The 273569-nt window shown below is 37.7% G+C and overlaps 3 protein-coding genes and 2 long non-coding RNA genes across 10 annotated transcripts; 2 read left to right on the forward strand and 3 right to left on the reverse strand.

Annotated features, from left to right (window-relative positions):
* Window positions 1–55887: 55887 nt before the first annotated feature.
* Exoc5 (exocyst complex component 5) lies at window positions 55888–123423 on the reverse strand. 2 transcript variants are annotated; one of them, XM_063241541.1, is made up of 18 exons: window positions 123209–123423; window positions 100742–100836; window positions 99838–99985; window positions 97633–97827; window positions 94226–94290; window positions 91753–91781; window positions 90342–90451; window positions 89075–89119; window positions 88833–88973; window positions 87555–87637; window positions 86183–86392; window positions 84801–84948; window positions 75497–75605; window positions 71725–71845; window positions 70806–70892; window positions 58856–58964; window positions 58450–58665; window positions 55888–57930 (listed from the first exon to the last, which is right to left on the reverse strand). In XM_063241541.1, exons 1-18 carry the CDS (start codon window positions 123233–123235, stop codon window positions 57742–57744), a joined length of 2127 nt encoding a protein of 708 aa, XP_063097611.1. In that variant the 5' UTR covers window positions 123236–123423; the 3' UTR covers window positions 55888–57741. The 2 variants fall into 2 exon arrangements, with proteins under 2 accessions (XP_063097611.1, XP_063097612.1); XM_063241542.1 differs by lacking the exon at window positions 123209–123423 and adding an exon at window positions 122207–122730.
* On the reverse strand, window positions 67533–70794 carry LOC134474259 (uncharacterized). The gene is made up of 2 exons (XR_010044995.1): window positions 67859–70794; window positions 67533–67793 (listed from the first exon to the last, which is right to left on the reverse strand). It is a non-coding gene; the product is annotated as an uncharacterized LOC134474259 (long non-coding RNA).
* Window positions 123424–123574: 151 nt separating the features above from the next.
* On the forward strand, window positions 123575–144623 carry Ap5m1 (adaptor related protein complex 5 subunit mu 1). Its single transcript, XM_003472481.5, has 8 exons — window positions 123575–123931; window positions 126937–127582; window positions 131017–131244; window positions 132696–132835; window positions 133497–133582; window positions 133668–133786; window positions 141371–141467; window positions 143429–144623. The coding sequence occupies exons 1-8, from the start codon at window positions 123858–123860 to the stop codon at window positions 143509–143511; spliced, it is 1473 nt and encodes a 490-aa protein (XP_003472529.2). The 5' UTR covers window positions 123575–123857; the 3' UTR covers window positions 143512–144623.
* An 80266-nt stretch (window positions 144624–224889) lies between these two features.
* Naa30 (N-alpha-acetyltransferase 30, NatC catalytic subunit) lies at window positions 224890–245677 on the forward strand. 5 transcript variants are annotated; one of them, XM_063241543.1, is made up of 5 exons: window positions 224890–225018; window positions 225332–226061; window positions 231008–231131; window positions 233320–233375; window positions 235840–237231. In XM_063241543.1, exons 2-5 carry the CDS (start codon window positions 225333–225335, stop codon window positions 236005–236007), a joined length of 1077 nt encoding a protein of 358 aa, XP_063097613.1. In that variant the 5' UTR covers window positions 224890–225018; window position 225332; the 3' UTR covers window positions 236008–237231. The 5 variants fall into 5 exon arrangements, 4 of the variants coding, with proteins under 4 accessions (XP_063097613.1, XP_063097615.1, XP_063097614.1 ...); XR_010044992.1 differs by lacking the exon at window positions 235840–237231 and adding an exon at window positions 242366–242511 and having other exon boundaries at window positions 224891–225018; window positions 233320–233545; XM_063241545.1 differs by lacking the exon at window positions 235840–237231 and adding an exon at window positions 237259–240592 and having other exon boundaries at window positions 224891–225018.
* A 7314-nt stretch (window positions 245678–252991) lies between these two features.
* On the reverse strand, window positions 252992–254891 carry LOC134474258 (uncharacterized). The gene is made up of 2 exons (XR_010044994.1): window positions 254333–254891; window positions 252992–253102 (listed from the first exon to the last, which is right to left on the reverse strand). It is a non-coding gene; the product is annotated as an uncharacterized LOC134474258 (long non-coding RNA).
* Window positions 254892–273569: the final 18678 nt, after the last annotated feature.

A 273569-nucleotide genomic window follows, 5' to 3' on the forward strand; every position in this document is an offset into this window, starting at 1 on the left:
ACCAATAGATGCAGAGGTAGGAAAGATGGTGTATGTTGGTGAGGTCAAGGAAGTCTTCACATAGTGGGGTGGAACAGATGGCCCAAGGAGAGAAAATAATAAAAAATCAGCATAAATAAGAAAATAGGGGCCTCAACTGTCACTCATAGAGAATTACACATAAAGATACCTTGATGGTTATGAAAATCAAAATAATGTTACTAATAATAACTGACATTGTTTCCCGCTAGGGATTGTGCTGTGTATAACACTATATTAACTTCTTTTAATATATGATAACAAAGACTATACATATTTAATGATAATATTTTATAGCATAATAATTATCATCACACTACAAGAAGGAACCATGTCACGGCGGGCAAGGTACTTTGTCCATAATCACTTGGTACAAATGGCAGCACCAGGATAGTTTGACAGTTAAAGAATGCGTAGATTGTCAGGAAGAGAGCAGGCTCTGAAGCAAGGTATGTCACCAAATATAAAACTACAAACATCGTGCCTCAGAGCTCAAAAGGGAAACTAGACGAAGAGTAACAGTTACTCTAACAACACAGTGGTAAAAGGTAGCAGACAAAAAGCGTGAGCCCCTACTGAGTGTTCAGACCTCATGCTCTTCCCACCAACTGACCCAGAGACAGAGCCATCTGCTTTACTTAGCCTCCTTTCCAGTTGTTTCCCACTGGTCTAAAGAGAGAAAGAAGCAGTGACAGCAGAGCCCCACAGTGGAAGTGCCCATGGGTATTGTCTTATCCCCTCACCTAAGAGAGTGACCTCTGTCTCCAACTTGTGCAGTGAAAGGTTTTTAGGACCAAGCCACTTTCTCCTGGAATTTCACTGGCTAGTCTATGATACAAGATCCTACATGTTGCTCACCTGGTAGATTCATGCACGGATCCAGTGGGGCAGCGACCTGGAAGTCGCTAAGCAGGATCTGAGCTGAACTCTATGATGTATGGATCCAGCTCCCAGTTCAGAACTAGAGGAATCCACTCCAGCTGCTAGCAACACGGTTGGCACCCTGGGCATGGCTGGCAGCCTGAGAGGGGAATATCCTAACCACCAAGAGCTCCTTCACACAGGGCAGCAGCACACCCAGTGAGCGTCGCCCATCGTGGTTCTAAGTCTCCTCCCATCTCAGACAGCTCTAAACACATCCTCCCTCCACAGTTCCTGTGGGTCCACTGAGACCTAGACTGAGTATCGCAGCATCCCAGTGTCTCCCGCAACTCCAGAAAACATCCTGCAATCTCATTTCCATTTCAGAGTCTGTTCCTTGGGGAGATCACTTATGATGGGATCTGATCAAATCACCTTTTGAGAAGAAAAGACACACACTAGTTGCACTCCATCCATGACCCCCAAAAGTAGCACATCTCTAAAGTGTGCTTTGGAAGGACTAATTAGGAGCTGAGAAGAAAGCAAATCATGATCTTGCCCTTTTAAAAATATATTTTACCTTGCTTTCCATACCTCTGGTTCTCCTGACATTTTATTATGTTGCACTAAGAGTTGCTGAAAGGCAGGGCGTGGTTCCCAGCAGAGATCCAACTGCGTAAGAGCAGATGTGGTGCCCATGGTGTCCTCTCGATCTCACTGAATCCCAAATGGCTCCTCTCTGCCACTTTTCAAGTGTTCCTCAGAAGGAAGTCACAAGCTATGGTGATTTTATGTGCCTTAATATGAAATCCGGATGTTGGGACTCGGATCTTGGTTCCAACAACTCCAGACTACCTGGAGTCTCAGTAAATCTGCAGCAGTGACTCTGGAGCCAGTGACACAGCCTGGCCACACCCAGGAATGAAGGAAGGCAGAGCATCAGACACACTAGAGGAGGGAGACAGGGCAACGGTTTCCTTGGATTGACAGTTCCATTGCTCCAACACTCTTGAGAAAATACAGAGCAGGATGCGGAGGAGTAGAAAGGGTGATTTAGCCATCAGAGCCCAAGTCTCATTCAGACGAGACGTATTGGGCTGGCCTGAGACTACACATCTCCGTGGTGACAGAGCCTGGTGAGAATCTCAGGACCGCTGTGCTATGTTAATGTACAGTCTCAGAAGAGCTCTCCTTCTGCTGTCCTTGTATCACTTACCAATGGATTTCCAATGAGATATATGAAAGTCGATGATTAGTCCTAATTTTTAAAGCGGTTGTGTTTCCAACTGATATTTAGAATTCCAAAGCAGTTGGCGTCCTGGTGAAGTCAGCTTGATGGAAACAAGCAAATAAACAAAAGAAAGGCTTCTGAGCCTGCCTTCCCTGCGGCAGGAAAATGGCTTTGAGGCGCTGGCCTCCGCGAGGAAGAGAGGGAGACCTTGCGTGCACACCGACACATGCATATTCAAACGCTTTGTCAAGAAAGCCCGGTGCTGAAGCATTTCAATTAACCAAGTGGGATGGTTTACCTGATAAAATGCTCCCTGCGTGAGTGTAATTACATATTTATACCCCACCGAGATTTTTTAATTTCTGTTTGGTTTGTTTGCCTCAAAAGTGTTTGTCGCCGGGAGAATTCTTGATGTGCAATTTTAGAGCAGCATTGGCCAACGGCATGCTTGTTTTCATTTTACATTCATTACAATTTGAAGATGATGCGTCTCCCCCTGAACACGTACAATACCGGTCCTTCCCCGGAACACAATGCATCAAGGAACCAGAAGAGCTTTGAAAGGACACAGTCAAGTACCTGTCCCTTGCTTCTCTCCAGTAGCTTTCTTTTTGAAAAGATGGTTGCTGTCTTCTCGGGTTTGTTTCTCATCTTCATGTCATTCACCATCACTTTGGCAAAGGAAGCCAAAGGGATCCAGGACCTCTTGGAAAGTCTCTGCCCCGCCCTTCCTAGATGAAAATACTACAGGTAGAGGCAGATTGCTTGTGCAGTGGGGTCGCTTTCGTTCTGCCAGTAAGCACTGAGTGCTTGCCTCATCTTGACTGTCACTGCCAGGTGTCAGCCCCTGATCTCCTGGAGCTCTGTGCCAACAAAAGGTGGTTGTGCAGGGCAAAGAGGGCAAGGACTGCCCTTGTGTGAGGTGAGTGCCAGAGGAGCACAGTGCCGTGCTGGCAGGTGCACCGTGCAGTTCTGGTGGGTACACCGTGCAGTTCCAGTGAGGGCTCCTTGTGGGTGGAAATCAGCTCTGGCCAAGGAGGCCCTCTGCAGGCCTCAAGGAGGAGGCGATGGCTCTGGAGATAGGATTTAAAGATTCGTTCCGCAGTCATGAGAGCACCCCAATTGCTTGGAGCAGATGTGAAGCCCCAGTAAGACGAGTGTAGTTCCTGAATTCGTCCTTTAGGATGAAAGCCAACCCAAAGGAGAAAACATGAGAAGACAAGCACGGGTTGTGATTAGAGCTTTGGAAGTGAAACGCTGTGGATGGAGTAAGTTTGGAAACTCCTTTGCACGTGCTAGTCAGCAGAGGCTTTCTGAGGCGTGATACTTGAGCTGAGACCAGAAAGGTGACAAGGAGCTAGTCACACACAAAGTAAAGGGAAGAGCAAGAACCAGGCCTGGGAAGGGACTGAGTGAGCAAAGAGCAGAGCTTCGAAGTGAGTCCCACTGAAGCTGGGTCCTGCAGGGACTTGAAGTGAGTTAAGTTTCCTCCATCGTTTGGCCCCTCTGATTTTTCTGAACTGATTTTTAGCTGTTACTTTCCCTTTACAACAGCTTAACAATCCTCAATCCTACAGAATTAAATTAAAGATTTCATCTTCATTTTCCAGTAACACATCACTTACTTTACTATTTAAAAAAATAAAAATGAATGCCAGAGAGTGAAGTGCTGTGGTGTGGAGCGGGCACTAAGTGAGGGGCCGCTCTGAAGGAGGTCTTCCCAGAGGCGCTGCCACATTGCCTTTGTGTTCAGAACCGTGGACACCTCCGGCCACTCCGACACACGTCCATGCAGATTCAAGCCTCATATGAGTGGCAGTGACTTGAGAGCCACCTCAACTGCCAGGAACTCGGGTACTTCAGCTTCACGGTTACTCTCAAAATCTCACCCCAGCTGGTTTTGCCTTAATTTTTCTTAATCCCATTTAATCAACTCAGCTAGGGGATGTGGACAAAGATGTTCCTGTAGATAAGCTCGTGAGTGTGTAGGTGGTACAGTTATCCACATTGCTATTCAATATTCCATTCCTCTCCTTTACACTGTGTTCACTGTGGGTCTTCATTTTCAGAATGTGATTGATATTACCTAAGGAGAAATTATGTATTTTTGCCATTCTATTCAAAACACCTATCTCCTCTCACACAAGTGTGAGATTAAGAAAGCTATATCCCTTCTGTGCATGAGCATTGCCTCTGAACTTCTGCTCGCTCCAGGTCTAGGATTCCCCCCACGGACCTGGGTTCAAGGAGCCGTGCAGGGATCCATCTGCTAGAGCAAAGAAGCCACATAGGGTCTCTCTTCTTGGGGTGCATTTCCTGGAAGTGCATGGAGCTTAATATTTGGGAAGTTTGCTGATAATAGTAACTGTGTATTTCTTCACCAGGCTACCTGAAAAATAGTGCCATTTTTACTCAGCATTTGAGGAAATTCAATGTTTTCATTTTCTCTCTCCTTTTTGGAAAGAAGCAGACTGCTGAGACTATTAGAGAAAATGCAAATCTCCCGGCTGTTTGGGAAGGCTCCAAAAGAATGAAAGTGAGCAGTTGCTACCAGCAGTGTTTGGATGAAAATGTAAAATTTTGTCTTTAAAAGTGTTTATTTTAACTGCAGAGAGTTTACACAGCTCGGGGAGAATTACAGTGGAAGAAATTACATCCTGCTCCCACCACCATCAGCTTTCTCCACCTGCCAATTGTCCTGCTTCAGTCCACTGGGCATTAGTGATACTTAAAATGATCAAAAAGAAAGCCAACATTTCCTAGTAAGATGCCGAAGAACTCTATTGCCTCCAAATGAGGAATTTACATCCTGCCTGGCCCCCACACTCAGAACCATTTCTTCAAACACAAGACACCTATCAGAGTATGTTCGCCTTCTCTGTGCCCCATTCTAAATGAATAAGATGCAGTTCCTAAGCCTCTGCCCAGGGGCTAGCACAAAGCTATGTGTCTCGTAAATGCTCAGTAAATATTTGCTGATTTAAGTTTTTAAATAAAGTAAATGATTTCATAACTTAATGATCAATTGGTGATTAACAATCAAGTAGCGGATTTACTTAAATTCTTTAGGAGGAAACTTCATTTGAAGAAGTGGTCAGGTAATGAATGACCAAGTTGCTTTATAACATTCTCCTGCCTCCTCTGCCCTAAATTTTGAGGGGCCCTCGTTTGATCCAAGCCTAAAAATAGGTCCTGTAGTAGAAACTGATTAACAAAAGATGAACCAAAAAGCACCAGACCCTCTGTTCTAAGTGTCCAGAATCAAAATCCAGTGTCTCTATTAATGTTTTGCTCTACTCGTGTTAACGTAAAACTCCAAAGCCCAGGAAAACACACCAGTCCATCATCCTGTTGAGATGGTCAGCAGGAAAAGGAAGAATGATCAGAAGGGAGATATGATCAGAAAGGAAGGTATGAACATAAAAATAACACCAGACTGTGGAACTGCAGTTTATGAGGCCTGTTGGCAGTTCCTAAAGAGATCACAAGACCCTAGAAGGAAGAGGTTTTAAAGGCCCATGAGTCTTGGGCTTACTCTTTTAAAATCTGATGAAATGAGTCTCAGTGAAAGCTTGACAGTTAGAATTTTTAAAAGTTCCCAAGTAATTCCCGGGATCCGTTATCCTGGGAATGATTTCTTTGCATTGTCACAGTGTGGTCTCCAAGGAACATTCATGCACATGTGGTATTCATATGACACACACATACAGGAGATGTGGGGTGTTATAAAGAAGGCATGTGGTTTCCTGGGGAGCAGATGCTTGGCTGGGAGGCCAATGATGAAATTCTTGATTTCATTCACCTTCTGTTGATTATCCTCAGTGGCCTGAAAATAATGGAATTGTTTTGAAATAAGCACCTTTCTACTCTATCAAGGTCAGACCTTTTACTTGATGTACTTAACTAACCATGTAAAATACTACACCAGCAAGCCTAGGAGGCACTTAGAGATATATCCACATTTGCATAATGTCCTCTGTAAGTTAGTCGTTGGTCCTTAAGGGTGTTTAGAATAACTGCATGCAAGAATATATTTAATCCAATCTCATTTTAGCTTTTGCTCTTTTAAGATTTCAAAATTAATAAATCCTCCTGATACTCCAAATTACCATGAGCTTTTATAAGCATAACTTTGTAACTTTAACCCATTTACGAACATACCCCACAGGCAAATGTACTAATGAATAAGAAATAACATTAGAAGTTTAAAAGATGGTCTCTTTATGAAGTAATGTAAGAAAATCCTGTTAGCTGGATCGAGTACAAAAGTGCAAGTTCTTAAAAAATAGAAAATCTGTCACAAAATTACATGTAATTACAATAACCAAAGGATAGAAAGTAAGAATAGTTGGAGTACCATGCATTATTTAACTTAGTACATGTTATCACTTGCTTGCATATGGATGAATGCAAGAAAAAATGAAACAGACACAAACTCTCTGCCTGCGGCTAGAGAAATCTTGGCATTTTGTATTTGACTTGCTTGTACGTGAATTCTTGACCAAACCTCGCAACATACCTAATAGCTAGTTCAGCGTCAAGATCCTTAATTCTTTGACCTTACCTACTGGCCCCCTCTGGTCTTCTCTTTCTCAGAGTATTGTGGATTGATCCCATGCCCTTCATACTGAACCACATCCCCGGCCCCTTGTTTATTTTTCATTTTGAGACAGGCCCCACTGAATTGTCTAGGTTGGCTCAAACTTGCAATCTTCCTGCCTCAGCCTCCCAGAATGCTGGTGGCCACCTCTCTTCTTTTACTTGTTCTAGCTTACTCTAAGGCTCTACTATAGAATAAAACTTAGGCTAGCATTCTCCTTCAGAGCGGAAGGAATGCTGGTTAACTTTGTTAACAAGCTAGGCCTCCCCTTTAGTCAGGTCAACACAATTAGAAGCCATGTATTATCATTCTAGGCCTTTTATGCATGCATTTCTATCTTTCAAATTATTTTGTAATGACTATATTCAACTTATACTAAATTCCATACTGCAAAAAGATCTGTCATACATCACTCTGATTCACTGTTCAGGACCCTGAAAGAGAAAAGGTATAAATCGTTTGCCCAATATCACACAGCCAGTGTCTGTCAGATTTGCTAAGATTTCAGTGTTATGTGGTTCACTGAGGTGATAGCAGAAAAGAGGAAAAAGTGCTGTCAAAAAGAACTAAAAGGAAGAGCAAAACTAGATACTACTTTGCCAGGTGAGGTGATACACATCTGTAATCCCAGAACCCTGGGAGGCTGAAGCAGGAGAATGGAAAATTTGAGTTCAGCTTGGACAATTTAGCCACTCAGTGAGTCAGGCTCAAAATATTTGTTGTTTTATTTTATTTTGTTGGTACCAAGAGTCCAACTCATGACCTTGCACTTGCCAGGTGAGTATTTGTGCTGCTGAGCTAAAACCCCAGCCCTTTGAAATATTTCTTTTTAAGAACCAGGATACAGCCCACTGAGAAGACACTGAGTTCATACCATTACTGCAAAAACAAACAAACAAACAAAAAATATTATTTAGTAGGCTGGGAATGCCAAGTGACACTCCTGGCATGAGGCCTGCCACTGGTCTCCAGGATAGAATGTCGTGTGCAGCCAGGGGCCAAGGGCACCCGGATGAGTCTGGCCCTGGAGAAGGTGGAGAAGCAGTGATTGTGGGATGCATCCAGATGGACCTCGGCTGGCAGACGTCTCTCTCTTGTCTTTGAGAACCTACTTGAGAAGCACCAGGCCGTCAAAAGTTTGCACCTTTCTTGTGTTAGGGAAAATTGAAATTTGACCACAGATGGACAGAAGGATGTGGTGAAAATTTTGGGATCATTTAAACATCCAGCAACCAGAAAAGTGAAGTAACTGATACCGTTTTTGAGCAAAGTAATTGATGATAAAATACTTATTGTCATAGAAAAATTCTCTGTAATATAGTATGGAAAAATTTACTCAGTAAAATGATCTCTTGAAATACATAAATTGTTGGTAATGATTTTATCTCTGAATGTTGAAGTTATGATGGGGTTTAATATTTTTTTCTTTTTTATAGTTTCCAAAATATCCATAAATATATATCACTTTTATAATGAGGCACTATTTTTATATTATCATATTCATGTATATAGTTACAAAAGAATGAATTGGAGCCGAGCATCGTGGCACACGCCTGTGATCCCAGCACTCGGGAAACTGAGGCAGGAGGGTCACTGCAAGTTCGAGACCAGCCTGGGCTACAAAGTGAGCTCAAGGATGAACTGCATAGCAGGGCCGTGACTCAAAAAGACCAAAAAAAACACAAAAAACAAAAGAATTGGTATCATCTAGTGAATAAAAATACCATGTATACCATCTATGAAAGGATGTTCATTATAACATTATTTAGAAAATGTGAAAAATTGGGGAGGGCATAAATGTCCATCAGCAAGAAAATTGATAGGTAAGTTAATAGTTATAAATATCATCATAGCTTTTCTTCTGACATAGGTAACATTTATTGGTCCACACTATGTGCTGTATACAGTTCTAAGCACTGCAAGCACCTTAATGTTTATGGTTCCACCAGGACCTCTGAAGTCCGTTCTCTAGAGAGTTCAGGTTCTCTGGAGGGTCAGTGCCCAGGAGCACACCAGAGTGTGTGAAGGGGTCTGTGGCTTCAGGGTCAGAGGCAGGACAGTCCATGGTAGCTGCCTGCAGGCTGGAAAGCCAGGTGAACTCCAGAAGCAGAGGGTCCAGTGATGCAGCCTTGGTCCCAGCAAAGGCCTGGAAGTCCCCAGGCTTCTGCAAGGTCACGTTCAAAAACTGAACAACCTGAGGTGTGATGTTCATAAGCCAAAGCAGCAGGAAACAGTGCATCCATCCAAGGAAAGTGCAGTGAGCCATGCCTTAGTTTTAGCCTTTCTCCAGTTAGGAGAGGGTTGTTTGTGTGTGTGTTTGTGACAGGATCTTGCTGTGCAGTTCAAGCTGGTTTTGAACTCACAATGTAGCTCAGGCCAGCTTTGAACTCACAACAATCCTCCTGTCTCAGCCTCCCCAGTGCTGGGATTACAGGTGTGTGCCACCACACCCTGCTCAACTTCCTCCAGTTTCTATTCCCACGTTCAGGGCAGGTCTTCTGTGCCTTGACCTGTGTGGGGAGCAGGGTCTTGAGAGGGAGTACCTGGAGATTAAGAAGAAACTATAGACACATACTACAAGGAATGCTGGGACCTGACCCCAGTGACTGACAGGCAGCAACAACCCAGCATGGTCTGCCTCTTTGGACACTGTCAAAAGCGGGGGAAGCACCCAATGGACAGGTCTGAAAGTACAAGGTCTCAGTGTTTTGCTGAGAACCCCAAAAATGAAGCATTCTCCAGGCTGTCTGTGGTCTATAACTATACCACAGGGAAGAACACCAAGGTCAGATGCCTGTTGATACGCAACTGAGGGGGGGGCCTCTGGCACCCCGCGTCCTTGGGGCTGGCTTTGCTGCAGTCTCGAGCAGTTTGCTGACCTCAGGTGTGGGCACTCCCCAGCCTTCTGCACTCTTGGAAGACACACAGGCCAGTCACCTTGGGATTGCTTGCATGCACATAGTTAGCAAAGTCTAAGCGTCCACCCATCTGGTCAGACTGATGACCCAGCTGAGCCACCACAGCACCAGTGTTACCCTCATCAACAGCCGAGTGATTGCACACACAACATTCATTTCACTCTGCTTTGTTTGTTCTGTATTTATTTAATTATTAGCTCTGTTGAACTTTCATTATTTTTTATTCAGCATTTAAGGAATGAGGTATCCTTTTACACTGACATGGAAAGATGCCCATGATGTGTAGTTATACAAACCAAGCAGGTCACGAAAGAGAATTTTCAGGATAATCTCATTTCTATATATAAAAAACAAAAATGTCTGCAAACATTGTGCACATAAGAAAAGGATCTGGTGCAGTAAAGCAGATGACTGAAGGGCCTATCCAAGGGGAAGAGAAGTGACACAGTTTCACATTTTACTTCACTTACTATGCAGTTTTTAAAGACTTGTGATTTTGTTTGTTTGTTTTTCAGGGTTCGAACTCACAACCTTGTACTTAACAGGTAAGCACTAAGTTAAATCCTCAGCCCAAGACTTGTTTTATTAAATATCTTTTTAAAAGAGCTGTAAAAAATAAAATTACCCTATCTTTATCAGCTAATGCCGCAGAAGTCAGAGTACATGGCGCTGAGAAAGCCTCACAAGTCAAGTGTGCCGGGCCAGCTTGTTTGGGCTGCGTGGGTTAGGCAGCGGGGCACAGCTAACCAGAGCCACTCAGCGAGGACTGAGGACTGCGGTTTGAGGGTTGGAGAAGATGGCGAAGCTAAGAAACTAACCAGACAATAAGTGTGGTAGATTGAGGTGACACAGCTTTCTTAGTGGAAGTCCTAACATTGCAGCTCCAACCCAGCCTGTCTCAAAATTTAAAAGAAAAAAAAAATACTGGGAATGCAGCTCAGGGGCAGAGCGCCTGCCTGGCAACTCTAGCCTTGGGTTCAAGCCTCAGACAACAAACAAACAAATGACAGCAATTTAAAAGAGTTTTTTCTCTGCACTGACAAAGCAGCTTCTTATGTAACAAAATATTTTTTACCAATAGTTAAGCATCTATAGTCTTACTTCTTTTTTGTTTTTCTTTTTTGGTTTTTATTTTTTTTTTTTTTTTATCTTTTTGAGACAGGGTCTCACTATGTGGTTCAAGCTGGCTTTGGGCTCACTCTGAGCCCAGGCTGGTCTTGAACTCACTACAATCCCCTGCCTCAGCCTCCCAAGATCTGGGATTACAGGAGTGTACCACCACACCTGGCTCTTTTTTGTATTTCATGGTTTTAGCATCCTCATAAATTAGTAGGAGCTAAGGAATATTTGTAATATTAAATAACTCATATTACTCATAAGTGAAGACCATATATAATGTCTGTATAAGATTTTTATATGGTTTCATTTTCACATAATTTTAATGAAATTGAATTAATGTTTAGAAGACATCTAAAAATTGAATTAATATATCAGTTTTGTCTAAATAATTTTGCCTTAAAATGTTGAAATTTAATATTGTTTACATTTTTACTTTATTAATATATTTAAATATTTTAGACTAAAGAAACCATTTGAAAATACATTGAAAAATAATTTTCATATTTTATTAAAGTTGTAATTATCAATGTGCATTTTTACTTCAGATACATACTTGCTGAAAAACAGTCAAATTTGGTTTTTGAGGAGTTTTGTTTTCTAGAAGGACCTTCAACCTGAAGCATTTTTTATATAATTACGCTTTATTTTCTAACCTTTCAGATAGTTACTGTTAACAGAATACAAATTGTGTGAAACTCTTGATTATAATAATATAACTGATTTTGCTGAAGAGGCAAGAAACTTTATAAATCACATTCATAATAATTAGTGAAATATGTGTGTATTTTATCACTTATCTAAACAGCACTAATCAACAGAACACGCAAACATGTGCAATTATAATTAAATTTAGTTGTCTCTGGCATTGTGCCAACTTACAGTCTTATTCAAACCATAGCTTTACCCATGTTTTCCTGTGGTGCTATTTCAAAGGCATTATTTTTCAAAGTAAAAAGGAATTTAATTTATTCAATGGTTTGTAAAGATTGAATTTTTCTCATTTTAAAAATCTTTAACTTATAGTCTTTCCTCTTGAGTTCCTCAGGGTAGTCCTGGGTCCCAGAGACAGAAAATAGAAAGTCTCAGTCAGTACACGGGTGATAGAAGAAATGGGTCCATTAGATGAAAATGGCTGTAACTTTGGCGATCACACTGACAAGAGGAAAGCACCGGTGATCGGAGCGGTTCAGATCTAGAAAGTCTTACGTGTTCAGAGGCGGGCTTGGGGGAGGTTTAGGGGGCACCACACACCCACATCAATAGGTTGCTCCATCGATGAGCTCGCCCAAGAGGCGTCTCTGCTTGAGCCCTAGGAGATGGTCGGCTCCCCTCCTCTCCCTCTGTCATGACGCTCCTGCCTTGAAGTCAGCTAATCAAGGACTGAATCCTGTGAACCATGCGCCAAAATCGTCCCTTTAGTATCTTGTGGGTATTGAATACTGTCCTAGCAACTGCAAAGCTGATTGATGCAGGCGTTCGGCGTGTTCATCCCCCTCTCTAAGGACTGGTGAGGAGGAGCCCCTGTGATCTGTCACGGACCGGAAGGAACCAACAACGCAGCGCCAACGGGGGGGGGGGGTGAACTTGGCATCTCTGACCTGCGGGAGTGAGAGTATGGTGTATGGGCCAGTCCCTGGCAGAATGGCAGGACAAACAGCCACTCCACTAGATGGAATCACAGTTAAGTATTCATCCTGAGGACAACCCAGAGAGGCTCTTTAACCTGGGCTTGAGAAATATCGCCTAATTCACACTGTGAGCTGCTAAAGCAAATCGTATTAAACTCTCTAAGATCTTTCTATCACCGCTCTCTAAAAATCACATTCCTTTCTCTAGCTAGCTGTGGGGCTCAGGTGACCTCATCTTCATATCCTTACAATGTATGCTACATATCCTTACACATCCTTCACATCCTTACAATGTCGGCTACATTATTTCTCTTATGTCACCTAATACTGTAGAAAAAGGTTCCTACTGCACTGCCCGCTTCTCCTCAAATCTGTGACTTCACTGGTTGCCCTATATTCCTCCTGCTAGTCACTGACCCGGTGGCCGTAGCCACTGGTTGCACACTCAGGGCCTCAGTTGGACTGGTTTCAATGCTGCATGAGCCAATTCAAATACTGTGTTAGCTTTGTGTCACTGTTACAAAATACCTAAGTTAGTTGATTAAAAAATAAAGCTTATTCTAGCTAGTAATTTCCCATGGTGCTTGGCCCTGTTGCTCTAGGCCTGTGGTAGCACCATAGGTCACGGCAGGAGAGCAGGTGTAGGAGGCCCATCAGCTCATGGCACCCAGGAAGCAATGAGAGAGGCAGGAAGGAATGCACTCCCAGCCTCCCGTCAGGAGTACACCCCAATGTGCTTCCACTGTGGCACACTTCCCAAAGGCCCTACCACACCCCAGTAGCACCATCCCCCAGGGATCAAGTCTGTAACACATGGGGTGGTGGGAGATGCTTTGGACACCAACCCTGCCAGATATGGTCCTGAGCATTTGAGTGGAGAAAAGGACAGGACCTCAGCTAAGAAACTGGGGAAAACTGCGCCCATCCCCAGTGGGTAACTTCCCTTTTTCCTTCCTTTACTGTTCCTTTCCCAGCTCCCCTCAGCCTCTACCATCTGAGTCTTTAGGAATCCTGTAGGGATTCCTCCTTGCAATACCCTCCTTGACTCTGAGCCACACAGCAGCCTTCCAACACTTTTAACCCTTTAATGGATGCACTGCTTATTACATGAAGTTAAGATGTAGCATCCCCAACCTCAATGCATATTTAACTTGCCTATTTTGGCTTTGCTAAACCAGTTTGGGTTCTTTGTAAGACAGAACTCAAGAAACGAGCACATAGAAAAAAGGCCTGAAAGGAAGAGGAAAGCTATCAGGAAACGTGCTTCCACAGATCGCTTTTGTTATTAGAAAGCTAAGTGATGGGGAAAGCTGAAGGGAACTTTAAAAGAGAAGGCTGAGCTAGTTAACTGATCTATACAATCTGGAACAGAGGAAAGCGGGGAAAGGACACACAGAGTAGAAATTGCCAGGCGTGCAAAGTTTATTTCTTGGGGAGGGTGGTAAGCCAAAACCACTGCAGAGTATGCAAGAGCTGAGAATGGAGAGGGGTTTGGGACCTAGGGGTGTAAAATACACCCCTAAAATGTCCTGTAAGTGATGCAGGTAAGAATTAGAATTCTTTCATCTCTGTGGCTGCTGGTGTCTGAGATTACATTTCACACACAGACTGGGCACCCGAGGCTTCCTTTTGTGCTTAAGTTATGTGATGACAAGAGCCTCTGGCTGCAGTGTCCTCAAATCCCACCTGCAGCTGTACAGGAGGTGGCCTCTGAGCCCCGGAACTGTGTGTGGCTGACAGTGCACCCCTGAATTGATGGACTCAGCATTTCCTGTACACACGCTTATGTGCATTCTTCCTCTTAAAGATTGCTCAGAGCTTTTGTTAAATGTCTGTTTCTTACTTTCCAAGAAGAAAGACAGAATTTCACAATGATAATTGTCCTATCTGAATCTTTTCTAGCAAAGTTTACAACATTGTGGATTTGGCATAGTGCTGGATTCACCATTTTTTATGAGTTGAATATTTTTTAGTTTTGCATTTTTCTGATGTTTGTGTGTAGTTCACAATAAAAAATGTTTAAATTATTTAAAGTATTCCTATCTTGTTGCTCACTAACAATAGAAGGTCAGAATGTTGGGAAAAGTAAAAAAAGTGCCTTTTTTTTTTTTTCTTCTCTATCTCAAAGTTGAGGAATAGCTCCTAAACTTAGAAACAAGTTTTCACACTTATTAACCCTCTTTCACCTAGCTAATAGCATTCAGAAAAAGACCAACTCAATTTAAATGACTTTTTGTATACTTATAATTTAGCAAAATTCAGTAAATTACTTATCAAGTAATACCTAGTTCTGTTTTTATCATTGTACTCTTGAAATGCATTTATATTTTAATATAATGTCATCCAGATATTTCCATGTTTATTAGAGAAGTATAGATTTATTTTTGTCAAAGAGTTTAAGATTTGCTTCCAAAAGAGGAGGCCTAATGCTGAACGAGAATTCAGCATTTTTCATGAGGATTAATCCAATTCTAGAAGGAGCCATGGTTTGACTATGCCAGATTTAGGGATAAACTCCTTTTTGGTCAGTGGAGAGGGTCAAAATTTTAATCAACTCTTTTCTAGCTGATAGAATCCCATATGGTGTTGGGTCATTTTGAACATGGGAATGCTCTGACATTGCACATCCCTTTTGTTTCTGCCCCCAAATTAAAGCCCAAACACTCTCTGTTTGGGGAGCTGCTTTTGGTGGATGCTCCTCCAAGAGCTCATTGATGTCTGCTGGCAGAGCTGCCCTAGCAAGTCATGCGTGAGCAGGCTCCTTGCTAATGTCTTGGCATGTCACAGTTACGCACCGCTAAGTCTTTGTCAGGAATGAACCTGTTGCCAATGTTTGTTGCCCATGCCTGTTGTTATTAATTTTCTTTCTTCCCCACCCCTCTAGCAGTCATGCTCTGTTGTAAACAGCAAAGAGGAGTGAGCGAGATCAAGGTGACTGTCCTTCATTAGCTTGAAAGAGCAAAGGGGCTGAGGTGTGGAAAGAGAAGAAGGCCTGTACCAAAGCAGCACCTCCCCCACAGAACCTCTTAAGCAGGAATTCCTAAGCCTAAAACCACTGTGTTCTACCATCACTGCATTGGGATCCCCAAGAAAGATTTAGAGAGACTCATGTGGGCACCTGTCCCATAGTTAAATATGTCCAAGGGCTAATTGTAGCCTCTTGAGTTTTTTAAACATTGTGAAGAGATGCTGATACATAGTCAAGACTGAGACCCACCACTTGACCTGGGACCAGCGAGCCAATCCTGCAAGGACCCCACCCTGCAGTCCTTCCTGATCTTGCATTCACACACCTGGAAGGCCTACTCAGTGTCACAGCTCACATGCTGTAAGAGCTTACCCGGGACTTGCAAAGTCAGTTGGGCTTCACCCTCTCTCATGAGACAAGTGTGATTCGACATAGAGAGCACAGGACCTGGGTGCCAGGACTGCAGGCCCTTGCTGCTTGGTAAATGGGCTCTGGCAAGTCCTGATGCCCATGCCAATCTCCTTCCCCTAAGTTACAGGGCATTTGGGAAGCTTAGTGCCCAGTACCAGTACCCGTCTCAGCTCCAGGCCAATGGCAGTGTTCCGAGGGTCAGTGTGCACTGTTGTCTTTGTTTCTGTTTGCAGAAATGAAGCACTGTGCCCCTGAGGGGTAAAATGAGTTCCCAAGCTCTGCTGTGTCTGGCACTGCCACCAGTAGTCTTATTTGGGTATTTTTGATTTCCTTTATTTGGGCCAAGTGACAAAGCATTTGAACTGTATCCTTTGGTTATCACTCATCTCCCACCCAGTCCCCACAGAAACACATATGAAGCTGGTTTAAGTGGGGTGCTGGGGATGAAGCCCAGTGGTGATGCACTTGCCTGTCAAGTGTGAACCCACCACCACAATCAAAAACAAATTCAAAAATCAAAAGTCCTTGTTTTTAGAGACTCTATAATATAAGAACAAATGAAACTGTTAATGTTGTTTCAGGATTTCTAGGGCTAGGAATGTGTACCAAATCTCAGATCTGAAAATATTCCACTTTAGAGTCTCAAACAATCTATCTACATCTCCTCACCTATCTCTTCCATCGACAAAATGAAAAAATTCCACGAGAGATTAATTCCTGCCTGTGCGGCATTTTAAAGATTAAAATGCACTACATGAAAAAAGCAAAGCTCTACCCATCGGGAGGAAGAGAAAAAGCACCAAGGGAAAAGGTAATAATAAGCGAGTCAACCAGCAGCTGGGCCTGTACTAGACCTGCAGTGCAGTGTTGCTACAAACTTAGATTTCCCGTCTCGATCCCTGGAGATCTCTAGGCTGCTGTGTTTAGAGGAAAGGCCCAGCCCATTTGTTAAATTAGAAAACTCAAGGGAAGTTAGTCCTTAGGTGAATGTTTATTCCATTTATTCTCTCTCCGTCTCTCTCTCTTCTTCACACTTAAGTATATGTCATAGTTGATGGAGTCTTAAGTCATATGGGGATAGAGTTAAATATCTACCTGTGAAAAGAGGCTTTTCCTTAACTGTCCAAAATGCCTTGAATGAATATCACTAAATAACTCAAAACCAGAAAACACTATCAGGTACCAATATAGAGTGTTGTTTCTTCTTGCTGCCCCAAATGATTCCAAAATTCACCAAATTATCTTATTTCGGTCAAATGCTTGCTAAATCCAATGCATGATTTTCAACTGGACAGCAAAATCAGGAGAAAAATATTCTCTGCTTGGTATTATAAAGTTTGCTTTTCCTGAAATAACTTCACTATCCTTGGGACAACTCCATTTCTCATTTCCTATAAAGCCTAAACCTGAGGTCTTCTGAGAAACCTTTTTTACACAACCTATGCTGAGCAGCCCCTCTCTGAGAGTGTAAAGGTAAAAGGTAAAAAAAAGAAAAGAAAAGAAAAATACAGTAAAAGGAAAAGTTGGATATGGCAGGATTAATGATTGCTGCCACTTCTTGCAAGTGTGGTTCTCAAAGACCTGGGACGTGGGTGCAGTGGGCGTGGTGGGAACCATGCCATGAGGTAATCCCGTGGCAGGAAAGCCGAGGGTTGTCCCCACCCCATTTCCCCAACTGAAGCTAATGAAAGGGTGCCAACCACCTGGGAGATTCCAGATCCACCACGTCCAACCTGGATGTCCCACCTGGAGGTCCCAGAATCCTCCTGTGTATATTCAAGCTGGAATGACCAGCTGCCCCACGTGACACCACACTGTGGCCAGGACCCCGATGGATTTAGATGGCAGAGACCCTGAGAGTCCCACGGCCACCTGAGCAACCGTACCACTGTGTCTTCCAGGCTTAAGTAAGTGGATTTTTGCAACGCACTTATTCCATCGTGAAATGGTTTGTTCTGTTCTGTTCTCAGTTCAATGAAGATAGTAAGTTTTCACTTGAAACTTTTCTATTTGAATCCTGCAAGCTTGCTGAGAAGAGGAGTCATCTATAGGAGTTATCTACTGTACACGCACAGTGTCTACTGCAACATGTTGGAGGATGAGGATAGATACTGGAGCATGCCTTTGCACTGTCAAAGCTGTGTCATCAGCCACAGTGCTCAGACACAGCAGTGCCTTCCTTTACCAGAGAAGTCAACAGAAGAACAAAAAAGTCTGCATTAAAGTATCTTTGTGATTCCATTGTTTGGTTATAAATACAACTTTCTATTTTTTCTGATTCTCTGATTTTGCACAGAGCTGCTCATCAGTACTGTGTTTATTTTTCCTGTTCAGCTAAATGATTGAAGAAATAGAAACACCCAGATACTCTACCAGTGCGTCCTGCACAGGAGGGGTCACCAGCAGAAAGGTCTGGAATGCGCTTGGCTGTGCACCCACCCCAGCAAGGCATTAGAAATATTGGATTTAGGGCTGTGTGTCCACATATAAAATGAGGCCGACAGAAGTCTGGATCTGGGCCTCGCTCCACACTGCTCACTTGTGGAGCACTGGTAGCCAAAAGGGTTTGGAACGGTTGTCTCTCTACAGATGCTGCCATTCATTTCTGTGGGAACAGAACCACTTACATCTAATTACAGTTTCTGCTTAAATTAACAGGACAGATATGACAGCGAAAACTTCTTCGGACTAACTGGTGGGGAGACCTTTCCCCGACACTGCTTATGAAGTAGTTGGCTTGCAGCACAATAATGTCAGTTTTTAAAAGTCATTTAGAACTCATATGATTCCATCCAGCAATTTTCAGCAGCTAGAGAAAAATATCACAGTAGCAGGGAAGCAATAGTGTACAGCGTTTTAGAGGGAAGACTAAGAAGATGCTTTTACAGAGCAGATGATTTTGAAAAGACAAGGTTAGATTCACACAGCATCATCACCCAGCCTCTGAGGGTTAGACTGGGCTTTGAATCCTGGAAGCTCAATATCGGAGCCCTGGCCAAAACCTTGACCTCCTCCATGAATACCTCAGCACCTGACAAGTGTGGAAAAGGCCTTTAGCAAACAACTTGAGGAGTTTCCAGGGTTAGAACCAGTCTGATAACAGATTTCCTGTGCTTTGTTCTGGCCAGTCAACTTTATGCTGTGGGCTCCAAGGGCCCTACAGATTCCTAGGCTGGATCACTACCTAAACCACAGGATTTAGTTACTGTAGAAACTGCCTTTGGGCAGGAATCAGAGGAACCTGCCTTGGACAAGGGACCTCCTGATGAATGTGAAACTCAAGGTGCACAGAATTTGCCCGCACGGTCTTCTTTGTGCTTTACATCAGGTTCCAGCTGCTTTCGCGTTTACAAGCCTGTTCTGCCCGTTGACCTCACCTGTCAATTTGATGGATTTATCCGTTTCTAGTCCCTCTCTCTATGACCTGAGTTCTGATTACCATCTCTTTTCCTTGATCAAATAACTTAGCAAACAACCACTTTGGCAGGGGGCACAGGCATCCAGAATCTGTCCCTGTGAGGCACACTCACCTGGAGCAAACCAACCCTGAATCCCACACAGGAACATGGTACATCTGCAATGCATGGGTCACTTGGAGCCTAGCAAAGCACAAAAAGGACCAACCATGTTACTTGTGAAAGTAGCAAATAAAAATTCCTTTCTAGTTGCACACATTTTAGGTACAATCTATCTCCAAATCTGTAGGTTCTGCATCTGTGACTCAACCAACTATGGCTAGAAAATATTCAGGGGGAAAAAAGCGTCTGTACTGATTATATACAAACTTTTCACTTATCATTATTCCCTAAACTATATAGTGTAGTAATTATTTATACATGCATTATGTTTGGTATTAAAAGTAATCTAAAGATTATTTAAAGGAGGATGTGCATAGGTTGTATACAGATACTGTGCCACTTTACATAAATGACTTGAACATCTTTGGGTCTTGGTATCCATGGGATTCTTGGAGCCAGTTCCCTGTGGATGCAAAAGGACAGCTATGTAAGCGTAGATATTTTAGATTTTTAGAAACAATATAAAATGAAAGGATGTGCAAATGACAACATATGGAATATATTTTTCCTGAATAACACACCCCTTGTAAAGTTGTGTTTTAAAATAAGGCACTTGACATTCTCTTACTTTCTCTTTCAAACTGCCTGTTTGAGAACAGAGAGAGTCCTTCTGGTACAGGCATAGTTCTAGGGACTGAGTCACAGATGCTGAAGTCATGGAACGACAGCTTCTTGTCTACAGCCAACTGACATTTTTTCTGGTACAACGTTTTGTTTTCATGGCCCACAGTAACGTATGTATTCCAAGAAGCTCTTGGATCAGACATCAGCAAACCATGGTCCATGGACCAAAGTCTTGCCTGTTGCCTGCCTTTGTAAGGTTTTGTTGTGATTATCAGCACGTTTGCAGTATTTGCAATTTCCAGCGTTTTGGGGTGCCTAATTCACTTTGTTTATTTTTCCCTTTCCCTCCCTGCTCCATCTAGTTCCCCTCTCTCCATCTTCTTGGTGATATTCTTAGTCTAGCTTGTGTCTTCTGGGAAACAGCCACTTCTGCAGCATGGTGGCTGAACCACAGGATTGGGCAGGTGCCCTCTGGTTTGAGGAAGCTCACAAGTTTACTTACATGTTGAGGACCCTGCACGAAAAATACTTGGCAGTCCTGTCCTAGATAAATAACATGGACCACAGCTTGAAATACAGTTTTCTACCCAAAAGAAGCTTTTTGAGCTAAACACAGCAAAACACAGCATCCAATGTACAGAATTCAAAGCAAACTTGATGGCAGTTTCACTAATTGGGATTGAAAAGTGAGGTGACACATTTCTATACCTGACTTTTTACACTCACTTCAGTGTCAGACAAGTAATAGAAAACTCAGCCATGAACTTGAATACCAAGACATTTTTACCAGTTAACTTCCTCCAGGAGCTCCTAGAGCTATAAATTAAAATATTCCCGAAGCCTCAGATTAGCAACAGTACACATTTGCCTGGTCGATTTTAATAATGAAGAATAACTGAAGAAAAGCAACTCACAGAGTGAATAGAAGGTCTCCATTTCTTTTAGGTGAAAAGAGTTGAGAAAAGAAATAGAATTTATTTCTCTTTAAAAGAAAAGAAGTATGACTTTCAAATACTTGAATAACTGTTTCAGCAGCATTTGGGTGGCTAGTATTGAGACAGGGTGTAAATCAGTGGCTTCACTCCTCCAGGTTCTCTTCTAGATGCCAAAATCAACCTCAAAACATGCGCAATGAATAAAACAAAGCCCACTTTCAGCTGTGCACCTTCCCAGGACGTGGTGGGGTGCTGCCTAAGCTCACGTCATGCCCCACCTGAAAACAGAGCTTGGGGAGAACAGAAGAGGGTGCTCAGCTCCTGACTGAATAAACTGTTTCTGGCGCACACGTGAAAGTCTGTCCTTTTGGGAGTTCAGTTAGTATTTTGCTCATTTTATTCTCTTTTTAAAATTGTTTATTGTCTCACAGATACTACAATTGGGTCAGGATTTACTCTTTTGTGCTGGACACAGGGTCCGTGCACAGCAGTGCTGGTGCAGACTTGGCTCTGTCTGACACCCTCACTTCCAGGTAAGTTCCAGAAGGGTCTGGGCCGGAAGCACCAGCAGTGACTGCATCTCATCTCCACCACTGCTGTGCTGAGTGGTCTCTGACAAACCATTTGCCTACTGGGCACCTTGGCTTCCTTATATGAAAAAAAAAAATCATACAGATCATGAAAGACACCCCAAGCTACTATAACATGAAGTTGCAGCAATAAATTAGGTAGAGCAGAAAGTTAACACTTACTGTGAGCACTCTCTCCCAGGAGTATGCCACCTCTATTTTCAATTCCAATTAGTGGAATTGCGACAAAGTGGGCAGCGATGGATCCGAACACAGCACCCAGCAGCTAGAGTGCTCTGGCCATTTACTTGCAACTTATGATCCCTATTTCAACCAGCTTCCTTCTCCAGCTCTCCTGACCATAGCAAGTAGGTAAGGATGAGGACAGGAAGGCTTGACATGAGAGAATGCCAGAGACCACTCTCTGTCCCTCCTCCATGTTTGCTGGTGAGGAAATGAAAGAAAGTAGCATGTTCATTTCACCACTAAAACTTTGGTGAAGGACTCATTGCCACACGATAGAATATTTTAAAATGTTTTATTAATACATACTAATTATACAGAATACTGGGGCTCCCTGTGGCGTTCCCACACATACACATAATATGTTTTGCTCATAGCCAACTCCATTACCTTCCTTTTCCCTCCCCACCCCAGACGCCCTTCCCCTTATCTAATAATCTCCCTGCCACGTGTACGTTAACTTTTCATTTTTTTCCTTTGAGTCCTCATATTAGGGGAGACTTAGATCTGGCTTGTTTTGCTTAACATGATGATCTCTAGTCCCTGCAAGTAACATGATTTCATTCTTCTTTGAGATCAAATAATGTACCACTGTGCATGTATACCATTATTTCTTTCTCCATTTACCCACTGGCAGGCACCAAGGTTGATTCCCTAACCTTGCTGTTGTAATAAACGCAGGAAGGCAAGTATCGCTTATGTATGTTGACACCATTGTTCATTTGGTACCCACCAATGACTACTACAGCTGGATCATAAGGTAGCACTGTTTTTGTGGGAGGCTTTTGGGGGTAAATAGTGAGTTGATGAATAACTGAACAGAGCATTTTATTTACTCTTAGACATATAGAGTCTCAGAGTTGAATAATTTAGAGCTTCTGAATATCTCTTTGCTTTATTAAATAGAACCTGAGAAACAATCTTTTAGAGCTCAAAACTAGTTTTGTAAAAATAAACACTTTTCTCGTGCCTCTGTAATGTGATCCCTCAGATTGTGGAATCTGAATGATATCAGGTTGGTGATATTTTGCAAACCAAGTGAATATTCATTATTGGTTGTTGGTTTAAAGACGCCACACAGCTCTCCAGCACTCCTGGGAAACAGCAAATGACAGGAACCCTCCTCTGTGAATGTGACCAAGAGTCCTCAGATAGCCACTCCAGTCAGTAAAGAGAAAGTGATAGAAATGGAAATTCTAGCCTTCAGCACACGGTGGATCCTCCTTCGGGCCACCAGTCTGTTATGATCAAAGGGAAGGCAATTTAAATGTGTTGGGCAAAATCTTTTCCCTCCAGCCTATGGGCAAGGCTGTTTTATTTGCTTGACCCTGTCTAGCCCTAAAACTATTTATGGTCAGATATTACCAAACGTGTGAAGAGCCACAGAACAAAATTACATTTCTTTTAACCAAGGGTAGGGGAAATAAGTTAATTTCATGCTATTTCTTGAGGTCAGATAACAAAATGCACATTTACCAGGGAAGAAAAATCGGAGGTTTTTCTTCCCAAACTTGTGAGTCCTGAAGTGAAAGCAGACAAATCCAGAAGCCGGAGCGCAGCAGTCCGTCCATCTGCCTGCCGGCAAGCACAGGGCTAGGGGAAAGGAACCTTTGCAGTGTCATGCCCATGGCTCCAAGACTGCCACCCACTGCTGGCCATGGTGGCCACTGTGATGAGGCCAGACCTTGGCCCACACACAGCACTGGGGCCTTTGCTTCACCCCCCACCCACGCAAGCCTATCATACAGGCTTCTCTACAAGGAACACAATGCAGGTAAAAGGTGAGCTGGAATGGCTCGTGAGATTAAGAAGGGGGCAGATGACAGTACTGTGGACTACTGGGATGTGGAGGAATTTGTCCACAAATTTTAGGGCTGGAAGACAGATGTGAGGGGTCGTGTGTTCAAAGCCCATTTTAACAGTTGTGGCAGCAAAGGTTCTGAAGGTCAACTTGACCGGGAGACATAGCAAGCTGGTGTCAGGGCAGGGCTCAAACACATTGGTTGGTCCCCTTTCTACTAAATGACATTGTCTTGAGATCAGAAGGACAGAAGAAATGCCTAATAAGTAATAATAATCAGAATATTAGAATAGAAATGTGCTTAGGCTGCTGTCTCTGGTCTCTGCCCTAACATGGTTCTCTCATGTCTGAGTCTAAACTGAATCTACGCTGTGACTCTGTTGATGAGAATGTAAACCAGCGAAGACATATCACTGTGGGGAAGCTCCTGGCAGAACTAAAACTAACACTCCCACACCATCCGGCAGTCCCACGTCTGGGAATTTACCTACCCCGGAGACCTGAAATGAGTGCGGTGCAGAGATATCTGCACTCCCATGTCAGCAGCCCACACCCTGAAAGCCAAGTGACAGAGCAGTCCCGGTGCCCATCAGCAGGGGTGTGGTACACGTCCACAGTGGAGTAGTCTCCAGCCTCACAAAAAGAAACACCGTGTCATCTGTGATGGTTGAATTAGAGGACATTTTGCTCAGTGAAACATGCCAGGTACAAAAAGAGAAACATCAAATGTCCTCGCTTCCAAGTGGAAGCTGAAATGATAGATTCATGGAAGCAGAGACAGGATGATAGCTACAGAGACAGGACAGAGGGAGTGAGGGTGACGCTCACGGAGTGGAAAGCCTCAGTGAGGCAAAAGGAGTACTTCGGATCTTGTGTGTGTGCGAGATCCACCATACGTATCTATTAATGTAATTTAACAGCAGTATGATTTGTACATTTCAAATTTGCCAAGAGTAAATTTTGAATATTCTCACCACAAAAATGAAATGTATCTAAGGTGATGTATATGTGAATTATGATGATTTAATTCCACATTGTTCTTATAAATCAGAAGATCACTTTGTACCTCATAAATATACACAATTATAATTTCTCAATTTCCAATAAAAATTAATGAATTAAACTATTTAAGACTCAAGTCAAATTCATCTGATGTCACAGCCACCCTCCCAGGCCCACAGGATCCACAGAGTCTCACTGCTTCTTTGGCATCCAGCTGTCTTCCCTAAGGGAATTCCATTCCTCAACTACAGAACTCCAGGGAATGCCTCCCTTCTGCTCCTGCTGCTGTCTCCCTATCCTTCTAGTACCAACCGGGCTGAGAGTTTTGCTCTGAATTCACTAGATTAAAGCACATGCTAAGAATTGTTAGAGGCATGGTTTGTAGTTAAGAGCTTTTCATCAGTGCAGGAGACAGTGAGCAGGAGTTCAATTTGCCCAAGAGGGTTTGCAAAATGCACAATACTGTCCCCCACTCCCACCCCAGACTCCTATTTCAGGAGTTCTGAGGTCGAGCTGGTAATCCATTTGCATTTTTAACAACTTCCTTTGGTGATGTTGATTCTAAGGTTGCCAGTCCAGGATCACACATTGAGAAACACCATCCTAGATCAAGACTAGAGAAATCTTAGAGCAGGGAAAGATAAGCCAACTCCTGTTTCCTTTTGAATTGTTTTTGCACACCAGAGCCCATCGCAGAATAGCTGTGAACAATGGAGCAAGTCCAACTTTCCACTCAGACGTTGCCTCAGATTGACTTGAAGAACAATGGGTGCATCTACAGCTAAGATGATGCTCTTGGGAGGAAACGGTGGTCCTGTCTGTTCCAAGGCCACACCTCACTCTGCTTCTCACAAGTGGAAGTGACTTAATCTGGAGCCCTGGCCAAGGACAGAGGCACAAATCCAACAGTCCACATGAATCCACCTGAAGCCATATTCTAGGCAGAGTAGCCCACAAACTCTGCTCCTATGAGCTGTCATGATAATGTTGGGTTGGGATCTTGAGGCACAGGTTGCGCTCTGCACATCTGTTCTAAGTGATGTACCAAGGAAGCACAAACCTTTTTAACATTTCCCTAGGTAATCCAGCCCTCTTTCGTGACATTAGTAGACCTTCACTGTGAGGGGAAATCCATTCCCCAGTATATTAGAGTTATTTCCACATTAGAAGCAATTTCCACATGTATTCTCATTCGATTCCTAAAGCCCTGTCTCTATTAACTTTAATTTGCTTCCCATTTTACAGATGAAGAAAATGGGAATTCATTAAGGTCTCCAAGGATCAAAAAACTGAGATCAAACCTAGGCCCCACAAGCCCAATGCACGATGCCACAGCGCCTCCCAGAGGCCGAGAGTGGATAGTAGGCAGGAGCCCTGAGAGGGTGTTCTGAACAACCCACAGAATTCACTAAAATTCTTCACACCAGGCAAAGCAACCAAAAAAACAAAGCCAAGCCGTGAGCTGTTTGACCATAATATGATGGAGAAGCAAGCAAAGACAAGATAAAATTGGATTTTAAAACATTCATACAACTTCTCCAAGAGCCCTCAAGAAAGTCCTTCCATAAACTCTCCTACAGGATCTTTAGTTACAAAACTCACCACTTCCCACAGACTAATTCTCCTAATTTTGCCAAAGTTTTTATTTTAGCTTTATGCAGGAAAACTACCAGTGCAGAGATTAAAAAACAGTTTTGTTCAAGGTGGTTGGTTTCTGAACCTGGCAATGCTGAGAATGCGTATTGAGACAGCTTTAAATATGTATTCATGAAGATGTGCTTTTCTCATAAGCTCATTCTCCTCTTTGCTTCTTATCTCTCTGATGTCCTGGTCAGGGCCAGCCTCAAGCAAAACTGACAAATAGAAGTTTATTTTCACACCATGTCCCCACTCCTAATCTGCACACCCCACCTTCCTATAACAACCCCAGGTACTTCTTACCTCCCTTGGGCCAAGGACTCGGTTTTCTGTCCCAAGCAGTCAAAATCCACCCTCCAGAAAGGATATGATCACATTTTTCACACCCTAGACCAATGGATTCCCAACTTTGGCTATACATTAAAGTTGCCTTTTAGTTTTAAAAATTCTGTCAAAGCATGAGCCCCACCCTAGACTAGTTGAATCAGAATCTCAAATTGTAAGAATCAGTAATTTTAGAATGAACAAACGAGTAACCCACTCTTCTAGTGATTCAAACAGACAGCCAGTCTTGAAAATCACTGTATGCACATTAATTATTATGTTACTGTGTTACCCTTTCTGGAATATTCTATATCTTAACAAAGCCTTAGCAGTGCGATTTTTCAGGCAGGCCATAAACGGACGCAGAGGGCAAGCTGGAGAAGAGAAGACCTGGCACTACAATTGTCCCTGAATAGGTAGGTTCCCTATGGTTTTCTTCTTTATTAGCAAGCTTTGTGGGTCCAGCAATAAGAATGCCCAAACTTGCATTTGGCTTAACATTATTCTGATGGTTTACCTCTCAGCTTGGTATTCATATTGGTGACCCTTAAACATTTCAGTTATTTTTACTTTCTCTGCATGCTAGCAGATTATTTTCACTCCTAATTCAAACACCTGTCCATGACTCCCAGTATTCAGCCTACACAGTAAAGACTCCTGATCTATTTAAAGTGATCAGTGTCCTGAGAATGGCTCACAGAGCATCCTGTAAAAAAGATGGATGAGGGCTGGGGATTTAGTTCAGTGGCACAAGCGCCTGCCTGGCAAGCGCATGGTCATGAGTTTGATCCACAGTACCAAAAAAAAAAAAAAAAAAACCAGGAGAATTAGTCTGTCGGAAGTCTGTGTCATGGAAAACACAGATGTGTTTTCCAAGATAAGCTTTATAGGATGGCACTTTGGTAGGAGTTTCAAAAAAGCAGGGCCTGGTCTACAGCTCTAGGGCTTTGCATGTAAGGGTGATAAGTCCTTCATCAGGTGGCTCATTCTAAGCTACCACATCAAATTTGTGACTGCAGTGTAACCATTTCTATGAAGATCCCTGACTGAAAAATGAACAATTCCTGTTGGACAGCCTTAGCTTAGGAAATTAAATTAAGTCCAAGGTTTTCTTAACAAGAATAAAGGTACAGGAAAAGTGCATTACCCAAAAGTATGTCCCCAGAATGCTTCCAGAGCGTGTAAATCTTCTAGAGCCTCTTGGAAGCCAGGGTTCTTCCCTGTTAGCCTTTCCTTGGACCCCTTTTCCTCACCTTGGACACAGAGTGTGTTTTCTGAGAGTTAGGCTTTGAGAATCATGGAAGGACCAGGCCAGGAGTCTCACTGAAGGGATATTGTCAGGGAACTAGGTACCAATGTCTGAGGCGGTGTCTTCAGTGAGAACAGCAGTTCTTAAACTCCTCTGCACATTAAAACTACCTGGAAGCTTTCAAAATTCCAGACCCCAAGGCCACGCCCCACACCTATTGCATCAGAATCTCCAGAGGCAGAAGCCATAGCATCAATATAATAAGAGTGCTAAAAATACCAAAGAAATGTCTTGGCAGCAAATGCTGATTCTTTTTTAAAACGTGCCCAAGTGATTCTTGTCAAAAGCCAAATTTGGGAACCACTGAACTATGTCTGTGCAAATTACTAGAATTACTGGAACAGCAACAGTCAGATCCCCTCCCTCAGATGACTAGGGATTAGGGACCTCTACAAATCATAATCTTACCTCCTCAGAGTCAGAGAAGAGAAAGAGCCAAACTACAGAGTGACCCAATCAGACCAATGGCAGTGGCACTAATATTAGTTGTGATCAAAATTATGGTGAATATTTAAACTTTTTATTACAATGAAACATGCACTGCTGTAAATTACTCCCAGTTACTCCCCTTAGCTTTGAACACATTTATCACATTGTTCTTGCCACTTTCTGAAGAAGCTCTGGAAGTCCCCTTTTGTGAATGTCTTTATGAAATAGGACCCAAATGCAGTGTATGCAGCTGCCACTGGGTGCCACCCAATGGAAAGGCAGCTCATAAAACCATCATGGTGGGTCCTCACTGTGTTCACCACATCTGGCATGGTGCGACATCCGGCTCTCCTCCAAAGTCAAAATGACTGAAAGGCAAAGGTGTTGAGTGCATTCAGAACATCAGGCATCTGCAACAGCATGACTGAAGACATGAAAGAGGACCTGCATCAGCAAATGGCAAGAACAATGGGATACACAAGGGCCATTATTCTGAGGATTAGTGGCAGTGTATCTTTTACTGTAATAATGTTTAAAACTATAAACATTCACTTTTTCTGAGCACACCTCATAAACTAGAAATACTGACAACACCATGACATCAGTGAACTCAGGTCTTGACACATGCATCCTAATAAAGAACAAAAGGTACCATGACTCTTTTTTTGCTGAAATAGATGACTTTCTGAAGAAATTCAAGGAAAGAAAAGAAAGAGCAAAGAGGAGGAGGAAAAAGAAGAAGAGGAAGAGGAGGAGGAGGAAGAAAACTACACTGGCAACTCTTCCAGCGCTGCCACCCTTCCTAAGTAAGCAAATGTTGAAAAAAAAAACAACTGTTTTCAATATCCTTGGTGGCCATTGGCTTGCTAAATCCTGCCCTCGTGTAACATCAGCTTTTTACTGATGCTATTTGGATTGTTTGTTCCCAAGCAGGCTGTAGCATAATAAAAGCCAATAGCACTGCCAAATGTTTATTGAGCACTTGCTATGCTGCTGATGCTAAGTGCTTACAAAAACTTGCAGTGTAACTTCTCTTATGGAGAGAGAGTGCTCATTCATCCCTTTATTCATTTATCCACTCAACTCTTAATTGCCTGCTTAATGAACTGGCATCTGATAGATATAAGTCAACCACACAGGCTTTGGCATAGAGAGTCTGAGCTGGAGTGCCAGTCCCATGTCCTTTGCCTTTGGGCAAGTGATTTACTTTTCCTAAATCTCAGAATGGCTGCCTCTGAAAAATATGGACAATAGTAAGATCTCTGTGAACACTGGAACCATATCTGATGACTGTTTAGTAAGAGTAAAATGTGTCAGAGGCTTACTGCCTCCGTGTGTACTCTGAGTAGATGCGTGCTGGGCAGCAGGTACCTTTACCCAGAAGTAAACCCACTAACCCATCTCCTCAGTTAGTCTGTTGATTTACATGTCATGCAAATGCTGGCTGGGCCATGGGAGCTCCCAGGTGAGAGGAATCAGCAGAAACAAAGAATGCAAACTGGAGATGACAAGAGTTGCCATGGGGAGGTGTGGTGGGGTGTGTGTGTGTGTGTACACTGGTTGTGTGTGTGGTGAGGGTTGGTTAGCAAGAGAGGCCACATTACTGGTCAAAGACTTCCTGGCACAGGAGACCTTTGAACCACATCGTGGGAAGCATCATGATGAGTGACAAGAGGAGAGAAGCGAAAGACCCTTCGGGCGAGGAGAATCCACGTGAAAAACTGCGAGACAATTTAGGGTCGTAGGATGATGCTCGCTGGAGAGGAAGTTCTTATGTTTTCCTGAATTTGCCATTTTCAAAGTTGGGATTTAAAACTTGAGCCTGTAGACTTAGCTCCAATTATATTTCAAAAAATCCTCATTAAGATTGGATGAATTATTTGTGCCATTCTTAGGAATCAAGTGACCAAAGTTATGGATAAATAGTGTTTTCATTGTAACAATTAGGCAAGAATCTGCAAATCCAAAGGCAAAAAGGAAATCTGACTTTAAGAACTGTTTGCTAATGGATATTCTGATTTCCTCCTATGATTTTCCTATTTTTCTATCATTTGAATTTGTTTTACTAGCCCTTAAATATCAAATGCACAACTGTAAAGCAGAAGTGCACTTTAGGGACGTTAGCAGAGAAAGGTATTACTGACATTTACTTATCAGGTTAAAATATGTCCCAACACATAGGGTCCCATCACAGGGTTTCTCTAGCTGGAAACTCTGTCTCTGCAGCCATAGCACACAGACTGCACCTCCTCTCCAGAGGACACGGGGACCCTCTGAGGTCATCTGCCCATCCCAGCAGCCAATGTTCTCCTGGAAAGTGTCTTTAGCTTTAAAATCGAGTCCTTGAAATGCAATAAAGAAAAAAAAAAAAAAAACACCATAGTGATTCCTCTGATAATTAGGAGAATACATTTATTTTTGTCTTACACTTGTTTGTGCTTTCTGTAATGAATATTTACATCTCAGAGATTTTCTGAAATGAATGTGCTTTTCAAAATTTTCTCCAATTTATGTAATTTAAAATGTCATTATGACACAGAACAAGCCGTCACATCAGCTCCCTCTCAGCCTCCTGACTCCGTTCACCTTATTTAGTGCAACTGTGGCAGAAACAGCACCCTCGTACCCAAGTGCCTCAGAGCAAGTTACCCCCCAGTTACTGGAGTCAAACTCACCAGCTTTCATTCTTCTGTATTTGCTCCTTTGCTTACTCTTATTTTGGAGTTTATGATTCAACTAATTTTATTTTAATAATGTGTGATTCTAAATCACACAATTGTTACAGCTGATGAAAATAAGAGACATAGAAGGGTCCAACCTTGTGCCATCCCTTAGAAAACTTCACTAGACACTTAAAAATAGAAGCAAGAATCTAGGAGGTAGTTTGCTGAAATTTTTCCAAACTACTTACAACAAACTACATGAAGTCGGTGGTGACAATATTTTAATTGGATGTAAATATCAGTAGCTAATATATTTTGACAATTAAATCAGCATTAATATAATCTTATAGACTGCTTTTCTCAAGAAATTAAATTATGGAGAAAAAAGTCATCCCCTGGTCAGACTCCTACACAGCAAGACATATTTTAATTGTAAATGTGGCTTTTAGAACTTTTAAATTTCAAAAAGACGAGGAGGACAGATCCTGTGTACTTACTAATCTGTAAATAGAGTACCAGGCCAAGAATCAATTCTGAAATGTGGCATCAATTGCACAGGCTCCCACTTAGTTTTAGTTGAATAAAAGCCCTACTAGATACGCAAATAACATCAAACTTGCCAGATTAAAGAGAGGCCCCTCATACTCTAAATCATGATTGTCAATCATCACCCAGGATTAAGGGATATATTTTAAAAACCTAAAAGCAAGTGCTTCCTTTTAACTTCTGCCTACTGTGCATTTTGGATTATCGCCCAGAAACAGTATTACTTGAAACAAGACTGCCTCCCTCCTACCATCTATGAGAAGTGCATTGTTACCATCTGCCGTTGCCGGTTTGGAATGAAACTCGGCAAGGCATGAGGCTTAATACGCAGAGCCCTTCCACAGCTCTGCTGCGTTTAGAACTCAGCTTTCTGTCTGAATGGAGCTGATTTTCAGTTCAGTCAGTGTTTTCTCAGCATTGCTGTCCTCCCCAGCAGAAAGAAGTAAATTAGTCCAAGAACTAAGACCGCAGCACATTCACACTGCAAGGTGGAGGCTTCCTCTAAATGCTGCGCTGTACAGCGACTCTCCATGTTTACTTAATTGAATAATTTCCTCATTTTTTTGTGTTTTCTCATTAGCATTACCCACTCAAGGCATCTGTGTTACTTTGACTTTTAGAAAATACTCTGAGTTACAAATACTATCTAGAAGTTGTAATCATCAAAGGGCCTTATGATATTTTATATATGACAGGAAACTTTTAAAATTATAATAGATCTAACAATATACAGATTGTGTGGAACAAAGTTAGTATGTGCAAATAATATCTCTAATTATCCACAGAAAACTATAACAGGGCTGAAGCAGGCCGAAAACCTGAGGAGGCAAGATATACTCATCTGTTACTTTGTGTCCTCGATTTTTAGCGTGAAACTACATTAATACCTGTAAATACAGCAAACATTTTTAGGTATGACCAATACATAGGTTATAAGTTTAAAATTATTAAGAAGAAAATATCTACTGGTTCTTTAAATTTAAAAAATCACATTCCAAGACTAAGCTTACTAAGAAATAACCTTTTAATAAGATTATTAAAACAAAGTGTTAATTTATGAAAATTTCAGCATTCTATTAAAATGCTAACAAAACACTGAATTATGACCCAACAGGTTGCTTCATTGAATTCATTCATCTACTCCTGGCAAAGACATTCCAAATGTGAACTTAATTAATATTCCTTTTCTTGGTTTCCATAGTTTCTTTTTAGCATGAGTGCCAGCAGAAACTGGCAGTGACTTTACCCATATTCTCAATAATAACCCCCTTTGCCTGTCAATGTGTATGGGGAGGGAAATTTTTTCCATGCCGAGAAGAGCCACCATTTTCATGTCTTTTGTTTAAAAATGAAGCAGTGACATTTCTTTCTTACTCTTTCTTTTTTGAATGCACAGTGTGACATATATAACTCTTTTCCTGCCTGTAGGTCACTTCGTACTTAGCCAAGAAATGGATACTCAAGCCTAGTGTTGCCATTCCTGGATCCAAACAGACCCTCTTTTGACCTATGACCTTGGAACCGCGGTGATGGACAGGACAAGTGACTTGGCAGGCGCCAGCACCATGGCTTGAAAACTACCTGGGTACAGAAGATACCGTGTTTCTATTCTAACATCAGAATGATTTCTCTGGGTACTGTAATACAGAATGGATTGGTCAGAGACAGACAAGTGTGTCCACTAAAGTGCTTGGTTGAGGCACAACTAGTTCATACCATTCCACTCATTTTCTGTAAGGTCAGGCATTTTCCTCTAGCCCAGAATGGGCAGAATCAGTCTCAGATCTGATCTTGACCATGTCTCTCTACCTCATGTGCTTCTGTGATTCTGCTTGTCCTTGCTGGGCTAAACACCTAGGAGTCACAAATGTCTCCAGCAGAATGCTGGCAAGCTATGGCAGCACCCCAAACATGTCTATGTCCAACTCATCTAGAATGATACTTTCTGCCATGATGCTTTTCATCTGCGTCTCCACCTCTGGGCACATTCCAGTCTGCTGATAGACAATGTATCTGCTGACTGTGTCTGGTGCATTTTACAGTAAGATTTACAGCCTTATTGACTGACAACAGATCCATTTTCTCTGCTTTGCCCCAATCAGGCTTGGAGCACACATTGCAGCAGCTCCTGCTACTGCTTATGCTGTCCACAGGCACTGACTCCTCACTGGTCAGCAGTGCCAAAGACCCAGATGTGGATATCGCCCAGGAGGCCACAATGTCTATGACCTCTCTGGTCGCTGCTCTTTAGTCCTGCTGGTGACTGTGGCTGTGGCAAGAAGTACCTTGGGTGCGTTGCTCTCATGGCCAGTGCTGGCCATGTCCATTGCCACTCTTTGAGGCTCACTGACTCCTCTACTTCCCTTTGAAAGTTTCAGTGAGCCCGCCTCCCCATCCCGGCTGCACTTGGAGAACTGCTGAGCTTCCAACGGGTGGGCGGGCCCACGCTATCCCCGGAGCCCAACCTGTTTAGGCCTCCCACACATAGCCATCGATGTGCAGAGGAGGGGCTGGGTGGATCTGGGGTGCCTGCATCGGCCTCCCTGTGTGTCTGGAGGACTGTGGATGTCTAGGCGGGCGGTGGACCATCGAGGATTCCGGAGGCCCTGCAGCCTGTGGTGAGTGCTCAGTGCACTCTGCCCAGAGCCCAGACTGTTTGGGTCCCTCCAGGCTTCCAGGTGCAGTGAAGTGGAGAGGTGGGTTTGAGGCATCTACATCTGCCTCCACATCCTGGCTGCAATTGGAGAGCTGTGGAGCTTCCAACGGGCAGGTGGGCGCACAGTGTTCCTGAGGCCCAGCTTGTCTGGAACTGCGGAGTTCTGAGCAGGCAGAGGAGGGCCATTGGTTCTGCAGGCCCAGTGACTTGGGGTAGCCTGGTGCCAGAGTCTCAGTAGCCGCAAACATAGAAGGGGATTTCCAACAGATCCTGAGGAAGCTTTCAAATAACACTTGAAACACAGAAATATAGGAAAATGACAAAACAAAAGACCAAATTACAACTTCAAACCTCCAGCCCATCTCAAGAAACCCTAGGAGCAATGTATATAGAAGAAAATATATGCCATTCACCTCAAATATCAGACACAATAGCTACTGAAATTAACAAGCAACTCCAGAAAGCTTTATAGAAATTCAAACTCGAAATAATCTCCCAGGTAAAAGAAGAAATGATAAAAGAAATGAAAGAGATTCTGAATATATCTAAAGAAAACACAGATACAAAATTGGAGGAACTAAACAAAAAGATAGAATCCCTAGATGAGCAATATAAGAAAAAACAGAATACATAATGCAGATGCACAGAGATATACAGGAAATAAAAAACTCCATTGAAAGTTGTAAAAACCACCTTAATGAAAGTGAAGATAGAATTTCAGACCTTGAGACAGGATTGCAGCTAGTGAACAGGTAAGGAAAGATCTTTTTAAAATAACAAGGAATCAGGAAACAACAATTCAACAACTGCAAGACAATGCAAAGAAAAATAACATAAGAATGATAGGGATTAATGAAAAAGAAGGAGACAACATAAAGGATGTCAAGAGGATATTTAGAGAGGTAATAGCTGAAAATTTCCCAAGCATGAGATCAGAAACCGACATCAAGATCAGTGAAGCATATAGAACTCCAAATAGTCATAACCAAAATAAAACTACACCCAGACATATAATAATCACCATCCCAGAAATCCAACATAAGAATAGATTATTAAAAGCTATCAGAGAGAAAAGACATATCACTTATAAAGGAAAACCTATCAGAATCACAGCAAACTTCTCAGCACAAACAATAAAGTCAAGAAGAGCATGGAGTGAAGTATTCCAGATCCTAAAGCAAAATGATTTCCAACCTAGACTGATGTATCCTGAAAAACTATCAGTCAAAATTGATGGTGCAATACGATACTTCCATGACAAAGAACAGCTGAAGAACTTCATGAACACCAAACCAACCCTGCAAAAAATATTGAAAGACAGTTTAGATACACAAAGGAAAAAACCACTAAGCAAAGTAGATAATTAAACAGAACAGAAAGATAAAGATGCAACAGCAGAGAGATAACATGTCAATAATAAACCAGCATTTAACAGTAATAACCATTAATGTAAATGGTCTCAATGCACCAAACAAAAGAAACAGACTAGCAAAATGGATCAAGAAACAAAACCCAACCATATGCTGTTTACAGGAAACCCATCTAACCCAGAAGGATACTCACAGACTGAAAGTCAAAGGATGGAAAACAATACTTGATGCATCAGGAATCCAAAAAAAGGCAGGAGTAGCCATTTTGTTTGCAGACAACATGAACTTTAAACCAACAATGACCATAAAGGACAAAGAAGGTCACTACATACTTGTAAGGGCAAAACCCCAAGAGGAAGAGATAACTATCTTAAATATATATGCACCAAACTCCAGAGCACCCTGTTATATAAAACAACTATTAACAGAAATGAAAACTCAAATTATCAGTAACACAATTGTAACAGGAGACCTTAATACGCCATTGACACTAAGGGACAGATCAACCAGACAGAAAATGAGCAAAGAAATAACAGAACTGAATCATACCTGCGAACAAATGGATTTGATAGACATATACAGAATGTTCCACCCAACAACATCAGAATACACATTCTTCTCAGCAGTACATGGATCATTCTCTAAAATAGACCATATATTAGCTCACAGAACATATTTAAACAAATGAAAAAGAGTGAAATCATCGCTTGCATGTTATCGGATCATAGCGCTCTGAAATTAGAAATTAATGATAAAAGATACTGCAAAAATCCTGCAAACACATGGAAACTGAATAACACACTCTTGAGTAATCAGTGGGTCACAGAAGAAATTAAAGAAGAAATTAAACAATACCTAAAAGAAAATGAAAATACAGATACAACTTACCAGAATTTGTGGGATGCAATGAAAGCCGTCCTCAGAGGAAAATTTATTGCACTGAGTTCCCACATCAGGAAAACAGAACGAATACAAATAAATAACTTGATGCTACACCTCAAACAGCTAGAAAAAGAAGAGCAAGTCAAGCCCAAAGCCAAAAGAAGAGAGGAAATTATAAAAATCAGAGCAGAAATCAATGCAATAGAGACTAAGAAAACAATCCAAAGAATCAACAATCAAAGAGTTGGTTCTTTGAAAGAATAAACAAAATCAATAAGCCCCTAGCCAACCTTATTTTAAAAAGGGAAGAAAAAGCTCAAATTCATGCAATAAGAAATGAAAAAAGTGAAATCACTACAGACCCAATAGAAATACAGAAGATCATCAACACCTATTTCGAAAACCTCTACTCTCAAAAGTTTGATAACACAGAAGAAATAGACAGATTCTTAGAAACATATGAAATACCAAAGCTAGATCAAGAGGATGTAAAACTGTTGAATAACCCAATCTCTGTTAATGAAATTGAAAATGTAATTAAGTCCTTACCCACCAAGAAGAGCCCAGGCCCAGATGGATTCACTGCAGAATTCTACAAGAAATACAAAGAAGACCTAATGCTGACACTCCTCAAACTATTCAATGAAATTGAAAGGGAAGCAATCCTTCCCAAGTCATTCCCGGAAGCAAATATTACTCTAGTACCAAAACCTGAGAAAGACCCAACTAAAAAAGAAAACTATAGACCAATCTCCCTAATGAACACAGATGCAAAAATCCTCAATAAAATATTGGCAAATAGGATGCAGCAAATCATCAAGAAGATTATACACCATGACCAAGTAGGATTCATCCCAGGAATGCAAGGATGGTTCAACATACGTAAATCAATAAATGTAATCCACCATATCAATAAAGCCAAAAATAAGAATCACATGATCATTTCTATAGATGCAGAAAAAGCCTTCGATAAGGTCCAACATTTATTCATGATAAGAACTTTACAGAAAATTGGAATAGATGGTCTTTACCTCAATAAAATAAAGGCCATTTATGACAACAAACAGCATCATACTAAATGGCCAAAAACTGAAAGCCTTTACTTTAAAATCAGGCACAAGACAAGGATGTCCTTTATCACCACTGCTATTTAATATAGTAGTGGAAGTACTAGCCAGAGCAATTAGGCAAGAGAGAGAAATAAAAGGGGCAAAGATAGGAAAAAAAGAAGTTAAATTATCATTGTTTGCAGATCACATGATACTCTACATAGAAGACCCCCTAAACTCCATGGAAAGACTCTTAGATAAAATAAATAAATTCAATAATGTGGCTGGATACAAAATCAATACTCAGAAATCAATAGCATTCCTATACACGAACAACAAAATCACAGAGAGGGAAATAAGAGAAACTACACTCTTCACATTAGCAAGCAAAAAAAAAAAAATTTAGGAATTACTCTTACAAAAGAAGTGAAAGACTTACACAGTGAAAATTATAATACACTGAAAAAAGAAATTGAAGATGATCTCAGAAAATGGAAAGACATCCCTTGCTCATGGATAGAAAGAACAAACATTGTGAAAATGGCCATTCTCCCAAAACTGTTATACAGATTCAATGCAATCCCAATAAAAATACCATCAAATACCTTATAGATCTAGAGAAATCACTCCTAAATTTCATCTGGAACCAGAAGAGACCTAGAATAGCAAAGGCAATTCTAAGCAGCAAAGACAAAGCAGGAGGCATCACAATCCCTGACTTGAAGTTATACTACAAAGCAACAGTAGTAAAATCAACATGGTATTGGAATCAAAACAGAGCCGAAGATCAATGGAATAGATTAGAAGATAGAACCACAACTACAAACACACTCAACCACCTTATCTTTGATAAAGGAGCCAAGCAGGTTCACTGGAAGAACGACAGTCTCTTTAATAAATGGAGCTGGAAAAACTGGCTCTCTATTTGCCGAAAACTAAAGCTAGACCCATGTCTATCACCATGTACTAAATTAAAATCTAAATTGACCGGTGCAGCCCCCCAATGAGACAGAGGACGCTCTTGTGGGTAACAGGAACTGCCGCTTTATTTACGCGGGCTCTGGTTTATATATTCGGCCGTGACCAATCACAGGCTGCCACGAGGAAGCAGGGCTGGAATGGGACGCAGGCTCTGGCTACTATATCCAGCTGTGGCCAATCAGGGATTGCCCCAGAGTCAGCATGGGGCGAATACGGAGTGAGCACGAGGTGCGCACGGGGTGGCTAGTTTAGAGAGGGACATAATGCATTGCGGAAGCTGGCATGGTCTTATATTCCCGGGCAGGGTGTGTTGAGCGCCTGCGCCCGACATCTCCCCCTTTCTTTATAACTGACGCAGGGTCTCCAGGGGTCGGTGCCCCTTGTGAGGTGTCACGCTACAGTCATGACAGTGCCTCACTACTCGTTGGTGCTCTTTTGGAGGGGGCGGAAGTATTGTTTTATGAGCCCAACCCACATGCTAATCGACTTGGAGACCGGGGTGTCTCCTGGCCAAGGATGACACCCCCTGCGATGCTTTGCTCCACACCTGCGTCACAGCATGGCGAGCCATGCTGCTGGGCTTTGACCAGATTCTACGGCCAGCAATGCTTGTTTGATAATTACTTTGTCCCTATTCCTTTGTCTGTGAATCCGACAGAGCAGAAGTAGACTGCCGAATGCGGCAAATGTAGTCATGGTAGCCAGAGCCCCTATTCCTGCCTATTTCTTTTATTGCGCACGAGCTGGATCACAGGAAACTCGTCTGGGTCCACCATAACTGGAACCGGTACGAACTGAGGTACCTGCATAACGACAGCTGAAAGTATACTGTTATCCCAACATTGTGACACATAACAGGTTGCGGTGGAGCGATTTAGAAAAATCATATTTGTGGTGACTTCAAACAACAGAAAAAGGATTCCCTGATAGGGCCCGAGATCTCTAACACTTGCAGGGCATTGACGACATAATGTGAGTCTGAGAGTAATTGAGGTTGATCAGGTGCAAATAGTTACCAATTCTGTTAATTGAGTTCACCTGACTTTGGGTGTCTAACTTCCTCCTTTCCGGCGGCCGCTGCGTCCGCCATTTTGTGTGCCTCTTCCTCCTCTTCACTATCTAACGAGTCCTCACCTGTGACGCTGAGCTCACGAGATTGCTTGCGGGAGGATTCTGCCTGATGGTGACCAAGCGCCATGGTGCTAGCTCTTATATAGTCACGACAAGAGGCGTCTGCGAGGCAGCTCCTCACTACTGCCCAAAGGGGTCTGACTCCTGGCTCCAGGAGGCCATTTTCTGCTGCAAAGTCAAGATCTCTCCCTAATTTATCCCAGCTGGGGATGGTAATGGACCCCGTGGGACCAAACCAAGGTGCTACCTTATCGACCTGATCGAGGAAGTTTTGAATTTCTTTTCGTTTCATTTGTAATCCCTTTTCTCTCAGTAAGTCGCTTAAAGCGACTAACAGCGGCTGAGTAGCGGTGTTACCCATGTTAACGGGAATTTCAAGAGTTTCTTTTTATTTCTTTTTGTTTCCTTTTTCCTTTTTTTTTTTTTTTTTGTAACAGGGACAGCTTAGTCCCCACGCCCCTTTACGGCACCCCCAAAACCGGCCTCTTTACGGCCCCCGGAACTCTCTTTACGAGTTCCTCAACCCTTGCGACGCGTCCGCCCAAGGTTGCCCGATAGCCCCCGCCATCTGGCCCGGCAGCACCCGCTGCCTGTTGCATAGCACCCGCTACCAACCTTGAGCGGTTTAGCCTGTCAGCCCCCGCCCGCCGCATAGCCCCCGCTATCGGTGCTTGACGGTTCTACCTGTTGACGCTCTGTTCCATCAAAGAGAGAGGTTCCGTTCCCCGTACTGTCGGAGAGAGGGTCTCAGCGCTCCCCGTACGGGCCACCAGTTGACCGGCGCAGCCCCCCAATGAGACAGAGGACACTCTTGTGGGTAACAGAAACTGCCGCTTTATTTACGCGGGCTCTGGTTTATATATTCGGCTGTGACCAATCACAGGCTGCCACGAGGAAGCAGGGCTGGAATGGGACGCAGGCTCTGGCTACTATACCCAGCTGTGGCCAATCAGGGGTTGCCACAGAGTCAGCACGGGGCGAATAAGGAGTGAGCACGAGGTGCGCACGGGGTGGCTAGTTTAGAGAGGGACATAATGCATTGCGGAAGCTGGCGTGGTCTTATCGTCCCGGGCGGGATGTGTTGAGCGCCTGCACCTGACACTAAATGGGTCAAAGATCTGAATATTAAAACAGAAACATTAAATCTATTGGAAGACAAATTGGGTAGAAACCTTGGAGACATAGGAGTAGGTAGAGAATTCATGAATAGGACTCAAACCGCACAGGAAATACTTCCCAGAATCAATAACTGGGACCACTTCTTATTAAAAAGCTTCTGCATGTCAAAAGAAATCTCCAGCATAGTGAAAAGAAAACCCACAAACTGGGAAAAGATTTTAGTGAACTCTTTCTCAGACAAGGGTCTCTTGTCTAAAACATACAAAGAATTAAAAAAAACTCAGACCCCCAAAATTCAAAGATCCAATCCAAAAATGGGCATCTGAGATGAATACACACTTCTCAGATGAAGAAATGCAAATGAAAAATAAATACATGAAAAAACGTTCATCATCATTGGTCATTAGAGAAATGCAAATTAAAACCACACTGAGATACCATCTCACTCCTGAAAGAATGGCCAGGATAAAAGAAAACCAACAACAACAAATGCTGGAGAGGCTGTAGGGAAAAAGGAACTCTCCTACACTGTTGGTGGGAGTGTAGACTGGTACAACCTTTGTGGAGGTCAGTCTGGAGATTTCTCAAAAAGCTGGGATTGGAAGTCCCATTTATTCCAGCTATTCCACTTCTAGGCATATTCCCAGAAGAATTGAAAGCATCATACCACAGTGATATATGCGCACCTATGTTTATAGCAGCACAATTTGTAATCGTCAGATCTTGGAAACAACCCAAGTGTCCATCAACTGAGGAATGGATAAAAAAGTTGTGGTATTTCTATACAATGGAGTATTATTCAGTTATAAAGAAGGATCACATTGAGATATTTATCAATAAATGGGCGCAACTTGAGACCATACTCATAAGTGAAATAAACTCGCATGTGTGAGTACCGAATAGTTTCCCTAATGTAAGTAATGATTCAAATATATAAAAATATGTCATAATCATGATTCCCCATTATGTGGCCTTGAAGCCTTATAAAGTTTTCACTTATTAATTGGAAAGGCTTTATTCTGGGCTTCTTGATATGGAAATATTTGAAGCTACAGTATATGAAGTTTTATTCAAATATTTCAAGGAAAAAGACAGACACTATGGTAACTACTATTAAGTCGGGTTATTTGGTGGTGAAGCACTACGTTGCTGAAACAGTCATGTTTGACCTGTATTGTTATATTGTTATGTCCTGTTTTATCTCAATCTCTCCCTTATTCTTTAAAAAAATTATTTAGTTATTTCTTATGTTTGTTTTAATTAAGGGGAAAAATTAAAAAAATTAGCAGGATATATAATAGTAACTTTTTGTGATTTCCTATTAACTTGTTTTGAAGTCCTGTAATACTCCCACTATCTTGTTTTGACTCTGTTCCATTCTGTATGATAGTATCAAGTTTGAGGGTATAGGCAACTACTTTGAAGGCAATAAGATTCACTAAGATGCCCATTCTGGTTTGACTATTGTCTCCTTTGGAAGTCCTGTAATGTTTACAATGCTTAAGTTTTATTGGTCTTGTTCTCTACTGTTTTGTTCAACTTTATAATATCTAATGAGATAGACAATTCTTTTTAAGGAAACAAGAGACATTGTTGATAACCATTGTTGATAACCTTGCACTCTGTTTTACATCATGTACTATGTCTATCCTTGGTTTTGACTGACAGCTTTGTTTTGCCATATTTGACTTTATTCTCTCCCCCCCCCAAAGTAATAAGAACTAAGGAGTAATAAAATCCAAAATATGTAAATTTTGTTGTAAAAAAGAGAGGGAAAAAAAGAGCTCTAAAGGATACAACAGCAAGTGTGTTTAGGGGTGTTAAAGAGCTGATCATATTAGTGTTTTTGGTTGGATCATTGAACACAACTGTTTGCAGTCTCACTGTTTTAATGTCCACTTTGTATGCTTTGATACTGTGATTTGAGCAACTATCTCTAAGATGATAATATGTAATCTATTAACTGGTGATTTCTGTTTTTTTTTTTTTTTGTAGTTCTGTATTACTTGTACCCTTACACCGCTTTGTATTGTTTTGTGTTTTTCTCTTTTTCCTTTTAAATAAAATTAAAAGAAAAAGTTTCAGTGAGAAGATAAAGCTTTATTTTGGGTTTTGAAAAAAATAAGTTTATGAGAAAAGATCAGCTAGGAAAACAACATGCTAGAAAGCAATAGACCATTTTGTTTCTAGTGGTTTATTTCTCCAAAACTCTCCTTATAAAGTCAAAGGAAAAAATACTGGTTTTAAAATATCAAAATGATGTTGCTTACAATGGACAAATATTTTACCAGAAAAATCCTAAGAATAAATTCAAATAGTATTTTCATCAAATAAATGTAAAATGAAATATGTTGAACTTAAATAAAAATCACATATACAGATATTTCTTATTTAATGAGCCATCTGTTTATTGACTGTTCGGACTTACCATTTGCTGCTCAGACTTATGACCTGCATTTGGACTAATGAGTAACAGTGCAGACTAACAGTGGCTTCTTCACCAGTGCAGTGCTGTGATTTTTGCTGATTGTGCAATATAGTATGGTACTGTAGTTTTATGTTCTATCATACATTACAGTACTGTAAGAGTTACGCAAATAAAAGCCAAGTGAGAGTTTCCTTTGACCATTTCTTTGTTCTGAGTAATGGGCATACTATACTGATGTACATACTGAGTACTGTAATGTACATACTATCTCATTTAGCAACACATTCAGTTAATAACCTATTAGTGGAAAAGGAAGTCAGCCATTAAATAAGGAATGTATAATATGTTGAAGTATAAAAATACAGGAAAAGATATGCCATTATCTTGAATGGAAAGAATTTAATAAAATTTAATAAAATGCAAATTCATCCCAAAATTAATATGTTGAAGAAATCCAGTTTTACTTAGGCTCTCAACAAACATAGCAGACTTGCTAAATTGTGCATATCTCTTCTGCTAACATACATATTCCACTGTCCCATCTCCCTTTACAAAATACAAATTCAAAGATAAAATTGTCAAGAATTTCAGGATAGTGGCAGCACAGCATTAAGCTAAGAGAGGCCTACTGGGAACAGGCCCTTGAAACTTTGCACGGGTTGCACACATAAAGCCAATCCTGCTGTCTTGGACATTTTAAAAACTGAAACTCTTTTCGCCAACTTCTTTTTTGCCCTCTATTCCATGATATACTTCCCTCCTCCACCAAAGCATTTGTCACTCTGTATTACAGAATGTACTTCCTACTTTTGTTGAGCTCAAAGTCTGTGGTTTTGTCCACCTGCCTAGCATTGTGCCTAGCAGCTTTATTGACTGGCACCAGATCTGTTTTCCCTGCTTTGCACCAATCAGGCTTGGCGTGAATGTGGTGTCAAACACTTGACTGCTGGTTGAACGGATAGCCTAAGCTATAAACCCCTTTGAGGTAGAGTTTTGGGGTGAGTTTTCACTGGAAATTTGTTGCCATAACTGAGGAACTGAGGACACCTTCTACAGAGCAAAGGACACATTGGGACTCCCCAGGCACACACTTGTATCGACGCCATCTGCTGGTTCGTTCCTTACAAAATTGGTCACCTTGCCTTTACTGGTCATCTTTGAACCTGGATCAGGCTTTGGAGTCTGGACCAGGGCCTGGAACAGTGCTAGGCCAAAATTCAAGTAACATCATAACAGATGGCTCCTGAATTCTTAACTAGTGCCTCAGAATAACAAAGAAAAGCCTCACTCCCTAAGCTTCATGTGTTGGTTTGGGTGTTTTTTACCCTATACTTATTCCATGAAAAGCTATATTGGCATTGAATTTGCTGAACAATGAAGGATAAGAATAAAGAATTTTCAAGGTTAAGAACAAATTCCAAAAGCTATTCCAGTCAAAATTCATGGCATGATTGTTAACAAGATTCCATTCTTAAGAGGTAGAGAATTAGGATTCTTCTATTTAAAATTCCTCTGGTTTTATGAAACAGTCAGTTGTTAGGGAGTTGCGAGGTACTTTGAATTTCCAATAGGAGACAAACTCATTATATTTTGAAAAGTTCTCTTTAGAAAATTATTCAGGACAAAATGAACTTAAGAGTTGATACGCTGGTCTTGGAGAACAAGTGCAACAGATTTAGCAAAAACAGTATCACTGATGTTTAATAGTATAGATGTTAATGAAAGTGTGCTCATGATCAAGCCTGGCCCTAGCTCCCCTTACGTAGGTGGATTTCCTTTGGGTTTCTCCCACACATTTTATCCATGTAATTACAATAATAATATTAGCATCTACTTCAGAATTTTTGTGTAGAGAAAATATAAAATCATCAGAATAGCAGCTGGCATAGAACAAGTACTTCAGCAGTGCTAACCACCATGATCAAGTTCTGTTTAGTACCTAAATGGAACGAGGGCTGGCTGGGCTCCTGAAGCACTGAAATGCTTTCCCATACACACTTTAGAGAACAGTCATAGTGTTTCCAAGTGATGATATTACAATGGACTCATCTGGGAGTGGGGAAATCTCCTGTACTGTGACTGACTTCCTGGTCCCACTGTCAATCATTTTAAAGCAGAAAAATAAATGGGTCTTGGAATTACAAGTAAGGGAGAGGGGTAGAGAACTTCTTTTGAGTCTGGATTTGAGTTCTTGGAGGGTTTATTCGATGGGTGTTAAAGTGGCCTCAGTATTTACAGCCTGCTAGAAATTCCATGGCATCTCTGACATTGAATCCGGGTGCATAAATCAGAGAAAAATTGTCAATAGCAGAGGAAATCATTTTGGAGCTGTTCTCTGGTCAAGCATTAAGTGCTTTATTAACTAAGACCTTAGGCTTAATATTGAATTCAAGGTGTTGGGTTGGAGTTACAATTTTAGTATTTTCTTAAAAATAGACTATATTTAGGCCAAGCCAGAAGAGCAGGAGTATGCCACACCATGCATTTCTGGTTGGAGTAATTATAGTTATGGTTATTTTAGAAATGAGAAAGGGACAGGTCACACACGTGTTTTAATTCATCTACATAGAAATTACTACAACAGCTCTTATCCACTGGGGTCAAATGATGTTAATTATTTCACAAATAGCATGAGCTATGAGTCCTAAAAAAAGCCTCAAAAATTCCTATAAAATGTATTTCTCTGGATTTCAGTGTTTTTAACCGCACTATTAATGGCTATAATAAAGAATGCAAGTAGTCATGTTTCATCAATTTCTTTTAAATACAATTTGAATTAGAAATCATAAATGTGAATTGTTATCTCAGTGAGTCATCACAAAGGGAATATATATGTTCTCATGTAACTGAACTCACAAGATCAAGAAATAACATCCTAAAAGCTACCCCTCTGCCTCTTCAAATACTACCTTTTTCAAAGGTGAGTGAAATTTCTTAGTATACACACACAATAGAAGACAACCCAAAGTTGGACAGATAGGGATGAATCTATTCCCAACAGAAACATGAGCTCCACTCCCTAGCTGTTGAGAGGTGGAACTGCCAGGTTTTCTTAACACCAGCCCTTCTGTGGAATGCACAATGGTATCCCATTTGGGTTTAAACTGTTGAGCAATGGGCTTGAAGATCTTTTCTGTTTACTGAGTATTGAATACCCTCATCTGTGGATTGTCTTTCAATTTTGTGCTCATTTTTCTATTGTCTTTTCTGAAAAATAACTTGTAGAGGCTCATCATATATTTTAGATACAGATCTTTTGCCAACTATTGATCTTGCAAATATTTTTCCTATTTTTTCTTCTTAATATCTTAACTATTAACAAAACTTTCCAAGAATCTTTACTACCTCTAAATTGTTCCTCAATTTCTGAAACCCCAAAGATTCAGTCTCTTTCTTTCCCACCCTCTTACTCCTAACTCAAGTCCATTTTCTGCCTTTACAACTGGAAGTAGGAACTTTTTTCCCCTTCCAGATCAAAGCTTCGATCCATTGCTCACGCAGATTCCACATCCAAGATAGTATTCTCACAAAAGTATACCACCATAGGATGGATTTCTCAAAGCCCAAGTGAAGCAGCAGACTGATCTTGGTGCATGTTCTTAGTCTCAACATAATCCTATTTAGGGTACTTTTTGTTGCCTGCCAATATATTTTTTTCCTAGATCATCAAGGATTTTGCTTGTCTTGTAGAAGCTACAGTTTTATCTTTTAAATTTGGGTGGTAATTCACCCACAATTTATTTTTGGTTATGGCATTAGGTGGGCACTAAGATTCACTTGATATAAATGGGTATACACATAAATAGGCAATTGCCCATTTATTTAATATCTGACTTCCCCCACTACTCTACAGCACCAATTTGTGTGTGTACATCTATTTTTAGACCCTCTATTGTGCTCTGTCCTTTTACTTAAGTATTTTGGTAATTAGTATTGTTTGACTTATTTTCAAATTGTTTGTTGCTGGTATAATTTCTTGCCATTTCTGCTTTATTTCATTGGCAAGGATCTCCAGCAAAATGTTAAACAGAAGTGGCAGTGAGTTTCTTTTTCTTGTTATTGACTTCAGGATATGTTTTCGATATTATTATTAAAATCTTTGCTATTTTTTAATGGTCAGATTAAAGAAATTTGGTCCCTAATTTGCTTTTTAATTGATAATTTGGCCTCATGCATGCACCCACTAAGCTACATTTCCATCCTTAAGAGTACTGAACTTTAACTTTTCCTGCTTCCTTTGGGATGATTTTCTTCAATCAGTAACTGTTAATTTTACTGATTTTCAAATATTTAGCTAACTTTCCACTTTTAAAATTAACTTAATAGTGCTATCAAGTACTTTCCTTTTAATGCATTACTGGGTTTGGGTTGCTAACATTTTGTTTAGGATTTTTGCATCCACACTCATGAGCTGCTCAGTGACCTTCTTTCCTTGCAGTGTCTATGTTAGTTTTAGGCATCAAAGTTATGCTGGCTGCAAAAAGTGTCCTGGGGCATTTTTGTCTCTGAACTATTGTCTGGAAGTTTGTACAGAACTGGCATTATTTCTTCCTTCAAAATTGGGACACCTGAGCCTAAGTTTTCTTCACAGGAAAATCATTGTAAATCATGTATTTTTAACAGATATGGTATTATTAATATTTTCTATCAGTATTGGTACATTTTAAAGATTGTTTGGAATAAAGTAACACTTTAGTCTGATTCTTCATGTTCATTGGTAAGAGTTGGTTATAGCCTTGCCTTCATTTTAGTGTCTGCAGAGCATCTAATTTTTTTTTATTCCTTAAGATTGCCTTTTTCTATTAGAATAACAACATATAGCAAGTATGGGATTTCCTTTTGTCTTATTTTTGAAGTCCGAGATTGTTCTCATTTTGTTTTGTTTTAGTCAATGTCTTGTTTTGATTGGTTTGATTTTTTTATTTGATTTTTACTATGTCTGATGGAATGGACAACAATTATAAAGATAAGAAGATATGGTTGCCATTGTTCATTTCCTATTATCCTGCTTCTGTATCACTTTCACTGCTTTGTTTTGATTGGCTTTACTGATTTTTTTAGCGGGGAGGTTATTCTCTTAAAAAAATGGCTGGTTTTTTGCTTGCTAAGTCTTGCCAGGGATTCATCAGTTTCACAAGTTTTGTGTTTCTCCATCCTTGTTTACTGCTTTATTATTTCCTTCAATGGTGCTTAATTTGAAGCTTGTCTTTTTTGAAATTGACCTTTTCCTAAAGTGTGCATTTATTAAGGCTTTTTCTTTAATTTTAAGTTTCTTTCTTTAATTTTAAGTTTTGATACTAAGTTCAAACATTTTCTAACTTCCATTGCAATTTTTTGAGGGGTTATTTAAAATCACACTGCTTAATTTTCAAATGAGTAAAAGATCTTTCAGTAAACTTTTTACTTCTTGCTTATTTCCACTGGAGTCACAGGACATACTATGAACAATTTCAAGTTTTTGAAAAATTATGGTCCAGCATGTCAACTTTGATGTGAAATGAATATGTATTCTAAGTTGCTACATGTGACTTTCAACTAGTTCTATGTAACTTCCTTCACAGAAAAATAAGATTAAAATCTCTAAGGCATGTTTCTCTTTGCTAATGAAGCTTACATATTAAAAAATTATTGACTAAGTGAAATTTTAGAATTTTAATGATTTGTATCTATAATTTTCTTAGCTGTTAAAATATTCAATATTCTGTACATTCTCCTTTAGTCAAAGTGATTAATTTGAATAAAAATCATTTTATTTTTCATAAAATCTTTATAGCAAATTAGCACTTACAATAAAAGGATTGTGTATAGGGATTTTTCTTGCAATTCAGAAATAAAATTACTTCTGGAAAAACACGCTAATTGTTTGGTTAACTAGTTGTCTACGTAACTTTCCAAATAACTAAAACTCTGAAATTGATAAAGCAGTTTAGTCGTATCTGTCATGTACAATTGCACTTTCTGCATACTACTGCCAAGGAGCCATCTGACATTTGGCATTCAGTTAAACAAATGGTTGAGAACTGTGTCTTTCCAGAGGGGTCTTTTAACATCCTGCGTGGCCAGCAGAAGGCTTTGTGAATCAGAAGGTGGAGCATGGCAAGTGGACAGCTCACTGTCCTCAGTCTTTCTCCTTAAGACTTTCTTAAGGACTGACTTCAAGGAATACTGGGGTATCATTTCAGCTGAATCTACCTATGACTCCAGCAGTGAAATTTAAAAATCTTTTAAGAAACGAGAAACTTAAAAGCTTTCAAAGTAACTCCCATTTCAAAGTCATAGAAGGAATGCATTTGTCTCTTGCCATATTTTTCTTCAGTATTTTTGAAAAAAAAAAAAAAAAAAAGAATTTTTCTTTTTACACAACCCAAACCAAATTCTGGTGAAAAATGTTCTTTCAGCACTCAGTGATATTCTTCCTAAATCAACTTTTTCTCATATATAAAAATAGGTCAATAGGGTTAGTACTGCCAAGTATGGTGATGCATATCTGTAATTTCAGCACTTGGGAGGCTGGGACAAGAGGTTCACTCTAAGTTTAAGACTAGCCTGGGCTACAAAGTAAGTTCAAGGCCAGCCTGAGCTACATAGTGAAGCCCTGCCTCCAAAAGACAAAAATAAAAGGTATCGTGCTACCTAAGTTAATAGTTAGTAGTCACCAAGCTACGTAGGTTATCAATCTTTTTCTTGCTCATTCTCTGCCTCCAACAAAAGCCACATCAAAGAAGTCCTATTGGTTTAATCTTTCAGATGTTCCTGAGTCCCTGACCTGTCTTTATTCCTGGGCTGTTTCCTTAGTGCAGTCCTTTGCTTCCCTTTCAATGCAGTTGCCTAGCTTCTGCTCTCTTTTGTCCTGTGAGCCACTCCATACATTCCTATCAACTGTCTTTTTCTAAAAGACATTAATTGTTCGTGCTCACCTACTCAACCTTATCCTTAACATAACGCCTAGGTTAACTGACAGACTGCTGAAGACTCAACTCCACTCTTCCAGGCTTACCTGCCACCTCTTGATGGCCACATACGGACAGCCCCACTCAGAGCTGTCGGTCTTCAGTGAGTGGCAACTCAAGACTTCTACTTGGCGGGGCTGGGCTGAGTCATTTCTGCCCTGCCCTACTCCGTGCAATGCCACTTGCTGTGTTAAAGCCCATATAACATGCGGCCTTTGTACATTCTTCCCAGAAGTAACAGAATAGAGGATCAAAACCCTGGGTCTCAAGACAAAAGGTAAGAATTTGTATTTTATTGTAATTTTGGTCAACTTAATCTCTCTGTTGCTCACTTTGACTCCTACTTCACATGTAGCTTATTTCAAGATGAAATTCAAATGGATATTGATTCCTTTCTCACATGAGGTCTCTCTTACTATGTGTTTTGATAAAGGGCCTCTAAAAACAACGATTTTCCTTTTAACTTTATTAGCAAAAATATCCTCTTGGTATTCAGTGCATAATGGTCAGATTTCCATTCACACAAATTTCCCTGATGTACTCTATCATTAAATAACAATTACAGTTGCAAGGAGATAGAGAAAAACAAATGGTATGCATTTCAATTTTTTTTCAAAACTTCTGTATCTTTGCCATTATACTCCTCAATCAAGCTTTACTAATTCACTCAGTAGAATAAAACAAAACCAAAAAAAACCCTACCAAAATATTGGCTCTGAATGAAAAAGTATGAGCAATTTAAAATTTTAAATCTTTAAATGATCTTTTTAACAGTCATTTTTATTCTTCAACTTGGTTCTAAAGCAAAACTTCAGTAGCCGAGTGGGACGAGAATGCCCAACACCTAAGCAGAGCGGGGAAGTAGGAGTACTGACACGGAGGGGAGCTGAAAAGGGGAGCACACAGAGGGGGGGACGTGCATGTATTTAAAATATCACCATCTACTGAGGTAGAGGCAGTAACATCCAATCATAAGGAACACATGTCACACAGATCTTGTCTTCTAGTTATAAATTTCCAGTAAAATGTGAAAGAATGGCTGATTCCACAGCTGGGGCAAGTACAAAATGAATTTAGAAAATCCTATTGTGCTGAAGGTAAGATAGTGCCTTAACAATGATGCAAACACGTTAAAAGAACACAGAAACCCAACCGGAAGAGGCTCCCACAGGCCAAATTTGAGACAATTTGAGATTCAAAAACATTATAATCCCCTGAGTAGAAAATCATGAGTGCGTTCTGTAATAAATTAAAATTCTGATTTTAGGAGTGGTATCTATACATGGTTTTAGAGTACCTCCCCACAAAATACTTAGGAAGGAAAAAGTAATTGCCTTACAGTAAAAGCAGCCCAATACCTTAAAAAGGGATCAAAATGAACACTATCAGAAATGGGGCAGATTAAACTGCAATGCAATGCAACATTGTTTAGATTCCAACAGAACGCAACCAGGGCCAAGGATATAGCTTAGTGGCATAAGTGCCTGCCTGGCAACCACAATGTCCTGAGTTTGATTCCCAGTACCAAAAAAGAAAACAAAGAATGCAATGAGAACAAAAATAGCATCTGCACTTTCTGCCAAGGAGCACAACTGGAACCTAGTCATGAAGAAACAAATTCAAATGTAAGGACAAAATTACCGGCCTATAATCTACACAATCCTTTGGGACTAGGTGCCAATGGTCCCAAAGGATCAAAACACACTAAGGAACTGTTTCAGAATGAAAGATGCAACTACGAAACACACAATGTTAGACTATAACCTATTAATTCAGTACTGGGGACAGCATGTAAGGCCTGAGTAAGTCTAGCAATCTAACTTTCTAAACTCAATGATTGTGCTGTAGTTATACAGAAGACTTTCTTTTTTGGAAATACAAAAGTATGGCCATATCATGGCAGCAACTTACTGAAAAAAATTTATCTGAAAGGTACTTATAATCCTTCTCTAAGTATTGAGACTGTTTTACATTTTTCTTTAAAAAGAATGCACAATTAAGTTCTTAAAGGGTTGATAAAGGAGTTTAATATGATATGTAACCCTAAAAATAAAATCTTAAATACAGTGAACTTTGTCCAATCATATCCACTGTCTAAGTACATGCTTTGGTTTTCCATCCTTAATTCTCCCAGAATTTTTTTTATGCATAACTTACAGATTCAATCTCTCTCTTGACAGTGACATATTCATAGGTATTGGTCAGTAGAGAAAAGTCACAGGAATTCTATTTTTGAAATCAAACAAGAATGAAGACATTACCATAAAAATAACTTCTCCCCCTTGTGGTAAAGATTAAGAATACAATTTACTGAAGAATCTTAACAGGCACTTAATATTATTTATTACAAAGTACGTTGATATAATTTCATATTAATCCCCTACATTAGCCTTAAATAATACACAGTATTTGCAGACAATATACGTAGAGGTAGTTTCATAGTTTTCTTTTAGGTCAACACTGTCCAGATTCCATTTGGTGTTTGGTTAGCAAAAAGTTGCAGCTTTGATAAAACTGCCACAACAAAAGGCCAAAGGAGCCAAGGTGACTAACAGTATAAATTCAGGTAAACAGAGGTGGCCTCACTCAGAGGTATCTGCCTATTTAGGATTACAGGGACAAATGAAAAGGTTCCCACCTTTCAGAGTGTAATCTCAAACACCTGAAGGTCCATCACTGGAAATTAATTCCTTTGAATTGTATTTATTCAATCTTCACTGAGTTTACTAACATAGAAAAGACATTTTCTTCATTTAAAATTGCCAGTGGTGAAAACAAAGGAAGACATTCATCCTAGCATAAATGAAACCTAATTTTCTCATTCCACTTTCTTATGACCATTCTTAATCTTCCATATTTCTTCCTATTAAGTCACTGGACACTGATAATTCTATGTTTTATTGACCTTCCAATGATTATAAAGTAATTTAAGTGATTTTTGAAAATAAACTTAATTCATTTCAGACTTTTAAATTAAAAGTGGCTCAGTTGGATCTGTCTCTTAAACAGAGTAATATAAATATTAGTATCTTGGCTAAAATGGATTATTGATAATTTTAATACATGTTGCACAGTACATATTAATATAGAAAAATACATGTTATCACTAGCATAATGTTGACCATGTTCTAATCCATTCCACCTGCTCAAATATTAGTATAAATAATTATATATTTGTAATGCATCACTGCTGTCTAGCATAAATCTGTGCTTTCTGAATAAATGACTTTCCTCAGAGGTTGTTTGCTATTTGGAGTATGACATACTCCTATTTAAATTGGCTTTGTATGGGTGAGGCAGAATGCAACCTTCTAAACCACTTAGAAAATGAACAAAAGTGTTCAATTACTCTCTTTCCCCAGCCCTCAACAGATATACAGATATTCAGTCTTAAGCACTTAAGTTTACTGGTACCTATTAAATAACACTGATAATATATATATGGCCTAAGTTTACAAATAGAAATTTTGTTAAGGCCAGGGTTATCAGCCTAGCTGCTCCAAATCATAAGAGTAAAATTATTATTTGCTGTGTCAGTTTCCTCTGAAATACATTACAGGTATTTCCCCATGAATCTTCAAAGAGAAATGACTGATTAGTGGTAGGAAACAAAGGTAATAGGGTAATTTTTGACGTGTAATTTTGATTATAGTATTTTGATATAGTATAGAGTATAGTATATTACTACCTTTTGTCCTACCTTTTTTTTTTCTTTTTGGTACCGGGGTTTGAACTCATGACCTCACGTTTACCAAGCAGGCACTTAAGCTGCTGAGCTAAATCCCTGATCCATTGTCCTACATTTTTAATGTATTAGCCACTTAGTAATACCAATCCACTGAACAGTTAACAAAATTAGCAAACTTATGATACTTAAAGTAGTCTGTTTTTGAAGGTGGAAACACTGCTTTCTGATACTTCTGCAACAGAACTGCCATTTTGTTCCATGTTACAAAATATGGTACAAAATACCTGGACTCAAATGTGAAAACTGCTCAAAGTATCATAACTATATAAAACTTACTAAGGAGAACTTTGTGATGGACATGTATTTCTATTAGATACAAACTTAAATCATAATTTCCTGATCTTACACAATTTTAAAACTATTGTCAAAAAAGAATGACCACACATTAAACATATAAAACAAAGAACCTATTTAAGGCTGCATAAAGAAATATACGGACTATAAGAATGAATGAGACTTAAGATTTTAGATCTGAGCTTTCCACTAGCAGTATACCTTGATGGATCTACTTTCCTTTTGTACTATGGGTTGTTCACCTATCAAATGGAAATAATGGCCCAAATCCTAGGGCTGTGTTGGAATCAAATAATATATGTAAAGGACTTAGCATATAGTACATGGGATTTAAGTCAAACAAATATAGCTGTAATTATCTTTATTAGGCACTGCATTTTTTAAACTGCTCTGTTTACTTCACGTACAATTACTTAACAACATGGTTAGTTCTTTTCTTCCAAAGTGCATACTATATCACAGGGTAAGCCTACTCAAATAGAGACAAGTAGTACAGAAACTGAACATAGTAAAATAATCTGATGAAAGCACAGACTGCCTTGCATGTAAAATTCATCAGAAAGCAGGAAAATTCAGTATAGTTCTGGAAAAATTCCTATTTCTAAGAAATCAATAAAGTATATGTGGCAGAATATTTTGCATTAAAACATGTTAATTTCACAGGTATGAGCCTTTTTAGTCACCAAAACATTATGCTGAGTGATGCCTGCTGTTCAAGAATGCCTTAGCCACTACCTTATCAGCATGAGCACTTAGAGGAGTTTGTAGCATTTCAGGAGCCAGTATCTCTTTACCTGGATACTTACAAATATTCACCACCACACATGAGGAAGAGTCATTTAAGGAAACAATAAATTCTCCACTTGGAGTCAACCTATTGCTAAGTTATTTCACTCTGAGCCACAAGGCTAGTATTTAGAAAGTGAAATATTTAGAAGTGAAAAGAAAGAAAACGGCCTAATATATAGTTTAACTTACTTTAAATTTATCTACTTTAGCACATCTTTGTTTAAAAAAGACAACAACAAAGGAAACCCTAAAGACTTACAACCACCATGATGGTCCTCCTCAAAATGAGATCAAAGATTGTCTTGGAATAGTCAGATAGTCAGATGATCATCCAGTGGTTATTTAACAATTCTTCGTAAGATTCTTCATTGATTCCGGTTGACTGTCCTTTGTAATAGCTTTGCTTACAGGCTAAACTTTCTTCTAAAACTAGTGTTCTGCATTTCACAAAATATACTGATGTTTTAGAAAAACAACCTGCTGTGTTTATAGAGCATATTTTCAATTTCAATAGATTAAAGACTGTGTATAGCACACAAGCAACTGTGGAATACTGCAAAAAAGTCTCTTGGATTGAAATGTTGGTAAAAGCTATTAAGCTCTATTATCTCTACTTAAAATTTCATTATTTCCATGTAAAAAAACATTCTATTTATTGATCAACTCTTTTGAGTTATAAACTTTGGACCATATTTTGTGATGGCAATATATGACGATATGGTCAGAATACAAACAATGCTAACATCTTTTTCTTCTTAAAGAAGACTTTTTAGGTTGAGTTTCTGTTCTTGGGTTACACAGTCAGTACACAGTAGAAAAAAAGAAGTGAGAAGACATACGCTATGAGAAATAAGAATACCTTGAACTTTTAAATAAAAAATTTATAAAATTCACTATGGATGTCCTTGAAATAGAATGAAATAAAAAAATGCACGGAATGTTTATTGAGCATTAATATTAACACTTCTAAATTATATATTAAGAGTTTTGTCACTGTCCCGTCAATGGACATGATGGAAAACACTGCACAGAATTCAAGCATGGAAGAAATAATTGACAAAATACCTAAGCAACAAGTATATGTTTTACATTTAAAAATTTAATCCAAACAAAGTAATTTGAAGCGCTTCTCTGATTTGGAAGTTTTAAGTGTCATCTCATGTTTTATTTGAAATTTTTGTTTTTGCTTTTTTACAAATTGACACTGTACAAAGAGTTCAAATGGCCAGTAAAACTACTGCCTTAAAATTGTTGGCTGTAAGTAACAGAGGTATAATTTGAGTTTATATAAGAGCTTTCTAAAATGGCAACAGTACAAGCATATGACTTTTTCTTGTATCCCAAACCTGTTCTACCTTTCCCTTGGCTAAGAAAAGAAATCTGGAAAGCCTTCTAAACCTGCCACAAAGTCCTAAAATGCTTTGAAAAAAGTTGGCATATTTCATTTCCCTTGCACACCCTGATAACACTGGGCTAAAGAGAAAATGAAAAAATTCAGCCTATGGTAATTGAAACAGTAGTTAGCTCTGAACCTGGAAGGTTTGGGTAAAACTGATAACCATTTAGAATCAGGTTCTGAGAAGAAAAGTAGTTTTCCCAAATTAGGCCTATATTTAAGAAAAAACTGCTAAGAATAAAGTGAACGTTAAAAAGCCTGTCTAGTTCCTAAAAGACTATGAACAACATAATGGAAGCTTAAACATTACATTTAATTTAGAATATATTCTTTTTTTGGTGGTGGTGAGGGTACCAAAAATCAAACTCAGTACCTCACATTTGCCAGGCAGGCACTTGCTGCTGAGTCCATAGAACATATTCTTGCAGAGCAAATTTATTAGGTTTATAAAGTAATGGCCTTTTGAAATTTTTATTTCACTTTTAAAATTTTGTAAGTAATTTATTGTCACCATATTAAGCCAATTCAATGACCATAGCCAAGTAGTAATAACTTTAGAAATGACTTGAAAAATGATAATGTACCGATCTGAAACTACAGATCTAAAAAGTAACCAGTCTTTGCAAAGTTTATGTCCAAACTTAGAATACACAATGTCATCTAGCATCTCCCAATTCCTCTTACAGTAGATTATCTGCAGGTTAAGTGATCACATCCTCTTCAAGTTTATCAGTAAGATAAAAATCTTACAGAACTGCATTATGCCTAAGTTTCTGCTTCCCATATGCGCCACTTGGACTATCCCTCACTTCTTTACTTTCCTTACAATATTAAAGTAGTGAATAAATATGGTCCTTTAGTTAAGGTCTTCTTTTACCTTAACTTATGTGAAACATAAAATAAGGTAGTTTTATTAATTTCTTACTAGAACTGGCTTAAAATCTACTTAGCAAATAAGAAACTGTAAACTTTAAATTTTACCCAGAAAGCAGATGTATTCTGATTCACTCCTAATGTCTGCATAAAACATCACTTTAGTTTAATTTATTACATTTTCTTGGAACTTATCTCGAAAAAAGTCTAATCAAAACTACGGAAATTATACTTGTTAATTTCTGAAAGATTCAACAAATTCTTGAGGAAAATCTACAGTAATTTGATTAACAATTATCAATAATGAAAAGATCATTAAAAACTGACGAATAATAAATGTGGTTTTTTTGTATTTTATCTAGTATTAATGCAAAATGGGATGATAAAATTTCCAGATGAAATATGCTGAAGTAGAACCAGAACACTGGTAAAATTTGCCTTCTGATACTAACATTTGCCAGAGTGAAAAACAGTGACATGTAGTTTTGCAGAATTTGAAATGTACAAATTCAAGAATGGGATTAAAATTCAATGTAGCAGGAAAAAAATGTAAATAGAGTTAGTGGCATCCAAATTTCAAATAAAACTCGAGGGTAAGTATGGCTGCTGTTTTCTTCAGTCATTTTCCATAAAACGTTGGCTGTGTCATAAGGAATCTCCTGTGCTTTCTATCTTCTGAGGCCTGCTGAAATGTAACACACTTCCGTTGCCAATTTAACCTCAGCTGAAGTGTCGAGCAAGGCGAGCAGATCTATAGTCAGCGCGAAGTTGTACAAAGGAGTGAAGTATGTTCTTGTCCAGATTAGCAAGTTGTTCTCCTGAGCAGACTTGCTTCAAATTATCTGGGGCAACTACAAGAAGGTTGCAAAGTGCATGCAGAGTATCAAAAAGATGTAATACCATTGGAATCTGAATGGAGAGAAGAAAAACAAAACTGAAACAAGATCAATTGCCCATTTTAGAATTACGCCTGCAAATTCCTCTTATGTACTGTTGATGAGATTATTAGTATGGATAGAGTTCAATATATTATAAGTTTTGAAAGCTGAAGAGTTAAAACACAGATTTCATTAGTTTCAGAACCTTTAATCTTTAAAAATATTCATGTGAATTTTCTCAAAACAATTATTTTAGTAGACTAAAACTAAAGTTTTTATTAATGTAGGCCTTTGATGAAAAATGATTTCAGAAAGACATACATGAAGAGAGAATAATATAACTGGTTATATAAAAGAAAGCACAAAGAAAAAAATGTGTTAATATTGAAAATATGAAAGGATCAGTTTTTCACACAGGATGTGTTAGAAACATCTCATTACAGAAACAAATTACAAACTTTTTAATAATCGTTACAAGTCAATACAGACTTTTAATGGTCTGACTTTGTTCCTGATTGTATCAGTAGGCTTGCTACTTGTATATACATACCTTGAAGTCTTTGGCACACTTCCTGTATTCAGCTACATCACAAATTGCTAACATGCCACCCATACAACTGTAGGAGTATTGCTGAAGATGCTCATAAATAAGTCGATGAAAACGGACTCCAAGTTCCATCAAAACTGTATCCACATTCTTCCCATCCATGGAATTTTTGATCTTCTCCACTTGTTTTCTCACATAAGCACAGACTTTTACACAGGCCTATAAAAGTTTTTCTACACTTATTATATGATATGTATAACAATTTAGCTAAGGACAAAATACATATAGTTTCTCATTAGTCTCTAAGTGTAAATGAAAAAATTTAGGACATAGCAAGATACACTGGTGAAAATGCTACAGTATTAACATAGCAGATATACTTATTAGCAAAATAAACAGTTTTACTTACATTAGTATACTGAATTAAAACATTGTTTTCATCTTCTGGCTTAAAATCTGTTTTCTTTTGTTCTGCAGCCAAGATATGCTTCATCTGTCCAATCATACAATTTAATGTCCTAAAGAATTGAGAATATATTTGATTCATTTGGTTTAGTCAGTATTTTATTTACATTTATACTAAATTAAATTAAAGTTTAAATTCATGTCATTAAAAAACTATTTTGCTATTTGTAAACTTCAAATTTTGGGAAATTATAGGTCTTGATATCAAGAAAGTTAAAAAGGCTTTATAAAAAAAATTATTTGCTCAATATTTGGAAATCTTAAAAACTTCAAAATTTGTTACTAATTTATTTCCTTTATAACTAAGGTTTTCCAAAGGCAAAACTAGACAGGAAGAATGTTTAGGAAGATAGGAAGTTAGTGGATTTAAGAATAGGTAAGGTTTGGAAAAATGAGTAAAAGGAACATGAATGTCAAGTCCAAGGACAATGAGGAGGATGATGTGTTACTAAAGATTCAGATGAGAAATGAAAACATAAATTTGTAATGTTACATCTATGAGTTGTGCATTTTCTCCAACAGCAAGCAGCGTCTTCAATTATGACTCTAAAATAGATCATAATAACCCAGAATTTACAGTGTCTAAGACAGTTACGGCTGAAGGCAATGGATTCTAGGGCAAATATAATGTTGTAATGCAAGAGCTGGACCAAGCGTCTGAGTGAAACAAATAATGAAGTAAAGTTAGGAAAAGAACAAAATATTGACATGATAAAGAGATTAAAGGACAGAGGTTCTGTTAAGGTCAGAAAATAGGCATGTGGAGAATTGAAAAGAGGTTGTAGACACAGAATAGGATATTCAGGTTCAAGGTTTTATTAACAAAGATAACAAAGTACAGTGGAGCCAAGAAGAGGCAGTTAATTGGAGATTATTAAGAAAATAAACAGCTTACTCATAGGCATGAAAAGAACCTGACATAAGGTTAAAAGTTTTCTTTCACCATTTTTATGATGAGACAGATGCCCAAATCCTCAATAAATGCAAGGCCCTGACATGAAAGACTGAGATGACAGCAACAAGAAAGAAAAGAATTTCAAAGGTAAAGATGTTCTGATCTAATGGACAGATACAACGGCAGCAGTTAAGTAAATGCTAAGTCTGTACTCAAAGTCACACTGAAGAGATCTCCACAGACCCCTGCATCTTTAACGTGATAACTAATGCCCAGACTTTGAGATTAAGGCTTATCTGGGAAAATGAAAAACTTAGCTAATTTATAGTAAGATATCTAGGAAAAATGTATTTCCCAAAAATAAAAGCACAGGACCACATAGTTTCACTGGTAAATACTATCAAACATTTGAAGAATGAATGCCAAATCTTCTTGAGTTCTTCCAAAAAAATAGGAAGAGAGGAAAACACTTTCAAATTCATTTTATGAATTTGACCATGACACTAAAGTAGAAACTACGAAAAAAGAGAATTACAGGCCAATATTCCTGATAAACTTAGATGTTAAAATAAACAACAAATTGAATTCAACAACATACTTTAAAAGGATCATGCAGTGTGATCAAGCAAACTGTCTGTGATACAAGGGTGCCTCAATATATGCAAGCTAGTAAGTATAAACTAAACAGAATGAAAGACAAACATAATTACTAGAAGATACACAAAAAGCATATGGCAAAATTCAACAACGCTTCATGATAAAAGTTAATTATATATGAAAAGAAATATGCCTCAACAGACTATATATGACAGGTTCACCATTAACAAGGGAAAATCTAAAAGTTTTTTCTCTACAATAAGAAACAAGACAACAGTGTCCACCTGTATCACTTCCACACAAAGCACTGAAAGTTCACCCAGAGCAATTAAGAAAAAGAAATAAAAATCTTATAAACTGGGAATAGATAATTAAAGTTGTACCTTCAGATGACATGCCCTTATACAAAGGGAATTTTAATAAAGATGCTAACAAAAACCTGTTAGAACTAATAAATGAATTCATTAAAGTTTCAAGACACAATATCAACATACAAAAATCAGTTCTAAACATTAACAACTATCCAAAACTGAAATTAAGAAAACAATCTCATGTACAATAGCATCAAAAAGAATAAAATATTTGAAAATTAACTTTTTCAAAGAGGAAAAGGCTCAGACATTAAAAATACAAAGCACTGCCAAAAAAATTTAAAGAAATAAATGGAAACATAAGCCATGCTTGTGAACTGGACTAATACTTTAAAATGTCCATCTATTCAAATGAGTTACAAATTTATTATATTCTCTATCACAATTCTGATGGCATTTTTCACAAAAAAGGAAAAAAATCCAAATATTCTTATGAAACCACAAAAGATCCTAAATGGTCAAAGCAGCATTGAACATTAACAAGTGGTACCACACTTCCTGGTTTCACTTGCATAGAGACATACAGGTCAAGAGAAGAGAACATGCAGCTCAGAAAAAAATAAACCCATTCATTTATAATCAACTGATTGTACAGTCATACAACAGAGAAAACACAGTCTTGTTAGGTTGTGCTGAGAAAATTGGTTGTCCACACAGATCTCATACCACACGTACAATATCAACTCAAAATGGATTAAAGATTTTTGCAGTCATAAAATTGTAAAAATATTAGAAGCAAACATAAGGAAAAACAGCTATTAGTTCTTTGGAAATGACCCACATAGTATGGGCAACAAAAGCAAAAATACACAAATAAGAGTGAAATGAAATAAAAAAATTATTGCTCCCTATAGAAAACAACCAACAGCATGGAAAAAGACAACCTATGGAATAGATAAAAGTATTTGCCAACTATACTTAAGGGATTAAGGAAAGGCAAAACTCAGTAGCAAAACCAACCCCACATAAATTTATAAAAAGAAAAGATACTCATTAAAAGAAAACAACACAGTTAGCCAACAGGTATATGAAAAGGTGCTTAATGTCATAAGTCAAGTTCATATAAATAAAAAACAATGAGATATCACTTTATACCTGACTAGATAACAGCCTAAAAGGATGATACATGTTGCCTATGACATGGAGAAAAGGAAACTCTTCTACACTATGATAGGAAAGTAAATTCATATAATTACTATTAAAAACAGCATACAAATTCCTCAAAAACTAAAAATAGAATTACCATTCAACCTAGCAAACCAAGTACTAAGTACATATCCAACAGAAATGAAATTAGTATCTTGAGAGGTATTTGATTTTCCAGGCCCACTGTAGCATTATTTAAAATAGCGAAGATGTGTAAGTAAGCTCAATGTCCAGTGAAAGATGAAAGGTTAAAGAAAATATGGTATATTTATACAATGGGGTCATTATCAATAGTTTAAAAAGAAGGGAATTCTGCCATCTGTGAGAACATGGATAAACCTGAAGTACATTAAGCTAAGCGGAATAAGCTAGATGCAGAAAGACAAATATTACAAAATCTCATTCATAGGTAAAAGGCAAAAAATAAAATCCACTGAAGCACATAGTACAATTGTGGTTGCCAACACATGGGACTGGTAGTAGAGAAAATAGGAAACAGATTCTGAAAGGGGACAATTTCAGTTACATAGGCTAAGTTCTAGAGATCTAATGGATTCTGTGGTGACATGGTAGTTATATTTATACTTTAAATTTGCCAAGAGTCTAGATCTCATGTTATTGCAAGAAAAGGATAACTATGGTGACAGAAGTTGCATTTTACAAAAACATTAAATCTGCTGGAAGACAGAATAGGTAAAACTCTTGAAGAGACATTGGTGTAGGCAAGGACTTTTAAACCCCAATCATACAGAACTATCACAAAGAATCAACAACTGATATCATCTTATTAAAAAGCTTTTGCACAGCAACAGAAACCAACAGAGTGAAATGACAATCCACAGCATGGGAAAAAAAATGTTTGCCAGCTGTTCCTCAGATGAAGGATTACTATAGAGAACATATAAAGAACTAAAAAACTTAAACCTCCAAAATGGAAAAATAAAATCCAAAAATGAGCATCTGAGAACATATAACTTCCCAGATGAAGAAATAAAACAGCAAATAAATACACACAAAAAAAATGTTCCAACATCACTGGTCATTTGAGAGATGCAAATTAAAATAGCACTGAGAGTTATATTCAAATATTTCAAGGAAAAAGACACCATGGTAACTACTATTACGTCGGGTTATTTGGTGGTAAAGCACTAGGTTGCTGAAACTGTCATGCTTTGACCTATATTGTTATGTTGTTATGTCCTCTTTTATCTCAATCTCTCCCTTATTCATTAAAAAATTATTGTTATTTTTTATGATTTTTTTAATTAGTGGGAAAAATTTAAAAAATTAGCAGGATATATTATAGTAACATTTTTTTATTTCCTATTAACTTGATTTGAAGTCCTGTAATACTCCCACTATCTTGTTTCGACTGATTAGACTCTGTTCCGTTCTGTGTGATAGTAATTGAGGGTGTAGGTAACTACTTTGAAGGCAGTAAGATTCACTATGATGCCCATTCTGGTTTGACTATTATCTTCTTTGGAAGTCCTGTAATGTTTACAAGGTTTAGGTTTTATTGGTCTTGTTCTCTACTGTTTTGTTCAACTATATAATACCTAATGAGATAGACAATTCTTTTTAAGGAAGCAAGAGGCATCATGGTAACCACTGTTGATAACCTTGTACTCTGTTTTTACATCATGTGCTATGTCTATCCTTGGTTTTGACTGACAGCTTTGTTTTGCCATATTTGACTTTATTCTCTCCCCCCCCAAAAAGTAGTAAGAACTAAGGAGTAATAAAACCCAAAATGTGTAAATTTTGTTGTAAAAAAGAGAGGGAAAAAAAGTGCTCTAAAGGATACAACTGCAAGTGTGTTTAGGGGTGTTAAATAGATGACCATATTAATGTTTTTGGTTGGATCATTGAACACAACTGTTTGCAGTCTCACTGTTTGAGTGTCCACTTTGTATGCTTTGATACTGTGACTTGAGCAACTATCTCTAAGATGATAATGTGTAATCTATTAACTAGTGATTTCTGTTTTTTTTTTTTTGTAGTTCTGTATTACTTGTACCCTTACACCGCTTTGTTTTGTTTTGTTTTTTCTCTTAAATAAAATTAAAAAAAAAAACAGCACTGAGATTCCATCTCACCCCAGAAAGAATGGCTATTATGAAGAAATCAATCAGTAACAAATGATGGAGGGGCTGTGGAGAAAAAGGAATCCTCTACCGTTCATGGGAGTGTAGACTGGTGCAACAATTGTGGCAATCAGTGCAGAGATTCCTCAAAAATCTAGGATTGGAGGTTTCAACTGACCCAGCTATTTGGGTCAAATCTCTTATGGGTTATCTTCCCTTAAAAATTAAAAACATCGTACCACAGCTATACATGTGCACTCATATTTATAGCAGCACAAGTTCTAACAGCTATATTTTGGAAACAACCCAACTGCCCATCTACCAAGGAAAAGACAGAAAAAGTGGTCTTTTTATACTCAGTTATAAAGAAGGATGAAATGGAGACTTCTATAGGTAAGTAGATGCAACTCAAGAGCCTGCTCATAAATGTAATAAAACAGACATGCATATCTAAACATGGTATTGTCTCCCTAATTTGAGAAGCTGAAACAGTAAATAATATCCAAAATGTACAATAGACATTTTAAAATGGGAAGAAACTGCTCAAAAGGAAAAGAGAAACAGGGATGGGAGAAAGGAGAAAACAAGGAAGAAAAAAACAAAAAAAGTATATATACATAAAGAAAGGTTTGTGCTAATATTATTTGGACAATGAAGTACAGAATAATTTGAAGATAATATGCAATGCATTAACCATTGTTAATTACATTGTTTTATTATTTTCTTTAAAATAAAAAAAGAAATTGCATTTTACTGTAGTTATCACATTTTATTATGGTATGTTCACAAAGAACATATCAAAGCTTGTTATAGACCTTAAATATATACAAATTTGGTCCAATTATACCTCAGTGAAGCTGGAAAAAAAAGTGAGACTACGTTTTAGGATTCTTTTAAACCTATTCTTCAGTAAACTAGTATGAATAATGAATTCTATAAAACCTTTGTCTTCTACAGTTTCATCCTATTTTAATTTTTTTCCTTTTGTTATCACACATCATATGGCAGTTCTCATTCTTAGTGGGAAGATCAATTGACAGGTGAGTTACAAGTCATTTCTCATTATTATTAAAGTAAAATGGTTTACAGTTTCACAAATCAAATTCCAGGTTATCTTTTTAAACAGTTCTGTCACAAACTTGTATTCAAATATGCTGCCTTAAATAGAAAATAAAGAATTACATTAAAGCCATTCTCAGACCAGGGGTAGCAGGAACAAAGGACACGTCAGGGAGCAAGCAAACCCAGTTTGGAAGCAGCACCACGCGAGCACCCCTGCTGGACTAGACCAGCCACACTTCAGCTTCTGCCCTTGAGCCAGCACCATTCTCGGACCAGCGGCAGAGAGAACAAAGGCACATCAGCAAGCAAGCACACCTAGTCTGGGAATCAGCACCATGCCCACACCGCTGCACGATAGGCACAACCAGACCTCAGCATCTTCTGGCTCACAGATGACAAACAATTAGTAGCATATCTCTATCCCACCCCTGCCATAGGCAACATCTCTAGCTATGGAGGTGAAATGCAATCGGATGCCTGTGGTGCTTTGGTGTTTCACTATCCTTACAGGTCTAGGGCCAGTGGTCTGATCACAGGTTCAGAGGATAGCAATATGCAGGTGGCATCTGGGGGCGGGGGATCTCCTTCTGAGGGTTGTAGCTACTGCTTATTCCCTATGGTCTTGTTTTGGAAGTCCTATATCATTTCCATTGTTTTGTTGGGTTGGGTTTTATTCTCTTTTGTTTTGTTTATGTCAAATCCGATGGCAGGAGCAACTATTTCAAAGATAACAAGATACATTAAGGTAGCAATTTTGGATTTCCTATAGGCTTGTTTTGAAGCCCTTTTACTGCATTCATTGTTTTATTTTTATTATTTCTATTCTATTCTTTTCTGTTTGATTTTTACTATGTCCTAAGTTATCTGCAGCTATTTTGAAAACATCAAAAGGTATTATGGTAACTACTGTTGATTTTGTAATGTTTTTTTTTAGGTCTGTATCTCTTACAAATTGGTTTGTTTTGGTTTTATTCTGTTTTATCCTCTCTAAAATAAAATTTTTAAAAAAATTTTTGAAAAGAAGATATACCAAACTTAGTAGCATGGACTTTAGAGTTCTAGTTCCTATTCTACTTTCATTAACTCTGATCTTGAACAAATTATTTTCATTTAGGTCTGTTCCTTTGTCTGTAAAATGGAAATACTCATTCCTACCTACTGCATGAAATGATTCAAGTAAAGGTCCTTGCGTTGTGCTAGCATATAGTAAATGCTTGATAACTGATAATATAAATAAATATACAGACCATCAAATCTATTTCTCTATGAACAAATAACTTTCCTCAATAAACATTAGTCTTTTGCACTCAACAGAAGTTACTTTTATAGAATTAATAAATTTATTTTAAATATTTGATAGTTTTCTCAAAATGGCAGAGGAGCGAGTAACAGCAACTCAGCTTTTCCAGGACAAAGCCTTTAGAGTCTGGAGCACAATAGCTGGGAGGGGAGTTAAAGTGAGTGGAGGTTAACCAGGAACCACAAGAGAACTGACAGAGGAAGAGAAAAACAGGATTGTGTGATAGAGAAGGAATAGATCACGCCGTGGAGAGACTTCACTACCACCAAGAGGCTACTTAAGAGCCAACAGGAAGGCTAAGTGAAACTAATGACTTGTTTGTTCACAGAGAACCAGAAGACAACCTCAGAACCAAGAGAATGATCTGCAGTTGGAATCAGCAGGGAGAGCATAGGACAGTACTGAACAACAGCCTTTCAGAGTCTATGGTTGGAGAGTGACCTCAATACATGTGCCTGCAGCTATGGTTCCAGGGCAGGAGCTGGTGGGGAACCATTGTTAGAAAGGGCTGTTTGAACCTGGGTCCCAGAGCAGGTCCCTCGCTGCTTCATACTGCCAAGTTCCCAGAGTAGATGAGGGCAAGAATCCCAGGAGCCTGCCAGCAGCTGGAGAGCAGAGTGGGGATATCCCACAGAGAGGCAGGGGCTGGTAAACACAGCGCAGCTCCTGGGCGAGAGAGCAGCTTCAGTGGGCAGTACACAGGCTGGGAAACTCAGACCGGTGCTGTGCTCTTACCAGTCTCTACATGCAGCATAGTTTCAGGGGCAGACTGCTACCTTAGACTTCCTGCATAAACAGACACATCCTGGCTGAAGCTCTGCTCCTTAACCAAGGCTGAGGAGAAGAGCCATGCATCTAGAACAACAGGAAACTTTCACTGTTTAATGACTAATTTTCATGTTTTACTTTTACTTTAAAAAATGCTTTCCTCTTTCTATACATGTTTCTCCACACTTCTATCCCATTATTTATCTTTTTTTCTTTTATGAGTGTGCCCTGCACTTCCTTTCCTCTTGCCTTTTTTCTCTGAATGTAGTATATAGATGGTAAGGGATTATCCCTTGTCTCTTTATTTCCCTCCTGCTTTTAGTCATATCTCCTTGCCTGACTTCTTTCCCCTGTCTTATGCATTCTCACTTTTTTCTTTCCTCTCCCCCTTTGCATTTGCCTCCCTTTTAACCTTTTCTCTAATATCTACATCAGTCATAGAATCTTTTCCCATCCTGATTTCCCACTACCAATTTTGTTCCAGTTTTCCCTGTTATCCCTTCTAAATATGTAGCACACCCTTACCAACACTAGGGTCCTTTGCCTCCCTCCTGTTTCTTCTTTCCCATATCACAGAGCAGAGGACTTAAGAAAGGGGGTGGGGAGGACTCTTTTTTTTTTTCTTTACTCTCTTCCCTTCCCTAGTCTGGCATTACCTGGACTACCCGCCATGCTTTCTTGTTTTTTTCTTTTCTCTCTTCCTTTCCCTACTCTGGCATACCTGGACCATCCCCCATGCTTTAGATAACTGAATTACTGTTCAATGCTGTTTTTCATCATTAGAGGGACATAGTCATTACATTTACTGCACATTAACTGTGGATCAAGACTTGGATTCTTACAATGCTTACGCAAAACTGTGTTTTGGGCTAGTGAGAGGCCCAAAGCAGAATCTCACGGTACGTTATTTCTCAACCAACCTAATAGACACCACCTTAATGGATTAGTCTGTTAATCTAACAGATTAGCTGATTTGATTGCTTAGGAATAATTCTAACTCAGAGGACAATTTATTGCCAGTGAATCTGTCTGCTAAAGCCACCATCACACTGGGGGAAGGAGATAATAGAGTTCTTAACCCCAAAACCTGTTTTCTGCAAGAATTTCTACAACCAAGTAAAGAGAAGTCTGAGTCTGAGTTAGTTTCAGTGTTGTGATACAGGCATCAGAGGAGTTATTGGTGTCAGAGGATTTAGACTTTCTTGCAAAGAAGCTACTGGGAATCACATATGCAGTGTCTCACTGGAAACAATGTATGTTCCCCACTAGACCTCTCATGAACTCTGATTTAGCTTTTCTCTCTCATTTCAGATCCCTACCTAGCTTCTTCACCTCAAACTCCTGAGACAATATTATTGACATATTTCTTTATTCTTTTCCAAACATATAAACTCCCCAAGTTTTTAAATTATACTTACCTCCCTCCTCACAGTCACTCCTATCTTCTCCAATATTATTCCTTGTCTTCCCCATTCTAAAGCTTCGGCTCTTCTATATTTACCAAGCATATTGTTTGTCTTCCCTGTCAGCAAGCTCTGACAACCACATAGCTTTCCTCAATCACTAATTAAACCTCCTTTCTCCCATATCTCACTCTTTCCCCCACAAATATCCTCTGAAAGCTCTCAGTACAAATCCTTCAACTCAACTCAAAGTACTCCAATACAATCAGAATCCACGTCACCCTTTTATTCTCATCTACCACTATTCCTTACTTCAAACCTCCCTACTCTGATTGTATTAGTGTTTACTTGATCTTTTAATTTCAACAGTTTTTGTTTTATTAAGATAGATGCTTCAGGGGCTGGAGATTTAACTCTGTAACATAAGCACCTGCTCAAGGTTTTAGATACTTTTCTCATTGCTGAGACAAAATACTTCACACCCAGAGTTAAAGGAGGAAAGGTTTATTTTATTTAGTTAATCGTTTGTAAAGGTTTTAGTACACAGTTGGCTGGCTCCAAGGTGGGGTGATATAGCAGAGGGGCATCACAGAGGAGAAACAGGTCTTGGTAGGCAGAAGGTATCAAAGCAGCAAAGAACCAGTAAGCAAAAGCAGCAACCCCCTTTCTGTCAATCATATCCTATACAGGCTACCCACCCTTATTGTGGATAGTACTGACAACGAAGATAGCACAGTTAATCTAAGCACCACACCACAAATTAATCTCAGCATCACATCCTTGAATCCAGCATCATACCCTTGATCCTAGCATCACATACCCTATGACTGCATGAGGCTTCAAAAAGCCTCCAAAAAGCTCCAAAGAGCCCCACCCATGACTGCATGAGGCTCTGGGGGGACATCTATATGCAAGGCATAACAATAGCCTATTCAACAAGTGGTACTGGGAAAACTGGTTATCAATATGTAGAAGATTTAAACATTAACACAGAAACAATAAACCTACTGGAAGATAAAACACTTGAAAATGTAGGTGTTGGCAAGAATTTTCTAAACAAATCCTTGCCTATTACCATCATTATGGAAATCAGTATGAAGATTTTTCAAACAACTGAAGTTAGAAATTACATATGACCCAACTATCCTTGTTTGGTACCTTCCCTAAAGAGCTTAAGACAGTATATTACAGGATACATGTATACTAGTGTTTATAGCAGCATAACTGGTATAGCTAAATCCTGGAACCATGTACATCCACCTACAGGTGATTATATTAAAAAAAAGTATATCTACATGTAATGGACTATTTCTCTGCTATAAAGATTTGACAGATTTGAGGCATTTGTAGGAAAATAGATGTACCTGAAAATACAATGTTGGGTGAAAGAAATCAGTCACACAAGCTAATATACCATATGTTATCTTTCATTTGAGTAAGGCAAAGTACAAACCGAGAATAATAAGGATATAGGGAAGGGTAAAAGAAAAGGAATCTCTTGCAATAGGGAACTGGCCCAAGGGGGAAAGCATAAGGGGTGAAGAGGAAAATAAGCAGAATAAGGATATGTCATGGACAGGAACCTAATAACCTCAATAAATGTAAACATTATAGGTCATAAATATGAGCTACAACAGTATCAACAAGAATGAAAAAATGGGATACAGGATTTGGAATGGGATAGAAGAATGGGATAGAGGAGGAGGAAAAAGGGAAAGGAAGGGAAGGGAAGATTTTTTAAAAAGCTATGTTGCTGTGTTTTACGTACATGTACGCACTCCATAAGAGAACTGTAAACTGCGTGAACTATAACATGTACAAATAAAATAATCTTAAAAGTTTTATATTTGGGGGCTGGGGATTTAGCTCAGCGGCATAAGTGCCTGCCTTGCAAGCAGGCAGTCGTGAGTTCGATCCCTGGTACCGATAAAAATGAGAAAGACAAAAAAGAAAAAGTTTTATATTTAATATGATTCTTTATGTTATATATCATTTTTTAAGTTCTTGGTAGTTTGTGAATATATCAAAAGAAGAATAAGTTTAAAAGTGCATCTAAACATGGTGCCTTTCAAAAATAAAAAATGATTAATAAAAGGAACATTTTCAAATGGGCAAAAACACTATGCAAAAAAATATATAGTTTCATTATATATAAAATGCTGTAACAAGGTGAAATTAAGACATTTCTAAAAACTATTTTTCAGGCTGCTAAGATAGTGTTTCCATAATTTAAAAAAAAGCAAAAGGAAAAACCCAGCAACTTGCCTATCAATGCCAGTGTCCAGTTTCATCTCCATTTGTTCAATGATTTCTTTCTTCTTCTGAAGGCATTCAGATAACTTAGGAGAAGAGCTATTTATATTAAAAGGGGAAAAATTACATTAGTAGCATAATTCTGAAAATTTTTTGCATCAACTACATTAAATATATTTATAAATATGTACCAACATCTAAGCAAACCTACATAAACTATGAATACTCTGCCTTGTAGGATAACATCTTTTTAAAAAGTAAATTTTATTTCAAAGTGTGATTCAGAAATCATGAGTGATCTTTAAGATAGTTTCTGGACTAGTCTCATCGTTTCAATGTTTGTAACAAAATGTCCCAAGTTTTGCATCGTATATGAGTAATCTTTCTGTAAGTAAATGTGCTACACCACCTTACTTCTTATATACGTTAAAAGCTAACAGAAATTGATATGAAGATATAAAACCAAATTCACAGGTTCCAAGAAGTCAGATAGGCTCCCATGAGCCCACCAGCATGCAAGCTAACAAACAACCCCCACCCCCACCATCCTAGTAAGCAACTGTAGGTTCAGAGGACAGGCTGAGTTGATAGCAACTAAGGTAAATAAAGCAATGAAACACTAAACAAAAAATGAATGAATAAAACCAAATCCATTACCCTCATCAAAACGTGTCTTAATCTCATGCCTCTTTCACACTAGATTTAAAGTTAGGATTATGACAGATTATCTTTCTAAATACTCCAAAATTAATATCACAGTAGGAAAAGAAAAAAGGAATGTAAGGATGAAGAAAAAAAAAATTAATGTCAAACTTCCTGTGCTATTTGATGTTTTCATAAACATGTACTATTCCTAAAATTTAACAAAAAATCCTCATATAATATCAATATGAAATATCTATCTGAATACCAGTATGACAATTTAACTAACCTTATTAGTGGCATGAGGTGATCATTAAACTGTTTGTCAAAAAGGTGAAAAATAGTATTGGCCTGTTGCACAACATCCAAAAAATAGAGATTTGCATTCCTAGAATCTGAAGAAGGAATTCCTAAAATTGAAAGGCATAAGTAAGTAAGAGTCATCCTTAGAGATCTTGGGCTACAGAAAAAGAATGTCATTTTATATACCCAATATGCATAAAAGCAACTTCTATTCCAATAAGTCAGCAATGAATTATATAGACAGGATAATTAAGTTTTTTAGTAATTTAATAGATTCACCTGAACTTATTTTCATGTCTAAATGTTTCACCAACTTCATGATTGGCATAAATAAACCAAAAACTTAAATAATAGATCATGTGTCCTATCTTCTCCTTCACATTCCCAATTGCCTAGTGTCCAATGATTGACATGTGCCATAAATATATTTCTACCATGTTTCTTATAACCACATCTGTTTATCTCTGGTAAGTTAAAATAATTTTCTTATTGGTCTTCCTGGCTAAGAGCCTATACACTGCTGTAATAGAAATGTGCCTTCATGTGTGCATTTCATTCATTCCAGGACTTCCTCAGAAATACTTAAAATGTCCTCACTATCTCAAAGGGAATTCCTGGTATTAATATGGTGATCAAGCCACTCCATATTTTGACACCCAAAAGTCTACTGACCTCTCTGGATTTCAGTTTCTTCCTTTACTTAAAGGATAATGGATGAACTTTCAGGTCCCTTTTAGTTGAAGAGATTGATGCCAAAATTAAGATATTAAAAGGACTGGGAATGTAGATCAGTAATAGAGAACTTGACTAACATGCATGAGGTTCTGTGTTCAAACTCAACACAAAGGTGGGGAATGGGAACACTAGGAAAAATATTTATAGGATAATACTTTTTCCAGTTATAAAAATGGGAAATAGCCAGGTGTGGTGGCACATGCCTGTAATCTCAGTACTTGGAAAGCTGACACTGGAGGACTGCTGCAAATTCAAGGCCAATCTGGGCTACATAGTGAGTTGAAGGTCAGCCTGGACTACACAGCAAGACCTAGTCTCAAAAAATAAACAAACAAAAAAAGAAAAATAAAGGTGTTAATCTCTACAAAAGATAAAACTGACTGGCAAGCAAATTAAAGGCTCCAACACAAATTTACCAGAGCAAAAAAGTAAATGCACATATAGATACTAATTAAGCCAATGTTGCTACATGTGGTTTGTTTTGTTTTCTCTTTGTGAGACAGGGTCTTGCTATGCAGTTCAGGCTGGACTTCAACTCACTTTGTGGCCCAGACAGGTCTCAAACTTGCAGCAATCCCCCTGCCTCAGCATCCTGAGTGCTCAGACTACAGGTGTGAGTCACCATACAAAGCTGCTTTATGTTAACCACTAAATCATTAAAACTTTTAAGGAATTACCATACACAGAAAAATGTATTTGCAAATGGCAGCAACAATATAAGCTGGTAGGGAAAAACCTTTTAGGGAAAATCTGCATTGAAATGAAAAAATTGTGTACAAAAATTTTGAAACAAACATGCTTTGATCTGGTAATCTCACTTCTGGGTGAAATTTTTGTATTTTATTTCGCTTCTGACATTTACCTAAAGAAAATAATTCAAAATAAGGAACATACTTAAATTCCACAATATTAGTAACAGCATAGTTATTATTACTAAAAACCTGAAAAGATGCAAGATATCTAATAATAGGTTGTTACCACATTTTATGTGCATGATAGAATTGTACGCAAACATTAGTAATAATGGCAGTGAGTACTACCTGACTGCATGGAAAATATTAACCTTTACATGCTACCAGAAAATTTCTTAAACCCTACTGAGTTAAGAATACTGTCATTAAAACCAATATTCTAGGTTTCTGTACTAACTAAATCACAAATCCTTCATATCAGATTAAAAATCATGTTTTTAAACTCATCATCTTCTTTAATCTTTGAGATATTACTAATACATATTACCATATTAAGTCATTTGCAAATGGCGAATGTTAAATATTTGATGTCAAGGGTTAGCAGTATTAAGTCAAAAATGTTTATCCGCATCAGGAGAGCAGCAATGTGAAAATAAAAAGAAAGAATAAACCAAAGTGAATGAACTATGGCTAATTTTGGCTCATCATGGAAAACTTTACAGAATGGTGTTTTATATAGCAAATAAAGATTAACTAAGCATCAATGTGCTTTTTTAGATGTTTCAGTATAGCAATGAATTAATACTATTCCTTCCATAAAAGCTTACCTAGTTTTACCTAGAATACTCTTTATTTTAACCATCTGGTTTACTCTATCTTCTCAATTCAGCTCTCTGGTTCCTATGTCTTCTCAGAGAGGTCTTAAAATTTTATTTCTGAATCTTCCACTTTATCTCCTGATTACTCCTCTCTGTCCCTTAGTCTTTTTTTTTTCTTCACTGCACTTCCTAATCATTTACCTATTATTTCCACAAAAATGCAAACTCCATGTGTTCAGAACAGACATGTATTAAAAGTATTAGATGAATGAACTCCACTAAGTGGATGCAGATATAAACAAGTGAATATGTTTCATTATGATGGGATATTAAAGTTAATTTAGTGAGTAACTGGGCTGAGAGAGGAATGCTACTTCAGCCAGGATAACCAACAAAGGCATCTGAGAAGGTGGCATCTTTGTTGAGATCAGAAGATTGTAATGCAGGCTGAGACCTCAAACAGAAGAAAAAGGGGTGTAGGGTAGAGAACACAAAGTACAGAAAATCTAAGTGAGGAAAAACAGTGAAGACCAGAGTGACTGGAGCAGGGTGGTGAAATGCAGTATGAAACACAACTGAATATGTTAAGATGCAGATCAAGTCAGGCTTCTCTAAAGAACTGATTTCTCTCTAAGAATAATAAGTCACTAAAGGTTCTCCAACAAGGAAATGATAATTAAACTGGGCACTACATGAAGTCAGTAACTTGGAAAGGAAAGAATGGACACAAGATGACAAGGTTTAATTGGAGTATTTAACCAGTTACCAGATCACAGTGTTTAAACTGGGGTGCACCAATCGAGACAGAGAAAAGCCCATCAACTTTAATTAATATGGAATTACACTAAAGGACTTCTTAATGGACTGCCTACACAGGCTGATGAAAAGGAAGACTTAATCCAACTCCTGAATTTGCAGCTGGAGCAACAGGTAAATGGCAAAGCCTTTTTAAAATATGGGAAAGGAACAAGTGTGGGAAAAATAAAGTTTCATTTTGGATATTTTAAATTTGACATGCTCACTGTATAGTTACTGAGGTCAACTGAGCACCTACATTAATGAAGGCAGAACTCAGAGAAGAGATCATTATAGTATTAATATAAGGAAGATCAAAAGATCAAGAGAAAAAGAAAAAAATACAGTAAAAATCTATTCCTTGTCAGACTTATATTCAAATGTTTTTTGTAAAACTTACTTTCCTAATACCCAACCAGAAAGGTTCTCATCTTCATTTCTGTTCCTGAGTTTATAACTTACAGCAAGCACTGTCATATATTCTGTGACACACTACACTGACATATGCAGTGCATTACCTTACTTCACTGATGTAAACAGTGTGAGTGAACCCTGTATATATAGTTTTCAGCAGTTGGCAAATCCTTGCATTGCAGAAGCTCAACACTCATTGCACTGAACTGAATTCAACCAAGATAATGATACATAAAACAATATTGTACATATAATTTAAACATGCAGGATCAAAGGAAACAAAGTTTAATACAAACATACTTACCAGCAAGTCCTGTTTCCAAAGCATAATCAATATGTTCAATACATAAAAATTCCACAAGAATGGTAAAAATTCTAAAGGCATTCCGTGGTAAATCAGAAGGATCTGACAGCTTTAAAACAAAACAAAACAAAACAAAAAATCAATCTTCCAGTCTACCTTTGAAAAAAGTTAACTTTTTGCAATCAATTTTATATCAGACATGGTATTACACACATGAAAATAACTCACATTCCACCTTTCCTGCTTCATATTGATCTGTAAATCTCCTGACATACAGTGATGTTCTTCAACATGGATTGCAATCCATCAGTAAAATTCAACTATAGTTTCAAGAAATATGCACACATCCCCCCACATACATGTATGCATTCATATGTACACACCGAGCTATTTTGTTCTGGGTCATGGTCAAAGTGCTTTGACTGCCACTGATTGCTATTTGAGTAAAATACAGAACAGAAGTATTTTTTACTATACAGTCACACAAAATAAATCAATACATGCACTATAAAATACCATGTGCTCAAATTGTTATTTTATCATTTCCTGGTTGAGCAAACTTTAAGATCTTATTTAACCTCATTAGCCTTCATTTTCTTTGTTTGTATGACAGGGACAATATTATCAGCATTTATTTTCTTGTGGTTAGAATAAAATATAAAAAATGTAAAGTTTTTTAAGAATATTTGACACACAGTAAGCTCATAATATTACACAATAAGTTCATAATATTCATTCTGATAGTACTACTCACAGATAAAACTAGTAAAAGAGTTGTTAGTAGTCACGCTGAGAAAATTAAATCCCTCATAAAAATAAGAAAATTACTCTTGCCTTCTTGTAACTGCTTTCTACATTATTTATCAATTGATTTTGCCTTGTCAAATCTATCTATGGTCACCATTCAATACAACTTCTCAGGGTAGTGCATCTTATAGGCTGGGCACCCCTTATCTGAAATGCTTGGGACAAGAAATATTTGAGGGTTTTTTTTTTTTAATATTTGTATATACACAATGAGATATCCAAGAGATTGGACAGAAGTCTAAACATAAAATTCATTTATGTTTTATATACACCTTATAGAACTAGCCTGAGGGTAACTTCATCAATATTTTTTAGTGTGTCCATCTGTGAAGTGTCAAATTTTCCACTGTGGGGCTGGGGATTTAGCTCAGTGGCATAAGCACCTGCCTTACAAGCAGGCGGTCATGAGTTCAATCCCCAGTATCGATAAAAAAAAAAAAAAATTTCCACTGTTCCATCACACTGGTGCTCAAAGCATTTCAGATTTTGAAGCATTTTGAATTTCAGATTTTCAAACTGCACATGCTCAAGCCTAATGTAACAGTGCAACCTGGATGTATAAACCTGGACGTTTGTGAAAGTTCCATTTAAATCTTGGCACTGTTAACTCTCTTTTTGGTCTTCTTAATAACTACCCAACTTTTACCACTCATCAGTCTTCTACTACAAAGCTCATCGTCTTCCTTTGCGCACTGATGTCCAACAGATACCCCTGACACATTCCTACAAGCTTAAATCACCGTTGGTAGGTACATGCATGACTATCCCATCAGTATTGGTGGTACAAACATATCTGATCATTCAATGGGAGACTCACAAATGTACCACCAGTGGTTTAAGGCATCCAGTAGCAAGACTTAAAAATCCATGAATAGTAGGCAGAAAACTGATAAAGATATAGATAACTTATGTAACATAGCCAAGTGGACCTTGTATTTATAGACCATAGTACTTCATCTAATATGACCCAACACAATATATGTTCTTCTTACGTGTACGTGAAACATTTTTAAAGATGAATTATATTCTAGCATAAAAGGTATCTCAATAAATTTAAAAAGTATCCTCATCATACGAAGTATGTTTTCTAACCACAGTGGAATCAAATCTGAAACTAGTAATTGAAAGGTACCTAAAAAATCCCAAATATTTGGTGACTAATCACCTTTGAGGCAAAAGAAATAAAAAAGAAACCGTTTTGAAGTGAGTTAAAACACAATGTACTAAAATCTTTAGGATGCAGCCACAGGAGTACCCAGGAGGAAATTTATGACTAGATGGCCATATTAGCAAAGGTCTGAAATTAATCATTCCACTTTAAAACACGAGCTAAAGAAAGGCAAATTTAACTCAACTAAGCAGAAGACAAGAAACAGTACAATAAAGAGTGAAATACAAAACAGAAAAGTATTACTGAAAAATTAATGAAACCAAAAGTTGGTTCTTGGAGAAAGTAATAAAACTAGTAAGCTTCTAGCCAGGTTGATCAGGAAAAAAATTACTGTTACCAGGAATGAAAGAAGTCATATTACTAGTTTCCACAAATACCAAAAAGAGTAAGGTATCATCAAAAACTTTATTCCAACAAATTGAACACTTAAGTAAACTATAAAAATCTTTAAAAAACAAAAATACCAGAGTTCACTTAAGGTGAACCTATGTTGAGTAACTAAACAGTTCTATATATCCTAAAAAAATTAAATTTATAGTTAAAAATCTTATAAAAGAAAGCTGCAAGTGCATATAACTTCACTAGTGAATTATACCAAACATTTAAGAGGTAAAGAGTATCAACCTTACATGACCTTTTCCAGAAAATTAAAAGGGGGAGGGGCAACATTACCCAGATTCCAAACAAGACAAAGACATTTAAAGAAGATAAAAATATAGGCCAATTATTTCTCATGAATGCAGATGAAAAATTCTTAATAAACACTTAACAAACCTAACCTTATAAGGTTAAACTTATATATATATATAAGTAGGCCAGTGGCCATGTGAAGACCTACTGGGATTTACTTATTAAAGGAGTATCAGGCTAACATTTGAAAATCAGTCAGTATGATTCACTCTTTTAAAAGAATAAAAAGAAAGCACTTGAGAAAATCTATACCCAATCCTTATAAAGACACTTTAAGACTTCCTCAGTCTTAAAAACAAGTGTTTATAAAAATCTATAGTTAACATTATTAGTAGTGAAAAATTAAATGCTTTATTTTTAGGATGAAGAATAACAAAGGGAGTTTGCTCTCTCTACTTCCATTCAACATCATATTAGATGTACTGCCAGGACAATGAGGTAAAAGAAGAAAATAAAAGGCATCTGTACTGCAAAGAAGGAAGTAAACTGTCTTTATGAGTAGGTAACATGATAGTCTATGCAGAAAATCAGGTAGATTGTACAAAAAAAGCTATTAGAATTAAAAAATAAGTTTAGTTAGGATGCAGGACATAAGATGAATATAAAAATCAATGGTATTTCCACAGATTAACTAATTTAAACAAAAAATATAAATTTAAAAATTAAAAGCACCAAGTCCTCCAAAATAAAGCTACACACCTCAATGCAATTCCAATAAAAAGTATCATTTATTTTAGAAACTTACAAACTGTTATGAGATGTTCAGTGTATGATACAAAATGATTTATATGGCAATGTTAGTACTTATACTACCTGATTCAAGTTAACCAACAATTACAACAAGCATAGCAGTAGCATAAAGACAAAGGAAACAGAATCGAGTCCAGAAATAGACCCACAAGTAAGTGATCAACTGATTTTGACAAAGGGTCAGAAGCAATTCAGTAAAAAAAAGAAGAAACTTTTCAGTAAATGAAGGCAAAATAATTCAATACCAAATTGTAAAACTACAAATTTCAACCTACATTTTGATATGTAAGTTAATTCAGAACAGATTACTATTTAAATGTAAAGATTAAAAGCCTCAAATTATAAAACTACTAAAAGAAAACTTAAGGAGGTGGTCTTTGTAACCTTTAGTTAACAAAACTTACACACAATATTAAAAACACCATCCACAACAGAAAAAAATATTAAATTGAATTTCATGAAAATTAAGAACTATCCTCTAAAAGAGTGTTATGAAATTAAACAGACAAGTCACAAAGTATGTATCACAACCTGACAAAGAAATTGTAACCAGAATACGAAACCCTCAAAAAATAAAAATTTGATTTAAAAATGCATGAAAGACAGTCACAAACACTTCACCAAAGAATATACACCAATGGCATACATGCATATGAAAAGATACACAAAGTCAACATCATTTCATTACAAAAATGCAAACCAAAACCATAAGAGTACCACACACCATCAGTTTGAAAGTTTCTTAAAAATACTCTATTACTCTCTCATATCACTACTATTTCTGAGATTTATTCATGTTGAAACATGTAACTCGGTTTTTTAAAATTGTTTTTTAGTACATGAACAATGCCAGTTTTTCAACTTCTTTTTCATTGAATTGGCTTTTGATTCTTGTCATGACAAAACAATGCTACTGCAAGAATCCGTGCACATATGAGCTTTTCTAAGAAGTTACCAAATTAGTCTTCAAAGTAACTGTATATATATTAACAGTACATGAAAATTCCTATTGCCTCACTTTGTTATCAATACTTGGTATGTATTGTCAGACCTAATTTATGCTAATTAAAATAAGACAATACTTCTAACTTTCGTTTCACTGTTAAAGGGATTGAATACCATAATGGTAAACTTTTGTAAATTGCTTATATGTAGTTTGTTTTCTATTCATTATATATATAATTTATATTGATTTATTGGTGCTCAATATATTTTATACATCAATAATAAATTAAGACTACATTCTCTTAATTCTATATTTAACAGCTATATCTATTTCTTCATGTGAAAAATAATAATGTCACAGGATTATGAAGATTAAATGAGTTAATAAATACACCTTAAAGTGCTTCAACTAGTTCCTGGGACGTGGTGTGAAATTCAGTACCATGCAGAACCCCATCGCCCTTCCCCTGAGGCCAGAGTGCATGAATGCAGGGCCAGACAGAAACCTACAAGCGTTACAAGACAGACTTGTGCTCAGCTCCACAACACTGCCAAGTGCAGCTTGGGTGCTGAGTTGAGCCCACAGGGACACAGATTCCTGTGCCCACGAGCCTCAGGTGAAACACAGCTTAGTACCAGCACTGGCAACCAAGACTGTTTACACTTTTTGTCTGCCAACCTCAAGCAAGGAAGCATAAAGAAAGACTTCATCTGCTAGAGGATACGACAGGAAAATGAGCACAAGATTTTGCTTTGGATCTCAGCAACTGGCCTGCCATGGTCAAATTCAACACCAGTAAAACCCAATGCCTCTGTTTCCAGGTCACTGCTCACAGATGGTACCTCTAAAACCCACCCCAGTACCAGACCAAAACTGTAACCCAATTTGAGAGAGAATGACATTTTAGCCTCCTTTACCAGCAGCTAGCTACAGCTATCTCAGACCACACCAGATAGCAGGATACCTCAATGCAATCTTTATCCTACCCCTGTGCTGTCCTGACCTTGAGGGGAAGTGGGTACAAAGCAGCTGAGATCGCTACGTGACTGCTTGCCTATACCATTTACACTCCCAACCCCAGGCAGTACAACATGGAGAGTTATAGCCACTCAAGAAAGAAGAAGAAAGACACAAGTCATTGCTTTGGAGACAAAGGGCAGACCCTACTTGGTAAGGCTCAGTGCTGGGTGCAGTCCTGTAGTGCCTAAAGACAAGCCAGTAACTATGGATAAGACATTTGGGCCCAACCTGGCCCAGATGAGGACCTATAGAAATAGCAAAAACAGACTACCTGTTTAAGGCACTCCCCAAGTTCATCTTAAAAACAATACACCAATCACTGATTTGTGATAAACTTCAGTTTGAGGCGCCCTCTACTGCTGAAATAGTGGCAATGACCACAGTTTCAGTGAAAATGAAGAGGCTAGATACTATATTCTGGAAGGATGGGCACAATCAAAGTAAACCAGATTATACACTACACTAAATATCCAATCCTTCACTGTACAAACAACATTGTTGCATCCCAACAAACATTAAGACTTTCAGGGTATCATGACTTCATCTCATGAACAAAATAAAGACACTCCAGACCATAAGAAAACAACTGTAACATGGGATCTCTTAGATAGAAAACTCAAAACAAAACATTTTAAAGAAATTCACTGAACTTCAAGAAAACATAAGAGAAACAATTTAAGTCATCATAGACACTTAAGAGAGGCTGAAATGATTTTAAAAATCTGAAATCCTGGAGCTGATAATACAAAGACAGAATGAACAGTGTGATACAAGGCAGTGACAGCAAAACTTTTAGAGACCTTTGTGCCCAAACTGCACCCCAAAACCCATTTATTTATTGCAAAGTACCAACACTGCAGTTCAATGTGAATGCTCAGGTGCTGGAGTGATGCCAGGGCATCACTTGTTCATATGCTGACAGAAAGGACTCTGCAGCCTACTGCAGAACACGTGCCAGACGTTCACCACTACTGACACAAGGCATCCTTGGCAAAAATCAAATCAAACAATCAGTGAGCTCAAAGACAGGTTATTTAAAAATACACAGAGAAAAAAGAAAAGTGAGAGACAAAAAGGAAGCTTACACAAATTATAGCACAGCATTAAAATCTTTTAAGCACAAATATTCAGTTACTAGAAGTTCAAGAGGGACTTGAATGCCAGAAGTAGAATGCTTTTTTTCTTTTTTCTTTCTTTTTTGTTTTTTTGGTACCAGGGATTGAACTCATGACCTTGCATTTGCCAGGCAAGCACTTATGCCACTAAGCTAAACCCCCAGCCCCTAGAATGCTTATTTAAAGAAATAACAGAAAAATGTTTCAGATAGCTGGAGACTTTAACACCCATTTTCTGTAATAAACAGATCATCCAGTCAGGAAATCAACAATGAAATAGCAGAGTTAAACTACACCCTGAATCAATGACCCTAATAGTCACCTACAGTTTAATCATGTTAGGCCACAAAATGTCTCAACAAATTTTTAAAAACTAAAACAACACTGATTGTCTTTTCTGATCACAATGTGACAAAACAAAATTATTAACAACAAAAAACCTTTGGAAACTGTACAAATATATGGAAAACAACTACCTCTCAAATACCGATGAGTCTACAGCCAAACCATCCTAAAAAACCAACGAATCAATAAAGCAGTACTAACAGCAAAATTTGTATCAGTGCTACATCAAAAAGCAGACACTCTGGGAGGGGGACCACAAGTTTGAGTCCAGTCTGAGCAATGAAGTGACTTAGTAAGATCATGTCTCAAAATAAAAAAAATTTTAAAAGGGCGAGGAATAAAACTTATTTTCAAGGCCCTCAGTTTAATTCCCAGTACCACCACCACTATCCACTCCCCCCCCCCAAAAAAAAGAGGAAGAGGAAAGAGGAGAGAAAGGAAGGAAGAAGAACGCATCTTATTCTTGTACTTCAAGGAACTAGAAAGAATACACCAAACCCCAAATCAGAAGAAAAGAAATAATAATAAAGAATGGAAGTTTGGATTAAAAATCAATACAAAGGATCAACAAAAATGAGAAATTTTCCAGACAAGATGAATAAAGCTAGACTAAGAAAAAAGAGCTTCTCTTTATATAGTGAGATGACCCCTTTGTAAGGGGGTCATTAGAGAACAATTATATGCCAATAAATATTGGTACTCTAGAAGAAAGGATAAATTCTTGGGTAGTAACATCTTACCAAGATTGAATCATAAAGAAAAAAGGAAAACAATAAAGAAAAAAGAAACTACTACTGATTAATAATGAAGAATGAAATGGAATAATAAAATGTCTTCCATCAAAGAAAAGGCTAGGAACAGACATCTGTACTGCTAAATTCTACCAAATACTTCAAGAATAAACATCAATTCTCAAGTTTCAAAAACTTAAAGAAGAAATGCTTTCAGATATATTATCCATGATAACAAAGCCAGACAAGGATACAACAAAAAAGAAAGCTACGTGCCAATATATCTCATAAACGCAGATACAAAAATCTTCAAAACACTTCAAATTCAACAGCATATCCAAAAGATTATTCATCATGATCAAGCAGAATTCATCCTAGATACACAGATCAATAAATCAATAAATGTGATATACCACATCAACACAATGAACAAATATCGTAAGGTCATCTTAACAGATGTACAAGAAGCATTTGATAAAATTCAATATCCTCCAAGATAAAAACTGTGACCCACTAGTTATGGACAGAATGTCCTTTGACATAATAAAAGCCTTATATAACAAGCCCATGACATTTATCACATTGAATAGGAAAAAGCTGAAAACTTTTTGAGATCTAAAACAAGTCAAGGACTATCATTTTCACTGCTGTTATTCAACATAGTACTATGAATGCTAGCAAGAGCAATCAGATAGAAATAATACCTGGATTGAACTGGAAGACATTATTCTAAGTGAAAGAAGTATGGCAAAAAAAGAATATATTGAAAAAAAAAAGAATATATTGCATGATTTCAGCCATATGTAGAATTTAAGAAGGAAATCTCACAGAAGTTGGCTGAAGAGTGGGGAAGGGAACTATGGGGCAAAGTTGGTCAACAGGTACAACATTACAGTTAGGTTAAGAGAAATAATTTCAGGTGTTCTGCAATCTCCAGGGTGACTAGAGATAATAATACACAATATACATGATATATAAATATATACATTTACTTTGTTTTCTTGTTTTTGAAACAGGGTTTTATTGTTTAGTTCAGGATGCCCTCAAACTTGTGGTGATTCTCTTGCCTCAGCCTCCCCAGTGCTGAAATTACAGACATGTGCCATCAAACCTGGCTATAATACTGTGTATTTCAGAAAGGCTAGCAGAATGGATTTTGAATGTTTTCACGAAGAAATAAAAAATATTTGGAGAAACACCTAAGCTTACTATGATTTGAACATTATTCAGTATATATATATCTCAAAACATCACATCCCATATATGTGCTTTATGTGTCAATTAAAAAATACATTTCAAAATAATGTTCCTAACTAGAAAATAGATTTATATCTTTGTATAAACAAGGAAAAACTTAAAATACACAATTACATATAAATTAAATAAATTTATAATCACTCTTACCTAATGACATCTTTGTTTTATTTTGTTGGTACTGGGACTAGAACTCATGACCTTGTACTTGCCAGGCAGGCACTTGTGCCACTGAGCTTAATCTCAGGTCATAATAAGTTGATCTTGTATTACTATTTTCTCTTTTTTTAAAAAATGCTACCACAGTTTGGATGTTGATTTTTTAAATTGAATTCATTAGTTTTATTTATTTATATTGTTTTGGTACCTGGGGATCAAACTCACCTATGACTTTTTTGAAAGGCTTGTTTGATTTCTTGTAAAAGAGTTAACACACAATTACATACACATTAAATAAATTTACAATCATTCTTACCCTATGACATCTTTCAAAGGCTTGTTTGGTTTCTTGTAAAAGATTAACCACCACTTCTTGGGACAGGAAAGTTTCCCCATGAGTATCAATACTTGGCCCCAGCGGTAAGTTTGTACGCTGTCTAATTCTCTCTTTCAAATCTTGAATACTATTATAACATATAAAAAAATTTTAAAAATCAATTTTATAAACAATTTCAACTTCAAGTACTCTGAAGTTTAATATATACTATCAACAACAAAAACCAACCAATAATCAAGAGATCTAAATTCTAATTCTAATAGTTAATTAGTTGTATAAAGATGCTCTTCAAGAAAACGCAGAGATGGAATTATGATCTCTAAAACCCCTTTCAGTTTTACTTTTCTAATGCAACCAAAATTCATTTGTTTTCTTCAGAAAGTAAGCTATTCTAAGTAACATTACAAATGAGTTTTAAAATAAAACAAAGTTTCAATGATTTTTAACTATACTTCACCATTTAAATATAATGCACATTTCTTCACTATACTAAGCCAGACCCAGTAATATAATTTAGTTTTTCTTTGTAATGGAGGGTCATCTGGAACATTTATTAGATGGTATATCTTTTAGAGTATGTAGTTTCAGTATTATAAACTCTATGCTTTTAGAGTATGTAGTTTCAGTATTGTAAACTCATCTTTTAAAAAGTCCTATGATTGTCCTTTAATTTTTCTTATCTTCTTCTTGCTAATGCCTTTCAGATCTTACCTCTCAATCCTAATTTAACCTTTCTCTCTTTGATCATATTTAATAAACAAATCAAGAATCAACAAGTGATGTGTGGTGTGCACTCTGGACTTTTGATTGTATGGCACCACAGAAGTCGTTCTGTCTCCACATAGAGCAGTGGTGGTGAGCCTAGGGCACACATGCCACAGTGGGCTATTTATATCACTGAAAGCTCTAAAAGCTTCACGATTACTGACAGAATCATCTATGGGATTGATGCAGACAACTTACAGCATATTTAATGTAACATTTCCATGACTGAGTGATCAAAAACAAAAAATCAACTCAGAGCCTTTTAAATTGTAAACTATTTGCTATTTTTAAAAAAATTAACAATAACAATTAAAAATGTGACTCTTGGCCAATAACTTAGAATAATTTATTCTCTCTAGGAAAAAAAAACCTATATACTATAACTCTTAAATTTACCGATTTTATGTTTTACATTCAAATTTCTGCTTTACATTTTAATCATGGCATGTTAGGACATTTCAACATGTGGTTCAAGAAGATTTGATTACTATAAACAGCATGGGTTAAAAGAGTTCTTTCACTCATGGTATGTTAGCCCAAATACAATGCTCCTAATGCCTTTAGTTTTAATTACAATATTTAATAAACGAACTTACCCTCCTGTGCCAATGGATCTCTTTTGATGATTTTTTGAATCATAATAGCGTTGCAGGATCATAGCACTTCTGCTTTTCAAATAACCAGTCTCCACCTCAATATAGTTCTCCAAATAGGAAATGAAAATGGATTTGATAAGCTTAGACAAAAAAGTCTGTTTATCAGTACCTAAATTAAATTCCATCAACTTGCTGGAAAGACTGGTGGTTCTTTTCATGGAAAGGGGGAAGAAAAAGATTAATGTATATTTTAGGTAAAGTACTAATGTTAAGGAATATATAGTCTTATAATATGATTTTAATGACTTTTATTAAACCACCATTTTTTAAAAGCTGGAATAGTATTTGGGATGCAGAAAGCATCTCTACCAGGGTGTATACATGGAATATTACAAATAATATCATTTTTAGGACAGTCATAAACTGCTAGAGATGACCTAGGAAAATGGAAGCAATGAAACAGTGTAGAAACAGTGACAGTGGTAGAATGAACTCAAGTATGTGCTAACACTGTTCATCACAAAGTAAGAAAAACACGACTCGCAGGCCTACTCTCTGTTCACCTTTTGTCTTTGCCCGTGAGGACTTTTCTCTGATTTTTTATTCTCCATTGTTGAAAATAGGATCACTGCAATATTATTGTTCAGCTAAACTTCCTCAATGTAATTTTTAAAACTTCTCCCAGAAGAGACGAAATAATAGCAACCGACTTGGAAAAAGTCAAGGAAAAACTCCGTATGAAGTTTCTGAGCATCTCTCTGCAAGCATAAGAATGCCATTTGCAAAAAGCACAAGACTAGCTGGAGAGTTAGCTCAGTGGCATAAGCGCCTGCCTGGCAAATGCATGGTTGTGAGTTCGATCCCTGGTGCCAAAAAAAAAAAAAAAAAAAAAAAAAAAAAGCACAAGACAAACTCACATACAGGATTTAAGACTGAAATTGCCATTTATTATGAGTCTGTTATTCCCTTTGGAATTCCAAAACTTTTAACTGCAGATAAGTGTAATTATACTAGCTTTTAAGTAAAAATAAAGAATAGTATATTAGCTCCCAATTAAAATCAGAAACAAAATCCATGAATCTTCATTTTAACAATATCTTACATTTCTCAGTACATTAGGATAAAGCATAATATCCAATTTCTCAATTTAATGTGCTAGGAATGCTGCTTTTTTGTACAACTCTAGTCTATACATTCAAGCATTTCATGCTAAAAGGTATACTGCTATCTGACAAATTGTTAATCAAAAAACATCTACTTCTTCATTTCTAGACTGAACCAATCTCAAAACAGCAACAGTGATAGAATGAATTCAATTTATGTGCTAACGAAAAATCTGAGATCAATTATTTTCAAATAATTAAAAATATACCTTGTATATAGATCATAAAGATTTTTGAGATACGGTTCTGCATCTGATTTCCTACATTCTTCCAACTGATCTTTCACAAAACTCTAAAAAAGAAAGTCAACACTTCATTAAGTAAGTACTCATTTGTATAATTTCTCAATATATTTTTCTTCTAAAATGCTATGTAGTTTTGAACTACTGTAACTTAAAATTCAATCAAAAAGACAATCCACAGAAAACAGAAAACAATCATTGAAGTTAAGAAATCAATTTTAAAATTGTACTTTTTCTCAAACCTACATAAGATCTGTCAGTCTTGGGCATAAATATTTAGGATTTGAAATAAATACCTTTTCTTTGGAAGCATCCTTAGAATCAGTTCTTTAAAACAGCATTATCTAAAAAATGGTTAGGTAACACTAGTGTCCTGTGAGACTCTAACAGACATTGCTCTAAATTAGGGTTCCCTGGTCAGTAAAGGTGAGAAATGCTGTTATACTCCCAATTACAGAGACTCATAACATATTGGCACACTTTAAAAACTATCAAAAGTCCTAAATTCTATTTAAAACACTTAGTGATGCTCAACTATAATTTAGAAAATGTCTAGAAGTACATGTCTAAGAAGTTTAGGAGTCAAGGTTATAAATTTAATTCCTATCTTTTACTTTTTCATGCTAGTATGTCATAAAAAACTCTACAAGACTCCATTTGTAATTTTTGTTGTTTCAAGAATATCTTTTTTATTCAGGACAAGAACTTAGAAGAAAAAAATTCTGAAGCTACCTAATCACAATATTGCATTACTACTACTACTGCTATAACAAATTTTTTAAGCATATGTTCTGAATAATCTTTTTTTTTGGTACCGGGAATCAAATTCACGACTGCGCGTTTGTAAGGCAGACACTTATGCCTCTGAGCTAAATCCACAGCCCAACCATTTTTTTAAAAGCCTGAAAATTGATGTTTTTTTCTCCTTAATCAGATTATCAAATTTTTTAAACTTTAAAACATTAAGAAGGGGGCTGGGGATTTAGCGCCTGCCTTGCAAGTGTGTGGTCATGAGTTCGATCCCCGGTATTGATAAAAAAGAAAAAGACAAAAAATTAAAAAGAAATCCACATTACCTTAGAAACTATTTAACTTGTCACTGTTAAAATTACCTGTAGTTTAGGGGCTGGGGATTTAGCTCAGCGGCATAAGCGCCTGCCTTGCAAGCAGGCAGTCATGAGTTCGATCCCTGGTACCGATAAAAAGGAAAAAGACAAAAAAAAAAAAAAAAAAAAAAAAAATTACCTGTAGTTTGATTTCAAATACATTTTGAATCAGTTTAGCCAGCACAGTTTCTGGATTACTAAAGATATCTCCAACTTGCTTATTCACACGTAGACAGAGTATTGCTGCATCTTCAAATATATCATTTCTCAAGTAAGCACCCTAAACATCAGAGGCATTTTACATAGTGAATATACAATTTTTAAATGTGGTTTAAAATGCTATGTAGCATAAAAACTCAATAAAATATACAGGTATGTTACCTCCTGGCACTGCTTTATATAAACATCAACACAATGAGAATAACCCTAAAAAGAACAAACACACTGTTAACTATGGTTTTCAGTTCAATTAAAATATAATCACAATAAAACTGTTACATGCAATGAGGCTGTTATCTTATCCCAGTTAATGACCAATAGTTACTGGAATGAAATATAGTTGTACAGATTCAGTTAACATAAGTGTCTTCTCTCATTTTCAATGACAAAATTGATCAGTTGGTGTATACACTTGTTAGAATTTAGATGAAAGAATGCTGAAGTATACCAGTTCTTTGTAGTCATGCCTGCCTTAAAATCATCTAACGATATGTTTCAACTCCAAAACACACGTGTACAGACAGGCAAACACACACACACATACAGTTTCATCTTGAAGGTTATATATATTCTTTCTTATTTTTTCTCTTGGATTCGAAGCATTAAGGATTAGGGCAGAGCTCTGTTTAACAGGCAATATGGGGATTTATTTTAAACTGAATTCATTTCAATAAAATGGTTTAAGACAAAGTAACTTGTCATGTTAAGCTCAATATAATGACACCACTATCTCAAATGCCATTAGTATTCATTTAGATGTTACCAAAATGAAAAGTCCAGTAAATAACTTTCATTTCTTAATCTGATGATTAAATATGATGACCTAAAGGAAGAATTCTTTTTTTGTCATTTATTTAGATTTCTTTTGTTTTGTTTTTGAGACAGGGTCTCACTATGTAGCCCAGGTTGGGTGAACTTTAAATCCTTCTGCCTCAGCTTCTGAATATAGGATTGTATACACATGCACCACCACACCCAGCTCAAGTACTATTTTTTAGAATTTTTCAAAAAGATATGTCTTGTATTTCTTCGCATTAACCACCTGAGACACTCTGGATTTTTTTTTAATAATCACAATCATATATTCTTTGATGCCTACATTTCACCAGATATTTATGGTCAATTTTCTTGCTTTCTGACATATTTCATAAAAAAGCAAGAAGGCAGATGATAATTTTAACAAACTACATGAAAATTCCTTAATATTAATACACCTGAACATAAAATCTTTACTAAAATATTATATACCTAAGATTTAACATCATTTACAGAGATACATAAAATATATGTACATTCAAAATCATTTAAAATAAAGAAAATTATTGCTGATACAGTTATACAATTAAGAGGTAAAAATCAGAGACCATGACATAAAACTTACAGAATTTCCACTACCCTGAACACTGGTCTTTAAATTTTTACTATTTACCTTAAAGTGAAGTAGTACTGCTGCTACTTCCCTCATTCTGGAGATTTCACCTCTTCTCTGAGCACTAGTAAACTCCTGAATCAGCTGGCATTCTAAATCATGATATTTACCTAAAAATAAAAAAGAGCCATCTACCTATATCAAGACATTTAAAGTATCTAAGTTGCTAACAAATATCTAAATTATTTACAAGTATAATAATTATGAGTATGCCTTTTATTGGAATAACCACAAAGAGAGATTATAGACAATGGATCTAACTCCCATACTACAGAGTTATATGTAATCTATATTTCAAGGCACAAAAACTTTCAAATTGATAGATCAGCAGGGCTCCCTAATGTCTAAGCACCATTTACTGCTATTACTTAAACTAGCATTTGACTATATACTAAAAATAAAATAAAATAAAATAAAAGGAAAGGAAAAACTTCTAGAAGCCAGTCCATTATAGTAACAGTAAAAAAATATTAAATATAATCCTGTAAAAGGGTAAGGACTATGAAATTCTTTATTAGAGTTTAGGTGTTTCTACCATGAACAACAGTGGATAACATACCAAATTTCATCTTAAGATAATATGTGGTACTTGACATAGCATTCTTAAGGGTATTACGATTCCTAATGAACATTTAAACTTCAGATTAATCTAGGGTGATCAAAAATACTACCAGTAAGTCCAGTTATCTATGTAATCTTATTCTAAGAGTTCTGGAAGTACAATGGTTCTTTGAACTTTCTCTAAAATAGTCTAGCAAACAATGACCCAGGATACTACGGATGGACTATACAAATACAAAGCTTTCTCCAGAAACTTAGAATGATCTAGCTTCCAATACAAACCAAATTAATCACTTAAGGAGTAAAATAGGCATTAAAATGCTCAGACTGTCTTAGTTTTTTTGTGGTTTGTTTTGTTTTGTTTTTTTGGTACCGGGGATGAAACTCAAGACCTCGCGCTTGCCAGGCAGGTACTTACACCACTAAGCTAAATCCCTGGCCCTGTCTTGGTTTTAAAAAATAAAAAAGACAAAAAGAAATACTTGCAGATATTAAACAATACTTGCATATATTAAACAATCTCAAAAATACATTATTAAGTTAAAAAAACAAAGTCTAAAGCTTTTTGCTACCAATTATTTTATCACAAATGAAGACATATACACATAGATAAATGCATATACCTGTGTATGTATTTTATGTTAGTATACCCACAAGATATTCTCTAAGAGTACTCTACAAACTGGTAATGCTTATTTTCAGGGAAAATAAACTCCATGACAGTATGAGAGGATCGCACTGTTCTCACCTTCCCTATTTCTGTTATTCATGTTTTGCTTTTCTTTTTTTTTTAACATTAGTAATTGTTTTTACTTGCTCAAAAGAAGTCAAATAAGTTGACTCCACTTACTTGCAATCTTGGATTTTACTTCTGAAAATCTGGAAAATACAAATGAATGATGAGGTTCATTAGTTGTGACAAACATACTATGGTACAATATCACCAAAAAGAAACCTGGGGACAAAGGTATACTAGAACTCTCTATATTATCTTTGCAGCTTTTTTATAAATTAAAACTACTATAAAATGAAAAGATTATCCTCAAAAAAGATGAAGCCAGAGAAAAGAGTACAGACATGAAGCATGACGGGCAATGAAATTTTATTTAGGCAATTTAGGTGAGATAGATGGTTCTCATTTAGAAAAATCAATTCCCTTGTTTAAGAAGGAAGAGTATGAGGCATTAGCAACCAGTCCTGAAACTGAGTTACTGTGCCTACTCATATTTACTTCCATGTTAAATTCACTTGATTATTATGATTAATAATCATAATAGTCTGCCCCACACTGGGATTTTTGAAAATAAAATTTGACAAAGCTTTTGTAAATGGAAAGGAGAGGAGAAATTGAAAGGAAGGCGGGGAAATAGGGGAAAAAAAAGATAGTTATATCACATACAAATTCTCTATGATGAATGCGATCATTATGTATATCTAAAGTGTACCAATTCTAGACCGGGGGTTTAGCTCAGTGGCACAGTGCCTGCGTGGGAAGCGTGAGTTTCATGAGTTTGATCCCTGGTACCAAAAATAAAACAAAATATGCCAATAAAACTGGATTGGAAAAATAAAGAAGAAAAAAAAATAAAGCTTGAAATTATTTAAAAGAAAAACAACAGCTGGGCCTGGTGGTATATACTTGTAAACCCAATACTCTAGGAAACGGAGGCAGGAGGATTCTAAGTATGAACCCAGCTAGGGCAAGATCCTTTATCAAAATATAAAATAAAAATGGGCTGGATATGTAGCCAAGTGCAAAGGCCATATGTTCAAATCCCAGTAGTGCCACCAAAAAAATTTACTTTTTTAAAAAAGAAAAATGAAAAAGCCATTAAAAGACTCCAACAATGTACTTAAGAGGACAATCATCCATCTTCAGCAATTTAAAAACTAAAATACCACATAATAGATTCATCAAATCCTAAATATAAAGTAGTAGCATACAACATGGAAAACTGATGTTGAAAGATCCCGTGCAATCATTTGAAGAAAAAGAATAGAGCAAAAGAGATGCCAAAAACAGATAAAGAAGAAAATAAAAAATTAGAAAGTCATAAAAAATGGTATGTCAAAGTCATGATAAGTCACAGCATATATGTAAGGTCAGCCTGATCTGGGTAAAAATTTTAAATTTGATTAAGGTATATAGTCAACTCAAAAGCTTGCTAACGAGGCTGAAATAAAACTGTAAGAGCTTAGTGTAGCTCAGGCAACAGGCCTGCCAAGCATGAGGCCAAGGGTTCAATTCCCAGCATTATAAAAATAAAAAACAAAAAAACAAAGCATAAAACTTTTTAAGTAGGAACTTGAGGGATGAAGAAGATAAGCATATGCATACATATTCTGGACAGAAATAATAGAATGGAAGGGATGGAGCTGTAACTAACTTTATCATGCACCTATACTGAGGCTAGACATGTTATCTACTTATATGATTCAACTCTGAAACAAGCTAGTTTGGTGGGTAACTTTAAAAATTTTATTGTTATCTTTTAGGATAATACAGAGAGTAAAGCATAACTTGGGGAGGGATATATTATACATTTTGATCATGCTGTAAGTATAGTAATATATCCATGGTCTATCTGTATCTGAAGGCCTTTGAGTATGAACAAAAGAGCAGCAGATATATTATTTGATACAGAAAGTCATATTTGTTTCTGATAGTCACACAGAAAAACAACTTTCACTACTATTTTATTACAGTCTGACATTTTGCATACTAGAGAAAACCATGAAATGATTTTTTTTCTCAGTGGATAGGATGAGCGCTAACTTAATAATAGCCCTGAATCTATTTACTACAGGGAGTTCTTGACCTAAAGCCCCTGGGGTTTTATAGATAGGGTAAAGGCTAAAACTCCACGAAATAATATATAAAAATCTGTGTATATTAATTTCTTTAAGAATCTTTGCAACTTTCATTACTAGCCTATTATAGGTACCTTAAAACTCTCAGATCATTAGAACCTCTAACTAAAAATACATAAAAACAGCTCTGTAGCCATTATGCTTAAACTGTTTCTTGCCACTCTGCTTCTCAAAATCCAAAACAGAAAAATTCAGTATTTTACTTCTGTCAATTTGGAAAAATCTCATCAAAAAATTTTTCAGAAGACAAACAAGGATTAAAATTTCAGGATGCACTGTTATGTTTACATATTAATAATAGGCTATTTTTTTAATAAACTACACTATAATGTATCTTATACAAAAAAAGCACTCAAATTTTAGTTGACTTAATGGGCAAAGAAAAATAAAGAGAAAATGTGCAATTTTATTCTATAAATATTCCCAAATTAACTCGTGAAAAATAAACTTGCCTATCAAAAGGTAATTCCTGGGCAATTAGGTGCAACTTCTGAATGATGTCTGCTGCCTCCTTTATCTATTAAAAAATAGATAAAAGCAATAATTAAAAAACTCTTACACATGCACATTTGAAAATACATACAGCCTCTCCCACAAACAATTTTCTTTAAAAACCTGGAATAAAACCTTGTGAGCGAGAAAAATATTTGGGCATTACTATTGTGAGTCAAAACCCAAATATTTGTCTTTCTAGTATGAAAGCTTTTATGATTTTTTTGATGCTACAATTCCATCCCAAAGAAATCTGGAATTCAAGTTTACTCTGGAGAAATTAAAATTATTCGCTGAAAGCAAGTAAAAATTCCTTCTGAGTTCATGAACGACAAAAGGATAAGATTTATGAAGATGACTCAGAACACATTGTGGCATATAAGTGCTTTAAGCTAATGAGTAATGTAACAAAATGCCTGTCATTTAATAACCATGTAAATTTATAAAACCTGTTCTAAAGGCAAAGCTAAAATTTAACGTGAAATCTGAGTGAAATATAATATAGAAATGTGTATACTTTTTCAAGTTGCAGGAAAAAAGACTTAGGTAACAAGTCTAAAATTTTTTAAAAGAAGATATTTGTGTTTACCCAATAGAGTAAAGGAGTTATGTAATGTTCACTTTTTCTTTAAATTTCAATGTTGTACTAAACATTTAATGTGATGCAATTTTAATGGCTGCTTTTATAATGACTCACATCAAAAATAATAACTTACATCAAAAAAGAAAATTTTATAAACACAAAGAGCTGAGAGTGTACTTTAAATTATTTTAATTATTCATATGTGTGCTTGCAAGCACTTGTGGGTTACACAAGGACCTGTTGCTACTTCTAACTCGAAACAATAGCAAACATAGCATATTTTTACTTCAATTATCTCTTTCTTATTCAGTAGGCCACTATCACTCTCAGTTGCCAAGCAGTTCCTCTATCTGTATGTGAGCACACATATTTCATCACAGTATAATTCATAGACTATTTAGTTTTACAGACAAATTCCACCATTCTCTGTATCAACTCTGCCTTCACAAAGAACATATCTGGCAAACAGCTGGCTCTATGTTTTCATTAGTTCACTCTTTTAAGAGATAGAAATTTGCTATTTGCCAACTTTGCTTAATGTAGTAAGTAATATAGCAGTAAATAATGCTTTATTGAATTCTCAAAGCTAATTATTTTGTAAAAAGTTTTTAAACTACAAAGTTACATTAAATATATCACAACAATAAATACAAAAAGTGCCCAAATCACAATCTAACAATGTTTATATCTGTTCTTAGGCTGAGTTGTGAAACCACCTAAATAGTTTCAAAAGATACACAGTCAACAAGCATTACCTCTAAGAACAAGCTACCATTCTAAACAGAAAACAGCAACACACAGGCAAGAACAGAAATAAATGTAAAAAAAGTTTTCTTCAAGAAAAAACATTCTGAGAATTAATGATTAAAAAAAAAAAAAAAAAAAAAAAACTAGGGGCAAGGAAGAAAAGGAGTATGATGTGCTTGTACCTTATCTAATGTTAACTCATCCCACAGCCATATATCTCCCTTAACTACACAAATGATTCTTCTTTTCTTTCCACTGGGGTGGCAGCCAGCCCAGAATTCAGAAAATGAGACAGCCAGAAGTTTATCTGGTAATTAGCAACTTAATACCATATTAAAAGTTCTTAATTACAATTAATTGTGATAGTACTAGGACAAAAATGATGATTCTTGATTAGCAATCCCTAATCCAAAACTTGTATAGAGAAAAGAGAAAACAAAGGAAACTGAGAAAGGAAGAATAAAGTATAAGAAAGTAAGGAAGAAAGGCAATAAGAGAAAAAGGGATTCAAAAATAGCATGACATAAAGAAGGAAAAGAGAAATTAAATATGTGGGTCTGTAGTTACCCCTCCAAAATTACAGACAGCAGAGTAACCAAGTGAATAAACCTGCAAAAATATACATTGTTTTCTTTTACTTAAAACCTACACATTAAAGAAATAGCAGTAACACAAAAAACTACATAATTACCTGATAATTAAAAAAGTTTAATCTATGAACATGTAAATAATATGAATCATACAGGAAATAAGTATTTTAGTCCATCTAAAAAATTATTTTTCTTTAAAATCTAAATCGCTACTCTAAGTTGGAATCAAATAAACAGGTTAAGTCACATTGGTAAGATAACTGCATTTACTTTATAATAGCATAAATACAGTATACAATCCAACAGATACAATCTGAAACAATCCAAGTATCAGGTTTTTTATAGGTAAGGTCTTCTTATGTTAAAATACTGTACCTCATAATATGATAAATGTATGTTTATATTTAGAAAACTTTTTAAAAATTCCATAAGCTATCCTTTAGCACAGTTCAGTGTTAAGCCCCTATATGTCTTACATATAAAGGCCACATAAATGTATGTTGAAAGCAAGTATTTTATAAATTCTTCTGTATCGCATTTTTCTCAATGTTAATTTTATCTGTTACTTTACACTGTAAATACAATTAAACTCAATTCTTGAAAATACTATCTTCTCTTTAAAGGAACTGTCTATACATATACACTATTTTTCAAAGCTCACTAGAAATTATAAATTCACTGACCCTAGAGATTAGCATTCACACACACACATACACAAATGCATTGCTTAATTCAAATTAAAATGAACTTCCCTAATATTTAGTTTTTATTGACATTCTATGGAGCAAATCTGGGATAATTTTGAAGACATCAGAGAACAAGTGGACAAATTTACAATAAGTATGAATATCTTTTTTTCATGCATTTTGATACACTTTCCCTTGGGAGAAGAAAAGCATCTAAATTATCAAGATGCAGAACAATCACTACCATGTAGCCTTAGACCACAGTTAAGTAAACAGTACTATGAAAGGGATTTGACATAAGCAATTCCTTGATTCAAATTGCTTAATTCTTTGTAAGAGATTTTTATTCAAGTAGTAAAAATCTAGAAGCACTGAATTCCTTTAGAGAAAGACATACTTCCACTTGTGAACAATTTAGGTCAAATCATTCTACTCACTACTCAATGTTTTATAATGACTAGAAATGCCATTAACTTAGAAGTCAATTATGACAAAGAAATACTTATCAATATAGTCAACCTCAGCATTTCTAAACCATATGTAACTTTATAAACAAAAATGCTAAGCAAACTAATTAATAATTTGATTATCAATATATCATCAGCAATCTATAAGCAGCTGTATTAAGTTATATTTTAAAATAACAATTTTTTATAAATTAACTACTCAGCTTTAAGTCTGCCTATAAAGTATTAACTGCAGCTCATAACTGTCATTGTTATTAATGTGGTAATTAGTTTTTAACCTCTGATGGTACTTACCTTTTCAGAATTTGTGAAAACTTCAGATTTCAATTCTCCATCTAGAAACTCATTAAAGTATTTCATCAATTTCTGAGCTTCCACTGCCCGTTGTCTAGGTGTGTTTACCCCTTCCAACTGGTCTCCAAGGTGACAAACTTTGGTAGCTACATAGCTAATGTGCTCATCTAATTCTTGGAAATGTTGAAAGGCAACCTAGAAAAAATGTGGACATGCATAAAATATAATTAAACAGGGAAGTTAACACACATCATAAATATATTAGCAAAATATAAGTCTATAGTTTTTGACTAGCATATGTAAGGTCCTATGTTTAATCTCCAGCACCACGAAAATCAAGCCAACTAAACCAAACTACCAATCTCATCAGTACTCTATTTTAATTAAAGATAGTTTAGAAATACATATGAGATCCACAAAAGTAATTCCAGCTTATTAAGATGATATGATCTGAAGATCTTTTAACCAAGTTGTAACCTTTTATACCTTTATTAAAACCACATTTATCATGAATATATGTTAATCAATATATAGTAAATGTTCTTATTATTCATTCTGTTTAACAAAAGTACCTGTTACACAATATTTGGTTGGCCAAGGTAGCATATGCGATAATCACACACTCGGGAGGCTGAGGCAGAAGGATTGGGAGTCAAGCTACACAATGAGTTTCAGAAACCACCCTGAACTATGCAGCAAAACACTATCAGAAAACTATATATATATATATATATATGTATATCACATTTATTTTAAATATTTAAAAATTACTAATATCATATATGGTAAAGTTGCTCTTTCTAGTTTTGAAAATCAGTAAGATTGCAGCAAGGATTCTAAGATAAAAGCATACTCCTTAGAATATTCTTCCCTTCTCCCTGGGTACACACAACTATCCTGTGGTTAGATAAGTATGGTGTTTCCGTTCTAACCTTCAACTGAAAAGAAAAAGCTACAAGCATTTATTGAAGAATTTCTCTGTGGTAGAAACTAGTACAAGTATATTACATGTATTACTTAATCCACAACCATTCAATTTACAGATGAAAATTTGAGATGAAGAGGTTCAACTACTTGAGTATATGCAGCTAATAAGTGGCAGAGCTGTATCTCAGACTCAGGCAGACTGCACCAGAGTATGTTCATGTGACTATAATACTATTTTTATTTGCAGAGGAAAGCTTCATTCAGAATATTTGAAAACTGTTACCTTAACTACTAAAAATACATTCCTTATGTGAAATTACTGATTTTCATAATGAAATTTTTTCTAACAGTCACATACATTTAAGGGAAGGAATCTAAATAAATTTTAGCAGAAATCAGTTTGCGGGGCCAACTCTATTCAGGACTCCTCCTAGAAATCCAAGAGCTCTTCTTATTTCCAGTAAAACTTTCCTAATTTCAAAGGGGGGGGGGGAATCAGTTTACTAACCATAGGCTGAAGAACAAATAGCCCCTAGGAGGCAGCAAAACTCAACAATGTTCTGTGAATGACACTTAGATGAGAGGGGGTGGCTAACCTTTTAGAGTTTTCAATAATACAAACATCCTGCCAAGAGAGTGCTGTAATTCACCACCAATGACTTAGAGTGATCACATTCCAGATTAGGTCAGCCTGCAAAAGTGTTTCCAGCAATTGCAAATTAATTCTAGGGTTTAAGAGTAACTACAAAGCTAGGGTCAGACTAGTGGTTTGGTTTTACTCCAAAATGGGCTGAGAAAGAGTTCTGTATCCACTCTCCTGACGTTATTCTTGAATTCTTACTGAGGCAAATACTTCACGACTTTTGTAAATTTCCAAGATCAGGTTTCTCCAAGGAAAAATTTGATCAAGGTCTGCTATTACTTTGTAGGATTAAAATAATGCAAATACCATCTGAACATCAAATCTAATAGAGCCTAAGAGCTCGTCTATTACAGACTATTCATAAAAGTTTACATTACTAGAAGAGAAACAAGGGCCATGCTAAACATGATACCATCTCATCTTGATAAGGCAGTTTTGTGATTGCCAAACCAATACTCAATAACAAGCCAATGCAAAGACAACAGGATAATAATTCATTTATTCCACGGGATCAAAAAAGTAGAGAAAAACCTCAATATTTACTGTAATTGGAACTGACTCTCTTAAAGAGCTTACAGCTGGAAAAAAGTAAAGAAAATGAATATAAACTATTCTCTGGTTAGGTAAATGTTTACCTGATTGCTTTTCTGAAGTTCTTGTACCTTCTTGGCAAATTCCTTGGCTTCCTTCTGACATTGTTGCTCTAATTTCTCTACTTTTCTTTGAATCCTTTCATCCATTAACTGGAGTTCTTGAATATGATTTATGAATTCTTCTAATAATCTTAATAGAAGAAAATTAGATTATATAGCAATCTAAAAGGTACTAACCAATTCACCAATAAGGAAGGCCTTAATAACAGTTCTTTGTGGTAGGGAAGAGCGTATAAATTTTCTCTACAGTATTTTGTTACAAATTTCCCAAGTCTTTCTGTAATGTCACAACTTATTCTTCACTTTGCCCAAGTCACACAGCTTTCAAAAAAGCCATTAAATGGATTTTTGGCCAGTATTTCTTGACTTCTCAATGGATCATTTCTGAGGTAAATGAAAAACTCACCCAGAATGCCCATTAAGCCGCCAGAACAGAAATGCATTTTATAGCTTTTTGAACAAGCAAGAAGATACATGTGCAATATAAAAAGAATATTGTGCATGTTAGTGATCACTGCTTATTCCTCCAATTTCTGGCTATTATATTTAGAAGTACACATTTAACATGTTTTTATTTCAAAAGTATAACTAACCCTTTCAAATTTGATTGGAGAAAATACTAAATTTCTATTCTCAATAAAATGCATACCAACTAAAGTGCTTCTCTAAAATAAATGGAATAGAAGAGAAAAAAAAATTTGGGTGCCCCAAACTTTGGGTGCCCCGCTCACCTTAGTTATATATATATATATATTTTTAACCAACTGTTAGTTAAAATCCCCTTACATGAATTTGGAAAGGAATCCCAATACTAGTGAGAGCTACAAAAACACAAATTTTTAGTATAATAGCTGGGGGTTTGAAAAACAACACATTTTTATTTTACCTTTTAGGATCAAAACCTTCAGGTCCACCTCTAGAACCTCCTCCTGGGGTTCTCCAAACAAGACGTTCAATATACTCATCTGCCACAAAAGGTTCCTAGTTTACAAAAACAAATGTGCCTTAACAAAGTTCCACAGAAGAAAACAATACAAATTACAAATATAAAACAGATTCTATTATGTTAATACTAAAAATGGAATTAAGTTACTAATTATTTGAATGTCTGGATTATTAAAATGTATAAGGTTTCTATCAGATTATAAACCCCATAAAATGCTTAATGAAAAACAGGAATTAAAATATCAGAACAGTATTTATGACTTGTTAGAAAAACCCAACAGAATAAAAGCAAAAGACACAAACATGCAATTGATGAATACAAATGTCCCCCTGTAGAAATGTACAGCCTTGCTAGCTTTAATAAGTTCAATTATCACTTTTTTTAACCTCATAAACTGAGAAGTGTTTTTTAAATTATGCAATGCAGGAAAAGCTAAACTGAAATGTGCACTATCATTATTGTTAGAAATGTCAACAGGTAAAACCTTTTTGGAGGACAACTGGTCAGTATTCTGTAACATCAACCTTATTACAAATGCTTAGACTCTTTAACCCAGTAATTCTACTTTTTGCATTCTAAAGGAAAAGCACATATGAACACCAAAACTTTTGTACAGTTGCTATGGTTTACATCTAAAATATTTCCCAGAAGTCTTATATATTTGGGGGTGACTGGATCAGTGAGGCCCATACAGTACTTATCAGTGGGTTCACTGATGACTTCAGTAGCTGCATGTGCTGCCATGAGGTAGACTCAGGTAGGAGGTGGTCAATGGGAAGCATGACGTGGAAGGGTATCCTCTTATTCCAGCTCCTTCATGCTCTTTCTTCTCTGCCTGCCATAGGACTAGTAGGTATTTGCTGGGCTCTGCCACCACACCTTTTGGGCCTCGGAGCCTACTGAATTTGGACTGACCTCACTGGAAACTGTGAGCTACATAAACCTCTCTAGATTTCAGGTGTCAGGTCCTGTACTTTGTCCCAGTGACAAGAAAGGAACTAATCAAAAGTGTTCATTGTACATTATACGTAATACTGTACCATTATTTACTTATTCAACAAAACCATGATGAACAAATTATGGCAGACTATTACAGGATGAAAACTATATTCCTATTAGGAATTACAGGATGAAATTATGGCAACTATTACAGGTTGAAAACTATATTCCTATTAAAGTCATGTAAAATGACTTTAATGAAATGAGAAAAAAATGCTGACATACAATACCGCAATAAGGCAGGATATTAAATTGTCTCAGAAAAACATAGTAATTCTTTAAAAAGGATTTTCGAGTAGAAGGCCCAATCAAAAACAATAAAAAGCTGAATGTTTACTATTCATTGACAGCAAATATTTTGGGCTATTCCACACTAGTGCATACACTATCCATACCACCTCTTTCAGGCAAGCACCACAAAGTTCTTTGCTGCCAACATAGTATGTAAAAGACGGGAGCATTTCCTAGTGATTCCAATTTGAATTTTTGTATGTATAAAATTTTCCCATTTGTTAATTATACTTTAAAAATAATTTTTCATTGGTAAGCATGCACTGAACCAAAAATTTTCCAGTGCCAAATGTGTTAGGCTTTGGAATAAAAAGATGTATAAAACAGACTACACCCTCAAGAAACTCACAGACCAATAGGAAAAAGAAATACAAAGAATGTGATAATTACATAAAATTTAAAATGTGTGCAAAGTTCATTATCAACACTGAGCAACTGTTTATTAACAGGGCAGTTAAGGGTATCGAAATGAATTATTCATTAATTCAAATGTTGAATTAATGTTTACTGAGCACCTACTATATTCTGGACACCATAATGAGCGCTAACAATACAAAAGTACACTCAACAAGGTTACCTGCAAGGCCTCATGGAAATGGTCTTCCAAATAGGGTTATTAAATAAACAAGTATCACAGAAATAACTAATTAAAATGGTCATAAGTGTGATGGTAACAAAAGTTCTGGATGCTGTTAACAGAATGTAACAGAGAAAGAGGTGACTGGCACATGAGGAAGGATGGAAGACTGGCCAAGAAGGGTGGCATGACATGCAAAGTTTCTAAAGAAGTGATGTTTAAGCTGAGGTCTGAAGAAGAAAAATCAGTCAGACAAAAATGAAAGGATGCTTTCCTGACTGCTAAAGAACAGGAAGCCAGAGCTTAACCTGTTAGAGAAACTGAAAGATACAGAACTACATATGGAAATACAGAATCCAGAAAGGGACAGTGATTATGATTACAGATGATAATGCTGACCTCCTTATCATCATCACATCACAAACTGAAATAGCTCACCTGTCTGATGTGGTAAGGGTGGTAAGGAGAGGAGAAATATTAGAATAAGAATCATCAGATGGGAAAACCACGAGAAAAATAATGTTGATAACTAATTCACATGCATTTCCTCATTTGCTAGTTTCAGTAAGACAGAAGTTTCTACTTTATCCCCCACTTTATGATGTCACATATTTCCTAAGAAAACATAGATTATTGTAAACCTAAGATTTAAAACACTTTGTTCTACTACTGCTAAGTCACTCCACTACAAGTAGCTCTTTATGCTTAAAATTAGGTAAGGATAAATAATAAAGCTAAAAAAGTAAAACTGTCACATGAGGGCATATCATTGATTTACCCTGTTAAATTTTCTACCTATGTTAACAAATAGTAATTTATGGGAAATCAATCACACAAACCAGTACAGTAATTTTACCAGACAACTGATAAACAAGTTTAAACCACTTTATTAAAACCATATTGCCCTTATGATTATTAATATCACTCATCACTAGATGTGCAAGCATCAACCAGAAAAGACCATAAAACAACATATAAATAGGCATTAAAAACATTTTAAAGGCTTCTACATTTTACCACAAAAGACTTTCACAGCGGTCAAATAATAGTAGTACTACCTGGGGATTTAGTTCAGCGGCATAAGCGCCTGCCTTCCAAGTGTGCGGTATGAGTTTGATCTCTGGTACCAAAAAAAAAAAAAGTAGTCCTACTAATCTAATTTATTTCCTAAGACTTCCTTTATAAGACAGCTATCTGGTACAATCAAGGAGTAACATATTAACAAGATTGCAAGCTATTTTTAAAATAAAATTCTATTTATCTATAAGCACACACATGATAGAAAATTAAGTCCAAAGGATGAATTAGATATTCACCCAAAGTGAAAAATTTGACACCTAAAGTACAATGAACTCACTTATGTGGGGAGCCGCCTGACCGGTCCCCTAAGATGGCGCCCATTTCCTGCTTCCGGGTTCTTCCCGGCCTGAACAAGCCCGCCAAATTGCCACGTCTGCCCAGCTACCGATGACGCTAGCCTATTAGCTTGCTGGGCTTGCTTTGCTATGATTGGATGCTGTTTTCCCTTATAAGAGACTGTCCCTGCCCCTAACGGGCAGAAGAGGAACCAACGTTGAGGGTGGCGGACCTTGTTAGGTCCGGTTCGCTGTATGCAATAAACTTTGAGAGCTGATCCTGCTCGAGTCTGGCCTCCTGTCTCCCGCGGCTCCGGTCATCTGGTGGCCCGTACGGGGAAAAAAGGCTCAGCGACGTGCCTCTTCGGCCGGCCGGGAGGTGCGATTGCTGTCGCCTGCGGTACGACGGAGAACCTGGCCCAATAACAACGGAAGGCCCTGAGCGCCTCTTCTCTTCACCCTGATCAGCTACGTGAGATACAGCGGTTCCCGGGACAGGTGAGTACTGGATCACCTGGGTTGGGTGGACGCACCTAACAGATTTTGAGTGCCACACGAGTGGACGCCGGTTTTTTAATTTTTTTTTTCTTTTTTCCCTTTGCATCTGTTTTGCTTTCGCTTCGCTAATATGGGCAACGCTGCTTGCAAGCCCCTTGCCGATTCCCTAAGGGTCTTACTGCGGACCCGAGGCATCTACATGAACCGGGTCACCTTCTCGAGGTTCCTGGACCATATCAATGATATTGCCCCCTGGTTTTGGCCCACGGGCTCACTAACTCTCCCATCGTGGGAAAAGCTGGGAGGAGACCTTAGATGTGCCCAGGAGAGGGGTCTCTTAGACCCTATGGTTCTACCCCTATGGGAGATGATTAGAGCTTGCCTAACGGATGAGCAGATCCCCGGACTTCATACAGCCCGACAGGCTTTTGATAAAGCTCGATCGGAATGCTCAGAGGAGCCCGGAGCCACTGCCGATTGTGGGTCTCCGGAGGACCCTCAGGGCTCTAATTCTGATTCTGATTCGGAAGGTTCAGAAGAGGAGGTTGTCTTCGCTAAACAGGACCCTCCTGCACAGCTTAAAGAGGAATTCAGGGCTCGGGAAGATAAAAAGGGGAAGCAAACACCACCCTGCTCGAGCTACTCCGCCTTACGGGAGGAGCTTAAGCCCTTCCGCCCTTTGGCAAGTTCGCGACCCACGATCACCCCCTTCAGGGCGCCAGGCCCCACTGCACCGCTGTGGCCAGAAAAAGAGTTGCTCCCTGGGCTGCCACCTCCACCCGTGGCCGCCAGAGGGCGCCCACAACCTATGGCACCGCCCTGGTTAGAGGGAGAGCCACTTCCTGGGTTGCCTTCTGCGCCCCCATCTGGGGAGGGAGGACGTTCCTTCCACCAGAGGGTATGGTCGCGGCTTCCCTTTGAGTGTTCCGGTCTCCATGCATTCCCGGTACAAGTAGGAGGCAGGGGAGGAGGAGGATATTATGAGCCCTTAGAAATTAAACAACTTAAAGCTATCAAGGACGCAGTTTCAGCTTATGGGCCCAATGCGCCATTTACCATGGCGCTTTTAGAGGCATTGGCAGGTCTGCTTTTAACTCCTGGAGATTGGACCCAGCTGGCACGCGCCTGCCTCTCCCCCGGACAATATTTAGATTGGAAGTCCTGGAATGAGGAATTCTGTGTAGAGCAGGCGGCAGCCAACAGGGAAAATAACCAGAGAGAGTGGAACAGGGATATGCTATTAGGGTGAGGAGCCTTTGAGGAAGATCAAACTCAATACCCTCGCCAGGTTTATGAACAAATTAGCCGCTGTGGCCTCCAGGCCTGGAGACGGCTGGCTGGAAAGGGAGAACATACGGGTCACCTTACAAAAATTATACAAGGGCAGGGAGAGCCATTTTCAGACTTTGTGGCCCGCATGCTTGAGGCCGCTAACAGGATTTTTCCAGATGCTGAGGCGGCTCACCCTCTCATAAAACAATTGATTTTTGAACAGTGCACTAAGGAGTGCCGTGATGTCCTAAGAACTAACAAAAATAGGTCCTTAGAAGAGTGGACACGCCTGTGCCGTGAATTGGGTGGCCCGGTAACTAATCACGGGCTCGCCGCCGCCATGGTCGCTGCCCTTCAAGGCGCCGCCAACGGAGGCAAGCCCCCGGCAAAGGGCAATAAAAGTAAGAACAACACCTCTTGTTTTGGCTGTGGCCAAACAGGACACGTCAAACGTAATTGTCCTAATAGACAGATTAGGCAAGGAGGAGCTCTTGGCCCTGGATTATGTCCAAGATGCCGAAAAGGCAATCATTCGGCAGTTGAGTGCCGCTCAGTGTTTGATAAAGATAGTCACAGGCTTTCGGGACGCTCAGACAATCAGTCAAAAAACGGCCATCGGGGGCCCCTCCTGCAGGCGGGGTCCCCTCTGGCCCAAACCTTCCTTCAGCTCCAGCCCCAGCAACCACAAACACCCCAAGTCCCTTGCGGCGGGCAACCCCAGGTTCAGCAGGGCTGGACCTCAGTGCCACCTCCGACCTCCTATTAACACCTGAGATGGGAGTACAAATAGTTGAAACCTCCCTACCTAACCCTCTCCCACCAGATACGGTCGGACTTCTATTGGGGAGATCTTCAGTGGCGCTCAGAGGCCTTACGATTATCCCAGGTGTGATTGATTCAGATTTCACGGGTACAATCTAAAAAATGTTCATTTCACATATCAGAGCTCACACTAACCTACCTGGACCCTTGGCGGAAGGTAATGCCTTGGCGGACTTGGCCACGCGCCCAGTATGGATCTTCACCTTTCCCAGTCCTCTAGAATCGGCCCAAAAATTCCACTCTCAGTTCCATGTTAATGCCCGCACCCTTGTGGCGCGCTTCAACATCACGAGAGCACAAGCACGAGACATAGTACAACATTGTCCGGCCTGTGTGATCTCTTCACCTCAACAATCTATTGGTGTTAACCCGAGAGGACTGCGCCCCAATCATATTTGGCAAATGGATGTTACACACATCCCAGAATTCGGAAAACTCAAATATGTACATGTTTCGGTTGACACCGCTTCTCAGGTTATGTTTGCTTCGGCAGAACCTGGAGAAAGGGCCACCCATGCTATTAATCATTGTCTTGCAGCCTGGGCTGCTTGGGGAAAGCCCAATATATTAAAAACAGACAATGGTCCTGCTTACACCAGCAAAACTGTTGTAACATTCTGTCAACAAATGGATGTTGTCCTTAAGCATGGCATTCCATATAACCCTCAAGGACAAGGCATCATTGAACGGGCACATCGGACACTCAAGGGTGTCTTACAAAAGCAAAAAGAGGGGATATGCCACGGCCTAACGCCCAAAGGAAGAATATCATTTGCACTCTTTACCATAAATTTTCTCAATTTAAACCACAATAATCATTCCCCTGCCATGGAACATAGCAATCCGTCCCCAACCGACAAAGGGCTGGTTAGATGGAAAGATGTCCTTACAGGACAATGGATGGGCCCGGATCCAGTGGTTAGCTGGACCCGAGGTGCGGTTTGTGTCTTCCCACAGGAACCAGGTCGCGAGCCGCTGTGGGTCCCGGAAAGATTGACGCGAGCAGTAAACTCCCCACCAGTTCCTGATAAAGCACAGGAGGATAAGCCCGCGGACACAAGTCAACTCGACCCTTCTGGGACCGACGCTCAGCGCCCGAGACCATCTACAAACTAAAATGTCTGGTTTGGAGTTTTTTCTATTCTGTGGGTTCCTATTAATCACCCCTGTGATATGCTCAGATTCCACAGAACCACCACAATATCTTTGGGGTCCTTGGCACCACCCGCCCACATTGGCACCTTTTTCGGCGGCCTCACCCGCCTCACCCAGGATTTACACCATCAATCAAACAGTCCTTGATTATGACCCACCCGCTTAACTCCGGTCGACCCTCCATTTCTCTTCCTTCTGTCCCACGATTACCTCTTTTTGGATCCTAATTGCCATGGCTATCCTAGTAGGGCTTGTGGTTATCAAATGCTTGTTAGACCGCCTTATGCAAACCCAGCAACAGGTCAAGGTCACGGCTATGGCAGCCATGCAAATGGCAGCGGGCGGCCCATCGGGTCGACAGGCCGCCGCATATCTCCTTCATGTCGCAGAACATCAGTTATAAAAGCTGAGTGGGCAAGCCAATGACGGGTAAGACGGGAGACGTCCTCCCGGTCAACCTAAGATAGGCTCCACTCAGATATATATGGCCTTTAAGGCCAGGGGTCCCTCCTGGAGCCAAATTATTGGCATTGAGATGCGAGACCAAGGGTACTGCAGTGCCATCCGCCTCAAAGGTTGGGGGGAAGGCATGAATGAATGTCTATATGCATCCAGGTTCGGTTCATATATGCCTGGCCCTGCAAAAAAATGAACCACTCACCCTGAGCATGGTCCTACCGGGGGGATATGCACAAAACGAGGTGATGCACAGCAGGGTATAGACCTCTACATTCTCTCATGCCTCGGCCTACAAAGTAGACCCGCTCCAAGGTGTATAACAAAATTATAAACACCCTAGAGGGACCCACATGACATCACATTTTCAAATAAATAAAAAAGGGGGAGATGTGGGGAGCCGCCTGACCGGTCCCTTAAGATGGCGCCCATTTCCTGCTTCCGGGTTCTTCCCGGCCCGAACAAGCCCGCCAAATTGCCACGTCTGCCCAGCTACCGATGACGCTAGCCTATTAGCTTGCTGGGCTTGCTTTGCTATGATTGGATGCTGTTTTCCCTTATAAGAGACTGTCCCTGCCCCTAACGGGCAGAAGAGGAACCAACGTTGAGGGTGGCGGACCTTGTTAGGTCCGGTTCGCTGTACGCAATAAACTTTGAGAGCTGATCCTGCTCGAGTCTGGCCTCCTGTCTCCCGCGGCTCCGGTCACACTTAGCCAATACATCTTAGTTTAGATGAACCTATCTCTAATGTACTTTACTTCTATGGAGGTCAAAGGTTCATGTATGTTTAAAAATCCTTAATTTGCACATATAAAATATTAAGGATAAAAGAATTTATGTTTAGAGCTACTAAGAACTAAGACACTAAGCTACTAAAAATTTTTAAAAATCTTACCAGCACATAAATGAGGAAGTGGTTACTATGGCTGGACATGTACTTACAGCTTCATATACTTTACTGCACTCAATACTATGATAAGCAATAAGTATATGAGGTAGGTTCTATTAATATTATTTTAAATTTGTGAAATTAAGTGGTATAAAAAGGTTACTTAATCCAAAATCACAGACTTACCATGATGATTCCAAAGACCCAACTCTTAACTACAGGTAAAAAATCAAGCTTTTTCTTTAATGAAACTGAATTACCTGTAGAACGTAATCTGCACTACTTCTGTTAAGTAACTCACATATTAATTATTCTTTCCCCCCTTTTTTTGGAGGAGAGAATAATTTTTTGTATACATACTTAATCCAAGTTATGTTATTAATTTTATTTGCTATTATAGTTTTCAATTAAGTATGCTATACTGTTCATCAATTTTAACGTATTGGATTTATTAAATGATAAACCAAAATAACTGATAAATCAAACATTATAGTAAAAGCAAGCATTTTTACATGAAAATACTTTCAATTCTCTTATGCCTTTGTGCTATAAATAGTCTACTACATACTAGAGAGTATTCTAAATCCCAGGAAACAGATAAGGAGGAAAAATTTGTTCCTCTGATCTAGTGGAGGAAAATGACAAACAAATGAGCAGAAAAATGAGGAAGCCGTAAGAACCATAAAGAGAACTAAAACAGATACGAAATAATGGATAAAACTGGGATTATTTTTGATAGAAATGATGAGGAAAGTCTCTTCTAGGAAAATATATTTTGAGCAATGACTTATATGTAGCTAAAAAAGAAGCCATCAGGAAGAGAAACAGTCCATATGTAGATATAAGCAAAATAGTAAGAAGTCAGCATGACAAAACAATGAGTAAAAGAAGAAAAAGTGCAGACAGGGTCAAGAAATAATGTGCAGAGCATGTACCAAAATGTCATAGGATGTTACATGATACATTCCCAGTTACTGACTGAAGAAAAGGCCAGATTACCAAAAGGCAAAATTCTGCAATACACTGACAAATATATGCACAATAATGATGACTTTATTCCTTCTTTCAATTTTAGTATATTTGAATCAAGCACTATTCCTTCTTCTGAAAGCTCCAATCATTTATTGTAATACACTAGACAATGGAGAATACTTAAATATTTTGAGGTATGCTAGATTCAGGGCCACAGCTGAGATTAGTATTTGACAAATCAAAGTATTTTGGACATTGTCAGGGTGAGGTTACATGGGGACTAAGTAATAAGTCACAGTCAAGCACTCCTTTGGTCCAAAATGTCGAGTGCACCTAGCTACCATTTTCCCACTATACAAGTGTACAGCATAACACACACATTTATTAGCTGATTCTACTTCAACACCAAGTCTTTGTTATTATAGCATAAGAGATATTACAGTGAGGAAACCCAAGTAAAAGTCTCTGGCACTGCCTCTATCTAATCAAGACAGTTAATCAAATGTGATGGCAAAAACTAGTCCATGTTGGAACTTAGGACACTGGGAAGCCAAGCAAGCACATCCCCTCCCTGGTAAGTGGCGGTGGTCTGGCAGACTGCGCCTCTTCCAGGGGGAGAACCAGCAGCAGCTCCTGAGATCTGCGCCATGTTGGAACTTAGGACGCTGTGAAACCCAACAACCAGCCTTCCCCCCTTCCCTTGTCCCCCCCCCCCCCCTTAGCAAATGGGAACCAGAAATCTGAGCATCTCCTGGGAGGTTGACCATAGCAAATAAGGGGGACTTCCTTCTATCTCTTTGAAGGCAAATATTTTTATTACTGTTTTGCTCTATTCTGATTAATGGTACTGCTCTATTCAATATTCTGTTTTGATAAGTTCTATAATGTTCTGTATTTCATCTCATTTTTATATATGTGATTGAAAGAACAACTATTATAAAGATAATGAAATATACTGTGATACCTATTACTGTTATCCCGGTCACCTGCTGTGAAGTTCTGTACCAATTTCACTGTACGATCTTAGTTGGCTTTATTCTGTCTTGTTCTGTTGTATTTTACCACTTGCAAAATAAAATTAAAAAAAAAAAACTAGTGCCACCCTCATATAAAGATATAAACAATATATAAAGCACAGATTAACTTTTTTTCCTAAAGGGCTAGATAGCAAATACTTTAGGAATGCAGACAACCTCTCTTAATGCAATCATAGACAATACACAAACAAATGGGCATGGCTATGCATCTTTGAAACTTTAAAAGCAAAGAGAAACTTTATTAGCAAGATCATTCTGGGAAGATGGTGGGGCAGAAAACAAAACAAAAATTATCTTCCGACCTAGGTAACAATTACACTGCAAGAATCTGGAATTATTTTGGAATGCTGAGATATTTTGCTAAAGGCTTGTAACTTCCCAAGGGAAGGCCTGGACAGTGAAATGTGGTTAATTTCTGCCAAACTGATTTCTAGGCATAGTTACCAGGCCTCCCCGCTTCAGCCCTGTGGTACATACCTGTGTACTTATTCCAATAATAACCTGCACACACAGCTTGTAGTAACCAGGATGAGGAAAAAGACTTTTTGTTCTCTAAATATCAGGAATCTAAAGCTGCAATTGGTGACTGCTAATTTAAATTACCTGTTTTTGCTTCTGATTACTGAGGTAATGCCGGGGGCAGTTGTTGTTGCATCTATATCTTTGTATGACCCTTCCCTCAGATGAAGTGATTTTCAGAGGATTTATAAAGCTGACAACCTATTTTTTCTTATTTTCTTCTACAGTTTTCTCTTTCTCTCCCTTCAAAAGACAGGTGTTAAAAAGATAAGACAATCAAAAGCAACTACACAGAATGAAAATTATAAAGTGACAGACACATCAGGGGAAAGACACAGAGTTAGGAAAGACCTTAAAGATATATGCAGGCTGATCCTGACAGCCTACAATTAAAAATACTTAATAGATATACCTTGTGGTTTCCTTTTATCTATCTTTCACTATGTTCTTTAATTTACTTATATCTTGGGAAGAGGGGCAGGAAACACAAAAAGAATTAAGAAGTGTTATGTGCATGTACCAACTATCTATAATGAATATAATCATGTATCACAAGCGTATGTTAATGTATATTAACTACAACAACAACAAAAATATACGCAAGACCAGCAAACCCTCCAGAAGGGAAAAAAATCTTATTCCCGAAGTTGCCAGATTATTAGATTTAAATGTACAGTTCTCCACAAAGGAAACAGGAAAATAAGGCCTTGAAGAGCCAAGAGGGAACAGAACAAACAAAACATAACTGTTTTTGAGAAAGCTGTGATGACAGATGTACAAGTTAAAGACTTAAACAATTGTCAAAGACTTCATAACTGTCTTTAAGATGCTAAAAGCAATGAGATATTTAGAGAAAAGTCAAGAAAATAAATAAATGGAACTATGAATAGATTTTTAAAAATGTAAAGGAAACCAAATTCTGTAACTAAAAAATACAACTGAGAATTAAAAATTCATTAAGAAAATTCAAAGGCAGATTTAAGCAAACAGAAGAATGAATCAAGAAATGCAGAGTGCAATGCAAATTACTGACAGTGAGAACAAAAGAAAAGTAAACAGAGCCAAAAAGACCTGTGGGACACAGACAGGCCTGTATACACAGTGTGGAAGTTCCTTAAGAAGACAGGAAAAGAGTCAAAGGAGTACTTGAAGCAGCTGAAGGCTCCTAAAATCTGAAAAAGACACACAATATTATCACTCCAAAAGATCAATGAACTATAGATAAGATGAAATCAAAGAACTCCATTATTAAAACACATAAATTCAGTGTGTGGCACAACCTTGTCTTCCCAGCACTCTGGGATGGTGAGACAGGAGGATCAAAAGTTGGGGTCCAATGTGGGCAACTTAGCGTGATGCTGTGTCAAAATAACAAAAAGGCTGGAGATACAGCTCAGTGTGAAAGCTCTATGTTCAATTCCCACTACTGAAAACAACAACAAAAATACATTATAATCAAACTTTTCAAATACAAAGCATCATGAAAGAAATGACTTGTCATATATAAGGATACTCTAGAACAGTAAGTGATACAAACACTCAGCTGCGGCATGTGTCCCATAGGTTCACCACTGCTCTGTAAGATTATCAGCAAGTTTCTGATCAGAAACTTTAGAGGCTAGGAAATTCAAAATGCTAAAAGGATACACTGTTAACCAAGAATCCTATATCCACCAAAATCATCAATCAAAAATGAGGGAGAAATTAAGATATTCCTCTATAAACCAAAGCTGTATTCACACTAGACAGTCACAGAAAGCCTTACAACAAACTAAACATCTTAATGGTAAACAGGCAATTTTAAGATCTATTAATGTAACCACATTTTCCTAAGAGTAATGTTAAAAATATTAGTCTTAAAGCTAGACTATTGTGACTTTGCTTCAAAGTCTGTATTTTCTTTGTGTATGAGACCAATGTATTTCAGCTTATGTTATAGGCCATACAACATATAATGTAATTTTGTGATATTAACAGCAAAATGTTGGAGAATGAAGCAGTTTCATAAATTACTGAAGTCAGGTTGGTATAAATTCAATTTAGAGTGCAATAACTTGATATATTAAATATAATCCTCCCCATGATAATCAAAGAAAATGCTACAGAATACACTGCAAAGAAAATAAGAAATCTACTTCAGCACAAAAAAACTTATAACACAAAAGACCAATGCAAGAAATGAAAAAAAAGGCTGTACTGCATAAATAAAGCAGCAAAATGATACAAGTTCCTCTCTATCATAACTCAATATAAGTATTTCAAACTACAGAGATTGATAGAAGGTATCACAAAATATGTTGCCTACAAGACATACACTTTAAATCCAAGGCCACAAATAGACTGAAATGAAAGGATGAGGCATAATATTCCACACAAACAGTAACCCAAAAGAGAAAGGGGAACTGTGAAGGTTGGTTGATAGTATCAACTTGAGTAAGAAGCTGAACTTAATCAGTTTAACAATTCCACACCCACTCTAGGGCAACTTATCTCCTGGATGGTATAAAAGGGAAATGAAGGAGGACAGATCTGCTTGTTTCTTTTTTTTTTTTGGTACCAGGGATTGAACTCATGACCTCGTGCATGCTAGGCAGGCACTTGTGCCGCTGAGCTAAATCCTTGGCCCTGCTTGTTTGTTTGGAGGATCTCTAGTCTTCACTTTCATCTTAGATGTCATCCTCTGGCTTCCAGCACAGCTTTTAGTGCAGATTCTTCAAGAGCTTTCTATTGCAGATGCAGTGGGCTCCTAATACAGACTCACACAGGACACTGCAGTGAGCTCCAGACCTTCAACTGAATCCTTCAGTCTCCACTATTTAGACAGAATCTCTGCACTTTTCCACATCCAATTGTATGGATGGCCACTGTAAGCCAATCATGTAAATTCTTATGTATTTGTGTATTTTGTATTATAATTGTTTAATAAACACTGACTAATTCAGGGATTACACTAAAACAGTTTTCAAGACAGAATTCAAATTTAAAAAGTTGCAAGCAACAACAACAGACACAACATACCAATAAAATTTTAATACAGAAAAAAAAAACAAACATTTAAGCACTTAATGAGACTCCATGAAACTATATGGGCCGTAGACAATACTAAACAGACAGTTCTCCAATAATAGACTTCAATACCTCACTCTCAAAAACAGAACAAAGAAGATAAATAATAGTCTTTAACACAATAAAACTACATCTACATTGAAGACACAGCTGAATCAGTAGTTCAGAAATAATATTCTTAAAGATGCAGCACTATTCAGTATACATTCTGAATTAAAAACCTTTAAATATCATGTCACCAACAAGAAAAATACGTAAGTCCAGAACAGGAGTAAAAGCAGAAATGGCCTTGCTTATCATGATTTCATATTTTTGCATGCTACCCCTGCAGCTCTAAGGTCTGTAGTGCAAGAGGTCTTCATCAACCACAGAGGTTGAGTACTTTTTCTCCAGGACATAGTTAAAAATCCCATTAAACTGTTAACTATGGGCTCCATGGTCACATTGAGTGCCCACATCTTGGGCAGGGGCAACTGACTCTCATTATCAGATTCCAGATCTCCCTTCAAGAAAGCACTCTGAGGCTGGAGAGGCAGCTCAGTGGCAGAACACTTGCCTAGCATGACTGAGGCCCTGGGTTCATTCCCTAACACCACACACATACACTTGCCTTACTTGTGCTGCCAGCAGAAAACTCTGAGCTGAAGTATTTTCAAGGACTCTCTCAGCTACAGAGGGTCGCTTCACCCTACCTCAATGCAGTATGACTGCAATGCAAGTATCAAGACCTGTTCTGTTAAGTCAAAAGCAGACAATTCTGACAGGGCATCTTCCAGAATTCCCGTCACAGGAACTACTAATATTTACTGGGACAGCACCATACCTCTCCATCTCCAAATGCCCAATTTGCTTCCCATCATGCATCTTCATAGTTGTTCATTACCACAGTACTTATCCTAATAAATAATTTGTCCAATAAACAGTTTGCAAGTCATCAAACTATTCAGCCTACAACACTGTAGAAGTACAGTCAAGAGATAATAGTGGCTCCAATCAAAGTGGCAGTGGGCAGGGCACTGAGAAATAAATTCATAACACTTATAAACTGCTGATGGGTTAGATGCGGAAAAAAAGGAGGAAGGGAATCATGAATTTTTAATAAAAATCTGGGGCCGAAGCCATTATGTGAATAATTGTGCCTAATACTGAGTTAGTGAAAACCAGAAAAGAAGATAGGAGTTCTGTTCTGCATACAAAATATTATACATACTTATTGTGCATACAAGGGAAAAGGAAGAGTGAATAGTTGGAAAAACAAAGAAACTAGGGCTAGACATGATTTTAGAGTTATAAACATATAGATGATCATTTAAAATTTCAGGACTGAATAAGACCATCTAAGATGGAGAAAAGCATAACAACAAGAGAAAAAGGATCCTACAGAATAGACACAGCAGGAGGCAGCAGGGAAAGAGAAAAATTAGAAGAGTCCTGGGAGCAAAGTATAGGTTTTTATTCTCTGATGCAATCAAATTATAACAAAGATAAATTTTCACCTACTTGATGAAAATTCCAGAAAAGTGAAACACAATAAAACCTATCTGCTAATAAAACCAAATAAATCCTTATAACTCATTTTCTAATTCCTAACCTGGCTGCAAAGGCATTTACAGTCAGAGGTTCTTCTGTAACCCCTTAAACCAACTAAACCATAGGTTCAAATGCTGCCTATTTGATGTATTTTTCTTAGTTTGGCATGTTCCTGCCAAACTAATCATTAAACCACTGCTCATTTTAGTCAGACACTTCCCTATGCAATTCCCACATTATCAAGTTCATACTCTTAGCTATGTGTTAAAGAGTCCCATCTCCTGTCACCTGCTTCACCTTCTTTGTAATAAACTAAAATAAACACTCACAGTTTATCAGTCAAACTCTGGCTACTCCTCCTTTCTAGCCAGTGGCCACACAACTGATTCCACAAAAGGTCTGTTCTCCAACAATTCAAAAACCATTTGCCATGACTTGATCATTAACGTCCCCCAATTCTGTTGTTAGAAATTTAATCTCTAATGAATCAGCATTGGGGTATGCAGCCTAAAGGCAAGGGTTAGTATTAGGAGCCTCGCCCTCATGAACATAATGCCAATTACTGGCATCGGCACTGAAGGAATGAGTTTCCCTAAAGGAGTAAGTTTCCTTGCATAGGAATACGCAGTCACTCTCTCCTTTTCTCCCAGTTTGGCTCCTCTGCCTGCAAACCACGGGAGAAGCAGCAAGGTAGCCCTTACTAAATGCCAGCATCTTAATAATCGGACTTATCAACCCCCAGAACGCTGAGAATAAATTATAAATTACCCAGTCTATGGTATTCTGTTACAGCAATACAAAATAGACTAAGACATCACTATATCATTATTCAAAGTTTGGCTCAATTTTACTTGAAGGGTTTTCGTTTTTCTTCCTTAAAGTGTTCCTTCCCTACATGATGTCAACTGAGTTGACATTTTTAAGCCTCTACAAACCATAAAAATTCAAATTTCAATGCAAAGCTATATATAACTAATCACCATCTTGTCATTTTTGTTTTTTAGTTCTTTTTCTAAGTTTCGCTCTTTTCTGCACACTTTAATTGAAAGTAAAGGAAGGCACTGTGATATGCAGCTCTTGTTTTCCAGCTGTGGTCAACAGAATAATGCTGAGCAAACCAAAAACATTGGTCAGTAGGCATATGGGTGAATCACTTTAAGAGGATATATGGCCAGTTCTGATCCAAATGTGCGAAACCAAAAGGGCAAAATCACCACCACAAACTCAGCAACAAGATAGAAGTATTATTATATGGCACTATTAATCTGAGAATGAGCCTAATACAATTCTGGCACTGGAAGTAAATAAACCTAGCCTGTCTTTTTGAGCCCCATTTGATTTTGTAATAAGATGACTTTATCTATTTCCTGTAAATTACAAAATTATACTTATTGAATATTCATTTTTTTAAAGCACTAAATATTTTGTTTTGTCTCAGACTAACAAAATGGGTTCCAAATTTAGTATGGAAAAGCAGAAAAATAAAACATCAACACACACATAAAAAAAGACAAACTCTGAAAATACCTGCCACACTATGAGATGAATAATTCTACTTTTAAAATTAAAGTCATTTTTAACATTTAACCTTGAAGGGATGTCAATTCTTTAAACTATAAGATAATCAAAATTATTTTGTAGATTTCTAAATAGTAATACCTTAAAATTTAATACAGTATTTTACATTCTCATAAGTACATTCTCTTTCTAAAAGAGTATACATCTCATTTCTGATGTTAAATGTGATTTCCATGCCTGAAAGAGAAAGGTAACAGAATGTTATGTACCTTTTATACAATTCAGCTAATTCACAGAAACATTTAAAAAATTTAAAGCAAGAATAATTTTTAAATATCATCACGGCCCAACTCTTTCATCTTATTTTTTACATACAAAGAAACTGAAGCAATGAAATTAAAGTCATGTTAAGTACTAAACCAGTATTCTAGCCCAGAGATTTTCCCACAGTATTATGGCATCTTTTAAAATACAAACTATAGATACATAACATCTCTCAGTTCTACCCCCCCCAGTAGTTGTGCAATCTAGTGCAACTTATCTAACTTTAGTTTTCTCATTTATAAAAGAGGGAAAATAGTTTGTACCTCAGAAGTTTATTCTGAAATTGCCTCAAGTTGATATACTCCTTAGGGGGGGAAAAAATCACTTGAACATGCCTAATACAATTTACCATTAATATTTTAAATCAAGTGTACTTAAAATTTTTACATACTAAACATATCTATAGGTATTTAATAAATGCCCTGGGGATGAAATTAAATAAGCAAATGCAAGAAATCACTTCTGTGGTTTATTTGTATCCTAAGTAAATATGTATATATAATCACATTTTATTATTTTCATATTTCAGTTCTAAAGTAACTGTGTTAGAATAGTTCACTCAAGTTTTTTTAATATCTCATATAAACATAAATTTTTAAATAACACACCATTCAACTAACTAAAATTTTCATTTCGTTTGTGCGTTTGTTTGCAGAGTGACTGCTATATCAAACCGTGATACCCTACTAAGACAACAGGTAAATTCAATCTTTTAAGTGGTTCTAACACACACCCCTAGCTATCCAATTTCCTGAGAACACCAGGAATTGTGTTTAACACTATTTATACACAGGTACAATCTAAAAATTGTTCTCAATATATGATTTCTCTTTCCAAAAGCTCACTTTCTACTGTTTCAACTGAAAAGCTCAAAGCTTAAAAATATTTAAATATAAACCCGTTACTCTTAATCTTATCATTCTCTCAACAGAAAGTGGTAGATTTCTGTACAATACCTTGATATAAACATGAAGCTGATCAGCCTAAGTTCCAGCTGTAACAACCACTTTGATATATGATGGCTTCAAATAGCAATAATGATTACTTTATTCACAAATCTGCAATTTGGGCAGGGCTCAGCAAGGAAATCTAGTCTACACTCCATGTAACATCAGCTGAGGCTGCTCAACTTGGAATAGCAAACTGTTCACTATTAGCTGAGAGTTTAGCCAGAGTGAGGGCCAAGGGCTTCGGTATTTTGAAAGGGCTGATAGATTCCAAGTGAGTATCAAAAGAGGACTCAGCATATTATCTTTTGTGACCTTCCTTGACAATAACCACATGGTATCTGCTGTAATCATAGATCCAGATTCAAGAAATACACACAGACCCAATCGCTTTATGAGACGGAGTGTTATTCACACTGTAGGATAGCAGATCTTGTCGTGGACATCAGAAAAACCTAACTTTCTGTGCTGTAATTCTCTCCTATCATATCTCTTATCATTTTTCCTCAGTCTACATTGAAAGGCTTTTCTTCACTGATACTGTTTTGTCCTCTTCTTAATCCATTTAAATTGAAAGTGGGGCTGCCAACTAATTTTAAAAAATAGCAACCATTGTTTTAATTACATGCTTCTATGCAGTTTATTAAGGTAATTTTAAAAAAAAAGTTTCCTGTTTTATAAGTGAGAAAACTGAAGAGCAAGACCCCACAACTGAGGAATGGAGCTGAGATGTCATCCATTCCCTAGTCTAAATTAACCAAAGTAATATTTAAACTGCCATGTAACTAGCCGAGTTACTAATCTATATTTGAAACTGCCTCCTGAATTTCTTCACTAGGAAATCTTGTTAAAAACTTAGACTTGGGCTGGGGATTTAGCTTAGCCACATAAGTGCCTGCCTGGCAAGCACAAGGTTGTGAGTTCAATCCCCGGCACCAAAAAATAAAAAAATAAAACTGACTTACTGTATATACTTTTAAAAATGTATACATTTTTCCTTTTCCCTGAATGAGTCTTTCCAAATTTCCCTGCCACAGTATTATACTGTCAGGGATCTACTGTCCAAAGTTTACCAACTTGGAACTAATTTAACTCCTCAGTAAAACTAACTTTTTTTGATTCTACTTTCAAAATGTCTTCCCAATTGTCCTGTCTTCTTTGTCCCATTAAATTAGGCTAGGATTTCACCTGCTTAATCAATCAACAGATAATTCTTGAACAATTACCATATGACAAGAACTATGCCAGTCTGCCCATGACCCGTTTCCCAAGCTAACAATTTGTTCTCCACTGACAGCCATTTTTCACATCAATATTAAAATTACCTGCTTCACATGAACACTCCCTAAAAAGCCAGGTGAGTCCTACTATGGACTGCCAAAAGGTTTCTCGAAACTTCCTCAAACCCCTGTCATCTCAATGTCTCGCTTTCCCTATTCCTAAAATAAGCATTTATACTTCCTGTATCTTCTAAGTACAGCTCACCTTATAAACTGGATTTATCTTCTGTCTCTGCCTTGGATGCCCTTCTCCTGCTTGAAAAGTTTCTACTCATCCATTAACATTCAATTTATATGTCATTCTACATGAAACTTTTTCTAATTATCACAGGAAGAGATTTCATACTCTCACTGCACTGTATCATTGGTAAATATATTTGTCTCCCCAAAGGATAATTTTTAATATCATTCAGTAGCTCGAATGATGTCAGGCCTAGGGTAAGGTAATACATTTTTGCTCAAGGAAATATAAATAAAATATTTCTATTGTGTGCTCCTTTGAAACATTCAGCCTCATTAATCTTTGCCCCTTGTGAACTTAAAAGGCATTCAAAAAATTTGTTGAATGAACGAACAACTGACTACCATACTAACAAAGAACGCTTCCATAAAGGTAGCCTGCCCAGAGAGAAGTAAAGACTCTAGAAGAATCATTAAACAAAATTAGCAAGGAGAAGAGAATGGGTCTTCAATAATTAATTAAAATAAGACTACTTGTTACAACAGAAAAAGAACTTAACCATCACTCATTTTTATATATAAAACACATAATTAATCAAAACCACAGTGGAATGCCAGTTTAGAAAGTCCATACAGAGCAATCATTTAAAAATACTATAAATAGGTCTTTTAAAAAGATGTCAACAGAGGTTGAAACTAAGATTATCTAGGCAACTTCTAGAATACACACTATTACAATAACTATCATTCATTAACAAATCATTTCTGCAAAATGAGAATAGTTGTGTTAAGGAAGTCACAAGACCAATCAGATTTTAAAAACTAGTTGACATGGACATTTCATGGATACGAAAGTTTATTTCTCTTTAACTTCTTTTCAATGTGGAAAATGAAAGCACAGTTCTACTTAACAATGCATGACATTGAGGACGCATAAAAACAAAATACCCTTGACTACATCCTGCCCTGTTAACTACAGTTCACCAGCTGTGACTAAGACTGGAAACAGGAGAAAAAGACACTCTGATTTCTCCTATAGCCCAGATCTATGGCAGCAGGTGCAAGACATCGCAGCAGTGACTTAAGATTTTTCTTTCTTCTTTAAGCAAAGAAATCAATTGTAGTTGGCAATGTAGTCTTACAGCTATTCAGGAAAAGATAAATATATGTCTCACTTACTTGAAACTATGATAATATACTTTTAATCCTGATAAAGCAACAAGCTACATATGACCAGGGGGGGAAAAAAATCACCTGAATTAACACCAACTATTTACATTTGCTCCAGGAACCCTCTGCCAAAAGATTGTTTTTATCATCACTGTCATCACCAACCACCACGTAATAAAGTCACTAAATAAAACTCTTGTTTGGGCTTACTTTTTTAAGTGTTAAGACCATAGGAAAATGTGTGTTTCTCCACACTCATACTTTATCCCTGAAGAAGGGCACATCTGGTACTTACTAAATTGACACATCTGGAAGTTACTAGATTTATATATATATATATATATATATATATATATACACACACATATTCCAAGCCACAATTGGGAATGTTAAGGATTTATTAGCTCAAAAGATGTCTTATAAACTACAAAAAAAGTTTTCTGTTTACAGCACAAAATTCATTCATCAAAGATCTCTAACAAATTCTTAAAGTTTTCTATCTTTATAAAACATGAAAAACAAAACAGAACTACAGAATTATCTAGTACCTTGCTCTGGGACACACAGTAAAGTTCTTAACACGAAGAATGTCTTCCTGCTCCAGGGTCAATAAACAGTTGGTAAAACTGTAATTTCATCTCTCCTCCAACACTTAAATTTGAGAAAATGTTACTAATATTTCTGAAATATTCTGTGTAATTACAATACTTCCCTCACAAATTACTGTTCCATTACAATTTAGTGCAACACTGGCATGTCACACCTTTCAACAAAAGCATTATCTATGTAAGGAATGACAGAAACCCACTATGTAGGACTAACAATGTCAGTTCCATTTGTTGTGAAAATTGACACTTAAATTTTAACCCACAAACACTGCTGAAATTTAGGTAGAAAAAAGATACTCCTTTTACATGGAAAAATGCTGAATTGTGAACCACGGTGCTCATCAGTTATCACAACAGTACTTTATACTTCTGTTACTCAGTATGAGGCGAGCGCGCACACAGGTCTTTCTTTTACTTCGTATTCCCATCGTCATTTCTTTCCTATCAGAAGATACTTCTGGTCCGCTGTGGTGTGGCCCTGAGGATTTTCCTATTCCACTACCCTAAACACCCAGCTCGCTACCACGGGCTTCGTGAAACCAACCCTGCAGGTGCAGACGCCGAAAGCTCCGGGGACAGGCCCTGGCCGCGCTGACCCGCACTCGGGCAGGCTCCCACCGCACACACATTCACCGCGGTTCCCCTGCTCTCGCAGGGCCAGGCAGGCCTCGGCGTCCGCTGACACCCTCCGGCCTGGCAAGCCTCGGGGCCTGCCGGCAGCACCAGGGCGCCGCTCCTAGCGCTCACTGGGCGCTGGGGCTTGGTGTCCCGAAGCCCGCGCCCACCCGGCTCCCCGCAGCCGCCCAGCCCGGCCCGGCCCGGCCGCCGGCCCGCCGCCCCGCCTCCCTGCGCGCAGCTCTCGCCCAGGCTCCTTCCGGCCGCGGGAGCGCTCGCCCACGCCCGCCCCAGGCCTGCCGCTCCCCGGGGAGCTGCGGAACGCACCTCGAAGAGCTCGGCCGCCGTCGCCATCCCGGCCGGCTGAGAGGACTGCCCGGCGCGGGACGCCGTCTCCGCTTCACATGCTGCGCCTCACTGGCGCCGCGCACAGGTCCCGGCTCGGACGGCCGCCGCGGGTCGCTCTGTTCTCACCGGGCTCAGGCACGGCAGGAGAGCGGCCATGAAGCAAAGCCGCAGACGCCTGTCAGCTGCCTCCTGGCGCCGCCCGCGCCGCTCCCATTGTCACCACCTCATACGCCGGAAGTGGAATTGCGCGCGCCGGCGAGGCCGCGAGAGGGGAGGGGAGCGGAGAACAGCGAGGGCCCAGCGAGCCCTAGAGCCTTTTGTTCGGGCGTGTCCGGAAGTTTGATCCTTGCGGGCCACCATCCCGGAAGTGGGATTAGAGGAAGAAAGTACAATATTGAGTATTCTCGGTATGTAGGGTGCGGACTTTCGGAACTTTGCATGGTATGTGTTGACCAGGAAGGACTCAGAGGTTTTGGTCACCTCCCCTGAAGGTCTGAGCTGCTCCGATGAGACCACCTGTGTTTGCACCTTGGGACTTGTGGTAAGAGTTCCTCTGAAAAAACCAAGCTGCGTTGTTGCTGGGTTGCGACCTTAGTTTGGAGCTGCATTGATGCTTTAGCGGTTTACCATGGCTCTGCGTGCAGTGTTGCTCATACGCCACGAACCCGGAACTCCATTCTGTGGCTCCGTGAGATTCTCCAGGTAAATGAAAATCTGAATCCTCAGATTCATTGCATCCTGGGTCTACTGCGCATAGCTTCTAACCTCAGTTTTGTCTGTGACTGGAAATCTTAATAATCCTACCTTTACAGTCTTGGCAACATTGAATGAGCTGTCGACGCTTGGTGCATATTAATTACTAGGTGTGCTTTCTGCTTTTGGTTTTCTATCTTAAAATTAGCGTAGGTGCTTTTGATTGATGTAGAAGTGACGAAAAGGTGTTTAGCCCTAAATGTGTTTTAGTGATGAAATCATTCAAGGGCATTTAAGTCATTCTTGTAAAAAACTCTTGCTGACCAGTATCACTGTTACTTTCGTCTGACCAATGTGTCATTAGAGGAATCATAGTTTAAGTTAGTACTTGATGAAGAAAATAGAATTACGAAAATTGAATTGCATTCACTTTTGTCTTAGCTGGTATACGTGATCTGGTCCCACCTTTAGAATTTACCATATTGTATTTTATTTTATTTTTTTGTCTTTTTCGTTTTTATCGGTACCAGGGATGGAACTCACGACTGCCTGCTTGCAAGGCAGGCACTTATGCCGCTGAGCTAAATCCCCAGCCCCTTAGAATTTACCATATTTTAGAAAAAGAGATATCTGACAAGAAGTCTGTACATCAAATCAAAATCCGATTGACCATGCAGTAAACTGTTTCTTTTCTTTTCAGTGGCTACTGACAAGTTGGTTTTTGGTTTTGGCCAGCAATTAATTCTTGCCCGAGGAGAGATATTGTCATAGTGGAAGTGAGATTGAAGCAAATAAACACGAGTGTAGTTTTAAGTATGTTTTTCTCTATACTGTGGGCTAATTTTCCTAATATCTTCCAAATAGTCTATCTTCTATTCATTTGTGTATAGGGCTGTTCATAATGTTTATTGCACTGTCATAAAAACATTGGTCTGTCTCATTTCTATCACTCTGACCTTTTTTGTGCCAATACCATACTGTTTTGTGTGTGTGATTCTATAACTTGCTTTATTATCTCAGAGTGGTGAACTTTTTACTGCTTCCTTGAGAAAGTCTTGCTAGTTTCAGAATTTTTTCCTAATGTGCTCAGGGGAAAAACTATTTTAGAAGAAAAAATTTAGATATATTTGTATGAGCTCTCAATATTTCTATGGAAGAGCAAGTTCAGTTCAAATAATTTATATGTCACTATAATAGTGTATTAATGAATGAATGAGTTTTATTATTTTAGATTTTTGACCTTTTGGGACTGGTATTAGTGCTAAACATATACTGTCATTATTAATACAGCAAAAAATAATCACCATCATTTAAGTTGTAGTAGGACAAATGATCTTTCCTCTACCTACTTATTTCCCGCAATGGAAATTGGCTTAGACTCTGATTTAAAGTTGTGCTGTCTAGATACTGTAGTAAATTGTGTAGATTAAGCCCAGGCAAGGTTGGTGTAGTCCCGCTAATTGTAGGGATATTTAAAGTTTAAATCTTCTTTAAGAAAAAACCATAGAATAAATGTAAAATGATAGACTGAATCATCCTAACAGAATATTTATTGAGTACATATTGATGTGTTGAATAAGACCCCACAGTAACTTCTTATCTTTGCACTCAAGGTTCTTAAATTTTCATAACTTTATTATGTTGATAACTAGGGACTAAGAGAAATTGCTAATTATGAATAAGCTAATTTTTCCTTCGCAACCAAGAAAATACGGCAGAATTTGAATGACTGAAGTTTACTTATACGTAGATGACTTTACATTCATATATATATATATTTTTTTTTTTTCTTTTTATCTTTTAGAGACAAGGTCTCGATACATGGTTCAGGCTGGTGTTGGGCCTCCTTTACAGCCCAGACTGGCCTCGAACTCGCCACAATTCACCTGCTTCAACCTCCCAAGTACTGGGATTACAGGCATGTTCCAGCATGCTGGCTTTTATATTTTTTTACAAAAATTATTAACAAACATCAGTATTTTGTTAGTGAAAAATATTATTTTAGCCAGGTATGTTTTTGACTCTGATTAACCACACTTTTTTTCTTTTTGCTACAATCTTTTATTTCACTTTTTTTATTTTTGGTGCTAGATATTGAACTGAGAGCCTCAAGCATACTAATAATGTACCACTCCCTGAGTTCTCCTATTTGTTTTATAAATAAAAATTGGCTACTAGATGGGTTTATTCTAACTTTGAAGTATAGGGAGAAGGAAAAGTACATTTTTGAAACTAAGAAACTGATTAACAAATTTCTGTAAATGAGCAAAGGTATCTTCGGCTGTACTTCCCAAGAAAAGAAAAAGATAAATTAATAACTCACCGTTCAACCTGCTGACCTAGAGCAGTGATGATGAACCTTTTGTAGTTTTCAGCAATAACAAATAGCTGTGGCACATGTCCCATAGGTTCACCACCTCTGAACTCGAGCATGCAAACAACAATTATTCTGATTTTCTTCTTTTTTTTAAACTTCATACTGTCTTCCAGCACTATAGAAATAAACTGTTATCTGCCATATTTTGGGCAGAGTCGGCAAAAAGAATCAGATACTTGTTATTCACTCAGACTTGAGTAGAACATTCCTTTAAAAATGTATCATCTCAACTAGTGAATCCAAAATTGTAGAGTGTTAAATCAAGCCTCTTCTTTAGTCTTCTAAAGAGATTGTATCTTCTAAGATACAATCAAGACAAAAAAATTCTTACAGAGATTGGCATAGACTTCTTGCGTACCAAGAGGGAATCAGAAAGTTTTAAGAAACAATTTTAAATTAGGATCATATATTTTGCCTAAAGAAATAACTAAATTTAGTTAAGCATTTCAATAATAGGTGATAATCATGATAACATACCAAGTATGAAACAGTTACTTTGGTAAGAATTTGTGTTTCTTGGTGGTTGGCTTTTGTGGGTGTATTTGTTTGTTGTTGCATGTTTTACTGTTATTAACATCTGCCTTGTGTCTGATTTTATTTAGTAGGAAGATCATTTATGTTTTTTCCCCTAATGCAGACGGTATCCAACTGTTGAAAAGCGAGCTAAAATCTTCAATGGAGGGAGTTACGTGCCTGTTCCTGAAGATGGTCCTTTTCTTAAAGCACTACTCTTTGAACTTAGATTACTGGATGATGATAAAGATTTCGTGGAATGCCGTGACAGTTGTTCACACATCAATAAAACATCTATCTATGCTCTACCAATAGGAGGCAAAGAACTCTGGCCAGTTGTTGCATTTCTGAAGAATGGCATGATATATGCAAGTGTTCCACTAGTTGAACAGACTCTATCCCCTCGTCCACCACTAATTAGCATTAGTGGGATTTCACAAGGCTTACAGCTCCTTTTTGGTATTCAGGATTTTCTGTACTTAAGTCAAAAAAATGACAGTGAGTTAAATACAAAGTTATGCCAGTTGCCTGACTTGCTTCTACAGGCTTGTCCATTTGGTACTGTATTGGATGCCAACATACAGAGTTTCTTGGATAACAATAACTTTGCTTCTGTGACTCAGCCACAAAAACAGCCAGCCTGGAAAGCTGGAGTATACAAAGGAAAACCACAAGTTTCTATTTCTATCACTGAAAAGGTAAAATCCATGCAGTATGATAAACAAGATATAGCAGATACGTGGCAAGTTGTTGGAGCAGTCACTTGCAAGGTGAGATTTTTCTCAGGTAGTTGCTTAATCATCCCATTTAACATATATGGAGAAAAGTGAATCTAGCTACTTGTATTGCTAAATGACCTTCTTAATTTTTAGCTAAGCAAGGGGCCAGGGTTTTAGCTCAGCGGCAAAAGCACCTGCCTCACAACTGTGAGGTAGTGAGTTCAATCCCTGGTACCAAAAAAAAGTCTTCAGGTACTGGGTAAAATTGTAAAATTTTATGTTATCTTTTTTTTTAATCAGTTATTTTGTATCTGCTATACAGTGAGTTGTCCCATTACTCTAAATAAGCATTTTTATCCTACTTTCTGTGGGTCAGAACTTGAGAAGGAGTTTTACTGGAAACTTCTAGGATACTCTCTCGTGAGAGCACAGTCAACATTTTGGTCAGGGCTGTAGTGATCGGAAAGTTTGGGACTGCAAGATCTGTTTCCAAGATGAGTCAGGCACATGACAAGCTTGTTGGTGCTGGTTGCAGGAGACATACCAAAATCCTCTTTAATATAGACCTCTCAGCAAGCTGCTTGTGTTGCCTTTCAGCTTGGTTACTGGCTGCCCAGATGGAGTGAGAAAAGTGGAGGGGAGTTGGAATCAGAAGCTGTTCTTTTTATTAGGAAGCTGGAAGGTCGCGTGGCCTTGTTGCACTACTTCATGTTTGTTGGAAGCAAGTTACTAACTCTGTATTATGCCGTTCTGTCCACCTTTTGGAAAGAGTAGTGTCCTAAGAAACAAAAAGAAAAGATTATTAGAGAATCTGTGAAAGTGCTTAACTTTTTTTTTTTTTTTTTGCGTTTTTCCAGTACTGGGGATCAAACTCACAACCTCGCGCTTGTCAGGCAGGTGCTTATGTTACTGAGCTAAATCCCCAACCCCTGTGAACATATTTTAAGATAACCTTACTTTCCATTTTCTCTAGAGAGGTCAAATTTCAAATTAACGAATAAGTCTCTGGTATAATACCTAAAATCATTTTGAAAAGCTTTTGTTTTATTTAAACAAATCAATAGACAATACAGGACTTAAGGTTAGAAAAATCTGAAAAAACAGTGGAAATAGTCCAGAAAGCAGTGACTAATACCATGTTGAATAGTGACCAAAAGTAAAATTCCCCAAGTAAATATCCTACAAGTGTGTATTAATATTCCCACATGTCTATTTTTTCATCTTCTATTTAATGTAAACTTTTTGTACATCAAACTGAACATTAGCTGTCCATGTGTAAATCTTATGAATGAAAGTAGGCTGACGTTCTAGTCCTACTCTACCATTAATTTTGTGTGTGTCTTTTAAGCATAAGCTAAATATTTTAAAATTTTTAATGGTACTTACTATTGAGATTTGGCTTATTTTGTTATCTTCATAAATATGTATCAACAAAACATTTATATTACTAGTGTACATATAGACAGTGAAATAGTGAGTTGTTTAAAAGTTGAAGCACTAGCATTTTTAAATTTTTTCTAAGATAATTTGACATTTTTATTTTAAAATGTGACTGGTATAATTATCACCAAAAGATCGTTATGTCACACTAATTGTACTTGGTCTTATCCTAACACCTGTCTTTTCTCTTAAGCAATTACAGTGAATAGCTGGAACATTATTGAATTCACATGTTTTAAGTAGTAGTAGAAGATTAAAAAGTAAAACATTTCAGATTAGTATTGAAAAGAAAGAGTCCATAAATAGAAAAAGTTATAACTGTAGCACTTTTTTAGTATCTCCAATGCATTAAATGTGCTGAGCACTAGAGATATAAAGAAAGATTAAACAGGGGCTGGGGATTTAGCTCAGCGGCATAAGCACCTGCCTTGCAAGCGCGCAGTCGTGAGTTCGATCCCTGGTACCGATAAAAAGTTAAAAAAAAAAGAGCAAAGAAAGATTAAACAATCCTGATTTCCAAAGAATATCAACCTTCAAGAGGGAAACAGACATAGACAGCTATTAAAGATGACGGACAGTTAATACAAGGTGTGGACTAATGATTGTGCACTTGGAGCTAACCATTTAGCCTCTTACGTTCCACTAACTTAAAATATTTTGTATCTCTAATTAAGTAAAATACCAGTAAATCTTACGTGGCTCAACTTGCCAGTTGGAGCTAGCATTTTAAGGTATAATATCAAGTTAGGTACAAAGGATGACTCAGACTACCTACACACACATATGTAAGGCTTGTTGGGATAGTTGTGTCATAAAAGACCACTCTAAGATTTATTAGAATAAACGTCAGGACTTACTCAAGGATAAGAGGTGCTGAGGAAAGAAAAATAATACTCTCGTTACATCCTTCAAGAGAGAGAGAGTCCCTTACAAGTTCATCCCAGAGATTAGAGTTGTTAGGAATCTACAGTTCACAGAGAAGTCTATAAAGCTGGCTTAACTGTTACAACCTCAAAGCAGAAGATAAGAAAGGATGGCCAAAAGTAATAGCAAAGTAGAAGCTCGAGGAGAGGTCTGAAGCTGTCAGATCTGGCTTCCGTGATACCCTAAGAACAACGGCTTCCCTTTTCCTCTTCCCAAATCTTACGAATGTCTCCTGTTGACAAAGTCAGATCCCACAGGTAAGAAGATACCCACCATTTCTGCATGCCAGAAATAGGCTCTAAAGGTGACAGTGTAGAACTTTAGTCATTACACAATTATTAAGTAACTTAGACATGAATGAATTTATAGGGAGAAAAGAGCACTACAGCTAAATGGAATAACATGCAAGTATAAGCAGGAGTTATTCAGGAAAATGCAAAACTTCTAAATGTTTACAGCATAAATCACAGAATATGAAATGAGTAGAAGAGTTAGATAGAGGCTAGACAACAGAAGGCTTTTTTTTCTTTTAAAAGAAACACAGAACTAAATAGCCAGGTATAATGGTGCATGCCTATAATTCCAGCTCTCACGAGGAGGAGGCAGGAGGATTGCTTGAGTTCAAGGCCATCCTAAAACTAAACAACTAAAAAGTGAGTTCAGCGCCATCTTGAATTACATAGCAAAACCCTGTCTCAAAAAAGGCCTAGGGAGGAACCATTGAAATAAAACATGAAATAATATCACTAAAATTATACTTCATTTAAATACGTCTGCATTGCTGGGGAAATGGATTAACCGGAGGAAAGCAAGTCTAGACACATTTAGAGGGCTGTGACAGAAATTATAAAGGCTTTTACATATGTACTTCCAAAAGAGTGAAGATAAGTGAGTAGATTTTAAATATTTTTTAAGGAATTTAGAGGAAAGCTGAAGGGTCTCTGAAATCTCTCTGGTCACCAGCATAGGTGTTTAAGAGTGTAAAATTGTTAAAAAAGAACAACCTAGAGAAAATGTAGGTTAAATTAGGAACAATGATTGAGACAGTGAGAAAAATCCCAAAAGGAAGGTGTATAGTCTTAAGTCTAAGATCTTGGTCATACTCATTTCTTCTGTTACAGTGTGATTTGGAAGGAATCATGCCGAATGTTACCATCAGCTTGAGCCTCCCCAGCAACGGGTCTCCACTGCAAGATATTCTTGTTCATCCGTGTGTAACGTCTCTTGATTCTGCCATTCTGACTTCTAGTAGCATTGATGCAATGGATGATTCTGCATTTAGTGGACCGTACAAATTTCCGTTCTCTCCACCTTTAGAGTCATTCAACTTATGTTACTACACGTCCCAGGTAAACAATCTTGGACAAGTTGAGACTTGGTGACTTTTATATATATAAGTACCATTATAAATACTATGATATGTTTATAAATACTGTTCATGAGGAAATTGTTTCTATTCTTGGCCTATTGAAAAATTCTCATGAATTGTTTACCAGACAAAAATTGATGAAGGAAGATGAAGAGTCAGTTATCTGTATGGGCTGCCTCTTATTTCTGGTATTTATAACTGTATTAATGGTTTTCAAAGTCAGTATTTTTGTTTTGTTTTTTAATATTCCCTAACAAGGAGTCTGTGATACAGGATAGATCCTAGTATGATTTAGTCATGGTTTAAACCATAAACATGAAGTAACTCTTAATTGTAGGAAATCTTAGTTACAAATATCAATAGCTATTTATTGCTTATTGAATAAGTGCTGTGCATCAGACATCCTGGGCATTTTGCCTTTATACTCTCTAGTACTTTTAATGAGCCTTAAGGTAGGTATTACTCCCATTTTACAGATGCAGAATGTGTCAAGAGAAGTTAAATGACTTATTATTAACTAATGGCAAAGCCTAAGTTTGAATCCAGATCTTGCAGATTCCCAGAGTGTGATTCCAAATCACACTGTAACAGAAGAAATGAGTATGACCAAGATTCCCAGAGTTTTCCACTCTGTCGTATCAGTTGTCTCTTGTCCTAGTTTTCAGTCAGTAGATTAGGAAATCCTGCTTAAGTGGAGGGAATTTATTTTGAGAAGGCAAGGAAATTTCATTGTCATTTATGAAAAGATGTAGAACCCAGGCCACATTGGTACTAGGGCCAGAAAATTAAAATCACTGTATGTTCAAGGTTCATACTGTCACATCGCTGTTTCTCAGTCTCTTTCAACTGCCTTTCCCTACTTGCGTGTGATCGTACAGCTCTAGAGCCTCCATATTAGTAGACTCTATCTTACTTCAGATAGACCAGTAGAAATAATTGCTTTCCCCAACCTACAGATTATTTCCCCTTCGGGCAGCTACAGTTGAGCTAGGGAGTTAAGGAGGAATGGGCGAGTACAGTCACAGGGTACAAAAAGAGCAATGCACACTACACAGCACAGAGATGATCAGTGTGTGTAGTACATGCCCCATGGAGAGCTTATAAAAAAGAACATCAGGAGCAAGAGCACAGACTGGAATATAGTGTGTACTTTCATAAGACATCTTTGTCATCTCTGGAAACAGAAGAGACAGAAGAATGTCTGCCCATGGAGTGAACTTAGATCCACCATTGCTATTACCAAAATAACCTGGAGAAACTCACTAGGTAATAAATAAAGGCAGATCTGAATATAATTATGTGTGTGTATAAATATATACAATGTAATATTTATATTATCTAATGTATATTACTGGAAGACTTTGTGTCAGTCACTAGTGATATTTTAGATACTGTAACCTGAAAATTATACAAAAATTTGTTTGTTTTCAGGTCCCTGTCCCACCAATTTTGGGTTTTTATCAAATGAAAGAAGAAGAGGTACAACTAAAAGTAGCAGTTAATTTAAAACTTCATGAAAGTGTAAAAAATAATTTTGAATTCTGTGAAGCTCATATACCTTTTTACAATAGGTAGGAATAAATAATACAATGCCATGATTTCTTCTTCCCTGGTATATTTCCTTGCTCAGTAATAAAGTGTCTTTTCTGCTTCATTTTTCATATCCAAAGAATTTTATGTCACTCAAATGTAGGGTGATACTGAGCCCCAAAAACCTATTTGCCATAAATGTGCTATCATTTTTCTGCTTCAACTTGGTAATAAGTTACAAGCCAGCCTGATTTCCCGGGAGATTACTTTACTACAGCTTTATGTGTAGCCGCTTTTCCGAGTGCTGCATATAACTGCTGGCTGCCTGATGAAGGAGCCGGTCGTGAGTTTGCTCGCTCATCGGTTCTGCTTCCTCAGCTTTTGTGCAGTAAAGCTCTAACACGAACTTGAATATACGGTAAAACTCAGAGATTTAGTAACGTGTCAGTCTGTTTGAACACATTAATATATTCTGTAATATAGTTGTCCTTAGAAATAAAAACAAATGTGTATCACGACTAAATTTTTATGTGGGCTTTGGTGTTTCCTGAGGTATGTTTTCATTATCGAGTCCTATACTGCAAACCTGAATGCAGGCGTTTTTATGCTGTCCTTTGTATTAAGTAACATTAGCAAGGTTTGACTTAAGTCTTTTAAAACTACTATATTTGTGATTGTTTTCTATTATTTTCTTTTTAAAAGAGGCCCAATTACACATTTGGAATACAAAGTTAGTTTTGGCCAGCTTGAGGTCTTTCGAGAGAAAGCCTTATTGATCTGGATTATTGGTGAGTAAGGTTTTTATTTTTTTCTTTTATATGGTGTAGAGTCCACTCTATTTAGAATAGTTGACTGGTGTATTTGTGTTTCTAGGCCAAAAGTTTCCAAAATCAATGGAAATTAATCTTTCTGGAACTGTAACTTTTGGAGCCAAAGGCTATGACAAGCAGCCGTTCGACCAGATTTGTATTGGAGGTACAGCATTTGTAAAGGTAAACATGTTTATTTGGCTTACTATGTTAACACCCTTTTGTTTGTTTCTAGGTTTCATATATCTAGTTCATTTTTGCCGTTTTCCAACAATTTTTTTGAATTCTATGCTTTTTATATAGATAAATCCTTTGGATTTGTGTTTAATTCTTTTTGCTCAGTACTACTCACTTTCTATTTCACTTAATAATTAAATTTAAAGGAAATAAGTATAAGCATAACACCCAAACTTTTTTCTTTTAATGTTTGTTTTTATTAATACAAATTTCCAATACAGAATGATTACATTCCTTATGGGGAATTGATATGTATACATGACACATCTTCATTTTTTTCAGTCCCTTCGTCTTATACCTTCCCATTCCTTCATCTCTATAGAGAACCCTTTACTGTCCTCATTGTGGTCCAGGAAGGTTTATATTTATAATCCCAAGGAGAAGTTATTGGAATTCCAGTGAGTTACTTCCAATCTACCACTTCCAATCCAACCCAAGGCATTACGACACTGAGACATATATACAGTTACAGGGAGCCAAGGAGTTCTAAGTCCAGCCAAGATGGTGGTTCACCAGAACAAAGGCCTCACCCAGAGCCCAACCCGGGTTTTATTAATTCTCCGTGAGGGGCGTACCTCGGAGATGAGTGACAGTGAAACTACCATGACTGTCCTGAGCTGGGCTAGGTAGGAGGTCTGAGATCACCTCTGCGATAAGCAGAGGGTGACACATGCAGAGAGAGGGCCAGGGATTTAGCTCAGTGGCACAAGCACCTGCCTGGCAAGTGCAGGATTGTGAGTTCAATCCCCATACCAAAAAAAAAAAAAAAAAAAAAAAAAAAACACAGAGTGAGAAATCTACATTACACAACTGAGGTAGTATCTAGTAATTTGGAGTTGGTGCTTCCGTTCTGATGTATAATGCTTTTTACCCTGGGAGTCACAGCCTCTTTTCTCAAGGCTCGATACCAGTTGACAGGACAGTGTGGAGCACGTGGAATGGCTCCCCATCCCACCTGGCTCAACCAACGTATTTGGGGAGTCACTGGGGGGCGGGGAGTGAGACACTGACCTGTCATTTTGCTTCAGAGATTACACATCAGCTCCTCAGCTAACCCAGTTTACATTGCTTAAAGCCAATTAAAGGGGTAAAGAAATAGCTTGGCCAGCTCTGTGCATGTTAGTACATGGAGATAGGGCCAAGTTTATCCCAAATGGAGATAGGTGCTCTTCATTTCAAGGAGAGTCACCTGAGTGGTTCACCACAATCTCTTAATCTCTTTCCCATGTGAGACACAATTTATCTCCCTTCTTCTTAGGTTCTTCATTTCATGTTTTATTTGTGTTTTGTTTTGTTTTGTTTTGTTTTTGAGGCAGCATGGTATGCAGTTTGACCAGGTCTTGAACTCACTTTGTAGCCAAGACTAGTTTTGAACTCTCAATGATCCTCCTGCCCCAGCTTCCCAAGTGCTGGAATTATAGGCGTGAGCCATTGCGTTTATTATATAAAAGAACTATGTGATATTGAAGCTTGTGTGGTTTATTTGACTTAAAATTGTGGTCTGAAGGTATATCCATTTTCCTACAAATGAGTCAAGTTCATCTATCTTTATGGCAGAGTAGTATTCTATTGTATATAAATACCACATTTTCTTTATCCATTTGTCTGTTGATGGACATATAGGCCGCTTCCAAGATTTAACTATTTTGAATTATGCTGCTATAAACATGGGTGTACATGTATCACAAGTATGATGATTTTCAACTTTTTTGGAAAGATACCAAGAAGGGGAATTGTTGATCACATGGAATGTCTAGTTTTAGTGGGTTGGTTTCTTTGCTTGCTTGCTTTTTTGAGACAGTGTCTTGCTATATAGTTTAGGCTTACTTTGAACTCATTATGTAGCCTGGGCTGGCTTCAAACTCTCAGCAATCCTTGTGCCTCAACCTCCAAATTGCTGGAATTATACACACATGCCGTCATTTCCAGCATTAATTTTAGTTTTTTGAGGAATCTCTATACTGATCTCTATAATGATTGTACTAGTTTACATTCCCTCCAAAAATGTAGAAAGATTCCATTTTCCTTGGTAACCTTTCCAGCATTCACTGTTATTTGATTCACTGATAATAGCCAATCTTTCCAGAGTTAAATAGAATCTTAGTGTAGTTTTAATTTGCATTTCTCTAATGGCAAGAGATGATTTTTCATGCATTTATTGGCCATTTGTACTTCTTCCTCAGAGAAGCATCTATTCATTTCAGATGCCCATTTTTTGATTGGGCATTTGAAATGCCCATCTTCTATTTTTTGAAAGAGTCTTAATTTTTTTAATTCTTTATATATCCTAGATATTAGTCCTTTGTCTGAGAAATAGTTGACAGTGATTTTTTTTTTTTTCCATTTTGTAAGTTGGGTCTTCATTGTGTTGGTTGTTGCCCTTGCTGTGCAAAAGCTTTTTAATTTAATATGCCAATTTTTGATTCTCAGTAATATTTCTTGTACAATTGGGTTTCTGTTCAGAGTATCCTTTCCTATAACTATGACTTCAAAAGTTTACCTAATTTATCTTCCAGTAACTAAGAGTGTCTCTTTGTACATTTAGATTTTTAATTCACTGGGAAATTAGCTCAATGGCATACGTATCTGCCCGGCAAGCACAAGGTCATGAGTTTGATCCCTGGTACCAAAAAAAAAAAGTAGATCTTTGATTCATTTTTATTTTAGTTTAGAACAGGTAAGAGGAGTCTAGATTTTCCCAGCATGATTTATTAAAGAGACTATCTTTCCTCCAGTATATGTTTCTGGCTTGTTTGTCAAAAATCAAATAGCTTAATATGCCTGGAGTTATTTTTGTATCTTCTATCCTGATACACTGACCCACATGTCTGTTTTGTGCCTATTCCATGCTGTTTTTATCATTGTAGCTTTGTAGTATATTTTGTAGTATAACTCCTGTTTTGATCTTGTTACACAAGATGGCTTTTGCTATTCTGGATCTTCTCTGTCTCCACTGGAACTTTAGGATTTTTTTCTCTAGTTCTATGAAGAATATTACTGGTATTTGTAACCTTTCCATCATTCACTGTTGTTTGATTCATTGATGATAGCCAGTCTTTCCAGAGTTAAATAGAATCTTAGTGTAGTTTTAATTTGCGTGGGGAATTGTGTTAAATTGTGTATGACTTTGGAAGTATGACCATTTTGACCATATTGGTTTTGCCAGTCCAGGAATAAGGAACATCTTTCTATTTTCTGATGTTCTTTTTGATCTTCTTTTTCTGTGTACTATATTATTCATTGTAGAGGTCTTTCACTTCTTTGGTTACATTAGTTCCTAAGTATTTAATTTGTCTTGATATTATGAATGGTATTTTTTTCCTAATTTCTTTTCAGTGAGTTTCTTATTGTGTACAGGAACAGTTAATTTTTCTGTGTTTTGTATCCTGGTGTGCATTGCTGCATTTAAGTATTTATGCTAGGAGTATTTTGGTGGAATTTTTTTGCAGAGGATCATCTTGTCTGCAAATAATGATAATTGGACTTCTTCCTTTCCAATACATGTGGCTTTTATGTCTTTTTCTCTTTTTTTTTTTTTTTTCTCTTTTTTTTTTTGAGACAGCGTCTCGCTCTGCAATTCAGGCTGGCCTTGAGCTCACCTTGTAGCCCAGGCTGGTCTCGAACTCGCAACAGTCCTACTGCCGCTGCCTCCCGAGTGCACGAGCCACCACCCGGCCTTGTGTCTTTTTCTTGCTTGATTATGCTTGCTGTTGTTTTGAGTGCTATGTTGAATAGGCATGCTGACAGAAGACACCATTGTCTTTTCCTGATTTTTGAAGGAAAGCTTATGGTTTTCCCCCTTTAATATAATGTTAGTAATGGGTCTTGTCTTCTATTTCTGATCCTTTGTCTTTCCATTGTCACTTCAGCTGCCTGTACTTTTTTTTGTTTTTTGGTACCAAGAATTGAACTCACAACCTCATGCTTACCAGGCAAGCACTTGAACCGCTGAGCTAAATCCCCAACGCGGCCTGTACTTTTGATAGACTTTAATCGCCTGTGTCTCTGTTTGGTGCCTTTTATATACTCTGATGCTTTTCTGTGCTGATCATTCAGCTAGCTTTTTATTAGTGTTTGACCTGCTCATCTGTTTTGTTACCGCCTCTGTTATATATAATTCTTTTTGGCTGTGTTGGTTTCGATTTCCTCCCCTTTGATGCTACCTGGATCATGTTTGGTAGGAGTTTTTGCAGGCATTTTGTTGTCCTCTGATGTTTCATTTGGTTTTTGTTGAGCTTTGCTGAGGTTTTGGGCTTATTATAAACAGAAAGCTTTGTTACTAGTTTGGTCACTTTTATAATGTCTGACTTTTCTGTGATGCTCTCTGAGCCTGTCCCAGAATCCAGTGGCCTCCTTTTATTTCAGAGTGGAGGTTGCAGTATATTCAGCTTAGTGCCCATTTCACTGAAAACAGTTTTGTTAATGACACAAAAGCAGTCTAGACATTGACATCCAGAAGGAACTAATTAATACCAGCAACTGTGTTGCCTTGGCTATAGTAATAAAATCAGCACCGAGGCCTACAATTATAATAAAAACACTAAGACAAATGAAATATTGACCTACAGTAATATCTACTAAATGGTACTAGTTTACCTTCACTACCTGTAATAGAACAGTATTGAACAGTATTACATGGAGTTAACTATCTTTAGGTCTCTGTCTGAAGATTCATGAAGTCTTATAGTTATATCAGCAAAGACAGAAGGTCTAGGAAACCAGAGAATGAGAAAAGTAAAGTTTGAAAAATTTACCAAGGGAAGATGAGAAGGAGAAGACTGAAATGAAAGAGGGAATTCTGTGGAGGAGTGAAAGGAATTTAATAGTATTAGAAAACAAGAAGGAAAAAAGAAAAACAGGAAATGAAAGAAGGAGGGGTAAAAGAGAGCAAAAAAAAGTGAACAGCCCCAGACCCAGGAGGTCTTCTCAGCCTGCACGGCCTCCTCCACAGCCCGGGCGGCCTCCTCCATGGCCCGGGCAGCCTCCTCCACAGTTCGGGCGGCCTCCTCCAGAGCCCGGGCGGCCTCCTCCACAGTCGGGCATCTGTTCCTTTCTTGCACTCACCTCTGCTGCTCCATGCCAAGGGGAAGACAAACCTGTAGCTGGCATGGAGTTGCTGGACAGCCACCCCTGGGGCAAGACATGGTGACTCCTGCAGCCTGGAGTCAGCCTGTCCCAGTAAGGCCCCCAAAGCACAGACTTAACCTGCCAGCTCTCAGTTACAGATTCAAGATGTGTACAAAAAGTCTCTGCTCTCTGGGGCTTTTCATAAGGCATGTCAGTCGATTGGTGGTAACTGCTTTTTGGTATTTCAAGGAAGGAGTGAGCTCTTCAAGGCAAAGTGGTCAAGGGAAGAGGGCTAACACAAACTATAGGCCTAAATAAGCAGAAATATGAAGCTTTAAAGATTAACTGACAGCCAGGGGTTTAGCTCACCAGCGGAAGTGCCTGCTTGGCAAACCAAAATTGTGAGTTCCATCCCCAGTACCAAAAAAAAGCAGTGACTTTCAGGAATGAAAAAGGATAAATAACACACACCTAGGACACTGTGTCAGACACAGTACTATCAGACACAGTACTGTTGTTATAAAACTGGATAAATGGTTTAGGTTTGGAATGTAGAGGGCTTGGCTTCTTTATTCCGTTGGTAGATACACTTTTTTGATTAGGAGAACAATCTTTCAAAAAGTGGTATTTTTGTGAACATCAGTCTGCACTGCATTTGAAGAAGGTTAGTTGTAAAAAACTAGATGCAACAAAAAAGAAAGGTAGTAAGTTGATGCTGAACTAGCAGACTATCAGCAGAAAGAGAGGAAGGGAGAAAAAGAAAAGGAGAACTCTAGAGCCATGATGAAAGTGAACCTTTAGGTTTTAATACAGAAACTAGAAGAGTTACAAGTCAAAGATGATACTCAAAAATATGTAACTTAAACCAGATTCAAACTTCAAAGAGAGCAAAAATTACGTGAGTTCCATTCATTCATTATTTTATCCCCACTGTTTTCACCAATACTTAGCACGTAAGTATTGATTGACTGTATGAACACACTGTGACAGAAACAGTGATATGGCACAGAGTTGGCAAGGAATGAGCATCATATTCATGTTACTGGTATGGAGCATATCTTTATGTAAGTGTTAAATGAGTAGCTAAAAACTTAAAAGTGTAGTTCTCAAGAGAAGTCACCCGTATGTAACGATTTAGTTCTCTACAGAAAAGAAATAGTTAACATAGTGGAATAGTATCAGAAATAAATATGAGAAAATAGGAGAAAGATTTGGAAGCACTGATGAGGGAAATTGAAGGAGTGATCTAAGAGGTAATAGGATACTTCAAAGAAGAGAGATTTAAATTTGTCAGTTAAGGCTGTTAGGGGAAGTGGTAGTAAAATCAAATGTATACTATTTTGTAATTCATTTTTTCCTGTATTGACTTCAGCTGTCTTTTAGCTTTGTTGGAAGAATTACTATATCCTAATTTTTCAGAATATGGTATGTTACTACACTGTCCTTTAAGGGTAGATATTATGATTTATCCATTTCTATAGCTTAACCACTTACAGTCTCATAAAAGACATACAATACATATTTGTGTTCATTGAATGGACTGAATGAGTTTTACATGGAATAAGTTATGTGGAAGTCAACTTTGCCATATCTGTCTTCCAGCATTCAGAATTATACCAAACCAACTACAATAGGAAAAAGTTGTTCAGATCTAAAAACTACATCTTATGTATAAGACCATTTAATTTGGCAATTAAAGGAGAAAATTATGAAACGGGAGAAATTTGCAGAGAAGAAAAAAACAAAAAATACAGGGCTAGGGATATAGTTCAGTGGTGGAGTGCTTGCCTAGCATGTGCGAGGCCCTAGGGTCTGATCCCCAGAACAGCCCAAAAAAGCATAGAAAGTATTTGAGGATAATGCAGCATAAGGAGTATTTAGGAGCAAAGATGACAAAAGGTGAGCAGAAGTCTGTAAAGTACCAACTTCTTCATGGTTTGTGTGAATGTCACTGTGATTCAGGGCATCGTAGCACCGTTCTGCAGAGAAGATGTTAGTGCCTACGCTGCCGCAGCACAATATAGTAACTGGCATTTTATCAGTAAATTAATTCATTTATCAATGAAATCTGGGAACTATGAAGTACATTTTGTACGTTTTCTACATGAAGAAACAGATAATTTCTAAGTTCTGTAAAAATTAAATTTTAGTTTTCTGAAATACTAAATAAAGCAAGTGATTCCCCCAACATGATATAAACTACCATTTATCTTTTATAATTGCATTCTTGTATTTCAAAAAAAGTATACATAATTGCCTATAAAAAACTGTGATATGAAATATATCAGTCACATAGTCTATGAATAGAAGAGAATATATAATGGATATGTACATATTTGTATACGTTTGCAAAACAGTTGAAGTAATTGTTATTGTTATTGTGAACTGTAAATTTTGAAGGGGAAAAAATGTGACCATTTCCAAGTAATCACCTTCACTGTTACATTTCTCTCCTTTTCCTAGCTTCATTTCAGGATTTTAGATTACACACTTACTGGATGTTATGCAGATCAGCACTCAGTTCAAGTTTTTGCATCAGGAAAGCCAAAAATAAGTGCACGTAAGTTGTATAGATTCAAACTAACTTAAAGGAGTTCCATAACTTATGGAATTAACATTGTATGTTGTTATTGCTTAAGACAAAACTAAAATAATAGAATTTAGAGATTGGGATATGTAAATACTCTGGTGTGATCCATTTCCACTGTTAAGGCGTATAGATGTCCCCCAAAGCCTTATGCAGTTGTAAAAGGGGTTTTTTCATAGGTGGTGGATCTTGAGTGTGTGACATTAGAATTGATTCACAGTGCAATGGTAAAGATCAGGGGCACTATCCCGAAGGGTGTGCGTGCTGCCTGTCTAACGTAAGTCAGATATGAGATGGACATGTAGTCACCCCCCTCGTTGCTTTGCTACCTTCTGCCTGCCATAAACTTTCTCCTCTGCCATGTGCCACCCTTCTTAGAGTCAGCCAAGTAGAGACTAAAACCTCTACAAACTGTGAAAAGCCTTTCCTCCTTTAACTCTGGCTGTCAGGTATTTTGTCTTATCAACTTGAAAATAAACAAGACATCACTCTAACACTCTGTGAACTTCACCCTGCCCTTTGCCTTCTGCCTAGGGAAAGATGTGAATGTGCCAAGATTGATGCAGAGGTGTACTTTAAAGCTTGAGGTGCTTTGCAGTGGTTATGATAAACCTTTTATTCAGGGATATTGAGCAACCAGTAATTGAGTCTGACTTCATTTTATTGGCTATATGGTTTTGGGCCTCACAACCTGCTCGGCAAGTGCTACAACAGTTTACCTACATCCCCAGCCTTTTTATAATTCTATTTTGAGGCAGCATCTCTCTAAGTTGTCCAAATTGACCATGAATTCTCATGCTGCAGCCTCCCAAGAAGTTGTACCACCATGCCTAGCTATACGTACTTCTTAGTTGAAAATATATCAAAGAAAAAACTCACCTTAAATGGATCATTATGACCATTCTTTTATGTCCTGCCTCTGTGTTACTTTCAGAACATGATTCAATTTGTGCAACTGCATGAAACCTTTATTTTGCCATCATCTCAACAAAAAATTAAGATCTTTATTTACAACATGCACTTCAGTTCCAAATTAGTAACAATGCTGATCTCAATATTAATGGCTAGCATTTTTCACTTACTATATGCCAGGCACAGTCCCAAGTGTTTTCTGTATAATAACTCATGACTCCCCCGCCCCCCTCTGTGAGTGCTGTCATCTCCATTTTACTTGTTGGAGCAGTGATGGGGGCCACATAGCTCACAGGTGGCAGAACCAAGAATCCAACCTGAGCAGTCTACCACCAGACTGTGTCTGCTTAGCAGTGTGCTGTTTTTTGACTCAAACTTTTAATTAAGAACAAAATAATATACTGTTACAAAGAGGGACATGAAGAAGGTTAGAAAAAGTTAAATTGGATATTTAGTGGGATATATATATATGTATATATTTTTTAAACATGCATCTAGCTCCAACTGAGCATTATTACCTCAGTTCTGCATACCAGAAAAGTTTAGTTCAAAGAGGTTGCCATTTGTCTAAAGTTACAAATCTATTAACCCAGAGGCCTTGACCTAAATGAGAACTGTAAAGAATCAGCAAAGCAGCCTCTGAAGAGTGTGGAAGGAAGTTGTGTGTTGATTTGTTTCTTTGACACTTTGAATGAGTAACAGTAAGACCAAAATGAGGTAATTCTGAAAGGTTACAGAATGCAAACCAACAAGGGACTTTTAAATATTTTTGCAATTAAAGTATTAACCCATAAGAAGTAGAATCAAGGGAGATATGAGGGGAAAATTGACAGATTTGCCTTAAGTAAACAATATTTCATGTAAGTTCAAAGATGAATTATTCAAATATTGAATGAGCTCATTTTCTAAAAATAGTAAAAGTTAAAGCCCTGATAAAATAAAATGAATACATCAAAGTATTTTTTTAAAAATTATGATTTTTATCCTCTTGTTTATTATTATTTTTCCTCTTTCTCTTTTAGACCGAAAACTAATTTCATCTGATTATTACATCTGGAATTCGAAAGCCCCTGCTCCAGTAACATATGGATCATTATTATTGTGATTTTCTCATGTTTAAATAGAATTTATTAGCCTGATGTAGTGGTAAATGCATGTAGTCCCAGCACTCCAAGAGACTAAAGCAGGAAAATTACAAGTTGAAGTCCATCCTGAGTAACCTTGTGACTTAGCAAGACCCAACCTCAAGTTAAATAAAGGGCTTGGAAGCTCAGTGCAAAGGTCCTGGTCCAATCCCTAGTACCACATGCAAAAATAGATAGATAGCTGGGGATATAGCTCAGCGGCATAAATACCTGCCTGGCAAACCTCAAGTTGTGAGTTCAATCCCCGGTACCAAAAAAAAGTCGTGATAGTGCTAATGAAAAATAGAGAGATAGACAGACAGACAGATAGATGAGGCTTATATTATGGTAACATAGCTTACATGGAATACGATCTTTTATTTCTAATTTATATAACAAGTAAATGAGTGATTTAATTTAAAAAGTACTTGTATTTACTGTTTTTAATCTAGCATACATTAGTTTGAAACAGTATTTTAAAGGCTGATGTCTTGGGTTTTTATTATCTTTGACCTTATGTCATAATTCAGAATGTAGAAAAGTGTGATTCATTCTAACATATTTTAAATCAGTCTTTGGGCAGCATCAAAGTACTCCTTCCTGCACCTGTGGCAGGCATTGCTAATCGTTCACAGCCTTTCAGAGTTAGAACCGGCTTATTTTTAGTACAGAACTTCAGTCATTGGATTGTAGCTGATATGAAAGGTATATTTGCTTTTCCAAACCTGAGTCCTAAACCCCTGGTACAGTGTACTGTTATTAAATATGACAATCCAAGTAGAAACAACTATAAAATCCTTAACAATTCTAGCCTACTGTTTATAATAAGGAATCCACATAATTCTATTTAAGATAGTATTTTCCTGTCTGTTCTACAGCCTCTTATTAGTAAGCTAGTTAATTTGCCAAAATAACTTGTTATTTGAGATGTCATCAGGCATGCTAAGATGGATGGAATACTCTGAAAAGATGAATGTTTTGTGATCATATCTGCAGCCAAGTTTTTAAAGATAATTGTAAGTGTAATATTGCTTTTTCTATACTAAATTATACCCATTAGTGAATGAATTCATATTAAAAACTGAAATAGCCATTATGTGACTATAGAGCCTTACTCTTATTTTAGTCTTATTAAGCATATTTTCTTTAAATTTGTTACTCTTATTCCTTCTTACAATTTGTTCAGTTTGTTCAGTTCCTAGTCATATCCTTTATTCTCCACTTGTTTCTACAGTTAAACTTCACATTCTGTTTTCAGAGCAGTTCATTGTCAGGTTGGAGTTTAAAAGACCAAAAAAAAAAAGCCTCAAGATCCTCAGAACTTCATTCATGTTGGAGTTCTTGATACCAAACAGAGTTGGGACCATTATAAAAAATATGCAGTGCAGATTAATATTCCAAACTCAATTATGTCTTAGGTTCTGTTTTTTAATGAGTCTCCTAAGGAAAAGCTTAGAAAAAGCTTCTAACTTCTCAAAAAAGAGCTATAATAGTTTGAAGGGATAGTGCATGTAAACTTAGGATTTGAAATAAGATTTTTTAATTAAGGTCAATCCTACTCATTATAAACCTTCATTTTCTGCAAAGCATTATCAAAGCATGAGGTTTTATGTTCAGAATTATTCCAAGTAATAAAAGAGAATAACTGCCTGACCAGGACTTTTAACTTGCTCTTCTGGTTTAATCATAGATAATCAGTAATAAAGACTTTACTTCTGGGGGGGAATACCATCCCCCATAAATTATTTATCTCTCTTCAACTCAAAGAAAGCTTAACACTTCCTTATGGTAACATTAATAGAACCATTTTGGTGATCCTGAGTGTACAGATGCTTAGCAAAGAGCACTAAGGTAGGCAAGAGATGTTTATCTGGAGAGTAGGGAGAGGCTCAATATAATCCCTGAAGCAAAACTTTCTAACAATGTAAGCAAATTATAAAAACCAAGAAACTGACTTGGCATTTCTAGAAGCCAGAGGAGAGTCTAGGGAGGACTGGGCAGAGTGGGGTGGTAGGGAACCTAGGGCCATCTGTTGCCTTCCATTCTAACATCACACTACACAGCTAAACCAACTTCTGTCTTTAGCCCAATGAGGTCAGCTGGGCACACTGTGATGCTTTTGATTTTGTCTAGAAACCTGTCACTTCAGGATAATTTTTGAAGACAAAGTCTGTTTCCCGTTTGGTAGGTGACCTGTTTAATGTTTTCCCTGCGTCTGGGAACTCCTTAGTGTAATTAGCGACCTTTGAACTCCACAACTAATCCTGAGCTATTTTGTATTCCTTACTCATCTTTAAGGCTGGACCTTTCTTTTCTTCAGAGTCCGCTGCCACAATTAAAGAAGAAACAGCTGCATTTCAAAGGGATTCCGATTCCAGAAGCTTAATCGTGATTGACATGTTCTTATTCTAAGCTATAAGACACTCTAAGAGTCCTTTCTTGGGTTAAAACTTCAATCATTTTCTAAAAAATTATCTCACTATGGATTTTATTCATTTTCTTTGATAAGTATTCTTTGCATTTTTAAACTTGAAAGATGCTTTGCGTTTGCACTGAATATGAACAACTACTTCCAGTGAAAGACTTGGATAGTGTCAGACCTGCTCTAGATGCAAAATTACTAAATTCCCTTTGGTGCCAAAATATGACTCTGAAAAATGTCTATCATAAGGGTAATAATTCTTCTCTAAATCCAAAGGGTAGAGAGAAAAAGTTAAATTTCTAAGAATGAGCTCCAGAAAAGATTGTTCATAACTTTTAAAGCCAGCAATATAGTAGGTACTACCTTATCATGATATTTTAGATTTGAGAAATTACCTCAGTCTCAGATTTGAAATGTAAATAGATTTGCCAGGAATTCTTACAAAACTTTCTAAAATTTTTTTTCTGTTAAACAGTCCCATACTTTTTTACTCTAACTCAAACTTTTTAGTTAAAATCATTACAGTTTTATACAGTGTTTGTCTTCAGATCTTTTCCAGATATTTTTTTACATAAAACACATGCTAATATATTTCTTGTAGCTTTTCTTACAGTATTTAAACATAGACAGTCATTGATTCTTACACTGCTCCCTGTAGGAAGTCTAGGTGGAATTGTCCTCAAAACCTCTGCAGAGGCTGCTGCCATGGCAGAGTAGTTGTTCATAAAACAAAGGTCAAAAAAGGCATGTTAATAAACAGTCCTCAGGTTTAAGGGACTTGTTTAGGATTACATCTTAAATTCCAACAAATCAGATTTAGGAGTTACTGAAAGTGAAATTGATCCATCCCTCATCCAAACTTTGCAACTTTCCTGTTCTGACATCATTTAGATAGTTAGCTGTATTATCAGATTAGAAACCATTGTGCCAGACCGCTGAAAGGAAAAGGAGGCAAAAAGCTAAACATGGATGAGTTCGGAACCTTCTAACCTGGCTGAAGTATGTTGGTCCCTGTTATGCAAAGACCTTCAATCCTCTGCTAAGTTCAGTGGAAATAATTTTCTTGAATGACAGGCTTATTCAGCAAGGATTCAGTTGGTGATTAATCCTCCTTTGATCTAGGGTATTTCACTTAACTACCAGTTACCTCATTCTGACAAAGTGCAACTGAGATTAGGGAGATCACTAGAACACTACCAGGGTGTGCATTTATTCTCTATAACCTTTTAAAGCAAGGGCCAAGAATGCAATTTATTTTCAGTATTTGAAAATGTAAAGTCCTGTCTGCTAAGTTAGAAAGTCAATTGAATACCAAATGAAGTTTATTTCTTAAGTAGTAGAACAAACATTTCTTTTTGCTCTGCCTAACAATGATATAAGGAAACAGGCTTTGAAAAAAGAAGAAACAAAGACTACATTCCTAGTATAGCCTCACATTTTGTTTCAGTGCTAGAGTGTATGCTTGTTGGCCCTCTAGTAACCCAAACATCAAAGGCGTGGCTACAGTATAGGTTGAGAAAATGCTTCTGTTTTATTAAACTGCATAGTTGCTTCTTACTCCCATCACCATCATTAGTAAATGTCAGGCTGTGAGGTAAAGAAATCTAATTGGGGAAAACATTTTTTAATACACAATTATTTATGACAAGACTTCTGATTTCAAAGCTTTGCTTATTAACTTTTCCTTTCTTGAGGAAACAGAGTTGGTATATTTCCATTATAATAATTGTATTCCTATTTAGAATGAAAAATTTTTCCATAAAATACATTACCAAAATACTTCAAAGAAATTATTTTAAGTATTTTCCCCTTTTCCTTATCTGGATACCTCTTCTATAAATTTAAACTTTGAAGTATTCTATGGAAAAGTGAGAAAAAAATTAGGATTTAGCTAAGCAGCATTAGCCCCTGCTTGGCAAGTGCAAGGTTGTAAATTCAATCCCTGAATCAGATGTCCCAAGTTTGGGGATTTATTACTCAAATATAATTCAAGACCCTTAAAATATATAGACAGATAACTAATTATAACAAAATTTGTTGTAAAGTTTAAATTTAACCAAGACCTAGTAACATATACTTCTAATCCTAAGCACTGTATAAAATGAGGCAGGATCGCTTGAGTCCAGAGTTCCAAACCAATCTGGGCAAGATAATGAGACACCATCTCAAAAATAAATAAATTTTTATTTGTGATAAGTTTTATAGACAGCACATTTTGGTAAAATGCTTTGTGACTGCTTTATTGTCCTAGTAATAATATGCAAGATCTTTTACTTTTTTGGCTCAAATCCTTGTGTGATCTGATTTATAAATTGAAATAGTGACTCCAGGAAGCGTGGGTCTAAGTTTATTTCAAGTCAACCTCTAGTTTCAATTTAATAATCCACTTCTAAGTGTCTTTTAATAGTAAATTACTTAGCCATAGCAAATTGAGGATCAAAAAATACACAGGAAAGTAGGAGAGGGCATGATTAAATGGATGAGTTGCTAAGAAACTGATGTTTCAATAATTACTCATACAGTAAGGAGTTAATAAAATGCTACAGTACATCTTGATATATGCCATCATAGAGTATATGCACAGCATACATGTATGAGTATATGATACAATGCTAGTGTGTCATTTCCTGTCAAACATTTCAGTTTCAAGCTAGAGGAGTAATATTTACAGTCAAATACCTTCCCTCCAAATACTAATGTTAATCATAATGAAGAGACTCATTCAAGTGAAAACTGCCCAGAGTCTCAATGAGACTAGTCAAAATGGCTAAAATTCTTGAAGAGCCAAAGTCTTTTAGCTTCCAATTTTCATTGCCAAATAGAACACTATTTTACCTACACATCCTAGTAAAATTCAGTGGCATCACTCAAACCTGTTTCCTTGTAAACCTGTTGTCCTAGGTCCAAGTTGATTTCTCTAAGGACCTGATTATGAATTTACAGACTGCAGAATGCCAAGCAGTGGAAACCATCTGCTATTGTTTTTCCAGAAGAAAATCAAAATCTGTGGATTTAGAATGCACTGAAGATTGGAAATATGATTCCTTAATGTCTTTAGTATCAGGGATTAAATATAGGGATCTCACTTGTGATACACACGTGCTCTAGTACTGGCATTCCCTAGCCTAAATGACCTCTTCTGAATGAAATTTAGGGTGATTATTTAGTAGACATTAATGATGATGATGAAAAATTAGACTTTCTACCTTTTTCAAGGACTTTAGTGCCCTCTACAGGTTATAAAGAGATAATGACTTTAAACGCTGTTACATATTTCCTTTAAAAGTAGAGCTTGCTTTTAATCGCAGTGTAAACCAGTTTATTTACATTGTTAACTTAATTTGCCAGTTTCTTTTTTCTGCTGGTTTTTAATTAATTGTGTTTAATGTGAAGAATGTAAGATCAGTGAATCTTTTAGATCACTTAGCTGGAGCCCTTTAAATATTGGGTCTGTAGAAACACAGATTCACAAAAAGATTGGAAAAACATTTAGTTATTTTGACTTCCACTGCATATTTTGAGACTAGATTGGGAAAACATTTACCTATCTCAAAGTTTGTTGAAGGTTTTAAGACTAGCTTGATTGTATCCTGTTACATTTTTGGAACAGTAAACATTGGAAATATGTCTTGTTGGTTTTTTTTTCCAACATATGTAATATTACATGAGGTGAAATATTTTAAAATCACATGAGGCTTCTGTTACTGATCTTTTGAGTGATGTAATTTTTAAAGGACTGAACATCTGTTTAGTATTATTGCATACATCAACTGTTAGAGTATTTCTAATTAGCAAAAGGCCACCTATTAGTCACCAATGGAAACAGACAGGATTTTGGTGCAGCCCTACTTTCTCAACAGGTGTAGCAGATTTGTTCCTAATGGATAAATGAGTTCATTTGTTTATGAAACTGTAGACCTGGAGTGGTTAGTGGCACTTCTGATTCAATTAACGTATTTGATGAAGCACCAGGAAAACTAAATATAAGAAGAATACAAGGAATGACAGGATCAGATTCATAGAAATAGATCTTTGTGCAAGCAGTGTAATGATTCTGATCATCAGCCTTGAAAAGTAAATTAGAACAAGCAAATTACTGGTGAGAAATTCTTTCAGCACTCCGCTGTTGCTACTCAGCTAGTCATGGCTCAGCCAGAAGCCAGAGAAAAATGCACTCAGATTTGCACTTACAAAGGGAACATTATTAAAGTGAATGTTTACATTGTTTTTATTGAAGTGTTCAAAGAATATTTGTTGCATCTTCAAGGAACTTGCTGCTCTCCAAATGATTACAGTGCATGAGTGATAATAAAAATGAGTCATCTGTACATTTTAAGGAAATAAACAATGTTTAACACTTAGTTTTCTGAACTATTTTAAAAATACTTGCTTGAGACTGTATACTGCATTCTCTTAAAGTTTTTTCCTTTAGGACATATGCCAATTAAAGAAAAACTCATTCAGCTGAATGTACCTTCCAATTAATTCTAAATCCTTTGTGTAGCTTTCCTCCCAGAAACTATAATGCATAAGAAATAATCTTGCTTCCTAAATATGCCAGAAATAACAAAAAATGAAAACAACTGTGAAATTACTGACATGAGTTGCCAATTGTGTATATAATATATGCATTGGAAAGATATCTCCTGACAAGTGTGCTAACTTTTAAGAGGTACAATGATTTTGAACTACCTCATAAAGATGAAACTGAGACTGCAAAAGACAGTTACTGAGTATCAGGCATGCCAGATATTCATCAATCCTTTATGGTTAGCTAATTTTTGAAGAATTCTCTAATTCACCAACAAAACAATTTGTCAGTTTCTTGTTTTATTTTAGCCTAAAAATCTTATCTGTCACAATTAAAAGATTAGCCCATTCTATAAGCACTTGAGAGCATCTTTGTTTTACCATTTATGTAACATTAATTTAGAAAAGACAGTACAGTAATACTTCAGTTCATGTACATATCTGTTTGCAAACAACTCAAGTCTCAGGCGCTTGACAAATTTTGCTTCCAGTCACAAACTCCATATCGGGTGACAGCTGAGGCCATCATCCCCAAAGCAGTAAAACAAGTTTGTGAACTGAGGTGCCACTATATATTTTTTACTTTGAAGTTCAGATTCAGTAAAAAAAAAATCTTTCCATAATTTGAGAAAAGTATGAATCTTTAAAAAGCAGCTGCCCATTCTCTAACTGCATTTGCTAATACAATAACCTGAAGTGGTGACATTTATGTTGGTAATATTTAGACTTCATTAACTAATGTAAAAGAGCTGTGCATATGTGTGTTAAATTCCTTAAAGCATATGCCCATATCACTGAGCTGTACTCCCAACCCCAAAAACTTCTTAATGTGATTATCACTAGCCTCTTGCCCATTTCCTCTTATACATATTAAAATAACATTTGCCTTTCATTATGCTTAATAGTGAATGCCTAGATACCAACATAAAATCTCCTGAGTGATCTAGTTGAAATAGAGACCTTAATCAATACAAACTCATACGTTAAGCATTTCTTATATTCCTGTTATATATCATTATAGAACTAGACACAAAGACAAAAAACAGTCTTAGAATTTTAACCATAACATTTTCACTTCTGAAGTGTGTTAACATTATAATATAGAAGGCAGCATTGTTAATACAAGAACTCCCCAGAGCTGATGGTTGAGGTTTGCTACAGGCAGGAAAGGGAGCCAACGTTCATCTCCAAGTGTGTCTACAGGAAACAGTCCAGAAACCTGACTGATTGAACAGAGGAATAGACAAGAGACTAGAATAAGCATACCAGTGCAGAATACGTTCTCCCTTCAACTGGTCGGCTTTTGGATATACTAGTGGTATAGGACACCTTGTGTTCTAAGGAAAAAGCTCACTATATCTAATGTAGTGGCACAAATACAAAAACACTCTTGCCCTGCCCTTTAGCTTACTAATTTTAAATATGTTCACATGTTCTAGCACAGCATTCACCTGTGTATGTTTTATGTTTTGTGCTACTGACAGGCTTAAATGCAGGGCCTTTGCACTGAGCTACATGCCCTGCTCTTCTTTATGTTTTATTTTAATACAGGGTCTCAGTCACTGCTTTACCCAAGCTGGCCTCAAACTTACTATCCTCCTTCCTCAGCTTTCCAGAGTGCTAGAATTATAGGCATGCCTTACTACACCAACTGCCTCTGCATTTTCAATGAAGAAAATACAGTGTACAGACAGGATTATCAGGAAATACCATGAAATCGGTTGATACACTAATATATCAATTGATAAGCTAAATTTTTCTTTAGGGCACAAACTTGTAAGAAAACAAGGAAAATGCACTCTCGGAACACAAACCTCACTGATTGTATTAGTATGCAAACTTTCCTGTCTCCTACCTAGTATTCTAAATTCGTTGACAGTAACATTCATCTTCACACCTTTGCACTCCTAGTGCCACGAGAAACACAAAATAAGCTTAATATAATGAAGTAGCAAAACGGTAAGTGCATAATAAAGCAGATTACTCTCCTCATAACAAATCAGTGACAGGAAAATGGTTTTGAATTTTGCATGTGTGTGTATAAAAAGTCCCTTGTACAAACTGGCTTGATCTACATTCTGCACAGGTGAATTCTGCCCTCTGGTTGTCATCTAGCACGACTCATAATTCATTGCATTTATGACACTGCTCTTCAGAAAAATAGTGCAGAGCCTTGGCTTACCTTGTTCAGCTGTAAGAGCTAAAGCTGACCATCCCAGGACACAGGTCTTCAAGGTATGCTTCAGGGAACCTTAGAGCTTATGGTGTTAGAAATGCCCTTTGGAGCCCGCTGGACCACTGCTGTTGGGCTTCCCACTATTTACCAATCAGTCCTCATTTGGTATAATTTATATGACCTCATAAAGTACAACTCCCTTATCCTACAAAACTCCAGCTTTCACTGATCACTATGTACTGATAAAATGGACTTGCCAGTATCCAAGATGTTCAAGAGATTATTGTTTTCCAGGGCCTGAGATCAAACCCAGAGTTTCACACATGCTAGGCAAGTGCCCTACCATTGAGCTGTATCCTCAGCCCCCAAATTATTATTTTGAACATTTCCATTAACCATAGAGGCAGGGTAGTAAGGAGAAAATAATAGTCTTTGAAGTCACACAGGCCTGTTTTCAAATCCCAACTGTGCTATTTACAAGCTGGGTGGTCCTGGAAAAGTATTTAACCTCTTTGGTCTTTGGTTTCCTCCCAGTTTCTTGGGTTACTGTGAGCACTGAATGATACAAAGTTGTAAGTGCATAGGTATTCAGTGTGCATTCTTTTCTGTACCAAAGATTTATCGTGGCCCTTTACATGGAACAGTCTATGTCTTCAGATTATCAAAATTATATTGTCCGTTTGCCTTCAGTTTTGAATGTTCAGCTCTATACTGTATTGTTTCAGTGAGTCCTTGGAGTTAATATGACTGTGGAGTGGGTGGGTACAACTGTTTTGTAAAGTTTGCTAAGGTTTAACAATACATCATTATCCTTGAGAAGACATTCATTCAAAATATGCATATAAGAAAATACTTGTGTTCTGCCAAAAGTAGGATTATGTGAAAATACAATTCATCCACAGGAACACTGAACAAACTTGTTAATAAGCCAGAGCTCAGTTATATTCTGGATATCTTTACACTGTTAAAGATAAGGTCATTCATAACAAATCATTATCATGAAAGTCATTTCTTCATAAGATGGATCACTGGTTAAACCTGAGTTGAGTGTCTTGTAAAGGAATGAATACATTTGGAATATTCCAGCACAAATTATTATGTCATATACTGTACGAGGCCCTAGGTAAAAAATACAAAGATTAGGCAAATGCTTCCTTTTCAGAAATTTACAATCTGAAAGATACAAACATGCTTTTAAAGTGCCAACTGTTACCTTTAGGATTTTGTTTGTTTATAAAAATGTTATAATATTTAATAATTTTTTAAATGTCAGTTTTCCTAATTTACTGACTTCATGAAATATTGAGATGTCAAGTTTAGCTTCTGAAAATCTGAAATTTTAGAACAAATTCACTTATATCTTAGTATTACTAAAAACTGGGAAATTGCTGATTAAAAAAGGTACATTTTGGTGTTCTTTTCCACCAGCACTTTTGCCTAGATCAGCACTCTTGAGTAAAGGTGCTCTAAGCTGCAGCCACAGATTTTCTGATGGCAGTGGAAATACTCTTTCATCTTCTGTCAAGCTGCATCTCCCCCACAATTCCGAATTCCTGTGATATCTGCACATGGAAAGTAAATGACAAGATACTGTGTCTTGGGTAATTCCTTCAGGAACTGCTGAAGGCCACTTGCATGCAGGGAGCTTCTGGAGTCTTTCCAACTCCCAGCCCCGCCCCACAACCCCAGGATGCTTGGTGCCGGAGAGCTTCCTGGGAGCAGCGTGTGCTCACAGCTTTTGATAATTATTTTGCTATATCTTCTTTCTCTGTCTGGCAGATACACTTTTATATTTTAATGGTAATATAAAAATTCCTGTGGATTTTGAGTTAAAAATGAATCCATATGATTCAGGTCATATATAGCTAACAGAGTTTGAAACTCCAGTACACAAAAGTAATCATAGTCCTTCATGAAAACCAAAGATTACTCTTCACATACTTTTTCAGTAAACTCTTGAAAGGGTTAGTAAGCAGTGTCCTCAGTGGGAAATATGTTCTGGTTCTAAGTTAGCCAGACCGCACACAGTTTGAATGTCCTCTCTCTTTAAGAAGACTTTGCCCTTGGGGCTCACATTTATTTAAAAGGGGGGGGGGTACAAATTAGATCCCACATATAAAGTGAATGCTACATAGATAATGCTATTTCTTTGCCTTTGACTCTAATATTACCAGCTATTTCTGCTTTTTAAATGATTTAAATTGGAAGTAGGTCATAATGTTTTACATTCCTCTTCTTTGTGATGTTCTAGTGAAACAGGAAAGCTATTCCTTCATTTCTGTACCGTGTAATGGGGGCATTAAGTCCCCGTATTTAGTTCAGCACATAGGAATTAAAAGTTTATTGGCCATGGTAAGGGCAGGTTGAGGTTTTCATGTAGGTGAGCAACACACACACACAAAACGAACTCAACCACATACATGTCTTTGAATCAGATCATTTTCTTCTGTTTTATACCTAGGAAGTTAACAGTGGGAATTATGACTTTTATTAAAGATTTGCAAAGCCTTTTAATATACGTTTGGTTATTAGCTTAGTATTGTCTTCATTGTCTCCTTATTCTCCTTTTGCTTCAATCTACTTTTTATCCTGCTATATCTTACTGAACTATCCCCATCCTGTTTTCCTGGTGCTTATTAGTGTACTTTACTGTATCATTTGTTGTTAGCTTTCTGGAATCATTTTTAGAATAAAGCTGAGAATAATTATTTTACAAAATAATTATTGCTAAATAATAAATTGTAAATGATCCATTGCTAAGTAATATTCTAGACCAAATTTAACAGAAAATGGAACAATTGTAATATCCTGAACTGGACTGTCACACAGTTCCCCGGTGACTCCTAGTTTTAAACATTTCGTTCTTGCCCAATTACAGGAACCTGACTTATTCCACCAATCACTGCTCTGCATGACTATTAAAACTCTACCAGTTCATGTTTTCAAATACATGTTATTCTTTCAAAGCAGTCTTCTCTAGAGATGATTCCAGTGAAGCTATCCACTAGAAAAGTGTTTAGGGGATTCATTCTCTCTCTCTCTCTCTCTCTCTCTCTCTCTCTCTTCTTCCCTCTGTCTCTTGGATTGGATCTCACTTTGTAGTTCAGGCTGGTGATCACAGCAATCCTCCTGCCTCAGCTTCCTGAGTGCTAAAGTTATAGGCATATGCCATCATAGCCAGTTTAGGGGACTTTTCTTTGCTAAGGCCTTGAAAGCTACTTTTGAAGCTTCAGAACCAAACTGAACTTTAAATTTCCTCTTAAAAAAAAACAAACTAGCATAATCAGCCACCTTATATTCATGAGACAAATATTTGGGGGCAGGCCCTGGGTACAATACCCAGGAAAAATAGACTTTTGGTTTTGCTTTTAGGGTATTATTATTATTATTATTACTCTGAGAGGGGGCCTATGTTCCAGATTGGCCTTGAACTTGTGATCTGCCTGCCTCAACCTCCCAGAGTTCTGGTGTTACAGGCATGTACTACCATGCTCAATTCTGATGTCTGCTTTTAAATAAATCTCAACACTAGGCATACCTCATATAGCATATCCCTGCATGTTTATAGGAAACTGCAATATTTTCAGTATCAGGATTTATTTGGATTTTGTGCAGAGCACACAAAAATAAAAGTAATTTTGGGGTCTTTTATAATCATACCTATATTGACAGGAAAACCACAGCAGTTGTACTGAGTGTATAACCTAGGACCGAAAGTATTTAAAATGGAAATAAAACAGTGCTTGTAGATGTGTGTTCATACTCACATTTGAATACTCTATCAAGAAAAATTTAAAGACTTCTATAAAAAATTGTTTTACAATCATTTTTGTAACAATCTTGTGATTATTTGTGTTTAATATTAATTATTTCCTGACATTTTTACTTATTTTTAGCTGTTCAGTCACAAATGCAGTAAGGCTGACATAATTATCCCCCTTTTAATTCACAAAGGACATATTTACCTATTTATTACAATGCTTTTCCTGCTAGCATGTTGTTTCTGTGACAAGAATACTTTGAATACACAGTAGGTAAAACAATATCATATATTGCACAGCAACTCAAATAACTGAATGATAATTTAACCAGTAAGATAAAATAATTATAATAAGAATTTTTATCTTTGAATGGAACTCAGTTGGTCTTATGTAATTCAGTAACTTAGCAATCACTAGAAAAATCAATAGTCAAGGCACAAAGCACATTTGCAAAGCTATTGCTAGTTAAGAGAGATCCTAGTAGGGCTCAGTGTACTAGGGTAAGTTAGTGGGATATCTCGAGTATCTGATGCGTTCACCTCCACATAAAATGGTCATCAGTAATCCTCAGGAACAGGAACAATGGCCAGAGAAGGAATACAGTGAGAACTGCCTTATTGCACTTATATGTGTGTGTGCACAAAAATCATGCTAATACAAAAACTTTTAAAAGTTATTACAAAATAAAGAATAATGTCAATATTTTAAAATTACACAAATGTTTCTTAAAAGGGGAGTTTCTACCTAAATTTTTATCTTTTGCAATAATGCATAATGTTACAATAATTATGATAAAAACATTACAATAACTGATCAGTGAGTTGTAATAAAATCGAAGTATCTTGTAAAAGGTAGACTCACTTTAGACAATTAAATTATACCACTAAGTTATATTTAAAGTTGAAAAGATGGCCAACAAAAAGAACTATTGTTCATATTTGGCATTTCATGTTTTAAATAAAATCTGCACTTCTTAAAACACTGCACTAGCTGCTTCCTGTCTTACACCTGTGACAAGGTTTCATAGAATGACCTAATTGGAGACACCTGAGTTTTGTTTCTTCACCTTTGAAAGCACTGTGCTATGTTGTTATTTTCAAATACACCATTAAAAAACAGAATTTTGTAATACAACAAAATGGGAAATACAAACCGCCTTCAAACCGAGCATCAGCGCTTCTCAAGGTCAGTTGCTCCACCAGGAGTGAGGGCGGCAAGAGCTGTCTGCAGAGGATTAACTGGACTACTGGGAGTTCTCCAAATTGATTTAATAGTTTAATAAAGGATAAGTTATCAAAGTGTGTGAACTGAAACTTTCATATGTTTTATTTCAACCTAACAATAACCACAGCAATTCTTTAGAATTAGGCAAACAAGACATAGTTTGGGGAAGGATTATTTTTATCACTGGCAGGGTTTAGAATTATTGACACATGACAATAATAAAACAGCTACTTTTTGGCCGGTCTTATTTTTTGTGTTTAACACTCTGCCCTTGACATGTTACTGAAGACCCTCATTTGATCTCCGCTCATGAGACATGCTTTTACTGTGTTGTTTTGTGCCAGGGACATCCAATTGCAGAGAATGCATGGACCCGTGCCACATGAACCTAAGCTTTTGTGCTCACCCTATTCCCTTAGAAGAGCCAAAGGTGCTAATCGTGAATTAACAACTATTACATAAGTGCATGAGCTTTCTGCTTCTCAGTGCCTTATATAACATGACTAGTTTTGCATCGTACTCCTCCATCAACACTATCAAGGACTGTTACTCTTTTGCTGTGGCTGAAGCTCAGAGTTGGATACTCAGCATTTTGGCACCTTCTTGGGGCCACTTGTAGTAGCTACTCTGCTCCTATTGGTGCAAGACTCTCAGTATTGCTCTGCTCCTAGATTTCCGGGATCCCTTCACAGTCTCTGGGTCCTCATTAAAGTATTAGGAACTTTTATGTTCAAGCATTCAGAGGATTTGCTTTTCAAATAGGGCTACAGGGAGTGAAGCTCAGCACAAAGGCCAGCGGTGCATTTCTGACATTGAGTGCTCTATACTTGGGGTTATAGGGTCTCTGTACTACCTTGCAAAACACATCCACAACTCCTTGATCATCCTACTCATGTGGTCCAGCTGATAACATAGCCAAATCATTGCACATGGTTACAAATGGGGACTCAGGGCTTACGAGCTTATGGGAGCTTCTATCTTGATATGGACAGGCCATGAAAGCTTTTTATAAAATCATAAGGCTTTTCTACTTTAAAATGAAAATAAAACTCCTAGATTCAGAAGGTGCAGCTAGCCATACACCCCTAAGTGGCATTATCTACTGTCACTTTCCACGTCTAAAAACTACAAGTGTCAAAAACACTAGACAACCTCTTGCTTTAATCAGATCTCTTTTATTGTCAGTATATCAAATTTATTTTTTTTTTAATTTTTATTTAAGGAGAAAAGAAAAGAAAGAAAAAAAAACAGTGAAGGGGTACAAGTTATACAGATTTACAGAATAAAAAAATGCGCAGTAGGAAATCACTAGTTAATGGATTACACATTGCCATCTTAGAAATAATTAAGTCACAAAATTAAAGCATTGTAGAGTGGACATTCCAACAATGATACTGCAAACAGTTCTGTTCAATGATCCAATAAAACTCTGTGCTATCATTTTCTATCTTATACATTTAAGTATACATGCAGTTATATAGTTTAGAGCACTTTCTTTTCCTCTCTTTTGTACAGTGACTATTACACATTCTGGGTTTCATTGCTCCCACGGTTCTTGTTGCTTTTTTGGAAGAGAGTAAAACCAAATGTGACATAACAGAACAGAATCGGTCAAGTCAAAAGGGTGGACATAATAGATAATATAAAAACATAATACAAGATGATCAACAATGGTTACCATAATGCCTCCTGCTATTTCTAATAGAATTGCCTATATCATTAGTTGTAATACAATTGAACAAAACCGTAAAGAATAAAACCGACAAAACCAAAACATTGGAGATATTGTAGGTCTTCAAAAGTAGATAAAAGTCAACGAGAATGGGCGTTATAATGAATCTCATTATCTTCTCAGCTGATACCTAAACTTTCGAACCTGATACTATCCAGCAAAACAGAATAGAGGAACCTCAGTCAAAAGCAAGATGGTGAGAGTAATACAGGGCTTCAAATCGAGATAATAGAAAGTCAAAGTGGGTTACTATATTATATCCTGCTATATTTTTCCCTTTAATTAAGTGGATAAAAATAAAAAAGTAAATAATGGAGTGGAGATTGAGAAAAAGGAGGGCATAACAGCGAAACAGGGCAGATCAAAACATAACCATTTAAGCAGAATAGTGTTTCACCACCAGCTAATCCTGACCCCAAAAATAGTTACCATATTGACTCCCTCCCTGAAGTCCTTGAGTACAACTTCATATACTGTATCATTAAGTATATCAAAACAATGTGAATCCATTTAAGAGAATGACAGCATTATAGAGCATTTAGAATCGACTAACAGAAAATGAACAATGGTCTCTGTATAATCTCCTTGTCTTTAAAAGGTTTTTTCTTATACTATCGTACATAACAAAATCCAATAAGATACAACCTGTTTAGACCATTGGAGACAGAAGAACAAAAGCTAGATGAGACTTCAAAACAAGATGGTACTAAATCAGCATTACCTATTGAAATGTCATTTTCTCCAAAAAAAAAGCTGTTCCTATCATCCAATCTTCTGTCTCATTTCTGTTGAGCTCTTTTTCTGTCAGTAGCTGTCAGTTTGTCTTCTTCATTTTGTTCTCTGCTCCATTCGTTGTGGCCTCCCCGCCCCTATTTCTGGGTTCTTTGTATTTTTCTTTTTTTAGAATATCCTGCAATACTTTCTGTAGGGTTGAATTGGTGGTTGCAAATTCCCCCAGTTCCTCTTTATCCTGGAAGCACCTCGTTTTTCCATCAATTTCCAGGGACAGTTGTGCAGGATATCTCAATCTTGGCTGTAGATTATTATCTTTCAAAGCTTGAATTATTTCTCCCCATGCTCTTCGTGATTTGATGGTTTGTGAAGAGAAATCTGCTGTAATTCTGATGGGTCTTCCCTTGTAAGTGATCTGTTTCTTGTCTCTTACAGCTTTTAATATTCTGTTCTTGTATTGAATTTCTGGAATTTTTATTATTATATGCCTGGGTGTTTCTCTGTTAGGGTTGTAGGTAGCTGGGGTCCTGTATGCCTCATACATTTGAGTATCTTTACCTTTTGCTAAATTAGGAAAATTCTCCTGGATTATTTCTGTGAGTAGCTTTTGTAGTTCACTTGTTTGTGTCCCTACTTCTTTTATGTTCTTAATCCTTAAGTTATGGCTCCTCTTATCATCTTCTTGTCTTTGTATTATTGCTGTGTGTTTCTTTGTTATTTTTAAGAAGTTTTTCATTTCATTCTCCCATGTTTCAAGTCTGCCCTCCAATTCAGATAGTCTGTCCTTAGTTTCTTTCAAGCTGTTATGCCAGTCTTGGGTAGACTTCTTAATTTCTTGATAGTCCCTTTGCACCTGCTTCACATACTCAATGCTTTCTCTGTTTTCTCCATCAAGCAATTCTCCCCTCTTTTTCTGTTCTTCCACTCCACCATCTGCTTTTTCCTGGGTGGTGCTTAGCATTTCTCTAACTATTCTGCATACTTCTAGCTTCAGGTCATTGATAACTTCATTCCTGAATTGGTCTATGAGGCTCTCTAAATGGCGCTTAATATATATTGGTGCAGTGTCCACTATTGCCTGTTTCTCAGGATTGGGGGCCGAGGAGCCTTTTTTGTTGCTTCCCTTCCCCATATTTTCTGTTCCTTATAAAATGCAATCTTACATAGGAGGCCCGGCTTCCCTGCCTGTCAGCCACAGCCTGATCAAATTGCGCTGGCTAGTTGTTCCCGCCCACCGCTGCGCCCCAGGGAGTTGCGGAGGAGGCAGCCTACGCGGGAGTCGGTCGCTCCTCCGGGCCACCGTCAGGCTCTGGGATCTGGGTTAGGCCAGCCTAGGGAGTCCGCGAGCAGCGTCCCTCCGGCCAGGTACCTTTCACCAATCCCGTCCGAGAGGGAATCGTGCGGCTGCAGTTGCCACCGCGCCCTGCTCTTACAGGGCTGCCCGCGCCCAGAAAAACCTCCGCTGGAGTCAAACTGCGGTAGGGAGTCAGTTCCTCGCTCACCTCGCCACCAGTCAGCCTTCCTCCCTGTCCGTCGCGTTTCCGACTCCGTTCGGAGACTCCCGTTCCCAGAGCTCGGCAGTCGCGTCTCTCCTTGCCAAGCCGCTGTGGACCAGGCCAGTATATCAAATTTATATAATTTGGGGATAGTTAAATTATTAATAACAAGGAAAAGTGTAGGTGGCGACAATGAGAAGTAGAGCTCACAGTAAAGTTAAATCATAAGCCTTTCTGTGGGAGATGTAGCTCAGTGGTCCGGGGCTTACTTAGGATGCACAAGGCCCTGAGTCCAGTGCCCAGTACTGAGTACTGCATCTAAAAGAAGAGAAAGGAAGAGGGAGGGCAGGAGGGGAGTAAGGAAAAAAAAGGGAGAGAAGGCACAAGGAAGAAAATCGGTCATTCTCAGCTATAATTTCTTGGTTGGGTCATAATTCAAGATTTTAAAACAAGTTCCATTTCTAGATAACTATTCATTGAGCATCTGCTAAGTACCAGCATTGTCATGGGCAGTGGGGAATTCAGCAGTGGATAAAACAAAATCTTCTGTTCTTATGGTACTTAATTATAGTTAGGAAAGACAGAAAATAAGTAAGTAAAATAAATGTGTAGCATGTCTGATTAATTTTTAGCAATAACAAAGGCCGTAAAGAGGAAAGAAGGGAGCTGGGTACAGCGGCACAAGTTCCTGCCTGGCAAGCACAAGGTCATGAGTTAAATCCCTGGTACAAAAAAAAAAGGAAGAAAGAAAAATTCTGTAGTAAAAGTGGAGTATAATTTGTATGACAGTGAATTATGGGAGATGAGAGAATGGCAGAAGGCAAAAGTGAGCCATCCACATAAGAAGGGAGCAGCGAGTGCTATGAGAGGTAATGTCTGCACACACCATCTGACACGGGATAGCAGATGTCACAGCACAGCCGAAGACGGAATTAAGAACTACTTCTATGTCTCAAACCCAATGTCTTGATGTAAACTGGAAGATTTTAGAACTGCTATAATTTATAAGTCTAATCAAAGTTGCAAACTTTCAGAAAACACAAATGTACTGCTGGAAATAGTATCTCCCAGATAATACTGTTTCCCGGTGAGAGTCTGCTCTCTAACCTGCCTTTCTGTTGTTCCCAAATTTCTACCAATAAATGTAACTGAAGTCAGAGGCTGGAAATTTGAAACCCAGGAAACCCCTTTGAGTGTCATAAAGATGGCACTGGAGAGAATGTGACGAGGTACCTGCCACTTGCCCCAGTCTGATCCTGAGTTACTGAGGCCAGCTGGCACCATGGAGGATATGGAACTAACTCAGCAACATGAGACATACACTGGAGCTGCACCTTTGGTCAAAACCAGCTCCAAGGAAGAGAAGTTGGATTTTTTAAAGAACTGCTTGCCCTGCCCAGAGAGGTAGCTACAATATCCACTTTTTAACAGTGATGCTATATGGCAATCAGAAGCAACAGAGGTGGTAGCTTGATATAATGGACATTAAGATTTCACTGATTGGGTAGAGAAATTGAACCAAAAAAAAAAAACCCCTTTGTGCTTTGGATAATGGAATGCTTGGGAGACATCCATTATCTGTCCATATTTATCCATATATTTTATAGAGCATCTCAAACATGCTACATCTCTGTATTTATATAAGTATTATTTACTCATCTTTAAATTGAAAATAAATCTAGTAAACTATTTACACACCACTACCCAAGTAAAGTTTCAATCAATCATGGTCTCCAGAAGTACAATTTTTAAGAATACTCATCACACAAATACTGACTTATGTCATATATATCCACAGAGTTCTAGGCTGACTCTGCACATCATATAACTAATATTTATTAAGCACTTCACATTAATCCCTATGCATTTTGTCTTTTAATCTGCCCATTAACCCACAGAAGTTTGCTCTATTAATACCACCATTTTGCAAAGGAGAAAAACTGAGAGACTTAGACTAGAGGTTAAATATGGAGCTAGAGTCTGAGGCAGCAGATGTGGAGAGTCATCTCTCTTCTCTTTCGACGGAACACTTTCTAGGAAGCAAATTTTTTTCCTCTGTTTTTTTCTTCCTAATAGATAACACTGTTCCAAGCCCATCTTGTCCCCAGTGAGCCTATTTAACTATCCATTCCTCAAATGGTGGCATCCAGTTGCTGTGTGCTCTGTGGCAAGCGTGCCAACACTCACTCTCTTGCAGTTGTCTGCTAAATAAACTTTTCACCCCATCTCCTTCAATTTCCACAAATGACTCACATTTCATAGGCAAGAGGTGAGAACATTTAAATGTGATTCTTTGCAGTGTCTCTGTCAGGTATAGGGACTGCACAAATAGGGACTAATTGTCAGAAAGTTTAATTGTTACCCTGCAACCCAAGCTTCCCCTGAGTGCTAGAGCACACCATAGGTGCTAATAGTGAGGAAATTTCACTGTGACTCTGCCGTGCTCTCTTCATTAAGCTAATGGAACATTTTCCTCTCATTTTCTCCCCAGGGTAGCTGTAGGAGTACAACCTTATAATTGATGCTCTTACTGTAATTGGCGGTAGTAGGAGTATATATAATCTTATTGTCTTTTCTATGTGGTGGTAGTTTATTTATGACCTATTGATAATTCCCAGCCAGCAGCCCCAAACTCAGTGAGTATTACATTAGTATTCCTTCCTAACAGGGAAACTACTAAACAAGACTATTATTAACCAGAAGAAACACCCACCAGGGATGGCCCATCATATCAAATAGAAACTTTACTGCAAAGATTGACCCCTCTGGCTATTGGTGTTTTCACTAAAATTTATAAAACCTTAATCTGTACCTTTCTTTTGCTGTGGGGACTAAACTTGCAAAGATCACACACACTTTCTTCAAAGAAATGAGGATCTCTATGTACTGAACACTAAAGCTATTGAAATATGATGGGCCAAGGAAAAAACAGCAAACGTTAACCTCAGTGAGGGCCACTGGGCTGTGCTGAGTACGGTTCCAAAAGAAGGATACTGGGATGTCTTTGGAAGCCGCTAACATGAACACAAATGGGGAGCTGCATTATTGCCAAACTTTGACCTCCTGCAACATATCTTGATGAAGTAACATTTTACTACCACCTACAAGATGTAATATTCTGATAAACATGGAGACTTCTTTGAAAATCCTCTGCACCCTGTTGTGTATTGACAAATGGTGCTCAACTTGTAACACCAGTGGAACTGAATCAGAATGGTGCTGAGGGGTGGATGGCTCACCTGAGAATTGTTGCCAACAATATAAAAAGGAGAACTGGGGAGAAAGAAGTGTTGTTGATTCTCCTGCTGCTGTTGGTTCTTCTGTAGTTTTCGAGCTTCTTTCCTGATATGAACTTGGCTGTTCTCATCATTGGAGGACTCAGGACCTTGTCACTAAGAATGACTGCAGTCCACTTTAGAAGAGCTCTAGTCCTTACTTTGAATGTCACTGCCTGGTACCAGTGCCAAATCCTTGACCTACTGGCACAGATCCTTCATCTCACTGGCACAGACTAGCTTCTGCCACTGACCTCTGGGCCTTCCCACTACAGATCCATAAAACACACTTGCATGAAACATTGTTGTGGACTCTAGGCCTCCAACTAACTGGACTTGTGTGGGGCACTGTCATGGCTCTAGGTCTTCAGGTGGACTCATGTAGTGGCCATGGGATCCAGGCCCTCAGTTGGATTCTTTGAGTCTCTAGTGTGTGGACAAATTTCCTGCACTCTTCTGCACTTGACTCTTTGAGTGATTATTATAAAAATAATCCTATAAGTTATGTGTCCTGTATTAAATTTTTTTCCTTGCAAACCCTGACTGCATCACATTCCATGTGTTTTATTTGTCTCCATTAAAGAGTAACTGAAGAAAACTTCTATGTTGATTATTTTTCTGCTTAAAATAGATTTGCTCAAGGACTTCCTTTTATGTTTTGGGATATGGTCTTTTCCAAGATAAATACACAGAGCTGATAAATATAAAAAATTAAATTGGTATTCACAAGAATGGATCATTGCATATTCTGCCCCCCTAAGACACTGAACATTTTAACATTAGGATGCATAGTCCAAGATCTGAATTGTTAAACTTTACAAACTGCAATCAGCATTGATCCAATACCTGTGTGTCAAGCACAATGCTAAAAACTTTCACAGATAGTATTCCTTTTTGTACTCCCGTGACAGGCTGTATAATGTGCTCCCAAAGATGTACATGTTCTAAGTCCTGACACTTGTGAGCATGTGTTACATGCAAAGACCTTGAAGATGTTATTAAGAACACTGATATAGAAGGTTAGCTTGGATTATCTGAGTTGGCCAGTGTAATTATAGGGGTCACTGTATCAGTGAGGAAGGAGAGTCCAAGTCAGAAAAGACATTACTGCCGAAGCAGAAGTCACACTGATAAGGCCGTAAGCTAAGGAAGTAGAGGAATACAAGAAAATGGATTCTCTCTCCTTTTAGGGAGAGGCTGGAAATACATAATGGACTCTGCCCACCCACTCTGGACTTCTAGCCTTCATAACAGTAGATAATAATTCATGTTTTGAATCACTAAGTTTGTGGTAGTTTAGTGTAGCAGCAATAGGGTACTGTCTTAGCCCAGCTGGACTATCATAATAAAATGCCATAGACTGGGTAGTTAACGGACAACTCAACTTTATTTCTCAATCTAAATGCTGTAAAGTTTAAGGTCAAGGTGGCAGACTGGTGAGAACTTACTTCCTGGTTTTTAGACTTTACTAGTCTTTTAGTCATAACCTCACATGGTAGAAGCGAAAGGAGTGCTCTGGGGTCTCATTTCACAAGGACAATACTTGCATTCGCGAGGGCTCTATCTTCATTATCTACTTCTGAAGCCCTCACCTCTCTGGACCATCACACAGGGGTCAGGATTTCAACAGATGAATTGGGAGAGGAATGCACATAAACATCTTGCCTGTAGCATTCACTAAATATAACTAATATAACTCTTAAAAATTTTGCACAACAAAGCTATCACATCTGTTTTACAGTTGGGAAGCTGAAATTTCAAGGATGAGGTGTTTCGGTTTGCCCTGCTTCCTCTCACACTGCATACGGTCTGGGTCTTCTGTGGGTATATGTGCATTCTCTCTTCAGATTATCCCCAGGTTATAAAAAGGTTACAAGACATGTAAGTTACCTTACCCATTGGCTAGACTCTACCTTTTATCTCCAGTCATCAGGCAAAGTGACTTTTTTTACTCAACTCAGCTGAGTTTTTTAGTTTATAAGAATTTTTTAGGTTCATGAAGATTCAGCATCTCTGAAATTAAAGCTTCCTGTGTTCTTCTTTGTTTGAAACACACTTTCTTTGGTCCCATTATTATAGTCTAGATTCTAAAACTATTTAGACCAAGTGGGAATAAACAGTATGTAAGGGACATGCTCTTGATGTTTTTCTATGTTAATAAAATATTGACTTGATAGAGCCTTAGGTCATATTCTAGTTTCAGTTCGGCTCATATAAATATAGGGAAGACTTTTGGATAGTTAATTTTCTGTATCCTTAGCATCTTGCTCTTTACCAAGTTCTACAGCAGGTCAAGATAAAAAAAAAATTTAAACCTCAGAGATTTAGAAGGTTTGTTCAAGTTTTGAAAACATTCATCAACACTTTTTTGAAGGAATAACTTTTCCTGTCTTTATGGTGCAACTGAGAGCCATCTCAGCATCTCTATGTGACCAGACTTGGCCAATCATAGTACGTTCTTTCTCATCACAGTGACTGGCTTAGGGCTTAGGGTAAGGGATTCAAGATGACCCAAGCGTTCTTGAGACTGCACTACCAGAGAAGAAAAGAAGTTTTCTCTTCCACCTTAGCAACTATGAGAATAATGTAAGCCTATGATTCATGGCCATTTTTCCAGAATCTTGTGAGCAGCCATATACCCAAGAAAGAATACAAACCAAGAGTCAAGAGTAAGGAATTACAAAGGAACACAGAACAAGAAAATCCTAATTTATTCATCCATGTTTTGTTCAGCTGGTCCTATCCTTGGACTCACTGAGTAGATAAGCCAATCTAAAATAGTTTGATATGGATTGGTGTTTAAAATGGCAAAGTTTTTAATTTTTCAAAAAGATGGTATTATAACTCAAGTAAACCATAACAAATACCTCCTCTTTGGATTGTCCTCTCTTGCCCTATTTCCATCCCAGAAACCATTCTTAATTTTTATATAATTGCGTAAATTTTTTCTTTTTGCATACACAAATATAAAACTATCTTTATTCATTTTAGCACCAAAAATTGCATATTAAACACACTTTTATGTATTACTTTTTAATACAAAACGATGTCTTGTGGCAGTCTTCCTGCAAATGGATCCATTTCGTCCTTTCTTTACATGCCTACACTATCTTACAGGGTCTAGTCTGACCAGAGAGCCCTGGTTGGTTTTTGGGAACTGAACTGACTCTATATGAGAAGATAGTGTTGCATTATGGCAAAAAAAAAAAAAGAGTTTTTAGCCCCATCTTTCAAGAGATCTAAATCTTCCTTTTTGTGCCTTAATAAGTGTAATATTCCCCAGAGAGGAATGTCAGCCTCTGGGGCAACTACCATGACAACTATAAATGCTTTATATGATCTTGAAAAATGACTGTAGGGCAGAGAGAAGACTATGGCACGAGTTGTAAGTCAGATGCTGCAACTCACTGCAACTTTCAAAGCTGTACAGCATTGAAAAGCCTTGTAATTATTTGTAAATACCTTAAAATTTTAAGTGGGCTATTTCATACTAATATTCTAATATTTCATTATCTTATGCTATAATTTCATATTATAATATGTGTTTGTAGTCTCCCTTGGCAATCTAGATTGCTCATTTTTGTGGTGACTGAAGTGTGACAAAATTCCTCTGCTGACACAATCCTGCCCAGCAGTACTGGGAAGTCATGAGACACTGCATTAATGATGACTAGAAACAGAACAAGATAGAAATAAATACAAGATCTCTTTATTCCTGCCCATGAGCCTTGACCCATCTTCTCTCAGTGAGTTAATGTGTATGATAACCTATTTAAAACTAAAGGGACTTCAGTGAGAACAGAATAAATGACCTTGTCAATTTGTAACAGTTACAATGCAGATGTTCTTAGAAGATTTGCAAAAGACATTTCGAGAATATTGACATGGGAACGGAAGCCTCCCCGCATCTTCAGTCCCTTGTAAAACCCCCGCCCTCTCATCCTGGTAGTGCAGTGGTCTCCTGAAACTCGCCCACTACTCTCTTTATACTCAACCCTAACAGTAAATCCCTCACTTTTCTACATTCCTTGATTGTTGGTAAACTCTTTTAATGACCACATCACCAGTCTCCCCTTACAGTGTCTTGCACAGTGATTTCCACAAAGCGCTAACAAGTTAAAGCTCAATAGCAAGAACCCACTATATATAGGACACGCCCTTTCTCAGGTGGTCCACAGTCCCTTGGGGCTTTCTATGGTCTCTCCCACATCGAAAGCAAGCCAAGAACTTTTTTCCATATTTCCTCTCATGCACTATTGTTTCTCTTCTTTACACCATGTAGCTCCTCTGAACATTTGATTAACACTCATTTTATTACATTTGAATTCTAAAACCTTGTAAAAGCAATTATTTTTTCCAAGACTATCTTAGACATGCTCAGAAAAAAGGAAAAGTTTGTCCTTTTTCTATTTCATTAATCATCTTTTCATTCAACAGTGAAAATTATTACTGTTTATAGCAATCTCAATACATAGCATTCTTTTTTTTTTTTTTGTGATACTGGGGACTGAACTCACAATCTCACCCTTGCCAGGCAGAATACATAGCATTCTTACAGGAAGGTTTCCTTACTCATCCTAACTGGCATTATCACATGAATCATCTTTCCTTGGACTCTCACTCATAGGAAAATGAGCACCTTGAATTATTCAGTCCTTGCCAGGACAATTTCAGATTTCAGCTTAAAACTGAGACCTGATAAAAACTTAACTGTGTGACCAAGAGAACGAGTTGTCCCCAGTGTTCCATTGTACTTCTATCTAAAGATGACAGGTTACACATGCACATTTCTTCTGACACCCTTACCAAAACACCCCAAAACAACAGGAACGGGCTTTCATAGAAAGAAGCATAAACTAGCAAAGGCAAATACAATAGGAAAAGAGATGATTGCAACAAAATATTGGGAGTCATGAGGAGGTCAGGTGGTATCTCACCTAACAATCCTGAGAATGCTGAGTCCCGAGGTGATGGAAGTTGGGGTACAGGGGCGGGAGTAGAATGATCTCCAGCACTGAATCCCTAAAACCTCTGGGATTGATGAGCCCGGTGTTTATGAAACTGTACATGAAGGCAAAGTTGAAAGCAGGAGGAATATTAGAACAGTTGTTGAGGGCGTAATTGAGCTCTAATGCTTCTCTTACTGTGGAAAACTGGTGTCTGATTCCCATAGAGGAATATAGACGGGGTGTGGAGGCAGAGGTCAACTGGGCAGCTGGAGAAGCCCCTAACTATGTGGATACTGTATTGCAAAGAAGAGAATGAAGCACTTGCCAGCATTCTTCCTCCACTCGTCTCCCACAAAGCACACAAAGAGTTTCCACCACCCAGAAGTGACATTTCCATGAAAAGGTGACCTGGCCAAGAGAAAAGAGCTAGAAACACTAATGGGGAGGGGGCTCCCATAACCACACCAGCTCCATCACTGCCTGCAGTTACTGAGGCTCTCACACTCAGAACACAGTTCCATTCATTTTTAAAGTGATCCACTCCGTGATTATGACCTAGGCAAAAAATCCTAGATATTGGAAGAAAAACTCCAACATAAAAATCAAAGCCAAAACAAAACTACAAAAGCAAACAATCAAACTTGGAGGAAAAAAAGACTGTAGGAGATGAAAACAGGAAAAAGGAAAAAGCTATTATCAAAACCCTCAGAGAAGGTTCAGGTGGCAGGGAGTCAACAGCAATTTCCTGTGCACTAGCAGTGGTTGGCAGGCTGGGAGGAGAGGACCCAGGGAGCAGCAGCCCTCTACCGTGTGCCCTGCAGCAGCTGGGCTGGCTGGTGCACAGGCAGGACAAAAAGACATCCTGCCCCCTTTATCCTGTGCCTTCCAAGCAAACAGCTGATTTGGAAGAATGCATGCGGAGATGGTAGCAATTGAAGTAAAGAAAGAACTTAATGTTTGTATTGTTTGATTGGCTTTGCAAACCTAAAGCAGGTAGTCTGAGCATCTACCTAGAGGATAACAATAGGAACTATAATAATTATTGTGAATTTCCTATTGTCTTGTTTTTGTAAATATCGTTCTCGTTATTTTGTTTTGTTATGTTCTACTGTTTTGTTTTATTCCCCTTAAAATAAATTTTTAAAAACATAGAAAATCTTTATAGAAATAAGGTTCCTGAAATGAGAGATTTCATTTAAAATGAATATTCAGAAAAATATAAAAAAAGAAATATCAGAAATTCAAAAATATGATAATATAACTAGAGAAATTCAATAAGTAAATTAGAAGAGCAATTGATAAACTCCTCTAACATCAGATCAAAAGATAAATGGAAAACATGTATTATAATAAAATTAGAGAAGAAATACAAGAGACACAACATCTTTAATATATAACAGGGAAAATGTAGGCATGGAAATCGCCAATAAAAACATTTGTGAGACTTTCTCACAGCTGAATTAAGAACATGAGTTTCCATATTTAAAGGATCCAATATGTGTCTAATAAAATAAACAGAATTATACAAGACTCATAAATATTATATTTTAGAATTTACTTTATAGGTCAATGAAAAGATTAACAAAGTGGGAAACAAATTAGACATAACTAATCAAGATTCAGAATTGAAGAGAACTTCTTAAGGGAACACAGGACATAGGGCTACAGTGGAACAAGGCCTACAAACGTCTCTGGGAAGAAAACTTACATTCCAGATTTCTAGCTCCCGTCAAAATATCACTTTGGTGAGGCTATTAAATGTTCCACCCACCTCACTTGTTTCTTATGTATCCTTTTTCATGAAGCTAGTAGAGAAGGTCCTTTATACCCCCTCCCTCAAAAAGAGGAAGGAGGCAATTAGAAAAAAACTTAGAATTCAACACATTGGGAATCCTACATGTCTGAGAACCCAAGGAAGTCCTAGGCCAAAGAACTTAAAAGATGCCAGTCAGGGTTACATCAGGGCCAGGCTATGCTTCGTGTGACTAGGAGCATCCATCACATTAAGCTTGAGCTTCCCACAAAATGCAGCCTTCTTCAGACCCACTGACACCGGGATCATTAACACCTAGAAAAGTGTGTGCAGGAAGCACCTTTCACAAGTCTTTCCTGCTCTTGGTCTTTCCCCTCCCACTGCCCTCCTTCCATCTATCAAAGCCTATGTAATGGAAATGAAATCCTTAAAGCTCTTTCTTTTTAGAAGTAATCTTTTAATTTTAGAATAGTTTCAGACACACAGAAAAGTTGCAAAGATAAGTAGTCAGCATTGTTTCTCCTGTTTTATTTCTATTAACTAAACTCCACAGTTCATTCAGTTTCACTAATTTTTCCATTTGAGGATCGTCCCCCAGGGTATTACATGTCTCCTTGCCTTCTCTAGTCTGTGACAACTTCTCAGATTATCCTTGTTTTTAATGACTTCTTTGGGCATTCTAAAGAGCACTGGTCAAGTCAGTGTTCTTCAGTGTGGGTTTATCTGGTATTTTTACTACAGATTAGAGACAAAGGTATTGGGGAAGAAGATCACAAAGGTCAAGTCTTATCAAGAACACACACTGTCAGTGTGACTTCTCACTAGTTAAGGCCACATTTCTCCAGGTAGAGTTGTTTGTTTCTTCTTTCCACATTCCACTCATCAGAAGGAAGCAACACAGCACAGCTCACTCTCCAGGTGTCAAGTGGGAGGTGATATCTCTATCAATTATTCAGATTTTTTTCATATGGATTTAATTTATCTCTCTTATTTATTAATTGTTGGATTCATGAGTATATTATACTTTGGGATACAATTTAATACTATTTTATTTATTATGTCGCCTAAGTTAACCAGGTTTGTCACTGGCAGCTTGGAAGTCACTCCCTGCATCACTCTGACATTCTTACCTTTCATTTCTGTGGTTTATTTGTTTTTGTTGAACCCAAGGCCTTGGCACTGAGCTATATCTCCAGCTGTCTATTTTTTGAGACAAGATTTCACTAAGTTGCTAAGCTGCCTAGGCTGGGCTCAAATTTGTGATCCTCCTGGAGAGGAGGAGGATCCTCCTCTCCTCCAACAGTTGTGGTATTACAAGTATACACCACCATGCCCAGCTCATTTTGGTGTTTTGAGCTCTTATCCTTTGGTACCACAAGATTCTTCTGGTTCATTTTGTAAATTTTCTGCCTCAGTCCCATAACCAGCCAGTTTTTCTGAGGAACCTGGTTTCTATTATCCTGGAAAACATATGTACATTCATTATTGCTGAGTCTTTTTGTTGTTGTTGTGTTAAGGATTCCATCCACTTAAAGGTTAAGAGCTATCTGTAATATCAGAGAAAGATAATGTTAAATTTCTGCATAATTAATGTATAATTTATGTTAACAAATTTGTTTAGATTCCTATAAGACATAGACTATCTTACTTGTCACAAATCCTAGAAAGAAATTACCAGAAGCTGAAATTTTCAGTCTTCACTTTATAACCTTAGAAATATTAAGTAACATTTTATAATCCATCTGAAGATTGTTAATCAGGTATTCCAAGAATTAGATTCAATGACATGAGGTATCTTAAGAGCAGGAACCTCATCAATACATTGGATAAGTAGTATTTGTAATCTTTGATTTTGTATTAGGAATATCTAACACAGTTTATAGTCTCAGATTCTTTAAATCTTTGTCTTTTTAAAGACACAGTCTCTCTATGCATTCCATACAAAATGTTTTCAGAGTAAGTCTCACTACTGCTTCTTCTCTTCACCCCCAACCCCCTTTCCCCTCCCTCTCTTTTCCTCCTCCTCCTCCTTCTTTTTCTTTTGCGACAGGGACCAGGGTGGCCTTGAACTCAGTTTATAGCCCAAGCTGGCCATGAACTAACAGTGATCTTTCTGCCTCAGCGTCCCAAGTGCTGGGTTTACAGGTATGTGCCACCACACTCTGCTCAAAACCCATGGTTGAGTCATTCAGTGTGTGTATAGCTCTCTAGCTGTTCTCATTTTGTACACATAAAATGTGTAAAAAATTTCACTCTACACATAAAATGAATAAACACTTTAAAACAATTACTTCAGAAAGGGTATCTGTTTTATACTTTGGGATACAATTTAATACCATTTTATTTATTTTGTTGCCTATTTATCCAGGTTTGTCTTTTGGCAACTTGGAGTCAGCCCTTGCATCCTTCTGATGTGCCTCACTTTAATTAATGTCCTAAAATTAATCTGGGCTCAATACTATATAAATGTGAATTCTAAGTTAATTGCATTTTTTAAAGCTACATTTGCACTTACAGTTACTGGGTTCAAGTCAACTGTGTTAAATGAAATAATCTGGTTATTAGACTTACGATGGGATTTAAACATTTTAGTGAGGAGGAGAATAAAATACTCTTTTGTTTAAATTAAGTTTGCAATTCAAAGGTTTGTTCATTTGGGCCTCCAAGTTCTACTTTTCAACACGAGAGAGTTTTGAATGTAATATCTTTGCTTCAAAGGCTTTTGCTTTCAAATCTAACTTTTACTTTGAAACTAACTGGAAGAAATTGAGTGTACCAGAGCCATGTCTAATCCCCTAGGAGTCAGCATTGCATCAGGTTTATTAACATAAAACACTTCTCCTTTTCTCTTTCCTCCCCAAATAGGCATTTGGAAATAAAAGGCAAATCAGCTAAGGTAGAATAAAATAGGCAAGGTTTTCTCTTCACTAATTCATTTGGAAAAGTCTTTTTACTAATTGAGAAAAATTTAATGAATTTTACTTGTATTAAAATAAAAGTGATTGCTTCATGACAATAATGTACTCATTTGAAAAAGTCATTACATTTATGTATTGTGTTTTCATGTAAATACGTTTGCCAAAATGTATTAGCAAGGAATATAATATTACGGTTCATGGTTCATGTAGTATCTGAAGAGACTAATTGTATAAGCAATCAGTGAAAACAAAGCAAATGTTCTTTTTGGGTTTGCTCAATAAAAATGGAATTTAAATTATTCAGGCTCAAAAATGCAAATAAAATGCATTTCTACTAGCTGAAAAAAAATTTTTTCAAGGTGTTCTGTTCCTCCAAAAAAATCTTACCTTGATTCTAGAACCAATATCATCAAAACTGACTTCACATATTTTTTCAAAGTAATCAAATATTATATTTTAAAAAAACAAAATTATCACTCTTACTGAACAAGATCACACATATTCAAAACACATTCTAAAGAAAATGCTAATCCCTGAAGTGGCAGCAACCAAAATAGCACTTCAATGTATTAAACAGTACATAAGATTAAATTCATAGTAAACTTACTAGCAAATAACCAATATCAATTTAAACATATTAAATCTTGGGAAAGGGCAAAGTTTACAAAGGATCTGAAGCATGAACCAAATTCTCAGAAGAATAGGCCTTGCATTAGACAACAGCACCCCCTACTGGAAGTTTGGGGCTACCTGGACAGTCGTCTGTGGAGATGCCAGGGAAATGGGGTGGAGGAGGGAACCTGCTGGGCTGAGATCCCCATGGACCCGGCAGGTGACCCGCCTCGGAGCTCAAGGGCATTATCAGTTCCAGAAACATTTATTTGCTTCTGTGCAATCACTAAGTTCAGGTTTGTCACCTACAGTTTGTGCTAGCATTTCTTAAATGCTAGTATGTTAAATGCTAGTATTCTTCAACTTTAGGCAAGATGTTGATACAGTAAATAATATTTATTTATTAATAATTAAGAGTGTTTTTATTTAAGAAGGCTAAAATTCTACAATAAATATCTAACATGAAAAAAGAGCTATCTGGTATTGCAAGTATTTTAATTGGACTTCCTTGGATTACTTTCTGTATCTGTTCTTAGCAGAGACTATGTTTCTAAGAGTGTTTTGATCTGATAGCCCAAAAAGCATCCATGATAGCTGTATTTGTACAGCTATACACAAATGTACACATTCACACATAAATGGACACACATCGTATAGGCACACAACAATGGCATGCAGTCTATGATTCAAAGAGAAACCTAGTAGTCTACAAACCTCAGTAAGATGGGAAGTCTGATTTGTTCCCCACTACTAAGGATTATGGCTTTTTAAAGTTTTACTCTTTGGACAAGTAAACATCCTTAAAATTGTGTACAAAAAGAAATATATAAACTTCTAAGAAATGACAAAAAGCAGTGATTAAATGAACAGATCAGCTATGTATGACACTTTCTTTAAAAAGTTAATATAAAATGCCCATAAAAGTATAAAATATACTTTTAATTCAGAAACCCAAATAAATCAAATAGCTAAAAACTGGATTATATCTTATACTAAAGGAAGCTTCAGTCAAACTAACTTGTTAAATATTAGTATGTAAATATGACAGACAATAATACAGTGATTAGAGAAATAAACTGAAAGAAGAATCAGAAGGGGGTTTTTTTGTACCAGGGATCAAGCTCGTGACCTCACGCATGCCAGGCAGGCACTTATGCTCCTGAGCTAAATCCCCAGCCTCTCAGCAGGGGTTATTTTAACAGATGGAGCAGATCCCTCTAAAAGAAAGTAGAACATAGAGGAAAAGAAAAGCAAGTTTGAAAACCCAAAAAAGTCCGGAGTTCTATGAAAATGTGGAAACAGCTTGCAGCTCTTTATTTTACTTTATGAACACCCACCCCATCATCGATAGTATCAGTGCTTTACTTTCATGGCTTAGATGTGGATGGAGGGAACATTACCCGAGCGAGGGTCTCCTATAGAGGACGCTCACTCCCGTGGCCCTGTGACGGGACAAGCTGATCTTTTTCTTTCTTAGAACTTCTGAAGTCTGCAGAAGAGTCCAATGGAAGCCAAACTGGAAGTACAATGTACTATGTCTAACCCTTCCTGAAGCGCAGGTAAAGCCACTTCAGAAGGTGGTTAAACACTACAGCTGTCTGTAGTAGGAGCATTCGTTCCCCAAGGCTGGACACACATCACGCAGTCTCAAGGAGGCAAGATCCAAGGTACTTGCAGCTATAATACAGGTGTTTGAGAAAGTGGACAAAACACTGTGTTGGGACAGGAGCTGAGATGGAGTCCCAGTCCCCCCTCACCCCTCGCCGTATCCTTCTGAGAGCCCTCTGGCTTCCCTATGCCTGGGAATGTGTAAACCTGAAGGCAGCTGGCTGTTACTTGGGCTGAATCTTTGATGGCAACACATGCTGATGAAGATGTAGTGTTCAGACAAGACCCTGTCTGTGCCTCCTAGACTGATCACTGCATGGTGCAGAGATTGAGAAAGGTAAGTCAGAAGCAGTGAAAACCATCTGGAGAACTGTGCAGAGTATAAAACTGTTTGCATAAGAAATCACATGTGTGTTTGTATATACAGAGAACATATTTAGAAAAATAAATAAAAATGATTGGGCTAGGGATGTTGTTCAATGATAGAATGCTTGCCTAACATGGACAAGATCATGGGTTCAATCCCCAGTACCACACACACACAAAAAAAAATGATTGAGATAGTGCTTATCTCCAGGGAAAGGGACTGTGGGTCATGGGTGGAGTACTTGTGCTGTATCCCCTCTATAGTGCTTAAAGCTTAAATCTCTCTCTCTCTCTCTCTCTCTCTCTCTCTCTCTCTCTCTCTCTCTCTCTCTCGGTATCAGGAATCAAACTCATGACTTCACACTCACCAGGCAAGTGCTTGTGCTGCTGAGCTAAATCCCTGGCCCTTCTCTTCTTTGCTTTGTACCTTCTTTCTTTCTTTTTTCTCTCAAATTGTGAGTATGTATTACTTTACAACTAAAAATAGTAAAAAAAAATTAAATAAAAAACAATGATCACTGCACGAGAAGGAAATGGCTTCACAGAATTAGAAACTATAGCTGTATCTTCCCAGCAAACATTTACTTATTTATCCCTCAGTAAGTGTTGCTTAGGGATCTATGTGTATTCAATCCAGAACATGCAGTGTAATACAAATTCAACTAAGACTCAAATTTCTTCTCTCAGAGAACCTGCAGCTTGGGAGGAAGTGAGACCAATAACCCACATTCCCAAGCCAGAGCCGCAGATGCCCTGCTAGCTGGCTTGCAGGGCTGTGGGAGAAAGCCTGTCTGGAAGATCTCACCAGGAGACATAAGAGTGAAAGCTGTCACCAAAAGGTGATTGAAGGAGGCAACAGTAAAGTCCAGCCTTAAAGCATGAACAGGAATCAGCTAAGAAAGAACAAGAATGAAGAATGAAGGGAGAGTGTGGGGCAGGGAGCATACTGCTTTCAAGCTGGAGCTAGGGGTAAAATGCCTTCTGAGGGACCAAGAGCATGTCTCTGAGGCACTGAAGGAAACATCTCTGCTCTCCAGGTGCAGGGGGACAGGTGGATATTGGAGCTGTTAAAACAGGCAGCAGAAAACCACTAGTGGTCAAGGTCCATCCCAAAGCCATAGCTGTGGAAATACAAAGAAGGGAAGAAAGTTGCAAATGTTTATAAAGTAGCACAGGCCTGGTTCTGTGATTGATTGTGTTTGACGTGAGTCAGAGGAGACGTTGAAGACAATGTACTTCCAAATTTCTGGCTTAGATGGTCAGTGTCACTGATGGCAATGAGACTGAGTGGATAAAAGGCAAAAAATTTTATCTGAGTCAGGCACTTTTGACACTTTCATATGGAGGTGTCTGTAGAGTCTCTGGAGGACAAAAGAGAGTTCAGAGTCAAGCACACAAATTTGGAAGTTTTGGGGCTCAGAAAACAATATTCCAAAAAGGTATCACTTTGGAGTGAAAACTGAGTGCACCTGGGGAGTGCACCTAAAGGTTTTCTCTGAAGTCCTCTTGCCTTCTTGGAGAACAGTTCCACCAGAAAGGAGTATCATTATTTCTGGTCCTTTTACTGAAATTTCACTAGCCAAGGAAGAGTAAACTAATATTACAGAGGAACACACTGGAAGTCAGACACCATGCCTATGTCCCAGAAGAACTTTGCCAAGTCCATTGTCTGTTCCTTGGGTCCACAGATTTCCCCCTACCTCCATTAATCCTCCTCTGAAACTGTCTAGTTTCCTATATCATTCTCCCTCTTAAAGGATATGTCTAAGACTCAGCCATCTGGTTGAGTTCCACATTTTGTGTGGTTCCCATGCCATGAGCATGTTAATAAACACTTGTGCCTTTTCTCCTATTAGTCTGTGTGCTGTCACTCTCCTTCAGCATGCTTGGCTACAAGCCTTCAGAGGGAAAGCTTGAACTTCCCCACAGCGCTCATCTGGAGCATCACTGCAGTTCCCTGCCCTCACGTCTCTCTTCCCCATGCTGCCTATTTCCACAGCTAAGGACTGAAAATTCTTATGGAAGAATAATTCTGGCTTTGATGATATGTCCACGAAGCTAAGACAATGCACAGTCTCTTATAGAACCATTTCCTGTAGGTGTTATTTCCCAAAAGTTGAAAGAATGCTGTGCAAAGCAACAAATGCTCCCCATTACCCCTTACTACCTATCATCTTGTGAAAAAGAACTCATAACCACATCCTGAAATTTTAAAATTCCAGAGCTCCTTCACCATTCTTGGAGAAATTCGATTCTCTATCACAACCTTGCCTCACATCTGACTCTGCCACTCCCCAACTCGTGTCACACTTATTTTGGTCTTTGGCAAGCCCTTGCCTATTTTCCCAATGTATGAGCCTCTTCTTTGTCCAGTATGGACTCTATGGGCAATGATGTTTGGTCTGATTGTGGGGCCACTAAGGACCACAAGAAGTTCACAGAAGCACTGACCAGGTTGAGGACAGGCCATGACTATCCTGAATGGCCTCCTAGACTTAGGGCTGAATAGTCACATTCCCCAACCTGTCCACTTAGAAAACTCCTATTCAGTTTATGCTCAGTTGACATCTGCATAAATACCTCTGTATAGTCACAAAATCAAGTGTGTTTTAAAGCTGCCCAAAGCCAAATTATAAGCCAAATCCTCTCCCCTTAGGAAACTCAGAAGATGCCAGTGAAGATCTCCATAACTTTATAATAGCAACTTCTCTGCAACATTAGAAAAATCTCACAGACCTTGGATTGGATGAGTTAATTTATTTATTTTTTTAGTAAGTATTAGAGAAATATTTGTTAAGCAAATGATATTTGCAAGTTATCTGTAGCCTGTAATATTTTGTTCTATAAATTTTTTAATAAAATAGGCTGAAAAATGTTCTATTCTCTCTGCCAACATGCCTACCCCATCAGAGTCCATTGGTGAATATAGTGGTAAAGAGGTATCAGGTTACCTGGTTATCCTGAGAGATATATAGCAATACCTTTATATAATGACATGAACAATCATCTGAGGAAGTAAGCGGGGCATCTGTGAACCAATATGAGTTAAACCTTCACAATCAGGAAACCCTCAAATTTCCATCAAGGTGATCTAAAAAGTGTGTTTAGAAAAGGAAAACTTACATAGTTAATTATATGGGACCAAAACTGGAGCTAGACCAACCTCTCTGGATGACAAAATCACAGATACTTGGGCAGGGCAGGGATGGGGGGAGGCAGTTCTGGAGATCAAACCCAGGATGTTGTCCATGTTACACAAATGCTCTGCCTCTGATGTTTGCTGGTAATCTTATTTTCACTTTTGGTAGTTGTTTGACTACAAGAACACATAGCAATTGTACAAATTGAAATGTACCATCTTTTAGAAGTTATACTTCCTATTGCTGATTAATAAGTTGTCTTAATTCAGCCATCTTTATTGGATTTAGTTATGTGAATAGCATCTCCATATCCTAAATCAGTGGATACATGCTCCACAAACTCTAAAGTTTTTCTATAGAAGCCATAGAAAAGTAAATGCCTCCTTATGAGACCCTCTGGCAGAAAGCTTGCTCTCTATCCTTTTCAGCCTTATACTTAAATGTAACCCCCACATAGCACCTTCTGTAATATTTGTAGTTAGTGGAGGCGCAAGAAAGAATAGGTAAAATTTTATCCTTGCAATCTTGTATGCAACAATACAGAGCTGGAATCAACCTATGTTGTATGCAACACACAATAATGAAGTATAATTTGTAAAATTTCATAAAAAGTAAGTTAGTAAAAATACACAACTATAAAGACTGCCAAGCTGCATATAAAAATGTTAACAGGACCAGGTATGTCCTCTAGTGTCTGCTTTATTCTTCTGTGTATTTAATGTATTTTCTACAGTGAATGTATACTTTGTGAAGGTTTCATTCTTTGTTATTTCACAAAAAGAAACTACAGAATTATTTTAGAAAAGGTGAAATCTTCCTTACATCTTATTTCAACGAAATGTGAGTGTTCTATAAAGAGGGTATTAAAGTTTTAGCCAAACTAGAGTTTATTGTCCCTTTGGTTTACTAGAGACTTAATTTGTCATTCTGCTTACACATATTTGGTCCTTCATTGGACACGAATTCATGGAGCACAATCTGCGAGGTTCTGCTTCATTACCATAGCAACACACTAGTGAGGAAAGAACACAGCTCCCTGCCTCCCTCCCACGTGTGTGCCTGTCGCAGTTTCTCTCTCATCTACTGTCATTCATCACCATTTGCCTGCATTGTTTTTTTATCTGTTTTATATGTTAATTTCCCTTCTCCAAAAATATTTCTATGTGGCAAAAAGCATATATGTTTCTAATAAAGACACCATAGATTACAAATACTAGTTGTTTTCTAATTTATACTCAAGATTTTTCCCTAATCAACCACAGCGAAGAAGCTGTATTTTTCCTGAGTAATTTACCAAACCTGAAATTTGTTTTTGAAAACAAATGATTTCAATACACAGAACTTAATTCAAATGAGATAGGAGAAAATTTACAATGGGGGAAGCACAAGCAGTAACTGAGTGTGACAGGAGCTTTTTGCTCCCCTGGAGGCATCCTGCCACATACTTAATGATAAATCCACTACTGATTTTGGCAGCAGTGGAGAGGTAGGAGCACTAAGAGCACCAATGATAGACATTTTCTTTCTGCCATCAATCTGCTATGTGGAATATGGACATGGCAGCTGGAGGTACCATCACCACCCTGGAACATGGAGGACATTGGGAATGGAGACTAAGTATGGCCAGCTAAGCAAGAAGCCACACGTAAGCCACACTGTTTTAGGTTTTCTGTCATTTACAATCAAACCCAGTACTAAATAATATGAAGAGATGGCCAATTTTTCAGCCTCTTTTCAGGAGCTGTGGAAGCTTGAGAAGAGTCACTCTGAGGCTTAAGGATGACAGGTGATGATACAAAGTCAACCAATCCTACAACTACTTCCCTGTGAATTTTTATTATGTGAGAAAATATAATGTATTACTATGTAAGCTGCCAAGCCGGTGATTTTGGTTTCTTACAGGATTTAATGGTTTCTAATGCTTATGAACTATGTCTTCAGAACTAAGTCTTCAGAAAGACTTGGCTGACCAAAGATTGGGGAGAAACAGTGTGGCAGACAAAGGGTGAAGGAAATCCTTACAAAACACTGAAAAATAGAAAACAGAGAAAAAAACTACAATACTATCAGTCCGCAAAACTCAGGATGGTATAGTTTCTTTTATAAAAAGTATATGTAGTCACATATGTCACTAGGTGGAGGTAATCACACTGTGTCGGTGGTGCTGAAACTATGGCATGTGTGCCGCAGCTGAATGTTTGCTATCACTGAAAGGCTTGCCATCACTACAAGGTATGTTTAATTTTATCTCTCCTACTAAACACAAATAAAAGTCCAGATAAAATATAAGAATTCAGAAAAGGAAAATAAAATAGGCAGTACAAAAAGAAGTTCAAAACTGAAGTAAAACCACAATGATGCTTGTAATCTTGCAAGTATTTTATTGGTCAAGCCTTAAATTCTGGCTGTTTTGCTTCTTTATATTCCAGGTTTTATTGCAAGGTGAGCCAAATCAAGAAACAGTTCAGCAGATACAGACACAAACTTTTCTGGCCAGAGACTGGAATGAGCGGCCACTACAAGCTCCTGAGTGTGGGAGAGGTCTGTTTTATCTTTTTCTTTTCGTCCCTCTCAGCTTTGACCTGGGCATTCATGGCGGGGAAAGAGGTTCCTATGGGAAGAGTGTGGAGGAATTCCTAATATTTTTTCTCCCCTCACTTGTTTGCTCAGAGCTGGGGATTGAACCCAGGATCTCCACTATCCCACTGAGCCACACCCAGCCCTTATTCTCACTGTTGGCCCTGTGTGTGGCCCCATGTGTATGGAACTGGGTACCATTTTTAGCACCTGAGGCTAACTCTCAAGAAACTCCATCATTCTAGCCAGAGTGGCCTGGAAAGGAGATTCATGGCAACAGGAGAATGCAGAGGAGACCTCAGAGAAAAGAAATTTTAAGGCTAGACCTTAGCCTGTGAGTGAACTGAAACAAATTCCAGGATCATGTACAAGTTATATATGAAGGAATATACCAAAAAAAGAAAATAGAAAAACAGTATAGTGAAGACTCATAACTGAGGTGCCAGAGGAACCTCTGTCCACATATGCAAGACAGAAACTGTGATCTAAATTCATGCATTCTCCAGAGAGTTTCCACAGGGCTCAGAGGCTCAATGCATCATGTTATATTTAAGAAATATTTCAAAAATTCAGGATGGAGTCCAAAATTACTTGACATATGAAAAACCATGAAAATCTAACCAGTTGTCAAAAGAATCAAGTAATACCAACCCCAAGATTAAGCAGACAGTGCAATTATAATACAGACTTTAAAAAGCTTTTAAAATCAATCTCCACAACATAAAGGTAAAAATCCTTGAAACAAATGTAGAGATCACTGTTATCTGCAGAGAAATAAATGTATTTTTTAAAAAGCCAAATAAACAGTTTAGAACTGAAAAATGTAATAACTGAAATAAAAAGCTCACTGGATGAGTTCAGTTAACGACACTGAGATGACAGAGGGAAGAGTCAATACATTTGAAAGTAGATTAATTGAGGAAAGAAAAAATAGATCAGAGTTTTAAGGACCTGCAGGGCAATATCAAAGGCCTTATACTCATGTTATTGGTGCCTCTAAAGGAGAGGAGAAAATGATGAAAAATCTTTATGCCTCATACCCAGCCAAACTGGCCTCACACCAGGAAAAAGAAACCAATCTCCTTCAAAAAAGTTGATACCTTATTTTCTTTTGTCACTAGGAGAGCAAGGAAACTCTTGGTTGTTTAATGTAAGAGGCAGGGCTGGCTGAGTGCAGCAGTCCCTGGGCTGTCTTCTTCCATCTGTAAATCTAAGGATTCCTGAGACTAGAGCAGGGCATGTCAAAGCTAACCACTATGGCCTTAATTTTGCTGCAAATCATCAAAGAATGTGAAGAGAAACAGAAACTAGATCAGGAGGAGAGAACAATACTGGATCAGGAGGAAGAGGATTTGAGTCATTGCAGAGAAATGCTTCCAGTAAGATGAAAAGCCCAGGCTACTCACTGGGACAATGATCACCTTCCCTGTGGATGTCCTGATAGTCATGGCATACAAGACTCACTCCTTTTCAAGCAATAGCCTTTGGGTGCTTTTTTCTATACTCAATTTTATGTGCTGCTTACTTCAGATCATATACTAAGACTAAAAATAAAAATCTTTTCAATGATTTTATATGTAAACATGCTCTTTATAGCTCTGCTGTTTATACTGCTTTTGTTTCTGTGTTTGTTTTTTCAGGCAGGCACTATGCCACTGAGCTATATCCCTGGCCCTATATTGCTTTAAGAGTAATTATTTTTCTATAATATGGCAATTCAATGCTGACATTTAAATAATTCATGTACCTTTACATTTTACTATGCATAAAGCATTATCCATTAAAAGTGCATTTTGTAGATACCATCAATTCTTTGGGATGACTAAATTTTAAAAATTATATGTGGTGTCCAAACAATTTATAAATTGTATATCCCTGATATAGGCATGTATACATAGCTATTTTACTTATAAATTTTAAACATAGCAAACTGAAGTTTTTAAAAGATTATCTTCAGCCTGATACTGTTTGCAAAGCTATAACTTTGTGTGTCACATAAATGTTTCTCCTAGTTTTCTAGAACACATAGCTCAGAAAATGTTCATAAACAAAAAGAATTTCAGGTAAGAATAAAAATCTAAAATGGAATAGATGATTTTTACCAATGGATTCCTGCTATGAGCTATAACAAAGTAGTTGAAATATTTGTTGTGACAAAGAAATCACACATACATGAAAAGCTGGATAGGTAAAGAGAAAGCTGTATTTTAGTACAGCTGAGCTATACTAAAATAAGAAGAGGAGGCTCAGATTCTGTGCAAAGAGATGGCACACAGGGCCGAAGGGCTGAAAGCCCAAGGGAACATACACTCAGGAACCCTGATCTGTCACTGTAAAAAAACCCTCCATTGCCCTTATCACCCCACAGTGCTTTTCTACCACATATCAAACACTAGATGGACACCTGGCTGTTAGAAAACACTGTCCACTCACCTCCTCCATAGCAGTATAGTATGTGTAAGGTACCGTTTTAGAGTCTTATACTTTTATGTGAGAAGTGATTGTAAGGCAGCAGGAGCTCAGGGCAGGGGTTGCATGTTGCAAAAATGTCCAGAAACATCAAACACTATTCTCTCTGCAGAAAGGTAAGCTGTGGCTTTAGCTGCTGATTCTTTCGCTCAAGCTGAGTCAAGCAGTACACAAAGAACAGACAAAGCATGCGCACGACTGGCAGTCACCACAGGGGATGGCAAAGCAATGCTGGCTCACACAGGACATTGTTCCTGCCCAGTGAAAGAGCTGCTGTCCTGAGGCCAGTTGAAGTAGGGCCACCTTTCCTCTACGGCAAGAAGACCGGAGAAGAGTACTTTGCTCACTGCAGTCTCATTTCAGTACATGTTTGATGCTTATTCATACAGAGATTTTTATTGCTCAATCTTCACTGATTTTAATCTTGAGCTTTTCTTTAAAACAATGAACTATAAAGTAAGGCTTGACATAACCACTAAATACAATTTGTCTTTCAGTGATCTCTGTGTGGCTTCTCTTTTCTGGAAGAATATGGAATTAGCAATGTGCTCTACCCCATGCCTGGACACACAAACCGACAACTCTCTTCAATTATGTTTTATTCTAATATGAATTCTCATATGTAAATTTCTTGAATGTTCTGCTAGTTGTCATGGTATACTAGATTCATAAATACATGACCTTTTTCTTCAAGAAGTGAAAGAAAAAGTATTTTCTTTCACTTGATATTATGAGTGTCAAGGATAATAAAATATTTATTAGTCTTAAGAACTATCTAAAAAAGACAAAGAACTGTCTGCCATAGGTTCATTTCTTATGAGTATTTCCTAACCAGTATAAAACATCCTAATAAGAACAAGCCAATCACAACTCTTTTGACCTCATAGGAAAAAAAAAAAAAAAACTAACAGATTGCACGACTTCTGCAGAGCTCTGCCACACAGTGGAAACATAATACATTTCATGAATACCACTAATTAAAATGATGTGACCACTATTATGTTGTTATTGATCAGGTTAGGAGTAGCATCAAGATATCTGCATATTTCAGTCCTGTATGTGATCCAGGGTTAGGAAAAAGAATGCATCTCTCAGTGCATCCCTCTTGGGTTTTCTCTTGTGTCAGCTGTAGTATCAGATTGCTGGCCAATGTTTATAACTCTAGTGGGACCCTAAGCATGTTTAAAACAGGGTCTGTCTGGGCAGGAGACGTATGGAGTGGATAAAGCCCTGGGTATACTAAAAAAACAAACATGAAGCAAACTGGCTTCTTGTTAGGTTTTCTTTCCTATTTGTAGTTACATGATTGTAAGATCCTCATTTTGATCAAGTATGTGTCTACTTCGCTACAAGTACATGGTGATTTTTATGCTAACAACAACAACAACAACAAAAAACTCCCTTCAAAAACCAACCTTCAAATGCCCTTGATATTAGAAAGGTTAAGAATCACTTAGATGACACTTGTTCCCTTGATGACACAGGCGACTCCTAAAATTTGCTCTCATCTGCTACTACCCCATGGCAGGTGGGAGCAGTAAAAAGAATTCCCACAAGAACCATTTTCTCAGTTGAACAAGATGGAAATGGCACTGATTAAGTTCAAATATCATTTGTAAGTGTGGCATAGAAAGACATTTAAAAAGTTTATATCATTGATAGCTCTTTCTGGATTCCATGGGTGGTGGTGCATGGCCATTCTTAGTTGGTGGAGCGATCCGTCTGGTTAATTTCGATAAAAGTTTATACCAATGTGATAGTTACTTTTACAACTATCACTGTCTCTTAAAACCCATCCTTAGCGCCTGTTCTCACACTTAAAAATTTAGTGAAACAAGGTCAACAATATAGCTACTTCACAGTGTGTCATAATCCATACATGGTTTGGTAATTCACTTACAGAGCACAATTTTAAAAAAAATAAAACAACACTAATTACTTAATCACAGCCAATCACATAGTTCCTCTGTACAGAAGCCATCAGAAGACAAACGAGGGCAGTAGCAACAGAGGGGAAACCAAAGCCTCTGGAAGATACAAGGCCATGGTGTGTAACAAAGAATTTCAATGGAAACTCACAACAGGGTAATTCCCACAGAAGAGGACTGCAAGACCAGAGTAGCCAACCATCTCATTTCTGAGTATGACTAAAGGGCTAAACATACAAAGACAGAATGCACAATCTTGAACAATAAAGGTTATAGCCATTCTTACAATCTGGATAGCCAGCCAGGCTAGCCAGTAGGCTCAACGCAGATGTTCTAAGAGTTTATAAAACCATTAATTTGAAGTAACTGATATCATTGTTCCAGTACAAACATCACAAAAATAAATAAGACATCTTTGCAGAGGGGCAAAGGAAAAAGTTAAATAAACACAAAAATAACACAGGTTATCATCTTGGTAAGTAACACAGACTAAGGATAACTCATTTTAATGACAGCACATAGATATTATTTTCAAGATTATTTTTCAGGGTCTCACTATGTAGTTCAGGCAGGACTTGAACTCACTGTGTAGCCCAGTTTGGTCTCAATCTTGCAAGGATCCTCCTGCCTCAGCCTCCTAAGTGTTAGGATGACAGGCATGGACAACCATACCTAGATTAATATTTTCAGGATATTTATAGGCTACTAACAAATAGTTATTGATCAGTTCATACTGTTATGCAGTTACACTTGTTTCAAAGGAGTATTTATAGCAATAAATAAATAAAATATGGTATTTTTGATATCTCTCAAGTAGAATAAGTGTAACCTTTACTATAAAGCAGACAATTTTGCTTCCTTATTAAATATTCAGTATCTCTACTTTGTGTTATGTACTGAATAAAATGTACACATTAGAAATATGGAAAGTGGCCTACATTATACAGTATGTCTTGTGGCAAAACAGTTATGAGGATTATAATACATGAACAGAGCTAAAGCTGTTTACTACATCTGTAATTCTAACTTTTAAAATAGTTATGTGATTTACACTTCTTTGAAAGTATAAAAATGCATTAATTATGTATGTAATTGGCAAAAACTTTTGAACCTGGTCCAAATACAAAATTTAAGAGGTGCCATACATTTAAAAAGTTTGTTACTTTAAGTAAATTCTAGTGCTTGAATGTGTTTCAAATAAAAAAGGTCATATTAATAAGAAGCACAAGAAATTAAAGTGTCTTTAAAAACTCAAAGATTAAAACATAGATGAAAAGACAACTGGAGAGAAAACTTCAATACTGTGGAAACTGTAACAAATTACTACAAATTTAGTGACCTGGAAGAATGAAACTCAGTATCTCCGTTTTCATGGTCAGCACTCTGGGTACATCTTTTTCTGTGTCCTGGGCTCAGGGTTTCCTCAGGCTGCAATGTTCGTTAGTGGCCAGGCTGTGTTCTCATCTGAAGAGTCAACTGGGGAGAATTCCACTTCCAAAGGGTTGTTGGCAAAATTCCCTTTCCTTCAGCTGCATGACTGAGGACCCCAGCTTCTTACCATGGCAGGGAGAGATCACACACAGGTACCTGTCATAGTCCTTTCATATACCTTCTCACTATATGGTCACTGACTTTCTCAAAATCAGGAGGGGAGTCTGTCACTTGCCTGATGCAACCAATACAGTGGCATCTCATCCCTTAGCAAATGATGATGGCCCCATTCTCTTGATTAAGAGCAAGTCCTAAATTCCTAATGCACTCAAGAGGGGATGATGCAAAGGTGAGTGGCTCCTTGGGGTCACTGGACAGTGTGTCTGCCACATGTCCTGGCATTTATCACTTGTAGCTTCTTCAAATGGCCACTAGATAATGATCTCTCTCCCGGCCTCTGGATGAATATAAACTTTAGAATATGATCTTCATGTCTACTTCTGCAGGAAGAAAGTACAAGCTTAATCAGAAATTTTCTGTGTGTTTTCCTCTTGCTAAGTGTCTGCATTTTAATAACTAGTAGCTAGGGCTGCGGGCCTAGCTTAGTTATAGCACATGTGTTTAGCATAAAGGAACATCCAAGTTTAACCTACAGCACCAAAAAAAGAAACAAAAATTTAGTAATTATTACTTAGAACAAGTAAGAGACAGATTTCATATCTCATTTGTCCATGTTAACCTGTTAAAGTGTAAAAAAGGTACACATATTTCAAAGAAGGGTAATCTCAAAGTGAAAGTTCTGATTGAGATAACAAGAATAGAAAATAAAGCTCAAAGAATTAAGAATGAAATCTTAAAGAAATGTTCAGAGGAAGTTTACTCTTTTTTTTTAAATTTTTTTTTATTGGCACCAGGGATCGAACTCACAACCGCAGGCTTGCCATTGCAAGGCAGGTGCTTATGCCACTGAGCTAAATCTCCAGTAGGAAGTTTATTTTTATAAAACTGAGAATGAAGGATTTCAAAGAGCAGTTGGAAAGATTAATACAAATTTCAGAAAAAATTGAAACAAAACAAAAACCATTTTATCCACCAAGTTTTAAAGATAGAAATTAGGACTTCTAGAAAGAGTGGAGCTGCAAGCAGCAGAGAAAACAGCCTGATAGTCATCATCCAGACGCTGGAATATAGCATCCTGAGGAAGACAAGAAGGAAGGAAGTGGATGCCCTGGACCCAGGAAGAAGCTGAGGTGCAAACTGAAGCCCACAGAGAGAGTAAAAAGAAACACTTCAACAAAGAAGAAGACATAACTGGCAGCACCTTCGCCCTGAGGCGGGACTCGCAGTGCGAGAGGAGCTGTTGGAACCTGGGGACTCAGGGTCACAGTGACTATGACGGTTAGTGACCCTGGAGACATGTGCAGAGAGACACAGCAGTGGAGGGGAGTGGCAGACACGGAGGACTGCACTGGCTCATAGTGAGTGCAGAAGACTTAGTCCTCCTGTGGGAGAGAGCGATTAGCTGGGAGCCATTTTAGAGCCTGGCCAGAGCCCAAAACCCAGAGCCAGCTTCCTCTAGCAGTTAGCTGGGTGCAGACCTGGGGAAATTGCTTGGACTGTGGCAAGCCCATTGAGTATGGTCTTGGGGAAGGCCTGCTGAAATTATCTACTACTCTGCCATAAAGCTACTGTTGGCTTGCCGGGATAGGGTGGCACAATTCAGGACTCTTGTCTCCACAGGCTGTCTACAGAGCGAATCCTGAGAGTGGACTACTTTTTGTTGTTTGTTTGTTGTGTTTTTGCTTTGTTTTTCTTTTGTCTTTCTCATACATTGTTTATGTATAAGTGTGAAAGTGGTTCCTAACCTCTTTATCGGGGTGGTTTTGTTCTGTTCTACCTTTTATCTCTTCCACCTCTCTTTTATTCAGTCTTTTGCACCAGTTTCCCCAAGTTGGTGGGAACCGGCTTTGTCCTCCAACCTTACTTCTAATCTCTCTCTTCTTCCACTTTCCTATTTTCTCTTTATTCCATTTTAAATTTTAACCTTGAGGGAAAAATTGACACATTGTGGACTTATATATTGCCTATAATTATTTGATTTGTTTTATATTTTGTTATTTGTCACAAATCTAGTTCACGTAGTTAAAAGTTGCAAATTAAGAGCTAGCTCAGTTTGTTGTTTTCTAGGCAATGTTTGATACTATTCGTACCATGATAGCTAAAACTGACATAAACAGCTATTGGTCCTAATAAGCCATGACTGAGATTAACTAAGAGTCACAGGAAATACAGCAGCACAGTGCCTAGGAACCAGTGACCAGGCCAAACAAGCATCAATTTGTCATCTCCAACAAACTGAAGAGGTAAGATCTTCCAACAGACTCAAAACCCAAAAATCAGCAACACCTGGAAGATATCTCAGAGACGGAATCATCACCTAAGGGTCCTAAATACCACCAATAAAGCAACTCACAATACGCAGCTCGCAAGCATCATCCCAGGAATTAAACCAAAAACAGAGAGAAAATAAAATGAGAAGACACTTCAGCAAAGCGCAGCCCCAGACACCTAGTCTGCCAAAAGCAAATCCAGGGGACAGTGAGGCGGCACAAAGCAAAAGCCCCCACAGAGTCTCCCTGAAGTGGAAACAACTCAGCAATTAAATGAGGCTCTGGAAAAAATGAAATCTGAAATAATCTCTCTGATAATTACAGAGATTACCAAAATATACATCATGCTTAGTGACATTAGAGCAGACACAGACAAAAAAATAGATGACTTAAAACTAAATTATGGAAGCTCAGCACAGGAAGAAAGCAGATTCAAGCAGATATTCAGGAGAATAATACTCCATTGAAAATATTCAAAGCAGGGGTCAGGGATTTAGCTCAGTGGCATAAGGGCCTGCTTGACAAGGACAAGTTGTGAGTTAGATCCCCAGTACCGCCCCCCCAAAACAAAATTCAAAGCAGATTAGGCCAATGTCAGGACAGGATCTCAGATATTGAAGACAGGCTCACAGTTAGTGACCAGGAAAAGAAAGATTTCTCAAAACTAGCAAGGGACCATGAGAAATCAATCCAGCAGCTCCTAGATGAGATAAAGAAGAATAATTTAAGATTAATTGGAGTCAACAAACGAGCAGGAGATATTACAAATGACATTAAAAAATGTTCACAGACATCATAACAGAAAACTTGCTTGGTAGAGAAAAAGAATTTGGCATACAAATAAGTGAGGCATATAGAACTCCAGTTAACAATAATAAAAAAAATCTACAGCCAGGCATCTCATAGTCAGGATTCCAGAAATTCAACACAGGAACAGAATCCTAAAAGCTATTAGACAAAAGAAACAAATCACCTATAAAGGAAAGGCAATCAGAATTACAGCTGACTTCTCAGCAAAGTCTAAAGTCAAGGAGAGCCTAGAGTGAAGTACTCCAAGATCTAAAGGAAAATACCTCAGTCCAGACTGATGTACTCCCAGAACTATCTTTCAAACTTGATGGAGAAATAAGATGCTCTGATGACAAAGAACATCTGAGGAAATTTATGACCACCAAACCAGCATTCTGAGATGTTTTGAAGGACATTCCAGAGAGAGACAACAAGGCTTACAGCTCCATGAACCCCACCAGAAGGTATCCATCAGGGAAGGCAAACAATTGGAGAGGAAAAAAGTGGGGCAGGGGAGCCAACAACAGGAAAATAACAAGACAAGGATAAGTATAGAAATTAGAAATCATGTATAACACCATATCTTTTAAAAAGTTGATTAAAGCCAACATAAATTATCAGGTTTGTCAAGAAGATACCCTATTAAAAAAAAGTATAAAAACTTTAGAAAAGAGTTTTGGAGACTCATAATCAGAATTGGCCTTCACAAAGAAGGATATGCCATAGTCACTTGAGGATAGGTTAGGCAGACTATTTAATGGAAGGAAAGGAAAAACAACAAAATAATCTTAGCCATAAGGACAAAGATTTTCCTAAAACGTGTTCCAAGACTAAGCCATGAAAATGGAGAGAATGGAATAGGAGATTAGAAAACAATGGACATTTGAAAATTAACTTAGATTAAAACAAACTGATAGAAGATATCTGTGAATATTTGTTTTTTTCTTCACTTGAAAAGGTTTTAACTATGTCAATATATGTAAGATATAAAGTACATCATTATTCAAAAAACGATGAGAATAATATAAATATGAGAACATTTTGGTAAACAGAACTGTACAACTTTAAGGTATATTTAATGTTTTGAGTCAAATAAGATGTTTGTCTTGGTATTACTTGTTATGATAATTTGATGTGGGTTATTGAAATCTAAATATATGTTTGTCATTGATATCAAAGTTCATACAAATTTAGTTGTTCTACTAGAATTTCTGAATATTTTCTTTCTTTGAATTGGTTTACTTATGCACTTAATTTCAGTTTTCTCTGAGAAAGTAATTTAACTTCTTTTTTTGTCTTTTTCATTTTTATCGGTACCGGGGATCGAACTCACGACTGCCTGCTTGCAAGGTAGGCACTTATGCCGCTGAGCTAAATCTCCAGCCCCCTTTAACTTCAATTAGTAATTTTTTAAAAACTGTTTTGCTTGATCTATAAAAACGAAACCCCAAGACCATGACCTTCATAATTGTCACAAAATCCTGAAAAGGTTATCTAGCATAATTTATTATATTTTTTATCTAAGGAAAATGCACAATGGGTATTCAGTTACTATTAATAATCTATGCAAATGACTAATACCTCCAGCTGAAGCAAAGAAACTGATGAAAATGATGATTTTGAAATTCAGTATTTAAAAACTCATCTATTTAAATAAGCTCCACTGCTTTGGTTTACCTGAAAGATATTTTTTAAATGTTTGAAGTCAGTCAGTATTATTAGGTGTTTCACTTATTTAAGACTCTAAAGCTAGGGGTTTAGTTTAGCAGGTATAAGCACCTGCTTGGCAAGCACAAGGTCATAAGTTCAATCCATGGTACCTAAAAAAAGAATTAAAAGATTCTATTTCTTTATGCTATTTTTCAAAAAACATAGAAGTATAAGAAGGCTATTATATGAGGATATATCTTAAATTTCTTATTTTTATTCCATACTAAGACATTTTATCATTTTTAAAATTTATGACTAAATAGAGACCACACTACCAAAATACACAATTTCAAAACATTTACACATGCTCTTACTTCCAAGGGAGAAATGAAACAGTATTGCTGAGAAAATTATTAGAATATTAACTGCATCTTAGTTGTGATTGCCTTAAAATCAATATCCCTTTATGTGAACAAGCAGTAGCAAAAATGATTAAGATAGGACCTTAGCAATTCAGGTTAAATTACAGCTCAATCACGAATTTGTTAGATCATTTGGACAAATTGTTTCAACAATTTCCATTTCTGTATAATAAGCATAATTATCTTTGTTGCATGCAATGACTCTGAAGAACTTGTTTTTGGAAAAGCTTTTAAGAATCTTAGGTAAGTAGAGGAAAATATTATTTACAAAAAAGTAAACTGTGTCCTTGTTACTACTATAGTATATGCATTCACTCATAAACAGATTCAGAGTAACACATACATCATGAGATATAGTCCAGAAAAGGCTCGGAAAAATAACTGTTTTATTCATCCCACATAGTATCCAAAAAATGTCGACGCCAAATATTCTTTTGTTGATCTTTTTAAAACTTTTGTTGATCTTTTTTTAACATACCACAGAAGCAAAATTCAGTTCAGAATGGGCCGATGAGACAGCCTGGATGTGACCTGTCCTGTTAAACCCCGCCTGCTCTGCCTGCACACTCAGGCCATCTGGCCGCCCCTCCGAGCGCGCGCTGTCCTGGGGATGGTGTTTCCATGGCTATTGTCCGCCACTTCTCTACTCCTGCAGCCTATCAGACAAAAACCCTCTGCCAGTTCTGACTAATAGAGTACTTCAGAGCCACATAATTATCTTTCATAGCTCCAATTTCCAAGGATTTGACCACGAATTAAAACAGCCATTTACCTGGTATTATATTTTCAATTTTATCATTTCTAAAGGTGTTTCATATTATAACCATCTCCTCCTGCTCGGTGTATGCCCTATTTCCATTAGTCTTTATTTACATCTTCCTTAAACCTCAGCTAACAAGATTTCCGATGTATAACTAGCCATTTCTTTTCCTTGGATGTCCTTTAAGATGAATGAATGTCTGTGAAGACACACAACTGATTGAAATACATCATCAGGTGATCATACCACAGATAGCAACTAAGAAATACCAGACATTTCTTACTTGTTTTTCAGAACCATTAAAATAAGAACTGTCCTAAGGTAGTAGGAAACGAGCAGATGCTAAGCCTGCAGTCATTGCTAGAGGGAGAGCATTTTGGTCTGATGAACCCTGAGGGAAAAAAAATTCACCCTGAGATGAGGTTTGGAATTTGTATATTCGCAATGCTTTCTCTGTATACGCTAGCTTTTTAAACCACAAGTTTCCTTTAGTTTCAAACATAAATTATTTTGAATGTTCAGCAAGGTGAAAAGATTTTTGGAAAATCACGTCCTGTTTTAAAAAAAGTTCAACACGAAATTTGCTGATTGAGTCCTTTTTAGAACTAACATACTTCATTTTTATATTTTAAGAACAAAAAGCTAATGGTCTCTAGACTACGCATTCAGCTTTTTCTGATGCATTAATTTAAACTCTATGTCAGTTCTATTTTCCAGGTATTATAAACTGTCATGCCCCTAACAAGCTATTTTTATATCATGGAAAATGAAATTTCCCATTTGCGATAAGTAGCTACTTTTCTCAAATCTAGAGTCAAATCTTGCTTATAAAGGTGTGTAAGCAGGACTTTTTAGTCATGTATTATTTATTAATATAAATAATGTTTAAAGATGAAAAATAAAATTTTTCAATTTATGCAAAATTTCTGAAAGATAAAATTAGAGTTATGTGAAGGGCAATGAGAGAAAGTTTACCTGAAATTAATTAAAAAATTGATCATGAGATATATGAAAACACTTAGCCTGCAACCATTTCTCAAAAAGCTAGCAGTGTTCCTGTCTTTAACGGCTGCAGGGTTCTGAGTTGCCTGAGACAGCTCTTCTGTGTTTCTCTGCAACACCTCCCCACAAGAGGAGCGCCTTCCACGGGGGTTCTCAATCACCGACTGTGGGAGTAGAGACCTAGAAAACACACTGACAGGGACTGGGCTCCACAAAGTCAGCAGTATGTTAGCTTTTGGGAGACTCGTCACTTCTCTAAACCCACACCCCAAATATTCCAAGTCTCCTCGAAATGAAGGGAAGACAGGTGGACCTCAGTGCACACATTCTTTAAATCCACTGGCTCCATACACCTCATAGCATTCAGAAGGCAAATGGCTCTACTGACTCATTGAGTAGCTATTTGTCGAGTGCCTCTCCTATCCCCGGCAGAAATATTACTTGAATTTTTACAACAAATCTGTACAGTAGTTATTAATAATTCACATATTACAAGTAAAATGCTATCCAAATCTTTTTGAACCCACATAAAAATATTAACAATTTGGTCCTCTTACTCCGTATGTATAAAAATGGAAGTCTAGTAAGTACTCTGTATGATTAAAGAAAATGCGTGTATTTTTCCTTATTAAAAATCTGACAAACTGGCCGTAGTGGCCCATGCCTATCATCCCAGCACTTGGGAGTCAAAAGCAAGAGGTTTGTTGCAAGTTCAAGGCAGCCTGGACTACACAGTGAGACCCTGTCTCAAAAAGAAAATATCTGACAGTAGTTATCCATCAGTTTTAAATATAGCAGGTGAATCTGGATTTGAAAATTTCATAAAAAATCAATAAAAGACTGTAAAATAAAAAGTTGGCAAACAATTTGGATGCACATTTGTCTAAGAACATACACAAATGGTTTCTATGCACTGAGAAAGATACTCAGCATCATTATCCAGCATAGAAATCAAAATAAAAATCACAGTGAGATCCTACTTGACACTTCCATAATCAAAGTGACAGATTAAGAAGTGTTGGTGAAGCATAGAGAGTTTCAAATATTCATGCACCTCCTGGGATGGATGGAAAATGTGCAACCCCTATGGGAGACATTTAGCGGTAATTCTGTTTTAGCTTTTAGTGGAAAACCTACAACAGAATTACCACATAGCCCAGAAATTTCACTTGTAGGTATATACTCCTCAAAACAGAAAACAAGTACTCAAACAAATACTTGTACAGGAACATTCACTGCTGCACTTTTAAAATAGCCAAGAAGCAGAAACAAATCCTTCAGTGGATGAATAGATAATAAAATAGTGTATCTATACAATTAAATATGATTTAGCCTTTTAAAAGGCACGATTTATGCTTCAACATGGATGAACTTGAAAATATTATACTTAGTCTAAGAAGCCAGTCACCAAAGGCCACATTTTATAGGCATCTACTTACATGAAATGTGCAGAATAGGCAATTCTGTATAGATAGGAAGTTGACTGGTGGTGGAAGAGATACAGACGAGGGGAAGTGACTGCCAATGAATATGAAATTTCTTTCGAGGGTGAAAAAAATGTTTAAGAATCAGGGATACTGGTTGTGCAACTCTGAATCTTCCAAAATTAATTAAATTGTATACTTTTAAAAGGTTGAATTATAAGGCATGTGAATTATATGTCAATTTTAAAAAGAAAAACATCAATAAAAACAGAATTAGATAATTACCTGATTAAAACCCTAAAGAAAGACACTATCAGTTCTGTTCGTCTTGGCCCCAAACATATCAAACACCAGTAGCCTCAGGAATAATAAGGGAAGGTCACAGCAAGAGTAGCTTCACACTGACTCAGTTTGTTTTAGAAATTATTTCACAGTGAAATTCTGAGGCTGGAGTTTTGAATAAGGGGAGCAAAATGCAGGGATCTGACTGTGCATGAACCCTGTGGTTTAAGATTATGGATTCTCAGGAAATAGTAACTAGTGTGTTTTATGACATCTCAAGTCTGAGTACTTTATATTTTGTATGCCAATTTGTCAGAGATAAATGAAATTAGCTTTTTGAAGATGATATTTGGAAGACATGTAAAAAGAGTAAAGACAATTTTACTGAAATCAAATGAGAAATATCTTATAATTTCAATTTTATTAAAAAATATTGTGTGTGTGTGCATACAAGTGCATAACAGAATTCAAATACTCTTGAACTCATAAAAGGCTTTCAAGCCCCCAGAGTCAAAAATTGAGTAAACCAAATGGTTCTTCAGCCTACAGCACCCTGTACTACCCTCAAACATACTTGCCCCTGTGTTGTACGCATCCATCCATCATGTCCAGCTGTCTGTTTATGTCTTAGTACAGTTCAGCTGAAAGTGGAGAGATCTTATGGGCAAGTTTTTTCTCCTATTGATCTAAGTTATATTCTCCAGGACAGTCTTTGGAATTGTAGCCTATTAAGAAGTCTGAAGTCAGGCATTTGTGATGCACACCTGTAATCCTATCTACTAGGAAGAAAGAGATAGGTCCAAGACCAGCCTGGGAAAATATAGTAAGACTCTGATAAAAAGGAAGGCAGGGAAGGAAAGTGAGGTGGATGAGGAGGAAAGACAAAATGACAGGAAAAAGAAGAAAAGGAGGGAGGAAGCAAGGAAAGAATGAAAATAATTAACTTGAAGTCAATTATAGTTCCTCCAAAAGATATATATTTTGAAATAAACTATCAAGGTAAGATGCTCCACCCTCTCTTCCTCATTTATACAAAAGAAAATGTAACAAAGCAATGCTTGAATTATATTTTTGTAAACCTGTGCTCCTCTTTGAAACTTTATGGCTACCTCCTAAGAAAAATCTTAAACACAAAAAGAGCCCAGACTCATTGGTCACTGATAGAATCCTTGGTGTTGAGGTTCTGCTTTGTTTTGTCAGGTTTCAAAAATATCTTCATTTTCTGACATCTGACACTCATGGCGTAATAGATGATGACACTATACCCGAGATTTGTCTAGGGAATCCTTTTCATCACAACACTACAGGCAGCCACTCATTTTAGAAGTCCATTCAAAAGCGGGAGGTCAGAGGGAGGAAAGGAAGGGGCTTGGTCAGAGCTGGTGGTGGAGCTCGTGTCAAGATCAAGCTTCACATGCTCCAAGCCCTGGGCTCAATCCTAGTGCATGTGCATGTGCATGCAGGTACAAACACACACACACACACACACACACACACACACACACACACTGGGGTACATATAGAGGCAAAAGGGAAAGAAACCCTGGAGTCCCAAAGGATGCTACATTTAGAAAGAAAGAAAAAGGACTTATCAAACAGAACGGCCTCTCCCTTTCACAGACACACATACCGATACCACACATCGCTTGCTCAAGGATGGGTCAGGGACTAGGGTGGAGCCCAGTGGCACGGCACATATGTACAAGGCCCTGGGTTCAACCCCAGGCTAAGACAAATAAAAACCAATGTAGGTGTTGACAGGATAAAAAGATCAACAGATTTGAAGGCAGGATGTATTGGGTGCAAGTCCTCTTTTACTTCAACCAGTCACTCTTGCCTGACACTTTAAAAGTGCACTTACCATATATTTAAAACATGTGCATGTATGTATGCCTGCTAACAAATCTAATGTTAAAATGTAAGTATTAGTAAAAGACACCATGGAAAAAAAATAAGTAAAGAACCCCTGTTATACCTCCTAGAGAAATAACTATTCAGTGAACAGGTGTCTATTCTTTTATGGTTTTTCCATGTATAGTTAGTTTAGTCTTTTTAACAGCTATATAATATTCTGCTGTCTGGATGCATGATATTTTATTTAGCTGGTGTCCCATTGATGAACTTTTTGAGTTGAAAATAGTATTATTAATTATAAATAATGCTGCAATGAATATTATAATATACATTTTTGTATACTTGTGCATGTGTGTCTGTAGAGGAAATTCCTACAGGTGAAATGGCAAGTGTAGAGATGTACAAATTTAAGTTTTTAATATAAATTAGGGGTAAGGTGTAGTAGCTTAGTGGCAAAGCATTGACCTAGCAGGTACCAGGCTCTAGATTTGATCCCAAGCACTGAAAAGATACCATAAACACAGTTTTAATAAAGTCAAACTGATTAGCAAATATGTCATCCGTTTAGCCTCTCACCAGTAGAATGTTAGACTGCATATTTCTGGTTTGTTTTTTTAAAGGAACATAAAAACAATGAGAAAAATGTCAAGATCAGGCTTATGTACTTAACTGATAGTAGTAACTACTAACATCTTTGAATACTTACACAGGCACTGTGTTAAGTATTTTGCAATTATTATCTTACTTAATGGGCATGAGTACTATTATCTTCCCCATTTACAGACCCAGTATATAGCTTTTTCCTTCTGAAATATTGGAAACAGTGTTACAGGTGCAGATTTTAGACAATGACTAATAATGCTGGAAAGTGCCTTCAAGAGCATCTTCCTTCTATGACTCACTGCTCCCTGGAAGAAAAAATTAATTTCACCTTTGCTTTTCTTGTCTTGGGTATATGAGGATTGAACATTAGCACGAAAAGATGATATGTGACCCACTGTGGATTTACTTGACATTGGAAGGCAGAATTTTAAGCATGGTGGTGGATTCTCTCAGCTGGGTGGAGCAGGGCTTTGATCCAGCTTTGGAAGCTGGAATTCTACACATGGGGCAGTATTGTTTTACTTTCTTACTAATATCCAAGTAGGAAGAACCTGACACAGCTCTTCTGAAGTTTTCTAAGTACAGGAGAGGGCCTCAAAACAGCCCTAAACACACAGAAGGAGCATATCCCTGGTGCTCATGGAAAAACCATTATGTAGGCAATTTACTTCATTGGTGAATTACTGTTGGAAATTTATGAGCTACATCATAATGCCAGAGGAAGCAAGAAAGCCCCAGTGTATGGTAAAATCAAAATTACATTTGGCAGGGAAAAGAGCCTTGTAGAAAAGGAAAGTAGTACATCTTAGTAGGTACCTGCGAGGCACTGCATAGGTAATAACTTTTGAGGTTTGTAGAAAAAAAATGGCATCACTGAGACAAAGGAAGAAAACAGAGAAATTGATGTGAATGCACAAAGGGGGACTGACTTCATTCCACTTCAGTACAAAAATATATGTGTTTGTATTGAAACATCAGTGCCAAACAATACATCATCTGTACCACAGTCTGTGTGCAATAAAGATGTCCTTGAAAAAGAAATCTCAGAAAGCTAATGGGAAGATGGTAAAGAATCAGCCTTGAAACATTTTGGTCAAAAGTAATGAAAGAGTTGGTGAGTGTGCACAGAGGCTTAAGGAAAGAATATCGATTATTCCTGTGTAACCTTTGGTATTTGTTTGCAAATTATAATCTCATCTGTTTGCCAGTCTTCATTCATTTGAGTGCTTGAAGTATTAAATAGTATTTGAGTATTACACTCAGTTCCTGAAAAATGTTTAGAGTGCCAGCCATGTCTTTACCTGAGAAAATATTTCCTGACAAAGAAATATTTTGGAAATGAATGTCTGAGGTTTAGCTTTCAAACTATCGTTACTTCCAGGGCGTTTGATTGCTTTCTGTTGAACTGGGAAGTTAATCTGGAGAACTTTTAGGGTACTCAATTCTCGTAAGCTTTATACCTAAAGCAGATTCACAGCTGTGCCAAGAACAGCCTTTGAAGTTGCCATGCTATGCTAGTATCTCGTAAGTTTTGCTTTGATCTGAAGGTACCATTTTTCCTAGGAAATTTTCTCATGATTGTTGTACTTCCTGTCATCAATCATTTTTATTTAATAATGTCCATGTTTCTTATGAATCAAGGTTGATACTGTATGAGCAAAAAATTTTCCAGCTCTGTTGTCTTTGATGATATTGAGGTAAGAGAAATAGAATCGCTATGGCCATGTTATTTCTTTTACATTTAAATATGATTTATTTTGATTAAATGTAATATTTGTTTTTCCATTATGTTTACTTTATGATACCTGACTCAGAAAAATGGAGTCATTTGTCTGTCAACATTATGCAAAGTTACCAAGACAGAAAACATCAATCAATTCCTTAATTTTTCTTTCTTTCTTTCTTTTTTTTTTTTCTTTTTTCCTTTTTATCGGTACTGGGGATTGAACTCACGACTGCCTGCTTGCAAGGCAGGCACTTATGCCACTGAGCTAAACCTCCAGCCCCTAATTTTATTTTCTTAATTATTGTAAGTATGAGTTTTTGAAAGCGTTGTAAAAAAATTTTTAAATGACAATTTAATGTTTATTTAATATTTAATGAAATATTTACTCATATTGCATATGAAGTTATTATTAAACATGATGGTGAGGAGAGGAAAAGTTATGAAAAAAAAAAAAAAGAGCCAGGCATGATGGCGCACTCCTGTAATCCTAGCACTTGTGAGGCTGCGGCAGAATCATTTGCAAGTTCAAGACCAGCGTGGGCTACGAAGGGAGCCAAAGGCCAACCTCAACTGCATAGTGAGACTGCCTCAAAAAGGCAAAAAAAAGGAAGGAAATTTAAAAGGAAGATGGAATAAAAAGGGCAACCAATCAAAATAAGAGTAGAACAGAAAAGATAAAAAAAATTTTAAATGTGGAAAGGCAAAAAAAGAAAAAGAGGTTAAATATGAAATGATTATTTTTCTCCAAATATTACATCATTTATTTATATATCTATTTTTAGAATGTCTTTATTTCCTCAGTATACATAATTTGAAGAAAAATTAGTTCCAGATGTTTTGTTTCCCTGGTATTATATTTGAAGAGAAAGAAACTTTTAAAATGGTCATTAGTTCTCAGTGTTCTCGAATGCAAGAATAATACCGCATGGCTATTACTTATGATTTTATAAGCATCACGTATGTAGATTTTCCTACCTCGATACTTTGCTGTTAAGGTGTTCACTATTTGCTTATTCTGAAAGAAAACTGAATAGCTAAGGAATATGCTATCTCCAGTCAAATAAAATGGATTGAAAAAGCTAAGTAAATGAATTAACAGTAGAGTTATGTCTATAAAATCCATTTCTATATAAAAGTACAAATGGTCTCTGAAAACTGGTGTCTGCTTCTTCCAGAAAGCAACAGATATGTATCACTGCACTGAGAAAATGTACCATCATTTCCATCATTTAGAGTCCCTAATCTTCATACAAGCATCTCTAGTTTACCTGTGAGGTTTTGAACCCAGCTTTGCTACCAGGACCACCCTGCCATTATCTCACTCATCAGTATTAACTCCAGACCACCTATCTGCCACCTTGTGCATCAAGGAGAGCGTACTTTCAAGGCAACTATCAGCCCTGGCATTTGGGGTTGAGTTTAAGTTGCCGGTTCAAGGTTTCTTCTCTGTAAGATGGTGGTCTTTGAGTATCTGTTGCCAACGACAGGCATTCAGGCTAACTCACATCGTTTATCGTGCTTTGCTCATTCCCCACCCATGTGTTGGTAACTGTGGTGTTCATGTGGCAGACGTAGCTCAGGATTAAGCCACTGGCAACATGTCAATTGCCGATAAAGGGGAAGTATAAGCCATGAAAAGAGGGACCAACGAAATTCTAAATGGACCAGAGGAACAGACCTAGAGAGGATCATTGCTCGGTCTGATATGGCTGCTATGGAACAGGGACCTCACTCCTCTTCTCAGAGCAGAAAATGGGACATTTTGAAATGTGTGTCGCCCCTGCTCCTGAATACAATGGCCCCTTTCATCTATTTCTAGTGACTTTCATTTTCTTTTGTTGCTGGATTCTCTACATAATTGTAAGCATATCGCAGGCAACCACAATGGTAAGCTGCAGGTGGACATTTCCTCTGCAGATGCAGACAATATCTGCCTGGCTGGCACCGCTTAATTCAGCCATTAACCCACTTTTCTATGCTCTTTGGAGCAAAAGGTGAAGAAAAGCTCTTAAGAACTTAAAGGAGAAGACGCTTTTCAAAATTCATTTTCTGATTCAAGATGTTTTGGTGAGCCAGTCTGAAAATGCTAAGAAAAAAAGCAGAAAGAAAGGCTTTCCCATGAGCTGTAAACAACATATAGTCCCTTTTAAAAGCCAGCAATACATACAACCTTTGGCAACATGCAACCTAGGGACTCTAAAAGCGACCTAGTAAGATGCAAAAAAATATAAGAAAGCATTGTAATCAGTTTTTGTGATGGGGAAGAGAAATTCAGCTGAATTTTAGGAATTTGCAAATCCTAAGCAAGCCGAGTTTTCATGCCCAGGTTGTAGATGGTCTGAGGAAGAGTGAGACACCACTAATCCACAGTCTTTAGAAGGTCAACGTTCGCTGCCTAACTTCTCTGATGGGCTGGTTTCTTCTTTGGTTTCCCTAGTTTTCTCATGCAAGCCATCTTCCTAATAGTTGCAAAGTAACCTTCGCAAGGCACTGGTGATTGAGATCTTTCATCTGACTGAAGTTTCAAAAGGTTGGCCATTCCCTGGCATACAACACTCTCCTATATACCCTCACTTAGAGAGTATTCTCCTAAAACTCTAAAGAGTATAGTTGATTTCTGGACATACCTGATAAAACCTAATGACAAAGGGGCTGGGGATTTAGCTCAACGGCATAAGCACCTGCCTTGCAAGCAGGCAGTCGTGAGCTCAATCCCCGGTACCGATAAAAATGAATAAGACCAAAAAAAAAAAAAAAAAAAAAAAAAAAACCTAATGACAAGTCTCTAACCATCTAGTCTCATCTGCTAGGATGCTTACCCGTTTCTCTTCTGAAATTAATCAGCTGCTTCCCATCAATGCTACTGACTTTCCCCCATTTTATTCTACAGAAATGTTACCTACAAAAATGGGTTGAATTGTGCACCTCCAAGAGATTTGTTCATCTTAGCCTCTAGTACTATGAATGGACTTAATTTGGAAATAAGAGTCTTTGCAGATAATCAAGTTAAGGTGAGGTCATTGGGGTAGATTCTAATCTAATCTGAATATCATACTTATTTCAAGGCATGGGTGTCATTTGGCAGTTATGTCCCAGCATGTTCACATGTTGGAGTTTGGTGTGGTGGCAAGAGGTGGTAGGCTTTCAAAATGGAGGTGGTGGAACTAATTGGAAAGGTGTAGGTCACTGGGGAGAGCCACAGAAAGGAATGTGGGACTCCAGTCTCTCAGTTTGTTATCTCGTCATGCAGTTTCTTCCTCGCACGTGTCCCCTGCCACTGTGACACCATCATCCACAAAGTCCTCACCAGAACTGAGCCAGTGTTAACAGCCTGCCTTTGAATCACTCAAATTAGGAACTAAAAATCCTCTTTTCTTTACAGTTAGCCTGTCTCAAGTATTTCATTGTAATAACAATATATAATCATAGTAACACTGACATCTTAATACTTTTCATACGTCTAATATTTTCATTATAATAATGAATATTGGCATCCACATGCACACAGGGAAGATGAAGTGAAGACAGTGATGTGATAGGAGAGACAGACACTGGGGTGATGCAGCAGCTAGTGATGGTACAGTAAGCACTGCCAGCCACCTCTAGAACCTAGGGAGTGATGAGGAAGGGTCCTACCCAATCTCAGCGGGACCATGGCCCTATCAACACTTTAGCTTTGGACCTCCAGAATTGTGAAACAATAAATTTCTGTTACTGTAACACCACTTGTGTTACCACTAGTGTAACACACCACTTGTGTTACTTGGTTACTACAGCCTGAAAATGTAACCAGCCATCTTCAAACTGTGGTGCCACCCTACCTGACTTCAGTGTTTAAAGGAAGCCCTTGCATCTCCATGCTCCCCTGCAGGCTTACAATATTCTAAGAGGCTCTTTTTGTTTATATTTCCCTGTTAAACAGTGAACTGATCTACCTTTTATCCAGTTTATCTGTTTGTCCCCTTGTCCCATCATGTACGGCCCTGCATTTAGAAAGGTTCCCATTGATGTGCACTGAGTTTAGTAGAACAGATTATCTTTTTAAAAATACCAGTGACAGTTTGCCAGATTTAATTTTAGGTGTGTAATAATAATCTTTTAACTCTAACAACTTCTGGAATACTCAAGGAAAAAACAATGGAAAATGAGAACAGGACACTAACAGGCAATTTCAAGAAGATAATTTGAACATATATCACATTATCTATAATTAAAGCAACATAAATGCAAACGATTACCATTTTCAACTGCAAGATAAAATAAAATCTGTGTTTGACAATATACCATATTGGCATCGATTTAACATCTACATTTTCATTATCAATGAGGATGAACATGAATACAACTTGAGAGATACTGTAAAAAAAAGTCAGCCAGGGGCTGGGGATTTAGTTCAGCGGCATAAATGCCTGCCTTGCAAGCAGGCAGTCGTGAGTTCGATCCCCGGTACCAATAAAAACGAAAAAGACAAAAAAAAAAAAAAAAAAGTCAGACAAAATTTAAAATGCACATGTCTCTGATCTAACAATTCTTCTTCTAGAAATTTCTTCTCAGTGAATACTCACATGAGTGTTCAAAGATACATATACAATTCTATTCACAATGGCATTGTGCAAAACAGCTAAAAATGTTGGAACACACATGTCAAAGAACAGAGATTAATTCAAAAGACTGTAATTCTTAAAATGAAATATTAGTGCATACAAAGAATGAACACCACCAAATAAACACACACCACATGATAAGACAATATCTCAAATATATATTATCAAATGAAAGTAAATAAAAACAGACACTGCTCTGTATAATAAACTTCTATTTGGGGTGAAGAATGTATAATTAACATATATGTATATAATACATATATGTATGTGTCAAATGACTTTTGTAATGATATGCAATAAAGTGATTATAGTTACCTTTGAGAGGAAGACTCATCTTGAATGGGAGTAAGATTACTTTTCATTCTATATTTTATACTGTTGGAAATTCTACCAGATGCTTATAATATTGTTTTATTTTTAAAAATTTATTGTTTTAAATTTTAAAAGTTAATTAAAATTTTTTGGAAGGATCTATTATATACATAATATATTATTTGGTGATATTACATTCATTTTGCTATGTATAATAAATGGCTCATCTAACATGATTTAAATGACTTTGAAATTAACTTTTATGGTAATCCCCCTTCTCTATACTATTTTTCATCTACAAATATGCCCATGATAATGTTTAATTTATAAATTAGCACAGTAAAAGACTGCCAACAATAATTCATAGTAAAATACAAATTTATAACAATTAGAACACATTTCCATTAAAGTCTTCTACCCACAAATTAACACTTCTTCTATCTTTTTTTTTTTTTTTTTTTTTTTTATCTTTTTCATTTTTACCAGTACCGGGGATCGAACTCACAACCGCCTGCTTGCAAGGCAGGTGCTTATGCTGCTGAGCTAAATCCCCAGCCCTGCTTCTTCTATCTTAAATGAGCACTTTTCACTCTCGGTGGCCATCAGTTTTATAGTGGGAGGCCTGTCAGTGAGATTAGCATAAATTTTATTTTCCTTAATAATTTCCCTCGTAAAATTTTTTTCTGCTTCCTGTAGTTATCAGCGACCTCAGAATTCTCCCCCACTTCTTTCTTCCTTCCTTTTTTTTTCTATCTCTCCTTCCTTTCTCCCCTACCTCCCTGTCTTAGTTATTTTTCTCTCATTGCTGAGACCTAATACCTGACGCCCAAAATTAGGGAAGGAAAGGTTTATTTATCTTACGATTTTTGGAGGTTTCAGTCCATATACTTTGCTGGCTTCAAGCCAAGGTGGCATGGCAGAGGGGCAACTGTTCATTGCAGCCACAAACAGCAAGAGTGAACATGTCAAAAAGGAGGAAAACAAGCCTCTTCCCTTCCTTATATTGTATACTGGCTCCGTCCCTGGGCGGGTGCAGCACTCACACTACCAATCCCAGCGCTAGACAACAAATCAATCACAAATGCTAAATTCAGGTGACTCCACGACTGCCTGAAGCTTGAAAAGCCACCTAGACACAAACCATAATATTCCCTTCTTTCTTTCTTTTACTGACTCTAGTCTTCTTTCCTTCCTCCTTCCTTCTTTCTGTTTAAGAGAGGGTCTAACTATGTTCCAGGCTGGCCTGGAACTCCTGGGCTCAAGTTCAACTCCTGTCCCAGTCTCACTTGTAGCTGAGATTATAGATAATGCCACCATGCCCAGTGTCTTCTCTGTTAAACTGAGAACTTTCACTGTGCACTTTCAGGCGCATTTGCATCATTTTGGTACACTGACAATGTGTACCAAAATGTGTTTGGGACTGTTACTAAGTAAAATAAGGGCTACTTGTGCTGTGCGATAGGGACAGCTGATTTGATAACAAAGATGGCTACTAAGCAGCTAATGGCAGGTACACATGCAATGTGCATACCCTGGACAAATGATGAGTCACATCTTAAGCTACAGAAAGATGATGAGAGATTTCATCACACTATTCACAGTGGAGAATAATTTCAAACTTATCAATTGTTTATGTCTGGAATTTTCCATTCCATGGTTCTGGACTATGATTTGTTAAAGTTAAATGAGACTATGGAAAGTAATACTTGAGATGAGGTGAGCTACTGTGTATTTCTTACAATCTGTAATTTGCAAATGCATTACATTTTTGGAGACAGAGTCTTGTATGTAGTGCAAGTTGGCCTTGAACTCACTTATATAGCAGAGGGTAGCCCTGAACTCATGGCAATCCTCCTGCCTCAGCCTCCAAAATACTGGGATTATAGGTATGCACTACCATTCCCAATTTGTACCTGCTTTAAAATCAGGTATTTTAAAAAATGTTTTACAATTGTATTACAAAATCAATATACAATCACTGATTTAAAGACAGAAAATAAAGGCAAAAATAAACACACACACACTTAGACCTAACATCCAGAGAGAATCACATAACAATCTGATGAATATCTTTCTAGGACCTTTTCTATGCTAACATATGTGAACATGAAAATGGCTTATATATTATAATTTTTTATGTCATTAACTATTGCCATGTTTATACAGACTTCTAGTGTTACAAGAACCTTAAAATTAATTTAGAACAGGGTAAACAAGTGCATCCCTTCCCTTGAAAGCTCTTGACAGACATGGCTCAGTATCCTAGCACCTGCTGACAGAGTTCACTCAGTCTCAAAATCTTCAACACAGAGCTCCAGAAAACCACAACCAATGCTGAGGTGCAAGGTAGAACTGATTACCTTTAACTAAACCAATAGTAGGAGTCAAATATTTCTTACAATTAGCAATGGATCCAAGGTACAAACTTCCAGTCCATGATGTCCATCAGGTGTCTTGGGAATAGCCCTGCCATAGAATTCTGAGCTCGGAATTCTGGTCCCAAGACAGCCAGTTGGATAGATGGTGAATTTTCTATGCCTCTTCTGTGTTGATGGTAATGAATATCATTCTCCACATATGCCTTGAAATAACTTTTAAAAGCAAAAAGCATTTTTATAAGTTTTTAAAATATTATGAAATATATTTTAAAATATTAATTTTTAAACACTGAAACTGAAGAGATATGAGTTTTTAGGCAAAAATGAGTTAATTAAATCAGCTGAATTTATTCTTTGAGCGTATCTACATTTATACAACACAGCAATCCTGCCTCTGCTCTAGGACACTGTTCCAGGCACACAAGTATGCTTCTATTCAATATTTTCAAAAGCTGCCGTGGCCAGATCTTAAAGACCCTTTCCAGGCTCATGTGTATGAAAGCCATGCAGGCTTTCTAGATCATGTGAAGTCTATGTTTAAAAACTATTTGCAAAGTTTAAAAATCTGATGAAGAAGAATGTTACCTTCACCCTTGAGTTTGGGAACTCTGTCAGAAGAAAACCATCCACATATAATTCATATTTTGAATCCCTGAACTCTTAGCAGGTGGGGACCTCTGGTTTTCATCATATGGTCACTAGTGATGGTTTTTAAATAGGTGATTTTAACACCTTATACTAAAAGTGAATGGGCCAAATTCTATGAATGCTACAATTCAAGATAACACATACTAGCCAGTGTAGAATTTATCTAGCACTGACTCACCAAGTGCTGTGTTAGGTTCTGAGGCCACAATGGCCAGGCAGACAGGGCTCTTCCCCTGCAGGATCTTGCAGTGTAAGAGAAGAGAGACACAAACAAGATCATTTTTTTAAAACTTTGGATGCTTTATACTTCACCTATGGCCAGAAGAAAATGAGATAATACTTATATTACAATGTAAGTAATACTAGACTTTTTCCTAATTTATTTTGTCTTTTTGAGACAGGGTCTCTCTATGCAGTTCAGGCTGGCCTTGAGCTCACTTTGTAGCCCAGGCTGGTCTCGAACTCACAATGATCCTCCTGCTTCAGCCTCCCAAGTGGTGGGATTACAGGTGTGAGCTACCATGCCCGGCTTTTTCCTAATATTTTAACAAATTACACTAAAATGGGTTTAATCTTTTATAATCAACATATTACTAAAATGTTTATTATGTTCTTATTACTTACAGAAATATGCAATATGACTTTAAAAAAATATGGTTCTGTTAAAACTATTTCAGAGAAAATATTATCTATAGCAGGGCAAAGTGGAAAACTTTCAGATTTGTTATTTGATTTTTTTTTTTTTTTTTTTTTTGGACACAGGGTATCATATGCAGTCCGGGCTGGTTTTGAACTAACTTTGTAGCCTAGGCTGGTTTCAAATTCACAAAAATCCTCCTGACTGCTAGGATTACAGGTGTGTGCCACTACACCTGGTGAAGATATCCTACTTTATAATTTTATCATGTACTTTTTTTTAATCAGTACTGGAGATCGAACTCACTACCATGTGCTTGCAAGGCAGGCGCTTATATCGCTGAGTTAAATTCCCAGCCCCTACTTTATAATTTTAAATAAACATCTGCAAACAACTTAGAGTATTTCAATAATAATTGTATATTTTAAGATTCTTTCAAACCATAAAACAAGCCTTTAGAAAGTTTGCTGTCAAAACATACATACACTTTTTAAAAAACAAATCTCCACCCACTCTCAGATACAGAACCATAAGCATGTTTTGTGTTGACAGAAATATTTCTACAAGGTCAAGCAGACATTAAAAGAAGAAAAAGAAAAAAAGAACATAAAAGGAGAAAAAGATTGGACATATTGTTATGGCTCGTGTCTAGATGTCCTTTCAAAGCCGCACGCAGTCAGAAATGGGGCTTTTTTAGAGGTGGCTGAATTTAGAGTATGTGACTGATCCATGCTGCAATTCTATATTATGGGTGCTGGGATTGGATTAAGGGTATGTGACTATTATGTCAGTTCCCTGACTGGTTTGGCACTACCCTAACTCTGGTACTTAGATAGATAAAACTGGCAGAACGAAGTTGCTAAGTTTTCTTGCTTGCTTACCATGGACTATTTCTCCTCTGTAATGCCTCTCTGCCATGCCATCCTACCTTGGAGTCAACTGATTATGAATTGAAATCTCTACAAATTGTCACCTAAATAACCTTTGCCCCCTGTAACTTTGGGCATCATGTATTTCGTCTTGCTACAAGGAAAGTAACTAAGACACAGATGATTGTAATAATTTTGTAAGAAGTATTTTCTCACACTGAAAATCCTTTGTAATCCTGCAGATTCTTTATAGATCTTACCTTTTCCCACCCATCTGCTGATGTCCACCTGCGTGAGCCCAGGTCATGTTTAACAGAAACATCCAGCTTATTTCACTTAACATAGTATCTTCAAGGTTCACTCATGTTGCAGAATACATTGGAACTCCATTTATTTTCAAAACTAAATAATATTACACAGTAGATATAACTACATTTTGTTGATCCATTCATCTGTTGGTAGACATGTAGGTTGTTTTTATCTTCTGGCTATTGTAACTAATGCTGTTATAAATTTTTATACCACTGCTGAGTACCTCTGTGCTATTCCTGCATCTCAAAGGCACAGGCCTTGGATGAGAGTATATTTTAACTTCCTAATGGCTTATTTTGCTTTGGTCTTGAGTTTTCAGGAGAGTACCAAGGAACCTACAAATTTAGAGACTGATTAACAACCTGACTACATAATGACACTAAAATTCTATTAAACTGAAAGAACTCTACAGAATTTGAAATGTGGTATTAGTGTATTTAAAGAAATAATGTTCCAACAATAGACAGTATCTTGTATAAAAATATAGAAAAATGGGAGCTTAATTTGAAGTGGGACACTATAAATTATAAATCTGTTTGACAGGCACATTAACTGCAGAGATAGCAAATTATTATAGTATGATACCTCTTGTTTAACTAAGTGAAAAGGACACTTTGAAAACTTTTCTTTCATAATCTGTTTAATGATCATACACCACCATATGCTCTACAGCTCCTAGAATGTTTTTTACTTAGTCTAATTTAATAATTAGTTATACAATTACTTGTTTAATGCTTTTTTTCTCTTAGCCTCCTTGCAGATAGGGACTATGTTTGTCTTTCACAGAATATGACACACATACAAGAGTCTGCTGCAAATGCAGTTGATTTGATCCATTCGGACCTGGAAATTAAATGCCAGAACCTAGAAAGTTAAAGGTGTAGGCTTTAGTTAGTTCACCAAGACAAAATTACAGGCAGCCTCCACTCACAAAATCCTTCCCAATACTGGGCTGCTCTTGACTCCAAAGAGAACTCAGAGCTGCTCAAGTACAGCAAAGGTATAATAAGAGTCTTTTACTGGTATTCTAAATGATCTCTATAAAAATGTGCACATTTTTCTATAATCATTTTGTGTGTGTGTTTCTGACACAGGGTCTCTCTACGCAGTTCAGGCTGGCCTTGTGCTCAGTTTGTAGCCCAGGATGGCTTCAAACTTGCAATGACCCTCCTGACTCTGCCTCCTGAGTGCTGGGATTACAGTAGTGCACCATCATGCCCGGCTCTCTATAATCATTCCTTAAATGAAAATTAAAACAAAGATGTAATAATATAAGGCAAAAGTACAATATAATGAGTAATTTTCTTTTCTGTGCTGGAGATCAAAGCCAGGGCCTTGTGCATGCCAGGAAGGCACCCTAACAATAACATACATCCCCATTGCTCACAATATAGTTAATAGTTTGAGACAAGGGCTCACTATGTAATCCAGTTTGGCACTGAATTCACAATCCTCCTGCCTCAGCCTCCCAACTACAATGATTACAGTTGTACACTACTGTACCTAGACAATTTTCTTTAATGGTTCATTAACTTTTTACTCAGACATTTCAAGCAACTCAGAAATCATGATAATGGGAATTAAAAACTCACTCAGGGAACAAATAAAATCATAGCGAGTACTTGTTTTCGTCTAAAGTAGTAATGGCAGTGGTTGGACTAGAATTTGTGTCTTGAGTTTCCAATGCCAGCATTTTTCTTTCTTGAAGAGACATGATTTTGTGACTTTGAACATAATCTCACTGAAGGCTCTGTAAGACATACTGTGTATGGCCAGGGATTTAGCTCAGTGGCATAAGCACCTCCCTGGCAAGTGCAAGGTCCTGAGTTCGATCCCCAGCACCTAAAAAAAAAAAAAAAAAAAAAAAAAAAAAAGACATATTGTGTATGGCAGAAATATGCCTTCCTTAATGTCCTCTACAAAGGCACTGATTATTTCATTTGCTTTCATGGAAAACCCAGTATTTTAACTCTTGTTCAAGTAATACCCTTTAGCTGTGATCTTGTCCATACAGTACTGGAACTCAAGGCCTTTTTAATGAAGAGTCTAATGAGAATTAAACAAAAGTATTTTAGAATGATTAAGGAGAGCTGGGGATTGGCTCAGTGGTTCAAGAGCTTGCCTGGTAAGTATGAGGTCACAAGTTGGAGCCCTGGTACCAAAAATCAAAAAAAAAAAAAAATGATTAAGGATTCCTCATAATGGAGAAGCAGGCTTTTTTTCCTTTTTTTTTTTTTTGGTTGGTGGAACTAGGAATAGAATCCAGGATCTTTGCACTGAGAGCTACCTCCCCAGTCCTGTTATATAACTGATTTTAAGACAGGATCTCTCAAAGTCTCTCAGCTGCTTAGACTGGATCCAAACTTGTGATCCTCCTGCCTCAGTCTCCCAGTGTTGGGATCACAGGGATGTACCATCATACTCAGTTCACAGGCGCATGAACGAAACTGTGGCAGCATGCAGGAAGTTGCTGCTGCAGATTTCTCATTCCTTCTCTCAAGCAATTTAGGAAAACCCTTAGCAAAGGGTAGCTTGAAAAATAGTTAAAATCTGACTTTATCTTCTTGTAGGTCCTGCTAGCTATCCTCTTCTGCCTATTCAATAAGGTTCTTGCCTGCATTTTACATTTTGATTATCTGAGTTGTTTACTTATTTCAGTGATTTCCTCAGGCTCCCTTGCATAAAAGCATATAGCTACATAAAACTTACCTCGCATCCAACAACATTTACCTATTCATTTGCATTTCATGACAAACTCCAAGAGGTGGGTGTCATTAACTACACTACACAAATTCAGAAAATAATGTACAGAAAAGTTAAGAAACTTGCCTAAAGTCCTGCAGTTAATGTATAGCAGAGAATGGGGTATTTGAATTCAGCACAATTAACCAGTACACCAGTACATCTGTTTTTCTAATTATCAGGTATTGTATTTATCATATAATTTTTTTTTTTTTTTTACCAGTACCAGGGATCGAACTCACGACCACTCGGGCTTGCAAGCCATGCGCTTATGCCGCTGAGCTAATCCCCAGCCCCTATCATATAATTCTTAACGTTTGCTTTCACCAAATGCTCAGAAAAACATTTACTTCTGCTTTTTTCTCTTTCTCTCTTCTTCCTTTCCTTTCCTTCCCTATGCTGTTTTGGCAAAGAAACTCCCAATAAGCCTGCTTTTGGGGAAAACAATGGGGAATGGTAAAGACTATACAGATGGACATTTGCTTTGTGGATGAAATCAAGATCTGGAAAGTGTGTAGACTTAAAAGTCCACACATGGCTTAAATCTACCATTTTTTATACCCTTAATTTTCTTACTGAACTAACTGAAATTACAATTCTGTTTAAGTGTCAAAAAACTAAAGTGTTTAGTGATCTGATCATTAGGCTACGCTCTTCCTTTAATAACTTACTGGGCCCGAGATGTAGCTCAGTAGCACAGCACCTGCCTGGCAAGTACGAGTCCTAAGTTTGATTCCCAGTATGAGAAAGAAAAAAAAAAAAAAAGCTTATTAGATGTTTCATTTTAAAAACTAGTCTTTCACTGAAGTTTAATATATCAAATATTCTTAATCAAAAAAATTAAGCTATGTTCGTTTAGAAAAAATGTGTAGTACATCCCAGAGAAAAAAATGTTTCACGTCTTTTATGTATAAGCTCTAGTTCCTTGCTTTTCTACAAATTGAAACCAGGCATGGGCTGGGGATTCAGCTCAGTGGTTTAAGTGTTTGCCTGGCAAGCATCAGGTCATGAGTTCAATCCCCAGTACAAAAAAAAAAAAAAAATTGAAACCAGGCATCATATTCAGTAGTCAATGACAAAGAGATTTACTAAACTGGGAATGGTGGCACTTGTCTGTAGTTCCAGCACTCAGGAGACTGAGGCAGGAGGACTTCTGTGAGTTTAAGGTCAGCCTCAGCTTTATAGTAAGTTCAAGATCAGTGTGAACTACATAGCGAGACCCTGTCTCAAAAGAATATACATACATAAATGGATTTACTTCATCCTGGATTTAGAAAAATACACAACTTCAAAGCATATAAAATTCATTTTATAAATATTGAGAAATTATTATAAATTATTATAAATACTGCAAAATTACCCTTTTATAAGTTAATACAATTAATACATATCTTAAATGTCTACTATTGAAAAAAAGTTGATTAAAAATTGTTGATGTTTTATATTATACAAGCACATTTTATTGCTGTACAAGATTGCCCTCTTGTGTTTTCTCTAGTTAAGTCATTATTTTTATTGATTTATTCAACTTTTAACTTTTTCACCTAAAATTAATGCACTAGTAAATAAACTCCAAAACTATATACTCAAAACCACATAGATCACAGCTGAGTGTAGTGGCATGTGCCTGTAATCCCAGCACTTGGGAGGTTGAGGCAGAAGGATCATTGTGAGTTTGGGACCAGCCTGGGTTGCAAAGTGAGCTCAAGACCAGTCTGAACTGCATAGTGAAGCCTTGTTTCAAAAAGACAAAAAACAAAAAACCCAGATAGATCAAATCAAAAACTAATAGTAATAATGTTATGATTTGTATATAACATTGTGTTCCTTTAAATCTCTAAATTTATGTATTAAATACTGAGACCTGACATCAAAAGCAGAAGTCAAGCAGAAATAGGTAAAAGGAAATTTTTAAGTAATGTGGAACAACTCTAAAACCCTGACACTAATGTCTCACATTAAGTTATGGAAGCTATACCCAACTAGTCTACCATTATAATCTGTCTTGTATTTTTGTTTTTCGGTATGGGAACTGAACGCAGGGCATTCACACTGAGTTATACCACCAACCTTTTAAAAATGCTTGCATTTCTAAACAATTTTTGAGATAAGGTCTCTTTAAGTCACCAAGTTGCCCAGGCTGCTCCAGCTTCAGCCTCCCAAAGTACTTGGATTATAAAAGTGTACCATAGGCAATCTTTCCTTTTTGCTTAGTTACTATCATGGATATATAAAAACTATATAAACATTATTTAGCCAAATTTTCTTTTTTAATGTTGCCTAATTAAAACAAGTACTCACAGTTGCTGGTGGAAATGTAAAATTTAGAAGACTTGCTTTTGTAAACAAAGAAGTTAACATGTATTAAAGACCTTTAAAAAAGAATTTTTTTTGGTACCTGGGATTGAATTTACAATCTAGTACTTGCCAGATAGGCGCTCATACCACTGAGCTAAATCCCCAGCCCCAAGATCATTAGAGTTTCTAAAAATTATTTTAAGAGCACAATCCACAATCCACCAAAAAAATTTATGCCCAACTTTTCATCACAGCATTATTTATTGTGTCAACACTTACCCATCATCCTGTTTTGAAGTTAGATTGGGATTCAATCATACAGTGGCATCCTTTGCAGTCATTATGATTTATTCTATCTTTTTCTATAATGGACTTATAAGTTTGAAAAATCAGGATATAAATAAATGTGTACATGTGAGAGTGAGTGTATATCACAATAACTAAAAGCAGTTTCTTCCTTAACCCTGTAGACAAACACTAACAAAGAAGGCTGCGAGTTGTAATACACAGCACATGAGGAACTGAGTTCAAATACACAGCATCACAAAAAAATTCAAAATATTAATAGCTGTCATTTGGTGGTGAAAAATGATACCACTAGGTTGGTTTTTCATTTGTCTGTATTTTCCATGTTGTTAAACAGTCCAACATGTATTAATGATTTTGCTGTTGTCCTTTTTGTTTCTTTTGTGGTACTGGGGATTGGACCCAGGGCCTCATACAAGCTAGGCAAGCACTCTATTACTAAGCTACACCTCAAGCCCCTTTTATAGTTTAAGACAAGTCTTACTAAGTGGCCCAGACTTGTTTCAAATCTGCAGTCCTCCTACCCCAGGCTCATGAAGAGCTGGGATTACAAGCATGCACCATTGCCTATAATGGGAGAGGTTTCAGTGTTAATATTGTAGAATTAAAATACTGCCAAGCAAATCGAGCCAGGTGTGGTGGCTCACACCTGTGATTCCAGCACTCGGGAGGCTGAGGCAGGAGGATTATTGTGAGTTCAAGACCAGCCTGGGCTACAAAGTAAGCTCGAGGTCAGCCTGAACTGCATAGAGACTCTGCCGCAAAAAAAAAAAAAAAAAGAATTAAGATACTGCCTTCTTTATACAGATCAGGAATCCTGTGGACTAAGGAAGCTCAGAAGGCTTTTCTAAAGAAAATCAAGGGATCAGCAACTAGTACAGGATTCCATGTCTTCCTGAGTCAATGTAGGAAGCAGGGCCTGTCACTCAAAAGAATGGTTCCTAGAATGGAATCTCCCCCTTTCTATACTTACTCTTTAGAGAAAGATGAAAACAGGGTTAAGTGATAGATTTCTTCTCCAAACAAAGCAACAGCCATGCATTAAGCACTTAGTGCATGTTAGGTTGGTTGAATAGGGCCAGAAACTAAATATAAAGAATGACTGAAAGGAATGAATTATGTTACAGAACTTCACCTGCCATCTTGCATGCCCTTCTCAGCTAGATTGTAATTCAAGAGCTCATCTTTTTTCCCGAAGTTTTGCAACAACTTCTCTCTTACTTTCCATCCACACCTCCAACTTCAATCCATCTTCCAGGCAATAGTGAAAGTCATCTGTGCAGATTGCCAGTACCTTGGGATAAGTTCTAAATGCTGGGTAACCATGGCCCTTAGTGATCTGGCTTCTGCTCACCACCTCCACGGGCCCACCCTGGCTCCCACCCTCTTTTGGATTTCCTGAATTTCACCAGGCTTTGCTACTTGTGTTGCCTTGGATCACAACAGACCCAAGCCTTCTCTGTTTAACTCCTGCTTACCTTCCAGGTGCTGGTTAAACATTGCTGTTGTGGGAAAACCTTAGCTGTCCCTGTTATGTGCATTATTCCTAGTCACTGATTTGCCTATTGTAGTCTTTTCTGAATATTATTAAAGTCTGGTTCAATTGGCTCCTTGTCTAGATTGTAGAGTCTGTGAGGGCAAGAGCTAAGTCTGCCCCCATCTCCTTAATATTTGTAATGCATAGTAAGGGGGCAACAAATATTAATTGAATAGGTGAGCGAATAAGTGAGATAACCTAATCATATTTGACCTCCCAAAAACTCTTTCAACAGATTCTCCAATTGATTCTAATGAGTATTGAAATAAAGATGGTACATGAGTTGTGATAGTGGTGGTTATGGGATGTTATGAGCACTTGATGTGAAGTCCTAAATCCTGCACATAAATAGATATTATGGATAACTGTGTTAAGTAAGTGCTTTAAAGAGATGTTTCAAATTAGTTTTTCAAGGCTTGTGAGGGGCAAAAATAAAACAAACCAACTACAACCTATTCTGACACAGATAGTTTCTAATCCTTAAATTCATCTAACAATATTCATAAAATGTTTATAATCTTTAGACATGAGATAATGTTCAAATAAGATTTTTTAAAGTACAAAAACTACCTATGCAGAATAAGCTTATGTTTACTTGTGTTCACAACACAAAGATGGAAAGGAAATGCATCAAAATGTATATTGTTATTATTTCTTGCATAAAATGCATTTCTTCACTTTCCAGTATTTCTCTGAATGAGCAGGCATTGCTTTAGTTAAAACAGCAAGAATTATTCTAAAAATCTTTAAAAGGTGAATTCTTTTCTATGTAGGCAGTTACTTCAAAGAATGTTCTAAGACCAAAGAACAGGCTGGTGACAATTAACTAACAACACAGTACTTGATGTGGATTAGGAGAGAGGTGACCCTGCCACGCCACGCTAGGGAATTCTCTCTGGAAAAAGCAGCCTACATGGCAGTTCTGACAGCTGGTTTGTCAAAGCCCCTCACCTGCACCACCTAGCTCAATAGACCTCGGAAGTTGCTTTTTCTTTTGCTTAACAATAGGTCCCTGTGATAAGCAAAATTGCCTTCCTCCAAAGCTCCCTGAAGTGCAAAAAGACTCAGAACATCAAAGGAACCATTAGCCATTCCCTAAACTTCAAAGGTTTCTCCCATGGGAACTCTGGGAAGCAACTGCATGTTTATACATTTCTTTTCCAAGACTTCCTTTACTATGTATAAATATGACATTACAAATGCTTGGCTACTAAGTCCTTTCTATTTCATTATGGTTGCATTTAGGTTTGACAGTTTGTATAAACATCTAAAATGAGTAACAAATCAAAATATATTATGAATATAGACATACCTATCCTCATGGGTCTTGCAACCACCTTTTTTTTGTCCTTTCTAAAAAAAATTTTTTTTTTTGGTATCGGGGATGGAACTCATGAACTCCCACTCACCTGGTGGTAAGAGCTTGAGCCACTGAGCTAAATCTCAGCCCTTCTTTTTTTTTTTTTTTCTTTTTGTCTTTTTGCAACAGGGTTTCACTATGTAGTTCAGGCTGGCCTTGAACTTATTTAGTAACCCAAATTGGCCTCAAACTCTCAAGAGATTCACCTACCTCAGCCTCCCAAACCATGCGATTATAGGAGTGTGGTACCACATCTGGCCTTAAACCCAGTTTTTTAATATCTTGGTTGGTTCTATATTTTTTTCATGCAGAAGATAATGAAAACAAACAAGTATTTTATTTCATATAATTTGCATTTTAATCAACATTCAGTATCTACAAAGTCACTTACTTTTCACAAATGAGCTTCACAAAGTTAGTCTCCATGAACAATATCCCTTCATTAAAACATTTCATAAAGTTGGCCTACTGCCACAATAATGCAGTCAATCATGCCAATAGACACAGTTGTGTTGCCAGCTGAAAACATTGCCTTAGTGTTCATTTTAATAAAAATATATCTGTCACTATAAGAAAAAGTATCTTAAGCCCCAAGTATACCACTGTGTTCAGTGTCCAGAAAACAAGACCAAAGTGGAAAATAATCAGCCTTGAAAACTAGAGATCAAAAATGTCAGCCCCAATCAGTATGTCCTTGCCCTACCTGCATCACTTTTGCTCAGTGGCTACACAGTAAGGCAGGAAAAAGCAAGGATGGCTTGATTGGGGCGAGTATTTCGGTTTTGTTTCTTGAGGCAGGGTCTCACTATATAGTTCAGGCTGGCTTGAACTCACTATGTAACTTAGGCTGGCCATAAAGTCACAGTGACCCTCCTGCTTCAACATCCCAAGTGTTGAGATTACAGGCATGTGCCACTATGTTTGGCTCGGGGTTGGCACTTGTGGTTTCCAGTTTTCAAGACTGATTATTTTCTGGGAAACAGGGCATACATGTGATAAGAGAAGTTCCATACAATTAAACTCAGTTAAAAGTTTTACACCAAAAGAAATTTATACTCCGACAAAGTATACAGCAAGGTCAATATTGCATTTATGCTTTTAAAGTAATTTATTATGTATATAGTAGAATGAAGAATAAAATAGAAAAAGCATAGACAAGCAAGGCTATAAACAAGTACAGCCCCAGAAGTTCAAAGCAGGGAGAAATCAGTTTTTCAAGTAGTAATGGGAAGGGGTGGGGGCTTGCACAAAAGAGAGAGAAAGGGAAAGCAAGAGAGACGGGGTGGATTTGGGGTATCAGTGATGATTCTAAGGAGTGAGCTTGAAATCAAGAACTTGGAAGCTTGGAAGTTAGAACTTATCTAGCACATTCTTGGAACTGTAAACAGTTCAGAATTTTCACTCATATTAATAGCCATAAATTGAATATTTAAAGTTGACGTTTTGAATGGTGGAAAATAATGGAAAATTGACTAACACACCAAGAAAAGAGTCTGAAGAAGAGCATAGCAGGAAGAAATGTCATAGAGGAATAAAGTGGCACAAGAGCCAAAGAATCCAACAGACCTAACTTTTGGGCACAACAGGTGACATCTGCCAAAGCAATGTTAAAGGAAAGGCTCAGACAAAAGCTAACTGCTGGATGGAGGATGAGCCCACATCTGAGTGGAGACAGTAGGCACCATAGATTCCATTAGCAATTATGATGGAGAGCAACAGGGGACAGGATGGTTCAGGAAAAGTCTCCCACAGAACATGTTTTTAAACTGAGAAGCAGCAGTAGCAAAAGTAACATGGGAAATTCAGGGGGGAAACACCAAGGGGCTAAATCCCCAAAAGACTGAAAACATCAAGCACACAGGCAGAGGGAGGCATCCAATACTTGGATGGACCATCTTCACTCTCTCAATCAGGTGCGGGGGATAGGTTCAGGTACAGATGAATTTACAGACCAGGTAGAAAGTGTGCAAGTGTACCTGCCAACAGTTTCTTCTCAGCGAGACACCAGCAGTCATGTGATGAAGACAATGTGAAGCAAGGAGTGGTCAAGGATGGTGGTTGTCGGATGAAGTCGGCTTGACATCTGCAAGCACAGTTAAACTGGAGACCAAGAAGTCTTAACAACTTTAATATGGAGGCTTCTCGCCAGCCCTAGTATATATCTGAGAACTAGCTGTTCCTGTCTTTGTGCAGGTTATGCAATTTGGTGTGAGCCTGACAGTAATGGAAATGGAGACTATTTGACTACAACCCTTTCTGGAGCCAATGTCTCGGTTCAACAGAGAAATCTGTGCCTACAACTGTGACTGCCAGTCAGTGCTCTCAAAAGGAGCCAGGCTTAAAGAACAGACTGTCATGTGCCATATTCAAAGGGAAGAATAAAGTTGTTAATTAAAGCACTTTGCATGGGAATCTCTAGGTGTTCCAAGATTACAGGTAGTAAAACAATATACTAATATTTATCCTTTGATTAAATTCTATAGCTTTCAATTTTAATATATGCCCTTTCTTTCATCTAGAATGAAACACAGTAAAGGACACATAATTTCTTGGCTTTATGTATAATGGATAGGATTAGCAGGATTAGGAATCACATGATGTATACAATAAAACTACACAAATGTTTAAATTATTTAGCATTTGTGCCTATAGCACATAATTTCATCCTGCTGAGTCAAAGGAATTTAAAGCACCTTTTCATTATTAATGTCTTCATTCCCACAGTTATGGTACACAGCTAGGTTTCCTCTCTAAATCTAGCAATAAGAGAAAAATGCCTCGCTTTAGAATAAGGAGAGAAATTTTCTGCTTTCAAACTAATTTCAGGACTTTGATTTAGGATCTGAAATTACTATTAGTCATTTTAATTGATTTAACCTTTTTTCTCCTAAAAATATTAAGAGGTCTTTTTGTTATTCAAACAAGAACAGTAAAAAAGTAACTGTTGTATCTCAGAATATCATGAAACAATGAATATACCAAAACCCAGAGAAGATTATCACTGGTATTCTTCCCTTGCTCTGGGATCATTTCTTTTCCTGTAAGTTATTGTTCATGAAAGTAGCTGTCTTTTTAGAGCCTCATAATAAGCAAATATATACCTAAAGTATTACAGTGAACTAATCCTATGTCTGTGCCTAAAATAAAGCTATCATCATACCAACTAAAATGAACAAAAAAAATTTCCTAATTATAAAAAGATTTCTTAGGTTGTCTGATTTAGAAGCCACCATTGGGATTTTAACTAGAATGTGGTGTCACTGGACATGGATATCAGAAATCTTACTAGCTTAGGATCAAGGAAACCAGGATTGGTCATTATAGTGATTCTAGGTTGCTAGTCTTCTTTTGTGTGTAACAGATGGGATCAAAGATATAAAACTCAGTTCCTAACCTTAAGATCTGCACAATTCTGAAAAATACTTTGATACAATATTCAGTGAAGCATGCTCAATGCCAAGTTATAACAGGGAAAGAACATGAAGACCACCTGCCACTTTCATTACCAAGGAGTCGCATGGTTTTCTAGTATTTTTTGGTATCAGAAACCGAACTCAGGACCTCATGCTTGCCAGGCAGGCGCTGTGCCCCTGAGCTATATTTGGTCCAGTTATAAGGTTTTGAAGTGGATTTTATTTCAAAGTGAATGACTCAAATTTTTCTAAATTAAAAATTATCTTTAATATTTCTTTAAAAATTCTGAGAGGGCCATTTGAGTAGTTCCTCCATGATTTGAACAGATTGTTGTTTGCCTGAACATCCAGGTAACACTCAAACACTACATATTTTGAAAAACATGTAACTTTAAACACTGTATGCCTGTTTAAAAACATGATTTTATTTTGTGCTTCTTAAAGAACATAATAACCTCACACTGTACTTATACACTTATTTATTTCCCCCACCCCTTAGGAGTGGGGGAAGTCTTCCAATGTAACTGCTATGGCCACAGCAATGCTTTTGGTGGCACTTGGTCATTGAGAACCTCTCCTATTAAGAGGTACTACTTCCCCGTCCTTTGAACTTGGGTGCAACTCTGTGCAGCAGAAGGCAATATGCTTCTCTGCCTGATGCTCTTTCTCTGTATGCTTGTGTTAAGAAATCAGCCAGGCAACTGCAAGAAGCCTAAACCAATCCATACTACAAGACCACAGAAGGTACAGAACTGAGACCTCGAATCCCTATGCAGCCTTAACTACCAGCCTGAATAAATTTTCAAGTGATTCTAATTTTCAACCTTTGAATTTTCCAAATGACACATGTATAATGGAGCACAGAAAAGCCATCCTGCTGTGAATTCCTGACCTAAAGAATCTGGGAGCATAATAAATGACTGCTTTCTACTGCTAAATTGTGAGAGTAACTTGTAAACAACTATAGACACTGCAAGTGTATACAGTCATTTTTTTCAGTCTTTTGTATACATTAGCAGAATTAACATTAATGGTCCATAATACTTATGCATCATATGTGTAGTAGTTCCTGTATTTACAGACACTTAGTTGATTTGGAGTCATTTGTTGGTATTACAGACACAGGTGAATTTACAAGCTTCTATAGGCCTATTTGTACATAAACAATTGTATTTCTACAGGACACAAACCTGTAAAATAAGACATATAAGACAATCAGAGGAGAGCTAAGCATATAGCAACAAACTGTTAACATCCCTGCACGCTGACTCTCTTCCCGAAAGGTGGTAAGATTTCCTCAAAATTTTTAGTGACAAGAGCTGTAACTCTTGCATGTTACAACTGTGCCAGCGTATCCTACTTCTTATAGAGTTTAGACTACGGCAGAGAGCTGCCAACATGTTAAGCTATAGAATTCGATCCCTGAAAACTTCCATCTCGGACACACATGAGCAGCCCCACAATCAGTTTCTTAGGCCGAATGTGCTCAGGCGGCTGGTGAGGCACAGCATCTCCCTGCCCCTCGGCTCGGACCAGCGCGAAGCGCCAGTACATGGACGTAGGGGCCGCGCCCCGCGGCCCGGGGAGGTGACAGAAGGCTCCCCACGGCCCGGCCTCGCACCTGCGAGTCAGGTTCGCCTCTGCTTTTCGGGTCAGGAAGGGAGAGGGGAAGCGGGAGCGGGAGGAGGAACTACCTGGTCTCTGTCTCGCCTCGCGAGCGCTCGGCCGTCCACAGCCATCCTCCTATTCCCACAGCTCAAAGCTTTACACTCCTCTTCCTAGCGGCTCCCGAGTTTTCCCGTCTTGCACAGCTCCTCCTCCCCTCGTCGGGTCGGGGAGGCGCTGGACCCGCGGATCTCGCGGCCATGAAGACCGGGCTAGCGCCTGGGAGCCCAGCCTGGAAGCTCCGCCTCCCCGGAGCGCGCGCCTCCCGGCGCCCAGTCGCCCCGACCCCGCCCCTCCTTCGCCCGGCGGCCGGCAGGCAGGGAAGTGTCGTAAAGGCGGGCCCAGGAAACTTTACCCGGGGTAACAGCACGGCGCTTTACGGCGGCGACGGCGGCGGCGGTGTGGGGTGAGCGCCTCGGCGGCGGCGGCAGCGGGGGAGGCTGAGGGAGAGGAGCGGCGGCAGCGGCGGCGGGGACCGGCGCGGGGTGAGCCGCGAGGAGGAGCGGGCGGGGCCGCGGTGACAAGACCAGCGGTGGGCACGGGCGGACGGGAGCAGGGACGGCGGGGCGGCGGGGTGGCGCCGACGAGCGGGCCCCCGGCGAGGGTTTGGGGGCTGCTCTGCGAGGGACGGCTTTTGCCTTTGTTTCCCCGCCGCCCCCGCCGCCCCGTGTCCCGCGTGGGCGCTCACGGCCTCCTCTACCGGTGTGTGTCGCTTGTAGGATGGCGGAGGTACCGCCTGGGCCTAGCAGCCTCCTCCCTCCACCAGCACCTCCGGCCCCGGCGACGGCCGAGCCCCGCTGTCCGTTCCCGGTAGGGGCCGCCCCCGCCTGCTGCGGCGAGGACGAGGAGGACGACGAGGAGCACGAAGGCGGCGCGGGCCCGGCGGCGGCCCGGAGCCGTCCCTGCCCGCTCTGCCCGCCATCGCCGCCCCAGGACCCGCTGCAGCTCAACGGGTTGATCGGCCCCGAACTGCGACACCTCCGGGCGGCCGCCTCGCTCAAGAGCAAGGTCCTGGTCGCAGCCGAGGCGGCCGCCCCCGCCGGGGCCTCCCCAGCGACTGCCACGACGGGGGCCGGGGCGCGCCCGGACGACAGAGCCGCTCGCCCGCCGCCGCCCCTCCACGCGAGGACTGCGTCCCCCGGCCCGGCGGAGGCGGCAGCGAGCGAGCCCGCGGCGGCCCGCAACGGACTGGCCGAGAGCGCCGAGCCCGAGGAGGACGACGAGCAGGTGCGGCTGCTGTCTGCATCCCTGAACGTCGGTTGCAGTCTGAGGAGCCCCCCGGGCAGGGAGGTCGAGCCTGGGGAGGACCGGACGATACGATACGTCCGATATGAATCCGAGCTCCAAATGCCCGATATCATGAGACTGATCACCAAAGATCTGTCCGAACCCTACTCCATTTATACGTATAGATATTTTATCCACAACTGGCCGCAGCTGTGCTTCTTGGTAAGTGGACAGAATGGAAAGAGGGTGAGCCCAACCGTGATGCAGGCCATGGGGCAGGGAGAGTGAGGGTCGAGTGGCAGTGGACGTGTTCAGCGTTTCATAGTGTGTTACATGCTGTAAAGTGCGAGCGCGTGCTTCTGATTAGGTAATGGAACTGAAAGGTAAGACCTCGCGGTCGGGGCTGCCATGAAAGTAGTGGAAAGGCGGCCAGCCTGTTTCACTGGGGAGGGGGTTCCTTGGGTCCTGTTTACATTAGTTTATAACCACGGTTAACCGTCGTTCATTAGTCTTCCTTGCAGACCGTATTAATCTCTCAATTACAATCGTAATCAGGAAAGAGTGAGACCATAAACATGTTTTGATGAACATGATTGTTAGTAAACTTGCTGTGGCCACCTCGAAGAATTAATTCTTAAAAGCGTTTTCTGTAATTGTGAATGGTTTCCTTTACTTCAACAGGATAGCTGACATTTGTAGCCATCCTGCTTCGTGGGCTCCATGGCAGAAGGTGCTTTTAACGTCTAGTTGCTGAAAGAGTCCTGAAAGTTGAATAAAAAACTAGGAATGTACAGTGTTAAATAGTTATCCGCTTTTTTTATTTTTTAAGAAAGCAGCCATACATACTCTTAAACACTCCTACTTTGGTGACAGTGGGGATATAATTGACAAAATTTACCTGTACGTATCCCGGAAAGTTGACTATAAGCTGAATAATTTTTTTAATGTAGTATTAGCAGTACCGGTAGTTTCTTTATAGGAATATAGACCCAATTTCAGTTCAAATAGAACCTTTAAATTGGCTGCAGGTATATGTTTTCTATCACATATTGTTTCCATTAAATTTTATTAATTGCTTTTAAGAAGTATTTCATAACATGAAGAAAAAGTCTATCACTGTTATTTACTGTTTGACTATTGACTTAATTGCACGTAGTAATTCCTGTAATACATTTTGAGGATAGTTTAAAACTGCCTTTTTTATTATATAGCTTGGTAATAATTTGAAAACATTATCTAGGTATTGTAGATAATGGATGTTTGACTATTGTGTTAACTTTGGTTATATCTCAATTTAGTATTTTTAAACTGTAGATATTGTTCTATGTTCTAGAAAACTTCTTGTTCGGAATTCTTAGCATTGTATCAAAATAGAAGTTCTAAGACAAGTTTCCTCAGTGAATATGACAAAATGTTACAAATGTCATGTCAAATGCCACTGTAATTGCTAAAAAATGTAGGTTCATTGTAAGTTAACCCATAGAAATATATAACTGAATCACATTTTAAATTGAAATAGATGTTTTTCTGTCAATTTCACAGAATAGTTTTGTATATCTTATACTCAGCTTTTGAGTCTGGTGTAATCTTAAGTCTCTCAACTTGTCTGCTGTTTTATATTAGACTCTGGCAAACAATATTAGTAAACTTTATCCTTGATTTTAGTATAAAGCCCTCCCAATTCATCAGTTAACTTGTACTTTATCCTTTAATAGAAAAAGTTTAACATTAAGTTCTGAGTTACGGAAAAAACATTAAGTGCTGAGTACCTAGAAATTGAAATGTACTTAAGTGAATGGTCTATAAGATTTACTACTAGTAAAGGTGTGAATCTGGAGATGTTTAACAATAAAAAAATAGTTAACCAACAGGGACCATTTAGAACTGAGTCCTTTATGTTAACATGCTTTTAAATTTGAATTTCCCATAAGAACTCAATTTTTTAAAAAATCATTGTTTATGTTTGCTTTAAGTTATCTTTGAAAGACTCCTATAGATAATATAGTCTCAACTTCCCCTCTTCCCCCATGGGAAAAAATGAAAACTAGAGTGAAAATACTTAAATCTCCAGATACTTATAGTGGCAGAGAGTAAAGGTAAGATCCAGTTCTCCTGGGCTTTCATAGTAACAAGTAAGATCCTAAAAAATGACATACCCTTGACTCATTGTATGAAACTTACTGTGTGTCACAATTATCTTCACCAAGGAGCAGTTGGCTGTACAAACATGAGTCTCAAAAGATAGGAACCCTCCGAAATGTTCTGGTTTCCATTGGGAAGGCTATAATGGTTCAAATGTAATATATTACAGAATTGTCAGTACTTGATTAATAAAACTATTTGTTATTCTTCCTAATAATGTAGCAGATGTAAAAAAGTAGATGAGAGTACTACATGTGAGACAGTTACTCTGTACTTTAGACTTTATAGTGTTTTCAGTTTTAAAAGTTCTTAAATTTACTAGCAGTATAATGTAGAACTTCTTTTTATTTGTTCCTGAATTTGACTTTCTGATTTCCTTCAGTTTTCTATTTGTAGTGTCCTTGAATTTTGGAATCTCTGTTTCACACTTTTTATATTTTTTGCAATTTTTTGCTATTTTGTTGATTGAGTCTTTGGCCTAGTAGAGTTAAATCTTAACCTTCCAGAGAATTTTTTCAGGTATCTTTGAAAAAACACATAGTATGAATTTCAAAAGTATGTGCTAAAGTTTTTAATCGGTAAAACTCCACAAGCCCCTGAATGATGATTGTAAATATATTCATCAGCACTTTATTAGAAGAAAATTCAGTGTTAAGTCTTCTTTACTAAGATTTTATTAGTAACAGTGTATCATGTATTGGACTTTTATTTTTAGATGTGTGCAGCTTCATTTTTGCTCTTCCAGTTCTTAATTAAGAAAGCAGTGTACTCTTAAGAATGAACTAACAGGGTCAGGGATATAGCTCAGTGGCACTACGCCTCCCTGGCAAGTATGAGATTGTGAGTTTGATTCCTGGTACTTTTAAAAAAAAAAAAAAAACAAGGCAGAATGAGCTAACATAGTGTTTTACTCCATGGTCAAAGGACAAAGATTTTTTTAAAAAATCTTGTCTAATTTGAAATTATAATCTAGTTGTATTGTGTTTAGTTTTAATTTTTTTTTTCTTTTTTGAGTGGCTTTATAAACTGCCAGGTGTTTCTGTCTTATAGATTTGTATCACAATTTTAAACAGGTTGTTATTTCACATAAATCTAGCTTACAAATTCAGACCAAAATTTTTTGTGGCTCTTTTAAAATGTACCATTTGGTCTGTGATGATTTTGCATATGTGTGCATATGTATGTATTTGTGTATGCAGATACACATAGATACATATTTGAAGAGAGTTATTTTCAAATCAGAAAATTCTGTCAAGGTATAATGCTTGCCTACTGTGCTTAAGGCCCTGGGCTTAATCCCCAGCACCAAAAAGGAGGAAAAAAATGTACTATCAGAGTTGAGTCGTCCAACCCATATTTTTGTGTACATTTCATGTCTTAATTGGAAAGAATTTTAATTTCCAGGAAAAGCAAATTGGTTTAGTGTGATTTAAAAATTGGGAAAATAGGAAGAGAGGTTTGATGAGATAATTTTGGAATGTGTGATAACTGTATAGACTGATGAATTTAGTGGTCCTTCAAAAGAAAGTTTTTGATCTAGTTTAGGTTTGTGTGAAAAAGAATTATCTTACCTAAAAAGATTCCCTGGTTTATTTTTTTATGAAAGATCAATTTGTGGAATGACCAACTAAAAAATGTTACCAAAAATTCATGTTAAAATCGATATTAGGTATAAATTGTACTTTGGTTACTAGCTTTTTTAACCTATTTCTGATTTTTGTTGTCAAAATAGAGGGGAAAAAAGAGGTAAGTTAGTTTATAAACAAGAACTACTACTTTTGCTAACATGTTATGTGGAGATACTGCCTCATTTATATCTTTCAGAATGGTATTAGAAAACTTCTGTTCATTGTGTAAATTGTTGGGAATTTTGAAAATCATTCACTGGTGACATTGGAAATCTAAAAGAAAATTTGGCCTTTAATGCTTAAGATGTAGCCTTTAATGCTTTGGAAAGCTAGCATTTATATTAAAATGGAAAGCTGAGAAAATCATAACATTTTATAAAAGCTCTGATTTTGAGCTATAATTTTTTGAGAGCTTTATGACGTGATCTCCTCTGTCATGAGTATCCTAAAAATGAGATCACCATATATTTAGTTTTGGTACTACAATAACAACCTTTTTCTGTTTGTTTGTTTGTTTTTGACAGTACTGGAGATTGAACCCAGAGCTTTTACACTGAGCCATATCCCCAGACATCTTTTAACTTTTTAAAATTTTGAGACTCACTCATATTGTTGAGTCTCACTTACATTGTTGAGTTACCCAGGATGGGCTTTAACTTATGATCTTTCTGTATCAGTCCTCCAGAGTGTTAGAATTATAAATAGTGCCACTGAGCCCAGCCTACAGAGTCATTGAATATAATCTAAGCAGTAAGGAATCCTTTTCCTGAACTTTTAAAATACAATCTATCATCTGAGTGCATCATGTCTTACATTTATCTTTGTTAAAGCTTATTATAAAAAGTTATACTCCTGATGGGCAAATTGTATAACCTAATGAATAGGTTTTCTTTCTTTCTTTTTTTGACTTTTTGAGATGGTCTCATTTCATTGTTCAGACTGGCCTCAAACTGATTATGTAGTACAAGTGGACCTCAAATTCATGGCAGTCCTCCTGTCTCATCCTCCAGGTGCTGGGTTTATAGGCTTGTGCTACCAAGCTGGATGGGAGTTTGTGTTTAAAATAATTTTTCACGTATTTACCCTTCCCAAATTTAAGTAAGTCTTAATTACAAATAAATGTAATTATAAGGACCTCATGCATGTAATAAAGTACTTGAATATTTACCATATAGAAAATTCTTTCTCCTAGGCATTTAATAAGCATAAGAAATTTATGTTTTAAGGAATTTTTAAAAATTGGAACCTTTAAAGAAGTTAGGAGATTTAGATTTCTGAAAAGTGATTGCTAGATTTCTCTTTCTCCATCTCTTTCAGAAATGTCAACCAGTGGTTGGTTGCTGTTTTCCTTGGTTAATTGCACAATGTATTCTTCATAACTGTTTGTTTATTTTTAAGGCCATGGTAGGGGAGGAGTGTGTAGGTGCCATCGTTTGCAAGTTGGATATGCACAAAAAGATGTTCCGCAGAGGTTATATAGCCATGTTAGCTGTGGATTCCAAATACAGGAGAAATGGCATTGGTAAGAAAAATACTACTTCAGTAAAAGGACAAAGAAGTTATTTTCAGTTTCATGTTTTAAAACAAATTTACATGTAAATATGTGGAAATGAACTTGAAAGTAAAACAATTAAGATTTTTATTTTTAGAAGTTCTTAAAGGGCATTATTTATTTTTAAAAATTTTATTTAGATTTTTATTAGTACATGCTTGTGGTACATGTACATTACACATCTTAACCTTTTTTATCCCCTTCCACTCCCTTTATTAATGTTTTGGAGATTAACTGGTGATCAGTTTTCACTTCTAAACATACTTCTTTTCAGTCATACTACATACTTGAAGAAGTACTGCAGTTTTTAATAGCATTAAGAGGGCACTTAATTTGGTTAAGTGGACAGCCAAGCCAAAGTAACAAGTAATTATTACCACTGTTCAGTGGTAGTTGTCACACATCATGTTGCAGTTTAAAGATGGCCTCTGGGAGGAATATTGATTATTTGTTGCTATTCCCCAACTTCTTCTGGTATTGACCTTTTCGGGCATGTCTAGTTAATCTTGCACTCATGGTTTTTAATGGTTGTTGGAAGCCAGGAGTGGTTCATTTAATAGCATATGTAGGCCTTCTCCTTGACTTGCGTTTGCCCTGCTAGAGCTAGGACTAGAGTTTCCCCAGGTGCCTAGTGGAACCTGGTTGAGGAACCACTGCTGTAGTGTTCAGGACTTACTGGATCTTGTTACAGTAACACTTGACTCTGGGATGTGTTTAAGCTTAGTGAGTATTGATGAAGTATTTGATTGCAATACTAATATTTAGTAGTATTATGTAATTTAGTTTTTATTTTTTTATAGTTTTAAAACTAAATTTGAATGTTATTGTCTGATGGACAGTTTTACACAATCTTCAGTGTCATTAGAAGTCATTATAAATAGATTTAATTAATAAGCTAGTTTTTTCTTTCTGTTTTTAAAATCTTTTTCGTATCAGGAATCAAACTCATGACCTTGCGCTTGCCAGACAGCACTTGTGCTGTGGAGCTAAATCCCTGGCAATAAGCTGGGGACCCCCTCCCCCCCGTCTTCCTTCTTTCCTTCCTTTTTTTATTTTTCTTTCCTTTTTTTTTTTTTTTTTGGTTGGTTTGTCTCTTGGAAACAGGTTTCACTATGTGTTCAGGCTTTTCTTGTACTCACTTTGTATTCAGACTCACAGCAGTCCCCCTGCCTCAGCCTCTTGAGTGCTAGGATTACAGGCATGTGCCATCATGCCCAGCTCATTATTTTTGTGCATGTGACAGTGTCTCACAGCATTGCCCAAACTGGCCTGGAATTCCTGTGCACACGTGATCCTCCTGCCTCAGCTTCTCAAGTAACCGAGACTACAGGGATCTGCCACTGTTCCTGACCCATTGTGTTAGGTGTAACCAACTTTTAAAAACATGTATAATAGTGTTCCAGTTTTCTACTAATGTTTTCTATGAATTGGGATTATTTTCCGGACCAAGTATAAATCCTTCATGCATTGAAAAGAGCTGATAAAAACTTAGTAAAAATAATTATTTGGCTGGTTCACAGGGCATACACTAAGTGGCTTTAGGGTTGCTTCCTGGCATTGAGACGTACTTTGTGCGACTCATTAAATGTATGCACAGTTTCGAAGTAAAAGTTTAAACTAAAATGGATCTTTTAAAACCAAATTTGGCAGTGTTTTTCTTCTTAATGTTCAGTGTCAGACAAAGCTGACCCAGATCTAGAATACATTTTCCTAGACATTTTCAGACACACCTCTGATGTCACTCACAGTGCCAGATTTCATTGTGTCCAGGCTTACTATGAGGTTGTATGAGCCAGCCAAGAGTTGTGGCCCACTTGTAGGCATAGCAGTTCTTAGGAGGAGCTGTGAAGATCTTTGGCAAGATCAGCTCAGGTTGTATAGTAAGTTCTGGTTAGCTAAATGAGTTCTAGGTTGCTCTTGCCATACCATATTTTGCCTTTTTCTTTTTTCCTTTGCTTCTGTCTTTAAGTGGAAAAACAATAAAAAAGAGCTCTCAGTTTATATCCAGTTTTTTTTCTCATGTAAGATATCAGAGTAACTACATTCAAGATAGAATGTAACAGTAGACATATCTGTGCATATTATGAATTTTATAATGTAGATTCTTTAAGGAGCTAATTATGTTTTCTGTTCACTAACACTTAGATCTGTGTTCTAGGTACTAACTTGGTCAAGAAAGCTATATATGCCATGGTTGAAGGAGACTGTGATGAGGTAAGTCTTTCTAAATGTTGAATATGTTTAGCTTTTCTAATATTTGCCCTGCAGATTTCATTGCAGACTTATTACACAAATGCAGCTTGTGAAGAGAATTTTATTCTATGAATTTTGAGCCTGGCACTCTGGCACCTGCTCAACAGTATTCAGCTATTCAGGAAGTTGAGGTAGGAGAATCACAAGTTCAAGGCCAGCCTAAACAACCTTATGATTCACTGTAACAAAATAAATACTTTTATACAAAGAGATGTAACTCAGTGTAAAGGGCTTGTGTAGTGTGAGTTTATTCCATAGCATCACCCCTCCAAAACATGCATGCATCTGCAAGTTTTGATTAGAATAAATTTTAAGATAATGGAGTTTAAATTCCTTCAAATGTGAAGGTGAAATCATATATATTTTCTGTAAATAATTGTTATTCATAAGTTTTGTTATCAGTTAAGTCATCTAAGTCATTTAAGTAAGTATTACAGACCCACATATTTCCTTATATACTGGCCTTAGTGTCCCTTTACAACCTTCCTCTTTTCCTCAAATCTTGTGGAACTGTCAGCTTATTTGGAGAACATTTAGTGACTAAAAACACGTCTTTGAGTGTTAGATAATATTAAGGCTGTCATTGACTTTTAAATGTAAAGATTTCTGAGTATTAACATAAGATCACCTTTTCAGCTTGTAAGGCCTGATGGTAGGTATAAGTTTATATGCAACAGCATTGTGCTTTCATATAGTGCTGAGTAAATATTGGTGGTGACTAGTAATGTTGACATTCCTGTTGAGCAATGTGGAGAGAATGAATGTAAATGAGAGACATATAGATGTCTTTACTATGACAGTAATAAGCAAGGAGGAATAAAGTTGCGTTATATTAGTAATTTTATGTATATGAGAATACAGGTGACAATTACATTTATTATTGGATAGCAGATGTCTGTTAGAGAGTTCCCAAATATTGTGAAAATAAGTTATTTTGTCCAACAGATTGACCTTAATAATTTCTTTGGCGACTTTTTATTTATTTATTTATTTAAATTTTTTTTTGTCTTTTTCCTTTTTATCGGTACTGGGGATCGAACTCACGACTGCCTGTTTGCAAGGCAGGCGCTTATGCCGCTGAGCTAAATCCCCAGCCCCTGGTGACTTTTTTTTTAAGTGGCGCTTTTTGTATAAAAGGTATACATGGTCATTATGTGTGTATGTTTTGTTTTGTGGTACTAGAGATTGAATCGAGGACCTTTGCTCTAAGTTACATCCCCGTTAAACTCCCCACCCCCTTTTTTTTCTGAGACAAGATCTCATTAAGTTAGCCAGGCTGGGTTCATATTTGTAGTCCTCCTGTTTCAGTCTCCCAGGTGTTTGGCATTACAAGAATGTGACATCATAGCTTGCTTGTTCCACCATCTTTATGTTCTTCATTCTTATCTGTCCTTCTCTCCAACTCTAGCTAGTATATCTCCTTCCATTTTCTACACAAACTTTTATGCAAATATTTCTTGCGAGGCGGGTGCTTACACCACTGAGTTAAATCCCTGGCTATATTTCTTATACAAGTGTAATTTTTTCATAAAAATGAAATCATCCCACAATAATGATACTGGTTTTTATTTAACAATATCTCAGTGCATTTCCGTGGTAAAAATACAAAGATTTACTGCAGAATATTTCTTTTCCTTTGTGCATTGTTTTTTTGTTTTGTTTTTTGAGACAGGCTCTTGCTGTAGTTCAGGTTATCATTGAAATCACTATGTAGCTCAGGCTGAACTTGATCTCATGATGATCCTTCTGCCTCAGCTTCCTGAGTGTTGGGTTCACAGGTGTGTGCTACCATGAAGGATGTGAATATTTATTTTCATGTTCTATTCACTTTATATTCTAACAGATGACATGAAATGTGGTTATATGAGAGGAGTCCTATAGACATATGAGGTAGTTATTCTAGGTACATAATTTTACTTTGAATGGATAATTCACAGCTGGTGAAGGATTTTGCATTGTTTATAGCTTTTAGTATCTGAAAGTAAAAGACACAGAAAAACAAGTCATTTATATGGTTAGTAACTACATTTAACTTAAGTGAACTGGGTAAGTTCAGGAATGTAAGACTAGTTTTGAACCATATCTAATAGCTTAGTCAGCTCATCAGAAAGAGAGAAGTCAGGCTTCACAAAGGTTGCTTAACAGTTTAGAAAAAATCTTGGGGTTCATAGGCCATGTTTGCTCTTCCCTTACTACTGAGTAGAATTGTTTGTAGTGAGTAGAGGGATATTGAGGGCAGGGAATATTTTGTTCCTGTGGTTAAACCTTTTATGAGTTATTCCTGTCTCTACCTGTGAGCCTAGTTTTACCTTCACTGATCAATGTTTAAATACTGTTGGTTTTTGAAAGTTTAAAATACGTAGATTTTGATGGTATTTTTTAATGCTAAGAGAAAACCCTAAATTAGTGATATACTTTATTATAGAAATGTTCTTGGCCAGGCGTGGTGAAACACACCTGTAATCCCAGCACTCATAAGGCAGAGGCAAAAGGATGGCTACAGATTCAAGGCCAGCGTGAGCTCCGTAATGAGGTCAAAGCCAGCCTGAACTACATAGTGAGTCCCTGTCTCAAAATAAAAAAAAAAAAATGAAAAGAATAGGAATGTTCTTTTCATTGTAGGCCAGGAAGTCTTAGGCTCCATGAATGCTTTCCTGTTGTATGATTTTTGGGTGGATTGTTCCTGCAGTTTGAATTATCTGTGCTTCTGAATTAGAGTTTTTCTTAATTTGAAGAAAAAAAAAGATTTATGTGTGTCCTACTTTGTTCAGATAGATTATTTGCTGTATGACTAGATAGAGCTTTTGTTTTTAAATTGTATGAACAACAAATCTTTTCTCTTTTTTTAAAAATAGTACGTTATTGCTTCTTCCTTTATTACTATTTTGTCCCAGTTTGTTTGATTTCTGCCCACCTACCAAGGAGAAACTTTATCCACTGATGAATTTGTTAGATCCGGTAGCTTGTTGGTTGTTCTCTGCTTATTAAAATACTTGCCTGTCTTAAGACCCAATTCAGTACCAACAACAAATTCTCTTTTATCTTACTTGACAGGATCAGTTGCCCCCTCAGGGTTTTTCCTGACATTTTTGTAATATTTACTGCACTTTTAGTGCCTGTGCCTTAATCGCAATACAGAACAGAGATGCCTTATCTTGTTTATTGCTGTATTCCTAGTAGTTAGTGCAGTGCAGGGTTCAGAAGTATTTGAATGATTAACTGTGTTTTAGCATACTGTTTGTGCCTCTTTAAAGAAGCACTTTGAATTTTGACTTGTGTATTGTCTTTCTGCACTTTATCTAAACTTTCTTAGAACAATAACAGCCTTATTTTTATACACAGTACATAAAATTTTAAAAGCAAATAGAATCTATAGAGCTAACCACTTTTAAAAATCTTTCTTTCTTTTCTTCCTTCCTTCCTTCCTTTCTTCTTTGCTTCCTTCCTTCTTTCTGAGACAGAGTTTCTATGTAATTCAGGCTGGCCTTGAATTCACTGTGTAGCCCCGGTTGGCTTCAAACTTGTAACCATCCTCCTGCCTCAGCCTTTCAAGTGCTGGATTATAAGTGTGTGCCACAAGTCTGGCTACCGAGTTGTTAAAATGAAATTTGGGTACAAATTACTGTTTTTGAAAATAGTCCTTGCTTACAGTGTATTGTTCAGAGGAAGTATAAGGAATACAGAAATGCAAATAATTTGGAGTTAATTTGTGAAGTACATTTGTATACCTAAAATAATAAGCCCATGAAGTAACCATTAATTTTCATGTATTTTCTCTTGAAATTAATTAGAATGTTGACGGGTGATTTATCAGCATAATTAATAGGGCTTTATTTTTTTTAAGTTGTAGATGTCCTTAAATCTTTATGAAAATTTGAAAATTATGAGGCTTTTAAAAAAAGATATAAGGTATGTTTACCATTGGATTAAGACCTTACTATGATCATAATAAAATGGAATCAAAATTTCTTAGAATTTAAAGGTATAGCACATGCTTTGAAAGATTTTCAGTTGAAACTGTCATTTTTTATTTAGTTAGTTAGTGTAGTGCTGGGGCTGAACCTGGGGCTATCTGCATGCCAGGGAAGCATTCTATTACTGTTATAATGAACACATTTCTCCTTTTGAGAAGCCATAATAAACATAATAAAAGTTGGAAAATAGAAATAGTCTGCCACCTTTTTAGCATATGCATTTTGATGTTTTGCCCTTTATTTTGTTTTTGATGCATATGTGTTAATATTTGTCTTTGTTGTTTTCACTGTTGTGGTTTTGTTTTTGTTTGAGGCAAGATCTCACTATATGCTGGCCTTGAGCTTGGTATATAGTGCTGACTGACCTTTGACGCTTGCCTCTGTCTTCTGGGTCTTGGGATCAGGCATTTGCCTATATGTCAGCTCTTCTGTTAAGTGTTTTAGGCCCTTGTACTATGCTCCGTGACCTGTCACATTGTTTGCAATTTGCTTTTCTAACAGCCTAAGTTTCTTAATTTAATGTTGCTTATTTCTAGCAATATATGAGTAATGCACAAGATATTTTGGTGTATTCTAGTCTTAAAAGTAATAATTACCATACTTTGTATCATTAAAAGAATAAAATAAAACATTATTAGCTAGATTATTGGAAACTAAAGAGATCTAAGTTATTTTTGGTTAAAATATATATACATATAAGGGTAGAGTCAGTCATTCTTTTTCTTTCAAAAGATAAAAGATGACTTTTTGGCTTTTAATTGTGTGTGCTTATTACATTTATTTACGTGTTTAATTATACTTTTTTTTTTCTTTTTTTTTTGTCTTTTTCCTTTTCCCTTTTTATCGGTACCAGGGATCGAACTCACGACTGCCTGCTTGCAAGGCAGGCGCTTATGCCGCTGAGCTAAATCCCCAGCCCCTAATAATTATAATTTTAACATTTTTTATTTCACTGGAAACATATTTCGACTGTGGCATAGAGGCTTCCAAGTATAGACAAATCATTTATTTTTTCCAGACTGTCACTTAGTCTGTGAAGTTTGTTGTTATTTTGTGTAAAGAATAATAAAGCCCTTAGCTGTTCATTCAGTAGATATCAGTGGAAAGAAGGTCTACTAGGTGCCAGACAGTATGAGTGGTTAGGTTCTGTGGGCATGCCTGTTCCTCAAGGGCTTCCAAGCTTACATTATTAAAAAATGTTGTCTAAATTGTAATGGTTTGGTTTATCCTGAATAGTGATTTGTTGCTAAGAGAATCAGTGAAATATTACTCTTAACTCTGACTCTGTTAAATAGTGTTCACTTTTTTCAGTTTTCTTTAGAACCAGAAAACCCTCAATTATCTTTTGGCTTCCTCTGTAATACTTCCATAATGGAGGAGTAAAAGCAGTTTTTAATAAATTTCAAGTATAAACCCAGATTTTCTTACAATAAAAGGATTTAACTGGTTAAGCATTAAAAAGTAGGTGCTTTTTCCCCCTGACATTTTCTTTTGTATTAAATAATACATGTTCTCTTTATTTAGAAAATGTAAGTGTGCCCAGGAAATCTTTACATTTAGAGTGACCCTTTGTATAATTTTTTTGTTTTGGGACTTCATTAATTTGTTAGGATGCTTACAGACTAGAGTTTAACTGTTAACTACACTTCAGTACTGTTTGTGTAGCTATAGATAGCCTTAAATGTATTGTATGTGTTTTAGATTGTTAAATATTAATAGTGGGGGACTCCGATCCTTTCATCCTTTCCTAAGTAGATTAGCTCTCCCATTTGCTGGTTTTTATTTTGCTCTGTAAAGTATTTGGGAAAGTGCAGAAGAGTGGTTACTACTAAGCTCAAGTTCATATTTGGTCTGGTCACCTTATATTTCATTTCATCTGTGAAAGATAATCATTATTTTTATAGAATTGTTGGAAAAGTAGCGACATAATACATAGCACTTCTTTTTAAAAATTGTCAATCTTTTTATTTCTATGAAATCAGTCACAAGTTTTGTATTGTTGCAGTTAATTGTGTGTCAATAAAGTGCTTTGGTTAACATTTTAGGTACTGATCTAATAACAGAATTCCAAAAATTACCCAAGAGAATTGTTTAAAACTAAAAACTTACATTACACTCAAATGTTCCAGACTGTAGCATGGCATGAATTAGTAAAAATTCAATTTTTCTAAGATCATAGAGAAATTAAATTTTAATTCTTATCTTAAACCAACTTGTTGGCTGTGTAGCTTTTGTTTTGTTTTGCTTTTTAAGACGGTCTCACTGTGTAGTCCAGGCTGTCTTTGACCTCACTGTGTAACCCAGGCTGGCCTCAAACTTGCAGAAATCTCCTGGGTTGGTGTCCCAAGTGCTAGGATTGCAGGCATGTACCACTATGCCCAACAATAGCTTTTATTTAAAGTTTTCCTAAGAGTATTTTTACTGGATCCTGAACTTTTGTTGGTGGTTTGGTTTGGTTTGGTTTGGTGTTTAGGCAGTGCTAGAGGTTGAATCCAGAACTTTGTGAATGAGCTATATTCCCAACCCCTTTTTTAATATTTTATTTTGACAGAGAGTCTCACTGTGTTGCTATGTTACCCAGGCTGGGATCCAATTTGTGATTCTCCTGCCTCGGCCTCCCAGCTACTGAGCTTACAAATGTGCATCACCATGCCCAGTTGATCCTAAACTATTACTTGGTTTTAGATCTTTTACAGTGTTCAGTGTAGCACGAAATTTGCTTTTAGGAGTTAATTGCACAGATAATTGCTGTTGAAAAGTGTGGAAACACTTCTGTTTAATGTTTATGTATTGTATGTCATCCAATGAAAGGTGCTGAGAACACATTGAGTTAGCAAGTATTTAAGAGTTTTTGCGTGCCAGGCAATATGGTAGGTATAGAGAACATAGCTGTGAAGGAAGTATGCATTGTACCCTGTTGTGTTGGTCTCACCATCTAGGATGGCTGACCTTCATTAATCATTAGAATATTTCAGAGGAACAGTACAGAGTGTTGTGGGCTAGTAAAAAAGAAAAGGAATATTCCACGTGATCTGAAGTAAATAAGCTAACTAACACCATAAGTGAGAAATATAGGAAGAACATCTTTCTAGACAGAAACAATTTTTATGATAAAACTAAGGGAGGAAAGATCATGGTAAATTGCAGACACAGAAAGGTTGGTGTTGAGCATGGAAACAAAGAGGAGAGAGATGTAGAGCAAAACTAGAGATGTTGGTAAAGGCCATATCGTGATAGATTTTCAGGGACTTGTTGAATTATTTTTAAACCTTGGACTTTATCTTGATGACAGAGTAAATAGATTCTTTAGCGGGGAATAACAAGCATCACTCATCAAAAATGAGAGTTCTTGAGTTAGCAGGCTCTTGTAATTATAGTGGGTGTTAATGGGAACTTGGGTTAGGTAGGGTATTAATGAGAATAGAAGGGAGAGAACCAGTTTGAGATGATTTAAGAAGGAATGTTAGCAGTAGTTAGTGCCTTCATGTATAGGTGCGTATGAGGTAGTATGGTGGTGGGATGGAATCCTGCTTATTGAGTGATGGCATTGCAGAGAAAGAGTAGATCATGACAGTATGATCGGTTGAGGCACTTTTTTCTGTTTATATCTGTTTGAATTCTTGTCAGACTTTTCAGTAGCTTGAGATAAACCTGGAAGAACCTCACATCTTTTAGGAGAGTCTTTGTTCATCTGAGCTTTGCTATTTTTTCTGTCTGCCTAAACACCTTGAGGGTGGTAACGGCTTACTGTGGTGTGAGGTAGGTGAGATTCAAAGGCAAATAGAACTGTAAGAGTTGGGATGATGGAAAAAGACCCAAAAAAAAAAAAAAAAAAAAAAGAGTTGGGATGATGGAGTCAAGAGTGTATTGAAAAAGAGAGGTAAAAGTGAGTTAAAAACAGTATTCAAGATTGTCAGTTCTTCATTTTCATGGCCACTAGTACAATAATATTTAAAAAGACTAATGGAAGTTAATCCTTTGTGCTCTTTGTTAAGTTTTGTTATCAGTGATGTCTAGGCCAGTAGTTCTGAAATCTCAGCAGCAACACCATCACCTTGGGATTTATAGTGGTGCCTTGGTTCACAAACTTGATTCCTTCCACAGTTTTGGCCACAAACTGAATTGTTTGCTAATTAAATCGAATTCAGTGACTAGGTTCAATGTTGACCTTAGGAGGAAATTTGATTTAGTTCATGACCAGAATCATAGAAAGAACTCATTTTGTGAATTGAGGTACCACTGTACTTGAAATTCAGATACTCTCTCCTATTCAGAAACTCTAGGATTGGAACTTAGTAATCCTTCAGATGATTATGGTATACTTTAAAGTCTTAATAGTCATGGCCCAAGTTAAGCAAACTTTTTCTGCAAAAGGACAGATGGTAAAATATTTTAGCTTTTGTAGAACATAAGTATTTGTGGAAATGGCTCGATTTGTGGAAATGCTCTGTATCAAAATGCGACCACAGACATTTAAAGAGATGGGCATGGCTATTACGGTAAAAGTTTGTCTACAAAAGCAGGCAGCAGGCATATTTCGCTCAAGGTATGTAGTTTACAGACTCTGGTATATAGTAGACAAATATGATAGTTGTTATCAAGATAAATGATAACAGTTGGAGGTCAGTCTGAATAGTTTGAAGTTCTGGTTTACTTTTTAAACCTTTATTTTTGTTTTTCTTTTGCCACCTTATTTTTCTCCACTGGGAAATGATTCATCTTTGTTTCAGCATAAAACATACATTCTTGTTAAAAGTTCGAAACACTATAAAAATCAGAACAGAAAGTAAGTCCATGGAGATCCTACTTCACTTAGACTCAAAGATAATTATTGTGACTATTACATCATTAGTATTGGTTTCACTATCAGTTTTTAATCAAGTCATAATATAGTATGTTTTTCTTAAATATTTATATAGTGTATGCTTTGTAAGCTTTTCAAATTATTATAACTCAATTTTCTTTTATTTCTTGAAGGTTGTTTTGGAAACTGAAATAACAAATAAGTCTGCTTTGAAACTTTATGAAAATCTTGGTTTTGTTCGAGATAAGAGGCTGTTCAGATACTATTTAAATGGAGTTGATGCACTGCGACTTAAACTGTGGCTGCGTTGAGAATTGACATCGAGGATCAACTTCCAACCACAGAGTCGACCTTTGCATGCAATGCAATTTGTACAGAATTGCTTTGCAGGTGGATTTAGTAATTCCCATGCAGCTCTTATCTGTCAGTGTCTCATTGAGTGTCGCACAATATTTGTTGCACTTTGGCATGGCGCATTTGTTCTGAATTAAAAGAGATTGTTTTAAACTTCAGGAGTTCTTTTGGTACCAACAAGATGTGCCAGTTGATAGCCAAGATTTGCTCATTTGCAGTCTGCTGATGATGTTATTTACATAGTGACCATTTTATCACAGAACCAGTAAGTGGAACATAATGTTTGTTCCTTAAAAAGCCAACGTAGAGTGTAAAGTCTCTGAGTAAACTAACATTTCACACAAAACCTGCCATAGTTTTCTGAAGGGGACGAGGGGAAAATTTCAGTTTTACGTTTCATTTTTCTCCATATTAAATTTTCCATTCTTGAATATTGGTACCTCAGTGATTAGTGAATGAAAAAAAATGTAGGTTGGGATATGTCTTACAGTGAGTAAAGATAATTAAATTGCGTCTGCCAGTGCCTGTGTAGATAAGTATATTTGTCTTCATCTCTAGGTTTTAAATGCATGCTCTTTTCTTTTTCTTTATGGCCTTTGCAAGCAAACTTTTGTTTTTATTTAAATTCTAAATTTGACAATAAATTATTTCAGATTTTTATAATTTGAATACTTTTTCCAGGTGACAGTGATTCACCTTAGAAGTCACTTCTTTCCTTACAGTAAGAAATTGAATCTTGGAAAACCTTTGCAAAATGGCTCAAAAGGGATGAGAAAAGTTGTTGGAGCTGGGAATTGCTGAGTTTTGGATGCACTTTTTTTTTTTTTTAGGGAACTTTTGGAAAATAGAAAATTAATGTAAATTGGTATGATTTTATTTAATCAAAATTACTGCAACAGCTTTTATCAAGTAGCTAGAAGCATTTTCCCCACAATTTGGATTCACATTGCTTCCTTTTCTTAAAATGCTTCACTTTGGTTCATGGTCTTCAAAATAAATTTCAAGGTGCATTGTATCCTTAAAAGCTGCTTTTATTTTCTTTTCACTTGTCTGAATAGGTTCTTGGAAAGAGCTTTGCCGTGTTCTTCCAGAAAAACAAGGGATAAAGGAAATCTTTTTTTAATGAGTTCTTTGGGTTTTCAGCCACATGTTTTTTAATTATGTTGTGTTTTGTTGAATCGGTACAATGTAACAAATTTTGAAGTTAACTGCTTTCAGTTGAGTCAGCAAAGATATGGTGGATAATTTATTTAACTGGAAAACCTAGGTACCCATAAGAAAAGATTTATTCTCTGTGAAAAAATGTTTTGTAGCATCTATATTATTGCTGTTTTCATTTGAATATGCTTCACATCTGTAGGATTTGGTTTGAATTTTTGTGACTATAATTACTGTATTTTTAAAAAACCCTACCTCCATTAACAGTTGGTAAAGGCCCCTTTTCAGGAAAGTTTGCTTTTTTTTTTTTTTTAAGGAAAGCTGCTCTTTGCTCAGTAAAGTGTTTTGAAAGTGAACATGATAATTACTTAAAATAAAGATACACAATTTATATTTGATGAAAATAAAACCTTCCTGCTGTAGTGGGATCGTTTATAATTCCTTATTCTAAAGAAAACTTTTTCTTTCCATTTTATATTGCTCTTTAAAATTTAATGGGCAGAATACTGGATTATTAAAAATATTACCACACAGTACTCAGCTTTCTAGCTGACTGTTTTGCTTGTGTTTTTTAATCAGACTTCACTGGGTTCTACCATTTAGAACAATAGCAGTGATAGAAATGTTTCTGTTATCATTTTTAATATGAAGGAAACTAAAACAGTATTACTTATGTCATCAAATTTATTTCACCCCTTTCTGTTTGACTTGCTGATTAATAGATAGTAATTGTTGATGAAAACACATTTTCTTGACTCAATAATGGAGACAGTTATAGATACTTGATAGATTATCAGTTCACCCATCTTTGTTTTTGTCAGGTTGTCAAACTATAACCACTGATCCTTAACCCCAGAATGCTGGATCAACTGTGACCTGAGCATTTGTAAAAATGACCTTAACTGTGTGACTAGAAACTCAGTGGTTGCCATAATGTTCTATTGGTGTATGTTGAATATCAGTGTATACCTTAGGCCTTTAATTGGATGTGCAAAAATTGTTCACCTAAAACTTTAACCTCTATCGTGATAATCCAGCATCAACATTAAAAATATTCATTCTAGTTGAAATGTATCAAACATTAATTTACTTTAAGCTTTTGTTTTTCTTAATATCAGCTTAAAATAATTTCATTTATAATTAATAGAATGAGTTCACTTGGCTGAAACTGAGTAAAATTGGTGCAACTTTCTTTTAATAGGGTGCTGCCTCTTTAAGACTGACTGTACTATCCACTGACACTGGTTTGGCAGATGGTACTGCTGAAACTTTTTACACATGCTATCATGAAGCTATGTATGTAGTATTGAAGAAGCTTAACGGGTATACTACCATTTTTGATGTGTGAGCTGACTATAGTTCTCCTTATATTGAGATGAAACTACTTACTCCAGAGACGTTCACACATCAGAAACCAGACCTTAGTTTTTGAAGTTGAAGCCAGCAAAATAAAAAGAAAGGAATTACTATTAAAAATTGGTTTTAATATTTTCTGCCTCTTTTCTCCAAATTACCTTCCCCGTTTGCTTGACCAATGTATGTAAAAGGAGTTTGTCACATTTTAACTCTACCTTGCCCTGTGTTACAGTGTCAACTGACATGCGTAAGGCTGGATGTGTAATATTTATTCTGGTGTCTAAAAATCATGAAATTCATCATTTTACGGGAGCATAAATAACATCAAATTGGTGATGCATCAAAGACAGTTTTCATTGCACCATGACATCTCTATAACGTTACAGGGCTTTCAGGTTTGTAAAAACATAAATTATATTGACATCAGATATGAGTTGAGTATCTATAAATATCACATGTATCTCAAAATATTGGACTGCTGTTGATGACTGGATATTGCCACATAGTCCTCTCCTCTTGTCCCCGTATCCTTTTGGAGAGAGAGATTTAGTGGGGGTTTGAAATGTGCAAGCTGTCTAAGTTGCAGTCAAATAAAGTATGGTTATGTTGTGTTTGCATTTTTCTTTGAGATACAGCTGTGTGCATTATGATTGGGTTATTTTGCTTTTACCTCCTCAGAAAAACAAGCAATTCATTCTGTTCCCCAGTTCTTGCCTTCTACCCAAGAGTTATTTGAAGTGATAAACAGTTACTCTACTTTTTGTTCTAACAAAGTAAACCCAATATCAAATCGTCAGATTCACCTTTTTATTAGATATCAATACAAATGTGAGAGCATTTTTGCATGCTTTAGACTGAAGGTTTTGGGGTTTTTAAAAGTCTTTGTCCCATAGCAGTGTATCTTGAAGGGTTTTTGTTTGATTGGTTGGTTTTGTTTTGGTGTTTTGTTTTTTAACTATTTCTTGTTGGCAAGTGCCTGTGTACATGAATTTTTTTTCCTTTGCTAAGACATTGAGAGGAGTACCCAAAGGTCTTTTGGCCTTATTTTTGTGAGACACTTAAGTTGGTTAATTATGTATGCTTTCATATTCAAAGATTTTGGGATGTTAGTGTAAGGATGAGACTATTTTAGTCATATGATTGCTAAATTGCTTGTGTCACATGTACAGATAATCACTTTGTTCTTCATGGTAACCTAGAAATATCTTTATTGTGTTCATGTTTCATTTGGGTCTTACATAGAATTATGTTAAAGTGTTGCTAAATTCAGTCTACATTAGGACCAGACAGTAATACTAGTTCAGGGCTTGCACACATGTTAGTATTAACTGTTAACCTATAGCCTAGAGGTATAGTGATGATCTTTTTATAAAGTTGGTAAAATAGGAATTTTTAGAAACATCTCATTGGAATACAGCACAACTTCACTTTTTATGACAGTGGATACATTATATACTCAGTTGTGTTAGTACGAGTCATGTAGTTTCTGAGCCTTTAAAGTGTGATTAGTATAATTGAGGGACTAAATTTTTTATTTAATTGAAATCAGCTACCTGTGGCCAGTATCCACTGTATCACAGTATATCTTTAGATTGTACATATAAGCTGTAATAACTGAGGAAAGTATATTTTATATAGGCTGTGTTTAATTTATTAAGATATGAAAGGTATTACAAAAACAGCAGAGTCTAGCTGAATTATTAATATTATTGATACAGTGTCCAGCACCTGTTTACCCCCAGAAGACTACCCTCTTGCGATGTAGCTGCCAGAGAAAAGCTTGTTCTGTTTTATTGGTTTTATTGTCAAGGACCTCTGTGACAGGCCTATTCAGGTGTCTTCAAATGTCATCCTTTTAGATTTAAAAGGCATTGTATGCGGAGCCCTGATAGTTTTTCTCACTTTAAATGAATTGGAGATCCTTTCACTTCTAAATGAAATTGGCCTTTTCGTTACCTGGAACATAGAAGTGTTTTGTATTTGTACTTAACATCCTTTTTTTTTTTTTAATTCTGGAAGATCACTCATGCTGATGAGGCCAAGGGCAAGTGTTTCTGTTTTTGAGCAGACCAGATTAATTTTGTTTTGCTCTGCAGCCAGGAAATAAAACTGGCTCTAGCTGGTCATCTAATAAGTTGTAATTCATCAAAAGGGCTAGAGTGGGAACATTAAACACCTGAAAGAGTGCCTGGATGCCTGGGGTATCTTGGGAGGCACTCAGATGTTCTGTTGATGGCAAATACAGTGTCTCATCGTAGGAAAAGGACTAAAAGTAACAGACGCCTGCAGTGCCAACATTTGCCACCTTCTACCACTTCAGAAATTTATACAATACAAGGGTTATAATGAAATAGTTTTCAGTGTAACTGTTTTATTATGATGCCAAAAAATAAGCTTATGTTCAGCTTGGTGAATTTTTAGGATTACTTGTTTGCTGTGTGAATATATTTAAATTTTTGAGAACTCAGTTTTCCTGGAATCTCTATGTACAATTTATAAATAACCATATGCTAGGGGAAAAACATGACTTAAGGAAACTGTATAAAGACATTTGTTGAATGAATTTGGTACATCTTAAAATCACCCATAGCCTTTCTGGTCCCTGTGATAGAGAGTATTTAGTAAACATGCTTTCATTTAGTGTGAGATTCATATTCCAGGAAATGCTTACCATCATTTGTTCAGTTATAGATGCAATGTTTGTATGTCTTAATGTTTACTTCTTGTGCCAAAGAAACCCTTTTATAAAGCCAGCAGGTTGCACAAAGTTGAAAATTTAATTTTATTTGTTTTAATTTTTTGCCTCTTAAATCTCCTAAGTTTTATTTGCTAGGATTTAAATATTTTAGAGTTAAAGCCAGTAGTAATGCTTTATAAAAATGCACATATGTTTTAGGAATGCACCAACTCCATTGAGGAAAGTATTGACATTCTTAAACTATTGCATTAAAATCAAGTGCTGCTTGAAACTTCTTAAAATTGATGTGTTAATTGCTAAAATTTATGCTTGTGAATCAGTTCTTTACTATGTAGAGGACTGAGCACTAGTGTCTTTTGGACCAAGTACCCACAGTTGTACATTGGTATTGGTCTGTTTAGGAGTCTTCAACTTAACTGCCTTAAAGCTAAACCTGCTGCCTTTAAACTTGAATACCTCTCTCCTCAAATTGTAGCTATAAACTGTGACTACATGGTCTGCTAGTATTATACCTGATTTAATTGTGAATGCAAATAAAATTTGTTAAGGCAACCAAGTATTAACTAGGAAAATGTAAACTGATTTCAGGTTTGTTTTTGATAATATCTGCTTGTCAAATCTAGCTTACAATTTGGAAGTGAAGTACATCAGATTTATGTGAGCTTTGTGTTTGAGTTTTTATGGGATAATTGTTTTCTTCACATTAGGTAGATAATACTCAAAATGTTTATTTTCATCTTGGGGATGCTGGGCAAGTTTCTTAACCTTTCTAGGCTTTTAATGATAACTACCTGATGAGTTTGTTGTAAAGTCAAGTTTGTGTGAATACTTTAATGCTTAGCCTAGTATAACAGCAAATAGAAAATGGTAACTATTATTTTACATATAATGTAATTTACTATAATTCTGAATTTTGTTACTGAGTTTTGTAGCACCATTTAAATGGCAAAAGTAATGAGACACTAAATCTTGTGAAAGTAACCCGGATTGTAGGAAATGAAGAGTCAACAGCTTTGCAAATCTATTGTGGAAAACCTAAAAACAGGTAGAAGAGTATAATGAACTAGCTGTATATTTCTCAACTAGATTTAACACCAGGGCCAATCAGGCCTCATCCTCCTCGTGATTTCAAAACAAGTGTCAGATTATATCATTCATAAATATTTTGATACTTACCTCAAGTGGTAAAGTTTCATTTAAAAAAAAAAATACAGTATCTCACAGTGGTCCTTAATCATCATGTTAATGTTCCACTTCTTAAAGACTTACTTTTAATAGTAACATGGGGATGCACACATGAATATAGGAATGGCTGCTTTGAAGATTATGAAAGATTTGTCTTCAAGAACAAATATACTAAGTTTGGTGATACAATTGCTTGAAGAGTAAGATGAGAAAGTGGAGGTAAGGTTTTGAGAGGAAGGTCTGTGTTGCATAGCCCAAGTACTCAGTGTTTTCTTGTGCACATAAACATTGAGAGAAAAATGGAGTTGAGTTGGTGGAATTGCGAATAGTGACTAATAAGTGTAGAGATTTTGAGATTTGATCAGCATAATAGGAAAGATAACTGGATGAGGAAGAGAGAAACAGCTAGAAATGTTCAGTTTTAATAGAAATGATTAAGCATGAGAAGACAGGTGAAAACCTAAGGTGGAACAAAGATGAGGACCACAGCAGTGATGAGCAGAAAGGGATCGGTGGACCATGGTGTGTTTAGTGCTGCTGCGCTCTCACCTGGCTGACTAGTGGCCAGAAATGAGTAAAATCAGGAGTTGATTTTATGAATTTGTTGCACTGCAGCCACGCTGAGAATCAAGTGTGAACTGGCAAATTGTGGTTCTCATCTAGTGAGCCCTATGTTCCTTTTTTCTTAAAGAGCACCTGTGTGGAGGTGTAGCAGAGCATCCAGATGCTTTTGAATAGCCTAATATTGAGAGGGGGCCGCTGCTTTGACCTGACAAGAGGTCTGTAGTGGGTGTTGGGATATGATCCTTTTAGTACAGGGTGGAGAACATACAATTACTGCTCTTTCTCCATTGCTGGGGGACCATTGAGTAATAAGCATGTGATTGAATTGCTTTCATTTTCAAAGCACTTTGACTTGTTTTTCCTATCTTTATAGAAATCTGTTGAGACAAGTTTTCATTTAGCAAATGAACAAACCAGTCTCAAAATTGCATAAATGACACAAGGGTCACACAACAGGTGTCTTCAATCCAGAGTTTCCTAAATCTTTTAGATCTGGTTTTCTTTCTGCCACACACAGCACGTGATGAATCCAAAGAGGACTGAGTGGAAGTCTTTTGAATGAATTGAGACTTCAGTGAATCATAAATTCACATGCAGTTTTTATCTTTTTTTATTTTAAATGTAGTAAAATACAACAGAACAAGACAGAACAAAGCCAATTGAGACAGTGTAGTGAAAATGGTACAGAACACAACAGGTTACTGGGAAAACAGTAATAGGTATCACAATATATCTCATTATCTTCACAATAGTTCTTTCACTATAGCAAAATAAAATGAAATATAGAACTTACCAGAACTATTGAATAGAGCAGTACCATTAATCAGAGTAAAGTAAAACAGTAAAAGTATTTGCCTTCAAAGAGATGGTAGAAGGAATTTATTTGCTATATTGCATATGGTAAACCTCTGAAGAGATGCTCAGATCTCTGGCTCCCATTTGCTAATGGGAAGGGGAAGTGGATGTTTGACTTTCAGCCCGTGCATGCAGTTGTTTTATTCAGCATAAAATTTAAATGTGCTCAAAATGTTTAATAGGCCTAACTTGTAAAAGACTATTAAAGAGTTTAGAATTAAATAGATTTTCTTAACATCTAATTGGCTCCCAAGTGATTAGGTCTGTAGTAACATTCAAGGAGGATGGAGGTTTCTTTGATTTTTCAGAGTAACCTGTATTATTCTGTGGAAGTTATTAAATTTATTTGCATTCAATTTTTAAACTTCTAAATATTTTCTAGGATGTAGTTGGCATTTTAAGTAAAATTTTACTTTATCAAATTTCAAGTAAACCCATAAAACTACTTTTATAAGGAGAAAAAAATTCAAGTGGGGGGACCTACTTTGTTAGTCAAGTGAAATTAAAACGTAATTGTGCTTAATGTACAAAATCAGGTTATAATTTGTTCATGGTTGTCGGTCTACAAAATTGCAAACATCTGTGTGTGAACCTTTTTGCTAGGAAAAATCTAAAGTCTTGTTTAATGTGAATTATCATGTATTAGTAATAAAGAATGCTAGTTTCAGGATATGTAGTGTGATGTACAAAGCCTATGCCACTTAAAAACTGCTCAGACCATGGGGTCTCAAGCATACTATGAAAGTAAAAGTGTCATTGCTTAAAAGAAAGAGACTATAAATATTTGCCTTTAAGCATAGTGATGCAGATTCACTGGAATATAACCCTATAACAGTAGACTGTTCCTACTGAATCTGTTCACTTCCCAGAAGAGTACCTGAAAAAAGTAAACTGTACCAGTGTCGTGAAATAAATCCTTATCACGTAAATGACGCCAATTGCTTTTATGGTGCATAAAAGAAAGGAGTTAGAATTAAAATCCTCCAAAGTGTTAAAGGTGTTAACTAGCAGATAATTTCTACTTGTCTGTATATTCCTCCCATCCTCTCTGTTACTCAGTTTTGCACTAAAGTGTATGTACGTGTGTGTGTGTGTGTGTATATATATATCCTCTGCTCATGTTCTTACCTTTGTGTCATAAGGTTGTACATAGTAGCTGTGTTGTGTTTTCACTAAACAGATTAACGAGCTTCTCTGCACTAAGCATTTGTGCAGGACGCTGAAGAAAGAATCGCCTGAATGGCTCTTGGGGCTCACAGATACGCTTTGAAAGATAGGTAGCTTTTTTACTAAGGTTATCCTTTACCAAGGGGAAAATAAAGTTGGTGTGTGTTTGCATGTGTTTGACTTTTAAATGCAAAGCATTGAACTCCCTTTTGCACAGTTACATAACTATGTGAGGCTCACCTTTATGTAAACCTCGGCTCACAGCCATGTGCTTGGATACCTGCGAAGGATGCCTGAGATGTAATCTTAATGTCTGAGCATATTTCCTGGAAAATACATCTGTTCCCAGCAAAGACATTTATAAATCCTGGGGCACAAAACTAAGACTGAAAGAAATATTTACCAGCACCAAAGGAAATGTCTAAATTCCCACCAGAACACACCAAAGGACCTACTATACTTTGTTCCAGAGCTGTCGATGTCCGCTCCCGGCCGGCAGGAAGGACACACGACACAGTCTGGTAGTGGACAACCTTTTCTTTTTATTTTCCTTCTCCGTACAGCCTGCCCTGGGTTCTCCCAGCTGAAGCCTCCTCTGGTCCGCTCCCCGCGGCTCCTTTTGTGCTTCAGTCTGCCCCAAAGCCTCTACCGGTCCGCTCTCCGCGGCTCCTTCTGGGCTTTTACTTCTGGGCTTCTATCTGGCTTCTACTTCCGCCCAGGGGTGGCACCGGTATATATACGGGTACAGTGTCCAATCATGTTAAAGTAAGCAAGGCAAGCTGATTGGCTAACATCATCAGTTGCCAGGCAGACTATATTGTTGAGCGGGTTGTTTACGCGGTAAGCAGGAAACTAACATATTCGATGGGAGGGGTAATCTACCTCAGGCCTCACTCTTTACTACAGGCCTCACGTCCGCCAAGTGAGGCGACCGGGCTCGGGGCTGCGGCTCCCAACATCTCCCCCTTTTTTATTTTTTATGAATGTGCGCATCGTAGCCCTTCCTGGACTGGGTGCAGAGGCTTATGCCCTATGCGTAGGCCCACCGTAGGTCCTTGGCTTAGACCCTGGTCGGCCGTCCCATGGTCTGCCAAGGCCCTGAGGCCCTCGTCCTTTTTCTAGGGCCAGGCACAAACTGGACGGAACCTGGATGCACACAAGCTTGCACTCATTCTCTCTCCGTAAAGAAATCCCCTCGGAGAGAAATTTAGACCTGGGCAGCATCTAACAGTCCAGCGGCTTACGTGCAGGATGGGGTAGGGCCTGGCTTAGGTCGAGTCGTGCTGGGGAGGCACGCTCTTACCCGTCATTGACTCACCTACCCTGCTGTGTATTGTCACCTTATGGAGGAGAATGAGGGATGCCCGCCATATCTAGACTCGGTCGTGGGCCAATTGTGCAAGCCATGCATATGCCTGAGGATCTTCTTGTCCATTTCGGGCTACTGCTATTTCTATTCATCTTGTTGGTTGGTCTGTGATGGATCTCCAGTAGGGCAGGTCTGATCTTCAGTCGAGGGCTTTGTTGCCCGTGTCAGTCTCTCCGGTATCCACAGTGGTTCTCGTCCCGGTTCCTGTGGGAAAACACAAACCGCGCCTCGGTTCCAGCTGACCACTGGATCCGGGCCCATCCATTGTCATGCCATAGATAACCGCGCCTTTGGAGGCAGGCCTTGGCTTACTCCCCCTTTTTGTTTTTTATTTTTTATTTTTTATTTTTATCTTTTTCGTTTTTTTTTTTTTTTTTTTTTTTTGGTACCAGGGATCGAACTGGCGATTGCCTGCTTACAAGGCAGGCGCTTATGCCGCTAAGCTAAATCCCCAGCTCCCATTTCCTCGACCGGCGTTTCTCTCAGCCTGCTCGGCAGAGAACTCTGTGTACCAGGCTCGCCAATCCAGGTAACTACCCGAGGGCAGACACGCCTTTGCCAGCTGAATCCAGTCCGCGGGGGTGAGGGGCCCAGAAGACAGGTTCTCCAGCATGGCAATGGTGTAAGGCGCAGTCGGCCCAAAGGTTGTAACTGCATTTTTAAGTTCTCTAATCTGCTTTATCTCAAAAGGCTCCCATACATTGCGTCCCTGGCCCATAGCTACTTGTACAGGAAATATCCCGTAGGGGCCACTATCTATCCCAGGTGGATGTACCTCATGAGACAAGCGTCCCCCCTGCCAAAGCCGCCTGTAAAAATACCGACCCGCCGGCGGCGGAGCATAAGACAGCGGCCGTGATTGGGCGGAAAATGGGGGCCCGTGCATCACTTCCTGTTCTGGCGAAAGGGGAGGGAGCTCCCAGGCGGCCGCCTCGTGGCGAGGGATTGCCTCCCTCTCGCGCCGGGGAGCGCTCAGGAGCTCTCTACTCCTCCGCAGACCAGGTTGAGCAGAGCGCAATTCGCGGGGCAACGCTGGAAAAGAACCCTGCGACTCCTTATTGAGCGACTTAGGCTCCTGACAGCTGGTCTCTTTGGCCTCCTTGCCATTCAACTTTCCCTCGTCCTCGGAGTCAGACGACTCCGAGGCTAGAGCCCCGTCCTCCTCCTTAGCATCCTTGTTCCCCTTGACAGACACCTCTCGGGAGCTCCCTGACTGGGCCTGCTCAGATACCCTGCGTACTTTTGTAAGCTCTTGAGAGCTTTCTCCACAACCACCCTCGCTCTTAGTGTTGCTACCTAACATGTTTCCCATCTTTTAATATGTTACTCACCGCGTGAGGCCCAAGGAATCCGCCACTTACGCGTGAGCCTGAGGGGAGTCTAAAAGCCCTGTAGGTGCGCGCCACCCAGAGCCCAGGCTTATCCCCAACTCACCTGTCTCGCAGCTCTGTACTGGAGCGTTGTCCACTTCCACGTCTCGGGGGTGATCAGTCCCCGGGCGGGCCTCCAAATGTCGATGTCCGCTCCCGGCCGGCAGGAAGGACACACGACACAGTCTGGTAGTGGACAACCTTTTCTTTTTATTTTCCTTCTCCGTACAGCCTGCCCTGGGTTCTCCCAGCTGAAGCCTCCTCTGGTCCGCTCCCCGCGGCTCCTTTTGTGCTTCAGTCTGCCCCAAAGCCTCTACCGGTCCGCTCTCCGCGGCTCCTTCTGGGCTTTTACTTCTGGGCTTCTATCTGGCTTCTACTTCCGCCCAGGGGTGGCACCGGTATATATACGGGTACAGTGTCCAATCATGTTAAAGTAAGCAAGGCAAGCTGATTGGCTAACATCATCAGTTGCCAGGCAGACTATATTGTTGAGCGGGTTGTTTACGCGGTAAGCAGGAAACTAACATATTCGATGGGAGGGGTAATCTACCTCAGGCCTCACTCTTTACTACAGGCCTCACGTCCGCCAAGTGAGGCGACCGGGCTCGGGGCTGCGGCTCCCAACACAGAGCAATGTTCCAGACATTGCTCTTGACATCATAGGAGAAAATACATACCCTTTTTCTGGAGCTGTCAGTCTGTTGGTCCAAGGTAGTGAAAGAAATACTAAATCGAAGGCCAGTGGGGTTCTGCAAGTTAGCTATTTGTGGAGCTGTCAATCTCTAAAATCTAATGAGAAGCTTGGAAACACACAAGTATTCAGATGTATGGTAAGTCTGGGAAAATTTGAAAGAATATTAGGACTCAGAGCTTCCTAGAAAGCAGTTTAAAACTGAGCAGTAAATTAATGCAAACATGACTGTCTCTTCAACCTAATTTTCATATAACATTTTGTAGCATCCCTTTAAAATTCTAGAAGGCATTAGGGTTCTATGTGTGTGTGTACGTTTGTGTGTGTGTGTGTGTGTTAGGGGAAGTACCTTGCACAGCACAGTGAAGGACTGAAGTAGACCAGTTCTGTTTCAGGAACACAGGCCCAATCCTGCCAGTTGGCAGGTAGTCTTCCACCAGTAGCTCCTTCGCTAAGGGAAGCTGACTTATAAAGTGCCCCTTCTCAGGACAGCCTGGATGCAAGGCCTGGTTGACATAAAGGGTCACCCCGTTGCCAGAACACTCATGTCTCAGCCCTACTTCCCAAGAGTAAAGGTCCAGTGTTCTGATCTCCATTTCTTGAGTCTGGTTCCACAGGAGCTCTATTTGGAACACAAGACATGCCTTGAAGAGTCAGAGGCAGACTTTCATAAATACCGCTGATGCTAGCCATCGTGTTTGTTTGGGGTATAGGAAGGCTTGTAACGGGAAAACCAAGTCAAGACTAAGGGGAGCACAATGAGAAGACTCAGCCCTATCAAAATTAGGACAAAATACTGGGGTCGGATTTGGGTTCAAACATCGAATTCGGTAAATCAGTTGAACACTTGAAACCTCAACTTTCTCACCTGAAAAATAGGAATTACAGAAGTTACTTCATATATTTGAGGTAATGGTTAAGTAGCAGTATCTGTGATAGGATAAACCGAATTTATTTTCCTCATCATCATCATTAATACAAGTGTATTCAGAGCTTGAACTACAAGAGGGCCAAAGTCGCAGCTTGTGGCATCAACCTATCCCCCTCATTGAGGTCTGATAATACAAAAGTGGGACCCAATAAGAGTACATGAGTCACGACTGCCACCTGGGCTGTGCTTGCATTTGACCCATCCCAGCTCCTTCAGGTCAAATGTTACCAAAGTCAGGCCCCCATGGTCTGATAACATTCTACACTGAGAAAAGTCTAAGTGGGAATGCAGTGCTGGGAGGAAGGTGGGGAGAATAGGTCTACAGAGCTGCTTTCAAGTTACATAGCTGTTAAGTTACATGGCCATCTTAGGCAATAGTGGAGGTATAGGTTCTGAAAGGCTTCAAAAGTAGGGCAAGCAGGTGATCTTAGAGTAACAGCCCAAGCTTTGCATTTTGAAGTCTGGTGGGCAGTGGGAGACATGACCTTTGAATTAGAAACCGAAACAGCCTCATGGAAAATCTCCCAGAAAAACAGGAAAGTCATATTGACAATTTTGTGTGCGAGCCAGAGGTGTGGGGGTCAGCTAATTTAAAGTGTTACCATGTGCTTCTCAGACTTTTCCAGGGGTGGGCTCATGATCTTCAAAAGAGAGGCAATTGGAGCTGTGTCAAGCTTGTCATGTCTCCATCTCCTGTATTAAGCATCCATCACTTAGGTGATTTTTGCATCCTCTTTATGTCATAATTTAAATTGTTTAACTTTTTTATGTTGCCTTTGAAATACTGTAAGGCTGGGGTTCCAGAAAGCTTTGCCGTTTATATCCCTTGTGTCTTTTAGCACACCTTGAATCTGTGGGGCACAAATACTCCAGTGTGACACTCACAGACATTTTGCATCTCCTTCCTTACATGATTCAGTTTAGTTCTGGGGTACTTATGTCCAAGACAGGGAAATAGGCCTGACAAAAAGACTGTCACCAGAGTGCCCATTTCTTTTTTGTTGTTGTTTTGGTCCTGGGGATCGAACTCACAACCTCACACTTGTCATACAGGTGCTTGTGATGCTGAGCTAAATCTCTGGCCTCGGTGCCCATTTCTTAGGCTTGGGGTATGAATGCTTGGTGGCCCATACCACTGCCATGTGGTGACCATGAACGATTCTTATTCCCTATGTGCTTGAGAAGGATGGAGAGCAGTAGAAAGTGGTAGCTATGCAGGGCATCTGGAAGCACACATGAGACACTCTTGAAACCTGCCCTTACTCTCCCAAGGAGTAATTTAGAAGAGTTTAGCGCTGTAGCCTGTGCAACTCTCAAAATTTCTCCGGTGAGGGCCATGAAGGGCGGTGAGATGGTGAAGAAATAAAGATGAGACACAAAAAACATCAGATGAAGCCTTCTCTCCAGATGGGAGGAAAAGGAACTGCGCAACCGTACAGCACATTTTCTTATATCTTCAGCAGGTTAACGTCATGTGACACCTCTTTGCCTAGCAACCTGTCTGCATGGCAGCCTAAGGGCGTGGTGTTCTCTGGACTGGAGCAGCTTGTTCACGTGGATCGCCTCCACGTGCTGTTCTTGGGACTGGCCTTGCACCAGTCCAGCACAAATACGTGATTTATCTCCAGTTTCAGGTGCTCCCCACAGTTTGGGGCTAGAGTTTACATTCTGTAAATAGGTGAATTGAAACCAACCTGTTTTCTGGCTACTCTTGTCCCTGCTTCCTTTGCACAACTTTATGACAAACACACAGCCCCCTGCACCTAGTGGGTTCTCCTACTTTGCTTCAGTGGAAAGCATTCAGGAACTTCTATTTGACATTCACACATTCAAATAAGTAAAAATGCTTGTTGAGTCATCAAAAATCCTAGTGTGTGACTGTTGTTAGAATCTACTCGTCCATCTGTAGGTGATGTAGCAACTAAGCACTGTGACCTATAATGACAGTCACATGGGCCACTGTAATGCCATGGTTTCTACCTGCTGTTTTGAGTGATTCTGAGAGTAGAAAATGTATCGTACAGAGATCTGACAGCTCCATCCCCTTCCCCGTACATCCTAGTCCTCATCATCCCTGACCTACGGCTGATGAGGGAGCCATCTAGACTTTATAAATGTGAGTTTTGGGGTTGGAGTGATTTCTAACACAATCCTTTGCCCCTAGTACTGTTCTGTCTAATCTAATATGGTAGGGATCTAGGTTTTAAAAATAGCTGCAGAAGAAAGGAGGAAAATACAATAACTCAATGTAAGCCCAAATTTAACCCAGATTATATACAAGTAAGTCTATGGCAACTTGCTACAATTACACATAAAAATACAAAAATTATTTTCTTTCAAAATTTTAGAATCAATTCTATGCCTATAATAAAGTCCTTTGAGCTTACTTTGTCCTGATACCTTTTTTCTATGCAAAAGAGAAATGAATGTAGTTCCAGTGGGTCCTCCAATAAATGTGTAAGAGAGTATGTTACATCATGATGATTATCCATCAAGTATTAAACCAGGGAAAATGCTTGAGGACTCCTGGGACTGAACTAGGAGTCGGAAATTATGTTCATTGCTATAAGCAAGTGTTTGCAGTGATGGCAAAATTTTTAGAACTTTCAATGATATGAACAGCCCGCTGCAGCACATGTACCATAAATTCACCACCATGGGTCTAGTGGAAATCACATGATACTGAGGTATGGTACAGCATTTCATATAGTGGTTAATTACATGAGCTTTGGCATCAGAAAACCTGGCTCAAACCACTAAGTTTTGTGATCCTGGAAAGTCTGATACTCAGAATATCAGTTTCCTTATCTTTAAAATGAGCATTGTCTTTACTTGTTCAGGAGATGGAAGTGATTAAATATAGCAATACAAGTAAAACTGGGAGAAACCCTGACCAGAGTATTTAATATCATATCATTTTTATTATTACTAGTGGAAAATATTGTACTTTTGTTTGTAAAATAAAAAATCAGACTTCCAGGAAAAATGGATGATCTAAACACTACACTTCATTTTTTTTAGTGCGTGTCTGCAGTACATAATGATTACACTCATTGTGTGCAGTTGGTGTATGTATATGATGCACCTTAATTTTTTTTTTACATCCCCTTTCCCTCCACTGTCTTACTTTTCCCTGTGCTGATTTCTAAGATACATGTTTGGGCAAGAAAATCATTCTGTGGGCATGAGATTGGCAGAGCCTTTGGCTGGCATGGTAACCTCATGCAATGCATGTAAGAACTGTGACAGGTAGGGCTGCATTTCTTATTGACAAGCTAGTTCTAAGGATACCCTAGCTGATATCCTTGTGTCATCTGTATTGAGTTACTAATGTTCCCTATGGGTTGCTCTTCTCCAGGCTAGACATTTACCACTCATTTATGGAAATTAAATCTTTTCTTTTGCATTTAATATGGTTTTCAGACTTACAGTTTCTTGATTAATGCAAATGGTTGGCAATACTTTTAAAATTATATTTCCAATTTATGAGGATGGGATATATGCTTTGAAAAAAGATTTTTTTTTTTGGAGACGGGATATCATTATGTAATCCAGGCTGGCCTCCAATTCACAGTGATCCTCCTGCCTCAGTAAAAACTTTTATTTTGAAGTAATTTAAAATTTGTGGAAATTTTACAAAACAAAACAAAAAAAGGAGGTACAGAGAACTGTATATCCTTCAACTAGGATTTCTGAATCGCTCACACTTTAGCACTTTTTGGCTTATTCTTTCTATATATATTCTTTTCTGAACCATTTAAGAATTATAAGCATTATGATACCCCTTAATACATCAATGGACATTTCCTAAAATAGGAATAACAATAGAAAATGAATGTTAAATGCCAATAAAATATAGTCAAGTGTCTCAGAGATGTCCTTGCTAGGTCCAGAATTCAACTTAAGGTCATTGGCTAACTTTGTCATTTCTTTTAAGTTCCTCTCAATCTGGAGAATTTCCCTAATTTTTATGACATTGACACTGTTTAGAATTCATCTGTAAAATGTTCCTCAACGTTTGTCTGATGTGTGTCTCATGATTAGATAAAGATTATGCATCTCTGGCAGGCATACTTCAAAAACCTACTATGCTATCTCTGCCAAATGTCAAGAGGTGATGTGGTATTTATTTCTTCTGTTATTAATGCTATCATGTTATCACTTGGTTAAGATGATGTCTACTCTGATGTAAAGCTGGTTAATAATTATTATGTACATATTTGTTATTAAACAATGAATATATATTTTGTGCAGAAATGCTTTGAGATTATATAAATAGTCTACTCCTGATCATTTCCTCCCATTAGTTTTGTCCATTGAAGATTCATGACTGAATTGATTATTACCATCACAGTTACCAAATGGCAGTTTTGTCTTCATTCTTTGTATATTTATTATTTGCCATTTTCTTGTAAGGTATAACTTTCCTTTTTTCTCCATTTATCATTAATTTATGTAAATATGAATTCATGGATTTCTTTGTGTTCAGTGTGTTATTATTTCTGTTTTTATTAGTTTCTTCAGGATGACTCCTTTTTCCTTTTGGCATGTCCTCTTTATTCTTTGAGCATTTTAGAATACAAGATGCCCTAGCCTCATCTGCCATTTCCTTGCCCCAATTTTAGAATCAATCATTTCCTCAAAGCACTCTAACTCCTTTTAGTGGTGAATGTTTTTTGAAAACCATGATCTTGGTGCTCATTATTCAGCATGGAAAATGAGCACTGCTCCACAGACCAAGAAATATGTGTATATAGACACACATGCATATGTGCACACATCTATTTGTTCCTCTCTCCGTCCATCTATGCTAAAAACCAGGAATTCTACTGATATCTCCAGTTCCACCCACCTCCATAGGATTCATTCTAATCTCTTTTGCCTATGTGTAACTCATTGCTAAAAACCCTGGCTCTCATTGTCCTCAACAGATTTATTTAGGTGGCCAGAAGTCCTGAGTGTGATCATTGTTCTGTCCAGGCAGGCTGCTTCTTTGCCTCCAGCCCTACTGACTGTATTAGCTACACAGCCAAATGCTTGACTCTGGTTAAGGGAAATGGAAATAAGCACACAGAATATACTTTTTCCTCTAATCCTGAAGCAGAAGTTACAAAGCATTTTATCTAACTCCAACTCAAAGTTCAGAAGAGACAGATGAAAAGCCAAAGTTAGGGGTTTATATTTAGCTGTCACGGATAGTGTTTGTCTTGGCAAATGATTATTTACTATGCTACTCTTATTGTCAGAGGCTGATACAGTACTTATCAAAGTCATTAAAGTCATCATTTGATTACATAATGGACCAAACTTCCCATTTTAATCAGTCAACACATGTGCTTCATTAAGGTGGTACGAATCTGATTTTAAGATATTTTGCTTCTCAGATTTCACAGATTGCACTCACTTTTTTTTTTATCATAAGCAACCCTCAGGAATTCAGCATATCAATGCACTTAAATGAGGCCTTGGCTGGAATCATTATCTATTAAGATAGTCCGTGAAGCCTTAGTATGTGGATGAAAACCTTGAGTTTACTTCATCAGTCTTCAGATTTTTGTGGTCATCTGAACTTGATTGTTAACAGCATGGAGCCCTCTGTTCTCCTCTAGAAATCTGACTCAGTTATTCTGAGGACTATCTACATCTTAGTAAGGTCCCCAGGATGGTCAGGAATTGGTAGCATAAGGCCCACCCTGACAACACAGGATTAACATGCTTTCATTTAAGCCAGAAGAGTCCTAAAGCTGGGCAATGCAAGATTGAGTTAGCTATTAGGACCCATCAAAGCTTTCTTAAGTGAGTGCATCAGAATCCTAGTATTTTGCTGCCAATGCCTGCAATTATAGGACAAATATGTCAGTCTGTTTATCAACTCCCACATGTCAAGGCTGTGTTTGTGTGTCTGGAGAAGGGGCACCAAAGCCAGAGCCGTGTGAACTCGGCAGTGCAGCAGGCTGCCTGCTAGATGTACTGATGAGCCAGGACTTTAGGCAGGAGAACAATATTTGGGTTTAGGCTGGTGAGTGTTCTTATTAAGTAAGACTGAGAAGCAAGACAGACTGCCGACATGAGCTCGACAATTCCTGGTTAAAGTCCGTTTCTTTTCTTCAGTTTTCCTCATTGAACAAGGACAGATGACAATAAATTATGCTCTTCAGCAGAAGAAAAGCAAACTAACAGCCAGCATGTATATAATTAGCTGTGTGGAGTTGCTTTCACAGAGATTGTTGCATTCAGTCTTCATCTGTCACCTGGTAGCTGGGTGATGTCATCACATTCCACAGATGAGCGGGAGTGGCTGTGTGTAAGGATTGCACATGGTCACACAGCTAGCCACGAACGCTGTGGAACCCTCGGTCTTTGGCTTTATACTCAGTGCTTTTGCAATGAACATTATAATGGGCAACACCTGCATTTTGATTTTGTTTTTCTGCCCTGAAGCATGCTATTCAGAAAAGCAGACCCTCCATTGCGTGAAAATGTGAAGCCAGGAAGACCTGCTTACACTTCAGGTCTAACTTTTTTTTTTTTTTTTGGTACCGGGGATTGAACTCAGGACTTCATGCTTGCCAAGCAGGCACTTGTGCTGCTGAGCTAAACACCCGGCCATACACTTCAGATCTCCAAATTTTGATATTTTGTATTATCATTTTTATTCAAAGTATTTTAAAATTTTTCTTGAAATTTCTTTTTTGACTCGTGTATTATTTAGAAATGTGTTATCTTAATGACCAAGTGTTTGGGATTTTCCAGCTATTTTTCTATTGATTTTTAGTTCAATTCTATTAAATTTTTTTTTTTAAGAACACAATGTATTTATTGAGAGAAAGAAAGCTTCTGTCCGAGAGAGAAAGACAGAAGTCCTGAGCAGGTTGCCTAGCCTTTTAAATTTGTTATGCTTTGTTTTATGGTCCCAAATAATGTCTATCCTGGTGAATCTGTAGCCTTGAGAAGAATGTGTATTCTGCTATTACTGAATGAAACAATCTTACATGTCTGTTATATACAGCTGACTTACAGTGCTGTTGAGTTTGACTGTATCCTTGCTGATTTTCTGCCTGTGAAGGAGTCTCATTTCTGATGGAGGGGTACTGAAGTCTCCAACTATGACACTGCGTTAATCTATTTCTTCTTGAAGTTCTATCAGTTTCTGCTCGGTAATTTTGACATTCTGCTATTAACTCACATACGCATTAAGTATTATTATGTCCTCTTGGGAAATTGACCCTGTTGCTATTGTGTAATACTCCTATTTATCATATTTCCCCCCAAAATAGGACTGGGTACTATATTAATTTTTGCTCCAAAAGATGCAATATGGCTTATTTTCAGGAAATGTCTTATTTTTTCATGTACAACAACCTACATTTATTTATGTACAAAATCTACATTTATTTAAATATGGGCATGTCATCATCTTCTGAAATTTCATCATAACTCTCCAAACCACAGATTCTGGCCTGAATTTCTTATGATTCATTTCCTGTAGAGCCAGTGGCCTCAATTTCTCATGTCCAGCAGTGGAGCTGTCGTTAAATGAGCACCTCTTGTCCATGTGTCCTGCTGCACTGACAACACAGCATCTGTGATTTTTCCTATGAATTCTTGCAGGCAGGGCTTCACAAAGTTTTCATTAAGTCAGGTGTTTAATTGGAGAATTCTGAGACAGGAGTGGCAAGCTAAGAATGATGGTCCACAAAAAGAATGAAAAATTGCAGGCACCAAAATTCAGGAAGTGTTTATTTCACGTCAGTGCATTATACATTCATTATGGCACACGACATATTGAATTATGAAGATTCATATTAAATACCATTGAATCTGTTCATTATCAAATGAACACATTATTAGTGCATTGTGTCTATACTCTGATCATTCAGTAATAAATCTTCAGTTCATTTGTTTCATAGGCATTTATCTTTAGTCCAAAGTCACCCTCTTGGATATTTACAAATACTTAAATACAGTTTATACTACCATTTATTTTAAGTATGAATGGCAATATTATTTATATTATATATTAATATTATTATAATTCAGTAAGTTCATCATGTATTGCAACCAATGTACTAAATGCAATTGTCTGGCTGATGATCTTAACTGGGGTTCATTTTGGAAATACACTTTATATTATGAACATTTTGAAAAATTACACTAGGACTTATTTTCTAGTTAGGTACTATTTTCAGAGAAAAAGGTATATCTGATCATTTTCCTTGCTTTAAACTTGGCTTTGTTTGCACTTAATATACCTACTTCCACTTTCTTTTAATTAGTGTTCTACACTCATTTTCTTTTAATTTCTATGTGTCTTTATATTTAAACAGAGTTTCTTTTAGAAAACATTGAGTTGGATCTTGTTTTTTGGTGCATTCTGACAACCAGTATCTTTTAACTAGTTTATCTTCTAGATAGACATTTTAAATGATTTATTTTATTTTAAAGAAGATAAAACAGAGCAAACCAAAATAAAACAGAACAAAGCACAGCAGAGTAAAACAATGCAAATAACACAGGATTTCAGAACTAGCAGGAAATCCACAATGGCTACCATAATGTCCCTTGTTTTCTTCAAAATAGTTGTCCATACCTTCATACACAGTAAGTTAATACACATCAAAATAGTACAAAAGCAATCAAAACACAAGAATGAAAGCTTTAGGGCTTTCAAGACCAGACATTAGGAAATCAATAATGCCTACCATTATGTCTCTTGTTTTCTTCAAAACAGCTGTCCATATCTTCATACATATTGGAATCAAATAATTGAAAACAGACTGAAATTAATCAAAACCAAGAATAAAACACTATTGGCTTTTGAATCAAAATGATAGGAAATCATCAATGGCTACCATGGTGTCTTGTATCACACATACTAAAATCAATTCTTGAAAACTCTTTAGGTGAAGTTCTAGGCACATATAAGCATATACATGTACATCTATCCTTTCTGTATCAGAAGAAAAAACAAAACAACAAATAAATAACTATAAGAGCCCAAACAATAACAATGTAGGCTTTCAAAACAGGGTCGTAGGAAAATAACAATTTTTGTTGTTTTGCAGTTATCTTCATAAGTCTTATTTGAATTACCAGATATAGTCATGCAAAATTGATCTATTCCTACAGATGTTACCTGTTTTGTTCCAAGTAGTAATACAATCATCTTAGTAATCTTAGGTGTATATATATAAATTTATATGTTATTTTGTTTCTCTTCTTTCTTTTCTCTTTTTCCCTGAGTTATTTTTTTCCTCTTTGAGCAGTTTCTTACTCTTTCATAATATTTACTGAAGATTTTGTATCTTATTTACTCTTACAGTTTCTTACACTAGGGAGACAATATGGCATTTACATATGTGAATTTGATTTATTTTACTTACAAGTATGGTCTCAAGTTGCATCATTTACTTATAAAAGTTAAAGTGACATTGATAAAATTTAATACCTACCATAGATTTTCAGCTTGTTACCATTTTTGTTTCTTTGTCTTCCACTTTTTTCTGCATTTTTTGGTTTTAATTGATCATTTTCTGTTTATCCTTTCTTAGCCTATACCTTTTTTTCAAAAAATTCTTTTTTTATTGGCACTCTAAATTATATAGTACACATTCAAATAATGCTGCTGTGATAGTATGAACACCTTTTCATAACAAAATAATTGTAGTTCCTCCCTTCTAGCCTTGTATCATTGCTGCCTTTCATTCTAACTTTACATAAGCATGACAAGCACATCACTCTATTCACATAATCGAACACATTATTGCTATTATTTTTTGAAAAATCTCATTTAGATTAATTAGGAATAAGAATGATAAAAAGGTTTACTTTAAACCTCTTTTATTTTTCTCCAGTGTTCTCCCTCTCTTCCTGTATATCCAAGTCTCTTACCAGTATCATTTTCTTTCTCAACTTCTCTCTGAAGATCGTTTAAACATTTCTTGCAAGACAGTTCTATTGGCAACAAACCCCTCAGTGTTTGCTTGAATGAGAAAGCTTTAATTTCCCTTTAACTTCTGAAGGATAATTTTATAGACTACAAAACTCTACATTGGTGCTTTTTCCTCTCAACACTTAAATTTCAGTGTCGTGCCTTGATTATATGGCACGTGGGAGAACTAACACATACCTCTTAGTTTTGCCCCTTTATATGTAAGATACTTTTTCTCTTTGCTTTGTTCAAAATTTTTCTTTATTTTTGACTTTAGGTAATTAGGAAATACAAAGGTGATCTTTGTTTTTTGTTTTTGGCATTTATCCTTCTTGGCGTTCTCTGAGCTTCCTGGATCTGTGATTTTGTGTCTGGCAATACATTTGGAGAAAGTATCAGTCATGATTCATTCAATATTGCTCTGTTCCTTTCTTACTTCTTCATCTGACATGCCCATTATGCTCATTTACACCTTTTGCAGTTTTTCACAGTTTGTGAACATTTTGTATACTTTAAATTTTTTTTTTCAGTTTTTTTCTCTGTTTCAGTTTTGGAAGTTTTTATTGTCACATCTTCAAGCCCAGATAGTCTTTCCTTGACTATGTCCAGCTTAATAATGAAGCTATTCTAGGTAGTTTTCATGCCTTTTGCAGTGTTTTAAATCTCAATCAATTCTTTTGATTTGTTCTTAAATTTTCATATTTCTACTTACATTACCCATTTGTTCCTGCATATTGTTTACTTTTTTTCCATCAAATCCCATAGCCTATTATAAAGTTTTAAAAATTTCTGGTCTGGTAGTTCTAGTATCCCTGCCACCCCAGACTCTGATTTTGATGTTTGTTCAGTCTCTTCCAATTGTGTATTTTGTTCCACGTTGTTTTACCTTTCAGTATCCCTTTGTAACTTTTTGTTGAAAGGTAGACAAGGCTCTCGGATCAGGCAACTGCACAGAGCCCTTGGTGATGCAGAGGTGAGGTCCTGTGGTCAGCACTCTATAGTACTGTGACCTGGTCTCAGTCTTGGGTGTGCCTGTGCCCCTGGCCTGTGGGACAGCCCCCTCCACCTCTGACCCCTTAGCTGGGCAAGATGTTTACAGGGTGCTGGAGTTGAGTATTTCCTTCCCCAAGGTAGGTCCCAATAAAATCTCAGTTGGTAACACTTTCTCATGAAAGCAGGGCTTGCTAAGAAGAACACTGTTTTATTTAAACGCGATTGCCCTTTTCTCCCCTTGCTGGAAGCCTGCGGGGATTTTCCTCTGATACCCACTGACAGAACTTTTTGAGGTAAAATTCACAAAAATGAGGCTATTTCCTATGACTGGATTTCCCTGCGGTTGACGCTCAGGTGGCCTTGCACTCAGTCTCTGTTGTGCAAATTCTACCCTAACAGTGCTTCCTGCAGACATTTCTGTGCCATGAGGTGATTTTTCTAAATTTACCTGAATAGAATTCAGTTTCTAGGACAGTGCTTTGGCCAAAGACCTCACGTCTCTGACAGAGCTGAGAAAATTATTAATTTTAAGTGTACTTGTTAAGATAGAATAATTCCAACCTGGGTGTGGTGGTGCGCACCTGCAGGCCCAGCACACTGTGCGGTGGAGCAGTAGGATCGAAAGTCTGAGCCCAGCCCTCGCAACTGAGAGCTTAGAACTCAGTTTTAGAACTTGTCTCAAACAAAAATTTAAAAAAAGAGCTGAGGATGTAACACAGTGCAAGGGCCTTGGGCTCAATCCACAGTAACACATGGCCTTCCCCTAAAAAAGAAAAACAAATCTCAGCTCCTTATATACTGACTTGGACTGGAACTCTTGAAATGCTTTGTAATTTTTTCAATGTTAGTCATATAATCCCAAATCTCCTTGACGGTGTATTTTCACATCTCATTTTCATTCCTTCAACAGGTTTTTGTGAAATACCTTAAGAGGTTTGTGCCAAGTTTGTACCATTGAACACAGTCAAGCAAAAACGTCTTTTAAACAGAACATGTTTGCAATAGGGGAAGTCTACCCGCCCAGAGCCACCGGCCTCACGGCGGCGCGTGCGCAGCAGGCACCAGCCTCCCGGCGTGCTCTGCGCTTCCGCCCCAGGGGCGGCGGGGCTTCCGTGGGGAACCGGGCGGTTCCGTCGGTTCCAAACGTTGTTTGGTCAAATTACTTAATATTTCTGAGACTTTTCTACATATGAAAGAAAACAGGGAACATTTTTAGAAGAGGGCAAAAAATTATCACTTCCTAGGGTTTGAGGATCATACATGTACACACACGCGCACATGCATGCACGTGCAGAACACATATGTATCAATCTTAAGCCCCGGACCAGAAATCGTGAGTTTCTGCTCAGATTTTACTTTTCGTTTCTTTATATCCAAAGAGAAATATTTCACTATTTCTTGTTTCATTTTTATGACACAGCTTTCGTGTGTGTGTGCGTGTGTGTGTGCGTGTGCGTGTGCGTGTGCGAGTGTGTGTGTGTGTGTGTGTGTGTGTGTGTGTGTGTGCCGAGGCTGGGATGGGAGGGAGGGGGAACCAAGAGCAGCCTCTCCTTCCTGTTTTGGTCACAGTTACGTGGACCAGGTGGTCAGCAAACCAGAGTCCTTGCTCCTGAGCCCGGCCCTGCACCCTGAATGGTCTGCACAGGTGAGCGTCAGATGACCACAAGGGTTTCAGAAATACCCTTGACCAGCCCCCTGTTATTACCCATGCTTGATACATGGTATTTTACATGTTGGTATTTACAGGGAATATTTCAGATGGTAAAGTGAGAGAGAACCAGAGTAGTTCAAAAGATTTTCAGCAGAGGAAAGAGCTAAAAGATGAAAAGCGGAAGGGAGGAAGGCAGAATAAGATGCAGGGACGAGAGGTTCCTGCAGAATCCAGCAGGCTGTGTATCTTGTCCTGACACATTCTCAGCCTGCTCTGCAGGGATCTCTGTGTAATAACTAGGCATGACTTTGTGTGCCCGCCTCTAATTACCGTACCGGTAATTAGATCGTAAAGACTTGATATGCCCTTTATAGCCTATATTTAGAACCGCTTCGGAAACATTAATAAGGAAGAAAGTCATAAGCTGTGTAACAGGAACCTTGCAAATAATAATGGGAAAAATACAAGCAGCTCCAGTCAGGTTAGAGCCTGCCTCCCTGCTTTCCAAGAAAGGGTGATGGAGAATGACTGGCAGGGGACCAAACACTAAGGAAGTAAGTGGGCAGGGAAGAAGTGCTGGGGCAAGGGAGAGCACTAGAAGAAGAAATGTTAGAGGAAAACTTTCATGTTTTTCTTTTTTTTAAACTATGGAGTATAGAATCTATAAGGAGAATGGCCAGCAGAGGGCCTTCCAATCAACATAAATGTTGCTGAATGTTCAAGTGAGGGTCTTTAAGCTTTTGGTTCTCTTTCCTCCTGATTTCATTTATTTATTTTTATTTAGAAACAGGGTCTCACCGTGTAGTTCAGGCTGGCCTTGAATTCACTTATGTAGCCAAGGTTTGCCTCAAACTCACAGTGATCCTCCTGCTTCAGCCCCTTGAGAGCTGGGCTTCCGCCACCACAGCTACCGAGTTTTTAAGACAAATTTTGCATCTTACTAGGTGCTTCAGCAAAAGGTCAGTAGGTGGCAAACTTTTTGAACCCTTAGGCTGAAGACCTGTGCTGGTCATTCCCAACACAGAGAAACAGTGCTGGTTTCTTTTACTTTTAGAAGCAGGGGATGAGTGGTGGTAGTGGTGATGGTGTGTGTAGCACCCCTGTGATATGTTGTAAAATCATTGAACACAAAATAAGTTCCTTTTCAAATAGTTGTGAAACATTTTATCAACAAGGTAAGTCAATATATGTCAAAATTGATTGGTCGCCCAGCCTCTCCTGAAGCTTACTTCCAATTTAGCAAAAACAGAAGCAAAAGAGCTAACCTGCAAGGATGCGTAACTTTGGCTGCTAATGAGGATCATGTCTATTCTATAGGCTCCTGTGCCTCACACTAAAATGGTCATTCCAGCTTTATTTTAACATTGACATTGGGTATCTTGTTCTACCCCTTTCTTGTGATCTATGTGTGTCTTTGTGTCTACAGTGTGTTTCTTACAGGCAGCATAGAGCTGCTACTTGCACCCTGACCCAGTCTGATCATTTCCACATTTCAGTTGTGATACTGACTGCATATGTTTCACACAGTCACTGGTGTAGCTGAGGTGAAACCTGTCACCTCATTGTTTGAATTTTTTGTAATGTTTTCTTTCCACTTTTCCTCTTTTTCTGCCTTTTGGGGATTTTATAATGTTTTTCATTTGTCTTGTTGGCATATTGGCTACACGTTCTGCTCCTCTTTTTTTCTTAGTGGTAGCCATGTGGTGTATAGATGCTTCTTTAATTTACCTGGTTGTGCACTTGGCGTCTCATCTCCTGGTGAGTCGGTCAGTGGTGTTCCTGACAGCCATTCTTTTGTCACTGTGGTTGATGTGATAGTTAACTGATTGTATCAGTTTGAGGAAGAAATGCCCAACTAAATTGGGTCAGCATAGTTCTGGGTGTGGCTAGGGGATTTACCGAAAGTAGAAGACCCACCCTAGGGGTGGGGTGCACCAACCAATGGGCTAGCTGCCTGAGTGGTTGAAAGATGAAGAAGAAGGAAGGCTTGCTTATGTTTCTTTGGAGGAGCTCCAATCCTCCCTTTTGTCTTGGATGTCATCTCCTGGCTTCCAGCAAAGACCCATCAGGTTCCTGGTTACCCCACCCACCCACTTCACTATCTCTACCGCTGTGGCCTTCTTGTCATCTCACTGTAGGGCCTTTGCACATGTTTTCCATGGCACACACCCTTCCTTTATTCAGAGCTCTTCTCAGACCACCCCTCTCTGAGCACCTTGCTTCAAGCAAGCCACTCCATATTTGCGTCATACCTGCTTTATGTATTTTTTCTTATTGTTTCAAGTCACATGGAATGAGACTGTACACTGCAGTGTTTGCTCATGGTCTCCTCACTGGAAGGCAGCCCCCAGGTATAGGGGCTTTGTCTTGTTTGTAGAGTAATCTCTGTCTCTGGAACACACTTCGCATATAGTAAATACTCAGAAGCCACTTCTTGAATGCATGATTAAATGAATAATAGAACAAATGGATTGCACATTTATGATGAAGGACACATCCCAAAACACATTATAGCCATTAGTTAGCTTTCAGCTGTGTCATTGGCTATCCTGTACTTGAGTAATATTTGTTTAAAGATAATCCATCACTCAGGGTGTCACTGCTCTGGTTTTCCTAGTCCAGTCCTCAGTGTGCTCAGTAGGATGTAATCAGTGGGTGGTGCAGTGCTGTGTGAGAAGGGCTGATGGTGCACATGCAGGGAGGACATGTGCAGTGCTGGCCACAGCTGACAGCCAGCTGCCAAGGCAGGAAGGGGAGCAGACAAAGGGCTGGCTTTCCACCTCTGTCTTGAAAGGCTCTGCACAAATGTCACACATTTCCATCCACTCCTAAAGCTTTGTAATAGGTGCCTCAGCAAAATCATCTTTTGCTGAATCCTATGAAACTAACTCAGAATTATCAACATTAAAGGGCAGGGAAACACAGTTCTCTGCTGTTTTATTTGTTAAAAAAAACCAACTATTTTATTTTCAAAGAAGCAATTCAGAGAAGCAAATTTTCTAAAGGTATGCAATAAAAATTATTTTCTTGCAAAAAATTAGGAGCAGGAATGAAAATACTGTATTCACAAGAGAAAGTACACATTTGGTCACACACTAGCCCTTTTTCTTTCCAAAGCTGGAGAGATTTTCAGTTAAAGAAAATTGACAACTTTGCCCCCGGGCTGAATTTTACAGTTCTTACCAGCAACAGCTGTGTTTATTATGGCTGAACATTGCCAGAACAAATTCAAGATTAACTATAAGGCTGGTGTTCTCAGATAATCACTAAAAACATGGTCACTGCTGATTTGTGGTACTCGGGGTCTCATACATGTGACACAAAAGTTACCACAGAAGTTGCTGATTTTAGATAGAAGTTGATATATTTTGGTAAAATAGAGAATATTTGTATTGCAAAAACTGATTTTTTTTCTTTTTCTTTCAGACAGGGTCTCGTTGTGTAGTTCAGGTTGACCTTGGGTACATTAAGTAGCCCAGGCTGGCCTTGAAATCCTGGCACTCCTCCTGCCTCAATCTCCAAGTGCTGGGATTCAAGGTGTACACCACCACACTCAGCAAAACTATGACTTTCACATTTAGATTCAGTCTTGTGCTTTCGACATTCGATGCATATGGAAGCTTAAAATAAACCCACCCAGTGCTAGACTTCTTTGCCACCCACCAAAAACAAAGGGTAGGCTCAGAAATCTTGAATAAAAGTTTTTTTTATTCAAAGGTAACTTTAATCTGTGGCCAGTGCTGTGCATACTCTTTCCGAGTGTGTGATGTAGCGTGGGCTCTGCCCTGCAGGCAGAGGCTTTCTAGTGGCCCTGGCCTGCTCTGGTGCCTTTTGCCTTCTCTGGGCCTCAGCCTGGCTATCAGGTAAGCTATTTCTCCTTTCTAAAGGAGATCCCACAAACTTTTCTAGTGTACCATTCTACCCCTGAAACACCCAAACAACCCCTTATACACATTGCATAATAGAAAGGTGGGATACTGTATAAAGAAGCTGACATGTTAGAAGAAAAATTGAGTAAAAGAGGGATGAGCCCAGCTTCCAGAAGTCTCTTTTGGTAAATAAGGGGCTCAGTCCAAAGAGAAGTCCAGCTGCCTGACTCTGGGGTGTTACTGAACCTCTCTGGGCCTCTGACTCCTCCTCTGTAAAACAGAGATGATGTTAATATTGACACACAAAGCTGATGTGGAGATTATATGTATGAAGTATTTGAAGAGTACCTTGCACACATAGGTAGCCTGTGCATGTTGGCAGTTATTATGATCATTATTATCAGTTTCAAATTCTTGAACTTAGCGTTCAGTGAAAAAGAGTTCAGCATGGAACAAATGAATAAACAGGGTGCAGTGAACACACTGTGATAGAATTTCAAGGATATTCTCAGTTGTGGCATCTTCATCTGCATACACTTACAGCTTCTGTACCATTCAGCAGTGTTCAGTCTAGGATGTCCATTTTGAGACACAGTTTGCAAGAGATTTTGGGAACTCCCTCTCTTTGTTGTCTAATTAGTGTGATATGTATAACACTCTTGAGAAATGGTGGAAATGAATGTGAGTGTTGTACCCCCAAAACAAGCCCTGTGATGTTGTCTGTTGTCAAGAAGGGGGCAAAGAAGCGCTTTTATTTAAGATTTTACCAGTGGCACAGTGCAGATGGAGTTTGCAAAGCTGTGCAACTGGGTTAGAATTTTGACAGATTTTTATAGTTCATTTACAATTAGCTCATTGACCATTAAGTACATGGCAATAAGAAACAGAAACAAGGTGGGTCTTTGTTCCCCCATGCTTGAGGTCAGAGGCATTTCACAGTGGGTGGTTAGCCAATTCATAGCCCTTGGTCTGCCAATTCCAGGAACATTTGTCTCTCACAAAGGGAACAAAGGTTGACACAGCGAACAGGTTACTCGGGGGACGATGCATACAGAACAGCATGACAATGTGGTCAGTTAATCTATAACTATGTGGTTGGTGCTTCAATTACGTGGTTACTAGGGTAATAATCACAGCACAGAATGACAATTCTGCTAAAAACTATCTTTTTAACTAACTATTTTAGTTTTTTAGCATTTCAGTACAACATTTCCCACTGATTTTTGTCAGTGATC

Source organism: Cavia porcellus, unplaced genomic scaffold (assembly GCF_034190915.1).
Source record: "Cavia porcellus strain 051 isolate PalLab524CR breed Dunkin Hartley unplaced genomic scaffold, mCavPor4.1 scaffold_31, whole genome shotgun sequence".
Classification (NCBI taxonomy): Eukaryota; Metazoa; Chordata; class Mammalia; order Rodentia; family Caviidae; genus Cavia; species Cavia porcellus.

What these genes read in the sequence shown, in the direction of transcription:
- Exoc5 (XM_063241541.1), bottom strand. Translation starts at nt 123,235, where the DNA reads ATGGCGACGGCGGCCGAGCTCTTCGAG. An exon ending in GAAGGTTTTGATCCTAAAAG is followed by an intron (nt 99,986 to 100,741) that starts GTAAAATAAAAA and finishes TCTTCTATTAAG; the next exon opens with ATTATTAGAAGAATTCATAA. An exon ending in ATATAAAGCAGTGCCAGGAG is followed by an intron (nt 88,974 to 89,074) that starts GTAACATACCTG and finishes TCTGATGTTTAG; the next exon opens with GGTGCTTACTTGAGAAATGA.
- Ap5m1 (XM_003472481.5), top strand. Translation starts at nt 123,858, where the DNA reads ATGGCTCTGCGTGCAGTGTTGCTCATACGCCACGAACCCGGAACTCCA. An exon ending in TTGGAGCAGTCACTTGCAAG is followed by an intron (nt 127,583 to 131,016) that starts GTGAGATTTTTC and finishes CTTCTGTTACAG; the next exon opens with TGTGATTTGGAAGGAATCAT. An exon ending in TATGTTACTACACGTCCCAG is followed by an intron (nt 131,245 to 132,695) that starts GTAAACAATCTT and finishes GTTTGTTTTCAG; the next exon opens with GTCCCTGTCCCACCAATTTT.
- Naa30 (XM_063241543.1), top strand. Translation starts at nt 225,333, where the DNA reads ATGGCGGAGGTACCGCCTGGGCCTAGCAGCCTCCTCCCTCCACCAGCA. An exon ending in GGCCGCAGCTGTGCTTCTTG is followed by an intron (nt 226,062 to 231,007) that starts GTAAGTGGACAG and finishes TTTATTTTTAAG; the next exon opens with GCCATGGTAGGGGAGGAGTG. An exon ending in TTGAAGGAGACTGTGATGAG is followed by an intron (nt 233,376 to 235,839) that starts GTAAGTCTTTCT and finishes ACTTTATTATAG; the next exon opens with AAATGTTCTTGGCCAGGCGT.